This window comes from Asterias rubens, chromosome 6, assembly GCF_902459465.1.
Source record: "Asterias rubens chromosome 6, eAstRub1.3, whole genome shotgun sequence".
Lineage (NCBI taxonomy): Eukaryota > Metazoa > Echinodermata > Asteroidea > Forcipulatida > Asteriidae > Asterias > Asterias rubens.
In genome coordinates, this window is record NC_047067.1 from 20,398,105 (window position 1) to 20,686,462 (window position 288,358).

The following is a 288,358-nucleotide window of genomic DNA, read 5'->3' on the forward strand; positions in this document are numbered from 1 at the left end:
AGCAATTTTCCAGGAGACAGCAGCTGATGAGATGCACAAGAACGAGAGTTCCTTGAAAACCAGCAGATGGAAAAAAAAAACCAGACATCCTCATCTGGGATAGATCTTGAGAGTGAATGGCGGAAACCGGCGCTTGGCATCTGATTATTCCGAGGCACTGAGATTGACAAGAGTTTCTTCACCTACGTATGGCCTGTTGGATCAAACCTTAGTACATTATAACAAGACACAAATTAGTCTGCTCAGGTCCTTCCATTGGGTTAAGCCATAATACTTGAGTCTTTGTTGATCTTATGACTGACGATAACGAGCTTCCTCTCCGATGGAAATGTTTAAATGTACAACCAACTTAGCTCATTGCAGTTACACGGCAGATGTTTACAGAACAGAAGGGCCAGTTAGTTTATGCAGCACCCCAGACCAAACAAGAATAAAAAGACTGCATAATTTCAATACTGCATCTGGATAATTTTAGTATGTAAACAATAATTTCAAGCAACCTGCTCCAGAACATCTAACTGCAAAAAATGTAGTACTGGCATGAGCCAAACAACCTCAACAGTACCTCTTACTCAAATGTGTACATTTGAAGAAAAGACGACGAAGTACCATATAGTCCTTTTCAGATTATCTTGGTGCCCAACAGTTGGCCAAAGTGTCTCATCATGCACATCCCAAAACAGGCAAGAATATTCCATACATGTAGCTGTAATCCAATCCCTTCATTTAGAATTCTCCAACGCTCAACCGAGTCAAAATAAATACAATGGAGGAAAGACCTGCAACACGTCTACAACTTATCAACACTCCCACCATACAGTTTAAAAGAATTTAGAATAAATTCAGCCAATATTTACCAATGTACATTATGCAAACTTGAGTTGAGCCAATATTTACCTGTACATATATTATGCAAACCACAAACCCTGTCCAAATATAAACTGTTTTTATATTTTTATATGACAGCACTACAACCACTGGTTAGTCCTCACATGAAGTACAGATATTCAGACTTGATGTATAAATAAAAACTAAAATGAAGATAAATATAGATGGATCCGTTTGTTATACAGGTATCGCTTCCACTTCTGCATCTGAGCTAGACCAATTCAATCCAGAGATCACTTTTCAAATATTCCATCAGGAACTTCCTTGTCAGCAGCAGTCAAGAATAGGTTCCTCTTGATACTGATACGGTTTGCTATAACACCAGCCTTTAAATACAGCATTCAAGGTTCAACCTAGTTATTCAATCACGGAGGGTGAAATTAAAATTTATAGAGTAGATGCGGAGATCCTCGTCGAGAAGAAGAAAAAAACCTTCAAAGACCTGATGCAAATCTGATGAGATCACCTCCTTTTGCCGCAGCGACAGTGTTTTCATTATCTGACTCAAGCCGACAATTTGATCAATTAAAGTGTTTAGAAATTCCCCCACAGGCCCTCTTTTGACATCAAAACAAAGTTTCTAATGGGGTCTTTAGTGCGTTATATACATGCTATCGGGAAGCAGAGGGGTCGTCAAGATGCTGCCATCCTGTTATAATGCCTTTAGGTTGTCTTAAAGATGAAGTTGCTGTACAAAATTAAGGCTGTTGGTATATATAAATGTTATTTTCTGGTCATCGTTCAATCTCTGTGGAGTAATAAGCTAAAAAAGTAACGTCTTTATCTTTAAACAAAATTAATACAACATTTAGCAAAGAAAGAGGGGAGTTCAATCAAGGGTAAATATCAACAACAAAAACACCACTATACACTTCTATCAAAGTGACATCATAAGGAATAATTTCAAGGGTATTTTAGATGGAAAACTGATGCCATAATCAGTCTTAATATTAAACTTTTAGAGTTAAACAATGATAAAATGACCTGGTCTAATACACAGTTTGGCCCTCCAGTCTTGGGTTTTCAAATTTTGTTTTTCTCATTAACCAATTCTAGACCACATCTTTAAGGCATTTATTAGCATCAGAGATGTCGGCAAGACACAAGGAGCATCTCTGCAAGCTATTTACATTTATAAGGTGATGGATGATTTAACTACATGTATGTTTCTTAGTAACGATGTAGCTAACAGGGTAATGAACTGGGAATCTAGATGAATCCAATGTGGCAGATATTGTGAGGGCATGCGTGGTACTACGGATTACTCATCCGTTAGTGACTGCGTAATTAGTTTGAAGCTGTACTGAGCTTGTTCTGGCTTGTCTAGTATTACCAATTATTCTACTCTAATAGAATAATAAAGTCACTGTAGCCAAACTACACTGATTGGTCACTTTCACAGTACTATTGGCACCATACTGATTTGATTTAAAACAAAAATTCTCCTTTTTTCATTTAATTTGTTTATCCTTTTTGTGGATTTTTAATGTTTCTTAAAAATGTACATTCAAAATGCAGTTTGGTCGTTGGACCAAAATTTGTTTAATCTTTTTAAATAAACAATAAACCGGATGGGATGTAAAGCCGTTGGTCCCATGTGTTGTGTAAAGCATGTAAAAGAACCCAGTGCTTATCGAAAAGAGAAGGGGTTCGCCCCGGTGTTCCTGGCTGTGGCTGCTGTATGCGCTGTAGCACCTTGTAAACCCTTATAAGGTGCTACATACTTGGGTCTCATAATTCATCACTTCAATAACATATCTTTCTGAAAGTTTGTATATACTCAGCGCCTTGAGTACCTTATTTGGTAGATATGTGCACTATATAAGACTTTGATATTATAATATTATTATATTATATTATGTACAACCCATTTTCTTATTTAATTATAACAGAACTTTTTTTCCATCAAATTAAAATTTCTAATAACCATGAATTTTGTTTAGTCTTTGTTTTTTAAACTGATTTGTGGTACAAGCATGCGTATGCCAAACATCTTAAGCTGAAATGAACTAAAATATCCAAAATAAACTCAATGTTGCTACAAATTGCTTATAAGCTGACCTAGTCCAATCCAATCCTGAGAGACACAACAGCAGATAACGATACGCAATATGGCATTCAATGCCCATTAGTGAATTACTGGTGAGGAAGCTACATAACCATGAGTACTTAGGCGTATACGTACATCCAGTCCATGTTTAATATACCATAGTCCAGTACTGAGATGGAGTCAATATTTAATACACCACAGTCCTGGCATGACCCTGGTATGATTACAAGCAATTGAGTTTAATCTAGACTACATGCGTGGCTCACAACGATGCATAGTACATGTAAATCAACCCCAAGCAATCAACCTTGGTTTCAACAAGGAAACCAACAAGGATGCAGGGCCGTGAAAAAATGTCATTACATTGGACAACGAGGCTTACCATCGGAGACGCCATCTTGTTTCAAGGCATGACATTTGGTCCTTTGAAAAAAGTAGGAACATTTTGTGTTTTCAAGTACAAGGTTGGACCTAGGTGTAGACATGATGTAGGCTGAATACTTTCCAGGCTATTTAATCACACCTGTATAGTTTGGTTTCAAAGGGGAAACAATTGGAAATCAGACATACAAATACAGAACAGCATTAGTTTCATTCCTGGTTTCATGCCAGCAGTAAAGTCACTCTGCCATTCACAAAACAAACCCTTAACTAGGTTTGATTCAGCAGCCAGCCCTTGACATCATTTAAACAAACAAATAAACATCCCAACAAACACCAAAACAAAGAAATAAAACAAAAAATGCCCAACATCCAAATTAGAGCAATAGTATGGGTTGACATCTGAACTGGTATAGTTCCTTGTTTTGAATGTCAAAGGAAGGGAATCAAGCTGTACATGTATCACATCATTAACAGTAAAGCAGAGGTCAAGCATGGGCCAAGGCAGTCTGTAAAGCAGAGGTCAAGCATGGGCCAAGGCAGTCTGTAAAGCAGAGGTGAAGCATGGGCCAAGGCAGTCTGTAAAGCAGAGGTGAAGCATGGGCCAAGGCAGTCTGTAAAGCAGAGGTCAAGCATGGGCCAAGGCAGTCTGTAAAGCAGAGGTCAAGCATGGGCCAAGGCAGTCTGTAAAGCAGAGGTCAAGCATGGGCCAAGGCAGTCTGTAAAGCAGAGGTCAAGCATGGGCCAAGGCAGTCTGTAAAGCAGAGGTCAAGCATGGGCCAAGGCAGTCTGTAAAGCAGAGGTCAAGCATGGGCCAAGGCAGTCTGTAAAGCAGAGGTCAAGCATGGGCCAAGGCAGTCTGTAAAGCAGAGGTCAAGCATGGGTCAAGGCAGTCTGTAAAGCAGAAAGTAATTTATGGAGTAGTCTGCCGACCCAGTAATTGCCCAAACAATAGACACTCAAATTATTATTATTATTATCATTATTACTATGGTTTATAAAACAATTCTGCAATGAGTACAGTGGCTAAGAAGACAGATATACAGTTGACAAATTATTCATTTGAAATACACAATTTGCATCAACTGCCCACATTTGAAAAAAAAATATTGAATTAGAAAAAAAATCTCATAAAAAGCACAAAACAAAATTCTGAACAGCTTGGTTTACTTAATTTTACACAGTCAAGTTCATTGAATATTTTGTAATGTGGATTAACATACAATGAAAAAGATATAGCACTAAGGGGAAGCTTAAAGAGGAATAGTGGAACCTCAATGAATATTCATGAATCTACATTTATATCTCCCCCTCCCCTCTCCAGCCTCAGATGTCATCATGATTTATGAATTACTCTTCTCTACAGTCCATCAGACATCAGTGCTCTTGCAATATCATCCCATCTACAAACTCTTGCAATTTTAATAAACGTCAGGACGTGGACAAACAGTTTTTGATGAACCTCAACACTTTTAAGAATATTTATTTTGCATAAGTCGTTATGTTGAGGAAGCTCAAAGATATTGGTAAAAACTATATAAAACATGAAGAGGATGAGCATGGCTTACTATTAAAAAACTATGGTGGGTCTTCAATGCTGGATTTACAAATAAGTCGCAAATAAATTACTCACAAATTTAATTGATAAAAGCCTGGAACTGACATTCACTGAAATTAATAAATAATAAAATAGAAAATGTCTTCCATTCACAAAACTGCATGGACATAATGTAGGACAGATGTGTTAAAAAATATCACAAATGGATTCCTGCAATTAATTATAGACCCAGAAGCTGAGGACTGACATAATGATCATCAAGCCTATACTGTGAAAATATGTTAATTACTTGCTATGGCTGCATACATAATCAAGGGCACTTATCAAATCTCATTGGCCAATTGGAACTGCAGTATATGCAAATTATATGTAAATTATCACACTCCTTTATGTAGAAGCACAACTCGGATATGAGCACATGCTTCACTTAAGCACTGTACATGCCAATGCCAAGCTGCACTCGTAGTGTAATAATGGCGGAGTTGTACCGTGTTATTACACATACATAGTTCACATACACCCACAACTTATGCAAATATGGCAAGCACTGGACATAACTTGACACAAGAGGGCAGTAGGACTTTTCTCTAACCTGCACAACAACAAACACGAGACCAATTTATTTCTCCTGGAGGGAAGAGCGGCAGATGGGAATAATATAGGAGAAAAGAAACTCGCCACAAGAGGGGGCAATTCTTGCTGAAGTTCCCTGGAGCATACACCTACACACTGTATCTAAGCAACCATGCCAAGTCTCGGATGATGACAGATAAATTCATGAAGATTTCTTGACACTTGAGTTATTAAATTAAAGATCATTGAACAGCATCTCAAATGCGTTCTGGATAATTTATTGATGCATGTTTTTCTCTGTCTCTCTCATCCTCTTGCCATTTGAGTTTATTAATTTATTTATTTTGTTTGATTTAACCAGGATAGCCCCATCAGTTTTCAGAGTGAACTGATTTCCCTTGACGGTCCTGGGTACAGACAAAATAAAGCGCATGAATAAAATAAAACAACAGCTAAAAAAACAAAATAGATCACTTGTAAGACATGACAAAGCCTTTAAAAAAGTACTACCAATTACAAAAAGAGTTGTTTGGAAAGAACAGTACAAAAACTACGTGTGCTTGGACAAAGAAACCCAAAAATTTAAAATTAAAGAGACTCTCAAGGGTTAGTTACATACTTATTTGATGATGGTCGAGGTTTTTCAGAGCCAAATCACCCCCTACCAAAAAGTCTGTCTTTGAAATCCATGCTTTACATTTAGGAAATAACCATGCCTCTCCCAGTTCTTATTTTGAAGCAGTGTAGCACCCCCCCCCCAAATAAATTCATAAATAGTGCTGATTTTACTTTTTAATTTATGAAGTCACACCTGTTTTGATAACAATGATATTGTTATGCATCATCTACATGTACATATTTAGGGATAGTAAACAGCTTTTGTAATTATGCTTGGTTTTATCCATTACTGCTGAGTGATAAGTTTAATCAGTGCTTTCCCCAAATCCAGCAGACGAATCAGCAGGAATTGAACCCACTACCCCCAGATAGAAAACATGATCACATGAATTTGAATCAAATGTCCACACTTGTACACAACTTTATTTAAATAACAATCCCTTCATTTCATAATATTGGTTTTGATGTAACTACCTCACCAACTCCCAAAAAGCCAATGGGCTAAAAAGAAAAAACGGCACATGTGATTGGTGTTCACCCACCATGTGAAGTTTTAGAATGTAAGTTTTTGCTGCTTGGGTTAATGTTAGACCTGATCGACGAGGGGTTGACATTTGCAGCATCTCGAGAAGATATAATTATTTCCTTTTCAGAACAGTCTCTTGCTGGTTCACTCTGATACAAACATACGGACAAATCAATTCAAGTCAAATATATAAAGGTCAGGATTCAAAATTTCTGAGAACTTCACAGTAGGCCTATTATATGGTGCAAGGTGAAATCCTAGGGGCAGGATTAATTCACTTTTTGTCTTTTCTTTTTTGATGAACTTTTAAGATAAATTTCAAGACAATGTTACCATGACATCAAGTGTTTACAAGAGGGACACAGAACCTTGACTTCCTGTATTTTCTGAACATTGTACAAGTGAATTTTATAAAACTTTAATGAAGAATTGGGGGGGGGGGGTCTTTTTACAACTTGTTCAGCTGTTATTTTTTTACTATTTTTTTGTTTTTTGTGGTAATAAGGATTAAAAAGATATCACCAGTGACAATTCTTGCCTGCCAGGAATTGCTATGGAATGTACAAGTTGACTATTTTGGATGATTTATTTGAGTACACTGACTGCCTGCTTGATACTTCCATGTACATGTACCTACACTCTATTTATTTATTTGAGTACACTGACTGCCTGCTTGATACTTCCATGTACATGTACCTACACTCTATTTATTTGTTCTCCTCATTGTATTCAAATTTTATTTTGTGCATTATTCCACCAATTTTGCAATTCATTATGCATGATAATTGTTCAAAGTATTCACTATTGTTCTCAAAACAAAATCAATTAAGTACAGTCTACACCCACAACTGTGGTCAAAACAGGATGAAAGATGGCCAACATGTTTATAGAAGGAGAACATATCACTTGTGCAATGTCCCAGATGACATTGCAAGCAACGAAACACAATGAAGCATCCGCCATGAAGGAGAGTGCATTTATTTCTAAAGTGTTCCTCCCAGAGTGACTCAGGATTGTTGATATTTATTGCAAATGACTTCCACAGAATCTCTTATAAATCTCAACAACAGCTCTAAGGATCTATTGCAACTGCTGAGCATCACTGCTGGGCATCACTACAGAGTAATTGTCTGCTGAGGATTGGGTTTCGCGCTGATGAGCGCTTCAGAGTAACATTAGGCTAGATTAAAAACAGCTTCTATGATTAGGTTTCATTAAAGGAAATATTGTAAACTTTTTGCTGTTTTTGCATCTATTTATTCAGCCAACAATTTTTCAAAACAAACAAAACACAAAAAAGTATGACAACTGTTGTAAAGCAGAAACCAGCAAAACAAAATATTACAGTATTATACAGATCGGGGAAAGAAGTATTTATGAACAAATAAATAGAAGCGATTACACTCATTTCACTCTATCCTGAGCTGACCGTTTTATTCCTACACTACCTTTAATCTCAATCAGGTATGACCACCATGACCATGTCTTAAGACTGATGCTAGATGAAGAAAAGACCTGATACATCAGAGTCCTTCAAATCATTGTCTTTAAATATCACAAGAGGTGACCTAAAGATGACAGACTGCAAGGTTGAGTTATAGAAGGATTCAAGACAGAAGATATGAAATTTGAGAAATGTAAAAGAAATAAAAGCTATAAATTATGGTGATTAAGCAGACACAACTTTTTCCCAATACTTAGGGTTTGTTGTTAAGAATTAAACATTGGAATGGAATTGAGGTCAAAATCTATAAAGTAAGGTGGTACATATGAAATGGTTTTTTAGGCTGGTAAATCTCTTTTGGTATTAGCATAGTTTTGTGCTTCCCAGAGGCATTTTCCTTTTTTAGATAAGTGGTTTTATTTTTATCCTATTTTATAAATGATAACTGGTGTTCCACTATATAATGTGTAATAAGCTTGGACAATCAGTAGACGTTCATTAACATGTCTTTTAATATGATCCGGCTTAAAGTGCAATATTGCAAAGTGTCCTTGTATTGCACATTGGGGAGGGCACAACCGTGTTTTAGCTCTAAATATAGACTCCAAATAGCTTTCAAATGTCATTTCCTGCTCTGGGGTTATATACAGCCGCTGCGTCAAATGTGACGCTTTGAGTAGCCTACTGTGAAAAACATCAACCCGTTAACACCAACAAAAGACAAAAATAGTAATGAAGAACACGATTCAACTTGATCCATTTGCATACACGATGGGGGTCATATGCAAATCAGCCCCTCCAAAAGGGGTCACTAATGGTTATCTAGCAGTTGGCACTGTCCAAGGCATGGTAATCACTGTATGAAGTTGACTTCCAGGCTATGAGAACAAATTTTCATTAAATTTAATGTAGCGTAAGAAAGGGCGGATGTTCATAACTGCGTAAGACAATTTTAAGGCTTACTGCCCCACTGATGATATTACTTCTAGAATATGAGACCTTGGGGAGAAAGAAATTTAAGGCTTTCAAGACAGAAAAATGAAGAGGAAGGACAAATGGCATGTCTGAACATGCTAAGATGATGGGGTAGGTGGATGCTGGATGAGTGGGTGGGAAGTAAATGACACAAAGCCATCTTATTATTATAATATAAACTTCCTGAAACAAAGTCAGCAAAGTCAAAATCATTTGCAGGACTACAGGGCTAACCAGTAGAATTAGAATGAGCCATCAACCCACCTTGTAGTCACAACTGAACTTCATTTCCAATACATTATAAATTAAGTCAAAATTAAGCAAGAGATGATCAGACACCCAGATGCCCAGGCACCGGGGTGAAAACTATAGAAAGTGTGTCTTTGCCCCAAATTACAAAACAGGGCAGCCAACTTCAAAAAATTTATAAGGAAGAGATGTAAAACCCCCCGAAATGTATGGGCTGAAAACACTCTGGAGGTAAACATTTTAGACGCGCGAATCAGCAAACAACTTTCAAGAAAATACTCAGGAATTCAAGCGAGACCATTTACAGGGGGGGGGTAGAGTTTTATGCTTTATGATGTCTTCGCTTCTTAGCCAGAGATAGTCATGTTATTTCAGTTGTTAAATGTTTATCAATTAATGCATTTTTAATGTGGTCTCATAGAGCGAGCCATGACATTGTGTACTACGTCAAGCAGCTGTGTAAGCAAGTTCCTTATAATAGAGGAGGAGAGGAGGTCTGGCTACGGATGACGAAACAGCCAGCTGTGGTGGAGGGGGGGGGGGACTTCTCATTATGCACAGACAACCATTATCGCAGAGCGTGAACAATCTAAATAGATTGTTGAATCCTGGAGAATGAAAGCCCCCCCCCCCCCCCCCCCCCGGGGACAGATTTTATGTCATTTGAATATCTTGACTGAGATTGAAATTACCATTGGAATGATGATATCATATACAAATAACTAAAGGGTCTTAAACACTATGGGTGTTCAAACAACTTGAAAACATTGTCGGTAAATATCATCTTAAAGGGGAAGTAGCTCATTGCATTTCGGACCAAATAGTTCATTTATGTTGTCTGGTCTTTAATAAATAAAATTGCTAACAAGATTGCAAACAAAAAATACTCAACATTTACCCAGTCATTCTTCCATGTGGCACATTACTTAAAGTTATTTTCCAACAAATCATTTGAATACCATGCTCTTTATTTCCTTTTACAGCGCATAGGGACCTCACGGTGATATGCGCTATATAAAAATGGCTTTTACTATTATTATTATTCATCAATAAACTCAATATTACCAGGAGCTTCAAAATATGCAAAACTAATTTTATGAAATCTATTTTGCACTAATGACCTTAAAGTCCCAAGCTGATGATATGTACATTTTCTTCAAGAAGTTCTCTTATTCTAATTGGATATAAATATTCACAGATTGGTTAAATTGTCCTTTATTTGCAACTACTTGATGGAATTGGAAACCTGAAATGCTATGTACCTGTACCCTTATAATACACAGAATGATTTCAATTCTGCTCCTACAATATACTTGCATTGATACACCTTATGCAGTCCTTTAATAGTTTTTTTGTAAGCAATAAATTATTTTTGCTGGCTTTCAATTGCAGACGAATTGTGTACTAAATAGAATCCTAATACTTTTAACTTAATGCTGTTAAAATGTAACAATGCCTTGTTAAACCCAACCATCCAGCTTCGTTAAAATGATTCCGGTCAATGTAAAGACTGCGTCTGGAAGTAGATGCATTAATTATAACATGTTAATTCAAACCGCTATGCGTACAAGACAAACCCTCAGTGTCTAGTCATTATTAATGTGTACATAGTACATTAAATGAACACTTAATAACACTACCAATCATAGTTTGGGTGTGCTGTGTTTTTAATGAGGCTTAGCTTTGCATAAATTACATCACATGTCAATGTAATTATTCTTTTTAAGCACACTTGCTATTAACTGTATTTTCCATTATGATTTGGGGTTGAACAAAGACCCAGTCATTTTCCTTTGATATTTATAATATTTCTATTTTCATTATTAATATCAAATGGCTATTTCTGTTTAACATACAATATGAACGTTTTCATGATTCTAAATGTTAACCAAGAAGTGTCAAGGACATACATTCAAAATGGCTTGATGTCATTATGTTTATTTTTATAGTTTTATTTCACAGAGCATGTTTGTAAAACATGTACATGTAGGTGTTGATAGGACTTTTTCAACTTCAAGATTTGTTCGGTGAAAGTACAATGAAAATTGTTGAGACACCAAGAAGACTTTTAAGTTTGCTCAATGTAGCCATCAATTTCATTTGCCAAAAATATATAAAATGTCATAATGTAAGTCATGAAACATAACAATTTTATCACAGAATCTGAAGCAGTAGAAATATGATCACAGAATCCAAACATAATTTGTTTCCAAAAGACCTATACCCCATTTTTTTAAATTACAAAACTGTCCTCTAAAATGATCAATTCCTGACCAAACATCTCAAGACATTTACAGCTGGATTTCCTATTCCAACAGAGGCTCTGTTCCCTGTCTTGAAGATCTGTGATTTCAAATGTCAACTTAAAGAAGAACTTCAATTCAGGTTATTTAAAGAAACAGTTAATTAATTTAAATCTGAGGACTCACAAATTATAAAGTTCATTCCAGTACTGTCAAAGTATTTAAAATATTAAATGAAGACTCTTAAAGTCCATGTTGCTCATTTTGATTGCCAAAATTAAAATCAGCTGGATGTCAATGTAAAAATTCCAAACAAAAACGGTTAATCCTTGCTTTCACTTAAAAAAAGTAAAATGAACTTGTTGAAATGACAAAAACTACCAAAGCCTTTAATGTGTGTTTAATAACATAAAATCTGAAAACTATTGTCTTGTTTACTTTAAAAAGTCTATTTAAGGATGCGAGCAGGTGATTACATTTAATCTTAAGCTAGGAGACCTCAGCTGCTTTAAACAGACTCAAAATGTCTTGAAGAAGTTATTCAAGACAGCTGAAATAAACCCCAATGAGAATGTCTCAACAGAATCAGGAGTCTTAATTGTTAGGTGTTTGTAAATAAATTGATGTCCAGTGTATTCCACAGGGTTTTTGCAAGAAAAGGATGAATCAAAAAAAGAAAGACATTTTCTTCCGGAGGCAGCTTGGCTTCAGTGGCCATCTTAAAGAATAAATGATCGCAGTACTCGAGCACAATAACATGCACACATACTTTTACTCAGAGATAAAAAAAGTCAAGCTAGAAACTTTCCTAGTTGAGCAAAGGCCATTTTAAGAGTAAATTATTCAATAATTAACCTTTGAGGCTAACTGTTTGGTTGCCAAACAGCAGAAGGAAACAGTGATGTATTGAAGGACTAGATACTTAAGTCTACAGTACACATGACGATGTGTTTGCACAGTATATCTCCACCTTTCTAATTCTGGTCAGTCAATCAATGGTGGAAGTGCCCTGACTTTTAGTGACATTCATGATCTCTAGGAAAATCAATTAACAAGGGATCATTGCAACATCACAAAATCCATTTCTCATAACACCATGATGATCTTCATTAACAAATAATGAGTCAATTGAGAGGAAAGAAGAAGAAATGCGTGATCTTACCACTGTGACATGAGTCGCTGCTTTGATATGTCCAGAGTGCATCCTAACGCAAAAAGCTCTAATCTCACCATATAACAGCTTTTTCAGAGAAGAGTCTCTCAGTGATTTTATTCTGTTCTGATGACAAGACGATCTCCGAATGTTACTTTACATAAGTGACATCTTAAGATGGTAATTGAGCGAGGGTTGAAACGGTCTGCTCCTCCTCGTAGACTAGGCTCAGATAAACAAGAATCCTCTTGACTTGATTGCAGTGTTTAATACTTCAGTGGATTGGTTTGACAGTCAGTCGTCGACAATACACAGAGTAGTAAAGTCCAACCCTCGACAGTCCAACACAGCTTGTTGCATCTAAACATGCGCAGGTGACTCTCAACACTATTAATGCATATATTATTCAGTTTAATGACATAGGAATTGATAGGTTTTTTCTTCTCTTCTATTGTAGTGTAAACACAAGGCTACATTTACATCTACTATACTAGTGATTAATGTCATTTGCCATGCTTGCAGAAAGTGAAAGAGTGTCTAGTCCAGTCGTGGTTAGTGATGACAAGTGTAGAGACACGTGGTGATAATGCTGTATGCACACATAGAGCAGTCGCATCTCATACAACTACAACACTACAGTAATCAGCTTTATTCTCACTCTCACTCTCTCCGAGTCTCAGAGCTGAAGTCATTCTGCTGAACACGGCTCAGCCCCAGTTAACAACTGCGGACATCCGATGACATGTTCCTTCCACGGGGTACAAATCAAATCAGATAAGGGGCTTTACTGCCACTCTGGATTAACTTGGAAAGTAAAATTGTCAAAATTGAATTTGTGACAAATCCTTGCTTTGCATTTTTTGTCGGATGGAGTGAAATTCAGTTTGAGGTGTGTAAATGAGCCTTGCGTTGAAGGTCACTAAGGCGTTAGATTTTAATCAACTTTTATTACATTTGCTACTTTAATGAAATCAAAATATCTGAGGGGTCAGTGAGTTGGAAATGCTAGACTTTCTGCTGGAGTCGACACCAATTACTCAAACAAAATCTAACTGGTCAAATACTGAGCTTTCTTAAATCTTATTTAGAGAAATTTCAAGGGTGACAGTCTAGCTTTTGCATCAAACTTTCTCTTTTAAAAAGCACTAAAACAAATTATAAAAACCAGCTAGCTGAAAAGCCTTTGAAACAGTTCTTTAGGAATTTATGCAAATGTTTAAGTGGTAAATTTAAGGAATAAAAGTATTATTGAGAACAATTTATTAATTATTCTTTTGGCCCTAACAGCACCTCCTTTTTGTCTAGTAACTCAGCAGGCAGAATGTTTTCATTTACAAGAATTGTTTTACTAAATCGAATTTTGAACTGGTAACTCAACGCATCATCCCCCCCCCCCAAAAAAAAGATACTATACATCATACAAAAAATAAAATGTTGTTCATCGAGTCATCAATTAACTGCGGCATGTTGTCTCCAGCACTTGTCACATACTCGCATCGCATCAATGCATTTCAAGCAGGAATGCGGAACACTGTCAACAGAATACTGTCTCTGTGTACGCTTCATTGGTTATACACAAACAAATACACACCCTGAAGACTGATTGGACATTATTATGACTGTAGAACCTATGGGTTTATAGAGGCCAATGTCACAGCGCTACAGGAACTGCCTGCCTACAGGAACAACAATTCAATGATGACAATTTCACACTTGCTCAAGTTGATTTCATGCATGCTGGAGATTGCTAATAATCTTACCCTCAAGCTCCTTCATAATCACTGATAAAACAACAAACTTTTGATCAGTTATGCAGACAAAAAACATGTATTTTAAAGTTGTTTAAAAAAAATGAACACACTTGGAATTTAACAACTTACTTTTGATTAGTTATACAGAAAATGCTTTTAAAGTTGTTAAAAAAAGGAAGGAATTAAACAGACTTTTGAACAATTATATAAAAAAAATGTTTGTAAAAGTTCTTACAAAAATGAAGGAATTGTTATAATAAAAAACCCACATTCTGCAGTATGGATAGCTTTTTGTTTGTTTAGGTTTTTCCCTTCTGCTTTCACCACTTGAGTGAAAGAGAACTAGTTTAAAACCTACCATCCGGATTATCAGCTTAGAATGCTGACAATGTTGAAAAGACGAAGGCTCTCTAAAATTTAACACCGTACTTCACAACTCAAGCCTCACAGCATCAATATGTTGCCTAGCAACCAAGATAAAATTATCTTCCAGACAGATAATCCTTCCTTACTAGTCTAGAATATTCTAGTGCATGTTTCCCTCCTTACTCTAGAATATTCTAGTGCATGTTTGAATATCAAGTTCTGTCGACTTTAAATAATTTGTCTTTTTGTGGCCCCATATCTAGGGTGGCTTTTATCTTTGTTTATGGTGAACTTGCATAAAAAACAACATACAAAATTCTCATTCCTAGCTTTATGGCTTCTCCCAGCATTCTGGTACTTAACTATTAGACACAGCTTTTTGTCAGTAAAATGTTTATACAAACACAACCAACATCATTTGATACACAGCATTACAATGACAGTCAGAGAGGTACCTTACGAGACAACCAATATCCAATTCTGAAAACAATCTACCATTTACAATTAGCAATAATAACCCTTTTTATGAGATTCTAGCCAACATCTGGCAAAGCATCTTTTAAAAACCCTGACCCTCCAAATTCTTCTAAATCCAAGTCAGGAATATATATGACGTTGGTGGTAATTGAAACAGCTACTGTATTATACCAAACTTAAAATTAAAAAAATCTGTAGCAACTTCAACTGGTTTCCAGCTTGACTTTGCCAAGCACAATATGGCTATGCACAATTGTTATCAGCTTTATGAAATTTCATCCGGATCTTCAACAAAACTTTTTTTAATGTAAAATATTCCACAAAACACATCAGGCTCATTTCAAGATGCAATACGACCAAATGAATATTGGAAATTATAATCTCTGGGACACTAAAAAAGACATTTGAGAAATGACGTACATGTAAGTCCCTGGACTCTGCGTATAAACATCAGACTAGGTACCAAAATGACTCGTGGCAATTGTTCAGGTCCCAAACACATACAAATAAAACAACCTCAAATCATAAGGATGATTGGAAAGGCAAAGAAAAAGAAATAAATTGATAATGATGTTTGTATTTTAACATCTATTATTCTACAGGTTGTTTGATAACAAGAGACAAGTCTTGCTAATCCGATACAGTCATTTCATCTCATCAACAAAACAAAACCTAAAGGCCATGGGAGAAAATATCCAGAATTCAGGAAAGATCCTGATTAAGAAATTACTCACGGACAGTCACTTTTGTTCTGTATCATTATGAACAAACAGTGAACCTAGAGTACAGGCAATCAACATTCATCTTCTAAAGTGTATCTCATGGGATCATTAGTCATGGTTTATTATTCAACAAAAATAACACAATACGTCGAACAGTGAACTCAAGAATAAAGTACTGAATGCAATTAGGCAACATGACATGTTTTTCAATAAAGCAAAGCAAGCAAAACACATTACAACAAAACAAAAAAATGGAAAAAGAAAGGGGTCTATAAATGTTGGATAAAGAATTTTACATTTTGAAAGGGGTCAACACATAAAATAAAATAAATATAAAATAAAAAGGGATATCATCAAAAATATGAACATGGTAGAATATTACATTATTATCAGAAAACCACAAGGATTATTACTTAAAACTGATGAAAGATTTGTATCAACCAGATGTTAACTAATTTAAATAGCAAAACTATTAATACAAATGATTTCCCAGGAAAATCACAAGTATGCCAGATGTGGCAATCTAAAAATGCTAATATCGTTTCTAATACACATTTATCTGGTGGAGTTAGTATTGTGGATGGCTCCTTTTGATTCTCAAAAGAAAGGTTTGTTTATTCTAGTGTTTGTTCTAGTGTAAAACATGCAATGAAGGTTTTTTTTTTACAAATGGCCACAAATTATTCCCCCAGTATCGATAAATTTTATATGAGACTCAGGGAAGTTACCGGAAAATTACTCAGAATTATACATTGACTGCATGGCACGTGATGCATAAACATTTCCCCAAACTTTGGGCTGTCAATGCTTGACCAACAGAGGGCAGCATGACGTTTTCTGATATCTAGCCAAGAGGACAACTATTTTCCATTCAGCTAGTCAGGTGAAATAATATGATAGTCTCAAGATTGACTATAGAGGGAGCTATTCACAAAATCAAGACCATCACAGCTGAATTTCTATGGAGCAAAATTTTGCCATGGATGGAAAATCGAATGAAATCTAGTATTAAAATAAAGAGAGCAGATTCTTGTTTGCAAAACAATGTAATTTTTTCATTTGGCTTTGTAATCATTTAGAGCCATATCTAAAACAATAGTTTAAACGACACCAAACAAAACTTTGTAACTTTTACTCGACGGAATGACAATGCTGGCATTATTCATCAATAATAACCTCAGGAAGGGTGGAGCTTCCCTTTAACTCATAGACTTACACAGACCCCCCCCCCTATCCTGCCCCCACCCCATTTTTAAATTTCAATGTTGTCATACATGAAGTGGCTCAGTAAGCATGGCCAATATGCACCATTTGGTTATGCACCAGTGATGGTTGGTATACCGCAATGTTACCCACAATATAAATGGGTTGTATTGGCGGTTGGTTCCTAACACAAACTGTGAAGCCACATCCTATACAGAGCGATTGGTTACCGATGCGGAAAACACATCCCAGGTTTCCAGAAATGTCTTTGATCTGTCATATTAAACAACACAGTCGGTATCTCTTATGGCTACAGGGTATCTCTTAGTTGCTTGCTTGCTTGCTTGCTTGGTTAATCTGCTTCTCATTTAAGGGATGCTTTGATGAGTCTTTTGGCAAACCTTGACACTACTAGTTTTACAAATAATAAACTTGCTGGTACAACCATGAGTGAATCTCTTTTGTGGGAGTGGTGGCTCTGAAAAGAGCCGGTGTGGTCTGGTCGTTTGGAACAGTATACTCTGCTCATCTTTAAGAGAAATAACCTCAAACAATGCTTACTAGGCCCCCTACTAGTTTGAGTTTTATTACATTACACATCTATACTCAAAGTCACTAGTGTTGGCTACCTTTATACCTTGGTTTGGGATGTTGTTTTTGTTTTTATGGGCGCATCTGCACTTGTTGCAAAATTGATAATAAATGTAATTGATGTAAAATTGCTTTTGATTAAATTAATTTTTATTTAAAAACTTTTGAAAGTCTTTCCAAATAATTATCCCTGTACACCTGAGAGGGGTGGGGGCAAGTCACAAGAGATGCCATGTTGTGGGGCAGGTATTTGAAGGGTACCATCACCAAGAGATGCCATGTTGTGGGGCAGGTATTTGAACGGTACCATCACCAAGAGATGCCATGTTGTGGGGCAGGTATTTGAAGGGTACCATCACCAAGAGATGCCATGTTGTGGGGCAGGTATTTGAAGGGTACCATCACCAAGAGATGCCATGTTGTGGGGCAGGTATTTGAACGGTACCATCACCAAGAGATGCCATGTTGTGGGGCAGGTATTTGAAGGGTACCATCACCAAGAGATGCCATGTTGTGGGGCAGGTATTTGAACAGTACCATCACCAAGAGATGCCATGTTGTGGGGCAGGTATTTGAAGGGTACCATCACCAAGAGATGCCATGTTGTGGGGCAGGTATTTGAAGGGTACCATCACCAAGAGATGCCATGTTGTGGGGCAGGTATTTGAACGGTACCATCACCAAGAGATGCCATGTTGTGGGGCAGGTATTTGAAGGGTACCATCACCAAGAGATGCCATGTTGTGGGGCAGGTATTTGAAGGGTACCATCACCAAGAGATGCCATGTTGTGGGGCAGGTATTTGAACGGTACTATCACCAAGAGATGCCATGTTGTGGGGCAGGTATTTGAAGGGTACCATCACCAAGAGATGCCATGTTGTGGGGCAGGTATTTGAAGGGTACCATCACCAAGAGATGCCATGTTGTGGGGCAGGTATTTGAACGGTACTATCACCAAGAGATGCCATGTTGTGGGGCAGGTATTTGAAGGGTACCATCACCAAGAGATGCCATGTTGTGGGGCAGGTATTTGAACGGTACCATCACCAAGAGATGCCATGTTGTGGGGCAGGTATTTGAAGGGTACCATCACCAAGAGATGCCATGTTGTGGGGCAGGTATTTGAAGGGTACCATCACCAAGAGATGCCATGTTGTGGGGCAGGTATTTGAACGGTACTATCACCAAGAGATGCCATGTTGTGGGGCAGGTATTTGAAGGGTACCATCACCAAGAGATGCCATGTTGTGGGGCAGGTATTTGAAGGGTACCATCACCAAGAGATGCCATGTTGTGGGGCAGGTATTTGAACGGTACCATCACCAAGAGATGCCATGTTGTGGGGCAGGTATTTGAAGGGTACCATCACCAAGAGATGCCATGTTGTGGGGCAGGTATTTGAAGGGTACCATCACCAAGAGATGCCATGTTGTGGGGCAGGTATTTGAAGGGTACCATCACCAAGAGATGCCATGTTGTGGGGCAGGTATTTGAACGGTACCATCATCTTCAATACCGTCTATTAAGCGATTAAAATATTATTTTGTTTAATCTAAGCTGTCACCTTATGTCTGCTCTTCACACTGATTAACATTTCATAATCATGGAGGACCAAAACACCACTGAGTCTGAGGGACTATCCAGCTCTTTAGGCTAGAGAGTAGGGTTAAAGGGAATCAAGACGGCAATTATAAGCTTCATGCTTAGGTTGTCATTGATAAATGAGATGAACATATTATGACTTTTATATTTCTTAACTTATTCTCGCTTCAGGGTGCAGATATGAAATCAAGATAATCTTCTTATGGCTGAGGTACTGACGTCTTCATTCTTTAGGAAAACACGTCGCACACTTTCCAGTGTTGCGATTGAGAATCGCCTTTTAAGAATTACCTTTTTAAAATCTTGCATGAATGAAACAAAAAATTTCAATTGTTAAATTAATTACTAATTCAAACACAAAAATTCCATTAAAATGATTGTTACAAATATTTAAAACCCAATTGCACATTTTTAGCAAAGACAATTATCAGTAGAAATTTAAAGCTTTATAAGCATTTCTGTCAGCTTTGATCCTGCCAGACAGTATTTTGCTTGTGACCTTGCTGTAAGGTTGAGTGATCCCCATTGCTAAATAGTGAGGTGACCTCAGGAGATGCAGCAAGAGTTACCCCTCATTGGATAAGAAGAAACCTTGATCCCAATTCCTCCATTAATCTTCATCAAGATGTAAATTCCCCAAATACTCCTACACATGTATACTGACTGATATCAAACATATGCTTGCTGTTTGTGATTATAGATAGAGATGAATTTGGTGGGTAAGGTCGGATGGCAGAATGATTAAAGGCTCCAAGTGAAACAAACTCGCTTCCTTTATCAGCCCTTGGCCATCTTTGTCAGGTATCCTGTATACCTACTGACAATTTCAAGTGAAAATCCTCCTTTAACAAAGAGAACTGACCATGCTTCTCTAAAGTTTTCAACCATAAAAATATATTATGCACCAAAATACTGCACCTTCCTTTTAACACAGAAGTGTCAGTTACGAACAACACATTCTACCTGCTTATTAAAAAAAAATTCCTCTTTGAAATTCATGCAATTATTTTCTTGTCTAACTTCATCAACACTCCAAGCAGTCCACACAAAATGTGTCTTTTGAAGAAAAAAAAATGCAAAGTGTGCCATTAACTTAAGATCAGTTTTACGACTGACACACAAAAACAACACATCACAATTAGTATGTTGACCATAAGCAGACTCTGCAACTTGAGCCGTAGCTTAACTGATATTTTTAGTCCATACTAACGCTTGACAATGTCCAGTTATTGTATCATAGATACAGCTATCTTAACCAACCAGAGAATATGACCCGTCTTAAATTTCACTTCTTAAACAACGTCAGCGAAAACACGATTGAAAGAAAAAGTCTTCAACACAGAGGTCCATTTTGTTTGATGGTTGACGCACTTCTGAAAGTGCTTGTTTAATTTGTGGCCTGCAGCTATCACAAGAGTTTGGCCTTGGTGAGGAGGTTTTTTATCTGATGAATAATGAGCTGAGGGGAACATCCCTCCATTAAAAATGCAGCATTTGGGATTACTTTACAACAATGTGACATCGATACTGGTCATCTAATGATACAGAGTGGTGCACTTTAGATAGATTTTATAGAAAATAAACATCTGACTTTTGCAAACTTAGCTGGGACATGGAAAGGCAGTGGGGCAGATGGGCTTATGCAGAAGGAGGGGGGGGGGCTTGAGAGGACTTTTGTATCACAGAAGATTAGCAAGGGACAGAATTGATGTTAGCTAATTAAATATTCTACCAGAACTTTACTTTCACTTTACAGAATCACAAACAATATTTCACTGGGTGTTTAATACTGTTAAGGCCTGAAGAACACATATCTATAAATGTTTAAACACCCACAAATAATCTCAGGTGATAACAACAGGTAAAATAGGTCAATGAACACTGTGCAAAACAGGACTTTTTATACAAATCGTTCATGATGCCAAAACGAGGCGTTTTTCTTCTCCTTCTCGTTCCTTCCAAGCTTACAACAGTCCTAATACCCATGACCAGTACTCAACGATTCAGCAACTAGCAGAGCCATTCAAGCAAAAGTTTTACGAGCATCTGTTAAGTTAATCTTTAGCATCGGCACAAAGTAGATGCATTGTAACTACAATTAAATGGGTATTTATCTCTATACCATTATGACATTTACAGTCAATATCAAAATGCCTACTCTAATTAAATATCTGCTGATTGAAACACTGTGATGTCTTCTTAAATCTCATTATATCTAACTCTCCTTGCCAACTTGTTTCATCGACGCCTTCAAAACATAACTTGTATTGTTTTCTATGAACTTTAAAAAACAAACTTTTAAGGTCACCTATCGCAATGATCTAAAATGGCCACTCAAGTTGGGAATTAAAATTTAGTGACAACTAAAAGCAAAATATGAGCTGAGAAAGAGGGATTTATATTGGGGAAAAAAGGGCAAGACAAGCGAAAAACTATAGTTTCAGTAAGCATACTGTGATGAAAGAATTATAGAACATGAATACCTCCAAGACCGCCTCTTAATTACAATAATCTACCATGATGTCCCAGATGAAATGCCTGTATCCTCCACTATAACCAGCCATTCAAACATTGAAAGGCTCCTTATGATATAGAGGACATGTTATTCATAACAAACTGCAAGGCCACTCACATGTTTAAGTAATCAATCTAATATTAAGAAAGTAATGTATGGTTGAGAGAGATGTTACAGACCAGAGGTTGGGTGATGAACAACCAGCTGGGAGATATGTCTCTCATCAGAGACCATAGACAAGAGAGTCACAAGAAAATGTGTAGTTTAAAGACAAAGTACAGGGATCTCTTATCATGTCAAAATAAAATGAGCTTCATTTTGAAAGTTCTTAAATCATCTTCAGAAATAGTAGTTCAAATTGACATAAATCACTGTTCCTTCAAAGCCTGGTACATAAATATGCATTAATTATCTGGAAAAGACAAACTGTTTTTTATTTACAATAAATTGTGAGCTGATGTTCATGTGGTGTGGTTTATGGAAGCTAGTGAGATGGAAATTAATTTCTTCTTCCCCAAAACAATGTGCTCCTTTAAATGCAGGGCCTGCCACAGAATGTTTAGCCCCTCTAACCATAGAATAAGAGTCTGTCCTTACTCTATGCTCTAACAATTCAAATACCAAGCAAACTTTATCACACCTATTAAATAACCAAGAGAGTGTTTATCTATTGTCCATATGTCAACATAACATGTTCTAGGGAACTTTTTCAACTCTAGGATTTCTTTACACAGCTTTTGCAAAATGGACTTCTATTTAAAGCCATTGGACCCTTTCGGTACAGAAAGAAAAAAAAAAGTTCACAGATTTACAAATAATTTACAGGGTTTACAGAAGGTAATGGTGAAAGACTTCTCTTGAAATATTAGTCCATGAAATGCTTTACTTTTTGAGAAAACGGTAAAACAATATAAATTCTCGTTAGCGAGAATTACGGATTTGTTATAAACACATGTCATGACACGGCGAAACGCGCGAAAACAGGAGTGGGTTTTCCCGTTATTTTCTCTCGACTCCGATGTCTGATTGAGCCTAAACTTCCACAGGATTGTTATTTTATACATAAGTTGTGATACATGAAGTGTGGGACTTGGACAATACTGTTTACCGAAAGGGTCCAATGGCTTTAAGGAATTTTGTTGAGTTAAGTTTTAACAGCGATTTCAGCAATTTTTTTTATTAGCACTTGATCTACCTTTGCATTTCTGCATTGAAGTATAAATGTAATATAATTCAATGCTTAGTTCCCTCATAAAAATGATTGCATTGTTTTATTCACATTTTAAAATATAATTTCAATGTAAATATTTTATAAATTCTCTTATGATTAAATAAAAGTCATTTACATGGCAACTGGCTTTAAATTAAATAACATGTGTTGCTTGTATTGCATGGTTACTTTGTGCTCAGTGTACAGGAATGTTCAACAGATGTGTTCATAAAACATACATGTTAAAGCTATTATAAAACCACATTACACGTCCTTGGTATTTTCGATGAATTTAAAGGACGCCATAAGTATGCTAAGACTCAATCAGTCAAATTCCTAGCCTGAATACAACTCGGTAAGCAAAAAGAGGATCCCAACATACTGCTTAGCATGGTTAATCAGAATGTGGATTCGAACCCCAAGCTGGCCTAAGGTCACTGCAGTCAGGGGGTTCACATTTTGTGTTTGGATTGCACTTTTTTCTTGTGGCAGAGCGGTCTGGTTTCGGGGGTTGCATTGTTTAGAAGTGGGTTCGAATCCCACCCTTGCATACGGCAAATGCATTATGTTAGATAATCTAGACACCATATACCAAAAGAATTTTTTTTTTTAACTCCTTTTACAGGTAAGTACAATACTTATATTTCAGTTTTAAAAAGCTTATTTAATATTATTTTGAAATGATCATTGTCCACACCATTGTTTCTGTTTCACAAAACAAGCAAATACACAAGCACTGCCGAAAACATTTTCACAGATAAAAATATATAAGTTAACAATATCTTTATTAACGATGTCAACATGTAGGTACATGTATACATAATATCATGTTCAAAGATAGCCTATGGACAATCCAAAATGGAATACAGTTTTTTCTCTCTTGAGACTTGAAAAACCTTTCCGACATCATAACAAAAATACTGATGAGCCAGCCTGCCCTTGAAAATAAAAGGCATCGGGTAATGGACAAGATGATCAAAGGCAAGAAAACAATGCTGCTCTTTAAAAACCTTTCTTACAAGTATAAACCAAATCAAATCAGACTGCATAATATGCCTTGAAGCCACCTGCGTTCATGTAGAGCTGCGGTATGCAATGTTCTGATTGGACGATTGATCATGGCGTTATAAAATGGATCTAAAAGTCCCAAAGGCCTTGATGACCAAGATCCTCTTTATCAAACTAAAAAGAGCTTTACTCTTCTCAAACTTTGGCAATCAAATTTATAATTTTCATTCACCATTTCTGACAGAATCATATGTAAAAGAAATAACAATGTATGGTACCTGACAGCCACCTCAAGATAACATGATGTGTTGACCACCAGGACACACACTAGTGGTCCCAGGTTCACGTCTATACCACCATTTTTGATTTGATGCTCCTTCCTTATGAGAGAAGCTTGCCACTCTTCATTTCATCACCCCCCCCCCCAAAAAAAAAAAAAAAAAATGTAAATATCAGAGACAGAATTTAATAACCAAAGCAATAAGTTGGTAGATCACTGGTACGGTAACCTGACGGTGAAAGGTTCGACTGTTACTAATTTGCCTTAAGTCCTTTCTACACTACTCTGTCGTCTGGCCCTTTTCACACTTGGATCGACTTACCCCTGATCTACCACAACAAATGGGCATACCACAGGGAAAAGCCAGCTCTGCTTTGGAGTAAGGGTGAGAGGTAAAACCCTGGGGTATTCTTGAAACGATGGAACGATGGAACCCTGTAGAATAGGAACCTAGGGGGACAGTGTGAAAGTGCATACCACAGGGAAAAGCCAGCTCTGCTTTGGAGTAAGGGTGAGAGGTAAAACCCTGGGGTATTCTTGAAACGATGGAACGATGGAACCCTGTAGAATAGGAACCTAGGGGGACAGTGTGAAAGTGCATACCACAGGGAAAAGCCACCTCTGCTTTGGAGTAAGGGTGAGAGGTAAAACCCTGGGGTATTCTTGAAACGATGGAACGATGGAACCCTGTAGAATAGGAACCTAGGGGGACAGTGTGAAAGTGCATACCACAGGGAAAAGCCAGCTCTGCTTTGGAGTAAGGGTGAGAGGTAAAACCCTGGGGTATTCTTGAAACGATGCAACGATGGAACCCTGTAGAATAGGAACCTAGGGGGACAGTGTGAAAGTGCATACCACAGGGAAAAGCCACCTCTGCTTTGGAGTAAGGGTGAGAGGTAAAACCCTGGGGTATTCTTGAAACGATGGAACGATGGAACCCTGTAGAATAGGAACCTAGGGGGACAGTGTGAAAGTGCATACCACAGGGAAAAGCCAGCTCTGCTTTGGAGTAAGGGTGAGAGGTAAAACCCTGGGGTATTCTTGAAACGATGGAACGATGGAACCCTGTAGAATAGGAACCTAGGGGGACAGTGTGAAAGTGCACCAGGGTAACTTGAAACGATGCAACGATGGAACCCTGTAGAATAGGAACCTAGGGGGACAGTGTGAAAGTGCACCAGGGTAACTTGAAACGATGCAACGATGGAACCCTGTAGAATAGGAACCTAGGGGGACAGTGTGAAAGTGCATACCACAGGGAAAAGCCAGCTCTGCTTTGGAGTAAGGGTGAGAGGTAAAACCCTGGGGTATTCTTGAAACATGCAACGATGGAACCCTGTAGAATAGGAACCTAGGGGGACAGTGTGAAAGTGCATACCACAGGGAAAAGCCAGCTCTGCTTTGGAGTAAGGGTGAGAGGTAAAACCCTGGGGTATTCTTGAAACATGCAACGATGGAACCCTGTAGAATAGGAACCTAGGGGGACAGTGTGAAAGTGCACCAGGGTAACTTGAAACGATGCAACGATGGAACCCTATAGAATAGGAACCTAGGGGGACAGTGTGAAAGTGCACCAGGGTAACTTGAAACGATGCAACGATGGAACCCTGTAGAATAGGAACCTAGGGGGACAGTGTGAAAGTGCACCAGGGTAACTTGAAACGATGCAACGATGGAACCCTGTAGAATAGGAACCTAGGGGGACAGTGTGAAAGTGCACCAGGGTAACTTGAAACGATGCAACGATGGAACCCTGTAGAATAGGAACCTAGGGGGACAGTGTGAAAGTGCACCAGGGTAACTTGAAACGATGCAACGATGGAACCCTGTAGAATAGGAACCTAGGGGGACAGTGTGAAAGTGCACCAGGGTAACTTGGGATTAGAAAAACCTCCTAGGGCCTCCCCAGGGCTGTAATCCACGGGGATCAAAGATACAAAGAATCTTTAAACACAGACCTGTGCTACAGATACATAAGATTCATTCAGTAACCACCGTCAATATTCTAAACAGTTTCATTGGAATTTAGAGTGAGGCCATCTTGTACTTTTTTCTCTGTTTATTTGGTGACAAAACTTAATTGAGCCTTCCAATTTCGCTTAATGACTTTCACCTATCGTTTCATTTTAACACTTTGCAATGAAGATTTTAACTACAAGATGAAATATCCACTACATGTGTTTTAATTGGCAGGTTCATTCATGGAACAAATTTTGCGATAAAAGCACTTTGAATTATCCTGACACCTTTATGTCATCTTCCCAGACAGCATAATTTTTATGTTGAATTTCCCCCGATCACAAAACAACCATTGGTTCCTTTCTCTAGGATTTAATCAAGACATTGACAAATTTAAAATCTCCTTGCAAACACAATCGTCAATCTGATAAGATTTTTTTAACATGATTAATAGCGATTCCTATTTTCCATTTTGTATGTCGATGGATTCTTTTGTTCAAGAGAATTTCTATGGTGTGATTCTTCCTGTTAAGTCCAATACACAAATCAAATTTGAGAATTTTCTACAGAGTGCCCGACACAAAGATAAAATGAAATACAGAGAAGTGGTTAAATACATTATGCATATGGTTGGGGTTGAAAACAGTTTATGGGACAGATGGGAAGCACATGACATAAGAGTTTCAAAAAAGAATTTAGAGATAATTGCATTAGAAAAGCTCGAAATTTTCAGCCTCTTAATCAACACTAAAGAAGAGTTGTCGACCAAACAGAAATTCAGAGCTTTGATTCCTTCTACAAGGGGGAGATTGGTCTCGACTGTCAAAGAAACATTTGTAACAAATCTAGGTCACACATTTTTCTTAGGCAAGTTTCTAGGGATTCTGGATTTCTTTCCGTGGAGTTGTAAGCAACTAATCTGGTTGGATTCAAAATACATAAAACAAGGGTGAATGTGACCAAAAGAGAAATAGACATCACAACACAAATCACTTAATCGTGTGTACGCTAGAGTCCCAATAGCCTGGTATAAAAACAAAAACATGTGTTATTTTAACTGGTACCTGATCATCGGCAACCGGCACATTGCCATCTTCTGGAAACAATTCCATCCGAATCCAGTCATATGAAGATCGTATCAGGTCGAAACAGTTACTAATCCACCATCATCAACAGCGACCCCCCTGATGTTTTATCGCAGGTTTACAAGATTCAATGCTGCAAAAATACTCTCATCCAGTTTTGTCCGTTCTACCAACATATTTTTCTGGTCTTTATTCATCTGTTATAGACGGCCCGACACTTTGCACATTTAACGCCTACGGGAGAAATACCCAGATGGTGTTCATATTCACAGATTTATGTTTACGCCAAGCACTGGGGGAAACGGTAGGCACTGCGTTTCTAGCAGAGTGTGTGCCGTCCGCAACACTTTCTACCACTTGGTCCAGACATGATATGATCAGTACGCTGGCGGGATAATTCTATAAACTCAAATTTGATAGAATTAAAGACCTTGTCTAGCCATCCTGCATCCCCTTGCATTACATGAAAGGACAAGAATTTTTTTACATTACAAAAAAATAATAATTAAGCATCTGAGTTAATTCCCATGAATGAGTGGAGTCTAGCTCATCTAAGGACCAAGAGAAAATGTTAATTATTAAAGGATATAAACAATGAGATACAATACTTGGTATTCTTATAAGTATTGATTCAGCATTATCGATCATGTTTTAATGTCTACGTCACGCTAGTAGCAAACACTCTATTGTTATATTGATTAGTTTTGAAAAACATAATCAACAGTAGCCCTATAGAACGTGGGATAATAGAAAACCTCTACTGTCTTGTTTGTAATTGCATTATTGCATGTCATTGATGGACCTGCCTCTTTTTACAAGTAATTACAACGCACAGTGGAACGTCAGACGGAGTAAAAAAAAAACTCTGAACTACACAAGAGCAATTTAAAAGCAATAATTCTGAATTGGTCGATTAGGAAGGAGCATTAATTCTGTATAATGGTTGTTGAGGAGGATTATTGACAATGAGGAAGGGTAAGAAGGGAAAGCATCCAAATTGAATCTTAGGATCTTAGTTTTCCCCAAGGGAAACATTTATCAATGATGAGCTTCGGGATATCAGAATAAACGAGAGATAAATCCTTGATATCTGTGGAAAAAATAGTGGTTTTCAAAGTACTAATAAGATTTAACTCTGACTCATGATCACACTGCAATACAAAGTGGAGGTGGTTTCTTACTTAGTTTTTGTTTTGCCATGTTTTGGTATTTGCTCAAGTTCAGATGACAAATTCACATTTTGAACAGATGTAATTGTATGAGGAATACATTTTACAGAATATTACTTGAGGTTTTTCAATAAACACCATACTTGAGCAATGTTTCCAGGTGTCAGACCATTTAATGGACATTTTTTACGCATGCATGGCAAATGACAAATGTGACACGTACAATCTGCATTGTGAAGAACCATTAGATTAGTATATCATGCGATATACGCCATGTGTTATCAACACCCCGCATCTCACAGCGGCCACAGAGGGCGATCTCTACATCAGTAGTCTTCTGATTTACCAGGTATTTCTATGGTTTGGGTGCATCTTAAAAAGGATAATGACAATGTTCTGATGGACACAGGGACCATACAATCCCACAAGCCTTGAATTGGTGCATTGATATGAGGATACCAACAAACTCAAGATGGTTTTATTTCAACCAAGATTTATCAACATCACATGACTAAATCTTCTGCTGTCGATTTCACAAAACTCTTCCTAACTTAAGACTAATCTTAAAACTTACATGTAGGACGAGTCCCAACCCTGCACTGTAGCATGCGGACCTTAAGATTAATCCTAAGTTAAGACAAGTTACTCGTTCTAACTCCAGATAAGACGAGTCCTAACTCTTTGTGAAATCGACCCCTGTGCAACTGATTATGTCAAAGGAAAATCCCTCTAAGATCCAACGAGCCAAGAAAAGTACAAGAGCCTAGCTAAGCTCATCATTTTGATCTACCCGCCAGCCTAATGTCTGCTTAGTCAACGTCAAAATTGCTGCCCATCGATCAGATCATGAGACAGACGCTACACCGAGACCAAAGCCTAATCCTTCCTCAACACCTCCTTCCCGACATTTAAGATGTTCAACTACTGCTTCCAACCCAAAGGAAAATCGCGCTCCAAATCGAAGAAAGGTGACTGGACACTCAACATCAACACTAGAAGCAGATTTTTCTTGTCTCGATTATTCAACCAAACCAGGGGGAAAATGAAAGTAGAGTTCTCTAAAACTACATTGGAATTTAATGTCTGTAGAGACCTCTAAAAACAGGCTCAATAAATTGTAGGCACGTCGCAGTATCTTTTTATTTGTTAATAAAGTACACATGTATATTAAATAGTCCTATCAATATAGATTTTTGATCAAGCTAATTTTAGGTTTCACAGAACTCGGTGAATATTGTTTATTACAAACACACCCGCAAACTCCACTAGTTATTGAACAAAAAAATAACAGAAAAAGGTAGGCCTACATTAAGTCTGGAAATTGTGGGCAATTCATATCACATTGTAGGTCTATATCTTTAAAATTATCAAACAGATCTTCCCAGTAAGAGAAACATATTGTTTTAAATATTTGTAGTGGTTTGCTGCATCAAGGCATTTGACAACAATACGGGTGGTTATAAACATTGTGTCTGCTTGTTTACCAGTAAACCTTCAGCATCTGGTGTTCGGAACCCATCAATAAGACTAGGAATAATTGACACAATTACGAATGGAACATGTGTTTTAAAGAGAAAGGGCATAAAATAAGCAATTCACGGTCAGTCTAAAGCTTTAAAACAAAATGACAAGTTTGTAAAGTTATTATCCTGCTGATCACCAAGCATACACTGTACAATGTCTTAAATGGCACAAACAAGGCTAGGTTTTATGTCTGAATCTTTCCTTCACCCCACAGACACAGGTCATAACGTCATTGAGATTCAATTGAAAAGTTCAATGTGCTTGTATAATTATGTCTTGGACTACAAACCTCAATTCACTTTGCCCATGGGTAATGTATGTTAAAACAAGGGTAACTATTTATTGAATAATTCCTGGGTTTGTTCGTTCCTGTTTAGTTCCAATCTTCTCCAATGCTCTGAGGGAGGTACCATACAACACCCAGCTCATCATTGTCTAGAAACATTGGTAATCTGAGAGCCAGTGGGGTTGTGATATATAACAGGAAGATGGTGTTTCAAGGGAGAGATGTGTAGAGAAATGGAGGGGTTAAAACAGTCACTGAAAGTAGGGTATGGGGTCTCTGGGACTGATATACATGTAGGATGGAGATGGGAGCGTAGAGTAAATAAGGGGTATATCAATTAGAGGTGTAGGAGGTGCAGGGGGATGTTGTGGATATAGTATAGGGGCGTGAGACCTCCTCCCCAATAATTTTACAGGTAAAAGGAATAAACTGTACAAAGATTGTGGTAGCCATCCAGAACAAGGTGTCATGTATACATGTCATCCCACATAAACTGTTCAGAAGTTAAATATTAAGAGCTCCCAAAGGGAAAATTCCATTCAAAATACAATAAGTGGGAATTACAATAGACAAACCTGAACATCGGAAGATTGTATTCCGCTGTGTCGAATTCGCATTCCATGCATGACGCAACAAATGTCCCACCACATCAAGCAGACCACCACCTGAATCTGCCACATCTATCTACAGGTGTCTAGCCCACACTGATCAACTTTAATGGCTTGCTTGATCCACCACCCAGCATACACAGCTCCAGCAAGGTTCAAGGCCAGAAGAATGTTTGCGATACAAACTCAATATTAGAACTGAAAAACTAAAACTGCTGGAATATTTGTAAGAATCTCTGTTTATCAGCATTGCTGAGTTGAAGACGGCTATACTGATACAAGCGCTGCAAAACGGTCAGTTTTTGTCATCAAAACTGAGATATAATATACGCACAGGGCATGCAGGTGGTTGCTATGCCTTATTTCAATGACAAAATAACGATCTATAAATATATACATGTAAAGTACAAATGTTTATAAGCAAAACGCCTTGAATGCGTCATTTTTAATGAGCAGGAAATATACAGTGATTTGCTAAGCTTCCTGGAGTCAATGAGATAATTCCCTAACAAATCTAAATAAATCATTTACTTTTTTACAGCCAATAGATGCAATTAAACCGAACATGACTGTTGCATGGGGCAGGGGTAAATATCCACACTATTTATTATTAGTTCCCTACAGGTGTTTGAGACAACAGGAAAACCACTCACCATTATTTTCCGAGCGGAATCTGCTGAGGGCGCTCTTCATACGATATCAGTATAAAAACCAAATTATATCAAACATTTTGAAAAAAACTATTGCTTGCAGAATTAGATGATTGCAGAAACTATGTTAACTTAAAAGAAAACCATTGAAAGAAAAGCAAAAGGCACTTAGCGTATTTGTGATTATTCTAAGCATAGAGGGAGCTGCAACACTGCAAACTCAATGTGTCCCGTCTGGCTATACATTGACATCAAAGCTAAAGTAAACACAAACTTCAAAGTTCCATTTATCGGTAAACAGCTTCATGAAAAAAAATCATTGTTATGAGGAAGAAAGCATAAAACAACTTGAATGAGTGTATGGTGTAGGACAACCTTTTACCAGCAATGCGCAACCAGTGTTATGTATAAATACTGGGTGTGGTGCGCGTAGTGATTGTTCAGTGAACCACTTGGGCTAACAGGGTTTGTTTCCCTCTAGAGTGTGACACATACTGTTTAATGTTATGTCTACACTGCAATGGATTCTAGTTGCTTAAGTGGTTAATCCCTACCTCTTTATCAAAATTTTGTTTTCCCTTTGCAGTTTTATTTCAATAAATATTATTTTTTATATAAATATAATAAACTATTTGTTGAAACTGTCTCAGTACAGCTAAGAGAACATTTTTCATCAATATAACAGCCTCCAGTGCTGGATCGATTTGTTAATTACAATACAATTTTGCTGAAGGTGTTTATGTTTAACTCAGCCTCTCATTGTTTGCCATGTATGTAATCCTCCAGTTACCGATCCATCCTCACATTAATTACCTTGCAGTGACCCTCAATCACCACCAACAAAGCTGCGGATTACATCATTAAACATCAATACCAAAATTATTCCACTTTACTAGCTGATGAGAGTGGCTGCTGAGTTTGATAAGTATTATCAAAGCTAAATGACCTCCAACCGTAGTACAGTACAGTCCTGAATGTCAAATATGTTCCAACATACACGACTATAAAATGTGGATTTTGTTTTCTCAGAGGGATTGAAGGAACAATTTGAAGCAACCCATGTCAGCAAATAAAAGTACATTGCTCTTTAAAAACAGCACAAGAACCTCAAGTTCACATGTAAGCCGGCTGTCTACTACATTGAGCTGTCCGTACACCCAGGCAATACTTAAGTCACAGTATTTCTTAATGACTCTTAAGGAATTCAAGGTGTACAGTCTTGAATTGAACTGGCTAAACCTTTTGTTGGATGGTCTCTAACGAATGGTCTTGAAGACAATGTCTTTACACTAAGTACTTTGTAGTTAGAGATCACCTCACCCCCTTGCAGTATTCAATTAAGCATTATATAAGCAAAAAGCACCAACTTGGGGATTGCCAAATTACAATTTATTTGTTAATATTGTATGGCATATAATTTACACTTGCAGCACAGAGAGTTTGTGATATTTCTTGGCTGGTAACCTACTTTCGCTGAGAACATGTTTTTGTGCTTAGCTACTTTTGTGCCCTGTGCCTAATGTAATGACACTGCTTACAGGTTCTGAACTCATACATGTAGTTCTAAGAATTTAATGCTCATCTAACAAACAGGGTGGTGTATAAGCCAGATTTTGCTTTTGGTAAGCAGTAGCCATAAGAATGTCTTCTGATCTAGTCTAGATTTCTACCTCCATGGTCTAGACAAGACAGTTGAATTAGGATTCTATTTCACCTACAGCCGCCAAATCTGATTGGTTTATTCAGGCTTTTGATTCCCAGATGATGATTGGCCTATTTTCTACAGACTGTATAACATGATTATGTATTAGAATAAACACACCACCACCACAAGATAACGCCTCCCAGCATTCCTCAATGGATCCACACAGTCTTAACTCCCCTCAACAAGATAATCCCAAGAAACCAACGCTACACGAACTCACAAGGAAAAGAAGAGACTAGTGTATTTACCCAGGAAGCCTAAAGCCATTAACTTCAACTAAGTCCTAGGACTCTGATGGGCTTATAGCATCCCCCCCCCCTCTCCTCCCGATGGTAATAACTACACGAGCCACAGCATCTTGATGCTAGGGATGTTTTCTCAGCATACTGCGAGCTAAGACAGGATGATCTTCCAGTAGACTGGATAGTACGCATGATGGAACTGGATGGCGTTTGGGGTGGGTTTGACTTCTTAGAATGCAGGGTGGCATGGTCATCCACTATGCAACTTGCAAATGGATCAGGTAATTTTTTGGAAACACTTTTGAGAGTTGTTATTTTAAATAGAGTACAGGGTCTGTTTTGTTACAGAGACACTCTGTTGAGAACAATAAAAAGACTCTATGCAAGGTACATTTTATGAATGTTTAATGGTTTGTGACTATTTTACAAAATGGGATTTTTAAGCTGTTGTTCATTACCAAAGACCAAGAGTTAAATGCATCCATATGGCTTAGAAAAAGACACATTCACTGTTCTGATGATTTATGATGTACTTTTAGTACAGTTTCACTATTAAAATACACGATACCTTTGTTATTGTCATTATATCGTGTATTTAATTACTTTAATGTTTCAGCGCTTAGAAACTCTGTATTAAGTGCTATATAAATGCATGTTATTATTATTAGTATACTAAAACTAGACAACAATCTGTCTATAAAAGGGCCATTTCAATACTGCAAATATATATATGCCTTAGGCCTATAATGCATTGTGCTTTATACAATTCTATACTGTGCACAAGTTCAATGTTTGGCTTCCAACCTGCATGTACATTTGAGAGCAGCATAATACATGCAGAAGCAAACCAACCCCGAAATGCAGACAATTTCAATAATAATGGTCATTGGTGTTTTCTCCTGAAAAAATCTTCCCAAAAGAAAAGCTTGGAGCAAACGCGTAAAAAGTTAAGTCTGTTCTATATACTCCAACTTCAGAACTTACAATACATCCATGGCATAACAGTGATGAAAATCTAGCTCTGCATTCACCCTCAAGTTACTATCGCTATTTTTAAAAGAACAAACTGTGTTTGTAAGTTACTTGCGGTACCAAGATCAGAGCTACAATGTAGGGCTAGGGGTAAATTGAAAGTTTGAAAACTCTCGATTCAATCCTAAGAAGTACAACTTGAACTAGTTTTAAATAGGTTTAAACAAACTGTGATGGTTCGAGGTTACACCATTAACCGACCGATCATGCAGTTACACATTTCCCTTTTACCGTTCCGAAAGGTTAAACGTGCTGCGAATCACCGAACAACATTGTGAACACACGGTACATGTATAATGTACACTGTACACAATTCACAACGCATGATCCCGCGCGACGCACACAGGCATATCGTTTCTCAACTTACGTTATCTCGTTACTTTTTGTGTGACAAAAAATTTCAGAAACATTGGGACTTGCACTGAATTAGTATGAACCATCTACCACAAAGAACCTAAATGATCCTAGAGGACTATGGGAGGGTAGGGTTTGATCATGGGTTAATTAGTACATAAGATGAAGAAGAAGGGGAGCGATGATGTGGGGAAAGAGGCGGGAGGCGGTAAGACGGGAGATTTCTCTGGTGGATAATTCTCTTACCAGTTCATCAGGGTCCTTGTCCTTATGAGCCCCATCATAGCGCGAACTTGAACCCTGAACAAAAGGATCACATCACATTTAGAAGAGACATGTACGTAACAAGTAAGCACTGACAAATTGTAAAGTAAATTTGCAAAGAAAAAAAAAGAAAAAAACATGAGAAAACATTCCTGCAAAGGTGTAGAGCTGCGATGTCTAGGAACAACTACCTAACAACATCCTTACAAAAAAAAGTGAGATTTGAAATTTAAAAAACACACACAAAACAAACATTCTGAGACAAAAAATAAAGACTGTATCTTTAAGTGGAATTTATAGTCAATTTGTTTAGCTGACATGTTCACATTGGCACACATAACATTAAACTTTCACATTCACAGTTGGCAGTGTGTGTGTATTTGAATGACTTGTCTAGTGGGAGTAAACTTGTAAAAGACCTCCCTCTGGGGCTGAGTGCAACATTGTCAGCTGTTGCTACTGACTCAACATCTTCAAATGAAGAGTTTCATTCTAAAACATCTAAGATGATGAAGTTCATACCAGAGGTAATCTTTCAAATATTTCTGTTCTGAAATACTGTCAAAGCTTTAATATGCCCTGCACCCTGAAAAATAATAAGTAAATAAATAAATAAATGACTAAATAAATAACTGTTGCTTATTTTGATTGCAGCTGTCAAAAAAAGCCCAAACTTAACTTACAAGTTAACTTATTTGCAAAATCCTTTATAAAACATGAATGTTTTTTTTCTTTTCTTCTTTCATTCTATCACCTTTCTATTCCCACCAACTAGATCAAGGAAATTTGTATAACGAGAGTGGGAAACGATTCACTCAAACAAATGATATTTTTCCATTGAATGCCCTCGGGTATGTATTTTATTTTTACATTGCTTTGGTCTCGAGTTTTAATTACAATGCCTATTATACATGTACATGTAGGCCCATGTCAATGAATATTATAATCTATCTACAGTACTACATGTACAGTATCGTTAATTAAAAGCATGAAGCAGGGAAGAGAAAACAAATCCTTGCTTTTGCTTTGTTTTCTCTATTCTGTTTTAATTAACTAATTAGGACATGGGTGACATACATAAGACCATGTAGATGTGTACAGATGTAATTATCTCACTACGTATAAATACCAGTGTGGGGGAAATAATTGGCTTTACTGTTCATGAATATTGGGGTAAATAAAAGGAGGCTGCTTGAAGGTTTAGCATTTATAATTAAAATAGCAATTAAAATCACTAACGATATGTTGGATGTTGTTGTCCCTTTGGTACCACTTTTATCCTAGATCTCTGTTTTATTTCTATTGTAAATAGTGTAGTTTGTTCTTCAGATATTATCACTTTTTCTAGTTTGTCTTGGTCCTTAATCAGGACTCCTGATAAGTATCTGGTTTTGAAAACTTTATCTTTGATTGGTACAAAATTACATTATCTTCAGAAGAAAGTAGATATTTCTATGGTGTTAGCAAACATTATTAGGTTGTTTACAACCAAAGTTGAAAGCAGATACTGTAATGTTTCAGTAAGGCTTTCAATTTCATCAATGATAAAAGTTCTTAGCATTTTATTTTCAAAAATAGTAAACCCTTGTTGTGAAGTTTTCCCAGAGCTATTCTGCCAAAGTTACTATTGAAGATAAGATCAAAATATCTGCATGAGGAAGGTTTTCCTTTCATCTTTGTTGCATTGGTAGTTTATGTGCCGAAACATTACCCAGCTACAGTACTATTTCAAGACTGTTGCTGACCTCTTCAGTCAACATCCAAATAAAAAAATAAAAAATTCTAATAGGCCTACTATGTGACATGTTTAATACTGTCAAGTGTCAAACAAAACGTGTGTTTTTTTATTTTTTTTTATTAAAATCTCACGGCATTGTTATTCCAAGGTCTCTACTGAAATTTCGACTCTGATTTCATTGAAGCTTTAATAAAAGAAATTCAACACCAGGGTGGTCAAAAATCTAATCCAAATTTAGAATTGTCAATAAAGTATGACAGAAAACCACACCGTCATTGTCCTTCGTTAAAACGATGCTGCTGAAATCGAAAAGATCTCCTGCTACAAAGAAAGACAGATGGTGTTATCTTTTTAATATTTGATTTCAACTTTTCCGGTCTGCCTTTTCATCTTTCTAGTGCTTTTATTTTGCTTGGTCTTGAATTCAATATCGTCATCTAAATTGGAGTTGTTATTCTACAAAAAGGGTACCAAGTAGACTGACTACTGTTGACTTAATACAGCAATGCATTTCCAGTGTACAAGTCACAGCAGCAACAACCGTGGATACAGCAACACCTGTGTTTTTAATACTATTGAAATTATTGAATTTTTTGTAGTGGTACTATTTTAACATTGTTTGTTCATCAAGCGTGGGCTTATTATAGGCCCTACCCATTGCTAAATATTTTATTGACAAATAAAATACTACTATCAATTTGCCACGTTTTATTAGTTCTTGTTCCACATTTGGTGAAACTCATTTTTTGTTAATGAAGTGAGGCACTAGATGTACAGTGTGACATGGATGGGGCAGATCACCCTTTTTGTTTCCAAAGCCATCAAGCTCATATGGAAGGAAAGTACAACCCTAAAGTATACCTTGTCTTTTGTATCCATTATCATACGCGCAATTTGAAACTTATATAAATTGTTAAGAAGAAGACATCACTGTAGTTCACAAAAAGAAAAAAAAAGAAAGCTATTTCTCATGTCTTTGTGTAAAAAAACTTGTGCTGCCAACATTTAAGCAATGATGTACAGCCTGCAGCTCTTTAGAGCACAGGCTATATAATTGGTCTACTGTACTGTATTATCGACTGAGTATAGGTCACCTTGGTACTATTTGTATGCAAAACATGTGCTGACATTTTTTAGCTGGCTTTCATTTCAGCTAGCCATGAAAGCTACGTTTTTTTATCAAAAGTAACAAAAGTATACCAACAAGCGACTAATTTAACAGCAGTTGATAATGCATTCATCCACGTCTAGCCAGGCAGGCTGCTTTCCTTAAATAACAATACCTCCTAATGATCCATCCATGTTCTAATCTAAACAATTCAGTCTGGGATATTTCACATCATATTTTCAATTCTTTGTTGATGTATGTTTGGGTTTTTTTCTGCATGAATGCCTTATCAGCACTACAAAGAAGGCCAACATTTGTTAGTTTATAACACAGCCTGTTTACATGAAACTGCATGGTGGGTTGAGGTTTAAATCAGTCTCAACTAATTCATATTTTAACTCTAGTGGGGTTATTCTTTATAGGCTGTGTTTGTTGAGTATGGCTTTGGTTCTTGACTTCAGCAGCAATTTTGCAGCATAATAAACCAGTCAAACCATGCAAAGTATTGCAACGATGGTATATGAGGTGTGTGCTCGAAGTTAGTCATAATGCTCTCAATTGGTGCTCTTCGTTCCCCAAGTGACGTCACGGCGATGACGTCACTTATTCATGAGCTACGGTCTATTTTTAGTGGGCGTTCCAGAAGCGCTACATATTAATTCAATTTAATTCAATAAAAAATACAAGGGAGGGCTAAAAAAATATTTAAAAATCGGATTTGTTGTTTATTAATATCTAGCCATTTAATCAAAGTAGTTAATTCTCATAACCTTTAATGTCTTACTAATAATTGAAGCACTGACTCATTTTTTTAAACTATCACCAGCCTTTCAAATCAAATCAGCATGGTCACAGAAATATATTTACATAAATTCTTAATTTTTTAAAACATAGGCCTAAGTCATTATCAAATAAATAGTTAAATGTAAATTTATTTTTGCCAAAAACGCACCGATTGGTTCCCAGGAAAAAGCTCAGGAGAAAATAGACAAAAGTTTAACTAGGCCATCAAGAGGGCGTTCTATTACAAATTTTTATAATGATGAAAGACCTGAACAAAATTGAGAAAATTATGACTTGGGGGCCAATCACATAAAACAATTCTTCAAAAAGTTCTGTAATGTAACCCTCCTCTACTCCTAAATGGAAACATATGAGGATAGCGGACTGAACCTTACTCAAGTCATAGTTCTAACTTCTAACTTCCAAGGACTTGGGAGTGGTTACCCCCTCCTGCTGGCCATCCAGCAGTGTGGTGTAGTATAGTATTCATGCACTATGCACTGGCATGCACTGCAGCTTGTAATGTAAGGTATCATGGGTGCAAAGCAAGACCTGCGTTTAAATGTACTCTGTACGTAGTAGGCCTACAGCTATGTGCACCAGTAGGCCTATAATTACTAACTCTGCAACTAGCAAAGTTTGGAATTCAATTCCTACTATTATAACAAGCATTAAATAGTGGAGTCTGTTAGATACAACGAGGTATAGCTAGATCTGGCCGAACGTCAAACTACCACCACACACACTGCCAACGTAAACACAACGCAAAACAAAACAAACACATAAAACATAACATAAGTGCTGATTTTACACAAAAAGACACCATTTTAAAACCTACCCTTCGCATAGTGTCGTCTGATTGCTCCTGGCCATTTCTTGAGTTACTTCTCGGTCTTAGGATGGCTGGAAACATAGTGTAAAATCTTATTCCACAGTTACTTGGCGCTGAAAGTTTAACTCCACTGTAGTATGTAGTGCCTGCACTGACGTCCAATGGGAAGTATCATGTGTTCCGATTTCACGCACAACTCTACGGGAGTGCGTAGCGAGAAGTGCAAGTGCTTCGTCCATGCGTACCATGCGCGTACGGAGTTAGGACGGGACCATACTGTTTATTATTGGTATCACCAATTACACCGTACAGTTCATGTCACCTCGTTTACTTTTTAGGCCAATCATGTTGAAACTAAACATATCTGTCTAAATTTACGTAATTATAACAAATTATGGGGTGTACTACTTGAAATTTACCATGAATATATTAATTAACATGACCAGAGGTTGGGTTTGATGTGGGTTTGTTTTTACGCATCTACTCGTTTCAGAACATCTCCCCGTCAATGGTTGTTTGATATTATTGGGTATTTTTTAATCATTTTGCAAGGTCGCTTTTCTATTTGGAGTGAGATGTTATAACGACAATGGCTTTTACTACCAACTTGAAGGGCAAACAAGACAATATCAATACATGGTATCCCTTTATTTAAATTTACATAACAGAATTAATTGATTTGAAAAGAATCGATTTCAAAATTTACAAAGCTGCCAGACGGCGTATACAGGCCACTATAGATTGTTGACAATCAGCCTGTGGAAGGCCGAATAAAGGCCTCCTAAACACAATTTTAGTTTTGAGTTTTCTATCCCTAAGGCCGACTGAAAATGTCACTAACCAAAATATTGTCAATATGAATTGATGTTGATCTGTAACTGTACCTTCATGATCTGTAAAGCGCTTCAGGGAAGCCAAGTATTATACGCATAGTTTTGTTATATAGCATACTAATAATCATAAACCCAGTAAACAAAAATAACTAAAATTTACATCCAAGTACATATTTATATGTCTTTTAAACAACTCCGAGAATTGCCATATGCCTGATAGGCCGCCCCTTGTTACGCGGTGAAAAATGACCACTTGAGCCCCTGAGGCTGAAGTCGTGCGATGGACAATTATGAACCCACTGACCGTAAAATTTATGAACAGTGATTTGAGTTATGACTTTTGATGATTGAATGAAGGAACATGTATAATATTTATGGGTGGGTGGGATTACAGGTCTATGACCCAAATAAAATGGCCTTCATTATTTATGTTTTTGTTGCACATTGGAGATAATTATTGTTTAAAACTCGCAAGGTTTCTTTCTCGAAACATAGCTCGGACCAACATGGATTAAAGCAATCGCCTTGGCTTTCAGAGATCCTCAATTAGTTGGACCAAACATAACAACTAAAAGGACAAAACTCTTATTTTATGTCTCTGTTTTAAAAAATGTGGGTATTTGACTCTTGAGATCATAACTATAGGGCCTATTGGATTAACTCAACCACACAAAAACCACACACTTCATGCAAACATTTTCAATATTATCCCACTTGACCATCTTTTGTAATAATGCGCAAAATAAATTGGGAATATTTCTTGTTCATCTTTACCAATGCTGTATAACACATTCAAACGTCAAGTTTCCTCGTACGGAAACCGTCTCTGACATTACAAGTATCTTTCACACTTATAATAGTCATTTCGTGCATGAACATATAAATTGTGAATTTTCACACGTTTCAGAATTGGATTTCTGGTCACTCAGGAGCCACGCTGTGCACTGCCCACCATGCTGAGGATAATTAAGTAGCGTTTAATGATGTACTAAATGAGACTTGATTCGTTGAGAAGTATAAACATTAATGATTTATTTATCATCTAAAAAATCGGAATCGAGAGGTTTGTGCAAAAGCAATGAGTTGAATTGTCCGGAAAGAACTAAGTTTTCAAATGGTTCATTTGTGGTATCGACGAAATCAAATCAAGAATTGAATTAAATAAACCGTTGCTTGACCACGTGCAGTGGTTATCCATTGCCAAACGGGACGGAATAGACCAATATATATACAGTCATCCTTGAGAGGTCATGTCTTGGCATTATTTTTGTATTTATTTATCCAGCCATATAAACACGCAAGGCAAAAGTGCCAGATGGTCTAGTACAATAAAAACTTAAACTGACAAACAAACATACAAATACAAATTAATAAGTAAATAGAAAGGTAAACAAATTACTCGCTTTACTGAAATACACGATCAAATTGGGTATAATATCACACAGTTTCTAGCCGATGAGCTTTACAAGGTTTTTGTTTGAAGTAACTTATTTGATTACAAGTTTTATGTCTTCCCTTTTAATCCACCAGTTCAGATGGGTTCATTTTATTATCGGTCAATATTAGCCTGGAGTATTATACCAACTTTACCTGTGACTTTAAAATTCAAATTACATCCAATGCCGAACAATACCAACGGATTATCACAGCAACTATCACCTCAAATTACTAACGAGCAACACCAGCTGCAAATTGACTAGACATCGAATTAAATGTCAACGAATACAAATTAATTGTAAGAGTAAAACCAACAATTGTACATGGTTCCTAAAAGTGGCACTATAACTCACGAAAAATGATTATTATTCAAAACAATTCTTCTATCATAAAAAGCAACAATTAAAATATAGGCATGCACAAATATATATTGTTAATTGGCGAAATGAAATTGACCCATCATGGTATTAATGCAAGGGCGCCTAATTAAAGGTAACTTGCATAAACCCATGTGACAAATCCTACACGTTACAGAGAAGAGTGACATTCCTGTACAGTACGTGCAGGGATCGATGTGTTTGGGGACGAGTTCATGACCTCGTTTGTAAGGATGAGACGGTGTGTACTGAATGATGAGTTGGTACAGCTGGGTTTAATTGAAGGTTAAAGGCACTGGACACTATTGGTAATTACTCAAAATAATGTATGGCCTAAAAACTTGCTTGGTTACGAGCAATGGAGAGCTGTTGATTGTATAAAACATTGATAGCATTTCATTTTCAATTGGTAAAATATTTCAAATAATTAATTCCATCGGATCAAAGACTTGTACCATGATTATTGTATTGATTGTTAATTTACCGCAATGGTTGCGACATTTTGAACTGTTGTGTAAAACATCTTATCTTTAATCTAATGGTAAAAGACGCGTGAACAATATTACTGTATCCTCCTTGAGACACTTAACTGAAGCAGTCTTCCACATCACCTCCGGATAAGCCCTCTCCCATCCTACTGAGAAGATCAATTAATGTTGTCAACTTTAAGCCAAATAAACGAAAAGCGATGGTGGGAAACCTGCCATGTGTATTACATGATTGGATCCAAGGGGCTGATGGTATATTCATTCATTTTGACTGTGACTCATTCCTACTACCACCAATAAAAGCACTGAGTCTGAACAGAGTCGTAGATTATTATAGATGTGGAAGGAATTTGTTCCACATGGGAACGCATATTAAAGTATTAAAGTATGGCGACTGAAAGATCTACGATAGGTTGAAATCAGACATGTGATTCGGTTTGGTGTCGACAGACTGGAAAGTAAAATGACGACCAAGCGCGCCACTTCAACAACTCTGCCTATATAGAGTTCATCCCTGACAAGGTCGATTGACTCGAAAGGACCAAGAAAGGGAAAAGACGATCCTACAATTACCGACCATTTCGACATTCTGATCGACAACATGAAACGGTATGACTAACAGCTGAAACTTTCTACAGCTATCCCAGTCAATGAGTCGACAATATGATCGACATGGAAAGGGGTCAATTATGAAACCGACCCATCGAGGGCAAGTCCAAATCGACACTGAACGACCTCCCTCTTTCTTATAAAAGAATCGAAACGTCTCTTTCTTTTGTTAACCTTGTCTTTTTTTAGCAATAATTCATCAATGTAGCGTGGCCGAGCGGTCTAAGGCGCTGGTTTAAGGCACCAGTCATTTCGATGGCGTGGGTTCGAATCCCACCGCTACCACTTCTTTTCTTAAAATCAAACAGTTTGTATTTTGACTGTTGCCTTCCGCCAATATCTTCATCAAAGTAGCGTGGCCGAGTGGTCTAAGGCGCTGGTTTTAGGCACCCCATTTCGATGGCGTTGGTTCGAATCCCACCGCTGCCACTTCTTTTCTTTTTGTTAAATTCAAACAGTTGTATTTTGACTGTTGCCTTCCACCAATAGCTTCATCAAGGTAGCGAGGCCGAGCGACCTATAAGGCGCTGATTTTAGTCACCAGTCATTTCGATGGCGTGGGTTCGAATCCCACCGCTGCCACGTACGTTTTTTTAGACAAATATTATTTATCTTTTTTTTTCAAGTGAATTTTGTCCATGGCCTCGCTGTCGTTATTCAGATTAAGATTTACTTTTGCCCATATCGGACTAATGGGGACATAGTTTAAATAAAAGACTGGACGATAATAACAGGGGTTTAACAGTCAGTTTCGAACTATTGGGTAATGTAAGTTTCTGGTTGTTTATAATTGCAAGCAAAGAATGCGTTGTACATTCCCTTTTCTGAGTCTTTGTCAAGTCTTTTCCCAAGTCGTGTCCTTAGATTAATGAAACCCACATAAATAATATAGTAATGGGACTGACGTTTCGACACTAGCAGAGTTTTTCTCGAAGGCTAAAAGGTGACACACATCATGCACTTACAAGCACAAGCACAATCGCAAATTCGTTTTGTGACAGAGGGCGCTATCAGATATCCAGAGCGGCAGTGATTTCGATTTATTCGCGTAGAGTATAGTCACCGTCAGAATAATAACAAACTCAGAAATTTAACAGGAAAAGTTTATAGCGCCCTCTATTTGCAATGAATAATAAGAAACACGGATTCACGGTAGGCATTCGCTTAATGTGTTTACACATGTACGTCGGATTTAACAACGACTCTCCACAACCCATGATGGCCATGTGAAATGATGTGAGGTCAAAGGTGATTATGTACGTGGGCTCAAATCACAAAGTGGGACGTGTTCGGGCTGCGGTAATTGTGACTTGACAGGCAGAGCCTAAGCCGATGGGGTGGCGCAGAAGATTCGCTACCCCCTGAGATTTGATGCTCCCATATGACAAACTGTGTACAGACCTCTTCTGATAGCGCCCTCTTTCGAATAATCCTTCAGCCCATGTTAATTGTCTATGGGGGCACAGAATCTCCGGCGGACAGAATTCCCTGGGACACCGGTCCATCCTTTATAGCGCCCTCTCCTGGTTATAATAGGAAACAACAACACACCAGCTTGCCTGCACACTTGCAATCACACGAAATTAAATCTAAACATTAATCTTCGACAGAGTTAAACCAAAGCCCATTTTAGCAATCCTGCTAATTTTACTCAAAGTAATCAATAAAATTAATAACAAATCCTGTCAGCTTGTGTAGTTTTGTCTCTAGAGAGGCATCGTAAATGTGCGGTCATGCCTATGAAGTCACCGCCGAAAGTAAACACAAGGAACAAAATTGGTTATAATTTGTGTAACTGATAATATTTTCACAAGCACAATGTATTTTTACAATGACAGAGAGACACGCTGGTCCACTGTGCATCTGATTAACAATCCTGACAGAAGTTGCAATTAGTGAAGCCGTAGATGTGTACTTTAATTAGTAGGTCCCGTTGACATGGAGTGATGTGGCCTTATAATACCGCCAGCTCATCCCTAATGAAAGAACAGACCTTTCCGGATCTCAGGTTTCTAGATTGTTTACATTTCACCCAGTGACTGTTTGCCGATGTCAGATTAAAGAGAGCGAGAGAGATAGTGAACGAACATGGAGCAGTGGTGACGTGACCTTTTTAAATCATCCCATGACATAAAATTAATTATAAATACTACAAATAAGTTGTAGTAAATGCACTCGTACTCGTATACACGCCATTTTGTATCACACGCTCGTCTAACCCTCCGAACGTTCTGTTTAACAACCTTGTCCGCCATGACACACCCTTGCTTCGTTTGGACTAACGGACGGGAACGATTGTTTTTGGTACGACGCTGCAAAGCGTCCTATAGTTATCCATATAGGGTTCCTATAATATATTTTGGTGCTTCCTGACACGTGACGCCGCTGACCCGTGTTCCACTATTCAAATGACAAGGATCTGTAATGCAGCATGATAGATTTGTATAAAACCTACACAGATGGATACCCCCTGCGGGTTTAATAAGACTGGATTTTGGGGAATACATGAAAAGGTTTGTCGTCTTAAACGGGTTTAATAAGACTGGATTTCGGAGAATACATGAAAAGGCTCGCCGTCTTAACCAATTCCATGTTTTTAAAGGTGCATCAGACAACTCTCTCACGTGAGGCTTAACTCATATACTTTCAGGCAACCAATAACAACATCTATATCGAAGATGTCTGTATGTCGTCTCCCAAGCACGCCTGGGACATTTTGATGAGAGTTGAAGCAGAATATATGAAGGTGTATTTTTTTTTCTGGAGCAGATAACATCCTGCCGCGCATGAGACCACGAAAACCTCTTCATCTCAGACTCTAGGGAATGCTGATTTCTAGGTCATCACGGTCTCCAGAAATAAAATGTAAAACTGTTTGTGTCCTCAAGAGAAATAAACGCAGTAGGCCTTTCAGTCACAGTGCATACTTAAAAACATCTGAAAACGTTTTCGTCCGCAGTAATTTACAATTCGAAGCTTACATTTTATTCAATGACAGAGACGTCAAGAGAAAATTAAGTTGACATTTCATTTTAATCATTATTGTTCTTTTTTATTTAATTTTCTTTTCTGGTAAAGGCATAATTGTTAGTAATATCACGAGTATTATTTTATAATGGTTGCTATCGTCGAGGTCTATACGTACTGGGTTGACTTGGCCACGCGAAACAGTTCTGTGCACTGACGTTTTTATTTATTGAGGGGAAAAAACCGTCAGTTTTCCCTTGTGGTTTGATCACTTGTTGTTTGAGAATAAAAACATTAGGTCCAACCAAAATGCCATTAAATTCACTGTCAATAATGATCTTGAATAATTTATCTGCTAGAAGGTGTTCGGCTTTGGTGGTTCTAGCAATACATTATTAATTTTCCAGTAACATTTGACGCCTGTAGATGATCTATGCACGGTTCAAGGTCTGCTTGTAGTTGTCAGATCAGGTTTATACGGTAGCACAATAAATCTATTGTGAAAAGAAGCGGTGGTTGACAACTCAACGTTTCGATTAGATGCTTTGATTGTCTTCTCCTTGTTGATGTCTCAATATGGTGCTCAAGATTGTATATTAGGTATTCCGAAACCCTATTTCCAATCAAACATTCAAACTAGAGCATGCAAATCAGCTCATGCATTATTCATGAAGGTTCAACCTCGGTCCCTGGAAATGATCAACTTTATTATTCATCACTGCACGGGATCTGCCCCTGCGAGACGGCCATCAACCCAGAAGCGTCACAACTTCGGTCTGTTTAATTCCATCAATATAAACTGTGCTCGCTAGACAAGGGACAGGTGTGAAGAATGTGCATGGACCCCCCCCCCCCCCCCCTCACTCCCCACCAAACAAGACACTCTAACAACCAACAGCACATCTTCAGGTGTCTTGAGATTTACTCCAGGTGCTTGGAGCCTGCTACAGGCGACAACCGTGACAATAAATACATTTGTATTCTTTCTGACAAACTTGGCTCTTTACGTGTCCATGCATACAACCTCCATCAAAGCTGTTGTAAAACAGAGTGGTTGGTCAGCCAAGTCGTTTCATTCTGATCATTTGGATGGAATTGTTTTATTAGACACACACGAGTGACCATCAGGTCATTTCACTCCTTCTGTTTCATTATTAACTAATGATTAGGAATACAGTTTGGACATTGTTTCGATGCATGGCAATCTCACACAATATCAATAAGCATAACTCTGATAAACAACTTGATATCTTTTCGATTGTTGTAAAGGGTCATTTACGTATGAGGTTAAAAACAGATGTATATGTTACCATAGAACCCCTCTTTCTCTACAATGGGCAAGATGTTGCTGAACAAATTTATTTGCTTTCCTAGAATTAAGATCAGTGCTGGTACCACACAGCCGGATTTTAAATCAGTCAACATCACAAAGTATTCAACCCTTAATGTTAATCAAACCGTTTCACTAGCAATGTATTTTATTCGTCTCTTTAGATACATCCGGATATTTACCAGACATTGATACATGCTTTCATCAAGAAGATGCTTCAATCTCACTGTAAACGATAGTGAGCCGCAGAAACGGAATCTCCTATACCCATACGGAAATGTAATCCGTCCTGTACAATGCCACAGGGAGCACGATGGAAACGAGCAATGCCCTGCTGCATGTACGAGTGTGAAAATCGATAAAGCATTCAACCAAAATGAGACATTGGTACATCCCGTCCCCACGGACTTGTGATGGGGGTAAAATAATAGGAAGGTATGACCCCTGGAGGATGGACTGATGGACCGAGGGTGATGTGTCATTTCTTTGAGGCAGTCAATATATAAAGTCAAAAAAGGACTGTGTGTTTTTGTTTGTGTTTTGGTTAGGCAGGGATAACCCAATGCAATCAGTGTGGGTAAGAACGATCATAATATTGTTAGTGGCAGATGGATCCATGGGCATCTTACTGATTGCAAATTAAGAGGAGGGGTCGTACAGAAACAAGCACACGTGTAGTAGACCTGCGCCCAATATTATAAAGCTTTGAAGCAGAAAAATCAGATGGCCTCGTAAATGTATCTGCTAAGCAGGAAAAGCGTGTATATCAGTCACAAGATATGGAAAGTCAATGTACATTTGGCTGGTAACCTATATAACCAGCTCAGCAAAAGTTGTTGTGTGCTTAGCTAATGGCCACATCGCACGGGAGAACATTTAAAGAGAAAAGGAATAGGTTACGGTGCTTCTTTAGTAAACAATTAATGAGACTGTGTTTTTAACATTTAAAATACTGTATTTAATTTCTACCTGACACTGCATTCGTTTCCTACAAGAAATTATGCAATAAAGCTTCTTGTCTTCCGAAGTGATTTATGAGGCAAAGTTAACGACCGAGTGTTTATATTATTCAAACGAAGTTAAACAATTATTTGGCCATAACAAAATAACTTCAACATGTTGATCAGCTCAACTACCTGGATGAACCTGTGTCATGAGTGAATTAAGTTTAATCTCCTCTAGAGACGGTCAGTCTACAGTAATAAGGAGCAGACAGGTCATCATCATCATCTTGTCGATACGCCTTCATGCTTAGATTTAATCACAGCTCCTCGGAAGGGCAGGGCAAAGAAAAGGTTAGTTAGAAAGCCAGCTGTGTGCCGGTGATTGCCGACGATTGCCTGTAATTAGTGGTATCGGGTAACGGACAGACGTAACTAGCTAGTCGCCACGAACAAAACATCATCTTTAAAGGTATAAAACCGAAACCTTTCAGTATCTTAATATGACCCAAATTGAGTCAATCTGACCCGCTTAATGTGTTCATAGACAGAATTGCGTCTATCACAAGAGACAATATTGACTCAATTGAGTCGCAGGAAAGCAAAACTCGTATGATGTACATCAACATGATCCTATTTGCGTCACTCCTCAGTTGCCTTGGAATGATCCCATAATAGTCAGTCTGATCTATTGCCTGATTACTTAAATGATTTGACCCAGTGCCGAGATTAACGCATATACAAATCAAATTTTGTAAAACGAGTCCAAATGGAGTTCCTCCACTCCACCTGAATCATTCTAAACCTGAGTCAAGCAAGACATTATGCCTACATAATCAGTCACTCTGCTGACCATCCAGTTTGAACCCCATTTGAGTCAATCTGTTCTGCCAAGCCTTGACCCCGTCGACAGTCAGGACGCTGTGCGTCAGTTTATCCTTTTAAGGGTCAAACAGAACAACGGAATGTCTGGCTGCCCCCGTGTCAGTGTTTAGCCGATAGAACCATCTCTGTTTGAATACTGGATCCATCTAGAAACACTACAATCCTGTATCATACACGCCTCTCAAAACAGGTGAACATGTCAAATGCATGCAGTCCACATGGTTGTCCAGCATATGGACTTGATTAAAAATCTGTTATCATTTGATGAGCTGTCAGAACTCATCGAAGATTCATTCTTCAACAACGGTCAATTAATAATAAAAAATGATAGCCTAAGATGGTTCAGAATACACGGTGCGAGTGATGCTCAGTATTTATGGCCATGGACGACGTCTTCGTAGCAGAAGAATTAACTTGCTTTGCTTTTATGGGGTTAGGGCTTACTCAATGCCGAGTAAGTTCTTGTGATCCTAGATGAGGGGTTGGTATTAGTTAACTAAGAACTAAAATCAGAAACCAGTGTACCTGACAGAAACAAGTCTGTTTTATTAAACCTCGTTATGGCTTTTCATTCTTTACTTTCACATTACTCTACCAATATCTCTTGAATGTGTCTAATGTAATTACAAACTGCAATACAATCAATGCTAGCAATATGAATTACATTGTAATCCACGGGAGCTGAAATTCGACCCCTAAGTCGTTTCAACAACTTTATGGAATATCATTAGACACAGTTGATTTAAAACAAGAACATTTATTAACTGAACTCGAGCTCTTTCCACTATAGAGTTTCAGTTGTAATTGAAGCTGACGTAATCGTGACGTCTCTTTTCGAGAATCTGTCCACTTCCAAGTTATTGACCCCAAAAGAACAAACATTTTTTCTAGCCTTCTGCGCATCACCTCTAATAATAGATGACGTCATTTATTCAGCCAGGCAAAAGTTGCCGCCGGACGGAAAATATGGAGTGACAATAGAGCAGTGCAATAACTGGCGGAGTACAATAACTGTATTGAGCTTGTAGTTCAATGGGATATTAAATTGATGGGTTTTATTATGAATGGTTAGCCACGCTGGCAGAAAGTGCGATAAGAATTAGTAGAAGTTCAATGGTTGGGAATAATAAGAGATGAATTGAGTAGCAAAATAAATACTATTATTATCTCTGCCATTGTATTCAAGTTTCATTGGATTAGGTTATGTTAATTTGTGCATTTAATTTAATTCGAATTCTCCTTGAGGACATTGGACAAAATGACAAACAAATTGTTAATTTTCCACCAAAAATGCGATTTTTAAATCACGAAATATAATATTTGGTAACGCCACTACTCACGATAGATTATTATTGCCAATGAAACAGACATATCAAACCAAAGTTAGATACAACAGTAGCCTAAATAGAAGAAATAAACTTTAAAATATTAACTCCATCTCGTCTTCACGACAGTTTTAGCTTCTTACTTGTTCGTTGACAGAGGAGTTTACTTTCGCAAGTGCATAAATAAGACGGGGCTAAAAATGTGTAGTTGCCATGGAAATAATAGATGCGTGTAAATGGGGAATTTAAAGCCATACGAGGTAAGGCTGTGACCGCGTGAGATGCTCAAAGCATGGAGGTAGAATGCTCAGAGCAACGGGAAGCATTCAGTCTTGTCCTTCAGTCTGTAAGCCGGACGGATTATAATGAGAAAGGTTGGTAAAGCTGAAAAGATTAATATATCAAATCGGATAACTCCTTTATATACGATTTGTCATCAAAAATGAAGAGGATGGAGAAAACCAAAGACAAGGAGTTACTGTCCTCTAATGGCCAGAAAACGGCAAGCCATAAATAGCACAGACAAGTGGTGGCAGCCAACTTGAATGGCTTTTAAACTACTTTGACCCAGGCTAGGGTCAACTATGACCCATTATTCAGGTCAAACTGACTATGGCCCTGGTGTCCACGGGACTCGAAATCCGGTCCAGGTTTGACTCGGCTGTACACCTTTAAGGCTGCAAAATGATACACAGTATGGTAATTAAAACTGTCTCCAAAATTCATTAACTCACTACACGCTATAGGCGTCGTGTCTCGTTGCACTATTCGGTAAAGTTGAGGCCATATATCTAGTCTTGGTGCAAGACGTACATCCTACAAAGTCCCGCGTCTACCCTGTTTGTCAACACACACACATTCTAAGCACAGTGATCGTTCGTGAAAACAATAAACGAGCAACGTCTTGCACAGAGACTATAACACGATTCCTGTGTCCAACTTCATTATAACTCCACCAAGATGTATGGAAAGGGTAGCTTTAGCCAGCGCCAGAAGCTGTCGCAATTGCCATCATCAGTCATATTTCATTTTATGGCACTATGGACTTTCTTTGATACAGACTGGATCTTAGACTGGATCTTAGATGGAAAGGGGTTAGATTAGAGAGGATGCAAACTTACAATGAGAACATTATTTTAGTATAAAATCACAGGTTATCGCAACAGTGTCGGTATTGCCTCTGATTAATTTGGATTTATCTGCTGTGATGACTCAACAAGAGAGGCATGGAAGATTGAAAGATGTAACAAACAAATTTGAAGGGGTGCAAAAGTGGTTATTTATTTATTTAAATAACATTTCAGACCCCAGCCCTCTCGGCTTTACAAAAAGGCAGACCATTATGAATAATACGGAAACAAATTATTTTGACAAACAAATTAACTCAGCAATTTTCATCGTTTAAAAAATAAATTTTGCTCCCAGCCAAAGCTGATGATAGTAAATGCCATCTCTCCGTGATCTTCCTTGGAAACTAAATCACATTATCAGGAGAAGTTGTGAGCTAACTGTGAAACCTTGACTACTCCATTCCCCTGATTGGCTGTGTTCAGGCTAGCCGTGTTATTAATTGATTCCCTAGGAGGAGTCAAGCTTCCCATAGACTTGCCACAAGTATCGCAGCGAAAGATGAAAACACTGTCAGGGAGTTTGGGTTTATTAAGCAACCGAGGAGAGGCCAAAACAACAGCGACAGCTCTCCCGTGAGATGAGAAAAACCAAGGACTTCTTCGGCCAAGAATCGCTACGGTGACCTTTATACTTCACAAGATGAAAATGTGCTGAAGGTGTGAGTTTCCATGAAGGCATGGTAATTAAACACACAACATACACACACTACAGTCAGATTGACGGTTTACACTTACCCAACTTTAATTGCACAAACAGGGCTGGGGATTATTGTTACATACTAATTGAAAAAAGAAACGTATCTGTAATGAATTTTTAAATTATGCAGCGCATAACGCGCATAGAGGTTATTATTCAGAAAGTATCTGAGTCCATAATTTGATATCCATATTACTGCCGTTATAACAGGTATAGTCCATCGCTATAGAGTAGTTTGGGAGGAAAACCATCAGAAGAGTACAAAAGACGCTGTTATAGAAAGCTGTTTCTCGACTTCTAGTACAACTATGTGACTCTGTATATGACACAACAGAAAGTTTGTAATTATACTATCATTGTTGTGACAACACCATAAAACAAAGAAACACATCTTTAACGGTCACCGTTGCTGGGATTCAGTCTTGCACTGTTGTAATAATAAGCCTTGTTGCCAACTGCCGACTGGGGATCTTATATCAACTGGATATTATGATTACATTGGTTTAACCGCCATCCTGTTCTCATGATGACGTCACAGATGATGAACGTGATTTCTTTTACAGGGTTTGCGAATAATTGAATGACAATATGAGGCACCTGTCTTTCATATGAATACAATGTGTCACTACATGTCCAAAGTGTAATTAAAAATCGCACGTGAGGGATTGATTATGAATAACACAGTAAAGATTAACTTTAAGGTTAATTTCAGTTTTTTTCTTTGAATAATTGTTTCATTTTATACACTTTATTATTAACAGAAAAGAGAAGGTATTGCTATAAATTGATAACACACAAAGACAATACGAGTTTCCCGGTTTATTTTGCTGTTGGTATAGGCCATACTGCTTATTATTTGTAACATTTGTAAAGATTGCATCGGTTCAAAGAAGTCGTTATTCACTCAATCGGTCCATTTCAATTTTGCAGTAGAATTAAAGACCACTGTTGGCTACCCGGTGAACGATTACCAACAAGGTTTCAGATGACTTGCTGTTGGGACCTAGCATCAAGCGCACCCATTGTGTGGAACCGTTCAATACGATAACGCAGGTAGTTCAACAAATATCAGTGCGATCTTCATGAGATGTGTCAACTAGTTTGACATTATTTAGGGACATGACTGACGGGTAAACTCTGAGGTCTAGCTGTGGACGAGAAGGGGAGAGACCAAGATGGAAACGATGGGAGAAAGTTATGGAGAGACAAGATAAATGAGTGAGAGGGGAAATTATCAATGCAAAAATGGGCAAAAATAAAGACATGAAGTGAGTGATGGAAGGGAAGACGAGTTTTCCTTGAACTTCATGTTAGGTTTCCGCATACATGTATTACAGATGAGAATGAACAAAATTGCAACCAGCATTTCTCAAAACTCACAAATAATATATGATCAAGATGTCAATGTAGGACCTAGTGGCCTGATTGTATGTACTTCAGAACTGTAGTCCCCAGGAAGTTCAATGTCGCATCACCTTTAACTATTGTGTATAGTACAGTATTCTACCTGCATATTCCTGTTAACAATCAATCATAAAAACGGCCTCTGTGAACCTTGGACTCTAACACCTTCTCTTTCGATCCAATTCGGTCGTCTCTAGCCGGTCGATCTCACAAATATTCATGTGTTTTTTTTAATACATATTTTTCTTTGTAAAAATACTCTATCAATTCCAAAGTATTTCACAAATGACAACATTATCAGTTAGACACATTTAACTGATTGCGATTTTTTTTAAAGGGTCAGTCTCTTCGGCGCCAAAAGGAAATTTAATCAGTTGTTGCTAAAAATTGATTACAATCGAAATTATAGCTCACGAGAATTGATTTAAATTAAAAATATTCAAAAGCAAATTTTATTATTTTTATTTATATTTACTTACTTTATTATTTTATTATTGATGAGGGTGTGTACAACCTCGAATTATCAAAATAAATAGTTATTTTGGGATTTAAAAATAGTACATTAATGTTTACTAGTTTTGTATTTAATACAAGTTGCTGCTACATGAAACTGTATCAAAATCCTTTCGAACTAGGCCTTGAAATATACACCGGCATGGTCGATGACAGCAAACAGTCGTGGCCCATTTTGCGTCAGCGACCCATCACCCATGACCCATGACCATGTATTTTTTTAAAGCTATAAGTTTGAATGGATTTTTAAACCGTTTCAAAATTTGGCCGTGCTACCACAATGCATTTTTTAAGGTTAACCTAAGAGAAGCCATTGACCCTGATGGTGTGTAAAGACAAACAATTATACTTTTACGAGTGACAGACTAGGCCTATAATTATGGCACTAAACAAAATATTGAAAACAAATAATATTTTCATATCTGAAAGCCCGGAATCGTGATGTCATAATCAAGCTTTATTTTGTCAAACTGCTGGACTGTGTGGATCCGTGTTGCCCTCTTCGATGGGTATCGAATACATTCTTGCCAAACTGCTGGACTGTGTGGATCCGTGTTGCCCTCTTCGATGGGTATCGAATACATTCTTGTCAAACTGCTGGACTGTGTGGATCCGTGTTGCCCTCTTCGATGGGTATCGAATACATTCTTGCCAAACTGCTGGACTGTGTGGATCCGTGTTGCCCTCTTCGATGGGTATCGAATACATTCTTGCCGAAATGAGTAGGTATGTTAAGTTACGTGGGGCTTACTGTTCACTTACTCAAAATGATTTTTGTTTTATTACCTCCGTGCCCGATTGCACTCCAATATTTTCGGGGAAAATTAGTCTTCTGTTAAACCCGGAATACATCTTTAAATCTGAACATAAATGACATAAATTTTATGATCTTACAATAAAACAATGAGTCTATTTTCGGAATCAAATAAATCACCAGACCATCTCTGGCGTCATGACGTCATGACACATTAAGCTTTATTGCAGACTTCCAATCTACCTTCAAATTGATTTCAAGTTTGTCGCAAGCAAATACCTCAAACGAATGTGCAAGGTTTTATTGCAGAAAGCTTGGAATTCTATAGATGCGCTAGCAGCAATGAAATGATGCAATGAAAGTGGTGTACACATAAAGGTTTCGTCTTGTCAACTCAAGCTATTTTCTCACAAATTTAGCCAGTGGCAATTCAGCCAGCGTTATTTATTCAGAACGGGTCCTTTACGACGACGACCAATACAAGAAAGATTTGAATGAAAACCTTCCATTCACTCTTGAGAGAAAAATGAGTCTCTCTTCGTACACACACCATCCATTTGGAGACTTTAAAATTAATTATGCGAAATCTGTAAAAACGTTAATGCCATCAGCTGGGTGCGCCGTCACGATGACGGATGTCCAAATTATATATTTACTACCGGTCGTGAAATCTTGATTAATTATCCACCATTGTTGTTTTTATTTCGTTGGATTCCTTATGCATGAGCCTTTATGTGGCATTACATATCAATGTGGATGTATAAGTGGATTTAAATATTAAAAGAAAGGTAATTTAATTGGTTTGCAAGAAATTAAAGCACAACGCTGGGTACCATATTAAGCGAATTTTACAGGAAAAAACACGGTATTACTAACATGGATAAATAATAAAGGCTGCCTGTATTTAAACTGTGGTGGAGTGTTTTAAAAAAGTTTTATCAGATTTGCAGGTATGTTTTTCACTGATGTCCCACTCTGAAGGACAAGGTTTACTCGTATTCAGGAGGTATTGACTGAATTACATTATAAATATTAATAACAACTCGTGCATATTCCATTAGTTCCAGGAAGTCAATTAGTCCCAGTTATATTGATTGCCCCTGATATTTGGCAAATGGAGTAGCACTAGATTGTGTGTCCGCATGTTTGGATGTTTAGATGGTTCTCTTTCTAGTCTAGTTTAGCCTTAACTTGAATTTGTACGGACACACAAAAGAAAACCAAAATTATTATTCAACTGCTACAGACCGACAACCTAATATTTATAATTACTCATTGTTTGCCAACAAGTGCAAACTGTCTTAAGCGGTCTTCTCATCTGTCTTTAGAGTCTTTAAGGAGCCACCTTGTGCTTCGTGGCCACCGGGGCTGCTTGATCTTGGCAGAGGCTTCCAGCCATGCATACTGTAATATATTTTGACAACCAAGAGGAAGTTTGACAATGTGGTATTTTAGGTACGTAGTTGAAGTCATGGTGTCAAAGTACGAAATCGAACGTGAAATAAACGTTTTAAAATAGTTATTCACTTTATGCCGATCTTTAGTGATAACACATAGTAAAGTACACGTTATCACTAAAGATCGGCATAAAGTGAATAACTATTTTAAAACGTTTATTTCACGTTCGATTTCGTACTTTGACACCATGACTTCAACTACGTGCCTAAAATACCGCCTTGCCAAATTTCGAGATGGCCCAAATACTTTACAACATTATAAATACTGCATGGCTGGAACCATCTCATAAAGATACATCCAGCCCCGGGAGCCACGAAGAACAAAATGGCTCTCTAAACAAGCTAAAGACAGATGAAGCAAACAATGCAAGACAAATTGGTCCATCTTGACACGTCAATGGATAAGTATCTCTCGTTTCAATGTTGTCGAAGAAGTTTACTAAAACATTAATAACTGAAGCTTGAAAAACAATATTAATACATCCTTTCTTGAAAAAAAAGCCTCGCTTCAACGAGACGCAACGTCTAAAATAATGAACAACCATGAAGACAAATGGCAAAATCACAGCATAAAACTCTTTCCCTACACTTTCCTTCTAGCTGAACTACAGAGACCGGTGGGTCTTTTCTCTCTGGCCTGAACTAGGCAAGATTCCTAAATGGCTGAGCTAGGCGAATTCCAAAATGAGCTGCGCAAAACGTCACTAATGGTTAGCCCTTTTGCTCATAAAACCAGGCTACCTGATGCAACTCACGGGCTCTAGATGGAGCCGTTCAATTCAGTGGGACCCATGGGGGTTATACAGTGTTATTATAAAGTGACTTCACTCCAGAATAAGCTCTAAAAAGGTTTGATTTAGAATATTAGATGAAGATACAGAGAGGTTTTACGTTAAGAGTAGCTATAGGGTTATCATTTAGCACATTTTAAGCATCCACCGCTACTCTTAAATCATATAAAGACTTGGCCAACTGCAACATAGGTCTTCAAACGATTCACATAATGGTGATGTTGTCGAAGAGAAAATGGAAAATCTTTAATCGCTAAGTCTATCAAAACAGTCACATGAAACCGTTTATTGAAACAAAGCCTGGCTGAAGCTTCTACGAGACGAAACGTCTGCAACAATGAACAACTTTGAAGACCAACGTCATTTTAATCAGTTTAGGGTCAGATATTCAAAATTCACCATCGATTGAAGTTAAAACGAACACAACTTTCTCAATTTAAGAGAGACAAAACAAAATTAATTTTGTATTCTTCGTGTGTTCTCACCGCAGTTTCATATTTCATTCATATTCGGACCTGTTGATCATTCAATCAATTTTTCTTCCCCTGCTGAGTGATGAACGTCATAAGAATATTCAGCACCCCGGGGGCATATGGCGAGTTTCCATATATGAATACATCGAAGAGGAAAAGGGTACATGACTGGTCACGGGGGAGGTTTGGGGGACTTCCGTTGTTTTGAAGCTAGGAGACAATCAAAGATGGCACTTTGATCTAAATCTCACACAAGACTTAACACAATAGGATGTATTCAGAGTAGTAGCCCAACACGTTTGAATTGCTGTTCAGTTTGTAGGCGCACTTTTTCTTGAGTGTCTTAAATCATCCACTCTCCAGTGATCATTTGCAAATTGGACATTAAAGCATAACGACGTGTAGCGTTCTAATGATGTGACATTAAATTTACATGCTGATAAATGAAGTAAAACCCAACCAAATGCAGCCAAGTGGGAAATTAACATTTCCCTTTTTCTAAAGACATTTCCAATGTCTTTAAATACCTCAAGACTCTTCCTAACAATCTTTGAGATCTAGTCAGGAATTATTATCGATTGGATGTAAACATATAGTCCATCGCCGTCCGTTGATGTGAATAACAGTCTATCGGTGCCTGGCCTCTTAGTACGATACCCACATAGGTTTACGCCAGTAGGTGCACATTAATTCATCGCTTGCTGCAGTGCTGCGAGTCTGTAAGAACAGCTGCACAATATTCAAGTAACTGTACCCTCATTTTTTTCTGAATATGACGATAGTTTGGCTGTTATATCCTCTGATTTCCACATAATGCGTATAAAAGGTAAACCCATGCATGGTTTTTGTCCCGTCTTTCCTAAAAGTAATCTGGCAAAGAAATACGTGTATTGTACAGTAGATCCCCCTGTGCATCGGTCAAAATGAGAAGTAAGGCAAACTAATATTGAAATATTGTAATGAGATAACTGGAAATAAATTCCCACATGAGTCTTGGAAGACAAACATCTCTTGTGAGAAGAGGACGTGGCTTGTGGTCGAAAGGGGCAACTGATCCCAGGGCACCCTTTGCCAGCCGACTGTATAGCTTTATTAATTTGTTCACAAAGAAAGCTCTACTTTTAATTGAAATCTCTCATAAAGCACCCTTCCCTCGTCTCATCTTTTTTAACGCATCGTGACAAAACGGTATTATTACATAAAAACAAGTCGTATGTACAGCATCCATTGTGTGTTTGACTAATACGAGGAAGCTAAATGCTTTAACCTATGGGTTAGAGGGAGGAGCCATCATATGTATATGTGGCTAAACCATAAAGGAACCAAGGAGAGAGGGTCTGTAATTATGTATAAATACTCAGACTGTAAGATGTAGAAATAGATTACTCCCTCCGTGGTATGATGATGCAAAACTTTCATTTCTGAAATTACGCTTCGCTTTTTTTGTGCATGTGAAACGGTCATCATTCACAGGAGTGATAAAGTAGACATATTAAGCCTGCTTTATTGCACAGACTAGATTCCAGTTGATCGTTTCTGCAGGATGATTGGTTTGGCTTAACCTACATCGGTTTGGAGAGATGAATATTTGGCTACTGGGCAGTGTTATTTCTCTTCTCGGAATTATCCAATTCGTTTGGAAATTTGAAACATGATTCATCATGATTAGTGAGCCTACAATTCCAGTTGATGGAAGAACTATATAGTCGGTAGTTTAGTGGAAATAAATTTATAGTTCGCATAAATTGCCATCAAAAGAATACTCCTGGGTAAAAGTATGCACTGCAGTCACAGACCTATGAGACTACAGTTATTTCATTTCATTTGAAGTATTGCCCTGGCTTGTCACTTGTTCTATGACACCATAATGACGTCGAAACTATTTAAAACCAACCTCGTCTCCATCGAGGTGTATTTTTTCCAGCATGTGTTGACGTGACCGAACATTATTTCTAGTTTAGCGGCGAGGGAGGGGTGAAACGGTGCACTGCCCATGGGAACAATGCTGAATTTAAATGTAACTTGTTGCATTTTCCTTTAATGCTTGTAAATTGGATCACTGTTTTATTTAAGCGTTATTATTCCATCGTGTTTACATCACGAACAAAAGAGACAATGCAGGCACAAAGAGTAAACAACCCAATGAAGAAAACACTATTGGTTGTGAAGATTACCATGTTCGAATTTAACCAATTTTCAATGAAAACAAATTTCACACTGTAACATTTTAAAATATTCGGTTTTCTGGTGGACAATAAGTATTGTCAGGTTCACCCAACGTGAAAACAGAAGATGAAGTGAATAACTCATAGCAATATCAGGTAGCTGATGTAAAACCTTTCAGCGCAACAAGATAAGCACATTATCAATAAGAACACGTAATAGGGGTGTGTTTCAAGACAGTCTACCCACTCTCCATGGTGATAGTAACCCTTGCATCTACACACCACAGTATGGCAGACTCAACTACTGAATATTGATTTTCAAGTCAGCCGTATATTCAGACCCGATTTAGTGAGCATAAAAGGCCAAGGTTTGGATCCTAGTATCACTCACAGATTAATAATACTAGGACGGTTAACTTATTACATTAGGATGTCACATCCTTCGCAAGACACGTCTTGTTGTGTACGGCAGCCGATATTTAAAGACCCAATGTAGATAGTGTCTGAAACAGTTTCATTTATAGATTAATTTTGCATCAGGGGCTTAAAATGGGAAAAGCTTCATTGAAACATGGTAAAAACCTGGGTGAGAAAAACATGATTTTTAGAGGACAAAATACCCGGAGGTTACAAGTTGTCAGTAAAAACAATAATGTGACCTAAAACGACCAAAAATTGTACAACTGATTTACGTACTAAGACACGTAGCCTATAATATAGGAAAGAATGTATGTCAATGTATAGGAGTTTCAGGATTGGAACAACCGTATATACTTGTTCTCTAAAACTCTCTAACCCTTTAACTGGCGATGTCAATGCGTCTAATTTTAGACCGTCATTGCCTTACTGATATTTCAAACTGAATCGATGCTGGAGTGAATGAGTGCTGTAGCTCCCCCCCCCCCCCCCCCTCCCTCACTGCAACAGATCTATTTATAGAGCCAAGAGTCATGCGTTTCGAAAAACAAGGGTTTGGGATATTTTTTATTCCCAGGTATGTACTGCGATATAATATTTCTGAAAGCCGCGGTATATGTAAATAGGTTTTATAATGAAAGCCATAAGGTATGATTGTCAATGAAAAGAACAAACTGAAGCATCAGAAGGTCGAACATAAATGTAGGTGTATGTACTATTATTTGCATTTAAGTTTGCATAACAATAACAATCAAGGCAATGACATTATCCATTTTACAATTCCAAAAAAAAAGGACATCTGTTCACAAAAATCCTCCAGCTGGTCAGTGAATGAACTTCAGAGAGTATTTCTGAAACAAGTTGGACTGCCTAAAGGGTGATGGCAGAATCAGGCACTATATCAGGATCACAGCTTTATCTGCAACTTGAGTGAAGAAATCAACCAGGAGGCGACCATCTTCCGTCATGTCTTGAGGATCGTTGAAGCAGAGGGTGATGTTTGACCTTCTTTATACGAGATGGTCACCAAAACATAATAGACTATCATAATAAACAGTATCGAGTTAACATATATTGGCTGATACAGGACTAGAACCCACAACCGCTCAGATACCATACAAAATGTTCTACCAACTCTGCAACCATAGACCAAGGTAGGTGGGTGGTGCTCTGTTTGGATGGGCCAGGCATAATAGAGGAACTTATTCCTCAATTGGCAATGTAAGAAGCCAATTACTCAAATCAAATCACGATAAAGAATTCTAACTAACAAGTCTAGCTTTGGCTATATAGTTGCTTGTTGTTCTTGGGGTGTATTTTGGGGGTCACAGACGAAATAACCCCTTCATTAAGAAACGCCTTGAATGCACAATTTGTGTTCACAGAACGCCCACAATATCCAAATGGCTCAAGGTGGCACCGCCAGTTCTTATACTTTCTGTCCTCTATGAATGAGTCTACACGGAAGCTCGTTAATGTCTAGCATCTTGAAAGACAAATAGCTTCCATGCCTGCGTTTGCAAAAAATACCAAACTTTTGAGACAGCCGTTTATATACCGCTGTCCTTATTACTTTGGGTTAAGACAAACAAACAAGTATGCAAATTGAGGTTTATTTTTGTCATGATCGTGTCCTACCTTTTCAGATGCTGTCAGCTTGTATTGTCCTACCGCCACATTTTCGCCGCCACCATAAACCGCAGGCATCTTCAAAACTGTCTTCAAAACTTCCCAGAAACTTATCAGTGTCCCAATAACTCCAAAGTTTGTATCGTGGTGGAAGGCTCAGTATGAATCCAAATTGGTTGCAAGCCCGTTTTATTTACGTCGTTATATTCAAAATAATTGGACACGAATTATATACAAGATGTGCTCATACACAGTGTATGTCTGCAGAGTGCGTCTTCTGAATATTGGTTGGTCTTTGAATGAACCATAGAGCATAGAGAAAGGAAGAGCTAATAGTGAACATTGTAAACATCATAGGATGTGCACTAATACCCACCCCTTAACAATGTCAACAAAAGAAGGGTATGGAACACATAGTAAGCAATTGTTAGAAAGTATTGATTGTGCTAAGGAGTGTCCTGGTACTTTGAAGACGGATTTGAGATGTCCTGAGGCAAGTATTTGGGTGAGAGGTCTATAAGACCGAGGGTCATTCTGAAGGTACTTCTCCTCTTGTTGTGAAAGCTTCAAATTCACTAGAAAAACCTTGCCCTATAAGATGTATCTTAGTTGAAGACTAAACATTTTTACAACAATTGGAAGAGAATGGTAACACTTTGCTGCGATACTCGAAGTTTGTTCAAACCTACGATTCTCAGTTTCAGAACCACCTCAATTCATTTAGAGTTTATTATTGCATGGTGTTACCGCAATTCTTACTATACTGATATGTTTTCAATTGCTTTTGCAAATAAGTTTGCTCACTAATGCTTTTGCTTAATAGCGATGTTTTGGAACTATCATGTTGTAAGCCTAACTGTCAGGGGTGCGTGTTACATTGTTAGCCTAAGAACAACAAATACGTACAAGAGCATGGTGGTTTCATTTTGAAGCGTCTGGTTTAAACACAAAGTACAATGTCCTCTTATCCCATCCAGGAACAAAATATCATCTAAACAAGTATTTTCTGAGCGACAAGAAATGGCCGGACTTTTAAGCTCACTAATGGATGTTACATGTCACTGGCCGATTTGAACAACACCGAGAACACTTTGTGTACACTCGTAGCTCGTTAGAATTTACACAGGCAATCTAAAGTGCATTAAGGTATTTACGATTGTCTTAATAGAGTGTACATAAAATTAGACTCCTTGAAGATAGTCATCATCTTAATTATCAGTGCTTAATATTCAAGGCCAACCAAATGAATTAACATTATTACGCCTTCTTCAGAGACGAAAATCGCTGTTATAAGATGAAGAAACTAGATATCTTCAATCTTCAATCTTCAATGATGAGATCCTCATCCAGCCAGAGCTAGATATAATTTAAATTATGTCTTGAGACAATGTTCAAACCCTCACACATCATGGACTTGGGACCTACAAATACTATTCAGTACTTCTAATGTGGGGTGGCTTTCGATGACAACAACAATCAAACTATCCCAACAGGGACTCAAGAGACTAACTCCATCTTGATGTAAACCGCGTGCACAGCAATGGCCTCTTCGGGGCAACCTGAAGACAGAAGGAGCCCATTCCCTCTTGACACAAATGAACAACACATCGCTCTATCATCGGCAGTTTTTTAATTTCAAGCTTATTCAAGCGCTTATTTAGACGTTCGTTCAATTTATATTCTGTGTGATTGATGACAAAACAATTTTCAACAACTTGGATGATGAATGTACAAACAGTGGCCTGTGTCTTAGAATCAGTGTTGTGTTCCAGACCAAGGACGATATTGTTTTATTGCTATGTCAAAATGACCATCTCATCTCATGCTAGGTGTCAGGAATTCCACAGACTCGGTTCAGTAATTTGGTAATGAGTCCTATATATGTTGAGACGCAAAGACGTCAACATTTCTGGAGTTGCGTGGTTTATATGCTGTAGGAAATGCTGCAAATCTAAGATCAGATCCATACCTGAGCTCCGTCAAAGAGAATGTGACAGTAGACTTACCTCATTGAGTTCTACTTGAACCACTCCTTCCTTTGGTTTGTTGTTGACAAATTGCTGTGCAGCCTTGGCTTTCATCTTCTTCTTCTCCCGACGTAAGAGATGACCCAATGCCGAGGAATGCGTCGTGCTGCCCGTTACTTGGTTCATGCTGACCGCTGGTTAATTATACCCCCGCGGAAGGTGCACTGATTTTAGTTTTCTGTTGAAAAAAATAATAATAATTCAAGTCATAGAAAACCGACTTAGTCACTTGGGGCATGTTGACGACATGTCATTCATTCTAAGTAGTTCAAGTGGTTTTAGCAAAGGTCAAAAGACCGATCGAATAGTACATTGGCCATGTACTTAATTTCATGGGCAGTTTCCACTTCATTAATTTAGAACTGCACATTATTGTTGATTGGACTTTATGTTACAATCCTAGTTGTCATTTGGTGAGTATCGTCGTGAGTTGTCATTACCTTATTGCCAACTCTAATAATTTGGCCTAAAGAGGGGATCATCAGAGTGGATCAGTGGGGATCAGTGGGAATCAGTTGGGATTAGAGCCCACAGTTCAGAGCAGGCACCCATGTTTGTTCAAGTTGTTTTTGTGTTGTTTTAAATACTGACTCAAATCTATTGTGTTTCTTTTGTTTTGAATATAGTGTGAACGATGTTTGGAGTAAAATTTCAAGTGAAATACCAACCAAGTGTCTTCACTAATCTACCGGTTGAGAAGACGTCCAAGACGTCCATATATACCAACGCTGTTAGTCAACAGAACGTAGTCATTTTAGTTTAGAAATAGTCTTTCATGTATGGAAATCTGTCAAGGGAAAATTGTTAACAAAGACTGCATCACAATGACAATGAACAATGACCTTGAACTGTTCGCTTCATTGGTAGGGCTGGTCTGACTGTGTTTATCTTCTATTTCGGTTGCCTTTGTTATCTTTCATTCTTTTTTTGTTTACATTTTGTTGCATTTTCATCCCTGTCATACATATTGATTTGTATAATAGTAGTGAACACACACTTGGTAAACCATTAGAGTATATGTTTACATGTTTCAAACTAAATAACGAAAGAAGAAACATTCATTCGACTTAAAACCTTAATACCATGACCTTTAATCTTTCCAGTTGCAACATAAAATGACTTGTGGTTTAAATGCCGAAAGGTCATGATGGTGTGGCCCGGCAGTTGTCTGACTGTGACGGTTAAGTATAAATCCACGGGACTAAAGGTCCGAGTCGACCAAGGAACATCTTATGATCTCTTACTGCCTGCTGGCATGACAGATCGGAGCTTCTTGAGGAGTCAAGTGAACATTCTTCGTTCAATCAATAGTTCAATCAGTTTTGTAAAGTATAATAGTAAGCAAATTCGGAAAGAGACATGCAATATTGCAATATGAATGATTGCGAATGAGACGGTATATAGGGTGATGAGCTCAGGACTTGTCAGCTTATCTTTTTGAAACCATAATTCAGCTCAGTGTGGCCGACTCATCGCAACGAGTCTCAATCCTGACTTGGGCCAAGATGACTGCTGTTTATTTTACTGTTGATTTGTGATACTTGCAATAATATTCACATTCATTCAGTCAAAAAAATGGTTGAGTTTGAATTTGAGACTTAAGTCTGAGCTGAAGACTGAGCCGAGTCCTGAAGATTGAGTTTGAGTCAGTGCTTCCTCGCTTATTACCTGGGTTGCTTTTCTTAACATAACTGCACACAAGTGTTTTAATTACAAATCCAAGGAAACTATAGTCTGATGTCTTTCGTAAAACCGTACGTGAGTCATTGGTGTCAAGAACACAGACAATTGTGGTAACTTTAACCGTCAAATCAAATGCCTACAAAATGTCGTAAAGACTGTGATCTGTGGAGAAGGTTCTGGGGTTTCTAAATCCACCCCTAAGCTGTGTAAAGGACGTTTACCTGTACATAGTCCCTGCTGGATTTAACAACGATGGCAGAATAATCCTTACAAATCTCTTATAATGAACAGGGGACTTCACAAGGTTTCTTATTCCCATTAAGTTGAAGCAAAAAGAAAGAATTTCTCTGATGATAGTTTTTATCTTGCTTCAGTCAAAGCCTGAGTTTTAGACATTGAATGTTGATGTTCTTATGTCCAACAATGTGTCGTTGCAGACACAATATTCACCAAGGAGGGTCCAGCTTACTTCTCCACTAGGTTTCCCCACAGATTCAATCTCATTAAATTGGTAATCTTCTAAAGTGACATTATACTCAGCGAATGTTTTAAAGATTTGCTCTTTAGGCTATACTTTTATCGAGAATTGAGATGTATTTTTGTCTTTATTTCTTCCGTGCCCAAAGGCAACTTCCGGAAGGGTTTCAGCATGATCAGATACCTTTTCAAAGAATCGTCAAGCTCATTTAACTTTTCGAATCCATAAAGTGCATTTACATTTTCAAATACAAAGCTCATACACTTTTTCGAAACCGTAAAGCTCATATTCTTTTTCGAAACCGTATAGCTCATTATATTATTTTCGAAACCGTAAACCTCATTATATTTGCTTCGAAAGCGTAAAGCTCATGTAATTTTTTTTCGAAAGCGTAAAGCTCATATAATATTTTCGAAACCGTAAAGCTCATGTAAAACTGAAGCATTTCAGACCGTATTACTTAGACAAATAATACTTGAAATACTTGATAACCATTCCGGTCACTTGAAGCTGCTCAGCAGCTAGGATAACTGAAGAGCAATTAGACCTTGTCCAAGACACAGACCAACATCTATATAAGAGTTAAACAAAAAATAATAATGTAGCTTGGTCGCCGCTGCCCGTAACTCATTAACGAAGCTCACACTTATATGTCCTTGCGTATTCATCACAGTATTCCAAGCGAATGATGAACTTTAACTCTACATAGGCAATTTGGCTCCTACCAAGGCTTTGTATAGCCTCATCTAGTTTTTGTTTTGCCTGAGACACGAAACTCTTACTAGAGTATGATAAGCAGCCATATCACCTTACACACTTACCTCCCTCTTTTCCGTATAAAACGCAATGAAGAAGACAGCGTCCTGCCAATGCTCTCCTCCTATATATCTGTATCATCTTCACTTATCAGGGCAGCATCCTTTATAAGATAGGAGCACGGAGACACTCAAGTGTCAAGCTGGGACAATATCTAGATGCATAGTGACGCCATAAGGTGCAAATCCCAATCGGTGAAACATAATACAAATCTCGGTCATTTATGCATTCTAGGTTGTTGTTTTTTTCTTGGTTATAGACATGGGTTTCATTGAAATGGTCTTCCCTACCGCGGCTTTCTCAAGACACCGTGGTTTAAAAAAAAAATGTCAGCCAAGCAGAAAATATCACAGACAAGATTACTGGCACCTTTACTGAAAATAAACCCAGTCTATCTTTGTAGTAATTGTAATTTCTGTTAAGTTGTATAGACTGAAACATGCATCCAGAATTCTTTATCAATTGATCACAGAGAAATGAATGTACGTGTGATGTATTATTTTGGGTTGGTTACCTTGTTCTTGTAAGCAACACAAATTAATTTGTGCTTAACTGCTTTTTGGCTTGAATCCTACCAACTATTTTGAACAAATATCTTGCTTCGTTTAATCACGGTAGAACAAAACATCATTTTGAGGATGTCTCTTGTTTTTCTTGGATGTTTTAAATTCGGAAAACCTCAAACCACACCACTAACTCAAATGAGGGAGGTCACTGTCTTCATAAGTAGATTACTACTAAAAAAACAATACTAATTGTATAATACCAGTTGAGTATCAAATGGGATCAACCTTGAGAGCATTATATTAGCCTAATTATCCTAGGTGTGCAAATAGTAAAACAAAAAAAACATCCGGTTAAAAAGTGCTGGCTTTTACTTATGCGGGTCATTTGCATACAGCAGGTATATTGGCTGTTAAAGAAAACTGACGCCCAACCTGACGCCATGGTTAAACATTCAGAAATGACTTATTTGAAATATATTTTGGCTGGGTTCGTTCGTGCTTGAAAATATCACCTCAGAAAAAAAGACAAATATGAATAGCACAATACAATACAATACAATACAATACAATACAATACAATACAATACAATACAATACAATATAACAAGGCATTTGTATTATACCGCTCTTTCATTTAGATCCATCGGTTGATTATATGCACATGACTCAAGAAAAATTAAGGAAATTAAGGAGAAGGAAATAGTAAATCTATATAAAACATTAAACCAAATAATGTATCTTTATGGTGACGTTTCTATGGCAAAGAGCATTCAGCATGTTTTGCCCCATTTATTAAAATTATAGTGAATTGTAATCATATACTATTTCAGCATAACCTCTGTCTGTCATTATCAAAAGAATCTCACTTGCCTTGGAAATAATATAAAAGAAATTAAAGAGACGCAGCAAAGTCGTTCCAGAAAACGCTTTAAAATGCTATCAAACGAAACAGAGGTCCTAAAGATCATTGCACAGTAACCCACAACTACTCATCTTTTGTACCACACGTAAATTCTTTTTCACGAATTCTATATTTTTGTGAGAAAACAGAATTAGCAGGCAAACTGCTTACCGACCAAAAGGACTCATGTAAATTTTAAATTCATCCAAATTTAGAATGTGATCACGTTTGACCCTATAAAGTAACAACAACACACACATTAAATTACAAGATGGTTGTCTTTGTTGTTTGTCAACTCAGTCTTTGAAAAATACTTGCTATGCTTAAAATGCGAGACCATGGATATTTGTTGACTTTGATATAACAGGCCCGCATCTTTCATTTGAAGAGAAGGTACACGGATATGCCGTATGGATTATTTTACTTGACATGTTTTGCAGCATATGGTACAAAACGCTTCGAAATCGTACACAAATAACAATAAGGGATTTACATGCAGTTATGAGATACGGTTCAAACTATAAAACAAGGGATGATGGCAATTTTTCTTATTAATAATAACAACACATAACAACTATACCTATGGATTCGTTTACCCTTCATCAACAGCAGATGGTTATGTACAATTCCCGAGGGGAAGTCCCACAGAGCATCTCCAGCAGGAATCGAACCATCGACCTCACAGGTTGATTTTTAAAAGCATCTGTTTGGAATCGTCTTCCCCCATCCAAACCACAACAGCGTAAACGGGCATCACGTAATAATCTAGTCTGGCCAGTCATCATTGTAATCCCTCTGTATAGCCACCACTTTGATATCGACTTGTAATTAATTAACCTCACATTAATTAGTCCGTTTAACAATTAAATAGTATTGGCCTATCTAATCACGGTGTAGCTAATGCAGTCATTTGCATCAAAATATAAACAATGTGTTTTTGGATTGGTATAAAGATCGAGTCGCAATAAGTCACGTGGTGTGGTCTAGAGGAAAAAATATATTTGCTTACTAGGCCTAATAGCAGGTATGAAAAAAATAACAAACATGCTAAACAAAAGAAAGTGCATGAAAATGCTTGACAGGAGATCTGGGTCCAATTTCATGGATCTGCTTGCCCTGGAATTTTTCACTTAAATACGGCGCATTGAACGCCCTCAGAACCACATCATTTTATATAGAAAGTAAGCACACTAATTCCGAGGTAAGCAAAGAAGTGAAATTGGTTCCTGATATTCACAGAGTCGAAACTATAATCAGCTACAATCAAAACCGATATTGTTCATAACACGCACATGGTGTTACCGTTGTAAATCGCTTTGTTATATCAGTCAGTTAACGTGCCTAATGAATCGTGTTTGGTTTTCGTTAATCAAAACATCCACGACATCTTATTTTTAAACAACTCTCACTAACGTTGTAATTAATCTGTTTCAGAAGGTGATGCTGAGCATTGTTTCTGCTTAGCCGCTAAGCAAATAACCAGCTACAAACAATACACATTCGTTCAGATCACAGATTAAAGTTCTTGTGTGTATTTTAGTTGATGTTATAACAGCATGTGGAAAAAGGATCCTTGGACAGAAAGGCACCCTTCTTCCTAGGTTTAGTCTGAGACGAACTCAGTCTGTCCTTACCCACTACACGAGACAGGGCAATCAAAACAATGACAACTCACTTTGTTTGATAATTTATCTTGGGTATTGAGTTTGGCATTATTTACATCAATAGGGATGTGTGAATACTTTTACTAAACTACTGGTTGAACGCATTTTTATAAAACAGCCATCAGAGCGAATCGATCATGGTCGATCATGGTTGAGTAAAACTCGGTTATGGTGTGTTTTCATTATAGTGATATATATGCTTCATCGGTTACGTACAGAACCTGTTGATTTACATGTATTATAATTATTAAAGATTTAATGATTTCTCGCCTGTCTAATAGTAGACAATACCTGTTGCCGTGTATGTTCTTAGTAAATTTATGTACATAAATTATTTATTTTCCTCAATATTTTGGTATCTGAAAGACACAAATTAATCTATGGGTCAATTTCACAAAGCTCAGCAAACAGGCCACGCACTGAAGAATACTGCCGAGTAGCATGGTCCATGATTACACATAATTTACATTAATAATATTGTTTTAAACTACTTTTATCAAGATGGGCAAGACTTAAAGCTTCATATTCGCGGGGAAGAATGTCGCAGTTCTGGTTTACCCCCCCCCCACAAAAAAAAACAAAACAATGAAAGAATAATTAGAAGTCCTCAATTTACCGGATCGACAAACATAATATCAGATGAACTATGTTCATTATGTGACAGTAATACGCCTACTGTGCGACATCAAGCATGACATTTTGCATCAGATGACGTATGATGATCACAGTATGTTACCCGATGTTAGCTATTGCGTCCCTTTAACGCGACCCATGCCCTGGTTTGGACTGTCCGTACCTCATCCATCAACCATCTTCATCTCTCCCATTTCATTCATGACCATGCACGGGTCCCTGTCAAATTGCTCAAGTCACTACACTTACTACCCTGTAATTGCAGGCAAGTCTAAAACAACGAGCACACAAGCTGTGTGGGTTGTGACGATCTGGATTTGTCAACTAGGATTTGTAGATCATCTTTTTATCATGGTGGGCAATTATTTATATACGCACGTGACAAAATTGCATCATTTTCTTACTAAACTAAATCATCCCAAACAAGAGCACTGCAGCAGTCAATGTGTATCTTTCCATATAAGGCATTTCAAACCCAAGCTGTTCGCATGGCCGACATAATGGCAAACAGTAGGCCTATTTACGGAATAAAATTATAAAATTGTGTCAGAAACAAGACTTGAGACCTAATAGGCCTACTGTTTGCAAAAAGTACCCAGAAATGAGTGTTAATTTACCTCAGTTTCGACCCTATAAAACCAGACTCTGTCTCAAATATATACAAAAGGTTTCTGCTATCGTGTCATTAACAACTTGTACCTGTAAACATGCCATACTGAATCATTATAATGACGTGCTTTCTGTAACTTAGGAGTCAGGACTGATTAATTGTTGTGTGACTCATTAATAACAACAATTATTGTTGCATTCCAGAAAGAACAGTAAATACTAGCTTACCGCACTTTGTAATCACAACACAGTGTACACAATAGTGTCTTCACTCAAATTATATAAAATGTACGATTGTAAATCAATCGCGCAGTCTTATTTGAATATGTCGGTGAATCATTGTAAACAATTTTTACCTTTGATCAACAGAGCACCACTGTCTCCCACTTTGACGTGCATGAACGTGTTAGAATCTGGATAGCATTAATCCATAAGTATGTTCCAAACAGGTAATAATTCCAGTGACTAAGATTTCCGTGTTAAGATAGGAGCAACAAATCACACCAGCCTTCCACGTGCAGACAACATCTCAGCAAAACAGTGACGAAAAAGGCGGGAAACGTAGTGTGTGCAAGCAAAAGTGGCAAACGCCACGGTGCTATGCACAAGTCAATGCTGTAGTGTGGTCACATACGTTGATTCGCGTTTGAAATACAAATTGTGTTGTCCTGGATGTAGTTTGAACGTCACGAATGAAATATATTTCGTCACCGGGTTCGTCTGCTTGCAGGGGAAGCCAGGTGCTTCTTGTTTCCAGCTGTTAGCTGTGTTGCACCGCCGTAGAGCCGTCAATAATTCCCCACTGGGTTTTCAACCAACCCACAGCCTCGTTCGTACAGCACCTAATCATGAACAGTGTGTGAACGATGCGCACTCAACCACTAATCCATTGCATGTACTACTCTGAGTTGATACGACGACTGTTCCTTGTCGGTAAACAACTCCTCAAAAGTGTAATTTTATTAATAGAAACAGTGTTTGAGGATCTGTTGGTTTGATTACGGACTGAAGAAAGTTGTTTATATAAATGCAGTCAAATTATCAGTTTATTCATGCTTGTTTGACCATTGGGAACAAAGAGCAGTGAAGCAGAGTCAATCTTAATCAAATTGCAAATATTTTACTCATTACAAAGCAAGGACGCAGACTGGGTTTCCAATGGAGACTTATATAAGAAATTAATATCATGTGGATATCAAATTGACAGTAACACAGACCTCTCTTACATCAGCAATTCGCTAAATTCATCATGTTATTTGTTAAGATTAAAATGAATAATTAATATCGAAACTTTGGTTGGAATGGTTAAAACTTTAATTTCCCAAAAGTTCTCACAGGCGTGCTGAGCGGTCTGGTTTAAAACACTAAGGCATTTCGAAGGGCGTGGGTTCTAATACAACCGCTGCCAACAAGTTTCTTGTTAAAAAACAAGCATCGCCTAGTTAAAATTAATGGTCGCCAAGGTAACAGATTAATAAAAAATGGGCTTTTATTCTAGGCCTGACCTATTCTCTGTATCTTCATCAAGGTAGCGTGGCCGAGCGGTCTAAGGCGCTGGTTTAAGGCACCAGTCATTTCGATGGCGTGGGTTCGAATCCCACCGCTGCCACTTCTTTTCTTTTGTTGAAAACAAACAGTTGTATTTTGTCTGTTGCCTTCCGCCAATATTTTCACCAAGGTAGCCTGGCCGAGCGGTCTAAGGCGCTGGTTTTAAGCACCAGTCATTTCGACGGCGTGGGTTCGAATCCTACCGCTTCCAAGTAGATTACGATTTTCATGAACTTATTTTCTTCATCCATTTTGTTAACCAGTGAAAATAGTTGCAAAGGGAATAGGGTAAATCGTAGTATATTATCTATTTAATTTAATCCCAGTCTCACTTTTTATAAATTAATGTTGTTGGACATCCAACAATTTCCTGCAGTTATGCAGTACAAAACTATGCAATGGCAATGCAAGCCCTTTGCTTCCGCATGTCCCTCACCATTGCATTGTAACACCCCCTTACAACTTAATAGAACAGTCTATAATCTACCTTAGAAATCAACGCTCCTAAATAACCCCACAATGCACCTAAAACAGATTACGTTTTTCTTAAAATAACTCATTTACAGACATATTTATCCAAATTATATTTTGTAATTAAGTTTTTCAAATAACATAAAATGAGTTTATATCATTCAAAAAGTAACAGTTGTTCTTATAAGAGTCATCAAGAATGCGAATAGAAATAAAAAATGCACATCTATGTTCATGGTAACCACCCGGCCATCTTGTCACCACTTCCTTCACTTGGGAGTTGTACAGATTTTCAACTCCTGTGGTGTAGTTTCTTTCAGTTTTTATTCGATTGCAATTTTTGCAGGGTAAAACAAGTATCACCATGGCTGGCCGACTACCTGCGTGTGTTATAGACCCTGGGACTGGGTGAGTTTAATAGATAAAAAGCTTCATTAACTGGCAGAGACTAGGACCTATTCCCAGGGCGTTTTCTAACGTTACTGTGTGTAGAAACTTTATGGGGGCGTGCAGTATATGTGTTTGTGCACAAACTAGGCTATGCATTTTACTTCCTGTTCATTGGATTGGTGTTTCAGTTTCCTAACCTTTCAATCATATATCAGTGAATTTCGGGACTTTCGGGATTTCTTTATAGAGAGATAAAGAGATATACTACTGCAGACAATGATTACTCATCTGTGTGTGTGATGCATGATTCAATTTCAAATGGACCTATATTGCAAGAAAGATGTGGTATTATATATTATTACATCGGAAAACACCAACCAAGCTGGCAACAGCCAATCTCTCTCATATAAACATTGAACTATGACGAACATCTATGTATAATTATTGCAACAAATCATGAAATGATTACTTGCTAAATTTGTATGTGTCGTGACACGATGCCGCCCCATTTATTGTATTGTGACTGTATGCTGTACACACATACAGTACACACAAATGATAATAATGGTAGTCCACGAAATAGTGCCCTCTTGCTTGTAGGTTAACCTCTATCTAATGCTGATGATATATGATCGGGAGTTAGGGGCCGAGTGAAATTCCAATGTGTTCATATCTGATATATAGTGATAGAGGTTCATTTAATCACGCAAGGAGATTATCCATGCTTGGAATTAACCGGACCCACGGCACCCACAGCTTGCTGTTGTGCCCTTGGCAAAGTTCCAGTTGAAAGGTACAATTTCCTAATAGAAGTGCCGCTAACCAGAGGGAAATTGCTGTGCCCCTTCAAGAGCAAAGTTCAACTTCAAAGGAGCCAAATTGGTATGCTGCAAACCGAAACCCGTCTCGCCCATGAGTAATGAATATCTCTAATCATAGCCCTACAGAATTAACCAAGAGTAACTGTTCTACCCCACAGGTACACCAAGATGGGTTTTGCTGGAAACACAGAGCCACAGTTTATCATCCCTTCAGGTACGTGTGGATTTCTTAAGACTTTTGTGTCGGGAATTTTAATTAAGCAAAGCTTGATAAACTATTTCTGAGTAAATTTCTTTTCATACCAAACCAACACTGGAAAACTTTTGAAAAGTGAGTTTTTATTGACCTAAGAATTACATGTATTACATGTGTTGGGTTAACATACATTAAATTTGTCACTAGGGCCTATTACATTTTTGCTTTGGAAATACAGGAAATGTCAAACGAAGACAGGAGGCACTTGGCTTAACATTCCTGAGGATCTTGACATCACTCACTTATGTGGCATCAAAATACAGCCCTCAGTCTTGTTTTTTAACACATAATTTTTATTTCTGGATCTCTCCTTTTCTCAAACATGTCGGATTTGTTCATCTTTTTACCCCATAGCAATCGCCATCAAGGAGTCTGCAAAAGTTGGGGAGAAATCTCAGCGTAGGTTAGTCAAAGGTGTTGATGATTTGGACTTCTTCATTGGTGATGAGGCAATTGATAAGCCAAACTATTCCTGCAAGGTCAGTCTATTATCTGCTATTTTCAGATTTTCACTGAAGAATTTATCCTCAAAACTTGTGATTAACCCTTCTGTTGTTGCATACCCCAAGATTCCTCAATACCTTGCTATGACGCAATGGTGATGTAACCCATGCCACACTTTGCTGTCAATGTGTGATCAATCAGTGCTACAGATTGCCACCGCAGAAAATTGAGAACTTTGTCTGGATCTGCTGATGGCTTCTCCACTTTACCACACTCATTGAAGCACTAAGACAATTGGCTCCAGTCTACTCTCTACATCAGCATGTGTGTGCCGCACTACGTCACTTATAGTAGGAGGATTTGAATGATTAAAGAATGTTGCTTTTGTTACTCTTTGTTTTCAACCATCACCTCTTGATAATGATTTTTTTTGATGATCATTTCTTTGTTCCTACAGTATCCTGTACGTCATGGTATCGTTGATGACTGGGACTTGATGGAACGGTTTTTAGAACAGACTATTTTCAAATATCTTCGAGCGGAGCCTGAAGATCATTACTTCCTCTTGGTGAGTTACCAGAGTGATTACTAAACAAATACCTTCCCTTAAAGCTCTCCTCAAGCAAACCCATCTTGAATTTCTTTTTTTTCAAGCTTGTATTAAAGGCTTAGTTAACCACTTCATGTCCTTAGTCTGGAAACTTGTTTATGACGGCTCTCTTTTATTGTCTCGAATGGATGGAGATCAATAACTATTTCCCCTTTGTCATCTTACTTACCTGTCTTTTCCTGGTTCGTTTTATAGACGGAACCTCCTCTCAACACACCTGAGAATCGAGAGTACACAGCGGAAATCATGTTTGAGACATTCAATGTTCCAGGACTGTACATAGCCGTTCAGGTATGAAGATAAACTACAGTTATTATTACAACTGTTATTCTATTGTTTGTTCTGTATACCCTGCATGTGGTTTGGCTTTTAGTTAAAACCGTGACCTGGGTTGTGTGTACATTTTTTTATCAATTGTTTTTTAATGAATAAAGAATGATTGAATATCAGTATTATTAGTACTTTCTTTGAAACCAAGAATTATTCAAAAGTGCCTTGCACTGTAACCCCAAGGCATAAAGATACCTGTTAAGATACTGAAAACGTGTAAGTTTTAGATGTGGAGGGAAAAACCCACACAATCATGTAAGGAGTGATCCAAAGTGGGATTCAAGTCGGGGGGTCCAGACAGGGTTGAAGGGGCCACTAAAGCCAACCTGATCATGTGGAACCAAATATTAAAAGTTGTTTTGGACATGTGTGTATGAAGAAATGGATCATTAAGAAATGGATCATTAACTTGCTTTTCACATGTGGAAAGGTTAGGGTTGGAAAGGTCTCCTTGTCCTTGATAAGAAGACTACATGTAGTTCAATTTTGTTTTAGATTTAGCAATTTGTTTTGATTGGTATCATAGTGTCAAATGTGAGCCAAGTTTAACACAACAGGAACTACTCTGTTGATGTTCTGAATTCATTTCCTTCCTCTTATCTCATCCTTTCTTTCAATACACAAATGCCATGGAAAGGCATTAATTACTGTCATTGCTTACAAAAAGTGTCTACACGTCTGATACTTCTGTTGTTCTGATGTGATATTTTTTGTCTTGTTGTTACCACCAGGCGGTTCTTGCTCTTGCTGCATCATGGACATCACGTCAGGTTGGTGAGCGTACCTTGACAGGAACAGTTATAGACAGTGGGGATGGTGTCACTCACGTCATACCTGTGGTAAGTCTAACCCTACCACCAATAACCAATATTATACATTCGTTGAGCTCTGTTTACAGTCGACTCTCGTTATAACAAGGTCGTTAGGACTGGCCAAATTTCCTCTTTATAACAGGAATGATGTTATAAGAGAACAGCAAATCAAAGAAACTCAAAGCATAACTAAAATTCGGGACTTCAGAGTGTACCCTTGATAAACAGAACTTCTTCTTAATGGTGCTCTTCATAATGACAGCCGACTGTACATTGACAAATTGTTGTTCTAATTGTTCATCTGAAAAACTTTTAACTGTTTGAACTATTGTGTTTTTTAAAAGGTGTTCTTTTTAAACCAAATCCTCAGGAATTATCATAGCTTGATATCCCATACTGTTTTTAATGTCTAGTTGAATTAATTTCAATTCATTAACAATGCATAATTTTTGCCTTCATGCTGGAATGTTGAACTGAGGTTTAAGCTTGGGCGATATCACGATATTATCGAATATCGAGATATTAATTTGGAAACTATTTCCATATCGGATGGATTTGGTTTTAATCGAAATATCGATATATCGCGATATATCGATTAAATATCGCGATGTATTTGCTAGCTTAAAAATCTTGCACCCCATGGGTTTGGAGTAAAACCAGAAGAATAGGTCATTAGAACACCTCTCTTATGCTATGACTGTCTCTTCTACAACTTTCACTTGGAGTTTGAAGACTGATGATGTCAAATTTAATTAATCGCGATTATATCGAATATCGCGATATATTGTCGGCGATATATCGTGAATAAAATAAATCGATATCGCCCAAGCTTACTGAGGTTTTTATAATTGAGATTGTATGAATCGAAAACAGTTCTTTATTAGGAGACTCTTCAGGATTGATTGCCTTACTATTTATTATGTGTGTATTTTGTGTCTATGCAGGCAGAAGGTTACGTCATTGGTAGTTGTATCAAGCACATTCCTATAGCTGGGAGGGATATTACTTACTTTGTACAGCAGATTCTACGTGAGAGGGAAAGTTCCATCCCGCCAGAGCAGTCATTGGAGACGGCCAAGGCAATCAAGGTTGGTTTGAGAGTAACCTGCTCTTAGGATTAAGTCAATTTAGTGTATACCTGGGCCCAATTTCATAGAGCTGCTTAAGCACAAAATATTGCTCAACACTGTTGCTAAGCAGAAATGATCAGGGTACCAGTCACAAATTGTACTTGTGACATGGGAGTTTGGCTGGTAACCTTGTTCTGGTAAGCATTATTTTGTTATTCTTAGCTACTTTTTGTGCTTAGGCAGCTCTATGAAATTAGGCCCTGCATAACTGTCTGTGGTTAAGACAATTTTAGTCTAGTCAATTCATAAGCGTAGCTGAGCTGCTAATCTAGGAGTTGATTTTCAGTCTAATGATGAAACTTTCATAACAAAAGTGCCCGCATTACACCATCACACTGAGATTATTCAATATATTAATAACTGTTTAAGACTGTTTCAAGAAAGCAGGTTTCCTTCACAAGCATTTGTTGGTGTGGTTTTCTTCTTCTCCTTTTTGTCAACTACACCCTGAGCAAATTTAAAGTCACCTGGAAGTGGTATTTTTCAAAATAAAGCTTTTGTCACTAATATATGTGTTTTGATGAGTGGAATGTGAATAAACAGTTAACTAAGGTTTAAAAAAATCAGTTCTTATGTTATTTACAAATTTAAGAGTAGACCCCGACCCGAGAGGGCGCTGTTCGTGACGTCAATCGAGGCAGACTTTGCCTGTAATGCGTAGAGTAAACACAATTGCAAAGTACATGTTCGGACCAAGTCGTGAGTTTGTACGTTTCAAAAAAAAAAAATTGTTTTTTTCCAGCAATGCCGACCTGCTGAATGCAGAAAAACACTTTTCACGACTTGGTCGTACATGTACTTTGCACGTGTATTTACTATACGCATTGCAGGCAAAGTCTGCCTCGATGACGTCACAAAAGGGGTAGGCGGAGTGAGCCCCCCAAACAACTTTATATATTTTTTAAACATATAAATTGTGACAAACAATTACTTTAAAAAATTGTTTTATTGTTCGTAAGCAATACTCTTATGTTTGAAAGGGTGACTTTAATTACAACTTGAAACTCATCTTTTTGAAGTCCAACAGTCCACTAAGACTTAAAAAAAAAGGTTCAGCATGCGTTTGTTACATCTATTTTGCCCAAAATTGAAGAAATTAAGCTGTGATTTGTTTGACGTTTGACAGGAACGATGGGGTTACATCTGTCCAGACATAGCAAAGGAGTTTACAAAGTATGATACTGATCCCGCTAAATGGATGAAGAAATATGAGGGAATCAATGCCATCACTAAGAAACCTTTCTCTGTGGATGTTGGGTATGAGCGCTTCCTTGGACCTGAGGTGTTCTTCCATCCAGAGGTAAATTGTATTCAATTATTCTGCATCATTTGTGTTTCCAGCCCCTTCCCTCTACCTCCACTCCTTGTCTCCTTCATCCCTTGCTTGTTCTCTTTCTGTCTGTTCATGTTTTTCTACTTGACTGCTTCTGTTTATCTGTGTCTGGTGTTGTCATTCAGCCTTCTACAAAGACTCTGCTAGGGTCAAAACATCAGGCCATTAACTGATTTTGTGCAAAACTTATTTCCTTAAAATACCACCACCCTCGCAATATTATCATCGTTATAGGCAAGTTATGATGTGACACTCGTGAGAAATGGTTTGTTTGTGAAGGCAGGAACTCACAGGATGGATCTTAATGAATTGTTACGATTTGCAAACGTCTTGCTTCTGATGTCCATTTGTCAAAGTGCATTCAAGAACAAATATAATACAGTCAATATAGAGCATGATGTATCTCCTCTCCAGTAGACGTTCTGAGTTACAAGATTAGGGTCTGGAGTCAATATAGAGCATGATGTATCTCCTCTCCAGTAGACGTTCTGAGTTAAAAGATTATAGTCTGGAGTCAATATAGAGCATGATGTATCTCCTCTCCAGTAGACGTTCTGAGTTACAAGATTAGGGTCTGGAGTCAATATAGAGCATGATGTATCTCCTCTCCAGTAGACGTTCTGAGTTACAAGATTATAGTCTGGAGTCAATATAGAGCATGATGTATCTCCTCTCCAGTAGACGTTCTGAGTTACAAGATTAGGGTCTGGAGTCAATATAGAGCATGATGTATCTCCTCTCCAGCAGACGTTCTGAGTTACAAGATTATAGTCTGGAGTCAATATAGAGCATGATGTATCTCCTCTCCAGTAGACGTTCTGAGTTACAAGATTAGGGTCTGGAGTCAATATAGAGCATGATGTATCTCCTCTCCAGCAGACGTTCTGAGTTACAAGATTATAGTCTGGCGTCAATATAGAGCATGATGTATCTCCTCTCCAGCAGACGTTCTGAGTTACAAGATTAGGGTCTGGAGTCAATATAGAGCATGATGTATCTCCTCTCCAGTAGACGTTCTGAGTTACAAGATTAGGGTCTGGAGTCAATATAGAGCATGATGTATCTCCTCTCCAGTAGACGTTCTGAGTTACAAGATTATAGTCTGGAGTCAATATAGAGCATGATGTATCTCCTCTCCAGTAGACGTTCTGAGTTACAAGATAAGGGTCTGGAGTCAATATAGAGCATGATGTATCTCCTCTCCAGCAGACGTTCTGAGTTACAAGATAAGGGTCTGGAGTCAATATAGAGCATGATGTATCTCCTCTCCAGTAGACGTTCTGAGTTACAAGATTAGGGTCTGGAGTCAATATAGAGCATGATGTATCTCCTCTCCAGCAGACGTTCTGAGTTACAAGATTAGGGTCTGGAGTCAATATAGAGCATGATGTATCTCCTCTCCAGCAGACGTTCTGAGTTACAAGATTATAGTCTGGAGTCAATATAGAGCATGATGTATCTCCTCTCCAGTAGACGTTCTGAGTTACAAGATAAGGGTCTGGCGTCAATATAGAGCATGATGTATCTCCTCTCCAGCAGACGTTCTGAGTTACAAGATTATAGTCTGGAGTCAATATAGAGCATGATGTATCTCCTCTCCAGTAGACGTTCTGAGTTACAAGATTAGGGTCTGGAGTCAATTATAGAGCATGATGTATCTCCTCTCCAGTAGACGTTCTGAGTTACAAGATAAGGGTCTGGAGTCAATATAGAGCATGATGTATCTCCTCTCCAGCAGACGTTCTGAGTTACAAGATTATAGTCTGGAGTCAATATAGAGCATGATGTATCTCCTCTCCAGTAGACGTTCTGAGTTACAAGATAAGGGTCTGGAGTCAATATAGAGCATGATGTATCTCCTCTCCAGCAGACGTTCTGAGTTACAAGATTATAGTCTGGAGTCAATATAGAGCATGATGTATCTCCTCTCCAGTAGACGTTCTGAGTTACAAGATTATAGTCTGGAGTCAATATAGAGCATGATGTATCTCCTCTCCAGTAGACGTTCTGAGTTACAAGATTAGGGTCTGGAGTCAATATAGAGCATGATGTATCTCCTCTCCAGTAGACGTTCTGAGTTACAAGATTAGGGTCTGGAGTCAATATAGAGCATGATGTATCTCCTCTCCAGCAGACGTTCTGAGTTACAAGATTATAGTCTGGAGTCAATATAGAGCATGATGTATCTCCTCTCCAGTACACGTTCTGAGTTACAAGATTAGGGTCTGGAGTCAATATAGAGCATGATGTATCTCCTCTCCAGTAGACGTTCTGAGTTACAAGATTAGGGTCTGGAGTCAATATAGAGCATGATGTATCTCCTCTCCAGCAGACGTTCTGAGTTACAAGATTAGGGTCTGGAGTCAATATAGAGCATGATGTATCTCCTCTCCAGTAGACGTTCTGAGTTACAAGATAAGGGTCTGGAGGGTAGTCTCTTGAAATTTGAGCCTTTGAAGTTTTACATTCCAACCTGTTTAATTGTTTTGTCTTGCTATAGTTCTCCAACCCTGACTTCACAACTCCAATCTCTGAGACGGTTGATGTAGTGATTCAGAATTGCCCAATTGATGTCAGGAGGCCACTCTACAAGGTAAAGTCATGATCAACTTTCTTATAGAGCCTTCTCAAATGATGAAACTATTTTATTTCTAACCATTCTTCTATTTCGACTGTCAACAGTGAAACATGTCAGTAGACTGCAAGTTTTATGCATGTTTCAACATTGGAACCCATATAAGTGCTTTCTTTTTATTCATTCATGTAAGTGAATGGTAACCCAAAGTTCACACAAATATTCAAATTAATGTAAGATTTGGAAGGTCTGTACACTGTACAGTCGCATTTCTCTATACTCGGGTGACTTCAAAACTACATAGTTTGTTAGCCCTTTGAGAAAGACTCTGTTAAGTTCAAAACGTTGAGCCATTATATATTTTTTTTGCATTTAGACATACTCTGATTGTGGTTTTCCTTAAACAGAATATTGTCCTGTCTGGAGGGTCTACAATGTTCCGAGACTTTGGACGTCGATTGCAGAGGGATGTGAAGAGGATAGTAGATGCCCGTCTTAAAATCAGTGAAGAACTTAGCGGAGGAAGAATCAAGGTAAGTCAGTTTACGTTAAGATTGTCTAACTCCTTCAAGTTGTATCGCTAAGTTTGTTGCCGAAAGCAATTGTGTGAAAATTACCCTTTAGATCATAGCGACAAGCGGTTTATACAAAATGCCCAAAGCAGCTACTAACCGCTGCAGGATTTGACCTACTTCCACTCAACATAAAGAGTTCATAGTGGGAAGTCATGCCCAGAATTTACATTTCCCTTTGTTTCCATTACTGTTTACAAAACAAAATCATTTCTATTTCATATTGGGGTCTTAAAGTATTTTATTTAACAGCAAACGCAGAGTACAGAAACCAGCATTAGTAGCCATTTATGGGTGAATTGTGGTACTTGAAATCCGACACAAAAATTGTCTCTAAATGTTTGAATGTATAACCAGAAGTAACCTGCTTATCTTGATGTATCTTCACCTAAACAGCCCAAGCCTATTGAAGCCCAGGTTATCACACATCACATGCAACGATTTGCTGTATGGTTCGGTGGAAGTATGTTGGCTTCAACGGTAAGTAACTTATCCTCACTTGACTCTCACATCACTCATTATGGTCATTAGTTGGTTTCCTCATGCACAGTGTATCAATCATACTCAAAAAGCCTACTGTCCAAGTTCGTGGAAAAACAATACCAGCCATTTTGAGGATCTGTGCCTTTGGAAAAAAAAGTTTGTTGAACTTGGTTGAGTCATTTCCTGTCTTGCCAATTCAAGTGAAGTTGGTATAAGACAAGCGTTGTGTTTGATAAGAATCTTTCTCCCTTCAAAGAATCAATCAGAAGAGCCTTGCAAAAAAGCTATCCACCGTTTTTACTACTAATAACAATGGATTTATATATAGCACACACATCCTAGTAGCTGGATCAAGATGCTTTATCATCCCCGTTCATTGGGCATACTTAAAACAACCAACAAACTTTCTCAACTCCCTGACAAGCACTCAACTTCAAACTGGTTATATTAGGGCTAACATGGTTATTAAACACAATACTGTCTCAGCCCTTGCAGGTTTCCTTTTATACACCTGGGGTAAGAGAAGCAAGTTATGGTGGATTGTCTTGCTCTTGAAAACAGATGTTGTATGTAACTAACCTTTGTTTACGAATGGATAGTACTAAACCAGTTTATATTCTTCCCTTCCAATCTGCAGCCTGAGTTCTACCAAGTGTGTCACACAAAGGCAGACTATGACGAGCACGGCCCCAGCATTTGCCGACACAACCCTGTCTTTGGTGTCATGTCATAAAGTGGTATGAAGAATCAGAGAGAGTTAAGTTGCAAGTGGTTGAGTGGTATCATGGTATAGAGTCTTCCTGTTACGCTGTCCATCTTGGTCAGGACTCAGGAAGACACAACCAAAGTTTGCTTTACAGGAATAGGTCACCCTTTTACAGAAACTAAACTTTATTTGTTGTTTTATCAAAGATGCCTCACTTGAGCGAGATGATCTGCTTCAATCTTTGAAATCATGTGTCTCGGAATTGTATCACTGTTGTTTTTTTTTTTTTTTTATGAAGAGTTTACAAAGCATGGGGTGTGGCATGCGACAGGTTACTTTTATAGATGGGCGTGGTAAACATTTATTGCAAATGTTCCCCCTCTTCATGGTACCATCTGACCAGAGCCAAAATTTATATTTTGAGCAAATGATTTCATTGCCTTTCTTTATAAGCATCAGTAGCTTAGAATATACTCATAACCCTTCTATTAACCTTATACCAGACAGTTCTACATAGAACTCAAAAAGTTTGGCAACATATGAATTTATATAATTATGCGTCTTTTTCTAAATGAACAAATGCCTTTTGAGTAAATATTATATAAACGGTTACTTTCTGGGGTTTTTGTAGTGGGGGATGCACTTTATTATGAAATATCAAAGTTGAGTTGTCATGGGAGAGTGTGTAGATGGGGGAAGAATTAGTTACTCACTTTGTTACAAAGATTGTATTTTTTGCAATTCTATGTACCAAATCTAGGATGCATCCATCAAGGGAGATATGTGCCATAGATATGTTTATGAGTACAAGGTCAAGAAATATCATTTTGGGTGATATTATCCCAAAAAGACTACTCCAAAGAAGTTGGCTGAAAGGTTTCATCTAAGTGGAAGAAGTAAATCTCTTTTTCTTCTGAATTCAGAGATTTTATCAGTGGGTACTTTCACTGAATAAGTTCAGTCACAACTTTTTGTGGAGGAGCCCCATTTTGGGAAGGGACCTGTGTGTCTCCTATGCTTAGCCGATACCATTATACAGTTTAGTGTATTATTTAATAGCTTATAAGACTCTTTAGGTCAAAGGTTAAAGGTATGACTAAAGGTCATGAATAATTAGTATGCCGCGTATCAACTTAACTCACCAGCAGTGAGATAAACGACCAAAGTTAATTGCATGATCTTTCATTAAACAAATTTAATACCAAAGTTAGTGCTCTTTTTTGAAAAGGTATAAAGGAAAGTTGGTATTTCTGCTTCAAAACATTTTTGCAGAGTGATAATCATTTTGGACTGCAGTTTATGGCTATTTTATTCAGGACTCTATAGACGGAGTTAGATTTCAGAAATGTAAGAAGCAATGCAAAGAAACAAGATTTCAGAATCTGTTACATTATCTTGTTTTTCTGTTTCTTCATATTTTAGGCTAACAATTTTTTTTAAGAGCGCTCCATCCTAGTTGTAGAACAACAAATTTCTTGAATGTCAATTTCATTGGTTTTTTCTTTAGTTAAGTTTTAACCTGCCTTTTGATTTGAATCTCATATCTTGTAACAAATACAACCATAGAGTGTACTAGAGGCACGGTAAAACCAGTGCTTGTTTATACCACTTTGTAAATCAGCATCATGTCCATGTAAACCTTAAAGACTTGTTCCCCTAACTCTAACTCCATGGGCATTTTCTTATGATACAATTCTGTTTATCCATCAGGAGGTAAATTTCACTGATCTTCGAGTCAGTTCTGATGTATTTGCTATAGTCAGGGAACCAGTGATAAGATTGCCAATCACAATGGCTGTTATAAAAATTCACTTTGTCGGGACCGAGAGTCAGTGTTGAAGAAAAGTATGATACTAGGAGTGCATTATTTAAGGAGGTATGTTGAAATGCTAGCATTACCATACTCTAGTAACCAATAGAATTCAGGATTACTGTGGGAACAAATAGGAACAACATTGCATGATTAAGGCATCAGATCAAAAGGCAGGGTTTCGTCAACTCTAAAGAAAGTAAGAACTACTGTTTCTTCACTAGGTTGACATAAAATAGTCAGACATTTCTCATCCTTTAATATGAAAGCGTCGCCAGCTCCCATAATTTGAAATGAAACCCATATTGGCAATACTTTCAATCTTTGGCATTCTTTTATTTTTTATTTTGAGCACTATGAAAAATGTAGTAATATAAAAAAATTGAATAAAATTTACACATTGATTGGAATGTATCCAGCTAATATTAATAGACAAATTAATTAATTAATGAATCATTGATATAAATGATTGGGTAAACCCAGTATTAAGTCTAAGTATGTACAAGGTTGTATGACGTTTTATACAAAAATGTTCTTGGATTTTGGTTGAGTAATCATAATTGAATGCAATGTTTGGGGGAAGACTTCTATAGCTATATAAAAATGAAATAAAATTTAACAAGAAAATTCAATGACTATGATGTGTCTTTGAATACACTGTCCGAACAAGGCTTCATAATTATTTTTGTGAAGTTAAAATTTGTACACTAGTTACAATTATTTCCCCTGATTTGTTTTTGAAATTCAATTGGAGACATTATTACGGAGACTTATTAGGTAACCACTCATTATTTTGCCATTAGCTTTGGGGGACATAACTCTATGGGAGGCAAGATGTATTAGACCAACGGCTGTTTCATGTCTCATAATTCAGTCACTGTCGCTCGTCGAATCCTCACTGGAATAAAGAAGTAATTTGAAAACATTGTTTAGGCATGATTTTAGTGCAGTTCTTTGCATTGAAATTGGGGGATAACACAAAATGAATGTTTTATGATTAGCAGGACTGACCAAGATTAGATAGAAAAACTCTGAACTCGAACAAATTGGTCGCTGGAAGTGACAATACAATACAATACAATACAACACAATACAACTTTATTGTCACTGCGTGGGAAATTCCTTTGGCCTTATTTCTCACATAAAATTGCACCAGTAAAAAGTTACAACGTTCAAAATGGGATAGACCTTACCACAGAAAAAGTGGGCCTAATAAATACAGAGTTAAACACTTAAAAGTACTTGGTCTGGATTGGTTTCTGGCCAGAAACTAGTCTCCTCTATAAACTTTTAAAACAAAAAAGCCTCGTTTGAAAAAATGTTGTGTCAAGACCTATATCTAGTCGTGAGGTAAGACCTTTAAAGGCATTGATGAGAGAAGATAATAACCGAGATGACGTGATTAACTTATACCTGGAGCTTGATAGAGTAACCATGGTCCTGAATGGATCTAATTGAGCTCGTATCTCTGCTGTGCAAGACTTCCTTCTCCTGTCTTGGAATGTAGACAACTTTGGTCTTCCTGGTGAGTGGTGAGAGGGTGTGGTGATTGATGGTTCTACTGATTGAGGCTGGGTAGGTGAGACGCCCTGCTGTCCGGCAATGCTGATGGATCAAGGACAATTTAGTAAATTTACTACCACATAGTGGTCTACAGCGGTGGACTCAAGTTCTGTAATTGAAGTGGGTTCAGCTTGTATGAACTTAACTAGGCCCTACCTGTAGTTTGTCTTGGCTGAAATAGTGACATCTCGAATCCCTGCTCTCTGTCGACACAAGCGACAAGAAATATTCCTGGGGAACTTTCCACCGCCAGCCAATGACGTCGAGCCTGAGCCACACTCCTGACAAATACTCTCCAATGATTGGCCACTGCCAGGCCTGTTGATCATTTGAGCTGTGTCCGATAGGGAGGTGCGAACCCTGTGCTGCCAGGCGGGCTTTTTCAGATTGGTGAAAGAGTCCACGAGGGTATCCCCTCGTCCCGTCAAGAGGTGGCGCTGTTGCCAAAGACCGCTCAGTATCGCCGGTGCACTTGTGGTTGACTTTGGGAGATTTCCATCTGATGGATTGTACATTGACTTGTTTTCATCAGTACGCGCCTTTCTTTCAACACTCCTGTGCGGCTTTCGTTTTGGATTTTGTTCTTTTGCTGGATGGGTTAGCTGTACAATGCTGACATACCTGAAAAATGTTCGAATTCACTATCATCCTGTTGTGCATTTGGTGATTATAACTGTCATTTTGTTCGTAATTCTGGCTGTAGATTTGGGCTGCTTTCACAAGCTCCAGATTGGAAAGGTTCTATCTTAAAAGGGATGTAAAGGTCACAGTCCCAAAACTTAGTTTGTAGAGCTCAGCTGATTAGGTTAATGTTTATAAAATGATCAACACTTTTTACCCGGGTGCAATATATGACGTCATGCTATTTCCTCCAATCCCAGGCATCTGACAAGGAATACTGGTTCTGCAGGGCGTAGAGCTGGTGACATAAAACAAAGTTATAAAACATTAAAAAGAACAATTAAAAAATCACTGTAGGTTATGAATGGGCTTATTGCCGGTGTCCCAAGGAAATCTATCAGGCGAAGTTTGTGCACAATTCGCCATATGTGGGGGGGGGGGGGGGGACACAGAATCTGCGCCACACTGATACGCTGAGTCATGGTGCCTTCAACGGTAGCTACCACTCCGACAGTGGTCCTGTGGCGTCTGTGACATAGGTTATAAAATGGATTCAATGATGAGTAAGGTGAAAACAGAGTGAATTTCCAAGCCTACCTATCCTCTTTCTGAGCTACTCTGGCGTAAAGGAGGAAATCATCGGAGTCCATTTCCACAACCTTTGCAAGACGCCTGTGTTGTCTGGAAGAGAACAAGTTGCAAAGAATGACATGAGCACCAATAATTCATAAACAGCTGGATGTTCAATGATGTGACAGACCTTTTCCAGGTTGTCCAGAATACTGCATCATTACACACATCCCCAACCTTCCATCCGGGTCTTGGCAAGTTCCCCTGAACCATAACTGAACATCACTATGGTCTCCATTAACAAGCTCCACTTATTATACATAATGTATAGATTGACGGATCTACCTTCTCGATTGCCACAATCCAAACATCAAAGCAATCGCTGATGCCACACCAATAACTGACGCAATGATGACGAATAGAATAACCACATCGTCTGCAGTGCGCGTGTGTAGATAAGGATACCTATGGAATCTGGAAGCGCCGTGACTGAAATCAGCTGTGGTGATGTTTGGCCCTGGTACCACTCCAAGACCTTCAATCTCACTTTCATTGCTGTCTTCGTAGTCTTTCATTGCAGGAGATATTGTTAAAACTGTTCAGAATGTCACAACAAGAATGATTAGGAAGTAAAAACAAAGTGAATATTGTAACACCCCCTGGAAAAAGTGGAGATGAAACTTAAAATTATTTTGTCATCGATAAGTGTTAGTTTGATAACCAGTGATATGCCTAGTGATACTACTAGGTTTGTTTGATTGGCCTCTATGGGATGCCACCACCGAAGGGCCACACCCAGTGGCCACACCCCACAAAACAAAAACCAAGTAAGTACAAAAGAACCAAATAAATGCAAATTCTATGGAGGAAACTTTAAATCAAATTCAAAGGGTAATGTTGACATCGTCAATAATGAGCTAAATGCTATCTTCAGCTGCAACGAAGTTTGTGACCCCGCCCCATCATTCTCCCCCACAAAAACAAAAATCAAGATGCACTTTTGGGAATTATCTCAGGAGTCTTACCTGTCGTTTTGTTACTGGTGGTAGAATCAATGTGTTATGATGAGCTCTAGTTCTTCTCTGAACACTTGTTGAGATAATACCCGCGGTGGCCGACGCGCAACAAAACGCGCGCATCTGCGAAGACGCGCGCATGCTTCTATCAATCATCATCATCATCATCTTGATGTTATGGTGATGCGTCCTCCGAGGTACGTCCGAGTGTGTTGTCTAGTGATGATGTGAGGACCGAGGTCCACCTTCATCTATCGATACAAAACTCAACCGAGAGATGAATTTGACTTAGTTAGAGGCTTACTTACTGAAGCTCCTTACCAATAATTATTATCCCGTCATTGGGTGCATCCCCCACCCACCAGTTACACCGTCCCGCGCCCCGCCCCCGAGCTTCATTGCAACTTCGTCTTCATAATGTTGTCGAACCCCTCGTTATAATAACTCACATTGACCAGTTACGCACTGGAATAGAGGAAATTTAACTGAACATTTTTGAACACTTGAGGGCGACAGCACTATTTCTCAAACCGCGGGGATTTTTGATGTTCACTTGCACTTGCAGATTTTGCACCAAATTCACGTCAATTTTTTGACATTTTTTAGACGTTACAAATACTAAACATTGACAATTTCTGGTTGCATTGATTTATCCAAAGTTTTTAAGAACAAGAAAAATACAGAACCGGCGGTAGAATTGATGAATTTGGATAAAAATATCGATCCATTTTTTGTAACTGACTTTCTCGATGTCAACTTCGTGCTGCGGTAAATACACGTACCATCAGACATCACGGACCAAGAATGACATGAACGATGTCTTCACATCTCAATAAGTTTTCCTGGTGACTGGTGTTGAATGTTGATGACCAATCTTAGTCAGAATTAAAGATGGAAAGATCCTGAACATGGGCAAGACAAAGAAATCAGAGGTTGGTGAACGATGTCTTTACTTCTGTTCCGTATGTGTTTCTCGGAATGCACAGTTACTGAGTCAGTGTGTAAATTTGACATTTTGGCTCACGTAATTTTGATCGCCATGCAATCTAAATTGAAGTGTGAGTGTGTGTACTGTAGTATAAATTAAATTGTATTATTTAGGGGTTCATAGTTATGGCCTTATTAATATTAACAATATATTCAGTAGGCCTACCTTGCAAAGTTAAGTATAATAGAAGGCTAGGCTAGGCCTACCATTCAGTTTCAGTGCTCATTTTTTTAATTTATTTTATGAAATGACAAATTTATATTAAACAAGAAGTGCCATTTCTACCTTGGTCCTTGGCATGTCTGGTCAACGGAGAGGAGATTTGATTTTCAGCAAAGTGAAGTCCACAGTAGTTCCTCTCTTCTACACCGCATAAAAAAACACTGTTTTGCAGAAACTGTCATGTCACTGTCATGACTCCATCAAACTGTCCGGATGACTTTCCGTATGGCGCCACCACCTTTTCACTCATTTTTACAAAAAGGGATATCTCATTTAGGTAAATTAGATACTATATTATTTCATATCGAATGAAAAAGTGGTGGCGCCATACGGAAACTTTTCCAACTGTCCTGAAAGTTTGTCAGTTATGCAACCTTAACACTAAGCAAAATTCAAAGCATAGAGCGAGAAAGACAAGTCAGCTGCTGGTATCTATCTTTAACTGGTTGAGCACAAAGAGACAATTTAAGATCATGGCAATCGGAATTAAATTATTTTGGGTTAATTAAAGATGTATAAACCCTCAATTTGTTCTTTCTTCATTGCAGACTGTTGGTAACATCAAAGGGCAGAAAACCCTGAACTGTTTCTTTGCAAAAAAGGTGAGTTCAAAATAAAGGCTATCACTTCTCAAGCAGGCACATACCACACATACAGACATTTTACCCATTGTGCAAGCGCTAACTCTTGAATAAGGTGCATGGCTAACTAGACCAGCATGCATCTATCTCATTCCACGCCTATCAAGCACGTATTGAGTATCTATCGAGGCCCAATTTCATGGCTCTGCTTACCATTAAATATGCAAAGAATCCTTTGTTACATATTTTGCACTGCAATAACCGAAATTATTTTGTTTCCAGCCTCCAGGTGGGCAGTCTAAACTGTTTACTCAAGTTCAGCCTGGTGCAAGAACCATTGCTCCTCCAGCCACCTCCAAATCTTTACATAGTTTGCTAAAAAGCACAGACGACTCATCTGATTTCCAAGCACAGAAGACATCAAAGAGCCCTAATAGCCCCAATCTTAAACTCACATCATCCAAAGGCTGCCATCAAAGCAAAGAGAGACATTTTGGCAGTCATAGAGGAAACCACAAAGGGAAAACAACTCTCTCTAAAGTTCACAAGACGTTACTGGAAACTCCCCCAAGAAAAGTCAATTACACTTCTCACAGTGCTTCCAAAAATATTGAACTTCGGCAACCATCAAATGTAAGCCTGGTACAGGTGTCTAAAACCAAGTTAGGCCAAGATGCCAAGGGAAATAACAACAGCCACAATGCCCAGGCTAGTAGTTTCCATGACAACACCAATGATCTCAATCAAGGAAGTCAAGGGTCTCAAATTACAGGTTAGTTAAAAGAAACTAAGTATTTTTGTTTACCGTTTCCTTTAAAATAACAAAAAAACATTGATATTTGACGCTTTGATTTTGCTATCAGTTTCTGAAATAAATGTTCTTTTTTCCAAACAGTCATCCCAGAAACTCCTGAGGCAGTTCTCAATTCCAAGAAAGCACACAAGATTTCTACTCCTCTACCAGACGACGATTTGACACCTAACAGAAACCTCAAGTCTCCATTCTCGATCTTTGTTCCTGAAACACCAACCAGTGCTGGTCATCCACAACAACGTAATAAATCCATCAGCCGCCTCAGAAATGACAGCAACTCAAAGAAGCTCAGCCATAAACCCGACTTCCAAAATGCAGAAAGATTTTCCAGCAGAACTGACAAGATTACGTCATTGAAATCACTTAAGAAAAACAAGAAATCCTGTCTTGAGGATGAAGGGACTGACTTACTTGAAGAGATGCTGCAAGAATTTGCTGAATCCTCAACCCATACCCCAAAAGGAGGTAAGAGACTGACAACTCATCCACAGCTTCCGTTAGGAATCAGTCGGACTCCAGGCACTCTCTGTGAAACTGAATGTAATCCTATTACAGTTGAAGCAAATCCTGTCAGCACATCACTGAACAAAGAGCAAAAATCAAACATTAATACCAGTGATGCAATCCAAGACTCCAGCGACAGTTATCCTGCTAGAAATATTTCTGAGGCAGAGTTCTCTGCGATTGTACCTCAAACAGAAAAGCAGAACGTTGGCCTAACTGCAGGGCCACCTACTACTGGATTGGATCTAAAAGATAACATAAAACAAACTATGGATCCGTTAGAAGAGATGCTTCAGGAGTATTCATCATTAGCATCATCTCTGCCTATCAACTCTGACAAGAAGATTCCTTCCAGATTGAAAACAAAGAGTGGTTCCTTAGGGGAGAGACAGGTGTTCCATGCTCGAAGGCCATCTTCAAAGCTCTCAAGGACCTTCCGTAAAAACAGCCGCAACATTAAATTAGGCCCAAGCCCTGCAAAAAACACCATACAGCATGAACATGATGAAAGCACGACCTTACCAATTGTAGATAAAAACACAGATGATTTAAATTCTGTCTCTTCAGCGGAAGATGAAAGCGATGTTGATACTTTCATCCCAAGCAGTGTTTCTTTAGAAGAGGATTTATTTGCTTCAGCCACCAAGAAAAAGATTAAGAATCCTTTTGCAGTGAAACCGTCCAAAATCAAACTGAAGTCGATGGGATTAAATCAACAAAGTAAGAGCCAATCAACAACAGCGACTCAAAGTAAGTTAAATATGCGGAAGAGATCTCCTACTAAGGGGAGCTCACCCTATGCAAAGCGGCTCTACACCAGTGATGCTAAACAAACCATAGAGTCATTGTCTGAAACGATAAAGTCGCCACTATCAAGTACCGTAAAAGATTCAAGCGGATGTCCCCCAAACAGGAATACTGAGCATATCGGCTCTTCTGTCAAAAAATCGCTTTTTCAAGAAGAAAAAGAGAATCTCTATGGCAAAGTTGATTTGTCACCCTCAAGAAGTAGCACAAGTCCTCAGAAACTCACAGACAAAACCAACGTTGAGATTTATACAGGGGCCGAATCTTCTAATATGAGGAAACAGAATTCAAGACAGGAATCTGATGAAGTTAAACCAACAGCATCAGACAAGAAGATAAACAAAGCCAAGTGTGCCAGTCTCCCCACTGAAGACTCGGTCTTGGATTTAAAGGGCTTTTCCTTTAGTGGTCCTACAGATGGGGTCAGAGACAGCAGCTCACAGCCAAACATTGGCAGTGAGCCAAGTCATGGAGCTGATGAATTATGGGATGGAGAACTCGATGATTCTCTTTTGGCCGCAATGGATATGGACAACCTTGGAAATGATGGCATGTCTGAGGTAAAGAAACCGTTTATAATTCTGGAAAATAATTGAGTTTTACTTTCAAGCTTGTTAATTCAAATGCGACGACAAAGATTTTCGTTGTTCTTTGAGTAACTTCTTTATAGACCAGCAATTAACTGCTACTCATTGTGAAAATATGAATTAGTTTCAGAGCTTTACAAAGTAAACCATGGCAAAAGCAATGTGAGACTTTTGGGAGCGGTGGCAGCAGACTTACCAGGTAAATCCATTGTTCTTGGTATTAAATGCTCAACACTCTGGAAACAATGGTATGTCTACTGCCGTCTAGTGTTCAAAAGTTTCCTATTACTGCAGGTGAGATGAATAAATAAGAGATCTAACTTCGGACCAATCAAAACACAGATATGGAAAGCTTACGTCACTGCATGTTTATCCAATGAAATCATTGTATCTAATGAAACCACTGGTTCTGTTAGCCAGTACCTAAAAGACAGGGGACCAGTCTGAATTAATAAAAGATCCAACTTTAATGTGTATTGTGATTTAATGTTTTTTTTTTATGAAGGCGAAACTGGAGAGCCTGGAGACTAAGGTGACAAGAGATTTCAGTCTTCTCTCACCATTTAAAAGCTCATCACAGCAAAAGGAGATTTCCCTGCCGGTTGACTTGAATCGCTACAAAGTGATTGGCATCCAACATACTGGAAGGTTAGAACAACTCCTCATTTTATTTATGTTTTCTTTCTGTTTTCCTACATTCTTCATTTGGTTTCATTCTTCCATGACATTGGAGAAATAGATGTATAATAATGACCGTATCTTATTGGTAAATCATTATGTCACACGAATGTATCTGCTGTACGCTCCGCTTTTTCCCATTCCAAAGCTGGCATACATTTGTGTGTAACCAACAACCACTTTCAATAAAAGGTATTTCTTTTGATGGAAAATGTTAGTTCTGAGAAGAGCTCAGTCTTATATTATGTAAAGCCTGAGTCTGATTGTTAAACTTTTCTTGCATAAATCATCCACGAAAAACTAGCTCAATGCAATTCCTATAAGTTTTCATAATCAGTGGAGCCAGTTTGTATGATGGGGGTGTGGCTTACTGTTGTTTTATTATTGTTATTATTACAGTGGAATTATTTCACACTTACAAACAGAAGTACTATTGACCCTGATCTTCAGATGTGTCAATTTAAATCCACTGTTTTAAATTGCACTGGCTGTTTTTGGTAGGATGGGAAAGGGGTTGGTGGATTGCATTGAACTTGTTCACAGGAAGGTAAAATAATTCTTTATTATTTCTTCTCCTGTAGTGAGAAACTGATACAGTTGATGTGTCTGACTGAGCACAAACAGAAGTCATGTAAGCTGACAGGTTCATGGTAAATATTGCAACCTTTTTCTTATACATTTCTGTCAAATTCTTTTGTATTTCTTATTTGTTTCCTATCTGTCTGTTTATCTATCAGTCCGTCTGTCCGTCTGTTTTTCAACATCAAATTTATTCCGATGTAGTCAAATACTGATGTTACATTCTGCAGGTTCAATACACTCCTTCATGAAGGAGACGTCGTGGCCGTTCATGGGAAGTTTGACTCCTCAGGAATGTGCACCGTAGACCAGCAGAAGAATTTCTTGGTTGTTCATCCTGATCTTTTACTCACAGGGACCAATGTGTCAAGGAGTATCCGTTGTATGAGAAGGTAACGACTAATCCCCTCTTTTCAAATCAGTTTGACCTTTTGTTTTATTGTTCTGGAATGTTGACAAAACTCATTATTGTGATATCTTGAATGGGATGGCTCAGGAATTGTTTAGGTTTACTTATGAGGCATCCTTCTTATCATTACCAGAAATTTATAATAATAATTAATTGTGTAATTTTTTTTTCTACTTATTTTAGGTCGTTGCTGAGTGACAAATTCAAAGTGAGTATGAAAATACAGTCATTGCTGAGGGTTCTTATTTGATGTGGAGTTCACATTGTTTATTTTGGTTCTTAGCTTCAAGTGAACTTCACAAAAAGCTTTCAAAACTCATTAGGAAATGAGAAGAGTCCATTCTAGGTAACCTCAGAGGAGAACATCATAGTTAACACTGTTCTTGACTGTGTATTGGCACTTTTTATTCAAATGATTCCTTTGGTATTGACTGTGTGTGGTTGTTGATCTTCTTTAATACAGGGATTGGACTGTGCCAGTAAACCAATGTTGCTTGGTACAATGCTCCATGAAGTGTTTGACAAGGTAGGTTCAAGTGTCATCACTTGTGAGATTCTTTAAAAATGGAACAAAGCTACCCTTCTGAGTTTATTTCCAGTTTATTTTTTCAACTGCACCAATATTTTAAGCACTATATACTTTCCTGAGTTCTGTACAACAAAACATGGGCAAATACCTTGGGTAGGATTCAAACCTAATGACCTTTGCATGGCAGATGTCTTACCACTAGGCCATCGAGCTAGCCCTGTGGTTGAAGGGATGCAGTTTGAATTCTATATTTTAGCAGCAGGTAATGCAACAAATTTAATAGATTCAACAGATTGACATCTTGTAAGTTGATGAGGGGCATTCCATAAACATAAATATATATTATTAGACAACAACATTATTTTCTCTTCTGCAATGGCTGTCTGAAAGTTTCAATAGATTGTTCATTAGCAGTATGTGTTCTTTTGATGGCAAACAATTCACTGATTAACTTTGCTAAGTCTTCAAGTTATTTTCTTTTCTTGAATTTCGCTTTAGGCTGTAGAAACAAAGAATTTCTGTGAAGAAAATCTTCTGAAAGTTGTAGACAAGGTTTCTCACCGGCTGCCATACCTCATAGACATGTAAGTGTTATAAATATCAATTAATAATTTGTTTTTTATTCTCAGCTAAGAAGCTGAATTGTGAATGACATAGCTACCCAGGCATATAAAAACGCCTGTGGCTGCTAGCCACATTGACCCATATAATTTTACCTCTGATCACGGCCAGATATTGAGAGCATTTGGTGTTTTCAGTGGAAGGAAATCAAATTGCTGAAGAAAAACTCTAGTCGCACAGTAGAGAACTAATCTTTTATCTTTATTGTTAATTTTTAATCAGCAAGACCGACTCGCTAGATAGTCTGGTTTGATGAAATACCCGGTCGATGAAATATCCTAGCTATTCCACTCCTTTGAAAGAACTGCTAAGCAAAACATTGTACCCAGTCACAAACCCCTTATTATATCATGATTTTAACTGGTAACCTGCTTAGCAGCAATATTTTTCTTAGCTGGGCGTATATGTGTACTTCTGAAACTATATAAAGTTGGCTGCTGATTATAGAATTTTGATTCTAGAGAAATAAGACGCATCTCAGGAGTGGATGGGGGTATTGATCATTGCTGGATTTGTTGTTTCAGGTATGCTATTGGAATGACGGAGCAGAACGTTCTTCAAGATGCTCAGGAGTACGTTGGAACAATGAAGAGATGGGCTGCCAGATTCCTTCAACCTCATCCCAAACAGAGTGCAACGGTCGATATCAAAATGTAATATGCTCACTTGTCTCAAGATCCAAGATATGTTGTAGACTTTTCCTATTTTAATTTTAGGATGGGGTAGGGGAGGGGGTTAATTCTGAAGTACACTTATTATCTGGGGTTCAGATTTGCGGCGATAACCAATAACTGTTATGGTCAATGGCCAGTGATCAAACAAGTTCAACTGTTACGGTCAATGGCCAGTGATCAAACAAGTTCAACCGACACGGTCAATGGCCAGTGATCAAACAAGTTCAACCGACACGGTCAATGGCCAGTGATCAAACAAGTTCAACCGACACGGTCAATGGCCAGTGATCAAACAAGTTCAACCGACACGGTCAATGGCCAGTGATCAAACAAGTTCAACCGACACGGTCAATGGCCAGTGATCAAACAAGTTCAACCGACACGGTCAATGGCCAGTGATCAAACAAGTTCAACCGACACGGTCAATGGCCAGTGATCAAACAAGTTCAACCGACACGGTCAATGGCCAGTGATCAAACAAGTTCAACCGACACGGTCAATGGCCAGTGATCAAACAAGTTCAACCGACACGGTCAATGGCCAGTGATCAAACAAGTTCAACCGACACGGTCAATGGCCAGTGATCAAACAAGTTCAACCGACACGGTCAATGGCCAGTGATCAAACAAGTTCAACCGACACGGTCAATGGCCAGTGATCAAACAAGTTCAACCGACACGGTCAATGGCCAGTGATCAAACAAGTTCAACCGACACGGTCAATGGCCAGTGATCAAACAAGTTCAACCGACACAGTCAATGGCCAGTGATCAAACAAGTTCAACCCAAACAGTTTTTGGTTATGACCGCCAAAATGTACCCCTATGTTCTAAGCTGTGGGTAAATTGTAAATTGATTGTCAAACTGTGACCTGCTGCTAATGGTTGATGTAACATGTGGTGGGCGGGACAGGAGGGGGGGGGTTGCTTCACCAAAGACCCAAAGGTAAATAAGTTCGAAAGAATTTACATTTAGTGAACAATCTTTTAAAAAACTATTACTTTATCACAGGGGCGTTTAAAAACACTGCGGTAATAAAGTAACAGTTCACTTTGTACAGCCATGTGAATTTTGACTTGACATTGTTTTCCTTCTCAGGCCTGGTTTGAATCAGACCCAGAAATTTAACGTCTGCGTTTCTCGCATTCAAGATATTGAGGAAACAGTCTGGTCTCCACGATGGGGGACAAAGGGGAAGGTGGACCTGACAGTAGAAGTAAAGGTAGGTAAAAAGAGGTAGGGTACGAGACTGCGCTGAACTACTGGTGGAGTGATGCAGAGGGTGTGTCTTATTTATTTATGTAATACAAATTTTGACGCCACAGCTCTGTTTACACTGAGAATGTTCCACAGAAGTTTGGCACAAGCCAACTGTTGCAAATTATTTGTTGCGAATGTGTGTCGTCAAAGTTTGTATCCCATTTGCATTCGCAGAAAGTATGAATCAGGCATTAGGCCCAAATTTTGCTTTAAAAATTACTTTATTGTTTGCAACTAAAAGACAAAATTGAATTGCATGTGAACACTTTCTGATGCTTTAAAGAGTCGATTGAAATGAATTCCTTACAGATACATCCACAACGATCTCAAGGATCCAAACATCAGATGACAGTCCCTCTGGAGCTCAAGACTGGTCGTCAGACAAACTCCATCGAGCACAGAAGCCAGGTATGAAATTGCAAACTTTCATCAATTCATTTAGGATTATTCTTTGTCTGAGAGTGTTTATCCTCCTACTTGAAAACAGAATAAACAGGAAAAAGTTGAGTGATGTTGGCCATTTTCTCTTTTTTGCAAGTACAATAACATTTGTTGTCAGACAAAATTTGGAATTGCAGCCATATTGGTCCTGTTCTTGTGTGTTGTAATTAGACAACCATAAGTTTTCTTGTGATTATGAAGCTGATAGTTAATAGGCTAAAATGTTAGCTTAAAATATCTTACAGATTCTTTCAGAGAAAACATTGACTTTATCTGCTCATGTGTAACAACCAAAAGATTGTTTGTTGGTACCAAGTCTTAACCAAAAATCGAGCAAATTTAACTGAGTAAAAGCTTTTCTTAATATTGTAGTTGGTGTTGTACAGTCTGATGCTAGGAGACATCCACAGTGGTGCATCCAGTGATCTTGGGATGTTACTCTATCTTAAGACTGGAGCAATGATGGCCGTCCCTGCTACACACATGGATAAAAGAGGTCAGTAAGATGGGGGAGTTGCAGGCGGGGGGGGGGGGGGGGGTGGCCAAGGGGGTAGATGGGGAGTGGCTGAGGGTTTGAGGGGATGGCCAAGCGGTGGAAGGTAAGGGGGCCTGGGTAGTGGCCTCCCTCCCTCCTCATTCAGGAGATGCTGAATGAGGAGGGGGAGGCATGGGGAGGGAGGTTGGGGAGGCATCAAGGGGGAATTCTTCTTTTTTATATTTTTTTCTCTTAATTCTTTTTATTCTTGTCCTTTGATCAGAGCTTATTCATCTTCGGAACCAGCTTGCCTATTATCTATCCCTTCGAGCCAAGTTGTCGAATGATGGTGGATGGACGTTACCGAAACTCCCAGACCCCATTGAAGACAGCTTTACTTGTGGGCACTGCGCTCATAGGGTGAGCTGCTCACTTCTTCAAGGGTAAGACTTGCAAAATATTATGCGCTAATTTTGTCTTTAGTTGATTCTTACGCGATGGGAAACAAACTGCTACAGAGGTCATGTGATTTTTTGGGACGATTAGACGTGCTGCTGCGATTTTTTCATTGTGCATTTAACAAAGAGGAAGATTTAATTTTAGAAGAGAAATGTTTATTGTAAAGTCAGAATGATTTATTGCAGGCTTGGAAATACACGCAGGCCACAGAGGCCATTGCCTCTCTTGGTCTTGGCCTCGGTGCCCCTTGAAAAGTTTCCCATAGACCTTCATGATTTTCCATTGGGAGGGTCCTGTGCAAAATGATAATGGCCTTGCCCTCTCAAAGATGAAGTTCCAGGCCTGTATTATTAATGATAGAGAATTCTAACTCCAATAACAGCATTGATGTGATTCACAGACAACTAAATAGTTACTGGAATGAAAACAACCTAAAACAATGAATGTGATCACAACAGATTGTTTTAATGCAACAAGTGACACTAAAATCAAGATATATTTGAAACTTGAAATGATATCAAGAAATGTTTATTTTCTGCCATTTTAACTATTAATACTAACAGGCATTTCTTAAGGCACTTTTAGACATTGCTTTAGAACACTATTTTTCCATGCTTTAATGGATCTACAACGTCACACATCAATCACATTCACTATTAACATAAAGAAGTTCAGATATAAACTGTGTGTGTTGCAAAAAATATATTGAACAGGCTGAACAATTATTTTACAAGGAAACTGCGGTGGTCGTTGTGTGCTTCAATTGATATGTTGTCATAGTAGCAGGGGTTGTAATGACATTAGTCACTTGCTAGCAAACTGCAAGGCCCAATTAAATGAAGCTGTTAAGCAGAATATTCTTTGCTAAGCAGAAATTAAGTCGAGCACCAGCTACAACAATTCAAACTTAGGTAATTTTGGTTGGTAACCTGTTTCTGCTGAGCAATACTGTTCTGTGCTAAGCAAGTTTTTTGTGCTTTCAGGCTTCATGAAATTGGGCCCTGATCACTCTGTAAGAAAAACTAAATGCTGCTGCTTAGCAGAGAACGCACGTACATAACTCATCTAATTGCAATCATTGATTCAGGCTTTAATTTTTTATTTGTGTTTTTATGTGCATTTTGGATACAATCTTGCCAAGACGTTTGTACCTTATCGTCACATCCAATCGATCATCCGTTTGCATCTACAATTGGTTGTTAAAGTCTCACTGGACTGACCTTTTTAAGGCCAGTCAATTGCCATAATCCAGCCTTGATTTTCTGTATAATTAGACAAAGCCAAATTCTAGGTGTATCGGGTTAATCATGTGACAAGGCCAATGACAACAGGTCAGATACAGATTGCAAAAGGTTACAATGGGTTTAACCACTGATAGCGGACACAGTCTTTGAAATTTTACACTGGACCACCGGCTCAAGGTCAGTGACCTTAATGTTGAGTTAGTAAACCACTGGAAAGGCCCGGTGGTGTTTGAATCTTTTTAATTCATTAACAATACCTCATTTTTGTAAATGTCTTCATGAATAAATGTTGACCTTTAATCTAATAAATTTATACTTTCAGTTCTGTTGAGTATCAAAGTGCAATCACACATGACAAATGAGATCAATCTTCTCTAAATGCATGTTCAACGCATTTTGATTCTGATATCGTAAAACAAATTCTGGTCCAGTACAGCTTTATGAGCTACGAGCGCTGCAGTATTGTGGGTTTTTCCCTCGAATTTGAGTCAGGAAAGGTCGGGTTGAATCCCATTTCAGTGACTTATAAGAAATTGTTTTTTTGTCTTCTTATAGGACCATGACAACAATGAGTTATAGTTACCTCAGATAATTTTATTTGTCTGTTCTACAAATAATTACATAGCAATAATCGTGCTTGATAATTACTTCACACATGTATTCCATGCAAGGTAAAACAATCCAGAAATCCGATCATCAAATAATGATTTATCGCTGTAAAGTTTAAGATTCCCTGTCCAGAGTTGTGTTACTCACTCGTACTCATAGTAGACACAGTTCTCCATCACACTCTTCTTATCACCATCAACCTGTGAGATGGTGACATTGTTGAGTTGGCACATCTTCCCAGACAGGTTGAAGGAGTGGCAGTTGGGATCCTTGGAGCAAGCCAGGCAGCACTGTATGGGGTTTTGGATGATGGTTTCCTTGAAGGTGTGGCCAAGCAGACAGTAGGGTGTGGCTTGATAAGGATCAGTGGTTAGAGTAAAACAGCGCACTGGTTGAGTACATCTTTTGCGTTCACATAAGAATAGTCTCAAAGACGGTGGAGAGCATTCAACAAAATTCCACTCACCTAGTTTGTACATTAATACAGCACAGCCAAAAGCACTGCCGTTTACTTTGGAATTTTGATTGTTGTATTTATTTGGGTTGATGCAAGTCCAGTGACCACCATTGTATGTACATCCCAACCAGATATTCTTTCCCGGGACTGTTTCCTTTATAAGTTCTTTAGTCAAATTCCAAATGAACTCGTTTTCAGACTTTGAGTTTGGTACTACGAGGTCGCTTCCAGCATTGAGACATCGCTGACGGGCAGCATACCAGTCCAGCCTCGTGTCCGTTACCATTTCATAACAGGATTGACTGAATTCATGCCATCCATACGGACATCCTGGTGACCCAATCACATTAATTTGTAAATGGCCAACTATTATAAGCATCATCCAAGAAAAAAACATAGCTTTGTAGTTTAACTGCGTCACTGTCGAACAAAAACTGGTATTAAGTTGTTCCAGCTCGGACAGGGATTGAGATTGTGATGTTTCACTGTCGGAGACTGGACTGTTTTTGCATCAGTAGGAAATTAACTCTATATATTTTTAATTGTCAACGCTCAACTCAAGGTCCAGGTGGATTATTTTTGAGTGCTCATTTATCTCTTTTAAGTGTTACCATAACAACCAATGAATTACTAAGGCGCCATTTCTCAAATTACAATTGGCTGTATATAATATCCTAGTGTTGCTATGGCATCTTCTTAAATAACTTGTTTATTTCATTTTTCATTGCTATGTATATTGTTATTTGTACACCTTTATACAGTCATGATTTCCTCTTTTGGGGTTTTGGTTTTTTCTTTTTTCTTCGTTTTCTTTGTACAAAATGGATAGTTACTCACATGCCTGTTTATACTACTTATTGTCTTTTCTTTTCATGATTAAATTTCATGAAGGTGTTTGGAGTATAAGTTTATGTGATACACATTTGTTCAAACTCATGTACACAACTGTTTACAACTTCAAAACATTTTATTTTAATCTACTTCTCTAGCACTGAGGGTACTGTTTCCCAAAGCTCCTTGGAATCTAAGACCCCAGGGGTTACCAAAAGGTGGAAATGCTATTATCTAAATTTAGAGATAATTTTGTCAGGGATAACTCTCACCACGTTATTGAGAGAAGAGAGTCTGACAATAAGATTACAAGTTTATCACAGAAATGTTTTTTTTTCACTCACTCATACTCGTAGTAGACACAATTCTCTCTACTTATTGTGTACTTGTCATGATCAACCTGTGAGATGGTAGCATTGTTGAGTAGACACGTCTTCCATGTCAGGTTGAAGGAGCGGCAGTTGGGATCCTTGGAGCAGGCGAGGCAGCACTGTATGGGGTTTTGGATGTGGATTTTCTTTAAGGCGTGGCCAGTCAGACAGTAGTGTTGTTCTTGGTGAGTAGAATCTATTGTTGGGACTTGGAAACAGCGAAACGGAGCTCTGGGGCACAGCTTTTGCTCACACAAGACATGTTTTTTATCATCACAGGCAGGAGTTCCCCACCCAGCAATGCTGTAGGTCATCGTCAAACACCTATCTTCCCGCCATGTAAGTTCTTTTTCACTCAATACTTCATTACTTTGAATGAAGTTACTGTACTCCATGTCTTTCTCGTCCGAGCATTGCCATCCTGCTGCCCCAATAGGATTAGTGCATCCTAGCCATATGTTCTGAGCTTTGTCCGCCGGAAAATGGTCTCTCTGCATAGTCCAAATGAAATTGTTCTCGCTTTGGGAGTTGACGACCACTAAGTCAGCGTCCATATCCATGCACAGTTGACGAGCATTTGCCCAGGTGTACATGGATGTTGAATTGGGCACTGCATAGCAAGATTGATCATATCTGGTCCACCCATTTGAGCAGAAAGTAAGAGTGTATACTACTGAGATACTGCCCAGTATCAGTAGCATGAGTAGGTTCTTGTTGTATTGTGCCATTGAGAAAATGATTACTTCCTCTAAATCTGGTCAAATTGTTACACCTTATTCGTCATTCATCTAGTTTGGTACTGACAGACTTAGAGCAGGTCTATACCAACTTGCCATTTAATGTGTTTGATATGAAACCATGAAAAAGATCAATATTTCATCATTATTGCAGGTCTGAGAAAAACCACTCTGAGGTCTAAGATCAATAAATAATTTCACTCATCCCTGGATGCTTGGTGTTGACTGCCTAAACCAATTACTTCAAACCTTACTTGTGAATGCTTGGTGTTGACTGCCTAAACCAATTACTTCAAACCTTACTTGTGAGGTTATTGTGGTCTGATGGCCATCAAATCTAATACTGAATCAAAACCCTTTAAGGAGATTTTGTTTAACTGTTGGCTTTAGATTTCATTGATTAGCTTTTTTTGTTTGACGGGACGGAAAGCTGTTTCATCAATACTCAATTTATAGTTCATTAAAATAGAGAGTCTGTAAAGGACACGATCTCGCAAGGTGCTTTTTGTTTTTGGGAATGGTTTTTCTCATAAACATTCACCCTTTGAAAATGAAGATTTGTTTACTTCAGATTTTAAATCAATCAGTCCTCAATATTTTAACAGTCTTGAAATACATCTTATGGGTTTGGGAGGACGTCTTGGATGAACGCATGTAGATTTTTTAAATCTCCACTTGAGAAATGAATGAGTCTTTTGTTATAAACATCTATCTAACAGTTGCTGGATGAGGATGATATCTAAATTCATAATAGATACAGTTACTGTCGGCTTGAACCTGGGCGATGGTGGCATCATTGAGCTGGCACATCTTCCTATACAGGTTGAAGGAGCGGCACTTGATAATTACTTCACACATGAACTCCATGGCCAAATAAAACTAGCAAGAAATCTGATCATCAAGTAATGATTTATGGTCCACTCTTTTCTCCTCTTGTTTCTGACTTGATCGGAAACCAAGTTCCTCCTGTTTAAGTTGTAAAATTTAAGATTCCCTGTCCAGAGTTTTGTTACTCACTCATATTCATAGTAGACACAGTTCTCCATAATACTCTTCTTGTGAGCACCAACCTGTGAGATGGTGACGTTGTTGAGTTGGCACATCTTCCCAGACAGGTTGAAGGAGTGGCAGTTGGGATCCTTGGAGCAAGCCAGGCAGCACTGTATGGGGTTCTTGATGATGGTTTCCTTGAAGGTGTGGCCGAGCAGACAGTAGGGTGTGGCTTGACGAGTAACAGCAAAGCAGTGTAGTGGTAGGGTGCACATCTTTTGCTCACACAGTATATTTCTACTCCAGTTACAGCTTCTTAAAACCCAATCTCCAGATTTATATTGCATGCAACAACACCCGTTCTCCAGCTGGTGATTTGGGATATTTTTGTAGTCGTTCTTAAAACTATCCACAAACTGCCAATTGTCACTGGTTTTCTTATCATACCTGCAGCCAAGCCACAAGTTATGTGGAGTGGTATCTGCTGGTATCAGTTCCTGCTGTAAGTTCCAGATAAAGTCATTTTCAGACTTTGAGTTTGGTACGGCGAGATCACTTTCTAAACCCAGGCATGCCTGACGTGCCTCATCCCAGTTGGCTGGTGTATCAGTGACCATCATGTAGCAGGATTGTCCGAACTGCCTCCAACCAGAAGGGCATCCTGTTACAGCTTGAATGATGATTAGGCACAAAAATACACCCACCAAAATAGCAGTCACATTTAGAGCCATAGCGTCTGGATGCAACTGCATTAAATTAAATGCATAAAAGTTCCTTTTATCTGGTATGTGTTTCTGAAATATCAAAATTTCTGCTAGATGTTTCTGGCATAAATTCAGCACAAAAACAAGTAAAATGTACTTGAAATTGCATCTTTACACTGTGTAATTGCAAAGTGTCCTCCTCAACTATACATGTAATGGGAGGTAAGTTATATGCAGTCATAGCGAGTTTTGTGACAATCCACATGGCTTTGTGTGATAGACGCACTTTTTATACTAAGGCGTTCCTCAATAATTTAATGGGTCTTTAAATGAGTACTTGGTTAATCTTCATCTGAAGCCCCATCACTCTATAATCCCAGCGGATAGCATGTAAAAGCAGTATGATCACTAGACTTGGAAGGCGCGGCTTTGGCTCTTTTAAAAGCACAGTGGCAATGGCGCAGTATGCAAATCTCAAAATAATCATCTCAAAGCAAGAGATGATGATGACGATTTCACAAAGTAACAGGCATGTTAAAATGCATTAAAGGGGGATACATAATTGACATTGGAACAAAATACATGTATTGAGATGGGTGCTAACTTTATTGGTTCAAGACGAGAGGTGAACAAAAACAATTAATTGACTTGCTTGTTTCTTCATAGTAGAGACAATGACGTTCTGCATATTGCTCTGGTTTGCCTTTTCTGACATTTGCAGTAGCTATTATGGATGTTTTACAATGTGTTTGTCAAGGCGGTACTTTACTCTGTTGCTAACTTTTGCAATTTGATATGTCAAACTGTTACACTGTGTTCAGTAACAAGCATTAAACTGATTTTTATTAAACCCAAAAGGTTGACTTATTTCACCTCCTTCCTCAGTTAGGTTTAAATTAGCAATAAATGGACAACAAAAGTGCTGCAACTTGAAATATATTCTTACAGAGCAGAATACAAACATTCAGAGCTTAGATAACTCTATAATTAAATAGAATAAACAGAAGCCGGTAACCGTCTAAACAGCAAGATTTAGGCTTACCATGCCAATACACACAATGTTGAGAAGAATTTTGTCTTCCCCTCATATCTTATGATGACAAATGATTGTCTTCAAGAAGTTCCCAAGTACATGTATCTAGCAATATTTTTCAAGTCTTATGACTTTGGAAAGGAAGTTTGCTTTGCTTTTGGTTAATGTCAGAGTTTCTTCTTAGACCTATCTTTGTAATTGTTATCACTTCTATGCGAATCTGTAATGACCTAACTGAGTTACATTAACTCATATTCATAGTAGACACAGTTCTCCATCCCACTCTTCTTATTAGCATCAACCTGTGAGATGGTAGCATTGTTGAGTTGGCACATCTTCCCAGACAGGTTAAAGGAGCGGCAGTTGGGATCCTTGGAGCAAGCCAGGCAGCACTGTATGGGGTTTTGGATGATGGTTTCCTTGAAGATGTGGCCGAGCAGACAGTATGGATGATTCAGATCCTTGGTGGTTTTACTGAAGCACCGAAGAGGGGCAAGGCACTTGTTTCTGCTAAGCTCACAAAGAACACGTTTCTTAACTGTAGAGCAGTTAGTGCTGCCCCAGTATCCAGAGTGTTTCCGAATGGTCGAACATGTTCCATTTATCAACTGTTTTCCAAGCTCCCAATTCTGGTACTCGGTTCGATCGTCACCATAACATTTCCACTTCCGAGTTGCCTCTATGCCATAAGTGCAACCCAACCACATGTTTTTGGGTAGGCTGTAACCTTTCAATATGTCCAATTGCATTTTCCATATGAACTCATTTTCCATTTTTGAGTTTGGTATTGCCAGGTCCCCTCCAGCATCAAGGCATACCTGACGGGCTTGAAACCAGTTGAGAGGTGTATCGTTGACCATCTTGTAGCAGGATTGACCAAACTGCCTCCATTCATACGGACAGCCTGTAGAGCCAATTACATTGACCACTACCCGACTGGACATTACACAGAAAACCCCAACCACTAAAAGTCTTGCGAGATACATAGCTTTATGTGGCGAACCAAACAATCGTAGTATATTGCTGTTCAACAATGTTCTGTAACATTTTGAAGCTGCCAAGCAATGTCGGTAATGCTTGATGCGTAATTTGCAGCATTGCACTTTGGAATAGAACTTGAATGCTAATAACAAATTAACAAGGTACAGCACATAACACAATGTGCATGCAAACCCAAAACCATCTAGCTTTGTTTGCGTCTGATTTGTACTATAAATGTGACTTAATTAGGCAATAACTGAAGGAGTGATTAGTATGTGTCTGACTTCCTGCAGATTGCTTTTTTGTAATTTTGTCCTGGTTATTGATTAACTTTTGTTGGTTTCACAACTCCATAAACTCACGCAGTATCAACATTAATAACTACACCTGACAATGTCAACATTTCAGACTTTGCTTAGTAGAGCAGCTCATTTTTTTAATTCAAGGTTGTTGTTTTTTCTTCAGGAGAACCGAAGGGTTCAAGTGTTCGCATTTTGAGATTAATTTCATATGTTTATTTGGCTTTTTTTTTTGGCTGCACAGATTAATCACTTGTCCTCTGCTCATGCTTAATATTTCATTAATTTGTTAATTTTTTTTTTTTGCTTCTCAGGATTGAGTCGGATCAAGGCTTGGTCTCTGATCTGAGTGAAACAGGGCGCCACTTCTTTGCTGAACAGATTAATCACTTGTCTTCTGCGCATGCTGAGTATTTCAAACATTGGCATTTACTCTGTGCACTGGAGAATATTGCCTCTGAGAAGAGAAACCAGACTAAACACATATGGTGTACAGATGCTCTGGAGAGGTATGGTAACCAGAATCCTTTTACAACCCTCCATGCTATGCGAGATGACCTAACCATTCCAAACCATTTAACTGTCAGGATTTGTAGGGTGGAGTAACTATGTGTATAACTCTGTGTATTTTGCAGATGCATTCACCACATGATATCATTATTACAGATTGACAAGGTACAAAGAGCAAAAGTTCTTGCAAAAATTTGTGGGCTTATGTTTATAACAAATTGCAATTGATCATTGCAGGTGTGCATTATTAGAAAAATCAAGTGAAATATTTGTTGATGTCATCTGCAAGTATCAACAAAAATTCAGGCAAAATGTGTGGCAGTGAAAATGCCAGTACTTTCATCTTTAACCACTTAGTGGTTGCTGTGAATATTTAATAGCCCATTCACTCATGCTTAACATGAAACGCTTGGTACTAAAGTCTCCTATTCATTTGCTATAGTGTCCATGTACAGAGGCCATAAATATTTAATAATGGTAAGTTGTGCAGACACTCTGTCTCGCTACAGTAAATGTTGCAGAGTACCTTCCACTTACCATGTATTTATTATTAATGGGGAGAGGTTGTCAGAGAGAAAAATATTCACATATTTCATTTCAAACTTCATATTTCTAATTTCCTCTGGTTCACGTCACCTTGTCCTTGTTGATCCCAAAATGTAGGGACTTTGTATGCAGCTAATGCCTAATGGTGAAGTCAATGCAAGAATTGCTACTTGTAATTCTAACTTCCTTATATTGGAAGTCTTCTTGCTATACCAAATTATTTTGAAATGAAAAACCACTGGTGACTGAAGCGCAAATCACACTTTATTTAACAGTTGCTTTGGGTTTACATTTTACGAATTCTGTGCACACTAAGTATTTAATTTTAGAGCAAAGTAACTTAAACAATGTCTTACTTTCTATCCTAAATCCTCAATGACTCTCTGGTCCCTCAACGCCAACATGTTTGGACTTGGGCAAGATTGGTATGCCTGGCCCAGTGATAAACAATTCCTATTTTGGCTTACAGTCCTCAATCCTCTGCTATCATACAACATCCTGAAGAGGATTTGAGATGGTTTGGGCTTGCGGGTTATTTTCTTCACATTTTTAAGATGTTGTTGTTTGTTTACAATTTTAGGGAGGAGAGGGGAGGTGGCAATTGCTTGAGTAGCCTTCAGCTAGCTGGATGTAAACACAATAAGACTCAAGAGTCTTTTCATATCAGCTTCAAACGACAACTGGGTCATCAGAGGTAATCACTGACAAGAAATCACATTTTAAAAAAAAAATTGGTTGTTTGAGGAAGTTTAAATTATTTGGATTCTTCAGATATTGTTTCAAGTTCTTATGGTGTGATTTGGCGGAATTTTTTCCTTGATTTGATCGACATTTTAAAATTAATGGAAGACTAAGATTGTGACTAAAATACTTGAATGTTTAATTTTCTTGATTGCGCTGAAGGAAACGTGCTGGGGGGAATCATCCCAAGACCTAGACGAGACCAATACGCAGTTTGCAGGATTTGACGCAATATTTTGTTCTATCTTTCCAGTCGGTCAATGTTAGATTTCCAAGTGTCTCAGGGTGATCGTGTTGCTGTATCAGTGGAAGAAACAAGGAAAGTTGCAACCTGTACAGGTTTTATTGAGAGTATTGGATCTGAAGAAGTCACCATCAAATCAGACAGGTAACTTTCTTGCTGTGAGGGCTACAAGTAGTCAAAACTCCTTATATCATAAATGTTGTTGATATTTAGCTATTTTTTGTGTGTGGGGGGGGTGTGTGTTTTTTTTCTTGTTGTTCTCTCCTTTTGCCAAAATCCAATAGGATTTGTACACACATTTTGTTCCCCTAAAGTCTTGCTTAGCATTATATGAAATAGTTAGATATTATTTCAAAGCTAAGTCATAAAAATATAAACAGCTTAATATCTTGAATTAATTAACTTAGTTATGCTGACTTGAATATTTATTCAGTTGATCTGGAGACCACTATATCTCTAAAAGTATGCGCCCGATCATCTGCTTTCACTTTTCCTGCAATACTTTAGATGTAGTTATTGCCCTAATACATTGTGTGACATAACCATGACATCATTTTGGACATATTTTTACCTGTGTACAAAACAAACAGACCATTATCTTTATTTTGTATTGAGGACACAATAACGAATTCAATCATATTCTTAGATTTGTTTGATTTTTTTATCAATCATCTTTTTTTTCTATTCATTTTAGGCCGTTGGTATCGACCCAAAGCAAGCCAGTGTATCGAATGGACAAAGATGACGCATACAACAACATGGCTTCCAGTCTTGTTAACTTAGCCAAATTAATGCACAACGATGAAAATGCGTAAGTTATTCATAACAAGATAATGGATTTTTTTGAACCTGAGAATGGCAAAGAAAAGTTACTGTACTTAAAAGAGTAGAACATTTTTTAAAATAGTTTTTCAGGCCTTAGCTTCATTGGTCTGTTCTTGGCCTTGGTGCCCTGCAAATGTGTCTCATAGCTTCATTGGTCTGTTCTTGGCCTTGGTGCCCTGCAAATGTTTCTCATAGCTTCATTGGTCTGTTCTTGGCCTTGGTGCCCTGCAAATGTTTCTCATAGCTTCATTGGTCTGTTCTTGGCCTTGGTGCCCTGCAAAGGTTTCTCATAGCTTCATTGGTCTGTTCTTGGCCTTGGTGCCCTGCAAAGGTTTCTCATAGCTTCATTGGTCTGTTCTTGGCCTTGGTGCCCTGCAAAGGTTTCTCATAGCTTCATTGGTCTGTTCTTGGCCTTGGTGCCCTGCAAATGTTTCTCATAGCTTCATTGGTCTGTTCTTGGCCTTGGTGCCCTGCAAATGTTTCTCATAGCTTGATTGGTCTGTTCTTGGCCTTGGTGCCCTGCAAAGGTTTCTCATAGCTTCATTGGTCTGTTCTTGGCCTTGGTGCCCTGCAAAGGTTTCTCATAGCTTCATTGGTCTGTTCTTGGCATTGGTGCCCTGCAAATGTTTCTCATAGCTTCATTGGTCTGTTCTTGTCCTTGGTGCCCTGCAAATGTTTCTCATAGCTTAATTGGTCTGTTCTTGGCCTTGGTGCCCTGCAAAGGTTTCTCATAGCTTCATTGGTCTGTTCTTGGCCTTGGTGCCCTGCAAAGGTTTCTCATAGCTTTATTGGTCTGTTCTTGGCCTTGGTGCCCTGCAAAGGTTTCTCATAGCTTAATTGGTCTGTTCTTGGCCTTGGTGCCCTGCAAAGGTTTCTCATAGCTTCATTGGTCTGTTCTTGGCCTTGGTGCCCTGCAAAGGTTTCTCATAGCTTTATTGGTCTGTTCTTGGCCTTGGTGCCCTGCAAAGGTTTCTCATAGCTTCATTGGTCTGTTCTTGGCCTTGGTGCCCTGCAAAGGTTTCTCATAGCTTCATTGGTCTGTTCTTGGCCTTGGTGCCCTGCAAAGGTTTCTCATAGCTTCATTGGTCTGTTCTTGGCCTTGGTGCCCTGCAAAGGTTTCTCATAGCTTCATTGGTCTGTTCTTGGCCTTGGTGCCCTGCAAATGTGTCTCATAGCTTCATTGGTCTGTTCTTGGCCTTGGTGCCCTGTAAAGGTTTCTCATAGCTTCATTGGTCTGTTCTTGGCCTTGGTGCCCTGCAAATGTGTCTCATAGCTTCATTGGTCTGTTCTTGGCCTTGGTGCCCTGCAAATGTTTCTCATAGCTTCATTGGTCTGTTCTTGGCCTTGGTGCCCTGCAAATGTGTCTCATAGCTTCATTGGTCTGTTCTTGGCCTTGGTGCCCTGCAAAGGTTTCTCATAGCTTCATTGGTCTGTTCTTGGCCTTGGTGCCCTGCAAATGTGTCTCATAGCTTCATTGGTCTGTTCTTGGCCTTGGTGCCCTGCAAAGGTTTCTCATAGCTTCATTGGTCTGTTCTTGGCCTTGGTGCCCTGCAAATGTTTCTCATAGCTTCATTGGTCTGTTCTTGGCCTTGGTGCCCTGCAAATGTTTCTCATAGCTTCATTGGTCTGTTCTTGGCCTTGGTGCCCTGCAAAGGTTTCTCATAGCTTCATTGGTCTGTTCTTGGCCTTGGTGCCCTGCAAAGGTTTCTCATAGCTTCATTGGTCTGTTCTTGGCCTTGGTGCCCTGCAAAGGTTTCTCATAGCTTCATTGGTCTGTTCTTGGCCTTGGTGCCCTGCAAATGTTTCTCATAGCTTCATTGGTCTGTTCTTGGCCTTGGTGCCCTGCAAATGTTTCTCATAGCTTCATTGGTCTGTTCTTGGCCTTGGTGCCCTGCAAAGGTTTCTCATAGCTTCATTGGTCTGTTCTTGGCCTTGGTGCCCTGCAAAGGTTTCTCATAGCTTCATTGGTCTGTTCTTCGCCTTGGTGCCCTGCAAAGGTTTCTCATAGCTTCATTGGTCTGTTCTTGGCCTTGGTGCCCTGCAAAGGTTTCTCATAGCTTCATTGGTCTGTTCTTGGCCTTGGTGCCCTGCAAATGTGTCTCATAGACTCAATGCCAAGACCACTTTTTATATGACCACTTTGTATCAATAAGTTTTGTGCAGATTTTTGAGCAACTAAATTGTTAATCTAACAATGTTACGCTCTTAATGTAATTGTAAAGAAACATTTTGATTATGGTTATATTTTATTGTATTTTTAAAACTTGTTTTCAGTTGTAGACTTTGTAAGCTTGTCGTTGATCTGAATGAACCACAATTCGATAGCGATTCACAAGTGCCAGAATCTGCAAAGAAGAAAGGTAAATTGCCATATCAGGCCATTTTATAACCAATGCACAAACAAGATTGCGGGTTCGAATCCCACAATTGACTGTTGGTTTTACAGTACCTAGAATTCATAAGTATTTTCAGTCAAGCCGTCTAGCAAACCGAATGCAAGTCCTTTCATTCACAGAGTGTTGGTTCGAATCCCGGCCTGGCTGGCCACAATGTGTCCTTGAGCAATACATTTTACCCTTATTGCTTTGTCCTTTGTAAAGCCCAGAGCACTAGGACAGGATAGGTTGTGTCTTTGTGTAAAAGAAGCCAGACCACTACCATGGAAGAGAAGGTGTTTACCTTGGTCCTTTGCAAGCACCCTTGTCTACAGGTTTCACCAGGCATCTGAAAATGATTGAGTTCAATTTCGAGCCATCCTTTGTTTTATTATCCAAAATCAATACTAACACCGATAATTATAACAGTTGGTAAATTGTGTTAAGGAGAAGTTGAGGCTGTTGCCATCAATCTGTGTAAATCTAGTTTCCCTATCCAGTCTTCATGATGTGTTTTTTTGTGATTTATTTTTTCCAGTGGCTGATATTCTTAGCTCACTCAATTCTGACCAACAGAGGGCCATTAATGCAGTTCTTAGATGTCAAGATTATAGCCTGATTATTGGCATGCCAGGCACAGGTAAGATTCATGTCTTGAGTGAGATTCCTTGAAAATTACTATTGTTTTTGTATTTTTGGTTCAACCCATCTGTCTGTCTATCTCTAATGGTTGTGGTTATGCTGTCAACTTTTTCTGTTCCATTTTTGTCTCCTTTCTCCTAAACTGTCATTGTTAATCTATTGTATCTTCTTTTTGCTCTCTTAATCTTCTGCAACTTCTTTGTGCTCTCTGCTCCTTGCTTTTCACTCCTCCACCTGGCTGCTTCTTTTTCTCAAAGATGCTAGTATGTGTGTCAGGCCAGGAATTTCATATTTGAACATGTTGAAAGGGCAAGGTCCTTTAAAGTCAATTATAACTTTTTGAAGGGCACCAAGGCCAAGACCAGGGGCAGCAGAGGCCATGGCCTCTGTGGTCTGCGTGTAAATAAAAAACCACCAGGCCTGGGGTGTGTTGCTAATAGCTAAACACTACAAGTATCAGCGTATTGGTTTAGATTTTCTTATAACTTTAAAATGAACATGAAATGAGTTTAGTTTTGGATTTTTGTTTTTCCTTGTCCATAGGTAAAACGACGACTATCGTTGCATTGGTGCGCATTCTCTGTGCATGTGATCTATCTGTCCTTCTCACAAGCTACACTCACTCTGCTGTCGATAACATCCTTCTTAAATTAATCAAGGTAATACAAAGTAACTGACTTGAAATAATTCTTTATTTTTTTCAGGAAAAGATTGGTATCCCTAGGTTTAAACGCAATTTCATGAAGCTATTAGCTGAAGATATTTATTAGCAAGTTTATTTCCTAGGCAAAAACTGGACGTGGCACAAGTCATAACAATGCAAACTTTTTGAACAGTTGACCTGTACCATGTTCCGCTAAGCAAGATTGTTATGTACTTAGAAACAATATGCTTTCTTTGTTTTGAATATTTTCTTTGTAGTTTGGAATTTCACCTTTGAGATTAGGGTCAGAACATCGAGTGCACTCTGACCTTAGGTCATATACAGAGCCGGCTGTGCTTGGTACTTCAAGAAGCGTTCAACAACTTGCATCATGCTTTGAAACTAAGGTGAGTTGACATCAGGAGAAGATGTATTTGTCTTCATTGTTTCAACCCTTGCTCTGAATTTGACTCTGGTCTTGGGTTCAAATCTCACCCGAGTATTATGTCTATGAGTTGTTTTCACAGGACATAGAGAATACACTGGTTTAACACACATTGGTTCAAGCGTAAAACAAAAACATATTCTTTATAGCGATTCAAAATCAATAATAAGACTTGACCATAATTTTATTTTCCTTTCTTCTGATTCAATGCTAAAGCTTGTTGTGGCCACAACATGCCTTGGTGCTAAGCATACTCTTCTGACTCGACGTACATTTGATGTGTGTATCGTTGATGAGGCATCACAGATAAGCCAGTTGGTGTGTCTTGGGCCGCTGTTCCGTGCCCGGCGCTTTGTCTTGGTTGGTGACCACAAGCAACTTCCTCCTTTGGTACAGAGTAATGCAGCAAGGTAAAGGAAGGGTTTTCATTGGCTTTCTGTTCAATGTTTCGGGTCTTAAATGATCAGAGCATAGTTTTATATGTTTAATCGTTAATCACCAATTCATTTCAGAGCCAATACTACTCAAAAGAGATATTCTTAGATGTGACCGCAAACCTCTCTTACTGTAGTTAGATACAATTGCAAAGTTTGTATTATTTTTATTGTCAAACATTAGCTGATGTGCTGGAAAAATTTTTGTTTTTTCATCTTTGTAGGAAGGGGAACCAGCAGAGACTGAACATAAACTCAAAGTGGATATTGTTTCGTAAAACGACCTTAAAGTGAATTATGTGAGTTTACAATTCACAGAAATGTTTTTATTAAATTTTTCAAAATATTTCTCAGGCAACTTGGAATGAGTGTGAGTCTGTTCCAGAGACTCGGTGAGCGCCATGAGTCGACCCCATCAGCAGCAGTTCAGCTTAGTCTACAATATCGTATGAACTCTGACATTATGAAACTCAGTAACACACTGGTGTATGAGGGCAGGCTTCGATGTGGTAATGAAGCTGTTGCTACAGCTAAGCTTAATCTGCCTAACTGGAAAAGGGTCAAGATGGTAAGAATATTGACAGATAAACAGATTGTCTCATGGTGTATCACAAACTTTTATCTAATTATGCTGGATTTGACACTTTGCATGGTGGAAGTGTTAGGTGAGGTTTGTGATGACACCATGTGTAAATATCTTTTGAATAGTGGTGGTTCTTGTCAGAACCAACTTAATCTTGTTGTACCGATACTGAAAAACCTTCAAATCTTTCTCATGTTTGCATTTGTCTCAAAGATGAAGTTTATAGCATATTCCTGTTATCTTCTTTTGTGTGTGTTTTGATTGTGATAGGAGCTGACCAACGATGACGGTGATAATTCCTGGTTGATTAACGCAATCCAGCCATCCACTCCAGTTTGTTTCCTTACCACAGATAAGGTACATCTCACTCAAACATTTCATTTTTTATGTTTCGCTAAATTGAACTGTTACTCATAAATATGAAATGAACAAATAATGATTTTGATGATTTTTGCTTTAAAAGGATATTATGTACGTGGTGGATGAAACAAAGTTTGATTTGTTGTTTTCTAACAGGTCAAGTTCCCAGAAGAAGCATATGAGAAACACACAGTAAATAAAGTAGAGGCTCTGCTGGTTCAGCGGCTTGTTGGCTGTTTGAAGAAGGTAAGCAAGCTGCAACTCAAATAAGACTAGCCTTCCAAATTAGACTTACTAGTTTGAAATAGTAGTGAAATGTATATTGGCTAACTACAAATCAAGAGGGTTGTGTACTCCTCCACAAGGTTGAGAAAATTGAAGGAATGGTTTTAAGATGTTTTAAGTTTGAAGGCAACTTGTAAGTGCATTGTAATTTTATGGCGTTCATGTTAGAACTTAATATCAAAAATAAACCTTTTGTGCTTAATGTATTTATTTTGTTTGTGAACAATGACTGACTTAATGTCTGGAATTTATTACACAGTGTGGTTGTGCACAAGGTGATATAGGAATCATCTCTCCATATCGTAACCAATGTAAGCTGCTGGGAACCATGCTAGATGAACACATTGAAGTCAATACTGTCGACAAGTACCAGGGAAGAGATAAAGAAGTCATCATTGTGTCATTTACTGCAAAGGACGTAGAGTCTGGGGTAAGAGTTTACATTCCCCCTCCCTCCCCACCCCACTCCGCCCTAGGACAAAGAGTCTGGGGTAAGAGTTTACATTCCCCCTCCCTCCCCACCCCACTCCGCCCTAGGACAAAGAGTCTGGGGTAAGAGTTTACATTCCCCCTCCCTCCCCACCCCACTCCATCTTAAGAAAAAGAGTCTGGGGTAAGAGTTTACATTCCCCCTCCCTCCCCACCCCACTCCACCCTAGGACAAAGAGTCTGGGGTAAGAGTTTACATTCCCCCTCCCTCCCCACCCCACTCCACCCTAGGACAAAGAGTCTGGGGTAAGAGTTTACATTCCCCCTCCCTCCCCACCCCACTCTACCCTAGGACAAAGAGTCTGGGGTAAGAGTTTACGTTCCCCCTCCCTCCCCACCCCACTCCACCCTAGGACAAAGAGTCTGGGGTAAGAGTTTACATTCCCCCTCCCTCCCCACCCCACTCCACCCTAGGACAAAGAGTCTGGGGTAAGAGTTTACATTCCCCCTCCCTCCCCACCCCACTCCACCCTTGGACAAAGAGTCTGGGGTAAGAGTTTACATTCCCCCTCCCTCCCCACCCCACTCCACCCTAGGACAAAGAGTCTGGGGTAAGAGTTTACATTCCCCCTCCCTCCCCACCCCACTCCACCCTAGGACAAAGAGTCTGGGGTAAGAGTTTACATTCCCCCTCCCTCCCCACCCCACTCCACCCTAGGACAAAGAGTCTGGGGTAAGAGTTTACATTCCCCCTCCCTCCCCCCCCCCCTCCACCCTAGGACAAAGAGTCTGGGGTAAGAGTTTACATTCCCCCTCCCTCCCCACCCCACTCCACCCTTGGACAAAGAGTCTGGGGTAAGAGTTTACATTCCCCCTCCCTCCCCACCCCACTCCGCCCCAGGACAAAGAGTCTGGGGTAAGAGTTTACATTCCCCCTCCCTCCCCACCCCACTCCACCCTAGGACAAAGAGTCTGGGGTAAGAGTTTACATTCCCCCTCCCTCCCCACCCCACTCCACCCTAGGACAAAGAGTCTGGGGTAAGAGTTTACATTCCCACTCCCTCCCCACCCCACTCCACCCTAGGACAAAGAGTCTGGGGTAAGAGTTTACATTCCCCCTCCCTCCCCACCCCACTCCACCCTAGGACAAAGAGTCTGGGGTAAGAGTTTACATTCCCCCTCCCTCCCCACCCCACTCCACCCTAGGACAAAGAGTCTGGGGTAAGAGTTTACATTCCCCCTCCCTCCCCACCCCACTCCACCCTTGGACAAAGAGTCTGGGGTAAGAGTTTACATTCCCCCTCCCTCCCCACCCCACTCCGCCCTAGGACAAAGAGTCTGGGGTAAGAGTTTACATTCCCCCTCCCTCCCCACCCCACTCCACCCTTGGACAAAGAGTCTTGCATAAGGGCTTAACATTCCCCCCTCCCCTCTCCTTGTCCCACACCCACATTTTAGCACCTTTTCTCCACTTGCTTGAAATTCTGAACCAGCTTTTGTTTTCAAAAACCCCTTGCATTGGCGGCCATCATTGATGAAACGTGCACACGTGAAAGGCAACCATTGGCTGAGTGGTCAAGGTGGTGGTCAATGACGTCATGTGCAATCCATCTATAGAGGCAACCATTGGCTGAGTGGTCAAGGTGGTGGTCAATGACGTCATGTGCAATCCATCTATAGAGGCAACCATTGGCTGAGTGGTCAAGGTGGTGGTCAATGACGTCATGTGCAATCCATCTATAGAGGCAACCATTGGCTGAGTGGTCAAGGTGGTGGTCAATGACGTCATGTGCAATCCATCTATAGTTTAATCTTACAGGTACTCTATAAAAATGAACTTGAGAAGATGGTGGCTCTTAAAAGAGCTTATGGATTACTTCAGAAAAATGGTGACATTGATGTTGGGAAGCAGCAGCTTTACCAGTAAATCCATTGCTGTTTGAGTTGTGAGCATGATCAGAAGTACCAGGCATGAGAATCTTCCGGTTTAAACCGGAATTCCGTTTTTTTTTCTTTCAAAATTGTGGTCTCCGAGTTCGATGTGAATTTGCTATAAAATTCGGGGGGTAGGTTTTTGGGGGTATACATTTGGATTTCTCTAATCCCTCTTCTCTAGTCAGACAATGTAAGTTTACCTTTGTAATTGTTATTATCGCGGATCCCCACACGTCGTTCATGAAATACCGGCACCTAAACAATAAATTGCCGTCCAGCAGCTGGCCCAATTTACGGCTTGTTGTCTTCCTCGCATCGCGATGCATGCAGCAGCAGCGACAGATGTATAAACTTGCCTCATTCCTTGCTTCGTTTATAGTGGTATGGTTCAATAATGTTTGCGTGTAATGCGCTTGCTGCTGCAGCAAAGATAACACGTGTGGAGACTTTTGAAAGTCTACTGAAAAAACAATGCACGTGTTTGCACCATGTGTACTGTGTACTGTGTACGTGCATGTTTGCACACGAACCAATGAGTGGCGCGGCACAAATCTGAGATCGCCGGCAGGCCATGGTAATCTGGTGCCTGTTATTGCCTCACAACCAGGGAAAGATATATTGGGAACCAGCGAACACACTGTACGTCCGGACGATGTGCTTTCTTCATTGGTTCTATTTCTATGTTGGGGTCTAATCTCAACCTCGTTCCAGTTATACCCTATGCTGAATAACAACCTCTTTCACAAAAACACATCGCTCTCGCCAAATATATAGGCCTATATATATTTTAAAATGTGCGTCGTTGGTGAGAAAAAAAGCATTTTCAAGGGCAGAAATAAGGGATAAGATCGTCAAAAAAATAAAAATATTATTACTATTATTTTTTTCCCACTTTCTTTTTCCGGAATTGTAACAAAATCGCAGGCGGACCCAAAATTGTTTGAATTGTTTGAGCTTTACATTCCTTATTTTCCCTTAAACCTATTATTAAAAAAAAAAAAAAGGAAAAATCACACAAGTAGCTCACTTCTACCTGGAAAAATAGGTGTCAGAAATGCATCAGAGACCACCACAGAGCTTCTAAAATACCCAGAGCTCCCAGGGCTCTTAAGCGGGCCCTGGACCCCGGCCGTAAGGGACTTCGCGCTGCGCGCTCGTATTGTGTGCGAAATGATGGAATATTGACATTTCCAATCAACTGAATTTTTTCCTGTTTTTTTTATCATCACCCATTCTCATGCCTGGAAGTACGTAAGCAATATCAAGTAACCCTGTGTGTCTGCTGTCACTGATAAACATTGACTGGATGCAGCTTTACCAGTAAATCCATTGCTGTTTGAGTTGTGGGCATGATCAGAAGTACGTAAGCAATAACAAGTAACCCTGTGTGTCTGCTGTCACTGATAAACATTGACTGGATGCAGCTTTACCAGTAAATCCATTGCTGTTTGAGTTGTGGGCATGATCAGAAGTACGTAAGCAATAACAAGTAACCCTGTGTGTCTGCTGTCACTGATAAACATTGACTGGATGCAGCTTTACCAGTAAATCCATTTCTGTTTGAGTTGTGAGCATGATCAGAAGTACGTAAGCAATAACAAGTAACCCTGTGTGTCTGCTGTCACTGATAAACATTGACTGGATACAGTAAATATAATTATCAGGTGTAAAAATTAAGTCAACTCTGAAGGGAAAAAGAGAGATTTTATTTTATTTAAATCTTTAGTTCTTACATTCTTATTAACCATTCCTTTTTCCTTGATTTCTGGGGTTTTTTTTACAGAGTGGTTTTCTTTTGGAGGATCTTCGACGTCTCAACGTTGCTTTGACAAGAGCTAAACACAAACTCATTCTGATTGGCTGTATCAAAGCACTCAGTAAATATGGACCAATGAGGCAGCTCCTAGAATATCTGCAATCTACCAAGATGATATCCTTTTATTTTTAGTTGAAAGAGTGTTTAGAATTTTTAGGTTGTTTTGAATGCCTGATGGCAACAAACATTAACCATTCCCTTACAAGAAATGCACTGTTTAAAAACGTATTCAATCAAAGGCACTGGACACCTTTGATGATTGTCAAAGACCAGTCTTCTCACCTGGTATACCTCAACATATGCATAAAATGTGAAAGTTTGAACTCAATTGGTTGTTGAAGTTGTGAGAGAATAATGGAAGAAAAAACACCCTTGTCGCATAAGTTGTGTGCTTTCAGATGCTTGAATTCCAGACCTCAGCTGAGGTCTCAAATTTAATTTAAAAATTACTTCTTTCTTAAAGACTACGTTACTTCAGAGGGAGCAGTTTCACACAATGTTTTATTCTATCAACAGCTCTCCATTGCTTGGTACCAAGTAAGGTTTTATGCTAACAATTATTTTGAGTAATTACCAATAGTGTCCAATGCCTTTAACTTGTTTATTTGATAGAGATTGAGTATTTATGTCAATTGTTGATTCCTTAACTTGTGTCTTACATGGTAACCCTCCCATCAGATGTATGCAGTAAGTCCAGTCAATTTTGAAGTTGGTCTCCACAGAGTGTTTCTTGAGGCATTCTGCTCAGAGGGTAGTATTTCATAATTAGAGACTTCCTTTTGTCCAGCTGATGCTCAATTGCTGTCCAGACAGATAACTAGTTTTTTACTGAAAGAGTGATACATTTTCTTGATTCCTTTTACAGAAATCTCAAAACTAGGAAGAATTGTAAGCTAAAGTTATTTATTATATTTTTCTGGAGCCTAAATACCATAGTGGCTTGTTCCTATGGCGACTGCAATCACAAATGGCGGGAAGATTTGACAAATTCTACATGACAATAAAGGTCAATGGAGAGGCATGACCAGAATACAATATTTTATTTCTCAAGAAATTTTCACTGAGAAAAATCAGCAAAATGAGTCATGTGTGGGCGTATGGTGATTATTCATACAGATGTGAATGACCCCGATAGGTTTTGTTGTTGTTCAGAAGTCCTTCTTAGAGAAGAATAGTTAGGTTATTTTTGCAAGTTGTTTTTGGTTTCCTTTCTCAGTATAAGAAGTATAGTACAACTATATGATTACCTTGAAGATTTTGTGTTAGAGCATAATAAGTAACAAAAAATGTCTTTGGAATTTCCATATAATTAAAAATCCTTTATATTGGTCATTATATGTACAAGTTATTGCTCTTTGTTTCCTTTATGTTCGGTGTAATTATATTCAGACCACTGTAATCATACTGCTTAAAGAAGTCAAATTTAGACACAAACAAATGTTTGTTTTCTCTCGGCCATTTTATGATATTTTTAGTGCCACACAAAATACTTTTGTTTTCTTAAAGACAAGATATAAATATTTATTAATCACAATTTAATAAGAAGTATAATCTGAAGTAAGGCCAATCAAAGCTTGGGGAGCATCATTGTATAATACAATCTAATGGTTTTTGTAAGATAAATCTTGGAGATTGAATAAAAGTGTTCATACTGTTGCCAAATGCAATCTTTCTGATGTGAATAATTAGAAATCTTTATGCCGATTTTGCCATCGGTGCTGCATACTCTTCAGTAAGGTTTAAGTCACAATAGACAGAGTAATGGCAATAGTGTAAGTTGTTTTGATACCATGTTTAAAGGTGCCTAAAAATGCCTGCTATATATTTACAAGTTGCATCTGAAGTTTGATGTTTAAAACCCTGCAAGATAGTGATTTCAACCACATCTCTGGTCCAAAGAAAGCACTGATCCCTTGCAATGGACATCACCAGATAATGTTGTACTGTTATGTATCGCAAAATTAACATCTGCATCTATAATAAGAAGTCAATTTGTGTTGTACAATAATACAACGATGAGCAATCAGTCCGATATAGGATCTCTTACTCACTCATTTCATAGTAGACACAGTTCTCCATCACGTTATTTCCAGCATTAACCTGTGAGATGGTCACGTTGTTGAGTTGACACATCTTCCCAGACAGGTTGAAGGAGCGGCAGTTTGGATCCTTGGAGCAAGCCAGGCAGCACTGTATGGGGTTCTTGATGATGGTTTCCTTGAAGGTGTGGCCAAGCAGACAGTAGGGTGTGGTTTGATGATCATAGCTTGCTGGGTTGACACTGAAGGAGCGTCTTGGTGGGGTACACGTTTTTCTCTCGCATATGAAACTTCGCTTTAGTTGACATCCTAACAGAGCCCACTGACCATGTTTGTACTTAAGACAACAACAGTTTGTAGCATTGAAATCTTGTCCATCTTGCATATTCTTGTAGTCATGCTGACCACCATCAAAGAATACCAACCCATCACTGGCAGAGTTCATGCAGCCCAGCCATACATTGCGATAGTCAAAAGATTGATCTTGAATTAGCTCTAAATGCAAGGAATGCATGAATTGATCTTCGGATTGCGAGTTTGCTATGCCAAGCTGACTATCTACATTGTGGCATGCCTGACGAGCTTCAGACCACCGTAGTGGCCCGTCGATAACCATCTTGTAGCAAGACTGATCAAACTGCCTCCAGCCTAACGGACAACCACTTTCTACAATGATGGATCTACCAAACATCAACAGCAGAAATCCGCCAGTCAGAGTTATCAGATGCATGGTGTACTGTTCAAGTTACCCACAGAATCGGATCAGAGTTAGACTAGGGTCTTAACAGAACTAAGACAAGTTGGTTTTATAAACGCGATAGATAATTTGCAGCATCCAAGCAAGACCAAAACAACTGTTGTGTAGATGTTGCACATGCAAAGAATGAGTGTACTGTAGTGATGAATATGTTGGTTCTCTACTTGCGTTTTTATATTTTCCTGTCAGAAATATCCCATTGACTATTTACTGTTAAGTTTGCTGGTAATCTGCCCATTAGTCTTACCGTCCATATCACTCATAAATATTAAATATTCATCAAAGCCATTAAATATTCAACAATGCCATTTATAAAAGGTCACTTTACCAGACTGGGGGAGTTTTTCTCTGACAACAAAAGCAGATGTCAATAATTTCTGTTCACATGTTTCTTCAAGCCTATGGATTATGGTACAAGGTACTTCTTAGTGTTCGACAAGATATTGATATTGATATCAACCCTAACAATAATACACAATTGCTGTACTCGCTCACCTTTGTCTTTTTATTCAAAAAGTGCATTCAAAGGTGAGCGATCCATTAATATTCACCGATGACCGTTAATGTAGAATGGTTTATTGTAAATAAATAATAATATTCATTCTGATTAAATGAGCCATCAAACAAGCATTTACAACAATTGTCATTGTTTTTCTTTTAAAATGGAGAACTACTTGTTGAAGTGTTTTTTGTTTGGGGGGGGCACACCTTGAAAGTTACAGGTGCAGTGAGTGGGCTCTTCCGATCATTGTTCTTTTGTTCCCTAAACTGATAACTAGTTTAAATTTTTGAATCTATTTTACATACTTTTGAGAAATTAAATACCATCTGTATAACAACTACAATAATGTTTTATTACCTTCAATTACAAATTAATTAATATAAGTCATAAATAAACAAAAGTGATAAACATCCAAAAGTTACTAACTCTGAACAAGATAATAAATATATAAGAAACTATAATAAATAGTGATAATAAATTAATAAAGTTTTCTCTTTGTAAATATTTCAAACAATTACAACACCCCTCGGTTAAAATGTTGGAATTTTAAAAAGTTTAAATGGAAAAGGTTTTTACAAACTTTAAAAATTAATTTCATATAGTTTATGTTAACTTGTGTCTTCCTACTTCTAGTTATTCTACTATCCCTCAATCAAATAAAATACTTTGAAAAATAGTTTTACAAATTAACTTGATTTACTTTAAAACACTAAAGATCACCGAAATGTTCTTACTGCACCGTTAACTGCTTACTGGAGAACTGACCTGCAGCCAAAATTGAATTTTACAAAACTTTACGCATCTGGGCAAGTCCACTTGCGCAACGTTTATGGCATAAGTTGCGCCATAAACGTTGCGCAAGTGGACTGACGCAGTTACGTAAAGTTTTGTGAAATCGGCTGCTGGCCCATAGACTTACATATATGTTCTTCACACTACAAGGATTGAGTTATGTATTAAACAGCTCCATGAAATTGAACATCATTAAGGATTTGGAAAGTGGATTTAGAGAGTATATACCCAAATAATTGACATTGCACATTCCGGGCCTTTTACGGTAGGCAAGCAGTCCTAGGCAGGCAAAGATGTGAGTTTTGACTTGAACATCGTTCTTCAGAGAATGTTTTCCACTAAGATTGTGGCAAACTGTAGGATATCAGTTACTGGTGTACATGTGATCCGACCAACATGGCTAATGACCTGAAAATATAAAAAATGCTAAATTGCTAAACATGATCATGCTAAGTGAAAATTAACTGTACTTACACATTGGATTAAGGATATAACCTGAGGAGGACTGTTGGAATCATTTGTAAGCACTGGATCTGTCATAAAATGCTCATGGAACCCGTTAGCCCAATCTGCTTAGCACAAAGGGTTACAAACCGACCTACAATTTAATTTACTCTGGTAGTGACTGGTTCCCTGCCTGACATTTGCTTAGTACAACAAATCTCAGAACAACATTTTCTGATGAACATCTTTATGGCGATGGACACGCGTGTTTTGTTTTAGGGTTGAGGCTAAATTATTCCCAACCAAGTCAAATAAACTGTAAATGGTTTTTGTTTGAAAGCTAATATAATGTTGAAAGTTCTCTAAATGCCAGGAGAATTGTATTAACTTACCTTGTCACTAGAGTTCTTATCAATCACATAAGATGCAGCACCAATGATCGCTGAAGCAAAGAACATTGCATCATGCTCTACTAAAGCAAACCTCTCCCTACCAAAGAAAATAAGTAATGGCGTTCTGAGCTTGGGAATTTTGTGACTCTTGAAAACAGATTTACAAAAATAAAAGCATTACTCCAACAAACTCGTTGAGCGTGGCACCGCAAGGTCAAGCGCCCTCACAGAGTTTAAAGGACCGCTTCTCGTTGGCCAAGAGTTGCAAATGGCGCATATACACTTATACGTATTTCCATTGTGTTGCCCTTAGTGATGCAAGGCAACATAAGCAACGGGTATATTCTGATACACATGTAAAGATTCAATATTTGACTAACACGATGTGAAGAAACCATCAGCACTTCATGTCACATGTCTTACCTATCCTCTTGGTAACCAGTACTTTCACAGGTAGCCACTTGGAAGAGTTTTTCATACACAATGTTCCGTCTGAGGTAGGCAAGATCCATGACTTTCAGACTGATCTCATGTAGGATCTTGATACTTGTTGTCTCATCATTGTGGCCTCAAGATAGGATGAAGTAAACATCAACAAATTTATTGTTTTCAATCTGGAAGCTCATAAGCCTTTTTGTATGACGGGCGTGATATGAGTGTACTGTTTGGTTTGGGTGCATACACACAAATTCACCCAAACCTTATAGTGTTGTAGTTTTGTATCCGCCATATCTCAAAATGGCTTATAAACTGATTATAACATGAGAAAAAGTTCCATCTGAAATACTGTCGAAGGCATCAGCAGCTCATAACCACATTGTGATGCTCTACTTGGATGTCATTCTGCAAACAAAAAGTTGAAGGACCTGATGTTTCAAGCCTTGAGAAAGACTCCGCTAGGGTTTTAAAAGTCATGCCATTGACTGTTTGTTTCATTTATAGGTCCTTTCGGTTGGTAAGCAGTATGCAACAGGTAGGCTGATACTAATTTCCCATGGAAGTAATTCTCACAGGTTGCTTAGGTGTGTTATTGAAAACTACAGGATGGAAATAAATTTATGATGAATTATCCAGTCTGTAAAACTTACCCATGATCTCGAGGAGTGTCTCGATGTAGGTGAGAGGAGAGAGACCATAGACCCTATAGTCTAAGGTCTTAAGGACTGTTAGCTCTGTCTTTAAGATGGTAGTTGAAGTACAACCAAGACCTGAATCTAGAAGAAATCTACTGCACTTACGACATGTCAAGATCTGTAAAAAGAAAAGATGGTAAGATATAAGTATCTTTCAAACTAGGTTTTGTGTATTAATAAGCAGGACTGTTTCCAGCAAGTTCCCAGCACGGGTTGATATGATGGTTTGTCTCGAAGTCAGACCATAGAGCAAGGAGGTTGCCATTTTCTTCTCTACTATTACTGTACTTGTAATGCCATGTTCTGTTTTTAAAATATACTTTGATACAAATTCCAGAAACAGTGACTGTAATCAAGGCATACACAAATTCAAAACCTTTGGAGACAAACAAACTTTCATGTATGTTATTTGAAACTAATGTAGAAATCCTTAAATCATGGTTCTTATTTTAGCAGCTAGAGTAGCCTCATCGATACGGAAACTGTTCCCTTAAGGGCCCTGCATCCATCAAGAGAACAATAGTCTGAGGAAAACTAACATACAAACATACAAACAAACAAACAAACAAAGATTTGTGTACTAGGGTAGTTTTATTTGAATGGCTTGTCACCTTATAATGAGAGCACATTTTGCTAGCAATCTGCACACAGGAAACCATGAATAGCTTCACTTGTTTCTTCAGTTTCTGCATGAAGGTTTTCCAAGTCTTCACTTTCTTCTGTCTGTCTTCATCGCCTGATTGAATTTTCTTATAGTGGACACGGACATATTCACTCATAAACCTTTGCAAAAAATAAGTCATTTTAGAAACCAGTTGAGAAAGGAAAAGCTTAACAAATTAACAGAGGTATGCCCAAACATTTAAAATTGTTTCCATTTGGTGCCTGCTTTATATCAGAAAATCATATCCTGAGTTGAAAAGGGGCTTGATGTTCTGGGAATGCAATCTCTTCAAGTTTAGCTCAACCCATATCATCCGAGTTTTGGGCAGGCTGCCTATTGCTGCTACTAATGATTTGTTTTTTTGCAGTGGTCACAAACTGTTTCAGGAGGGTTTGGGGTGGTAGGGTTTGCCTGTTGCTGCTGAATATTTTGGTATGTTTTTTTGCAGTAGTAACACACAAACTGTTAAATCACAAGGATCTTTCTTACCTGTCGAAAATGTCCAAGGCCAGATAGCGCGACTCGGCAGGCTGGTTAAACCTCTCACATATTAGGAAAATCATTTCTGTTCAGAGAAATTTCATATATTTTAATAAAATTTTCCAGCAAAAAATACGAAAATAAATCTTACCTAATAATACAAATCACAAATCTCATGCAGCACAAAAGTAGAAAAGAAAATGTTTCTTCCTACGATCATTTTGACCAAGTTGGGGAGGGGGAGGGGAGTTGACTGTGGCTGTTCAAACAGAGACATTGTTTACCTGCAATGGTGCCTTGCTTGAAAGCCCCATCTGCACTGGTAGCAGCTTGGGCAGTCTTTTCATTGTGCGTTGCCTGCACATACAACAAGTCTTCAAGGAGTTCCGAAGACAGACAACTTCCCTTAAGATTAAAAACTGGCTCTGGAGGAGTGCCAAATATTGAGTCGTTGTCCATGATGTGATGAAAGTCAAGTTGAAACCAACACCTTTAAAATGAAGATGTGTTATGTAAAAAGATGTATTGACTGATTTTTAGTATGCACTTTTATAACCCTGCCCCAAAATAATGGTTAGATCAAGTTTTGATATCAAATTAAAACATCATTATCCCACTTTATTCTACCTGCACTCACTGGTACCTAGTGGTAGCAGTAGCCTTCACTTTTCTTTGCATTACAAATGCCAGAAGCAAGGGTTTCCTGAGCTATTAAAATAAGTGGTATTACTTGGTCACTATCAATGTAATTTTTGTTACCTTTGCTTTTTTGCTAAATTGTCGGTTGTTTGTTTGTTGTTATATGATTATGATCTACCCAAAAAGGGCGTTATTTTATATTTTATTTAGTGTTAGTTACACAATACACACAACCAGTGGACTAAAACCAATTAGTTATTTGACATTATAAGTAAGTAAACATTGAGTATTGCTATCATCATTGGCGTATTGTGTTACACTTTTGTCTTTTCATTTTAAAAACAAAAAGCACTTGGCCTACCAGGTAACCATGCCTACTGCAGTGCAGCAACACACTTCACACTACAGTCCCCCTACTACACAGGAGTTACGTACCTAATTTAAAAATGGTTCAAGACGCCTCCTGCTTGCTTGCATCACGGATACCTCGACAGTAAAATACAAAGAGCCTCCATCCTCACTGAGCCATGTTTTTCATGTCAAATGCAAGATATAAACGACCAAAAACGACAAAAATGACAGTAACCTAGTGTAAGCGCAAAAGGTTGGGTTTTTTTTTGGGGGGGGGGGGGCCGACTGTCCAAAAAGTTTTGTAAAACACGAGAGGGCGGTATTAAAATATTTTATTTTGATGGCAGGGGGCCGGGAGGGGGGCAGAGAGCTCGACAACACCGTAAGCCGTAAGTCATGACTTCACTTTATGCTTTTTGTAACTTTATTTGCCATTAATTGTTTATTTATCCACCAGAAACCAGTAGATATGACCATACCCCTTGACCTATAGCGTTTTGAAGGACGTTCCATTATTTACTTTCTGTATTATTGACACAAGCAACGAACAGCACACACTTGAAAGTTCACCCATTCAATCAATAGCGTGTTATGTATACGGACAGCGCAGACGATTTTGTAGTAGTGTGACACCAGATCGGTTGCATGGTTGCACGTTCATTGAGTGTCTCTTTTTTACGAGTTGACAGTGCATTAAGTTGGATTTAATAACCAATCACTGTGTGACTGAATCTTTGGAGTGATTAATTACGTAGTAGTAGACAGAGAATTTAAGGTAAGCTCACAAACCACAACCACACAAAAGCAGTGACTACTGACAGTGCAGTGGCATGACATTTATGTGTGTAATTCACAGAATTGCTAGTTAGCTATATAAACGCATGTTTTGATTAGTTTAGTGTGATGTTCAAGTGATACTGAGAAGTGAATTAAAGCAATTAGTTTAGTTACCTCCATCATTATGGTTCAACTTTACTTTGGGCTGGCTGACAAACCTTCATAAATTGCAACCAATCTATTTATTATCTTTAAATATTTTATCAACTTCTGTATTCATTATTTAGTTTCAAACATGTCAAATGATATAACGTGATTTCAGGCGTTGCAAAGTGAGGTATCAATATTTTGTTTACGAAATTGTGATAAACAATGGTACGCAGCAATCACAGAGTGCCACTACCACTCGGCATGGTTGAACCTCTTTGAATGAGTATGAGTTATCCAAGTTGCAATCACAGAGTGCCACTACCACTCGGCATGGTTGAACCTCTTTGAATGAGTATGAGTTATCCAAGTTGCAGCAGTCGGGGGTGTCTGTGTGACTTTTGTGGTACGCAGCAATCACAGAGTGCCACTTCCACTCGGCATGGTTGAACCTCTTTGAATGAGTATGAGTTATCCAAGTTGCAGCAGTCAGGGGTGTATGTGTGACTCTTGTTACATCGTTCGGGTATCATGACACACATCAGCCATCTGCCAGAGTTAGGGCCCATTTGTATTGTACAATGACGAGACAAGGAACAGTAACTCTTAATGATTAGCCCAGATATTCCTTGAACCAGGTGTCCTAACTTGATTAACGCATAGTGCAAAATGATACTTGAGCAGTTTGCAACTGTATGTCATTTGATAATGACATCTCTCAGTTTCATTCTTGAATGAATTGAACTGATCTCCCCAATAGAAAAAAACATTCCTTGTAAAAACCAATCCAAATCTGGCATCAGTGGTTTCTGCCACCACTGTGATTCTTTTACAGCTGCGTCCAAGAAAAGCACAGGTTATAACTCACGTCATGCTGGCGCTTTGTAAAGTTTCATCAACAGCGATGGGTGGAGATGGCACTGGCATATGAGCATAGAGTTCATGCTCCCCACTCCCCAGTAATGGTGGGAGGCAGTGGCAATAGGACTTCATTATAGATTGCTGATTTATTATTAAAAACAGCGTTACGTTGCATGCTTACTCACTGTGTACACAAACTCATACACATAGCAATATGGATTATGTGGAACCCAATCTTGATTAAAAAACAAACCTTACATTCCATTGTTTACTATCTTGGTAGGTAGGATGTGTTTGTACAAGACTCGGCATAAATAAGAAATATAACAACTGAACAAGTTTCAACCCTCTTCCCCTTTCCCTTTATTTATTTAATTATGTTTTCTTCAATTGAGCTTAGTATGCACAAATCATGCCTGCAGGAATTCCAGGCTCTTTGTCTCTTTTGTAAACATGTAATAACACAGGTTTCATGGTTCAGTTTACAACCAGTGCAAAACCCATGGCCTGTTTATTGACCCATTTAGGCTCTGTCTGTCGATCCATTGAATTGCAAATTGCTGTTAACAATCTGTGCTCTCCTCTTTATGAATATTAAATTGTGTCACAATCAAGCTTTTCCACCGGGAATTGAGTTAGATTTACACTAAGAGATATTTACACTGCCAAATATTTTGTTTGGCCGTAGCTGAGTCACTCTAAGCTCAGAGTCTAAGATGTTATCAAAGATAGGTTGGTTAGATAGTGGAGTTAGACCCCTCCTATTGAATTGAAAACATTTAGGCCCAAACGGTTGGAAATTACAGACTTCACACTTTTGTATTTATAACCCAATTATGTAAATTGCTCTGAGACTTGTTTACATGTATTGATTTAACTGGGGACCTTCAACAACTCCTGAATAGCAGAGTGTGAGCTGCAGTGCTTTGTGATATAGGAATAAAACAATCAATGAGAACTCTGTGGGATATTACGCTGTGGCTTAATGAGTAATTACATAGGCCCTAATGTTATTTTTAATTAGTTTTGAGAGGATGGTAGGCCTAATAGCTGTAAATTGTATTGTAGCATTAAGTACGGAATAAAAACATAACCCAATAATGCTCACAACAATTTGGCTAAGACTGAAACAAAAAACAGTGGTTATTATTGTAAACACCCTATAGAATGTATACAGTGCATATTGTTTGAGAGAAACTGCATATATATTTTAAAGCGTGTTATGGGACAGTTTTTGTCATTGCCTGGGTGCCCCTTGAAATAGAAATGCCTCCCCCTGATCAGAACGAATCAGGCCCAGGTACAAATTATCTCCTGAGACAAGACAGGAACACAGGTCTTACACTGTTCTTTTATCATTACAAAAAGTGTCAATACTGCATAATTTTCTGCAACACTAACGTTTTTTGTTATGACAGTGTAGGCCTATTGGACTATGCTACAGACTGTTTACAAACTGCAAACAGTGCTTTGTGTTTAAACCCTACTAACTGCAAAACTGCAAACTTGTACACTGTGCAAAGTAGGAGTGTCTCAATTGACATGTAGTGGGTGACCTGCTAACCAAGGTCAGCTGAATATTAGCTTCTTGTGGGTGTTTTCCAAACTGAGGTCTTGGATGAGTGATCAAGGGGTATGGGTTTTAAAATTCTCTAAAGATTTTGTAGTTTGTGGTTTTGATTGTGTCCCTGAACTTTCTGAGTGGGCAGTTGACAGGAAAGTCCATGATCACTGTTCTTATTACTGATAAGGTTACTAGACTAGACTGTTTGTAATTCCTTAGGTCTATTCAGTTGGAGACATTCTGTTAGTAGGAAGGTAAACAGTGAAGCTGTGACTGTGTGCATGTTTGGTTTATAGATCATTGCTCTAGATAGGTTTCAGTCAGTTGACAGGTGACTAAGGTGGGAGTGGAGAAAACTGAACACTGTGTGTGTATGTTGGTGAGTTGTCTGGTCCAGACTTTGTGTTGAATGGTGAATTTACCATTCAACACATTTATGTGTGAATCAGTTGTGTTTGTGCACAGTTTGTGTGTGTGTTCTATGACTGGGGACTTGTTTGTGTTTGCCTGCTGTATTGCTTAGTACTTGATCTGCACTCGAATACCATAGTGAAGGAATCACCCACTCAGTATGTGTATCGTTAATACAATACATTGTAACATCAAGGCTCTGATATTATTTAGGGTGGAAACTGTATATTTGATTTTGTTGTGTGTTATTTAGGGCAAAGGTATGCAGTTGTAGTGTATAATGTTCATTGTGGTCAGACTCACTGACAGTAAACACCATGTATTTATAGACAAGCGACCCGATTGTAAATGTTCAGAAACAACATTGATTGGCTTTAATTTAGGTGAACATAGATACCAAAACCAATCCTCTTTAATAAAATATTTCATTAAAAAATGCTGGCAACGATGAGAAAATAACCTCGGCTAAATCACTGCCATTTATTTTGATTACAGTTCATGAACAATTCCTAGCAAAACATATACACCTTGTTTCGATGTTTCTTTCATGTGGCCAAATTTTATGAAATTTTTGACAAACCAGTGATTTGTTTTTCCATGTAACTCTTGTTTACAATGCTGGAGAGATGGAGAATGCAAGCCATGTTCAGTTTTAACCGAACAGGAACGTTTACTTCAATGTGCTTATTTTATTGTAAATTAATCTTGAGGTAAACTATTTTCTTTTCACAGATATTCAAGTAACTGTTGACTGAGCTTTCAAAATGAACTTCCTTTCGAAGCGGAACCATAAAAGCAAGACAGAGAGGAATGGAGCTGATGCTGACGGTAAGCTTTAAAAAAAACATTCATAGATAAATTTGTTTTCCTTCCTGGAAAAACATTTGAATTGTTTTAATCTTTTGCCCCCAAATTACAATCAAAGTACAACAGACAAGGAACATAAAAACTGGGTTTTTTTTCACAAAATAAAAGGACTCATTTATTTGATTGAATATAGCTTTCAGTATAAGCAGATTAGTTCTTGAAAACTAGTTGTGGGGAAATGGCAAACACTGCTGGGGTACAACCATTTGCTTTCAAATTGAAATTATTTCATATATAATGTGTCTGCAGTTTCAGTTCTCCATAACACAGTCACATACTTGAAGCTCCATGAAATTGAAAGATAATTGAATCAAATTCCCAGTCATATTTGCTATGGTATTTATTTCCATTCTAATCAGATGATTAATTTGGGTTGCTATAGCTACAATCAACTAATCACTTAAGTCAGTAGTGCATACATGTACAGATAAATCATAACATTGACTTAGTTGGTGCCTGTGTGATAAATTATCAAAAGTGAAGAACCCATGTATACATGTAGTGGTTAGTCATTTCATAAGTGACAGAGGAAATGTTTATGTTCAGTAGGAAACAGGGTGGGGTTGGGAAATGTCAAGGTTCAATGTTCAAAATTCAGAAAGGCTATAAAATCCAAGTACCACCATTCACCATTTGTAAAAAGTGAACAGTTGGGACAATGAATGATTATAATGGAAGAAAGTCCAATTGTGTTTTAAGGGGGTTTATTGAGCGCCCCCCCCAATGATAACACTGGAGTCCAGCATGCCACGCCCACTCTCCTAGAAACAACCAGCCAAGTGAGAAAGGAATGAAACTGTTCTTATTATTCACTATTCTGCAGAATATAAGAATGATTTCATGTGTACCATGAATTCTTTTCCTGCTCATTATTATTTCATTCATCGCTGAGGAAGTTCACTGCATTATTTTTCTCGCATCCTTAAAGCTTCCACTTTCCAACACAAGGGACCATGTATACACGTAGTAAACACATCAACTTAAGCAATCATTTATGAAGTCAACAATATTCGACTCAAGTTGGCCACAATTCTCAAAAGTTGAAACCCATGTCTGTTACTATCATCACTCATCAGGAGAAATGTACTTAGTGATAATGCATTGACATTGACCTGTAAAGTTGATAGAAGGCCTTGGACGGTCAGTATGAGTTCAGTATATATGATGAGTACAGGAAGTTACTGACTAGCACTTAGCAACAGCTATCAGCACGTACACACAAACAGGCTACAACAGAATGAAGTTAAAGGGGTACAGAATTAGGTTCAGCTCTTGTAAGGGTTTTGTTTAAATTTCATACAATTTGCAAAACACAAGAAGTAGAAACTGATTTTTTTTCACAGGCTGCCACTAAGTACCATAGTTTGCAGTTGTTGTCAACTAGTATTATGGAAGCCCGGAGCCCATAGTAGTTGTCCCCACAGTCTCCTGTGGAATTTATGGGCCAGATGGGTTAGGAGCTTTCACCAAGTTATATTTGCGTGGCAATCTCAAAATACATTAATTCACATCAACAGTTACCACTTTCAAGATTGAATGAAAACATGACGAACAGGATTCTAGCCGTAATTCAAGCACCTTATCTTATGCGTAAAGTACGTGGGTACTTAGCACTATCAGGTAGAAATGTATACAGGATTCTAGCCGTAATTCAAGCAACTTATCTTATGCGTAAAGTACGTGGGTACTTAGCACTATCAGGTAGAAACGTATACAGGATTCTAGCCGTAATTCAAGCAACTTATCTTATGCGTAAAGTACGTGGGTACTTAGCACTATCAGGTAGAAATGTATACAGGAGGTAGATGTATGACACTTTAGATTAATTATTAGCTTTGACATTTCACTAAGGGTTATTTGACTCTGTAATAATCATTCGTTATACACGATGTGGGTAGAAAGCTTCTAGTATTACTCCTGATGTGATGAGATGTAATTGTGGGTTGAACCATGGAACCATTATATTAAAATACAACCCTGATTTTAACAAGGGGAGAAGGTTCAGGGTTGCTGCAGTGCAGGGATCATAGTTGCCCATACCCAACGGAATGAAGCGCTTGTACTGTAGAATTAATTATGTACAATTCCCTTGTGAGGTGTAGTTTCTATGCCGCCAGCAGTGCTGTAAAACAAACATGAGATGTAGGTCAGTAAAAGGCAAAGTTAAATGAATTAGACGAGAGGTACCCCTCACTTCAGATTGCAAGATCGTCTATGCCTTGATAAACACCATGGAGGTAGAATTCCATGGTAACACTGAATATATTATAATAGTCGGTGGAGGATGCCTCAGCATTACCTACTGTACAAAATTAAATAGGGCTCCAAGGTCATATATTCAGTTTTGTGATGCGCTCATTTGACACAAGATGGAGTCTTCGTTTAAGTGCGGACAAAATTACAACTCGCTACCTCACGTTAAAATGTTGTCAAATGCCTGTACAATGTGTTTTAATTTGATACCCTTTTAAAGTGAAACATCATTGAACATCGAAGACGGTGTGATATGTGTAGTACACTGGAAGATGAATGAATCATTGAGTCATAAAGTAAATCAATGATTAACACTAAATCCTATGGTGCAGTTATGGTAATGGATTAAAGAGTGCACTTAGCTCCAGTTGACGTTTTGCTGTCTGTAGCTTATGCTGTACTACATGTATTTGTACTGTTGTGGTTTTCTGTAATTCAGGAGCCATTTAGGATAACAAATGTTTCCAAATGGTGAACCCTTTTTCCAACATTCAGGGTAGTAATATCAAAAGAAATAATGTAAAAATCAAAATATAATTTTCACCCCAAAAGTAATTTAATAATGAAGAAAAGAAAGTGTTGTCCGTTGTCATCAATTAATTCTTTCTGGATTTTTTTTATTATTTATCCACAGTTTTTTAGATTAACTGCCTTACATTTAGTCATTGATCTGGCAATGTTAAATGATACACTTAAATTTAATTTGTACTTGCAGGCAACATGGACATTTATTACATTTTGTTTTAAAAAACTTGTTTGATTTTTGTTGTTTGCCGCACCCAGCAATACAATTTCTATTGAAAGGCCTAGATTGTTTACTGAACATTGAAAGTGACGAGGAAATATATTGTAAGTATACTGTAAGGTTGAGATATCTGCATGCCTTTCTCTCCAAGTTCTATCAAAGTTCTTCTCTCCATTTAGTGTCTGAAGGTACAGTTTGTTTGTCAATTTCTCTCTTACCAGTGGTTTTCCTGATTAGTACGCTGTCTCGAAAATTATCTTTGACTACGAGTGCATTGCTCAAAATACAAAAAGCATGTGGTGATGGCTTTTGCTCTTATACTTTGATACAAAGGGGGTAGCTGTCTGGCTGTTCACAAAGTATAGAACCTCTTTGACCTTTTATAGTCTTTTCATATGATTAGAGGTCAAACGGAAGGTTTCTTTTTAGTTTGACAATTATGTCTGTCTTGAATCTGTAGACAATGGATTATTCCTTTAATTGGTAACCCCCCCCCTTCTTAAGTCTTGCCCGGCCTCTCACTCTATAATGTCTACAGACTTTATTTCCTCCATCCCTATGGGTTTGGATCGTTTCTATGGTTACGGCTTACTCTCTGGGGAAAGATGTCTCACTTAAGACCATGAAGAAATTAAAGAGAAAAGAAGTCTGTGGAGCTTGAGAAGTAAATCTGGAACTAAGACAGGAAGCTGAGTAAGGTAGTCAAGGGAAGTGAGAGGCAGGAAGTCAAATCCACTGAGGGTTGTCATGGTTATGAATGCTTTGATTGTTACTAGTGGTAACATGTTTAAGGGTCGGTACATTTAGTGTCAAATGAGCAAGGAATTTCTTGTTGGGACGGTTTCCTTGAGAAATGGAATTTCCCTTGAAATGAGAATTTCTGATGCTAGTGATTTGCAGGGTTTACAAGGCCCAAAGCCTGATTAGGACAAATGAATTATTTTGGTTACACCTTCTTCACTGTGTGTTTGTTTCCAAAATGTTTAAACATGTTTGAAATGCCAACATGTTTGATTACACAAAGGATTAGTGCTGGACTCTTAACTGTTTACTGTATTATTATGTCTTAGTTGAGGAAGGGGCGTCCTTGAAATAGTCTGGACATAATTTAAGAGATAAATGGGCTAGGGTGGCCAACATGACACACCTTAAATCTCACTGGCTAATTAATAACCAATTATTTCTTGGCGTTATTTGGAGACTGCATGGTTGCAGTTCTGATAATGTTGAATAGGATTCAGGATTGAATGCCCTTAGAAAAATTCAGTAAATTCGATATTAAATAGCCTTCAAAGTCTACTACAGTCTGCAATCATGTACAATCAAAATTTCCTACGTGTTTGTTTTCCAAATGCCAAATATCATACCTGATAAATAAAATGAGAAATGTTCAACTTTTCAACTGAATATTCTTGAGTTTCAATTTCATAAGTTGAATTTGTTGACTTGACTCTGCCAGGCAACGTATAATAACAGTGAGTCATTTAGGTTTTGTTTTCGGGTTCCCCGCTTTGTTGTTTTCTTATTATCTATCGATCCCATTGCTCTGATATGAAATTTCCACAATGGTTTTTTTTATGGAAAGACTCCATATTCAAACTGATAAGGTACAAGTTTTATTGGTTGCCTGTGGTAAAATGGACTTGAACTGTTAATCTTTGGGTTTGTTTTCTGTGTGATGTCTGTAGTTTCTTTTCTTTCTTTTTCTTCTTCTCAATTTATTGTTTATTAATCATTGGTTGGTTTTATTGCTCCTACCAGGGAACCAAGTAATGCAACACTTACAAGCAGGAACCAAGTTCCTCAAAATACGAGAGAACAGTTGCAAGACGTATAATCGGACGTTCGTCTTGAGCGATGATGGGCTGGTTCTGGAGTATCACCCATCAAAGAAAACAGCTTCTAGATTTAAGAGTATGTATGGATTAGTATGGATGTAGCTAACAAAGTTTAGATAACTTTCTATCATCCAATAGCAACCATGAATGATACTCAGTATTCATTCAACCCTCCGACTGACAATTTAATATCACCCACTTGCTTTTCAAGATGATATCATTATAGTTTGTTTATTGACTGAACTACTAGTACTATTAGAACTGTACCACTCTTTAAAATATGTTAATGGGCGGTAAGGAAATAAAATAACCCAGATTTGGCACTTTATAAATTGTTATTGGTTTTATTTTCACTAATCTAATAGTACCTGTGACAGACATCCATGAGATACGCACAGGCCATGAGACGGACACCTTCAAGAACAGCAAAGTGAAAAACAAGTATAAGAAAGAGAATTGTTTCTCACTGATCGTGGGAGCGGAAAACCACACCATCAATTTAGTTGCTGGGAATCGAGATGAAGCAAGATTGTGGGTCCAAGGGCTCGGATGGGCACAGAAGAAAGCACAGAATGTTGACGTCAAAGCCAAACAGGCCTCGTATCCTTTGAATTTGATAGTGCCCTCAGTCTTGATGATTTTAACTAACAGATGGATATATAAAAGACATCTTCAAATACTTCATGGAGGCAATTGCCTGGTCATTGCCTTACCTTACTGCCTTTCAGTACATGTAATAGGCCAATTCAATTTATAATTCCCTCATAGAGGTAGGTACTAAGGGAAAATGGCCAAACCCTTACATGAACAGTTTATCACCCCTGTTAATTCACTAAGACAAACAGAGGTATTTGCCTTCAATAACCTCATGCCCCTGGTCATTGCCTTGGTGCCCTTAAAAAATGTTGCAATATCATCTTTAATTTTCCTCACTCAGGAAAAACTGCCCTGCCCTTTTAGAGGGTTTAGTATCAGGGCTGTTGTTTCTGGTAAAAAATTCTTGATGTATTTTCTTCCAACCTTACTTAAGAGTTGTTCCTTAACTCAATTCCTAAGCTGGATCAAGGAGGCATTTGAGAAGGCTGATCGAAACCAGGATGGCTCAGTAGACTTTGAGGAGTGCATGAAACTACTCAAGAAGATGAATATTAAGATGGATAAGAGCCACGCTAAGGTGTTATTTGAGGTACATAGTCTTCTCAATGGATACATGAATGAAATCCAAAATAGAAAACTACAAATGAATCTGCCCTCTGAATAAATACATTTTGGTTTTGCCATGATTAGTCACAATGACAACAGATGTGAAATATGACTAACAATTTGAATACAATAAACCATTAAAAAAAAAACATTCACACAGCTGTATATTTGAACTGCCTTTAGGTATTTTGAACAGAAAGTGTTGCATTTAACCTTTTGGTTGACTAAAATTATAAGCCTCAGTAGCAGTTTCCACTACTCATCTGTCAATTTTAGCTCACGAGTTTCAACGATTGCGAGAACAACAATAATTGTATTTATTTGTTTGTTTTTAGAAAGCAGATGTCCAGACCCACACCGATGCCAAAGGTAAAACTGTCACCCAAGCCTTAGATGCGGATGAGTTTGTCAATTTCTACCGATTGGTTACAAGGAGGCCGGAGCTTGTCAAAGTCTTCAAAGAGTAAGAATCCTTCCTTGTTTGATTATTGAAGAAAAGGGTATTAGCTTTTGCAAACTGGTTACTTCTACTTAGGAAAAATTTTAATTTGTTTTGGCACTTTGCAGAGGGCACCACAGCAAATGCACACAGCACCATGTAGTTTGCAAAGGGCACCACAGCAAAAGCACAGGGCATCACGGCAGTTACTGTGGGTTCCGTTGGTTATTTCAATGCCTAGTTTTTCTGGTTAACCACTCTGTATTTAAGGATAGATGACATTGAGGTCTATAATTAGATATGTCAGTGTAGCTTACAAAGAGATGTCATGGTTGGTGTTTGGGTTGTTATGTGGGCAGAGGGTTGTGGGTGGCTTTTTCTACTTTAATTGGATTAAGTTGTGTTTTACACCCACATTAAACATGTGTTGAATCTTGATAACATCATCAGGGATTCCTCAAAATAAAATAATGTCAGCTCAAGTTTACAGGACAAGTGGTTTGGATGACTGAGTATGCCTGATATTCACAGCACTTGTGACAAGCAAAACCAATTCCCTGCTTGTATTTTCTCCTGTTTGCCAAAATTGTACTTAATTCCATCAAGCTACCCCTCAGTCCAATTTTTATTAAGTTGTTTACACTCAGGGTTGCTTGTCAATCTTTCTGCTAAGCAAAAGATGATGAGGAACCAGCTCACACACTGTGTAGTACGTTGCATTTTGGCTGGTATCTGTTCCATGCTAAGCTTGTTTGGTTCGTGCTGAGCAAAGTTTGTCATAAAAACACTAAATAAACAGGATCTTTGAAGGTTATGTCTTCGTAACAAATAAAGGAATTCATTTCAGTTATTGATATTAAAGATGTAATGATGAACGGCAATTAAATTGTTATTGTTGACTTAATGGCCCTTAGAGAGAGTATGAAATGCATCATAATACTTCATAAAATTGTACGAAGGAAAATACCTAAAAAGAACACGTGGGAAAATGAACCTAAAGACCATTGTGAAGCTTGGAAGGTCAAGGATGAAAACAAGTAATCTCTCTTGATGATTGAGCACTCGACCCAATATTGTTAAGCGGAGAATACACACACCCACTTTGTGAAGAACCTTTGGACATTTCCATTCAATACACCCATTTATATGGGCTTGGTTTGGGTAAAATGGGCTTGTTATGTCTAAATGGAATACGCCCGGTGGTGACTCACATACATGTACGGATGTCCTGTCTTTGTGCACGTACTAGGTAGCCGATGGGTGAATACCCTTAGTGGTCAGAGCAGCCAACTTCCTAGTAGCCACACTCATACTGTATTAGGGTCTTCTTGTCATCAGACAGTGGTCCAAAAAAGGACTCCCAACCTCTTGTTTAAGTAGGATTTGAAACTTTGCATGGTGGAAATAAGATATAGAAGAGTTTGCGGTAACACCATGTAATAACAATCTCTGTTGGGGTGGTTCTGAAAAGAACCGTTGGATTAACTCGACGTTTCGATCAGTATGCTCTGATCGTCTTCTGGAGAATGCTGGACTCTGATGCTGCATGCAGCATGCAGCATCAGAGTCCAGCATTCTCCAGAAGACGATCATCTACTTTGATAGGAGAGCGTAGATACTTTTAATAAGGGTTTTTACTATAATTTTTTTCAATTTAATTCAATTCAACAACACTTATTTCCATTTCACATTTATTGATTCAAATCTAAACATGACATTTCATTCCAATTGACATTTATATAGCACCGGTGTCATCCAATGTTGATGCTTATGGCACATGAACAATATTACCCCTCTTCACTGGTCCCCTTTATGCTTATTTATAGAACCTTTTATTCATACAATGTTTGTTGGACGTTTAGTCAAGATATGGAATGAAATCAAATGCTTCCATGTGTTAGTGAAGCCTCTGAACAGCAAACACATATTGTGTCAAAGAGAGAGGGGGGCGGGGGGGGGGGGGGGGGCTCATGAGCTAACACACTATGATAAACTGCCTACACTTGTACAAATGCTGTGTACAAAGTTTGGAGAAAAACAAGATTAAGGATTATTCCCCACTGGGAAAGAACCATCACTGAGAGTTCATTATGAGAAGTTAATGGTGCACGACGCAAACAGTTTAGCTAGCTGGTTTGACTGTTTGCTTGAGATGATTACATGTGTTGCTTGGTTAGTCATGCTTGAAGCTCTACAGAGGATCAGCTTTTCATATTGTTATTAAGTATGGAAAAAGGCAAGGGCAAGTGAAAACATTCTGTCTGAATTATAAAATAAGGAGTGGTTTTGGGCTGAACTTGGGAATAAACATTGTTGTTTACAAAGGCAGATGTTATCGTAAAATGCCACATAGTTGACATAAACTGTTGTTATCATACTGTAGTTGATATGAGGATAAAAGTTTCAGGCCTAGATTTTCTTCTTTGAGAGGGCAAGCTCTTGTGTAACTCCAAGCCTGTGTATAATGCTTAATTATAACTGTCAATTAGCAGTAAGCAGTAAGAGTAGATCTAGAAGCAAAACAGTAAAACCAGTCAATTTTAAGCACAAAAGGTTGTTTAACAGTTTCTACCTATTTTCATTATATTGAAGCATGTCATGGCTTACATATGTGATAAAGCTCATTCTGTATTTGGGTGTTGCCCACATTGTAATGGTATAGCAGGGTTTTGGGTGTTTAAATTCTATAAAACTGGGGTTGGGGCAACAAAAAACATGGGGATAAAGAACATTACTGCAGGTTTTACCTTGCATTGGTTTGTGCTCACGAGGCCTGCGGTAAAAACCAAATCCACAGGTGTGTAACTTAGGTGGGATTTGAACCCACAACCCACTATTTGAAAACAGACTCCTTACCACTAGACAAGAGTTGAGTTTTTCTTATGATAACCAATACAATATTCTGTATCTTTAATTTCTCTTTACAGATATTCAGGGGAAGATGATTACTGGACCGTTGCGGAATTTGTGCAATTTATGCATGAAGAAATGAAGGTATTTGGCTTTCAGCAAAGCTTTGGTCTTTCAGGGGCTATAAACATTTTATATAAGTAGACACTGTTGAAAGTCAGTCATGCACAACCATACCACATGTACTTTTATAATTCTTTTTGTATTATGTGACTGGGTAAAACAAACTTATCAAGTTTATGATTTTCAAGAATAGGAATTGAAAACAACTGAATTGCATGTAATTAATGGGGGGAAAAACTCCTATAAAACGTTTGAAAGAAAACTTTGCAGGTTAATCATGCAGAGTTGAGTTATTGAATAATTTCCCAGAAATAAATACAACCGCAACAAAATCTTGTTTTATAGGTTTGTTTGTGTGTGCATAAATTGTGTATTTTATTTCAGTAAAAGATTGTTTGATAAGGAAAGTATAGTCAGAGAGAGTATTAAAACTCCATCAAAGATTCCGTGATAAAGTCTATGATTTTCTTAGATCATTACTTTTAATTGTTGCTTTCTCTCTTTTGTGCTTGATAGGATACAAATTTGTTGTGGTCATTAAAGCCCTCGATGCCATTAAAGCCCTTGATCCGTGTGTAGTCCTCTGAAAGTTAACTGTAGATTGAATTTGTTTTGTATGGTAGCGGTTACAGGTGAAACCTCAGTGGTGCAAAGAAATCATTGACAAGTATGAACCGACCCAGGAATGCAGACAACGTAATATTCTTAGCTTCGATGGTACGTACCAATCCACAAATCTTTTGCATGTTTTATTGCTGCATGAACACTTCATTGTATTAATATAGTAATAATGTAAAGTGTATATGTTGGATAAGAGTGATAAGGCAGTCATTAAACCATGATTTTGGGGATATACGGGATTGTTTATAGTCATTGAATTTGTGCAATCTGATATCCTCATTTGGCATAATGCATATTAATTGCAAAAAGATCATTGATCTGCTACTGGAAAATCTCTTTCTGACAAAACAAGATTTTATTATCCTCTGTTTTCTTTTCATGAAATCATCACAACGAAACGGAGGCTGGAAGTTCAAAATAGTCTGGTCCCCTTTGGATTGGGAGAGTCAGTATTCATAAGACCTTTTTGCAAATACCTAAGCGCTTACTGTTGAATGAGGTGCATGCTAGTCTAGCTAGGAATCAAACTAGAGGGCTAGCTAGACCAGAATGCACCTCACTCAATGCCTACAGCGCACGTATCAAGCATTTGCAATAAGGTCCACGGTACACTATTTCTGTTTTCATCCATCTCTCTATGCACCACAGGTTTCCAGATGTTCATGAAGGGACCCAATGGCATGCTGTTTAATCCACATCATGGCACTGTATATCAAGATATGAAACAGCCTTTTGCACACTACTTTATCAACTCTTCACACAACACGTGAGCAATTATTTCTCTTCCATTCCTATTATACTTCACCTGGAATTTTGTCACATAGGTGGAGGAATTTCAACCCTGTTCTCCTTTATTGTACATGTACTCTGGTGTGTCGTGGCCGAGCAGATAAGAGCACAGGACTCAAGCTCTGGTGTTTTTGAACAGCAGAGTGTGGGTTCGAATCCCAATTATGACACTATTAAACATGGACTATAACGGATTATTGATATAGCCAATATTACTATTTTTGTACAAGAAATGTAAAATAAGGACTGATATTTTAGTAGTATTCAATAAAACCTTTTCCTTCATGCAAAAAAAACACAAATTCGCGCGGCGTACTCCGACCCAGAAAACTCAGTTTCGGCAAAAGCCGGTGACCCACGAACCATTCATACACAGTGTGTGACGTCACACCACGTACCGAAGCTCTGTACACAGTGTGTCAGGTCGATCGTGTGCGTGCATTTTACATGTACATTGAATGTGGAATAACATCGGACACTATAGGCTGCATTTTTTTGACACAAAAAACAGCGAAAATGTCCGATGGCAGCGGGTCTTGGGAAAACCACAGTATAGATGAGGAAAAGGCATTTCAGGGAGGCACTTCAGAGGAAAGTGAGGGCTCTAGCGATAAGGGGAGCTCACCGGACGAGAGAGAAGCCGAAGACGTGTTATGAGTACATTTAGTTAACCAGCCCGGGGACGATGATCGTCAGGCCGAAGACGATGAGCCAAACCCTGATGATCGACGGCTAAAGACAGACTGGTAAGGCCACAAAATGTTTCATGAATTATACTGAATGATGCTTCGTTTGATCAGTTTATCAGTTTATTTCTGCTCCCAAAAATAGTTGAAGGCTATCCTTGACTAAATTAAAACATGAACGAACATGATGGACAAGGTTTATTGTTTACCTCCATTCACGTTATAATACATGTATGTGAACAACACATGCACTGACTTAGTCAGTAGAAATGTGAGGGGAGGGGTAATTTTTGTCTTGCGTTTTATACTTTGTTGGCAAAATTCATACATTATCAATTTAAACTGATATTGTAGATAACCTATGTTGTTGTTTTTCTCCACCAAGTAACTGCGTGGTGGTGGACACATGTGCATCTACACAAATATCTCATGTGCATGTATGTAACTGTTACTTTGGATTATGATTGCCTTCTGGCATGGGTATAGTTTTAATGCAATTCAGGTACACACATGCAATATTAACACTTCACCATGCAAACCACAAATCTGTTGTTAATAATTTTGTATGAATTCTTTTGTTAATAATTTTGTATGAATTCTTTTGTTAATAATTTTGTATGAATTCTTTTGTTAATAATTTTGTATGAATTCTTTTGTTTTGTTTTACAGAAAACACTGCAATGTTGAATATCAGCAAGTGGTGAGCTTAGGACTATCTTGGCCGTTCAACCGCTGCCACTGACATCATGTTTGGTGGCAGCAACACGAAGGACATTTCCAAACCCTCGTGTACAGTGCAGTGGAAGGATTTTCGTATCCACCAACGGATTAGGCAGCTTTGCTTTAGTTTATTTGTCTTCAGTCGTAACAATTTTCCAAGTTATAATGATCCGGAGGGAGTGAGAAATAATTTTATAAGCCATAATAATTTACGTATAAATGTACATGTATATTATTTCATTTTGTTTCTTTCAGAGGGGTGGGTGGTTCAAATTGAATAATTTAATTTGAACCACCCACCCCTCTGAAAGACACAAAATGTAAATTACTATGGCTTATAAAATTAGGTGTGTGGTTCAAATTGATTAATTTAGCACTTATGTGCAATAAACTTGTCCCCTGTTGTCAACAATACACTATGATTAACATGGTAACAACATTCAACTTGGTTAGCAGAAATATAAAAACAAAACAAAAAAACAGAAGCCTACATGTACACCTCACATAATAACGACAACACTAAAACTGTATGTATTTGCAAACGACAATAGTTTATTTTTCAGTTTTAAATATCAAAATTTAAAAAAGGTTGCCTAGTGATAGAGAAATCATCTGAACATTCCGTCGTCAAAAAAAGTTAACTATACAACCCTGTCAACGCCCCTCCCCCTAAAAAAGAAAACCTAGGCCATGTTATGTACCTACAGTTAGCTGTGGTTCTCTTTGTAAATTGTAAATTAAGTTGTACATTAAAAGAATATAATAAAATCATTGTGTACAGACCATGTTATTCTGTTTTTAAACAAAGTTGATTGTACTACCCTGGTTACCCCCCCCCCCAAAAAAAAATATATATAAAAAAATAAAATAAAACCCACATCAATGTGTACAAGCTAGGGCCCAATTTCATGGATCTGCATACTGTAAACAAAGAATCGGCACTTGCGGAAGCAGGGAATTATGTGCTTACATCAAGCGCGTTTCACAGGTTACCAGCGAATTTTGGCTTTTGCCGGTCATGGGTGCATACTTGGTTTATACCAGGCATTCTACGCTTACAAAGTAAGCGCAGAAATTTAGCGTTTGGACGTAAGCAGAGAATGGTGATCATAAGCGCAGAATTTGGTGGTGAACAGATCCATGAAACTGGGCACAGGTCATTCTTTCTTCAAACAAAGTTGAACCCACTACCTTTGAACCCCCACCCCCCCCCCCAAAAAAAAAAAAAAAAAAGCTGCTGCATCCTTTTCCGGCTGGTGAAGGTTGATGTCAATGACACGGGGGTTACACATCAGCTGCGGATGGAGTTGTTTTCATGTCTTGTCACCCTGCTGACAATGAACAAGTGCATTGTGCATGCATTCTTTGCGTATCTGTTTAATGAAAAATAAAAAACAAAACCAAATAATCGTTATGTGGGATTTCTTGAAAATTTACATGGCAGAAATACAATCTCGGAAGGTTCGACGTAACACCACAGACTGACAATCTCTCTTTGAGTTGGCATAGTTTTGAAAAGAACCTTACAAGAGTTAACGCAAAACCAGAACAAAAGGAGTCCACATGCAACAAAACCATGCAACAAAACCATGCAACAAAACCAGGGGGCAGGTTTTCTTTATGTCTGATAGAAAACATGACCTCCAACCACCCCCCTCCCCCAGATCTACACCTAGTACAAAACTGTTCTTGCGATTCAACACCCCATCCCCTCCCCCCCCCCCCCTCCACCGTGAACAGTTTTCAAAGGGGCAGCTGAAAAACTAAAAATGAAGAAATCATCTGATCCTCTGAAAATTTGCATGCATAGGCCTACTACTTACCTAAATTGCTATTGAGAATCTTAGGTCTCCATTTCTAGTTCTGGCTAGCATGTCTCCGTCCTGCATTGTCTTCGTCCTGCATTCTCATTGTAGTGTAGAGCTGCGAGTTATTTCTGTACAAAAAAATATAAAAACAAAAAATAAATAAATAAATAAAAAAACTAGTGCTGAAAAAGAACTGGCCTTATTTTTCAAATGCAAATATAGTAAACACTCCATGTAATTAACCGTGCCAAGCCAATAAACACAGCTATAGGAAAACTTCAAACTAAACTTCTCTGGAATTGGTAATTCCTGAATTAGGAGAGAAAAAAATCTGAATGACCATGGATGGGCAATTATATGGATGGGAGTTTGAACATATTTTTGAGCTGTGCCTTAAAAAAAAAGCGAACAATTCTTAGGCAGCTTTGGCAAAAACAATGTCCAGCAATCCAGTATAGACCAATATAAATACATGTCAGCGAGGCCAATAAACTGTTAACTGTAACAATCAACTTTTTAAATGGATTAATATAGTGTTCACACATGGTTGAGCATGAACATGCCAGAAAATGTAAACCAGGGCATAAACATGCCAAAAGCACTTGGGTGGCTACATGGATTCATCACTCAACAGAGTCAATACACTATGTAGATATTTTATGGTAGTCGGGTCAGATTCAGAGCATGCACATCGTGACAAGATGATTGTTCCTTGCATGAAAAGGGTAGAGATTGTTTACTATTTTTCTTATTACAAATACATGTACATGTATTGGGCCTGAATTAATAATGGAGATAGTTTCTCAGTAGTAGATTTTTAAAGATTATTAACAAGTACTTACCAGGCTTTTCTCCCTCTCTTTTCTGTAATGCCACTTGATTCTTTTGCTGTTCCACGGCCACTTGCGACCAGGGCCACGGCAGAGGGACCCCGTCAACGTCGTACTCGTAGCATGCACAAGCAGCACTGGCTGGGGCCTGGTGGTAGAAGATCCCCCTGAATTCTCTCGATGTTTAGAGCTTTAAATTTCGGAATCAATCCAGGCTTCTTACACAAACTTTGAAACTACAAGTGCATCCACAAACAACCAAATAGTCGGCAGTATTTATAGCTGATACACTAGAAACAAAAAGCTTCGTAGCACACACACACGCCTGTAGTGTGGATGAAAACGCATACACAACACACGGAGTAACATGGCGTAATCTTTGTTTACTCTCGTTGCTTCATGGGTAATACGTCACCAGTTTTTGACTGCGTTCATGACGTCCGCTGGTTTACAAATCCGCTTGGATTTCAGTGTTGGTTTAATAGCCGGGAACCAGTACAGGGCGGGAAATTTCAAAATCGAAGAATCGAGGTCAAATTTTGTCGGTCAAATTGTAGCAAAAGTATTTGGAGAAAAACATGACCACAACAATGAATTGATAGCTGAACACAACATAAACAAGTTCTGAGAGTGATTTTAAAGTAGGAGTACCGTTATAGTCCATGTTTAAGCAAGACACCTGTTTTTAATCGTTTCTCTTCAATCAGAAATAAATGAGCACATTTGAGGGTAGAGCTTGTCAATGTGAATGATTAGCACTCTTTGCCCCCACTTCACTGCTTGTACTGCATACTCCTTGATGTGGTAGTTTTAGTCATAAAGCTCAATAATGACAAAGGGTAACTTATAGCTTTGAGGTGCCTACTTGGCCCGAAAAGACTCTTAATAAATGAATTTGTTTTCAAGTTTGACACAAGCTAAACAACATGAGCAGCCACCTTTAGATATTGTCTAGTGACTGCTAGGTCATGACACTCTATGATGTAAATAAATGTTGCATCTTATGTTTTAAAGAAAGGTTTGTTCATGTAATGACTATCTCTAATGAGTTGGGGTGATTCTGAAACTAACTGTTGGTTTCAACTCAACGTTTAGATCAATATGCTCTGATCGTCTTCTGGAGAAAGCTGGACTCTGATGCTGCATGCTGCTTAAGCGCTGAACTACTTTTCTTATCTTTTGTTTTTATTTTTGATAGTTATTTGATGAAAGATCAGTTGAGAGGACCCAGTAGTACCGAGGCCTACGTTCGTGCTTTACAGAGAGGCTGCAGATGTGTTGAATGTGAGTTTTATTAATTTATTCACTTCAGATTTAAACAGAATTTTAAAAAGCACTGAAATGAAACATCTAAATTAACAATCTAGTTGTCTGTCTACAGTCTGGGTGTATAACATAGATGGTGCAAGTTGAATGTTTGTTGTTCTTGGATCCATTCAGGGGCATGGTTTCCCTCATATGAACAGGCATAACATTCTTGTGCCACTTCCCAGACATACTCAGACCACATTATGCTTAATGCACAACAGACGCAGTTCTCATGCTTAGACCTCCATAATGATCACAGTCTAGAGGGACAACCACCCTGGATGGGTGGCTTGTATACATCAACTAGTATAAACTCATTTACTGGAGCATTAATCTTTACAAATAACCATTTATTTATTACACCAATTTTTCACATATAATCTTGAACTCATCAGACTTTATAATTGCCATATAATCGCGTCTGTACACCTGGAAATGGCGCAGTTTGCAAAAAAAACATTGTCCCGTGTGACATGGTCCTTAAGGTTGTTCAAACTGTTCAAGGAAATTTGATTCTGTTTCTGCCATGACTGGTTGATATAAACATTGAGCGTGGGGTTTGGGGCAGGGAGGTATGGGGGAATAGTGTACTTGCACTTGACTTACACAGTCGGGACTTACAGTCGGGACTTACACAGTCGGGACTTACAGTCGGGACTTACACAGTCGGGACTTACAGTCGGGTGTCGTTAATTGAGATCTTTGAACATCAAACATGGTTTGCATTAAAAGCTACACCTCACCTTTCCTGTGACTCATCATTCAGACCAAGCCTGGTTATATGAACATCCAATGCATACATATAGGGTCCTTCAAAGGCAGGAAGCAAATCATTTACAAATCTGTGTAATTAAACCCCCCCCAAAAAAAAACCAAAAACACATACATCGGGTAAACATCAAGTTTAAATTAAGGTTTTTTAAGTCGCCCTAAAAAAAGTAGGAAACCTTTTCTTAGAATTTTGAGCTAAATAAGAAGGACAGCAACACATTTGTTTAAAGCATTATGACTTCAGACACACTGACTTAAAAGCTTCCATTACTCCTCTTTTAACATTAGTTGAGAAACAGCTAATAGGATTCTTGACTTCATGTTCTGACCCCTCATTGACCCTATGGCAAAGAAATAAAGAAATGACTAAAAAACAACCACATGTGGGTTTTACTGTCTTTCAGCTAAGCTGATAATTAATGTTACTTTGTATAAAATGTAATCACTAGCATTTCCTTGGAATGGTCATACGTTGGTTGCTCACTCAGCGTGAAAATGATTTATGATGAAAGAACTGTGATGAGAGATGTACATGTCGGGCTGCGCTTAAATCAGTTGGTACTTGGGCTTAGAGAAGCATTTTTCAGTTGGTTGAAGATAATGATGTTGGAAGCCCATCCAGTGTCTGGCTCCGTAATGGACTTGCAATATTGGGTAACTTCCAATTGATTGTTTTTAATTTAATTGTTCCCCAGGTTGTTCTTGTGGTTTTTTTTTTATAAAGGGCACATGAATGAACTACTTGTAATTTTAGTTTCATTTTTCTCCACCGGTTCTTGTTTTGAGATTCCATTCTGAAGTATAAGAAGATCGTGAGGCTTTAAAGTGTGTGGCTACAATCTTTAAAATGTGATAATTCACATTTCAGAACTTTTCCTTGGTTGCATCTGAAGAAACTGAAGAAATCTCTGAATTTCAAAAATGCATTGGATTCCCATTTGTCATCTTTTGTTTGACAGTATTTTGTTGATTTTCCTTCCTTTAGTGGATTGTTGGGACGGCCATGACAAGGAGCCTGTAGTTTACCACGGCCACACCCTTACCTCTAAGATCAAGTTTAGAGACGCCATTGAAGCTATTGAGAAGTATGCCTTCAAGACATCAGAGTAAGTGGAGGATAAGATTATTGACTTCCATCTTGAGATATTAAACATGAAGCGAGGGACCAGTTGTAGATTGAGACCGGGGAAGGGTGTCTTTTTTAAAGCATGGTATAGTTATGTTACTTGATGATACAAGACAGTTTATGATTTTGAAAACCTAGCCTACTTTTATTATTATTGGTGATTTGTGTTGACTGAAACCACTCTTTCAACCTACAAGTTAAATAGAACAAGCTTACACAACATTAAAAGGGTTTAGAATATGAATCATAAAAAGCATAATGGGTCATATATTTTAAGACATCACGCTAGATGAATTCACATACATTGAGACTACTGCGAAGAGCAAATAGAAACTATACACAACGTGTGATGCAGATCTGTGATTATTGATATTTAATATCAATATTTGTTGTTCTTACTACGTGCAGATACCCATTGATCTTGTCTATTGAGAATCACTGCAGCATCCCACAGCAGAAAGTTATGGCTAAACAACTTAAGATTGTCTTTGGAGGTATCCTTTGAAACGACGAAAGCTGAGCTCAAAGCAGAGAACCATTTTGAACTACTATTTGCTAAACAATAAGTTACTCCATGCTTTACCTCCAGGATCTTTCTTTATGAGATCGTTCCTGTTATGATTCCTTGACTAATCCATGCTCAGATAAACTCTACTTACAAGACATCACGGAAGACCAAACCGCTCTACCGTCCCCGGATGAATTAAAAGGCAAAGTAATCATTAAGGTAAACCCTCTCCCCATCCCCCTCCCCATTCATACCCACCCCCTTTATTTCAGTTGAGAATCAGTGTGGGTTCGAATCCTGGTCCCGGTAGACCAAACCGCTCTACCGTCCCCGGATGAATTAAAAGGCAAAGTAATCATTAAGGTAAACCCTCTCCCCATCCCCCTCCCCATTCATACCCACCCCCTTATTTCAGTTGAGAATCAGTGTGGGTTCGAATCCTGGTCCCGGTAGACCAAACCGCTCTACCATCCCCGGATGAATTAAAAGGCAAAGTAAACATTAAGGTAAACCCTCTCCCCATCCCCCTCCCCATTCATACCCACCCCCTTTATTTCAGTTGAGAATCAGTGTGGGTTCGAATCCTGGTCCCGGTAGACCAAACCGCTCTACCGTCCCCGGATGAATTAAAAGGCAAAGTAATCATTAAGGTAAACCCTCTCCCCATCCCCCTCCCCATTCATACCCACCCCCTTTATTTCAGTTGAGAATCAGTGTGGGTTGCAATCCCGGTCCCGGTAGACCAAACCGCTCTACCGTCCCCGGATGAATTAAAAGGCAAAGTAATCATTAAGGTAAACCCTCTCCCCATCCCCCTCCCCATTCATACCCACCCCCTTTATTTCAGTTGATAATCAGTGTGGGTTCGAATCCTGGTCCCGGTAGACCAAACCGCTCTACCATCCCCGGATGAATTAAAAGGCAAAGTAATCATTAAGGTAAACCCTCTCCCCATCCCCCTCCCCATTCATACCCACCCCCTTTATTTCAGTTGAGAATCAGTGTGGGTTCGAATCCTGGTCCCGGTAGACCAAACCGCTCTACCGTCCCCGGATGAATTAAAAGGCAAAGTAAACATTAAGGTAAACCCTCTCCCCATCCCCCTCCCCATTCATACCCACCCCCTTTATTTCAGTTGAGAATCAGTGTGGGTTGCAATCCTGGTCCCGGTAGACCAAACCGCTCTACCGTCCCCGGATGAATTAAAAGGCAAAGTAAACATTAAGGTAAACCCTCTCCCCATCCCCCTCCCCATTCATACCCACCCCCTTTATTTCAGTTGAGAATCAGTGTGGGTTGCAATCCTGGTCCCGGTAGACCAAACCGCTCTACCGTCCCCGGATGAATTAAAAGGCAAAGTAAACATTAAGGTAAACCCTCTCCCCATCCCCCTCCCCATTCATACCCACCCCCTTTATTTCAGTTGAGAATCAGTGTGGGTTCGAATCCTGGTCATGACGCTTGTGTCCTTGCTTTTCTGTAATTTCTTCTCTTCACTCAGGGATATAAATGGGTACCTGTGAGGGTAAAGGTTGATATTGTGTATGGATGGAAAAGCCTTCAGAGAGCCATGACCCGGGGCTGTAAAATCCCTAGGGAGCTGAGACAAGATGACAGGAATGTTATTGACCGAATGACCAGGGCACTAATGTATAGATACGGTTATATAACAGCTAGTTATGATAATAAATATTCATCCTTGATATTATCGGTGTTACATTCCTGCTCAGAACAAGAAACTTCCCCCACCAGTGGATGCTGCAGCAGCAGATGATGGTGATGTCAGTGATGAAGATGAAGCGGCTGAATTGGAGTCTAGTGATGCTGATATCCAAGCAGAGATTGCTAGAAAAGAGAAGAAGGTTAGTTGATTTAGAGCATTTTTATAGCAATCACCCCCCCCCCCCCTGAAAACGGAAGGAGCTTGTCTGACCCATATTTCTACACTGAAATGGTAATGAATGGTTCAAATGTAGATCCAACTATGTACACAAATTATTCTTTATCTTGCACTGAAAAGCTCCTGAAATGGAAGCATTCTTCTTTGGAAAGTCTAGGTTAACTTTCCTTAAACATTGACTCTTGTCACATCATTGTATAATGTAATTGACACCCATTTCCCTTGCACACCGCACTCATTTCATTCAAACTCTTGCACCCTTGATGTAGTCTTGTCTCCAGGTGACCTCTGACCTCCAATATCCTCTGATGTATATCACTCCATAACAAAGTGGACTTGAATATGATTGCAATACCTCACCCTGTAATGTTTGGGTCACAGCCTTAAGTCCTTCTCAATCCTTCATATTGCCAATGAAGATATAGAAAGATTCAGGAGGGTAGGCAATAAGGGGTGCTTGAATGTGTTTATTTGAGGCCATACCCTTTCCTCATTTCACGTCGTCTCCCCCCCCCCCTCCCTCAAGAGAAATCATAATTATAAGAATAATATCAATAGCAAAACTGATATGTACAGAATTGATGTAGACAAAAGTCTGACTAGATGTTTTGCCTGTCTTCATAGTTTTTACCCAACCAAACTAAAATGTCCACTGTACACGTGCAGCACTAGCCAAGTATGAACATGTAGAACAATCAATCAGGGGGGCCCTAATGAGACAGCTTATTCTGACCATGGTGTGGGGAGCTATTCACATAGCTCATCATTGGGATTCATGTTTGGATGTTTTTGAATGCACTTTTCATTACACTGTCATGATTCTCCTGTACTCTTTCCCACTTTTCCTTCACCAGGTCTCCAAAAAAGAAGGACAGGTTGGTTTTATTATTCATTTTAATTTCTCTCAATTATTATTTGGAATGATGGCTATGGTCACACTTTATATCATTGTATCCTGGCACAATATCATGGCTTTACTTTCCATGGAGTTATGTGCTTACCGTCACCATTCTCGACTTACGGGCAGCTAATAGTCATAAATAAAGTGACTTGAAATGGACTCAGCCTGAGTTATTTTAAAGACCCTTTCGTTTGCAGTGTAAAGACGATGAAATTTCTTGATACTTGTCAATTTCTTACGAGCTGGTACCAGAGAATGGCTGATTTTAAAACTCATGGTTCAAGCTTGTGGCTGTCAAGGATCAAGCTTGTGGATGTGGCTCACGCTATGCTAGCCAGGGACCAATGTCATTTAAGCTCATCAACTTGTTAAGCACAGAAACATCCTGCTTAGCATGACCAGGATGCAAGCAAAATGAAATACTAACAATTGAAGTAATGTCTTTGGCTTTAATGGCATTATTTAATTTTTTAAATCATTTGCTTTTCATTGTGTTATATTTTAACATCATCATTTTTTCAACTTATTTTTTATTGTAATTTTTTTTAATAGAACTTGATATTTTGGTACTTGGCATTTAGTTGTCAGCAAAAGAAAAAGGATTGGAGATGGCCATAGTACTGGAAAAAGCTAAATCATGCCTGATAAACATTCAAAGAACATATTAACCGCATGAATACCCGTACTGGAAAAAAGCTAAATCATGCATGATAAACATTCAAAGAACATATTAACCGCATGAATACCCGTGATATTCATTAACCATTATGCTGGGTTTTTTTATGGCTCTAAACATTCAAACATTTGTCACTATACTTGATTAAATAAACAAACTTCTTTTGCTGGATTAGTTCCTTTAAAGACATGGTAAAGCTTTTGTGACTACACAGGGAATACAAATTAAGGTTTGTATCCTAAAAGCATTTATGGTAAGCAATTTATAGTACTAGTCGTCATGAGAAAAGAAATGTCGTCTAAGATTCTTGGAAAACGTTTGTTTGAATTGTCCTTCTAAAAAATAAGCACTATTATCAAATTCAAGATTATTCACCAATGTGGCTTAGTCTTTCTTAGCCAAACAATTACCAAAAATTGTGCTGAAATCAGTTAAGGTAGAGTTTCCTTTGAACTCTGAGGGTTGGAATTCATGAACCTGTTGATCAACCATTGCTTCATTCATCTCATTTATCCTGCCTTTTTTGCCCGTCCCTCAAACACTTTCTAAGATTTCCAGACTGAATGGTTTTTCCATCTCCGGGATTGAGGTAACAGTTTGTATATCTTGCCCCGCCTATCTCCAATGATCTTACCCTGATGTGTGCAAGTCTTCTTTAAGTCCCCAGCCGCTGGCGTAGATCTTAGGTCTTCAAAAATCTTCATGTCTAATATAGAAATCTATCTATTTGTAAACTGTTGAAGCAACTGTTATACTGAGTGTAGTTATGTATGCCATGCTTGTGTAGTGAAGTACAAGGCTGTGCATGCATTAGTAGGTAATTTATCTACCACAAAGTTTGATTGATGTTTCCGGTGTTGTTTTGATTTTGGATTCAAGAGTGCCTAGATGTCTTAATCGCTAGTAATACCACTACTATTCTTTCTCATCATGCAGTTACTGCATCTATTAAATACAGTCAGAAAAACTGAGTACGCTGTTTTAGCTCATGTTGAGCAGCTCTCAGAATACATGTAGTTGTCTTCTATTGTTGATCGTATTTCTTTATTTCAAACTAATTTGAGTGGTAGAATGCAGTGTTATAAAGTAACTACATAAATTCCTGTTTCTGTCCTTGATGCCTTTATGACCTTTACTTGCTTTCAAATCAATACCATTCTTGTTTTAGGAATCTCTGCTGCTTCTTGTGTTGTACAATGTCTATGTTACCTGCATGTACACTACCTACTTACTACATACAATGTTAGAGCTTTGTGCTTGAATCTTGCCCACCTATTGCACGTTTTCATTTGTCTGTTAACCATAACTGCTTTATATAATAGCAATATGCAGTTCTTACATGTATGTAGTGCTTTATTTGTACACCCCAGTGTTTCCCATGCACCCATCCCCAAGCTATGCAGAGTTATGTTCAAAGTATAATAAAATTTATACAGCACCATGTAACAGTTTACAAGGTGTTGCTATGGCGCAATCTACAGCCAAGCATGCCAGAAAAACAGAAAATAGTAATCCTTTTCCAAAGCTGAATATTGAGAGATATCTTGTCTCCTGTATCTCTTGCCCTGCATGGACCTTCCAATAATCCCATCAAGAGCTTCTCATGTTCCCATTGTGAATGAATTGATGCACCATGCTCATCAAAGCACCAATGCTAACAAGAACTCTGAATCCATCAAAAATAAATAAACAGTTTTGGGTGGATTTTGGTTGGTCATCTGAAGGATCAAATTTAACCTTGCATCTTGACAACCACCCAATTCTGGCATTGAAGATACAGAGACGACACTTGTCTTGTTTTCATTCCTTTTCTACTATCGTATTCCGTACCAGCCACCTCGCAATAATAAAGGACAAGAACCATTGAACACTAGCAAGCTCTGTCTTTATACCCACTAACTGTTCTCACTTGACAAAGCGCTATCAAACATAGACCTTATCACAAATACTCAGTACGTGTGCGCTACCCGCTGAATGAGCTGCCTGTAGTCTGAGATTGACCAGCATGCACCTCATTTAACAGTTAGCGCTTGAACAATTGGTATTTGCGAAAAGGTCTATTTCGGTTTGACATCACGAGTGCATGCCCTCTATTAATGATATTGTGTCTACACGTATTGCTTGAAGCAAACAGCAGTAGAACGTTCTTGCACCAAGCCTGAAATACTAACTGACACCATTTCTTCTAATCCCTCTTTATTTAACACAGGCTAAATTGAAGCTTGCCAGAGAGATCTCTAATCTTGTCAATGTTTGTAAGAGCGTTCACTTCAAGAGTTTCCAACACTCCAAGGAACATCGTGAGTTAACTTTCTACCTAGAGGTCAAGTTCATGAAACTGAACATGATGTATCTTTATATACTGTGTACTCAGAGGGGGTTAGTCTCCCTAAACTTCATGAGATTTATGAAACCATTTGTTTTTTGGTGCTCCGTTTGATCTGTCTTCCTCATAATGGCTTGACAGACAAATATACATGTGCTTTCTGCTCTACCGGCCAGGCTTCGGACTGATGATACCCAAGCCTACATCCGTATGGACTGTAAATGGGGTAACCCTGTTTCAGCCCTAGGAGTAGGTGGCAACGGCCTCTTTAATAAAATAATTGTAGCCCACACCTTGAAATGGCCTTCAGGCCTTGTGTGTCTGGCGACTTGCATAAAAAAAATTAAAAATAATAATAAATAGACAACAGCAATACTCTCTTATATAACTCCCATCCCATCACTGTTTGTCCTTGATTTAGATAAGTGCAATGAGATGGTGTCACTCGGAGAGAGCAAAGCTTTTGACCTGGCTAAAGGTAGTGGTCAAGAAATGGCCGAACACAACACTCGCTTCTTGACCAGGATCTACCCTGCTGGCCGCAGGACAAACTCCTCTAATTACAACCCTATGAAGATGTGGACTGTAGGCTCACAGATCGGTAAGACACAATCATTCCATCCAAATCAAACAGCTATAGAGTTTTGATTAATTTGGAAATGTGTTCAGATAAAACTTTTTATGCAAAATGAATAATTTGTTTAGTTTTGTTTTATGCATCAAAAATTGGCTCAAAAATTGCTTAAGGACAAAAAGTAGCTTAGCACAACAAAAATATGCTTGCTAGAATGAGGTTACCAGCCCAAAATACAATGTCATACGTACCATCTGTTACTCTGTATCTGGCAAAGTTTTGCTTAGCAGGAACTTATCAGGTGAGGTTTGTGGTTGAACTATGAGTAAATCTTCTTTGAGAAGTGTTGGTTTGGAGAAGAACCACTGGTAGTCAACTCCACCGGTTCACTACTCACAAGAGATTTACACATGGTGCTATTGTAAACCTCACCTGATTATACCCACACCATGCAAAGTTTCAAATCCTACTTCGCAGAATGTCATTAATTGCATCCCAGATTCTCATGCATGTATCTTCTCTCACTCTCTTTGACTAGTTGCCCTGAACTTCCAAACACCATGTGAGGAGCTTAGTCTGAATCTAGGAAAGTTCCAACAGAATGGCAACTGTGGATTCATTCTTAAACCAGTCTTCCTTCGCAAAGGTAAGTAATTCCAGCTTGATGTTTAAATACATCAGTGTAACATTATCCTCTTTTATGCCAAGTATTTAATGCAGAGCAATAATAGGGAAATCCCCTAAGCTCATAATGGTATCAGAAGCCCAAGATATATTATTCAACCGAATGTTGAGAGACTGTGACCTTATATACTTGATTGTCTACAGTCCCAGCCAAAATGTTTTGACCACCCATTTGCAACATTACAATTAACATTCCTTGTCCACTTCCCTAACTTCCCTAATGACAATAAACATTCTCTCCCCCTCTCCAACCATCCTTAGTCATAATATTTCACTCTGATTCTAACAACACTCCCTAGACTACCCCCTCTCCGACCGTCCTTAGTCATAATATTTCATTCTTTGTTCATCCTTGGTCTTTTACAGCCAACATGCAGTTCAACCCTGACAGCCCAGGGGACCAGTACACACAGAAACTTACACTGAGGGTGAGTCAAGTGGAACAAAGTTCCTTCACAACTTTGAACTTTGTACTTTAAAGAGTTAAAGTGTTTAATTTGTCAGACAACATTTAGCATGGAGTTTTTACCTGTTGTTTTCTTCAGATTATTAGTGCTCAACAGCTTCCCAAGCCATCTCGAGAGGTCATTGACCCCTATGTTGAGGTCACTGTCCTGGATGTAAATGCAGAATATGAAGAAAAGACAGAAGTGATTGAGAATAACGGTAAGTCAGTAATCAACATTTACTTTCAGCCATTTTTACTTATTTTTTATTTTTATTTTGTTTTCTACCAATTTGCACCAAACAAGGCTAAAACCACTCTAGGTATGGGGCTACAAGAAGTAAAGAAGTTATTCATGTAAGAATTGAATGGAAGAATTGATATTCCTCTTGAAAACAGTCTAGGCTGTAGCATGTGTCCTTAACCAAGCATTTAACCAATGCTTCGTCCTATGGATGGGACATAAGCTGTTGGGCCTGTATGTTGTGTAACTCACGTAAACGAACACTTATCGAAAAAAGAAGGGTTTCTTCCTGGTGTTCCTGGAGTGCGTTTTGGCGACCCCAACCAAAAACTGTTTCGGTTGTTGGTCGTTGGTTCTGCTGTTCAGACTGAACGATAACCGAGTTGTGAGCTCGGTTACCGTTTTGGTTATGACGTCAGAAACAATTTTTTGGTTGGGTTTGCCAAAACGCACTCCTGGTTTGATTGTAAACCATTACATGGTGCTTTAAAGGAATACGTCTCGTACTTCAAACCGTAGCTCCACATACCTTGCAGGACAAAATACTGAGTGCTTTGATACACCCCTAGAGATGTGATAAAGCGCTATATAAAAATCTAGTAGTATCCCTAGTATTATCCTTTTCCTTTCCAGGTTTCAACCCAGAATGGAATCACATCATGGAGTTCGAGATCAAATCTCCTGAGCTGGCCATGTTGCGATTTGTTGTCAACGATCGAGACAGATTGAAGGATGATTTCATTGCTCATTATGTCATCCCTATTGCCAGCATGCAACTCGGTAAGGAAGCATTCTCAGACTAAATATCAAGGAGGTTGTATCTCACTTAGCCTAAAAACATTTGTGTAATGAATCTTTTGCAATCTTATCATTGTACACAGTCTTTGAGACTCCTTCAATTCAAACCCTCATATCTGTACAAACTCTAATGGTCGAGTCCATCAAATTCCAAGTTCTCCGGTTTCTTGTCTTTGTTCAAAGTCAGTAAAAAGATTACCTCAACCGTCTCAAATTAAAAAGATTTTGAAACCAGTTTTGAGACTAGGATAACATTTCATAGCCATTCTTATGCAATTTATGTTTATTATGAACCATTTCCAATAATGGTTCTCATGCTTTTTAAATCTTCTGAATGATTAAGTTTTCAATTTACATGTATAGTAAATGTTATTTTATGTCTAAAACCCATACCTCGATTCACCACGATACAAAGCCTAACTCTATACCCATACCTCGATTCACCACGATACAAAGCCTAACTCTTGAATTTCTGTATTCATGTACTAACAGGATACCATCATGTGCCACTGTTTAACATGGAAGGAGATGATTTGGAACCAGCTACGCTGTTTGTTCACACTCTGATGTCTGCTCCATAGATATCTATCAATCAGTTTCAGGACGACAGGTCAGTGTATCAATGTCTAGTTCCAATCTTCAATTGAAGGATCTCAAATAATTACATACAAATGATATTGGCTGGTTCGTCTAAACGAGAGCAGCGTTCACTGTTTGAATCGTCAAGAACAAACCAACAGTGTTTTTTCTTCAAGCCCAAACACTCCTTACAAAACAACAAAGATTTCACATCGTTGTACAGCACTAATAACCGGAAAGATTGAACACATCAAACAGCATTCCTGTGAAGGATGAAATGCTTGTTTGATTGTTTCAAAACACATCTACAAGAGCCACTCCACATAGCTTGAGGTGGAATGTAGCAGCTCAACTTACACCAGTGTCTCACTTAGGTTTGCAACAACACCATGTAATTATGAGAAGCTCTAATTGAAGGTCGTAAAATAGTAACACTGACAGTGTACCCAAGACTGGAGACGGGATTTACTTGAGCCAATCACAAGTATGAAGCAAAGGTTGAATAACAGAACTGGGATTTGATTAATTGCTTGATAGATGTAGAGTGGATCACCTTCTGTGTGTCTCTGTGGTTTGCCGTTAGTGTTTGTGTGGAGTTTGATCCAGATAAGAAGCTTTATCATTCCATTGAGGGGACATTCAAGATGACTTGTGGGGCACAAAAAGGAACATATTAGGAATAAATAATTCCACATCAAGTGCTTCTTCAACAAATAATTTTATCATAAAGGTATATAGGGACTTGTGTTTGTGCCAGTGGGTTTTATTTGTAGGCTATTTTGTCTGATGTAACATTTTTAAAGAAATTAAGCCCTTGTTTATTTTGAAAGGTTTAATGGAATTTGTAATGTGGATTTTATTTTTGTTTTAAGGAACTTTTTAAATGAGTGATTTTAGGGACTGGGTCTGAAAGAGGGGTCGTAAAACCAGTGGGGGGGGGGGAGGGTGGTGTTTCTGCGCATTTATACTGGAACAACCTAAACATGCCCATGTTAAATTAATCCTTCACACTTGATCCTGAAGATTAAGCATGAAAAGGCTATTGATATATTTGCCTTGCAGCACTTACAAAACTCATTTGATACATCAGTTTCAAATTACTTCAAAAAAACAAAATTATTAGTGATATTTTTAAGAACTCATTTCACTCCTAGGTAAGGAGAATAAGGTCGTATACTTATATAAAGCATTTTTACCAATCATGAATTGTGCAATTTTTGATACAGTTTTTAACAACTACATTTTTTAACTTAACACAAAACCAACTCTGCAAATTTATGAATTAAACATCTTCATCTTTTTTTATTATTATATTTTATTACTTAAAAGTAGGTGGAATAGCAATATTTAGAAATTGTTTTTGTAACTAAATATAATAATGACAATTTGTAGTGATCAGAAGCAACACTCTCGTCTTGAGTTGTGACCTTGGCCTTAAATTCAAATGATAAAAATTGTCATTGGTTTATTAGTTTGTGACTTTTGCAGACACTAGGTGGCAGCAGACACGCTGGGTTAATAATCCATTATGCTCAATTTGATCTATCTAAACAATGATACATTAATAACCTATCGTGCCCAAATACCACTCAATCAATACACACAGCTACCTCTGATAAAGTCACACTTCAAGCGATCAAATCATTTATTTTTGTATCAACATTTTTTGCTGAGATATATTAGAGAGAGAAGTTGAAATTTGTGTTGAAGATTGAGTAACACAAATTACAGAGCATAATTTAAAATGTAAGTATATTGTAAAGGGTGGTTTAATTTACAGTAATTTTTTTACATTTTTGTTTTATTGGTGTGTATTAAGTGGTTATGGTTAAGAAATGTATAGGTTTTTATAAAGGCTTATATTTACAAGGTTATCATGTTGAAAAATTCATATCTCAATATGCTGTAAACATCGTTAAGGCATGTTATGCTGCCACTTTGCATGTCATGGGAGTTTGGGATGTCAAAGAAATGTTTCATATGGAAAACAGGAAAAACATTTGTGTGCTGGGCTGTTTGTTTGTTCACGATTTTACAATTTAAAGAACCGTTACTATAAAAGTTGTATTACTGCTAATGAGAATATAAATTATTTTCAACTGCAAACAATAGCCAACAGTGATCAAATACAGAGGTGTTAATTTAATGAAGTATCTTGAAAGAATCTTACTAAAATTTGTGGTAAATTTTTTTATTCATTTTAATTTATAAAGATATTATTATATACATCCAAAAGGAAAATGGAATTTTAGCAAAAGAACAAAGCCCATCATGTATGAAATTTGGAAGTGGAAAAGTTGCACTAGATTATTTTGTCAACTTTGATCGTTCAAAAGTTGATCAATCAGTGACTTTCAAAATATTGAAAGTATAAATAAGGAGTGAATATTCACTGAAAATTCATTTAGTTTGCATCATCCATAGTGTGTGGCTGTGGGGTTTTTGCAGTTTGAGTTGTGTTACTGTGCAGTGTACATTTAAGCCAATATCATATCTCTACATAACATTGGTTTTCTAAAATGGCAGACAATGGACAGATTGTGGTCGCTTTTTGTATCAGCGTCCTGATCTAGCTACATTGTTCTTGATATTATTATTATGTATTCAAAACAAGTATTTAACAATGGGGTGGATAATTTCACTTCCTTGTTTATATCATTCCCAAAATACCACATTGCAAAAGCAGGTAACCAGGACCAATTAAGTGTGATTATGAACTTCGCAAGCAGATAAATTGATTCTGCAGTATTTTCAGCAGTATTTGCAACTAAGCAGTATTTGCAGCTAAGCAGTATTTGCAGCTAAGCAGTATTTTCAGCTAAGCATTATTTTCAGCAAGCATTATTTTCAGCAAGCATTATTTTCAGCTTATCAGCATTCTCCCAACTCCAATCAGAGCAAACTGATGGAAATGGTGAGCTGTTTCCCGATTCTTCTCATAAGCAACACAATTCATACAAAGATTGTTACCAAACAAATGCAAAATCAATGTTTCAAAATCCAATAAAGGAATTTGATGGGAGACAGAGATTTTAAACAAAACAAATATATATTTTTTTTAAGATTCGTTGTCTTGCTATTTTGATGAAATAAATGTATCTGCAGAGAAAAGAACATTTGAGCTTTGATCAAATCTAGTAACAATCCAACTTCCAAATGGATGATAAAGGCTTTTTATATTAAGGCTATTAAAAGTACAATAAACATGTAATAAACTGCATGAGCTAATAAAACAAAGAATGTAATATTACAATAAAGGACCATACTTAAACCTACTTAATAAAGACAGAAAAATTGTTTAAAATACTTGATTTTAATTGTTTGAGATCTGTTTTTTAAATGGTTATTTATTTGATCCATACACATGTCGGTTTGACATTTCCCAAAAATCTAAAACAATCAATTCTACATCACTAAATTATATAAACCATAAACAAGTATACCCCGTTAATGCTTAGTTTTTAGTGCATTATTTAAATTCCCTTTCTCTGAAAATGAAAAGAAAGAGAAAAAACCTCATAATATTCAAATGAAAAGACTTTGTAAAAAAATAAAATGAATGCATTCTTATATTGACATAGTTATTGTTAAGGGAAGTACCTCACTGCAGTGGGCAGTGGGGGGGGGGGGCGGGCAGTGGGGTCTTTAAATGCTGTGTCTCAGGGTTGGATGGTACTGAATATTTTCAATCTCGAAACATTCCGCTTAAAACTAATTATGTTTGTTTTTAATACATATATTGTGTTTTGACTATAACCAAACTGTTAGCATTATAATAGGCCTCTCCTAAGAGAGAGTGAGTTGTTCAGATATTGGTCAATGTCTGGTCTGTCTGGTCTAGAAACACGTCAACATTGCATCGTCCCTCCCAGCCAAACATAGCAGTAGTAAATAAAACCTTTATAAACAACATTTCCAATCGACCAAAATCAGTGGCATTGATGAATACAACAAAGGAAGTTGTGATGCTTGTTTGCAAGGGAATTACCCCGATACTTCCCTAACCCAAAGTTTGACCGACTTGTTTTTCTCTCTTCAAACATGGCTTATTGTGCGACAGTCTAACATTCAATGAAACATTGTTATGACTCGTACGTGGAGTTCAGGTTAGTTCTAACAACCTTTGAGTCTTACGATGCTGATACCATCAGTTACTAGTGGAACGAAGACCCGGAACTGGCAACGAATAAACAGTAGTTGGTCTGAAAAATTATATAAAAATAGGGTTATTCTTGAATGTTTATTCTAACAATGGTTTTCAGGGGTTTTATGGTTCTGTTATCAACTAATCTCTTCTTTTTTAAGAAAGAAAAAACAAAAGAAGAAAACAAGTTTGAGGATTGTTTTCAAATCAGAAAACCTAACTTATAAAGTTCTAGTGCCAATATAATAATAATAATAATAATAATAATAATAATAATAATAATAATAATAATAATAAACATTTATATAGCGCCAAATCCATTAAAAATGCTCCCAGGCGCTTTACAACAACAAAACATTTTAACCACAAAAACTAAATAATTACAAGATCCAAAAATAAAATCCATAAAGTATGATCATAAAACAATAAAGATACATGTACAAGTAAAAAGATGAGTATAATCAATTAAACACATTGAGTAAAAGCCACCGAAATTGTTTGATCCAGTAAAAAACACAAACAATAATTATGATAATAACAATTTTAAAAAAAACCGCAACAATGATATGAAGCAGCAGGGCAGTAAGAACATAGAAAAATACTTTAAGTTAAAAATGCTTCCCTAAAAAGATGTGTCTTAAGCCCAGATTTAAAGCTACAGAGGGAGTTTTCCTCCCTGAGACAAACATTTAGCTGGTTCCACAGACGAGGTGCTATTGCAGAGAAAGCTCTGTCATCGTAAGTACATAATCTAGTGTTCACAGGTTGCAATCTAGTTTTATCTGAGGATGAACGTGTGGTCCTACGTGAAGTTGAGTTAACCGTAAGCAATAGTTCACAAAGATAGCCTGGAGCTAGACTGTTTATACATTTAAAAACTAGCAGACAAATTTTATAAATAATACGATATACACTAGCGACTGTGCACAAAAATCCTTGACAGGCAGATTTATGCTGGGTTTTTTTCACAGAAACAAGTTGTTTCGATGTTATGTCCAAAAACACTTGAAAGTAAATCTTTTCAAACTGAAAGTGAAGTAACCTTTCCGTACAAAGCGAAACCAGGAAATGTTCCGTTTCTGATCCTTTTTGTGTGAGTTCCAGATTTGTATTGTTATTTTAGACTTCCTTTGACACAGCCGTGCAGCAGCCACTTACAACACTAGACGCGATCGGGATTGCCGTTAGATGATCCAGCTGCTAAACTTCAACGGTAAGTTACCCAAATAATTGTCTTTAGGAACTGTAGTGTATAGGAGGGAGGAGTGTTTGGTCGGCATCATCATCTGCTGTATGTCCAGCATCCTCCTGAAGATGAGCAGTTTGTACAGTTAGAAATGTTACCGTGGCGATTGTTCTCAAAACTAACAAAACCCAGTAAGAGATTTAAACAATCTCAATTCACCAGAATTAGTCACAAGTTCTTTTTATCAACACCATGAGTAACACCAAGGGTAACACCCCCCCCCAAAAAAAAAAATGCAATATTCTTTATCCCTGAACACCCCCCCCCCCCCCAAAAAACAAAAAACAAAAAAAATTCAACATTCTTTATCCCTGATGCAAAATTAACATCCATTTTAAAAAGGTAAAGTGTTGAGCAGCTATATGAAATTGGTCTCGTTAACTAAGTAAGGAACTTCATGTTTAGACATATATTTTAAAAACTTTTCCTTGTGGACTTCCAGGAAAGTAATTTTATGAGACATCCATTAGCTTATGAAAAGCGCATTCATATCCTGCAGGTTTTTTTTTTAACAAATGCACCCCTGTGTATTATTAAAATCAATCTGCAGTAGTGTCAAATTACAGAGATGGAAATGTGTTTTGCCGGGTTGACTTCCTTCAGGAAATACTAAAAGGAATTGTGTGAAATACAAATTGAACTTTTAAATACATTGTATAACCTACGTTTTTAAACTAAAAACGTTGTCAATGATGGATACTTATTATTATTATTCATCTATTATATTGGCCTACTACTTTGTACTCCATTGTATCACTTAAGGTTTTGAAACTATTTTCTGAAGGATAATTCTTTAGATTTCATTGTACATTTGGTTGTTATTCCTGGTTTCGCTTTGGATTCAATCTTGGATCATGAGACTCGTTGGTAAACAAATTAATGAGAGTAACTTACAGTAGTTTGGGTCTGAGTGAAACTAAACTAGCACAATAGACTTCCTTGTCTAAATACGACACATGATCTTACTCTCATATCTAAGGTTTTGATATTAACGTGAAATTAAACGTCAAATATGTTTCATCATCAATCACATAAACAGTAACTGCAATGGCAACAGCTGCACATGAGTAACAATAACTCTGGAAACAGCAACAGCAGCAACAACTGCAACAGCGACTGCAAGAGCAACAACAACTGCAACAGCAACTGCAGCAGTAGCTCAACAGAAGCACCTTCAAAAGCAGCAGTAGTAACAACTGCAACAGCGACTGCAAGAGCAACAACCACTGCAACAGCAACTGCAGCAGTAGCTCAACAGAAGCACCTTCAGAAGCAGCAGTAGCAACAACTGCAACAGCGACTGCAAGAGCAACAACAACTGCAGCAGCAACTGCAGCAGTAGCTCAACAGAAGCACCTTCAGAAGCAGCAGTAGCAACAACTGCAACAGCGACTGCAAGAGCAACAACAACTGCAACAGCAACTGCAGCAGTAGCTCAACAGAAGCACCTTCAGAAGCAGCAGTAGTAACAACTGCAACAGCGACTGCAAGAGCAACAACCACTGCAGCAGCAACTGCAGCAGTAGCTCAACAGAAGCACCTTCAGAAGCAGCAGTAGTAACAACTGCAACAGCGACTGCAAGAGCAACAACCACTGCAACAGCAACTGCAGCAGTAGCTCAACAGAAGCACCTTCAGAAGCAGCAGTAGCAACAACTGCAACAGCGACTGCAAGAGCAACAACAACTGCAGCAGCAACTGCAGCAGTAGCTCAACAGAAGCACCTTCAGAAGCAGCAGTAGTAACAACTGCAACAGCGACTGCAAGAGCAACAACCACTGCAGCAGCAACTGCAGCAGTAGCTCAACAGAAGCACCTTCAGAAGCAGCAGTAGCAACAACTGCAACAGCGACTGCAAGAGCAACAACCACTGCAACAGCAACTGCAGCAGTAGCTCAACAGAAGCACCTTCAGAAGCAGCAGTAGCAACAACTGCAACAGCGACTGCAAGAGCAACAACAACTGCAGCAGCAACTGCAGCAGTAGCTCAACAGAAGCACCTTCAGAAGCAGCAGTAGTAACAACTGCAACAGCGACTGCAAGAGCAACAACAACTGCAACAGCAACTGCAGCAGTAGCTCAACAGAAGCACCTTCAGAAGCAGCAGTAGCAACAACTGCAACAGCGACTGCAAGAGCAACAACAACTGCAACAGCAACTGCAGCAGTAGCTCAACAGAAGCACCTTCAGAAGCAGCAGTAGCAACAACTGCAACAGCGACTGCAAGAGCAACAACAACTGCAACAGCAACTGCAGCAGTAGCTCAACAGAAGCACCTTCAGAAGCAGCAGTAGCAACAACTGCAACAGCGACTGCAAGAGCAACAACAACTGCAACAGCAACTGCAGCAGTAGCTCAACAGAAGCACCTTCAGAAGCAGCAGTAGCAACAACTGCAACAGCGACTGCAAGAGCAACAACAACTGCAACAGCAACTGCAGCAGTAGCTCAACAGAAGCACCTTCAGAAGCAGCAGTAGCAACAACTGATCTTGGTATGTTGACCTCCTAGTGCAGAATTGTTATACTTTAAACACTACCCGGTCAGCATCCGGATTGCGGGTCCATGGGGTTCTGACCCCAGATGGGTCAGGTTGACCCAGATGGGTCAATCTCATAGTATTTCACTCTTCAATTATGCAACAGATTGACTCATTTCTGGGTCTCGTTGATATAAGATTTCTGTTACCCAGCAAGGTAATTTTTTTACTCTTTTTTCCGTAGGCAAGATTTTACAAAAATGACAAGAAGAATTCCAATTGGAGGAAATGGATGTTTCATCCTGGTGGTGGCTTCAGTAGTTCTTGCTCTGGTTGTGAGAATTGATGCAGGTACATGTATGATGTTCAGTTTGTACGATTTTAAGGTTTTTGCTCTCAATCAATCAATATTTTACAGATATCTCTACAAATAAGCCACTTCGGAATGTCAGCTGCGCATGTCTGTTACTGCTGACAACGGATTTTGTCTATCTCCCATAACCTTTTGACAATACCGGGTATTGTCAAAAGGTTACGGGAGATAGACAAACCCCGTTGTCAGCAGTAACAGACATGCGCAGCTGACATTCCGAAGTGGCTTATTAATATTAAGCATTACTACTGGTTGATTGTGATTATAGAAAATAGAGTTCTATGGTCAAATACCTGATTCTAGTGGGGTGCATGTTTAAAAGTTGGATCTAGCGTATGATGCAGGAAGTGTACTCAAGAACTGCTCGGGCATCATGTGGCGTGTCGCGGCCACGTGGTGTCAGGCATCAACACATCAGAGTGTTGGTTAGATTCCCAGTCATTGTGTCCTTGAGCTAGGCACTTAACCATAGTTTCTTCTCTCATACCAGATACATAAATGGTAACCCAAGAGGGCTCAAACGGCATTGTGGTGGTTTAGCCCCCTTAGCGCCAATTCACGCAGCTTTGAGCTGTATGCACCCCAGATGTGGAAAAACGGGTTCTGGTAGCCATTCTTAAAACAACTTCAGTTAACAATATCAAAATGGTATTCTGGTGGTTATTAAGATGGTTTTGATTTTTCTTTTTTCTTGACAGTGGATTGTCCCGATATTGATAATGAAATTCTGGCAACGGACCCTGATCAAGATACAGCCTTGTTTGAATTTGCACAACCAGAAAACTACACATGTACACCCTCTCCTGGCAGCAGGTAAGTAGATAACTGACTCTCTTAGAAGTTTAATGTTATCAAAATTTTCAAATGAAAATAGCTCAGTTGGTAGAGCGCTGACACATTAATCCCGAGGTCGGTTGTTCGAATCCCATTCTAGTCAATTCTTTGTTCAACCCAAAAAATAATAATTTTCAAAGTTAATTCTGTAATTAAGATTGTAAGTAGGGTGTGTTGTGGCCCGGTCAGACAAGAGATTCTGTCCCCAGAGATTCTTTTAAACAACGAACCATGGACATTGTTTTTTCTGATAGCATCCTTTTTTGAACCAACCTCCTTCACCACATGTTATTTTCTTATCGGGGACAGACTCTCTGGGAGACAGATTTCCCGATGGAAACTGGAGCCAGTAAGTATTGAAAAATCAAAATACCAAATCACGCTGAGCTCCACATGTTCTGTTAAAAGTCTTGAAGTTGAACATGACAAATAATATGAAATAACATTCCTCAGGTTTCTACTGGGAGCGACTACAGTGGTATGTATGTCAGTTGATGATGGGACATTATGCACCTTCCAAGTACAAGTTAATGGTAAGTAACTAAATGGCAAACAAATCCTGAAATATGCACATGGGAAGAACTATTATACGCAACAGTTGTTGACATGTGTGCTGCAACCAACCTGTACCCTACTGTATCCTAACCCACTCAATCCCACCCAACACCGCCCCACACCACCCCAACCCCACCCTGCCCCACACCACCCCACCCTGCCCTAACCCACCCCCACCCTGCCCCACACCACCCCGACCCCCACCCTGCCCTACCCCACCCCCACCCTGCCCCACACCACCCCACCCCACCCTGCCCTACCCCACCCCACCCTGCCCCACACCACCCCACCCTGCCCCACACCACCCCACCCTGCCCTACCCCACCCCCACCCTGCCCCACACCACCCCACCCTGCCCTAACCCACCCCCACCCTGCACCACACCACCCCGACCCCACCCTGCCCTAACCCACCCCCACCCTGCACCACACCACCCCGACCCCACCCTGCCCTACCCCACCCCCCACCCTGCTCACACCACCCCGACCCCACCCTGCCCTACCCCACCCCCACCCTGCCCCACACCACCCCACCCCACCCCATGAATACATTTCTTAAGGCTTTTGTCGTCATGTTTCTTATTCTTAGATGAACAGCCTCCAACCATAACATGTCCGTTGAGTAGAACTGCAAACACCAACTCTGGAGTTGCAACAGGCACAGCCACATGGATTTACAGTGTGACTGACAACGTTCTAGTTGTAACCCAGTCGTGTAGTGCAACTAGCGGTGCACAGTTCCCTATTGGTGTTACCATTGTGAAATGCACAGGGGCAGATGCTGCTGGCAACACGGGGAGGTGTCAGTTTCCAATAAGCATAGTCGGTAAGTCAAAGTTAGGTTCAAAATTTGAAGCAAGAATACAGAAATTGTTCAGTTTGTGGCTTTTTCCAGAATGCTAAACTTTTACAATAATATTTATATCAAAACATTTTACAATAATATTTATATTAAAACAGACAACATTATGCATCAAAGTTCCTAATTTTTGAAAATAACCACTAAGAGATCATTCTATGATAGTTTTACATCCAAGATATGTCACTTTGAATGACAACTTGTTAGCGTGTCTGGAATAACATTTATTCCCCAACAAAAGATAAAATCCTACGACTTCATTTGTATTTACTAGACAATGAAGACCCTGTTATTACAAGCTGCCCTGAAGACATTACTTCAACCATCGAACTGATCAACTCACAACTTCCTCCACTGACGTCCGTGATTACGTGGGATATTCCGGCTGCTAGTGATAACTCAGGTGGACCAGTTGGCCTGACTTCTACCCATGAACAAGGCTCAGAGTTTTCTATCGGGGTTACCAGTGTAATCTATACAGCTGCAGATGAGTATGGCAATTCAGAGACTTGTGAGTTTCAGGTGAAAGTGATCGGTAAGTGAGTCCTTATATCTTATTTCAGCTATTGACTCATCCTGAAAGACGCCATAATCAAAACAATCTTGGTTGCGCCATTTTGGGAGTTTGTCCCAGTGTGTTTATGCTTGATGCACTGTTTACTCGCTCACCATAGTATTTGTTTACGTGCAATTTAATGCGTACCAAAATGGTGTCCGGGCCAGCTAGAAGCCTTGTTTGATGTCAGAGTAAGGGGACTAGTGATTGAATATAGTAAGTTTAAAACACTGGTCAAAAACTAGCAGTATGCTGTTGCAATCAACTGCTTGAATGCACTTGGTCAACTGTGGACCAAAGCTGTTGCCCCATGTCACTACTCAGAACACCTTGTTGCCATCTCTATAAGTTTTCAGTGAGAAGTTTATAACCAAGTTATTGGGGTTTTTTTCTCTTCTCTTTCTACTAGTTCCCCCACCAAATCGCGATCTAATAATCAACAATGGTCCCACATCAGGTGTATGTTTGTCCGTCTCTTGGCCAGAATCTACGGATGAAACATTGGATGACTACTCCCTTTATGCTTATAGACATGTAAGTTGATTACATTGAATAGAACATACCGGACCAAACATTGCTAAAGGGAAGCTGTTTCAGTGTCAATATGAAAATATGTCCCCCGAAAATTCTGTCTCCAATGTGGATGATTCAAAGGAGGGCGCTATCAGGGGAAGTTTGTACACAGTTTGCCGTAAAGGGGGGGGGGGGGGGAGTCAGTGAACATTACTCTGGGAACTTTCCTTGTCTTTAGAATTTACCAGCGGCAACTGTTTGTCTGTTTTATCATGGTTTTACCATTCATTGGTGTGTATTAAGCTGTGTATTAAGCTGTGTATAGACCTTTAATATGCTGCCACCATCTTGGTCATGTTCCCTGTATCCAACGAAAGTAATGGAAGCTAAAATTCATTACACTAAAAAGGAACCAGACTAACTCTTCTTCCAGCCTCAGTTTGGTTATATTGATTTGTAGGGGAGAAAATCAAGATGGCCGGACCATGATAAAGGTCTTCCCGTGTCGCCAGGGATGCATATTTATGAACATTGTTTAGTGTAGGGAATGGTTCCAACTAAAAGAGTCCATGTATTTCCAACTTATCTAGGGTGAAGTACGACCAGACTCCAGCCAGCGAATAGTGGTTCCTTCAGGTACAAGTACGTACATCAACCACGATGTCTGTAGGCTCCAACCAGGTGAACTATATACCATAGAAGTAGATGGGGACCAGTTATCTTCAGCAATGCATTGGACCAGTAAGTATTGTTTGTTTTAATGTCCAACCTTGACAAGGCAAAGCTTCTGCCATTGCTCCTACATGTATATATGGCAAGAAGACTTCTAATGAATAATAACAACAGTCTAATGTTAGATTGTTGCTCTGCTTTTCTTGTTATGGTGAACAAACGTGATATAACAAACCCATTTTTAAAAACCAAATTACCTAGAAATAAAACAAATGAGACAAAACAAATGAGACAAGTATTCAAGCCCAGCCTCTATATGAATTAAAATGAGCTTTTGGAGCAAGTTTGGGTTGGTGGCTCCAGTTGGCTAGAGTCAACTAGACTAAAGCCGTGTCCGAGACGGCGACTTTGGCTACAGCTACAGTTAGGTTGCACGCATCCGTCTATTCTTCAACTACAGACGCGCTGATCTAGCCATAGTCGAGCTGAACAGATAAACACCTTGATTGAAGACTAACCCCCAGAGTTTTGTCTTTATATCAGAACCGAATACCCCTGGGGAAGTCAGTTTTAAACCAGGTGCCCTGGTCTTATCTAGCCATAGTCAGTAGGTGTGATCTGAGCTGAACAGATAAACACCTTGATTGAAGACTAACCCCCCAGAGTCTTGTCTTTATATCAGAACCGAATACCCCTGGGGAAGTCAGTCTCTTACCAGGAACCCTTGGGCCATCGTCCTTCAAGTTTACTTGGCAACGAAGCATACAGAATGTGGAGCAGTACTACTGGTACTATAACGGACAAAGCGGATATGTTTCCAACACTACGGATTCTGTGTCCATAGAGAGTGTTTACCCTACTACCTCTGGCACTGTGTCTGTATCTGCGGTAGTCGGTTCAGGCCAACAACGTGTTCATAGTTCCACTGCAACTCAAAGGATCACTACCGGTAAGACAAACTATCCATTTATTCTGAATAATGTTATCAAGGCCCACTGGAAACTCTGTCATTGGGCACAGTATTTTACTAAGTGTTGACATTTCTTGCTTAGAAGAAACTGGTTAATACAGTTTTATATTTCATATGACCCCTTTAACTGAACACACTTGCTTGCTGTTTAGCAATTGTCTACTTATTCAGAACTTTTGTTTTTAAATCCTAAAAATCCCCACAGCTTGTTTCAACTGCTGCGGTCAAAATGGACACGTAGACGAAGAAATACTATCTCAATTTAAACCCCTCTCCCTTTTCCTTTTTTCATAAACATTGAACAACTTGTTTTGATGATTGGATGGTGTGCTTATTGAGAATAGAACTATTATTTGCAACAACTCATGTAACTATTACCACACAAAACTTGTTTAAAATGTGTGTCACATAAACCATACTCCAAACATGCCAATTAAGGGTACTTCATCTTTCACACTACTAATAAACTGTTCTGTGTATGTTTTATGTACAAAGTGCACACAAGTGACATCACCTATGTAAAGTATTATGGCCAACCCAAAAGATGTTGACTTGATTCAAATCATGTTTGTACCACCATGCCTCTATAGACATGCTAGAGCAGTGACCCATAGTCAAATGTTCGTACCACCATGCCTCTATAGACATGCTAGAGCAGTGACCCATAGTCAAATGTTCGTACCACCATGCCCCTATAGACATGCTAGAGCAGTGACCCATAGTCAAATGTTCGTACCACCATGCCCCTATAGACATGCTAGAGCAGTGACCCATAGTCAAATGTTCGTACCACCATGCCTCTATAGACATGCTAGAGCAGTGACCCATAGTCAAATGTTCGTACCACCATGCCTCTATAGACATGCTAGAGCAGTGACCCATAGTCAAATGTTCGTACCACCATGCCTCTATAGACATGCTAGAGCAGTGACCCATAGTCAAATGTTCGTACCACCATGCCTCTATAGACATGCTAGAGCAGTGACCCATAGTCAAATGTTCGTACCACCATGCCTCTATAGACATGCTAGAGCAGTGACCCATAGTCAAATGTTCGTACCACCATGCCTCTATAGACATGCTAGAGCAGTGACCCATAGTCAAATGTTCGTACCACCATGCCCCTATAGACATGCTAGAGCAGTGACCCATAGTCAAATGTTCGTACCACCATGCCTCTATAGACATGCTAGAGCAGTGACCCATAGTCAAATGTTCGTACCACCATGCCCCTATTGACATGCTAGAGCAGTGACCCATAGTCAAATGTTCGTACCACCATGCCCCTATAGACATGCTAGAGCAGTGACCCATAGTCAAATGTTCGTACCACCATGCCTCTATAGACATGCTAGAGCAGTGACCCATAGTCAAATGTTCGTACCACCATGCCCCTATAGACATGCTAGAGCAGTGACCCATAGTCAAATGTTCGTACCACCATGCCTCTATAGACATGCTAGAGCAGTGACCCATAGTCAAATGTTCGTACCACCATGCCCCTATAGACATGCTAGAGCAGTGACCCATAGTCAAATGTTCGTACCACCATGCCCCTATAGACATGCTAGAGCAGTGACCCATAGTCAAATGTTCGTACCACCATGCCCCTATAGACATACTAGAGCAGTGACCCATAGTCAAATGTTCGTACCACCATGCCCCTATAGACATGCTAGAGCAGTGACCCATAGTCAAATGTTCGTACCACCATGCCCCTATAGACATGCTAGAGCAGTGACCCATAGTCAAATGTTCGTACCACCATGCCCCTATAGACATGCTAGAGCAGTGACCCATAGTCAAATGTTCGTACCACCATGCCTCTATAGACATGCTAGAGCAGTGACCCATAGTCAAATGTTCGTACCACCATGCCCCTATAGACATACTAGAGCAGTGACCCATAGTCAAATGTTCGTACCACCATGCCCCTATAGACATACTAGAGCAGTGACCCATAGTCAAATGTTCGTACCACCATGCCTCTATAGACATGCTAGAGCAGTGACCCATAGTCAAATGTTCGTACCACCATGCCCCTATAGACATGCTAGAGCAGTGACCCATAGTCAAATGTTCGTACCACCATGCCCCTATAGACATACTAGAGCAGTGACCCATAGTCAAATGTTCGTACCACCATGCCTCTATAGACATGCTAGAGCAGTGACCCATAGTCAAATGTTCGTACCACCATGCCCCTATAGACATGCTAGAGCAGTGACCCATAGTCAAATGTTCATACCACCATGCCTCTATAGACATGCTAGAGCAGTGACCCATAGTCAAATGTTCGTACCACCATGCCTCTATAGACATGCTAGAGCAGTGACCCATAGTCAAATGTTCGTACCACCATGCCCCTATAGACATGCTAGAGCAGTGACCCATAGTCAAATGTTCGTACCACCATGCCTCTATAGACATGCTAGAGCAGTGACCCATAGTCAAAAATGCTCAACTTGGCAGTTATGTTACAAGCTCTGATCTATTTAAGTATTTTAATTATCTGTATATACATTAAACTTCCAAACTAAAAGTGTTATGGTCTTTACTTGCAGCTGCTCTGAGACCGTCGGAGCTCCTTGCGTATAACTACACTGAATCCACCATCAACTTAGCTTGGGTCTCAAGCAGTGATACCAGGGGCGAGTTGGATCCTTACATGTTGTTTATAGAGCCAAGGGATGCTGAAGAGAACTATCTAGAAACTGTTGGCAGGGTTGTGGAGTTTAAGGGACTGAAATCTAATACAGAGTATCAGATACAACTGATTAGTAACCTGGGATTAATGCTGGAAACATCACAGAAAACCAGTAGGTGGCATCACATTTCTTTTCCTTTTTTTACCGATCAGATTTGCATGGATCTAATCTTAATGATGCCTCACTAAGTTCTGAGACATTTTTGTTAAACTGCTCTAAAGGGATCCAATGAATACAACTAGGAAGGAACCTTAATTGGTTTGAAGCAAGAATTTGAACATAGAATACTACAGAGGGTGTTGTTTGTTTAATAACTTCAACCATTTAATAAATGGATATAAAGAATATTAGTTTAATTTTTGTTCTACTCATATACATCTGTGTGTGTTAGCACTGTAAACTCAGTACTCTCCCGAGTTTTGTGAAAACAATCACAGGCATGTTACTCGGATTGGATTCAAACCCACAACCTTTGCAATTCTAGAGCAGTGTCTTACCAACTGTCAAATGTCGACTATTGTTTTCAGTGAAAGGGCATAATTATTGCTCAGTTTTTATTATAGAAAGTATTAGATTCATGAGTTGTTGACTCTTTAAGGAGTATTTTCACTCAGAAACTGCTGAGAAGAAAATTATGCTTAGAGAAATCTGCTAAGCAAAAATAGTAGGACACCAGCTTAAACAAATGTATTTCTTCAAGTTAATTTGGTTGGTAACCTGTTTCTTCTGAGGAGGATTTATATTCGCCTTGTAGAAATGTGTGTGGACAGATTTAAGTTGAGTGTCTGATGACCTAATGATCAAGCTAGTGCATGGTTATCTAAACTGATAGTTTACCATACTCAATCAATCTTATTGTGTATACATTCATTAACAGGGCCTGGAAGGGTAGCCAACTTACGACCAACTGAGGTGCTTGAGAATTCTATAACGCTGGCCTGGGACAGACCACTAGAGGGCGCTGTTGAGTCGTATGACATCTGGATATCGCCTGGGGAGAAGTCTGAACCCTTTAATGAAGGAGGTACTAGGTGAGACTTTAGGGATTAGAAGGACCCATCAAACTTCAATGACGATTCAATGAGATTGATACTCTAAGAATTAAAAACCCTCTCTTGGTGTTTTGTTTTCCTCACACAGTCATACTTTCGACAAGCTGACAAACAACACTGAGTACTTCTTGAGGGTTGTGTCTATATACAATGACATGAGAAGTGTACCACAGGACCTTATGGTGACCACAGGCGTAACCGAACCTAAGGATCCAAATTCAGGTCAGTTTCCCTGTCCATGACTTTTTAGAATATGTTTTAAAAGGAACACGTTGCCTTGGATCGGTCGAGTTGGTCTTTGAAAATCGTTTGTAGCCCTTTGTTATAAAATGCATTTGGGTAGAAAGATGTTGTAAAAGTAGACTACAATGATCCACACAAACATACCTCGAAATTGCACGGTGTCCTTTTATCTCGTTGAATAACACGGTCGGCCATTTATGGGAGTCAACCTTTTGACTCCCAGAAATGGCCGACCATGTCAGTTCGCAGAGTAAAAGGAAAACCACATAAGTTTGAGGCAATTTGTGTGGATCATTGTATTCTACCTCATGGTATCTTGTTTTACGATTCAGCCATACATTTCTCATTCAAACCATCGACTCAAATAGAGGCTGGGAAGTTTAATAGTTGGGTACTTGGGGGATGCAGCAAGAATGACGGCAGAAAGATGCCATCATTTGACATAACTCAGATAGCTGATACCTTGTCTTATAGTTGGGTACTTGGGGGATGCAGCAAGAATGACTGCAGAAAGATGCCATCATTTGACATAACTCAGATAGCTGATACCTTGTCTTATAGTTGGGTACTTGGGGGATGCAGCAAGAATGACGGCAGAAAGATGCCATCATTTGACATAACTCAGATAGCTAATACCTTGTCTTATAGTTGGGTACTTGGGGGATGCAGCAAGAATGACTGCAGAAAGATGCCATCATTTGACATAACTCAGATAGCTGATACCTTGTCTTATAGTTGGGTACTTGGGGGGATGCAGCAAGAATGACTGCAGAAAGATGCCATCATTTGACATAACTCAGATAGCTGATACCTTGTCTTATAGTTGGGTACTTGGGGATGCAGCAAGAATGACTGCAGAAAGATGCCATCATTTGACATAACTCAGATAGCTGATACCTTGTCTTATAGTTGGGTACTTGGGGGATGCAGCAAGAATGACTGCAGAAAGATGCCATCATTTGACATAACTCAGATAGCTAATACCTTGTCTTATAGTTGGGTACTTGGGGGATGCAGCAAGAATGACTGCAGAAAGATGCCATCATTTGACATAACTCAGATAGCTGATACCTTGTCTTATAGTTGGGTACTTGGGGGATGCAGCAAGAATGACTGCAGAAAGATGCCATCATTTGACATAACTCAGATAGCTGATACCTTGTCTTATAGTTGGGTACTTGGGGGATGCAGCAAGAATGACTGCAGAAAGATGCCATCATTTGACATAACTCAGATAGCTGATACCTTGTCTTATAGTTGGGTACTTGGGGGATGCAGCAAGAATGACTGCAGAAAGATGCCATCATTTGACATAACTCAGATAGCTGATACCTTGTCTTATAGTTGGGTACTTGGGGGATGCAGCAAGAATGACTGCAGAAAGATGCCATCATTTGACATAACTCAGATAGCTGATACCTTGTCTTATAGTTGGGTACTTGGGGGATGCAGCAAGAATGACTGCAGAAAGATGCCATCATTTGACATAACTCAGATAGCTGATACCTTGTCTTATAGTTGGGTACTTGGGGGATGCAGCAAGAATGACTGCAGAAAGATGCCATCATTTGACATAACTCAGATAGCTGATACCTTGTCTTATAGTTGGGTACTTGGGGGATGCAGCAAGAATGACTGCAGAAAGATGCCATCATTTGACATAACTCAGATAGCTGATACCTTGTCTTATATTGCTTTTTTGTTTTGCAGTCAACATCACAGCGATAGTACTTGGTGTTGTGCTTGGACTGCTTGTGATCATCTTGACTGTAGTGTTGATTTCCACATATCTTAAATATCGTAAAGTGACTAAGGTAAACATTTTGAACTTTGTGAATGGATTGTAAATCTGAAGGAAGGGTCCGTTTAGAATCTACATACTTTTAGGAAACAGAAAAGAAAATCTATATCAACATCTTTTGGAATAAGTTCTAAATAAATAAACAAACCTTTCTTTGTTCTGTTAGGCCATTGTTAGGCCTACAGCATGTTTTGTTTGGTGTAAAAAAAACATTATTTTGTTTTGTTAGATATTTCATTTGTTTGCTTTTTATAAACAATTAATTATTTGTACATAAATATTTAAGATTGGATATCAGCAATGTGTTTCAAAATGTGTTGTGTGTTTTATAGGATGAGTTACCACGAGTTGATCAGCCCAGACAAACCCCATACAAGCAGCCGGCCATTCAGGTATGTTCAGTGTTTTGCATTTTACTTTTAGTGTTACCCCAAGCATCGATTAAGCTCAAATTAATCTATGAATTAAGAAAAATCGTGGGTTCGAATCTCACCCTATACACATAATGTCTTATTTTGAGTATATGTTTGTATTGTAGCAGGATTCAGATAAAGGGGAATCTCACCCTATACACATAATGTCTTATTATGAGTATATGTTTGTATTGTAGCAGGATTCAGATAGAGTAAACCTGTGAAAGTTCCATCATAGTTTTTTGGTGTTTTCTTGGATGATTTGCTTTTTAGGTGTTCGGGCCAAAAGCCCGGAACACCTATTATATTTGTTCGGTTTTTTTTATTGATACTTCTTCCGGCTCAAAAGAGAGATTAAAAATTTAAAATTTAGAACAACGTAAATCCCCGTTGGAAAAATACATTTCCCCCTTTCAATAAGTTAGTCTCTTCTACAGTCGTCAAAATTTAATAAGTTCATATTTCCTCAACCACATAAGCTATTTTGTCAATCTTTACATCATACGAAAGAGCTTTACGTACTTCACAAAAATGGAGATGTTGGTGACCTTCTCCTGACCTTTTGACTTGTCTTAAGCAAGGCTATGAAATGAAAAATTTGCTAGGTGCGCCCAGTAAGCACAAAATCGACCGTTAAGCAGCTCCATGAAATTAGGCCCTGCTCTAGCAGCGGTAAGAGATCTGCTCCAGCAGTGCAAACCTTGTAGGTTCGAATCCCACCCATTTTATAAAGCACATTGTGTTAGGATTAAAGGGGTTAAGTTTTGATTTAAAAAGTTAGATGTTTACACTGAACAATTAGTGTTTGTAAATATACAACCACTACATGTAAAGTTGTTTTTTTTTTAATCTTTTTCAAAAGAGCCATATACCTGAAGATACTCGTGAAGTGGTTAAGAAATGTCAGTTTTAGATGTGGTAGGCAACCATTATAGAGGGAAACCCCAAACAATCACGTAGGGTCTGAACAAAATCCACACGATTCAAGCCTTCGTCCCTAGATTTTAACTGGGGTTCACATGCTAAAATTTTCACCTTAGTTTGTATTTGTGAATTATTCAGGTTTGGAGCATTATCAAGGGTTCAAACAGTCGGTGTGGACGTTTTTTATTGTCATTTATGAGCTAGCAACTATTAGTGCAACTTTTGACATTACAAAAAAAAATGTTAGCTCTCCATTGAAAGGAACACGTTGCCTTGGATCGGTCGAGTTGGTCGCTGAAAAGCGTTGTAAGCGTTTTTAATGCATATGATTATAAAGATATTCTAAAAGTAGAATATAATCACTTACACAAGTATCACTTGAAATTGCGTGGTTTTCCTTTAATCTCGTACGTCGACTAACACGGTTGGCCAATATCCGTCTACATTATTTATAAATACTGAAATTGTGTATAATAGGATTATTTATATATAGTGATTTCATACAATTATATATAAATAATTGTGTTGTGAAAAACTGATTATTTGTAAACAAAGATTAAATAATGGTTAAATAATGAATTATATATTATATAATGAATTATTTGTAAATAGTTGTATAAATAATAACTGTACACTTGGCGCCTCATAAGGGAATGTGTTCCTTTAAGTGTTAGTTGTTCGAGCTACAGCCCTTTTGATGCTAAATTACCATAATACACATCGAGAAAAAAAAATCTTTGCATTTTGACGAGCTTTTAACAACACTCATTTCATTGACTCAAACACTGACCCTGACGATATCCGAACACCTTGTGTTTGTTTCTACAAACACTAAATTCAAGTTAGTTTTGTTTAGTTGTACTTTCATTATATTTTGATTTGTTATAAAGCACCTGTGAACATACTTGTTATATTGAGTGATGTAGTGCTTTAAATTTTAGAATGTACTTAATATTAATATCAAAGTCTTATATAGCGCACGTATCTACCAACAAGGTACTCAAGGCGCTTAGTTTATACATTTTTACAGAAAGATAGGTAATTGAAGTTATCAAATCTGGAACCCAAATTAAGGGTTTACAAGGTGCTATGGCGCATTCAATATTTATCCAATATTATTTATTTCTTGAAGCTGAATGTTTGATGATTGATATTTCTTGGCAGGAACCTCAGACGTCGTCAGTTACCCAAGTTGACTCCAATCAAGCTTATGAACCAATGGCTGTCAACAAACCAGCCCCAATGCAAGCCCAGGGTAGCCACTACCAGAACGCACCAATAAAAGGGATTCATCAAGGCCCCCCGACCAAGAAAAAGATTCCACCCATTCCTATGCACCCCAAGAAAAGGTACATTGCTTTGGCTTTTTCCAACAAACTGAAGCTCTAGACTCTGGTTTCTCTATACAGAGTCGCAAAATGATGAATGGATTTGGTTCCAGTAACTGAAAGTGTCAACAGCAAGTTTCACTCCTAGAGAAATAACTAAACACAGTATATTTTGAAACCATTGAGACATCAAACTGTTCTTTTTAATAGATGTATACATAATATTAGTTTTGGTTTTGGTGTTACCCTATACTGATGCGTGTTAGCACTGTATTTTCAGTACTTTCCTGAGTCCTGTGGGGAAAAAAACTGTTCTTTGTTACTAAACTATTTTGGGGAAAGCTTGGTGAAGTTGATGCCATAAATAAATAAACAATGAAATAAAAAAATTAAAAAATAGTAAAATAATTAAATAAATGAACGAAACAAGAAGATATATGAATGATTCCTAGAAGATATTGATATATATTTGACAGTTTCTGCTACACATGCTCATCACTCATTCTCTTTAACAAAGGGAAAACCTTTATCCATAACTGATCTCCCTTAAATTATGAGATCATAGATAAATGATCAGTTTATGAGAAGACTGTTTTATGATATATTTCTCTTCTTGCAGCAAACAGCAGCAGGCAGAAAACGGGGCCTATGCCATTCCTGACATCCATGGCTAAACACAGCAAGCGGACTTGGATATCAGAGAGCATGGTTTTAAAGCAGCATCAAGAAAAGTAAATAGTAATTCAAGGTATTTAATCTTCGCATATAATCTTCTTTGATAGTTCAAACAGTAAACTATGAAATAAGAATCTCAATTCTTCAGTAAATATGACATGTAAAATACAAAATGTGAAATGTGAAATGCGAAATATAAAATACGAAATATGAAATATGACATATGAAATAAGAAATACGGAATACGGAATACGAAATATGAAATATGAAATATAAAATAAGAAATACGGAATACGAAATATGAAATATGAAATATGAAATAGGCCTATGTAATATGAAATATAAAACTATATGAACTATGATGCTGCTTAGACTTGATTTTAATATTCAGCGTGTAGATAAAGCAGCTTCTAGAAAGACAGCCCTTTTAACAGGTTTTACTGTTTGTGTCTAAAAACGTTAACTAAAGTAACACGCCTGTATATTGTCAAAACCTGCGATATAGGTGTTTTTTCAAATGCAAAACGTAGGGAGGGGGATCTTGGTAAGACAGTCTTACATGTAAGTGCAATGAGGTTTGATTTGGCTGGGAAATCACTGGCTGTCGAAATTGAATGATATGCGTTGAGACTTTCCCTTTTTGGAGAGAGAAAGAGTGAGAGGGAGGGAGGATGGGCTGGAGGAGGGGCTTGGATACCTGCTCAAATACCTTGAAGGCTTGTGTACAGAATCAAAACAAATGTTTAACCCAGAGTAATATAACACACATTTGGTTTGTTTTTATCTAGAAATTGAGTTGTGAAATATCACAAAAAGACAACATCAAATTTCAATAGCTTATAATGAAACTAAATATAATTTCGTCATTAGAAATACTAGATAAAAGAGTCAAGGGTCAGCTATAAATGACAGCTGTTTTCCTGGAGGCAGGAAACGCCATAAACGTGGAAAACCAAAATTGACTCTTTTGGATGTTTTGAAGAAAGACAGCGGACTGGAGACTGCAGAGCTATAGACAGCAATGTAGGACAGAAACCTATGGAGAGCTGTAACAGTTCGGTGGACATCACCAGAAATAAAGTCAACTAACTTAAATGTTTAATATATCAACTGTTGTTAAAGTTTGTACAAAAGAAACTGTTGAGCTGCACACATAGTTTGTTAATAAAAAGTGTACCATCAAGTACTAGGGGAAAACGGCCATTGCAAACAGTTCCACTTTCATTTTGCATCGAAAGCCACGTGGCATTTGAATTATTTATGTGTTATTTTTTCATTTTATTCAAATAAGTATTGGACCTATTGGGCTAAGGCTATATCCATTGGGATAAGGCTATGGTCATTGGGCTAAGGCTATGGCCATTGGGCTATGGCTATTGGGCTAAGTCTGTGGCCATTGGGCTAAGGCTATGGCCATTGGGATAAGGCTATGGCTATTGGGCTAATTAATGGTCATTGGGCTAAGGCTATGGTCATTGGGCTAAGGCTGTGGTCATTGGGCTAAGGCTATGGTCATTGGGCTAAGGCTATGGTCATTGGGCTAAGGCTATGGTCATTGGGATAAGGCTATGGTCATTGGCTAAGGCTATGGCCATTGGGCTAAGGCTATGGCCATTGGGCTATGGCTATTGGGCTAAGTCTGTGGCCATTGGGCTAAGGCTATGGCCATTGGGATAAGGCTATGGCTATTGGGCTAATTAATGGTCATTGGGCTAAGGCTATGGTCATTGGGCTAAGGCTATGGTCATTGGGCTAAGGCTATGGTCATTGTGCTAAGTCTGTGGCCATTGGGCTAAGGCTAAAGCCACTGGGCTAAGGCTGTGGTCATTTAGCTAAGGCTATGGCTATTGGGCTAAGGCTATGGTCATTGGGCTAAGGCTATGGTCATTGGGCTAAGGCTATGGTCATTGGGCTAAGGCTATGGTCATTGGGCTAAGGCTATGGTCATTGGGCTAAGGCTATGGTCATTGGGCTAAGGCTGTGGCCATTGGGCTAAGGCTATGGTCATTGGGCTAAGGCTAATCCATTGGGCTAAGGCTAAAGCCGTTGGGCTAAGATTGTGGCCATTGGGCTAGGTATATATCCATTGGGATAAGGCTATAACCATTGGGCTAAGGCTGTGGTCATTGGGCTAAGGCTATATCCATTGGGCTAAGGCTATGGTCATTGGGCTAAGGCTATATCCATTGGGCTAAGGTTGTGGCCATTGGGCTAAGGATATATCCATTGGGCTAAGGCTATTAACATTGGGCTATTATTAAGACCTTTGGGCTGCAACTACGGCGGCGATTCTGCCCCGGTGATTTTGTTCCCCCATACGGCGAGCTGTATACACATTTATTCTGGTAGCGCCCTCTTTGAATCGACCTCCTACAGACCATGTTCGCTTTCCTACAATGGGGACGGATTTCCCAATAGGACTCCGGCGCTATCCACTGCCCAAAGCTGTCAATTTGGACAGGGTTATACAATGATTTCAACATACGAAACAAACAAGATTACTGCATTCAAATAAAGTTCCACTGAACAATGTTTTACTTCCTAAACAAATACATTTGGAATACATTTAATGTTTTTAAAACAAAACAAAATAATGAAAACGTCAATGTGACCCTAATAAATAATTTGGGGTTGAACAAAGAAATATTTACTGGAGTAGGATATGGATCAAGAAGGAAATGACTAATAAACCTTTTGTTTTGCCGTCTCCTTTTCCCCACAGATATCACCCTTTAAGCCTGCCTCATTCACTAATTAATGTTTCCTTTCTTAGCACCCTCGATATTGTCCTTTGTGTTTCCATCAGGGGCATTGTTGGCTTGTGCGTAAAGCGCTTGCCTCTCACCAAGGTGACCCCGGTTCGATTCCCGGTCAGGGCCATATGTGAGTTGAGTTGTGCGTTAGTTCTCTGCTGTGCCACGAGGGTTTTCTAGACCATCCGGTTTTCCAGACCATCCGGTTTTCCTCCCTCGTGAAAAATCAAACAATTTTGATCTCTGGCTGTGCTCCGTGGTCATAATGGGTTGATGTGGCTCCGCTAGGGTCGAACCGTCAAGCCATGAACTGTTTTTGATATTTATACCATCGGTCCATTTGGTTAGTAGTTAGTAGTTTGTATAACAGCTTATGTTGTTTTATAAAAAAGAAAGACCAATTTATCAAATTAAGTAAATAATAAAGTAATTGAATAAACAAATACAAACAAAAGTAGAAGCTGAAAGCCGATTAGAAAGCTCACAGGTGATGACGTTCATACCATTATATGGTTCCTTCAGAAACAAAATGTATTTCCATTTTGGAAGAATCTGTGGTTGGAGGAAATGTTAGTGGTGTGACAAAGCGCTAAATTAAGAGCTCGTTATTATTATTATTTAATGTGAAAGTTAAAGGCACTGGTTATTAGTGAAACTAATTGTTCGCATAAAACCTTACTTGGTAAAGAGCAATGGAGAATTGTTGATAGTATAAAACATTGTGAGAAACGGCTTCCTCTGAAGTGACGTAGCTTTTGAGAAAGAAGTAGTAGTCCAGTCTAATTTCTATACCATCCGCCCTGGTAATAGTTAAAAAGCAGGACAGTTCTTTTCAGAACTGAGAAGTCTCCCGAACCTCCGATTATCTACTCCACGGCAGTAGAATAAAGCAAGACAGTTCCCTAAGAACAACTCTACCTGGCAAGTAGATACACACATGGTGTTACCGCAAACCAAATATACAAGTATTTTCTCACCAAAATATTTGCATTAAATTTGAGATCTCAGCTGAGCTCTTGAATGCAATCATCTGAAAGCACTCAACCTTTTGGTTTGTTATTTTATGCATAATTTATGTAGAGATACACCCAGTGAGAAGACAGGTCTTTGACATTAACTCAAGGTGTACAGTGCTTTTAAGAACCCATTATTATTATTATTTAATGTGAAATTTAAAGCTCAAAGTCAGATACAAACAAATACTGCAAAGTAGATTGACTGTTCTTACTGTTTTTACTTTCCAAACATCGGTCTTTTAGAATCACAATATCAATACTCCCTTTTTACAAAATGTTTAATGATACAAGTTTTTCGAAGGTCGTGAATGACAAAATAACTTTTGAATTATTTAAGGCAAATTTTGCATCGTAACCATATCTTTGTACTGCAGGTTATGCTCACATCTCTGAAACTTGATACCTGTCATCGTACCAATTTTGTGCATAACCAGATTTATTTATTTATTTATTTTATTTATTTTAATTCTTCGGACAAAAAAAAAGCAAAACAATAAAAAAAAGCAAAACAATAAAACAAGCACAGGCCGTCCAGGGAAGGGCAAAAGTCCAAAAACTGTCATCAAAAAAGATGTGCTCTCCCAGACCTAGCTCATAAAAAATACACATTATATACTATACATTAAACATTCTAAAATTGCAGTAAAAGTTTTAACAAAAGATGGCAAGTAAAAAGCAATAACACAAACGATAAACACAAGGTACTTTTTCAAAATGTCCACAGATTCACAACAAACCTACAGGGCCCGAAGACAATGAAGTAGAAAGCCTCCCCCGAAATACCATACACTCCGACGAGGAACTGCAGCCCCCGAGAAATGAGCAAAACAAGCCACAAAACATATTTCGTCTCAGTGAGATGAACACTATTATAGCATGCAAAAACCCATCAACCAGCCATGATATTATATTTGATTTCATGCGTGTTTTTATTTCAACAATTCAATAAGCTTGACGTTTGAAGTTTAAAATTATACTCTTGCCGAAAATGCTTGGATTTCAGAGTTGTTGATTGAGCTGTATTATAATAACATAAAGAGGTAAATGAAATAACTTAAAAGCCACACCACCAGGAATACTACTAAGAATATATGACCCAAAAACGAATACCAGAAGTCGTTACCAGAGTTAAGTACTGTCACGTTGTACTTGCGCATTACACTCTCATAAAGTTGAATGAGTCGCTCATCCATTGTCTGTTTATGGTGAACCGTAATTACAGCAATGCCTTTCTCAAACACCTTCCTGACGAAATATTTACGATAAAGTGAGACGTAAATTTGGAAGCCTTCGCCGTTGCGAGGCGTTATTCCGGCTCGTTTCATGACTAAGCCAAAGAAGACATCGTCCCATGGTAAGAAGCGAACGTGTACGGACTCCTTGAAGATCGTACTCGCTACGTCACTGGACATGACGTAACAGCCACCTGGAAAGAAAGGTGGATAAGTTGGTTCCGGGTACAGTTCAACCGGAGTATACCATTTGTTGCTCGCTCCGTCCGGATCCCGGTATGGCGTCCAGTTTGTCTTGAGACTTCCTTCAGCATATAGAAGCTTAGGTTTGTCAATCAGACGTTTTACAAGGTTATATACATTTAACATGATATCTGAATCCACACTAGCAACATAAGTAGCTACTGTGCACCATGTACTAGCCCACCGTAAACCCATCATGTTCTTTATGGTAAGGTTAAGGTACGCATCTGTGAAGTTCTCTTGAATGATATCGTTATACTTGTAACTTTCACGGAATACGCTTCTTTTCACGCCGGCATGAGCGGTCTCACCAAGTAGAAACATTGTCAATGTCAGATGATTGGAAACATTCTGTATACTGCCCCAAGTTCGTCGTATTTGCACCCGGTCAAAGAAATCTTCCGGTCTTGTTTTGACGAGAATCAGTAGAAAAAGTGGCATGTTCCATTTCTTAATCGCCTTGGTACAAGCCTCCTGATTGGTTATTGTAAATTCAAATCCATGTGGATTGATGATCTTCTCACTGTACAGTGGCGGATAGACTGTAACATTAATGGATGTACTATTTGGGTTGTCCTGGTGACGAATAGATGACGTAGGCAATTCGGAATAGCCGCCGTTGTCAACATGAACACGATGACGCGCTTTACGGTGAAACATGAAGCTTGGGTTCATCTCCTGGTCGTGTAGAAGAAGAAACCCCTGGTTAGGTGTGTCCTCCTGGTCACCGTCGTCTACTCCAGTAGAAATCGTCAGAATCAACCAACTTACTAAATAAAAGCTCAATACAATTGTGCTGAGTATATTGAACTGTCTCGTACCGATCCTCATATTGCACTGAAAATAAAGTCCCAAACAGCACTGAAAATGGCTGCCTTGTCTGTTTGTAGTGAATGCGACGTGGAATAGATAATGAAAGGTCGACAATATTTGCATACTCCAGTTCATTATGATATACAAAATATTGGCAAAGCAAAATGTAATCCACAAAATACGTGGCAGTCTTCACCTTTGGATTGGTGATCCTTGCTCTATGGTGTGTTACTACTGATATTAGGGGATACAGTCATGTTCACTGGGTTCAGTGGTTATGCGTCACTGGGGGGGCGTAAAGGTCATTGCAATTAGAGTTTTCCTTCCTGCGTGTATAAGTCTCTTCATGATAACACTAAGTTACCCATAGGGCAGGTCAGATTTAGGTTTGCATACAAGGATTGGGTAAACACAAATACAGTTCCAGTGAAGTTTTATGTTCATTCCTACATTGATGTGTTAATCATTTAAATCATAGAACAAGTAATTAGCTGGAGATGGACTTCAGACTTTGACTTGCGTTATGATCCCACTGGTCACGTTGCTAGCGGTGCACTCATCACTTCCCATGTGTGTGTTTGTGATTAAACTTCGAAACATCGAAAAGTCTAATTATTCGTGAGGCGGACGCCATCTTAGAAACCTTATGCCCAGAGTTCAAGAGTTTTATTAAGTGTGTTAAGTTTTGATTGTAAACTTCTCTTTTAAGATTCAATTTATTTTGTTTAACCACTGATTAATAAAATGTGAAAGAGCTGTAACCAGATTGTGTCTGGACAAGAATGGTATAACAGTCTCTTATTAGCGATACGACGTGCACGTGAAAATCTGTAATTTATCAATACTTGTTGTGCCACAACCACTATCAATACATGTTAGTTCCATTTGTTCTTGTGTGATGTTATTATTAATTTATTGCATACCGGCAGTATACAAAACTAGATCAGGGTATACATTTATATTCAAGTGAACTTCTAGATGCAACTTTGACAATAAAATTATGCCTTTGAAGACATCTGGATTTAATGTTGCAACCGACGAAGCCCGACGCCTGCCTATAGAATCCGAAAAGAGCAGTTTCAAGTTTCAATAGAGGGCGCTTGTTATGTCCTTTGCCACGTAGGGCCTACCCTGTATACCACACATATGGACATCTGTATACTGCGACGATAGGATATAACATGAATAATAATGAATACATATACAACAAAATCAAAACAAATAATTGTTTGCTTTGTTGCCGATTTAGGTAATTATTTTTTACATTTACCCGAAAATGCGTCCGTCAAAGAAAATAATGTTAAAATAAAATATAAATAAATACAAATAATAGGCCTTTGTTAACATGTCTATCATATAATTTTTTTCTTTTCTGGAATTGTCTGTGTGTCGTCACAAAGTAAAAGGAAAGGCATACAATGTTAAAAATTGGAGGTTTATTTGCGTGGACCATTATTTTCTACTGAACACATGCACTCACCTGAAGGCATAATGCCCCTTTAAATTCAATTCAACTCGTGCGAAACGGCATCAGTGCAGTGTGATGGGGATGTATGAAGATTAGTTTTTTTAATGGATTTGTGCTATAGCAGTTTGATGTGTATTATATTTTGAATCTCAAGGGCGATTGCAATAATTGTCGCGATAGAACAGCTGCGCCATCTTGGTGTATTCAACCACCATCACGTGTATGTGGCTTCAACAAAATTACTGTACTTATACTATTACCTATGTGGACCTGAGGTTAAGGTTGCGGTCATAGAGGAACACCAATATGTACACTCTGATCAGAAAGAAACTGAAATTCCTCATAACATCATGTGCAATATGCTCCGTCGTTTTATGGTTATTTGATAAGGAATTAATGGTGGAAACGAACGACGGGTCGGTGTACAGCGACGACGTGATAAATGCACACGATTTCCATTTTACCATTGCGAACTATGACAAATGCTGGAATGGCACCGACGCAACGATGACCCCATTCCTTCTCATACTCGTGAAAACAGGTCCACAGAACTTCTACGATCGCCAGCAGATTCGCCGGACATGGGGAGGAACGAAGATGGTTCTGAATGAACTGGTATCCACCATGTTTTTACTAGGGATGAGCAGTGATATGGAGTTAAACCAACGCATTACTAAGGAGAGTCAAGAATATGAAGATATTGTGCAAGAGAATTTCTTTGATTCCTATCATAATCTGACTATTAAGATCATGATGGGATTGAAATGGGTCGCTACATTCTGCTCTAATGTATCCTATGTAGCGAGTGCAGATGCTGATATAATGTTAAATACAGTCAACCTTGTTAATCGGTTATTAAGTAAACCACGCAAGAGGTACGCTGAAGGTACCCGTATGAGAAATGTGGTACCAGTGAGGGACCCAAACGCACATAACGGCAAATGGTATACTCCGTTTGAGTTGTACCCAGACCCGACGTATGCACCATTCTTCCCTGGTTCATGCTACGTGATGTCCGGTGATTTAGCCTGGTGGATCTTTCTGGAGTCCAGAAAGGTGAGGTATCTACCATGGGACGATGTCTTCTTTGGACTAGTCTTGCAGAGACTAGGTGTTGATCCAGCACACGGCGCGGGGTACGGTCTGTATGTCAAACTATCCAGAAATTTGACAATAACGTCAGTTTTAATGAAGGGAATTGGAGTATTGATACCTCACCGGGAAAATAGTACTGATGAAAGATTGTTGCAATTGTGGAATCAAACTATGGCATTAAGCGAGCGTCGAATAATCAACTCTACCAACAGAGATGTGTCACTAGTACTATGCGGCATCATTTTGTTTTCTATACTTCTCATAATTTTCATTTTGGGATTCTTTTATATACTGGTATCGTTTAGTTTTTAGAGTTCATGTTTTGACTTTTTTCTCTCGCCGATTGTTTCTACTCAACATGTAAAACACAATCCTTTTCGAATTGTCTGTAAAAGGTGCAAACCTTTAAGACACAATAAAAGAAGTTCTACGCATTCAAACCACATAGAAATCATCTTCAAGAAATTATTGATTTCATAAAAAGGTGGCTAGTTAATGGAATGTTTGGTATCCAATTTAGTTTTGTTTTTGTGTATGTTGTTCCCAGGATCTTTCATCTGTATTATTATAAACATAATGGACAATTGGTGATCAATGGTTTATACAGAGTATGCTTATAGTCCAATATCGATTATCTGTAAAATGATCAATAATGAACGATAAGTGAGCAATGGTCTCTAAAACAGTTTAGGTCCCACTGACTTAGGCCTATTATGATCACTCAAAGTTTGTTTATAGAGGTATATTGGACACAATCATGTTCAAAAAAGCAAGATTGAAAAACTTACATGAATTTTGGGAAATATTTATTACATTGTACACGACAAGACGAATAAAAATAAACTCTATTTGTTAAAATATTGAAATCACACGTAGCACCTTTACTACAATATAAGCTCTTGATTTCTTTAATCGGCATGTTACTAATTACAAAACGTCTCATTTATATACACAAAGCTACACATGAACTTAAAAGTATTAACATATTATTTCAATACAATATTTACATACTCTACATGGAGATCTAAACTACGGTAAAATCACCTTTTTATAGGCGAGTAAATTGAAATACACTCACGCGACATAAAACACAGCAACAATTTACCGATTTAAGTATAACTATTTTATTTCTACATCTTATCCCACAAACACTTATGAGCCTCGTTTGCAATTTAGCTTTACATTGTTTTAAACACAAAACACTTACTCAATATCAAAACTTTAAACGTTACAACTCCCTTACGTAATTACGTTGAATACGTTTCATATCGAAACGTTTTAGACACTTTAAACGTAAAAATATGTATACTAAAGCGTAGATACATATACGCTATACAAGACTTCGATATTTAATAGTATTATACTTGGGACATAATGACACTCTCACAGTGTTTCCTGTGCTATTATCCTTTCCAGAAGCAAACAATTGAAGTTTTCCTGTCACTAGATTCACGTCACACTGAGTTTCACTCAAATAATCACTCGTTGTTTTCACTCCAATCTTCACTCGTTGTTTTCACTCCAATCTTCACTCGTTGTTTTCACTCCAATAATCACTCGTTGTTCTGCCTATACGAAGATTTGAGTTTCGGCAATGACGAGTTTTAAGGAAGTTTTGTTCTTCAAGTTGTTCACTGTGATGTCAAAGCACACGGTAGATAGGCGCGGTGACTTTTGTTGCCGCATTCATAAAAACATGAAATTGTTTTCATGAACAATTTGATTTTAGATTTCCATGGTTTCATTCAAATTGTAATGTGCAGTTATTTACACAAATGAAGTTCTTCTCTTGCGATACATTCCTTACAGATGACTTCACAACACCATTGGAATCTACACTCACATCTCTTGGTAACTAGTACACTGCGTATGTTATAACCCCTACCACAGCAAATGCTACCACAGTTCCAATCCTTATCACACTGTCTGCCCCTTGTGCCCATCGTGTACGGACTAGCCTCGCAAAAGTCCGGCGACCGATCGATGTAGACCAGGTCGTGCTTACCGGGGCCTGAGCGTGAAACAACGGGGGAGTTAGTCAGAGGAGTGGCTGGTGTCCGCTTAGGGGGTTTCCGTCTTCGTTTGACGTGTCGTACCAGTTCGTTAGCACCATGTGCAGTATTAGCAAGTTCGACCATAACGGCTCTATCGTATATAGCTTTTAAAAGTTTCCCCGTCTCTTGAAGACGGTTCAATTGATGCCAACATGTCTCGGATGTACACGATCCAGAAACGCCATGACACTTGCAAACCTTTCTTGCGCTCTCCTCAACAACCTGTGACGGACACAAAGGAAAATAATGTATTTTTAAACTGAACGACATGGTATAACGGCCGAATACAGTAAGCACTCGTTGCGAGGTGATTTATTTTTAATTCCTTTACAGTGTGTCATTGCCAGTATAATGATATAGCGCCCTCTGTTTGCACGTCTCGTCACCGTTCAGGCTTTCCCTCGGATTGAGTTCTTGTTTGCATCGAACTATCGCGCAAAAGCAAAAAGTGATCGATATCAAATAAACGTTGAAATGGAAATCAAACTATTCCAGAAGTGACATTAAGATTTTAAAATGTGTCATTCGAAAACTTTGAAATATTGACCAAAAACTTGTTTCAAAACGTCCCTTCCCGAAAGCAGATTTCCATGTCGATATGTCAAAAGAGCTGCCAAAGTCTTTGGGTAAAGCAACAACAAATCCTGCAGAGGCCTGTAAGAGAAGAACATACGAGCCATGCAAAAATGCGTTTTCATTTGTGCTGGTTTTGATTGGTTCTTGTTTTTGTTTTAGTTGGGTGTGAAAGTTTGTTTTATTTTGTTTTGGTAAACATACATTTTGTTCAACACTGTTCTGCTTAAAAAAATGTTAAACTTTACCTGTGCATAATTCTGTACTACCAAGTAAAGCCCTGGTTAAACTTACCCTAATTCCTAGATTCGTATTATGTCTGTCAATCTTTGCCCTGACGTCTCTACTTCGAGGTAGATCTCCCTTCTTAGGCATGAGAAATCTCTCCACAAACTTCTGACTATATTTAAGATTGTCTCCACATCCTCCCCATTTCCAAGTATCTCTATTGGTTTCTTCAGAATAGTAGCTTGTGTCGCATGAACATCTCTCCATGTTACCTTGACTACAGGCCTTGGCTACGGAGTAGGTTAAACCAGCTGATGAGATGGCGTACAGAAATGCCGTCTCCCTCATCCCTGCGTATAAGAAGCAATGGAAATTGATGAATATTCATGATGTATTCATACGTCATGGCCAGTGACCCTTCACCTGTTGAGTTTGTCCCAACATTGCGACGTCCAGTTATGTTCAACGTGTGTCTTTTGTGGAGACCGCAAGATATGTTCTCAGGCAGTTTTATTTTGTGAAATGTACTTCGTTAAAAACACAATGATTTAAATTAAGTGTATTGAAAGTATTATTTCCCCAAAACCCTACAAGTAGATCTTTTAAAATTTGTGCTGCCAAAATCTTAAGTTTTCTTCAATCTGCTTTTCAGTAGTAGTCCCATATATCCATTTCCTTGTTCAGATGTTACACTACCAGAAGTTAGTGTTCAATCATTTATGTTGGTTGATTCCATATTCAGTGTGGTGAGGAGGCAGGAATGTTAATTGTATCTGATTAAACACAAACAAAGCATAAAACACAGAGAAATTGACATAAATTGGAACATCGAGGATGCGCGGTTAACCACATAAGAACCGCTTGAGACTTGGCGTCATTAATCATTCTTTATTAACATAAAACATCAAAGGATCGGCTCATTAAACATGTGATTTTGATTATTTGTTTTATTTTGTTTTCAAACCCCTTCTAAGAAAAATTGTTTCATGTGGTCCTTTACTTGAAACAATATGCTTCTAGTTGACTGGAATTGTTTATACATCAGTGAACATGTTACTTTATAAATGTATTTACCGCCTCTACTCTTATTCGTTATTCAAAATAAATATATATTCGGTCATCTGGTTTATACTGACCAACTCATAATATTATAATGAAGACTGGGTCAAACTTCATCTTTGAAAAGTTAATATAGAAGTATAATATAAGAACAAACTGAACAATGAATACAATAATAAATTACTGGAAATACAAATTACTTTAAGAAGAATCAATTTACACTTTGTTCTCCAATTGCAAAGATTCTCAAGAATCAAAGGGAAAAGTGAAACTCTTTCAAATTCAAATTCCTCTTTCCCAAAATGTCTAAACTTTCTTGTATTCTCTGGGCAAATACCATTGTTGGGGGTTTTCATCTAAAATTTGGGTCAAGTCCACATAAGACGTGGTGCCGTCGGCGACTCTCTTTTGAGAGCGGCTTCCAATAAAGCAGCAGACCATGTTTTATGGGAGATAGTCGCGTAGTAAATTTGGCGGATGATTTAATGCATTATGACTTTTATGTCTTGCCAATTGAAACAGCCGTGTCCAACTGCTGTAATGAGCGGAGACCACCACTGCAAGATCCAGACTAAACTGTCCTTAAGCAACACAGAAAGAAACTTAAGCTCAAAGGGTTTGCTGCTTAGCAATTGCTCTAAAGGAATTGTAACCAGTCACAACAAGTGTACATTACTCGATGTTTTTGCTGGTAACAAGCTTTGGCCGGGCGGACTTTCTGTCTTTCGCAGGTTTTTTTCCATAACAATTATTGTCTTAAAAATTTAAATAAAATAAATAAAAAAAAGCTCAGCATAAATCCACTTTTTTTTTTCAACGATCATTTGGCAACCTAAAACACTTTAATGAGAGTACATGTATTTCAAATTGGTGGAAGGCCTTTACAACGAAATCTAATAGGTCTAATGTTTGCAACATCTTTTGCTGTACTAATAAATAAACCTAAGACAAGATGCAATATGGGTAATATACTTGCCGAAACGTTTGAATAAAAGAGTGAAGCAACGTTTGTGGAACAGTTGTAATATTTCGCAGACGCGCACCCTCAAAAAGTTACAAATATTGAAAAATAATAACGTGTTGTATGCACTCCTTGTGAGGTGGAAGTGTCATAGGGTCAAACAAGAGGTCATGACCTCCTATCGGCAGACAAAATAGGCACTAATCAACAATCCTTGTTCGGACGCCATTTTGATTTACAGCTGACCGGGTGTTAGAGGACGCATTACACTCAAAACGTGTCAGCAAGGAAACATCTTAAGAATGCAACTCAATCAACACATCAAACAGATGAATAGTTTACGATGTCAAAATCATATCTTACTTTTCAAATTCGTTGGTTGCAATCGGTTAATAAACCCGCTTTTCTTCTTTGTAATGGCCCCACCCCCCCCCCCCAAAAAAAGGGGGGTATACAATAATAATAATAATAATAATAAGACTTGTAATGCGCACATATCCACCCTGCTGGGTGTTCAAGGCGCAGACACACAGCAATGTGCAACTTTGAGTATACGTGGATTGTTAAATCTCAACAGAACACTGATTTTGAACGCCACCACAGTTTCTTTAGAACCACAGCAGTTCACAATTTATTGATACTGAGACATTATAGATTCAGTATGGTTTTCCCATGTAAGTTTCAATTTCTAGAAAATGTAGGCCAAGTTCCACATAAAAGGACGGGGCATTGTCACGTATGGGAAAACATGTCTCAAAAATTAGCGCAAGATGACAACTATGATTTGCCGGATGATGTGCCTATAGCATGGACTCCAATTTGACTTTGTAAATGACAAAATATGTACAAATGCCTGCCGACCCTCTCTCGAAGAAATCGGCAACTGATGTCGCTTCTTCGTTTTTTGATCTTCTTCATCGGTAAAACCAAACAACAGTCTCGCGCAACAAGAAAACACATAGCGAAGTTTAATTCTATAAAATGTTCATAAGAACTAATAGTTCTGGCTCTTGAAGATAAATTACTGGATGATTTATCTGTCGCGACTCTACTGGACAGGCGCGGCAGATGAACGTGATTTTCAGCCGATGACACACATCTCAAGCGCAACAATTTTGCGGGAATTATAAACAAGTACTTCGGTGAAGTCTGACTTTTTCCTTCTTCAAGAATGTTATGGATATGGTTGACACTTGGATGTAATACTATAGTTGGGAAAAGGAAAGGGTTGTAAAGCTAGATTTGATTGATCTATGGTTCAACACAATTTGAGTATGCTGTGGATTTGTATAAATAAACATGAACGCAATATGAGAAGTGTCGGTGTAAAACATTCGTCACAAAATGAGACAAAATAGGTTAGGTAATTTTTTATATACAAAATAAGAGACGGTTTTTATGACCATTTTTCAGCACGCAAGACCAGGTCTATTTAACTCACGTGGTATGGAGGTCGTGTCCTATGCCTAACAATGTACTGAAAGGGTAGACTGACTCTGCACTTCAAGCCTCGGTTTGGACACATTGTTTTGAATGGATTGATCGAAATAAAAAATAAATCATGTTCTTTTAAAATGGTCTTTCCGTACCGGTAATTCATGAACTTTCATTAATTTAATAATGACGTGAAAACGAAACAAGTACTGTTTTAAACTAAAGACTATATCTCTCCCATGACGTTATAAAAGTTGAATTCAAAATCAAGAAAATTTGAATTAAAATGCACCCATAAAAACCCAACGGAGAATGTGTGAAATTCCCTTATAACTATGGGATCTCACAAAAACTGCATGTGACAGTTAGCCTCTGACAATCAACATAGTGAGATAATCGGACAGAGTCCTGGCACCCAAGTCCCAAAACAAAAACTCCAATATTGGGTCAGATGAGATGACAGTCCTTGACATTCCCAATCAATTCTTGGCACCCCTCCTTCTCCTGAGTCGAACTTTACAAGAAAGAAATGTTCGTGTTTTCAAAACTGAGAAGAAATATTTTAGAATCAATTTCAACAATATTTATCGAAGTATTTCCGGCGGATTTTAAACAACATCTTTGCGGAGGCATTGTGACTCCTAGCCTTTTGGCTGATTTCCTTTTGGCCCCTGTGAATTCCTACTTTCAGTTGGAAACAAAAACAGTCGGTTGTATAAGGGTATCGCTTACAAACCGTTACAAATACGGTAATGGTAATCTTTAAACTGTTATGCGATCGCGAATATTGGGATGTCACAATAATTAACAAGTTTGAACCTTTTCAGATTTGTTTGAACTCGAGGTGTTTCGAGATCAAACACAAATCCCTTTTTTGATAGTATTGCCGACGGATTGAAAGGGGGCCGGGGGGTAATTGATGATAATACGAACTACATTATAATAAATGAGCTTTCAGATTGAAACCAATAATCAATCCTGTACTTATTCTTCAAGATAAATCAAGTGATTTTATCCAATCTCCCAGAAGTTGATTCCTCCTGAGGTTTAGGCAGAGTCACTGTGGTGGAACTGGTTGGAAAGTTCAAGGTCTGATCGGGGCCCGTCATTTTTGGCTAATACCCAAGGCCCGGCTGCATGGATGAGATAATGACAATTCACACTATGTGAATCATAAAAAATAAGAACTCCAACCTGCACTGACAAGTTGCTTTAATCTGATAAACCAACGTTGCCTATTCATAAACCAGCTTAAATAAAGACATTTGAACACGTACATCATTAGGTTTTTGAGGAATATTTGTATCTTGAGTTTTAAATAAACACCTCATGCAACCAACTCTAAAGAGCAGTCTTCAGATTTAGCTTCACGCCTTAGAATTGGTCTAGCCAATACAATGTTGCTTATAATATAATGTTAAACCTAACCTCTCCCATGTTCTAAAGACAAGTCGTATAAATGTAATTGGAGATTTGAAAGCCTAAATCAATTTCATGCCTCGGCAATCCAATGTAAATTTGTTATAAATATCCAGGGATTTTATGCATCGGAAGCAGACAAAACTAACAGCATCTTTTGTAAAACTAATTTTGAAGATTTACTCACAAGATATTTACAGCTCGCAATAACGATTTTGCAGTTAAAGGGATCAATGTTAAAGAATATTTCTCCTCATAGTTTCAGTTGCTGTTTGCAGGGGCAACAGTAAAACTGACAACGGTTTATTAAACATTACGTTGGACTTGAATTTCATCTTTAAAGGACTCGTGAACGAGGCTACAAAGTCTCAGTAAGACTCATTGATCCATAAAAGATACTCGAGAGATTTATGTCATGTGTCAAGCGGCAATCAAGCTTTTCAGCGGGGACCAATTTAGTTTTTTAGCGGCAGCCCGGAAGGGAAATATAACAAGACTGAATATTTTGATCAAGATTTAAAGGATGGGAACAGCTTATGAAATTAGTTTACATTTCTAATTAAAACAATTACTTGTATGACTTTAAAAGAAAATTATTTCAAAATGCTGTGTTGTTTATTTAAAAGTCGGAAGGGGCTGGGGATATTCCTGATCAGGTTTTTTATGGCATTGAAAATGACTGAAACGTTTTAGCATTCAAATCAGTATTTGAATGAATAGGCAATGTGTAATTTGACATTGTTATAAGCGAGTCCACCTTACGAAGAGAGCCCCTCATTCAAGGACCTTGCTTTATGTTCAAACCAACCTTTTTGTAAGCCGCTTTCCTGCCACCATAATTTGTTTTATTTCCAAACTCCAAAGATGTTTTCACAAATCGAGTGATCAATAGAATGGCAAATTTTTGTATAACCATTTCACCAAATTCACCACAGCAGCAGTTTGATAACTGAACTGTGAAGACGATGCGTGCATTGAGGCACCGGTAGCGTGTCAACTTAATTGCACATTGGAAGGAGTAGAACACTTGCCTACACATCCTCCCCCATACATCATACCCCCTCCTTAAACTTTAAGATGTCCACTAGTACTTATACATGCCGTCATGTCAAATGTAGAACATACAACATATTGAACATAATATGGATACTTGCTAAATCATTCGACACAAGATGAGAAAGGTTTGCTCATCGAAAATTAAAGAGACCATTGTTTATTGGAAGTTTGTCAATTAAGTTGAAGACGTTGTTAAGCCCCTTGTTGCATATCCCAATGATATGGACTACATATTAATTGAGGAAATGTCATGTTGTTATTAATTATTCTGACATCTTCGAAATGTCGCTACCCATAATAAAGTGATTCGTCACGTTATGTAAACTTAGTTTCAAAAACAGTATTCCCTATACACGATTTACTGTATTATAGAAGTTGCTTTCTAGTGATCGCTTCTTTCAGACCTTATATCATCACTTGTCATGATTTCACAAAGAGTTAAGATCGATCTTAACTGTGTTAAGATTGATCTTAACTGTGTATCAATCATAATTGCTAAGCAAAGTGTGATGTCACAATACCACTATGATGATATTTATGAATATTACTGCTGTGTGAAACATGGTGAAACCATGGGGGCTGAAACCAAGCCCTTGTCTTCCTCCATGGTCTTATCTATGTCCTTACTCTATGGTCTTCTAGACCTACTTTATGACAGCCTGTTGTGGTTATGTGGTTTGGTGCTCTAAGAAAGCATGACTATAAGTGGACTCGTTGGTTCATGACCGGTAAGGTCACAAACTAAAGTAGGGCTGATATTGAATCTTGTTCAGAACAATTTGTTCTTGTTGTAAATAAGCTGGGACCAGAGAGAGAAACTAGAGCCGTATCCGAATTGCCGGCTACAGCTACGGCTACGGCTATGGCTACGGCTAGATTCTCGCGTCATTGTGCGTTGAGGTATAGGAAGTCCTTAGCAACACCCTTAGCAACAGCCGTAGCAGTAGCGGTAGCCTAAGCATAGGTACCATTATAAACTTCTTGAAATTAATAATCTAAAACCTATCCTCTAAAATATGTTTCACTTCGTCATCTCCCTGTGGTGCCTACGCTCTGAGTGATACATTGTTTCCTCTCTCACATTCGACACAAGGAGCAAACAATGTCTAGAGATGAGGTTTGAACTGATCCACAGATTGCCTCATGGTCTACAAACAAGACACGTGTGTTTCCAATGAATAGTTAGCCTTCAGAGTATCATCTCTCTAAATGACGTAGTGTATGTAACCTTTAAAAGGAACACATGCATCGTTCATCGATGGATATCTCTTGCAGGTGACTCCCCATGGCAGTTGAAAAACAAATAATGTTACTATTTTAGAGACAGACATGTGAATGCCGTCTCGTTATGAAGGACCCACCATATTGAACTTGAGTCTCGAATACCCAAAGTTAGGCTATCTGTGATTTTTTACAGATTATCTGCCCACATGATCTTTTACAGATAACTAGCGGTGATTAACGAAATGAACAGACTGTTTTCGGTTCTCATGGTTTTATTTTCACCACTTTAAAAAAGCCTGGTCAGTAAACACATGGTAAATCAAGTGGTTTACGCTAACGGCTGCAGCTACTGAAGCCGAATCAGTAGCCAGAGTCATATTTTATCCCAACTTCACACTCCTTGTTTCCACGTGCGTTGCATAATGGTGCTTTTGGTGGCGCATTGTATTTTGTATTCCTAAGTTATCTTTGTGTCCGTGATTAATAATTGAACCATTATTGGATTCATAACAAGCTTGTTTCACAATTGAGTTTATGAACTCGCCAACATGTTTCAAAAGGTTTCATAAACTTGACTTCCTCCTTTCAATATCATCCTGTTCTGTTAAACACCTGTTGTTTCTCTCCTGAACCCCTCGGGTAGATTGAGTTTATAGGACCCCAGTAATTCATAGAAATAGCAGATTCAGATGCTCTGTATGTGGAACTTATGACAGAACAAGTCAAACAGATACACTACCAATCAAATGCACAAGGCATCGTGGAGAGGACTATGTCAACGTGTGTCGACTACCACTTGTATCCTTGCCAACTCCTCAAAGAGTTCATACTATTGGCAACTCGTACCCTTTTAGAACTCGTACTCTCGTTGAACACGATTGACGTAACCACGGCTATGGCTACAGTTGACTGCAAATGGAGGACAGGGACTGACATTGTATTATGATCTCCTCATACAGCCAGAGCCATAGCTGCTGTGGGACGCAGCTTAACTTCAATCTCCAATGTCAATGACCAGCTTCGATATCCCAACACTTATTTTTGAAAGTAACTTTTTCAAGAAGTGAGATTTTCATTTCTTGATTGGATGAGGATATTAACCTCGTTCCCAATGTGTCTATACGGAGGTAATAGTCTGCAGGGAAGGAAGCTCTACATTTATCACTTTGCTATTGTATGGCCACAAGGGAGGTAGGGTTCCAGACAGATGTAATACTCATGGGTTACTTCATGTTGAAATGATTATCTGCTGGGTTGGATCAGACTAAGAAACGAGTCTGCAGCTGCGACTAAGTTCGAATTGTGCCCGATTACGATTCGTCAATAAAAACAATTGGGTTGTACAAAAGTATGAATTTTAATTGTGATAACTAGTACTTCGTTGTTTCTTTCTTTCAATAAAGAACCTACAGATAATGGCACCAAAATATAGATTTGTATGTTCCCTCATTTATTTGGTCCCCGAAATATAAAACAACTGAAAGCAGCCGTACAAGCTTTTCTGAACTCTTTGCAAAGTACCTCGCCTACAATACACTGTCACAAGTGTACACATACAAAACTCTACTCCAAAATAAGTCACAAGATAACCAGAACACATGATTGATAGAAGACGGGGTACATGACGACACAATGCTTCATGACTATTGCTTGCTCACACTGCGAGATAATGTACTTTTCATTCGTTTCTCTGTGGAGTCTTAGGCCGTGTCCGAAACGGCGACTTCGGCTACAGCTACGGCTAGATCGCGCGCGTCTGCCTATTCTTTAACACTGGTAGACGCGCTGATCTAGACGTAGCTGTAGCCGAAGTCGTCGTTTCGGACACGGCCTTACCCTGGGAAACACTCTGTAAGTCAGGTCGGCCTACTTTGTGATGAGCCCAGGGGATGAAACAATAACCCCTTCGATTAAACCATTGGCCCCTTTTTCACATGGCTGTTTAAGCATGCTTAGCATAGAAAAATATTGCACATAACCAAAATAGTTGTCCCTGATAATGACATGTTCTGGACAATTGACTAAGCAACAGCTGTTGCCGAGCAACTGCATGGACTGCATGACCCATCAGTACTGTTTCATGTGCCAGAAGTGTTTTCATCATTCTTGTGAAGAAAGTTAAAGCAAACACTATGTGAAGCTTGTTGCATTTTGTTTTGCAATACACGCATCCCTGCTTCAAAGGTGTGAACATGTATTTTGGAACCCTGCGTTTTGTTTTCTAGCCCAATTGTAGTATATTATTTGAATGCTTTAACACAAACAAATAAAAGTTTGTATGAGCCTCAAAGGTACCAGACTATTCTTCATCAAACCTTGATTTGGTTGTATTGGCTCTTTTTGAAACCACGGCTTCGGCTTTGGATTTTGCTTCAGGCTCCGTACTCTCGTCTGAAGCCCTCAGTGTGTATTACGCACAGCACGCACGGCTGTCAAAACAACCGCTAGCCTGAAGCCGAATCCAAAGCCGTCGTTTCAAAAAGGGACATCGGTACGAATTGAAAAACAGAAAAACCAAGATGTCAGCACCATATTTTACCTTTTTTGAGTAGATTGACTCTGTGTGCCGTATTATGCACGCTGCAATTCCATCTCTCATTCCGAAACCTGTCTTGACATTCGAAGATGCTAAGATCCAGGGCTTGCCTTAAGACGGTAGGCATCCCAGAGTCCCTGCTACACATCTTCTTTTGTCGCTTGGTAAGATAAGGGCTTTTGCAGTCAGGTGGTAGGTTACCAACGAGAAGCCTTCTGGGCGTCGTAAGTCTGTTTTGGAATGAGACAAAAATATCTAAATTTATTTAAATTATTTAATAGACAATTTCACTCTAGAGCAATTATTAAAATTTTGTTTAGTACATTGGGAGGGGGGAGGGGAGTCATTGAATTTGCTTGCTAGACCACGATAGTGTAAAGCGTGAGAATCATTTAAACTCGAAGTAATGTGGTTATATTATAGAAACAATTACCCAGTCAGTTTCCCTTCTGGTTTATATGGATACAGAAACAATGTCATCAAAACAAAATCAATCTGAGAAACGTTACTGTCAGATTCGTTTATCAGATTGTGTTTTCCAATTAAGGATTATTCTTCCTGAGTGGACATAACATACCCTTCCCATGAAATATGTAAATTGCACATAGCGCGTGCGCACTAACGTTTTGGTTGGCAAAACGAGGGAAAATCGCACTGTTTTGTACACGATTTAGCGTCTGCTTAGTGCACAACTCTATGGCGTATTGTATCAAAGTTTATAGAAATTTAAAGTACTTTGACACCAAGAATCTGAGGAATGTACTCGACATAATGGCGTTTGGACCAGACCGCTTATTATTCAAAGCACGTCATTGCTGTTATAAAACAAGTTTCATACTCGTACGTTGAAAGTGTTACCAGTTTTTGCCCATGCCTAGTTGTGTCACATTTATTTTCAAACTCAATTGGATACCATCGAATCACTTGTTCTTTAATCAGACACGCCAAATACTCCAAAAGTCGGGCTAACTTGAGTTAAACCTTCCAAATATCCTGTGTGGTTTTTAGTGCTTCGTTTAAACTCATGTGAACTGTCTTCGCGGTACAAATGTTTGTTCTTCATCGTTTACAAAGCCCGGCTTGAAGTACTTGCAGCGGGCCGCCGTGTCTCACCTCACCGTAAGCTGAGTCATTTTCTCTGGCGTAAAACGTCCCGACTGTCAGGCATCTTTACCAATCCCCGGAAGTGATACATGGTGGAGTCGCTTGGCCGGGCTACCCCGCAGAACTGGCTTCCACGGCTCAGCAATGAATGTATATCCGGGTGATTGTGGCTCGTACAGAAGAAACCCTCGTGGAGTTCATCAAACAAGTAAGTTTATGACGACTGTACCCTACTAAGTTTCTCTCTTTCGTAATTGGTTGCAGGATTTTTTTTTTTCAATTATTGTTGCCGAGCCATGACTCGCTCATGTAACTTAAAGGTACTCCTAATATGTTCATAACTTTACAAACTGATGCCTTGAAAAATGAGTTGTGTAAAATGTAATAGTGGCACGCCATGTCAACCTTAATAATCATGTATGAGACGTGACTTGACAATGACTGTAGTTTTGAAACATAGTACAGCAACCTCAATTGGAAATGTGCCATGGCGACCTTGAAAACGCCGAAATTACAAAGTATGCTGGTACCTTCTAAAACATCTACTATCACCGCTGCCAAACCGTAGCACTACACAGGGTAACCAACATAACATAGCTGTGCAATTATTAGGTGTCGTATACTCATTGACCTGATTAATGTCACATTCAAAAAGTGAACTTGAACTAGGTTAGGCTGCCCCCCCCCCTACACCACAAGCGGTTTGTAATGCAAAGAATACGAAGTCCGGAAGTGACCTAGTGAGGTCATGACAAATGCAGTCAGTCATGATTCCATATGATGAATGGCAAGAATTGTATGGTGGTAGCATTAAATTCATTTTACCCTGTCTTCTATACTTCTAAATGTTAAGTAATGTGTTTCAGTCACCTGTGTCTGCTTATGGTGAGACACTGGTTTTTGTCATTTCGACTCCTAGTCGAATGTAGAACTAAGATTGCACCTAAAGTGTCTTCAGTGAGTGTCTTTCTTGGGGAACAAAGTACAACATGGTCGTTGAACTTAACTTTCTAGAGCTCTTAAAGTCTTTGCAGATCACCAAATCATCTCACGAACAATTAGAACATTTACGTTTGTTTTAAAAGAGCCATATAACGACAATTACTTGAAGTATGTTGAGGAAGTCGGTGGAAATTGTTCGGAAAAACTTTAAACAACAACAAATTGGACATATCAGAAATCATAAAATAATAAATAAAAAAAATTCCATTATAAATTAGTAACATAAGTCACGTCTTTGTCAATTGAAGAAATGATTTCGTGTTATACCAGTAGTACCCTGGTAACATCTCTAATAAATTAGAGCTAAAACTGTGTCTTGAAACATCCATTTTCACTCAACCAACATAATCTCACCTTTATTTTCAAAACAGTTCCCCCACCCTGACACAATGTGCACCCCGTCAACTCAGGCTTGGCTCCGCCTATGGGAATTTTCTCTTTTAAAGTTATTCACGTAATGGTTATCATAGAGTTTCAAATTCTACTTAAAATCCGCTTAGGCCCTGTATCCAGCGACTGTGTAATAATAAAAGTTTAATTCTACCAACCAAACTCTGAAATCATGACATATCAACATCTAAGATGGATCACTTTCACTGATGGAAACTTCCAGGAAACTTCGAATCATTCGTTCGTCTTGGGCATAATAATTCTTGAATACTGTCGTAATTCCCAGGTGGGTTTATTCTAATTATATGATCCTCCCCTCCTCCTACAAATCGCTTTCTAACCTTGTGACTTTAGTGCTATCCTTATCTGTGTCCTGCAATAACATAGGTTCCTATTGCACGCTAAGTTCACATCGCTTGGTTAACACACACAGAGACTACAGTGTCAAAACCACTAGTGAGTTAACCATTATATACTGTCAATATGCAAGTAGGTCTACATCAAGATAAAAACCAACATCGACCAAATGAGACGTCTTCGTTTTCAGTTTTTAAATATTTTCGTGACGTCAATTAATGTTCACAACCACAGCAAAGCAATCACTTAATATTGTGAAACATTTTCCAAACAGACACAATAACTAATTGATTTGTGAATAAAAAAAATAAAAAAATACTCTCGTTTTTTAAATAAATATAACAAGTTCACTTCTCAAGTACATGATGCATGCAAAATCCCATGCACAGAAAAGTGGTTAAGCTATAGACATCAATATTTAAACCATGACTGTGGTAAGATATTAAAAGCGGTTAAAAAAAACTTACCCAAAGTATCCGTAGCCGACCGGCAAGAAACTCATGAAGATTAGTCCGGGTACCAGACAGTAATACAAAGCAACTAACGCTAAGGGGTACCAGTTCATGGTGGGAACGCGGTTACCGTCCAGCACCTCATGATAAGTGTGGTTTTATAACTCGTCCCTCTTGGTCCACTTTTACTATCAAAGATTCCTTTCGCAATGGTGTAGAGAGCGATGATTTTTATACCGTCAGCTTCATCATATCAGACATAACAAGCGTGTGGAGGCGACACTACTGGCTGGCGTACGGGCTAGACTGCAAGAGACACAACGACGAATCCCACTATTATTTACTCGAAGCACGTGTGTTTCCAGCTCAACATGTCCTAGGCTTGTACACAATGTAAAGCATAAACCTTTATGACAAGCAATTCCAGTCGGCAGAAGTTTAGTCACCACAGTTGCCCTGTTTCTTGCCTTGTATGAGTGTCCATAGTGTCACTGTATCTTCTTGCTGCTGTGTATCATAAATAACCAGTCACGTCTTGAGACGTCGTGTACTACCATCTTGTGTGATTAGGATCTGCTCAAGCTATGATTGGTTCACAGTTTCTAGTAAGATGGGCGTGGCTATTTGTTTACCTTTTTCAGATTCGTTTGAGTATAGCGGTGTTACACATGAAGCTAACGTCTAACTGTCTTAGATTCAGTTTGGTTAAGTTCAGGATACCTTCTTCTTCTACCAGTTTCCAGTTGTTTTCACATTTTGTGTTAAAATGACAGGACTTTTGGGATGCCAGATTTTGCCACGGATGGATTTGTTTATCATTTTTGTTTTGTTATACCACGTTATTTTATTGTAATGTTGAGTTGTACAATAAGTCATTCAAGAACATACAAAGTAAAATAATTATCACTCATTTTTTTATATAAATATCTTAAGATACTTCTACACCAACGATGTCAAGTTTGTTCGCTAAAGAAAACAAACGAAGAATAAAGAAATACATGCTAAAAGAACAAGGCCTTTCAAACTGTCTTTAGGTCTTGGGGGAAAGGTCTGCTTATTTTTTTCTTAGTAATGAATTGAGTCAATGGAGAGGTATCATTATGCCCCCCCCCCTGATAGCAGAAAACCACACCCACTCTGTAGGCGCCTTATATGTCATGAAGATAGTATAGATGTATCCGCTTAGAAAACCAATCAAACCTAACCATAACCCCCCTATAAACAGCAAGGGGTGAGTTTGGTTCTGATTTTACTACTAAACCATGAAGGTGTTATATCTCAACCTAGCTCTGCTAATACAGCTTGCATTAACTTTATACTCTTTATGGTTTGAGGAAACAACTGTTTTTATTTATCACTTGGTGGTTCTTTTAAGAAATGCCGTCGCTCTGATGTTACTTTTTGCATTTACGATCTCGGCCATTTTATCGCATTTTTGCTTCATGATGAAGTGAATTTTGTCCATAAAATGACGTGTTTAAATAGCTTCCTGTCATTTCTTAAAATATTTCGCAAGGATACGTTTTAATGTCCGCTTTACTTTCACACGAAAGCAGAAGTTTCCTAACTAAACTAAATAACTTGACTTTTGCAATAACTGAATAAGTTGAGCTAACCATTATTACGCTATGCGTTTCGGCACCTTTGATGTCAGTGACGTCACTTAAGCATTGACAGTTTCTCGTATTTCTCAGCTTGCAGTTAAATGAAAACGCAAGGAGTTGAAAAAATAAAACAATGGATACTCCTTCAATTTTGACCAAATCCAAAACCAGCCTTCGTTCCATTCGAGTAATCTTGGACAGAATGTTTGTTGTTTGGTCACCAGACGGAAGTATAAAATGTGCCCGCCAAATGAAACTGAAGAACTAACTGTAGTCCACGGTGTGGAATTAATCCGTGTTGGGCGCAAAAATGTAGGTCAACGAGTTGCAAAGCGGGCAGGGTTTTTTAATACACAACCTTTTGTAAATATGTTTTTATATTGGCTGTTTTGTTTGTCTGAACAGTGAACAACAATTTAAAATGAATATCAAAATACATGGCATATAAAACTGCTTGATTTTGCTTTATTCTGAAGACCATAAGAGCATAATGATCGAAACGTCAAGTTGTCACACAACCTGTTTTGGGGGAATAATAAAGATCCACAGAGAGATGTTTTATATGTATTACCATAGACTAAATCTCTCGCTGGGTTTGTTTATAAAATACACTACATATAGTTGAAAGTAATTACAACTTACGCCTACACATTATCGCACAAACAAATTTGCATAACAATTGTAGAACAATAACAATAACCTACGACAGCAACGCAAAACAAAACAAAATGTTTTTAAGAGATCGGTGAGACTATCACCGATTTACGTTGATGGTCATTGGTTTTAATATTGCAAACACTTATCTCGTGGTCCTCTTTCTCTCTGCCTCGTGTAACATCTTCGTGTAAAGCCCTATGTATCACCAGCTGACATTCCTTACTTTGATAACACTTAATCAGGGGTGATTTATCTTGTTATCATCACCGGAAAACCAACTTTTATGAAGATTCTCCAGAACACATGAGTTTGGTAATCTGAAATGTCGCCATATATTCAGAAACCACATGGTGGCAACCTCTGCCCCCCCCCCCAAAAAAAAATGAACTTAGAGATAAGATACTAACATTATTATGAGGAATATTAATCTGCCTCAAATGCTCTTCTTGGAAATGTGTAAATCCAACTTAATGTTTCTTGCAATGCAATACAATTCTAATTATCACAGACCTAAATGTCGTTCTATGCTGCGTTTAATTTAATTAAGATTAATTAATTGCTTAAAGGGTAGATATTGCTCCTGAAATCTTGAGCACGATGCCAGGTTTTGTGAAGGTTTGTTTTATGATCATTTACTAAGATTAATAGTGCTTTTATTTTAATATAAATAGAGCTTTAACCAAACCGGTTCACACAAGGTTCCTTTGGATTTTTATCATCTGCATTATTTTGTTGCGTTTACAGGATGGATTCAAGAGTCAATTGGAGAAAGGGCGTGGCTTATATCTCTTTGAAGGAGAGCCACTGAAAGGCAGGATGAGAGGTAAGAAGCTTCTCTTTGATGTTATGATTTGTCTTAACTTTATACCCTATTGTCTTTCTCATGTCAATCAATCATGATGCTTTATGGTGGTACCGAACAATACTTCCCTGGCATAAAACTTTTACTTCCTAAAATGCTATTGTTCTCCGAAATCCGTCAATTTCGTTGACACATTAGCAATAACATTGGTCTAATATTTTGGTAATTTGGCGCGATAGTTTTGTCCGGATACATCCATCAACCCGAGCAGACGACATAACAGGTGTCCAGTAGCTACCCTGGCCTAAGTCTAGTGCCCAGACGGGAACCATTGAAGTTTTAAACCCAACAATAATGACACCTGCTAGATCAGTGACGTCATGACGTCAAGCTCTGCGAATGGAAGCTTTAGGAGAAAGTCTTGTGAAGTGAAGATAAAAGATGGCGCAACATTATGTCGCCAGACGCGATTTCTGTTGAAAGTCACTCGTCTGTTTGGATGAGTGTACTTGACAATGACATCCGCTTGTGGCCTACTAGGTTCATCGTGCACTGTGTTGAAAACACTTAATTCTGACTCAAGATCGACAAAAGTTTTTAAAATGAGTTGTTAGCATTTCTCTGTGTGGTGGACAGGATTTTATACATCATGGTTGATTCAGGGCGATTGGTTTGATTAGATTGACTTTTAAAATTGTGCTTGTTTCAAAATAAAAGATGAGGTTAAACCAATCATTCCGATATGTCTCTCAATGTTAATTTCGAGGAAAATGTGTCTGGATTCGTTGTTACTTTAATATGAAATTTTAAATGAATTGCTCATTGCACACTAAGTAAGAAATATATAATATGAACTATGCACCGCTCTTAAGGCAACTGGAACACTGTTTTAGATGAATCCCTCACACTACACGCTGCGTTTCTCAAAGACTACTTGAATGAATGTATCGAACACATCCTAAACACTGTAGTCCTTTCCCGTGAAAGTTTTAACATGGCTGTCCTGAAGTCACCGGACGAACAAAATTGGTTAACACAACGGGAAATTAAATCGGTGTAAGTTAATTGGATATGTGGTAAAGTAATTTAACGTTCCAATGAATTTGGCTCTTTACCCCCCCCCCCAACCAAATCACATCAAGCAACACACACTAATGTGTTTAATTAAGGAGTGGCTTAACCGACAGAGGGCGCTAACCTTTTGCGTTTGACAGATTGGTTCAAAATAGGAGGGTGGTGATTTGATTAAGCGCTTTGCTTATGGAATGTTTCATAAGGATAATATGTGTAGGGCTTAAGAATATATAAGATGCTAACTGAAGACTGTACCATTGAATTTACAATATTGTTTTGTTAGGGCAGAAAAAAACATTAAAGCAACCTTACTGTAACAGAAATCAATACCCTGTCCATTATATGACAACACAGCTTATCTTTTAAATGGAATTAGAGTAATCGAAATATCTTTTTTACTGAATTTAGCAATCCAGATTTGTCCGAAATGAGCTTTGAAACCTGCGAAGACAACAAAAAGTACGTTTAATTATGTAGGAAGGCCCAGCCAGATGACCACCCCTCCCTGGTGCATGGTTTCCACGCCCACTCGGGAGTTATAACAATGAATAATACTTGAATAGTAGAGACTTGATGACTGTGATATTGGGGACGGTGAGCTATCGCTAAATCCCTCGTCCGTCTGTCTTTCGTGAGATAGGGACCCGTAGAGACATCGTGTGTCTGTCAACAGCACTGAGTCAAACACTTTGCAATTCCACAAACACTCGTCATATAGTATCGTTGTCGCCTTACCTCTCACGCGTACTGTGGCCCGTTTCGAAACCACGGCTTTGGCTTTGGATTCGGCTTCGGGCTCCGTTCTCTCGTCTGAAGCCATGAACGCGTACGGAAAGCACGCGCAATTGTCAAAACACAACTGCGGGGCCAAGCGAGCCGGAGCCGAAGCCGTGGGTTCGAAAAGGGCCTATGAGAGTGCTCACGAAAAGAACACCAGATTTTTTTTTACTTTTGATAGTCTCGCTTTGGTTTGGAGCATGACATCAAAGCTCTGAATTTCATAAAAACACTTTTGTTATGAAAGGCAATCGTCCCCCCAGCTCTTTGAGCTGCTTGAAGTAAAAATTGAGTGTTAAAACGTGTCAGTTACGCATCCATAGATTATGAAGCATTATAGGCCTTACCTTTTCACTCCTTGGATTTGCAATCCGCCAATTCATGTAGTTGCATAAGAACGAGCTTTCGCATTTAGGCATAATTCAACTATGATTTTACCAGCATTTTGTCATCAACAAATTTGCAGACAACTCAAAATCTCGTCCTGGGGTTAGAATCTATTAATAGCATTTTGATAATGAAAGACGATGAAAACAAGCGATTTGATTTAAGCAAACTTTTCTCTAACCATCTGTGAGTAAACACTGACGCCTTTGAGTTTTTATCTTTGCAGATGTCCAGTTTATTTATAGTAACAGCTACTTGGAAAACAGAGCCAGTGTCTGAAAAAAAGTTTGGCCAGCACATTGGCATGGATTCAACTTGTAAGAGTTGAATTGGAACTGACGTTCTGCGTCTATCAGTCGCGCCTATCATTGTCCAGTGGCGAGTAGTGCGCCGCCTAGCCGCCCTGCCCGCCAGGTGAGTTTGAAAACTACCAAATGAAATTAATTTATCAAATCCTATAGGGACATAGGTAAAGCTCAGGGCTAACTGGCAATCAGCTGGTGCATGGCTAATGTAGGCCCAATGACAGGGGCTTACTTAGATGGCTTTAGGGGCTTTACACTGCCGTGGGGCAATGATGAAGATTTCCCCGGTGTCGGACGTTCCATTGAATCGGGGACATAGGCAGACACTTGGCCTCTGATAAAATGGAAGTACGTCTAAACCTTCCTATGTACACCATTATTCAATAATACAAAATCGACAACGAAAGCGGAAGGACGGGAGGAGGGTTTAAGTTAATTTCACTTTAAAAGTTGAAGAAGCCGTGTTTGTCTTTGCCGTTCATTGTTGATCGCGCTGGTATCCGTTTTACTTGACACATAAACTATAGACCCCTTTGTAGGTTAACGGGGGCGGGGCGGGGCGGGCGGCCGGGGGAGGGGAGTACTGGTTTGTGGCATTGAGGGGGGGGGGCATTTCAATCTATAGTCAGAACCCGGGACTCACAACTGCCTCGATGTAATGGTTCTACCCACATAGACAGTGAGTCTCAACTCCAAACATACACACACCGTGTGGCTGTGACACAAATTACAGAACCCGTCCATCAACAAGCAAAGCCCTTACTGAGGACACGGTGATCAAGCTGATGCCATAGAAGATCTAGGCGTAACGCCAGACTGAATGTACAGATTAGCAATAATAAACGGATTGCCTCTTAAGGCTTGAAGCACACGAAAGTTTGTTCAGGGTGGTAACTTTCAATTTACGGTAGATTGATATATATTTCCTTCCTGGTTGGAACCGCAAAGTACATTTTACCTTCAAGATGTTCAGATTTGGGTATAGGAACCCACTTCTCTATAAATGAGGATATCAATGGTTCCCAGTCGAGATGACGGCCTTCCGGTATGTCGTAGGGTTACCACCCTAACTATCCACTTCGAGAAATACCGAACCCTTGACTGGATACTTTGCTCAAATTGAAGCTTTCCCAAAATCAGGAAACCCTGAGGTGGAAACGATTAACACCTTCTGTTTCAATTTAGTGAGAAGTGTGTTTTTATATAAATATTATGATTGATTGATTGATTGATTGACGTGACGTAGACAATTACAGCTGTGAGGGTTGAGGGACCTTTTGGTTCATTTTTCCTGCTTACCATCTATCAATACAACATAGACGGCACTAAGAAGAAACTATACCTAAAAATAGTAAACTTGCTGGTACAACCATGTGTAAATCTCTTTTGAGTGAGTGTTGGCTCTGAAAAGAGCCGGTTTGGTCTCGACGTTTCGAACAGTATACTCTGCTCGTCATCAGGAGAATGCTGGACTGCTGGCACTGTTTGCACATCTTTGTTATTCAGTTCAGTCATTACCTCTAATGATGTAACCACCAACCCACTTATGACATAATGATTTGTTTAGCATCTTACTCACGACTTACGAAACTTATCAATCTGTCTTGCGCGTTAAACCGTAGCCCCCTCCCTCCCCCCTCCCTCACCCTCCCACACCCTTTCCTTTGGCTCGACTGGAGCCTGATTTACATTGGCATGATGCCAGACCGGTAGGGTAACCCAATCCCACTTTCGACTTGACAGTTTGTAATGTGTATTGATAATGGTGCAACAATTGTTTCAGTTTCACATAATCTGTCGAAGATACCTTGTGTGCCAAATCCTTGTTTGTTTAGTTCAATATTAGAAACGAGCGAAAACTATTCCTAAATTAAAAGTGTCTTTCAAAGTCTCTGTCCTTCTCTATGATCAACCCAACTTGAAAAAGTTCAGATATATTTATTGCCTATCGTAATCAAGACAAAATAAGTGCAAAATATTCAAACTGAAGTCAATTTGCTGACATCATTCTTGGCACAAGAATTGTACAGACTTTTAAAGTCGACGAATGGTGCCAAAAGACAGAATAGCAACAGGCTTTTTTGCTACACCTTCTTGGCAGGTGATGATGTTACACCTATCTGAGTGGCCCATAAGGATATAACAGACTCTCATCAATACGCCGCCATTATCACACACTCAGCGGAAGCTGGGCAATCTATGTCGGCAGTCCTTAAAGCACCTGTTCTAGAAGGCGAACTTAAATATCCATGCAGCAATTTGATATAAGACACCAAACCTATAAAGAGTTTATAGACAGTCCGAAATTAAGTTCTAGTTTGTTTTGTTGCAACGTTCGTTTTCTCTGGTTGTGACGGGGCTGATGTTCTTAGAAAAAAATAATGGCAATTTCTCTGAAGTACTTCTGACTAATTTCATATGAATTTGCAAAACAAATTGTAGGAACCAGATATACATCATATGTAGACGACCAATGGCGTCAGAATTCCAAAAGAAAACAACATTGTGATTTAACAATGTCGTGACATGAACTTGATTGGTCTGGCCCACCCTGGGTGAGCTGCCCATAAAAACTCACATCATTGAGTACATAACAAGAGAAGAAGCTTATTGGAGTCATCGCTTATGGCAATAAATGTCGACAAATTTCCGTTCGTTTTTGTTTTACGGATAAGTTCAACAAAAGTTAAACAAAGGGGCTGGTTTTTGCCAGTGTGGTGGTGGTGTAATTCAACAAACATTTAAGGCTTTCTTTTGAAATCGCATTGCATATGAAGGCATACAACCCGTTATAGACCTAATCAGTTAGCTTTTTTCTAATACTGAAAATATTGTTTTCCCACTCATGTTTGTTTCAAAAATCATTACTTTTTTTTTTCTCTAGTTCTTACACCGACCAACCATCTAGTTGAGAATGATAGTGGGGGGGGGGGACTTGTATCTCAAGAGCGTATAAGCATTTTTGTTTCATTCAATTACTGACATCATTGATTATTGTTTAATTATTTATTGTTTAATTGATGCTAACAGAAAAAATAATGATGAGTGAGGAGTTGTACAAGGAGCAGTTAGTAAATATCACAACTTTTAAAAATCTATATTATGACCTCTTTAGAAAAACAAACTTTTAAAGTCCAACAAGTGTAACCTCACTTAGTAGAAATTGTAAAAGCACACAAAACTGGTTTGTTTAGAATGTTAAATCATTTTATTTGAGCAGAAGTACTGAACATAATTGTACTTGCATGAGAGCAATGAATAATAATATTAATCAAAGTTCGCTATAGGTCATGACTTTTGGTTTCATTGACCACATTTTTGATTTGTTTTGTCTTCCTGCAATGTGAAGAAAAAACTTCAAAACCTGTTTTAAAAATGCGTTATCTTTGTTTCAGTGTACTAAGCACCTTATTGGTGGATACATGTGCTATACACAAGACTCAATTATTATATTATTATTAGACAATTTACAGATTACCAATAAAACAACAAAAGGAAATAACAAAGATAAGTGAAGTAGGCATATTGGATTTGCTGGAATAACAATGAGCTGGCTGCTTAAAAATTAGTTGACAGAAACAAATTGTTCAAATCTAGAAATAATAATAATAATAATAATAACCGTATTTATAACGCGCCTTTTGCCAAAGGATACAAAGCGCCAGGTATTATTACTGCAAGGAGTGGGGCAAATTTTTGAGATATAAGACCTAATCCTTAGCACCATGTAATGGTTTACAAGGTGCTGTGGTGGCGCAATATGCTGCCAATCCATCCAGGAACACCAGGGCGAACCCCTTCTCTTTTCGATAAGTGCACTGGGATCTTTTACATGCGTTTACACAACACATGGGACCAACAGCTTTACGTCCCATCCAAAGGACGAAGCAATGGTTATGTGTTTTGCTCGGGGACACAAGTGTCACAGCTGGGGATTCGAACCCACACTCTGCTGATCAGAGTTTGAATTCAGTGCTCATAACCACTCGGCCACGACACTCCCAAATGCTTTGGTTCTCTGTTGTTCATTATTCAAATAAATGTTAAACTCATTCCAAAGATGGTGGCTGCAGAAAGAGTCACCCAGGTTTTGGAGGCCTTTATAATCAAGTAAAACACTCAGGCTACTCCAATCTAGGTTAATTTGAATCACAGATCCTGTACCAGTGATTTCCACTATGAATGGGATATATATATACTTGTGTAACTTGCGTAACTCCTGTGTTTGTATAAAACTGCATCAACATTATGAATCAGAGATGCCTTTGATACGTTACAAGACATTCACAAATGGATTAGTTGTTATACATTTGGGTTAAATTAGATAAATATGTGGACTTCCTCCACTATATGAGAGTAACCTGGCAGAGTGATAACACATTGTGACAGCAAAAGTCACAAGGTTTTACTTCTGAACACAATATTTTTTTACTATTTTGCTTTCAACTTCTTATATGCTGCTGAAACAGATCAGCCAAGCAAAGTATCAGTAATACAGTATTAGTATTTATTGTGTTTGTCTGGTCCTCCGATAATTCATGCTAAGCAGACAAACCTGCTTAACACATTTTGCTAAGCTGCCCAAAGAAAATGGGCCAAGGAAACAACTTCATAAAGCTGTTAAACATGTATATTTGCACAGAAATATTTACAAGACAGAATTTAAATTGAGGTCAAAAGAAGACATCTCGTTTGCATTGTTCGATCTCAGAGATAGCGGAAGTGGTCTATAGCAAGGTGTTTATACACACTGATTAGCTCCCTGCTTAATGTTGCTAAGTTTATCAATTGTGTCCAATATTTTCTGTCCAACAGCTTTGTGAAATACAGGCCTAAAATCAATTCCACAAAACTTTACACAACTGCATAAGTCCACTTGCCCAAGTGGATTTAGGCAATTGTAAAGTTTCCTGAAATCGAAGGCTGGTAACCTTAAATGAGACTCTTTGTGGTTATAAGAGGTATACATAACATAAATACATTATTATACACGTAACAGCCATTCCTCCAAAAAGGATCCAGGTATCTTGTGATGATCTTTTTTCTATCAATCTCATTACAGTATTACTCAATCCCAACATATTCGCTACGTCTAGAATCCGTCGCTGAGTACCCTGAGAAAAACAACAACAAAAGTGATATTAAGTATTGTTTGAAGCTTTGCATGTTGTGGAGAAATAAGAAGAAACTATAAATAAATAGTAAATTTGCGGGTACAACCATGTGTAAATCTCTTACAGTGAGTGTTGGCTCTGAAAAGAGCCGGTTTGGTCTTGACGTTTCGAACAGTATACTCTGCTCGTCTTCAGGAGAACAGAAATATTAATTTCCGAGGAGCGCTGAGGCTCAATGGTCTAGTGTGATGAGTTTAGGATACATCCGTTACAGAATGTGAGTTTGAATTCCAGTCTGGTTGGTTGTAACATTTGTATCCTTTTTTGGCAACTCGCATTCCCAACTAATTTAACCCTCCCTGTTTCTTAGGACAAACAACACAAAGTGGAGAAGCCACCAGCTGTGCTCAATTGCAATGTAGTTTGGGCCACTGCTGGATGAGATAAGGTTCTCAATATTGCATCAATTTATGTGTAGGATCTACTTATAAAAGAGTCCACAACACTTATAATAGAAATGTAGTGGCTTTACCCCTTTCATTGTTGGTTCATAACAAGCAACCTTACTGACAGGTTTTCTTGGGTTTCTGAGCTACAATGGTCATGATGCCTTTCGACTTCCGAAGCATTCTTGATTTTAACGTTGTACATGTGTGTGGTGGCACAACTGTGCACAGAACTGCCAGTGTACCATGTTCAATTACCACATGGTGTCTTTTGTTCAGAACCCTAGTCAATTATATACTCAATAGTTAGACAGTAATAAAAACCACGTTATCAATCTTGATGATAGAGGATAGTTTAAAGAGAACTTCTTGGAAGTTGTATTTCTGTTTAAACTCATAAACCCAAAGGGATTGAATGTTTGTTCTTACTTTGAGTACACTTCTCTGATTGCGAAGATTCTCAATAGTAGCTGCACCTGCTCCTAATAAGTCATCAATCCCAAGATGGGCATCATGAAGGGATGTATTATGACGTAACTCTTGGTCAATCAGGATGGATGTATTATCTTCCTATAGGAAACAAAATCAACACATCGTAAAGGATTAAGATATTATTGAATAAATTAATTTAATTTCAATCCTCTTGTTTTTAAACAAGACACCATCAATACAACCAACTATGGACAATTAATAAAGTAATCCATTATTTGGACAATGAAATTATTGATCACAAGTAGACACTTAGTTGGATTCCTCATACTAAATACAGGTTGCTGCATCCCATGGTTTAGGGCAATAAATACAGGTTGCTGCATCCCATGGTTTGGGGCAATAAATACAGGTTGCTGCATCCCATGGTTTGGGGGTAATTGTACAGCATGCTCCAGATGGGCAAAGCTGGCTACCATTTTTCAAAAAACTTCATTAAGAATTATGTATGTTTGATGTTGCTTCCATAACTACATAAAAGCTTGCCACGAACCATGTGACATAACAACTGTCAGAAGTTCCTGTTGTTGGAACTTACATTTGCAACAAATCTTCTGGTTAGTAACTCTTCTCTGTCTTTGATTTCTTGTTCCTTCATGAACTGTCGATGTTGGATGTTTCTTAATGCTGCTTGTAGATGCTGGCAGTCATACTTTAATTGGTCCAATCGTCTGAAAGGTCAAAGTTCAAAGCAGAAAGTGCTGAGAAACAGTGGGGGCAGTAAAGCTAGAAAAGTCTGGATTCTGAATTGCATGATGTCACAAGTCTTGATGAGAAACAGTGGGGGCAGTAAAGCTAGAAAAGTCTGGATTCTGAATTGCATGATGTCACAAGTCTTGATGAGAAACAGTGGGGGCAGTAAAGCTAGAAAAGTCTGGATTCTGAATTGCATGATGTCACCGGTCTTGATGAGCTCAATTTCATAAAGCTGTTTAGCAGAAAATATTGCTTATCAGAACAATGAGTGGAGCTCAAGTAGAAACAATTATGACCTATTCAGTGATAGTCTATTCTTTTGGAGTGATTCTGGGAGATGAATTTGTGAATCAAAAGGTTTGCTACAACCATGTGACATATCTTTCTTATTATTCCTAGATTCTTCTGGATTTCATTCCATGTGAGCGACATTGTTAGGCAATTCCTGTGGTGGATTGGAGCTTCATGGATCGATGTATTCCACTCACAGTGTTAACTACATCTCAGAATGAAACTGAAGGGGACACAAAGTAATTCAGAAACTTACAATCTAGCATTTTGTTTTCTTGTTGGGGGTTCTTTGTTGACAAGGATGTCCAGTCTCTCTAGGTTACTAACGATTCGATCAATCATCGTTTGAACCTCACTCTCTGCATCTAAATAAATAATCACAATAAAATAAATAATGACAACTCACTTCAAACTGTCTTCCATTAGTTGGCCAATGATATTCTTTTTAAATTTTCAAAGACAAAACTTTTGGACAAATGCAAAACCTTGCATCTCAATTTTGTATTACATGCATGTATCTTGCTAAAGAGGATCTCCCTGCATCTCCAATCAAGATTGGCATATTTTGGCTAGTTTAGGTTATATTTCTGCAATGAAACAAATATATGTGTTAGCTCTAAAATGTTGTCAGCTCATAGCTACTTATAAATGTATGTATTTGATTGAGTTAATTTATTTTGGAGCTCCAGGAATACTTTATTGGTGATGGTTTTTCCCAAAGTATTGTTGAATAATAAGAACCGTTGATGTTTCTCAGCATTTTGTAAATAATAATAGTGATTTAAGGTTTAGGGACCTTTATATTTTAAGGAACAACTAAAATTAAAAGGACTTCAAAACCATAATGTAATGAATTACTCTTGTCAAGAAGAGACTTACGGTGGACATTTTCGGGTGAAGCTTGTTCCACTCTTGACAGACCATTCTGGACTTCTTGAAGCAATCTTTACAAATAAAGAATACCAAGTTGAGTTTACTAAAGTAAAATTATAACATCAGTAATCAAAATGTATTCTTAAAAGGGGTTATCCAACCAACCCACTGACACATAAAACTGTGGCCATCATGTGTTAATGTTTCTGATAAACAAGGATTGCATTGGTATTTAAACTATGGTTACTATAGGACAAGTGAGGAAGAATTTAAAGAAAATACACTGTAATAAATTCACGCACTTTACTCCCCCCCCCCCCCCCATGTAAGGTTTGCAGAAACACTGTCATAACTGCACATGGGACAATCGTGCTTAAGGTTGTGGTGTTTCTGAAAGAAGAAAACGGTGGTGTAACGAATCAACATTTTGTTATGAATGCTCCGATTGTCTTTAGAGCATTCTCATCAAATCGTTGAGTTATTAAACCCCAGGTTATTTTTAGAACCACATCAACAACAATTTGTCTACATAGTTTTACTGCAAATCTTACTAGATTGTATCTCTACACAAAGCATACCACTCAATAAATGTCTTCAAATGTATTAAGTAACTTCATTTCATGATATTAAGAGCCAACCCACAATTTCCAAACAAACAACTTGTGTTCCACAGAGAAATACCACAGCTCTCTACCCTTCCCAATAATATGATGTGGGGAGGGGGGGGGGGGTCAACAGTCACAGTCCCAGATGTTACTTACTTGTTTGTATCATGATACAACCGCTCCATTGTGTCTAGCTCAATATAGATTTGCAATTCCCAACGAAATCTTGCCTCGGTGTCGTTAGTTTTCAATCTGCACGTGGGAACAACAGTAAAAAAAAAAATTCAATGTCAACTGGAAGAACGTTGGTCGTGCTTAATTCTCACTTATATGCCATATGGGAACTGTTTGACTCGTAGTCATATTACCGCATATGTACAACATAAAAATACATTTTAGTAAAAGATACATTTTAGTAAAAGATAACAGAATACACCGCACAGGTCTAGCTAGCCATTTGCAATTTCATTTGACAGTTAGCAGCCCCCCCCCCCTCACTTTTAATTTTATCATAATCATATATGGTATGGTTGGGCCTATAAAACATCACAATTGACCCAGCAGTTATTTACTCCCTTTTTATCATTTAATAAAGTTTATAAATAAACATGTGCGTTGTCGTTCAGACTCGTATCGTATCGTATCGTATCGTACTGCCCATGCATGATATGTTGTGATGGATGTCGTACTCGTTCGTACCGTAGAGGTAGGTAGCTAGTAAACCGCAGATGTCAACATTTTCCAGAATGGAGTTATACCTGGGTCTAACTTAGCAACATTTCTAACCGGACTTCGGTGAGAAAAGATCATGGTAAGATGGACAGGCTTATGTAGTTTGTACTTACGAAATAAAGACCAGTTTGTTGGGATTTCCGCCTATCTGGCTGTAACTTATTATCTGACACGTAACGTTTTACATACAGTCATATCAGTTTTTGTGAATCTCCACTATAGCGCCCTCAAGTGAGTAAAATTTCAAGACGACACTGTACAGCCTGATTAGAAATGACTGCCCAATTTGAAATAAAAAGGTTTTCTGATGGAAGAAAATGAGGGAAAATATTGAAATAAAAGACACGCACTATTCGAAAAAGTCGATTTAGTTCTGTTAATTGAAAACCTGCTGAAAAGGGTGCATTTAATTTGGCCCAGCTTTTTTATTCGCAACCGGGGGGGGGGGGGGCGTACAAATTTGCAACTGGGACACAAACACCAAACTGCGAGTGATGCCTTTTCCAACTGTAGTTGGGTCCCAGTTGGAGCGTTACATTTTGGACGGTCCAACTATAGTTGGGACTGGGATTGCCTCTATGCATTGTAAGGCCGTGTCCGAAACGACGACTTCGGCTACAGCTACGTCTAGATCAGCGCGTCTACCAGTGTTGAAGAATAGCAGACGCGCGCGATCTAGCCGTAGCTGTAGCCGAAGTCGCCGTTTCGGACACGGCCTTAAGTACACTGATTTGCTAATTCCTTACCATTGTATCCGGATCCTCGCTTGGTGACAGATCTCCGGATCCCAGCTATAGTTGGGCCGTCCCAACTGTAATACCCAAGCTGGGATCAGTCCCAACTACAGTTGGGACGATTGTCAAGTTGGATTACGGATTACGGCTAGCTGGGGACCTTGGTTTGTGTACAAAGTTTCGCTCAATCTGATTGAACTTTGGATGGCAAATCAGGTGATGAATGTTATCACGTAGCTACGTACTAGTAGTAGTACTACCAGCATTCAGTTTTAATCGTCTCGGAGCGAGGAGATTGGCCATTTTAAGGTTGTACAATGGCAGGTACGACTGAAGTCAGAGAGCAACATCGCTTTGATGAGCAGAAATTGCATGACTTCTTGATCAGCAGAGTCCAGGGGTTTCCCCAAAGTTTATCCAGCTACTTATCTGTACGGCAATTTAGGTGAGTATATTATTATTATAATATAAGTAAACACTCTGCATAACCTATAGGGATTGTGTGCAGTCCAAGTTTTAACTTTAACTTAAACTTGAGTCATTGCTAGTGTTTACCGCTGTCTTGACACTAACATAACTGCTATCAATAATAATATCATCATCACTTTCAAACTATAATTTTTCTAAAGACATACTAGGATTAGGAAGGGCATGTCCTATGAGAAAATGAGTCTTTGTTAATAAGAAGAGTACTTTGATAATTGATTCTTGGTTACCTCCAAACTACTTTGTTTTTGTTTTGGGAATCCTTATTTTGAAACTATATTATAGGCCTATACTATTTAAGTCTACAAGTTACAATGAAATTGTGAGGTTTGCAGTTTGCTCAATTGAAAGAACTCCTATAATCCCCCCTATATTTAAATATAAATAGTGGTGATTGCTGTGATCATGCCATACATGCCATATGGATCCAGAAATGCTAAATTAGTAGACCTTTTTATTGTATTGAGTATTTTCACAATATGTTTTTATGCTGTCCTTGGTTTTGCAATGTTATCTTTTTAACTGTAAGTGTAAGGACTTAGTTTGAAGGTAAATCACACACGAGTCACAGTTAATACTTTAACCAAATAAAAATATTTAAAAAGCATTCAGTTGCTGACCTTCCAGTGTCCATGATGTGTCATATTGCAAGGGTCAATCTGAGGTTAGCTCAACCTTCAACACACTAGCTGCAGGGTAGCCCTGCCTGCAACGGAGCAGTCCAACCTGGGCTAGCGCCAGGGCTATTATGGTCGTAGCACTATTTCATGTTTCTAAAGTTAGTTCAGAAACAGTAAGTTAGAATGCAGTTTTAAATCTCTAAAAAGCTGTTTTATAATGTCTTAATCAATCAGTATGCATGCTATAACAAGACTCTAATATAAACTACAATTGTTTTGTTTTACCTGTTGACTTTTTCTCTCCACATTTAGCTCCGGTCAGTCCAACCCGACTTTCTTCATCTTCAAAGATGGATGTGAATATGTTATGCGCAAGAAACCACCTGGTCAATTGCTTAAAGGGGCACACCAGGTCAGTTATATCAGTAGCAGAAAGTTATTTATATTTGGTAGTATTATTATTTTATCTTTGCACCTTACTCTTGCTTTTGCCAGTCCTTCGTATTAAATACTTAAAAGCTACTTTGTGTCGGATGTGAACCTATGCTCATGCACATTCTTAGCATTTGTTTTCTCCTGTACAGACCTCAAGATAAATGGTATACACTTCTGTTTTTAGAACGACTTCTTTTTCTCCCCAATAGATTGACCGTGAGTTCCGTGTACAGCAGGCTTTACATAAAGCCAATTTCCCTGTCCCAAGACCCTTGGTCTACTGTGATGATGAATCTGTCATTGGGACTGCATTCTATGTCATGGAACATGTTCAGGTTAGTCAAGTACTAAGGCTTTTGCCAAAGCACTGGGACCTGATAGTGATATTACAGATGCTATAAGCAATACACCCGCCTTAGCAAATTTGACAATGAACTTATCACATGAACCAGTTTTTACAAATTTTGTTTATATGTTTTTGGAAGCAGTAGCTTGTTTGTGTTCAGTAAAGCATTTGTTGCCGCTTTGTTTGTTACTGCCACCAGTAAGTTTGTTTACTGAAACAATGCACAGGAGCCATAACCAATTGCATAGAAACTTGCCCATAATGGGCACGGAGGGATTAAAAGTCAATTTGTGTACAAACAGACTATAAATCTGTTTTCTAGAATGTATATTATTACAAATTTATGCACGTGGTTGAGGGAAAGTTTGGTCATTCAGTTCAGATCTAACTACAGTATTCCTACATTCTTAGGGTCTTATCTTCAAGGAAAGTTTGCTCATTCAGTGCAGATAACAGTATTCTTCCATTCTTAGGGTCGTATCTTCAGGGATGTCACCCTGCCTGATATGAGTCCATCAGAGCGGTCTGCTATCTATGATGCGATGAATGAGGTCCTGGCTCGTCTACATTGCTTAGACTGGAGGAAGATGGGACTACAGGGCTATGGTAAAGACAGCAACTACTGTGGACGTCAGGTAAGCACTATGACAACAGCTACTCCACCTGTCATGTAGTTGTTTACAGTTCACTCTAGATTGGTGCAAATATTGGGAGGCATCAGACTTATCAAGTAGATCAATTGTTAATCAGGTGTGTTTTCATGGCCATACCTTTGTAAACATGAGAAACTAGTGCCTGTTGTGTTTGCTGCTACCTAATCATGTCATAAAGTCTCTTATTGGTTCTAACGGTACAGGTTTTCCCAATGCCTTGTCTAGAGTTACTGTAAAGTCATAAGTTGAATGAGAAGTAATTGTGAACTGTTCTTTGTTGGGATATCTGAATATCTTTTGTTGTAATAAGATAAAATGTGATAAAATTTCATGTTGGGCGTCCAAACACCTATCTTCTTAACACCATGCTGATACATCAGTACATTGCAAAGTGTTTACACACCCGTATAGACCATTGTTTCACCATTTATTGTATGTATTGGATCATTCCTATACATGTACCTGGGTGTGACATACATTGACTTTACTTTAAGTGGTACTGGTGTTTCTAAAATTTGTGAGTGAAATAAAATGGTTTAAAGAGCAAAACTATCTAAAGTACTTGACATGTAGTGAACAAAATAAATAACTGACTAATTTGTCTTGACAGATTAACACTTGGAACAGGCAGTTTATAGGTGCTACAAAGCTAGCCTCCCTTCCAGAGAACCATGCAGCTCAGCAGCTTGTTCAGTGGTTGATGGACAACAAACCAACGACTGCAGAGAAGACTACCATTGTCCATGGAGACTTTCGGTTGGACAACATCATATTCCATCCAACACTGGTCAGAATTCACTTTGTCTATTGTTTCTTAAAACCAAAATGTCCAAGATGTAAATGCAAAATAATGTCCACAAAGCGAATGTATTTATTCCCTGCCCATTTCCCAGCTCTCCAGGGGTGGATTTCACAAAGAGTTAAGACTAGTCTTATCTCGAGTTAGGACAAGTTACTTGTCCTACTTCGAAGACAAGCATTCTCTCTCTGGATGACACACAGTGCTGACAAGTTTAGTTGTAACTCTTTTATTGTGTCTGTTTGATTCAGCCTAAAGTAATAGCAGTCTTAGATTGGGAGTTATCTACTCTTGGTGAACCACTGACTGATGTTGGATATGCCTGCATGCTGTACCATTACCCTCAAGACATGCCGATTCATCTTATCAACCCAAACCGTAAGCAGCTTCTTAAACTTCTAAGAAACATCTTAAGATCTACCGGTTGTCACTTGCCGAGATAATCATGTTTAGTTTACTCTACAAAAACTGGAACTTTCTCTTTAAGTCACCCTCCTTAACTGTATGCTGTAGTTTACTGTTTGTCATGTTGATATTGTACAGAGAAACAGTTTTCAAGTCTGGAGAGTTTGGCTGGCATTCCTGATGAGCATTCATTCTTAACATCTTACTGCCAGCGTTGTTTGTTGCCTTACCCACTACCTGACTGGAACTTCTATCTGGCTCTTTGTTTCTATAAAATGGCTTCAATTGGTCAGGTGTGTACTGCTGTTTCTGTGTAACTTTCTTAGGGCATTTTTACTGAAATGCGCCCTTGAACAGGCTGCTCCTGGAGAGAGCGTAATATAAATTCAATAAATTATTATTATAATTATTATTTATTGGTTTTGATTGTTTCAGTATCCTGTGACAACAACTTAACTGAAAAACTTTATAGCTTTTTTGATTTTGAGATAACGGTGAACATGTCTTCTTGAAACTCGGAAGTAGTGGTTCTAAGATAAATAAGAAGTGAGATCAGCCTCGAGGAACAGAGTACAGGGTTCCGCTCACTGTCAATACAGTGCCGCTAAATGTGACTTGGGATTGTTTTGTTCAACTCTCATACAAACAACCAGGGAATTTTTTTTTAAGAACTAAAAAGATATATGGAAAGTTAGTATTTTTACAGAGTCTACAACGTGAAGTTCAGATTCAAAATAAAGATTTACAAGTTATTCATGTAAGAAATGAATACTGTTCATTTTTTGTTTCAAGGGAGTTTATTGTCGTGCTGTTCTTGGGAATGCAAGTTCATCATTTGCCAGTAATTTTGATGATGTTGTAAAGGTCATGCTCAACACTGGACTGAAGCAGACAGCGAGGTACGGCTAATAAATAAAAGTCTTTTGACGTTCTAAGGCTGGTACCAATTGCACAAAAACTGTATACCGATACACAAAGTATAGACAAATTAAAGATGCTATGTCAGATTTTTGGCCCCAAACTTAAAAAAATATATTTCTTTGAGTGAATGGTATTGCAAAGAGTATCACCCACTCTAACAAAAAAAAGTTTAACTTTCACTTTTAATGGTCAGGAACCATGACAAAAATTTAAAACGTTTCTTATAAAACACATAAGAATTGGTCACGTGATATATTGTCGGGATCCCAACAAAAACTAATTTTGAGGACTTTATTTCACTGCTACTAATAATTGGCGGACTTTTTCGAGCAATGGCTCAAATGAAAGCTTGTAACTTTCTCGACCCCCATCAAAATACCTATTGAATTTTAAATCAAAATTTGTTGGTCAAATCGGCCAAAAATCTGACATAGCATCTTTAAACTAGCAGAAACAGAGTATCAGCCAGTGCCATAAAGTTTACATTATTGCGACTGGTTCACCACTTAAATTTTCATATGTTTATGTTACTCAATTTGGCTACCAGTGCAGCACACTCATAAGGAATTGATATTGTTTCAGAAAACTTCAGACCTGATGAACAGGGAAAATAGTACTTTGAAAAGGTCTATGGTTCATGAGAAAGCCGTATTAGAAAAACAGACAACTGATGATTATAAAAATTTTTATATTTTATATAAACCTGTTTGTTTGTTTGTTTGTTTGTTTGTTTGTTTGTTTCGATAATGTGTAGCAGGACTGACGATAGTGTTGTATTTGCCAAACCATCCTCATCTCTGATGTTGGAGATGCAGCCAGTGTTAGAATCTCAACCATTATCACACCGAGCTAAAGACGTCCTCCAGAAGGTTCAAGACTTTGTTAAGAATGAAGTCCTTCCGGCTGAAGAGGTGAATCAAACTAATCAATCCTTAAGTAGGTCAGTCATGCAGGGTTTGAAAAACCCAGGGAACCACTGGCCAGAGTCCTGTCATTTTAAGGCACAAGCAGAGCTGCCAACCTGTGCAGATTTTCCCGTCAGTTTCAAACGATGATTTTTGGGGTTGAACAAAGAATTGACTAGAGTGGGATTCCAACCAACGACCTCTGGATTAACGTGCCGGCGCTCTACCAACTCAGCTATCTAGCCCTATATTGGTGGTGTCCCTCGTTTGTCAATATCTTTGTAACGTGAGCGCCGGCACGTTAATCCGGAGGTCATTGGTTTAAATCCCACTCTAGTCAATTCTTTGTTCAACCCCAAAAATCATTCCAAATTTCACCCAGTCAGTTTCCCTTGTGTTTATAGTAGTTTCAAATGATACAAGACTTTGGAATGCTATTAAGGTGGCATCAGATGACATCCATTGTTTGCATAGTTCTAATTCCACATGCTGCCGACTTCTATCTCCAATCACTCATTAAAGGATCATTACAGAATTGGTTTTTGCTAACAAAACAGTTGCTGACAGTAAGCACTTTATGTAATCCACCATATACATAAACTGACAAACCTGTAGAAGTTTGTGACCGATCAGCCATCTGGGCCACAAGAAAAGAGTAAAAAAACGATTACACATTTTGCATGACATCGATTTAAAAAGAAGAAAAAACGCTCACTGAGCGACAAACTCCCAACGGGAATTCAATTTTATTTATTTCTCATAAAATATGACATTTCAGACAGAATATTTCAAGGGATGTTTTCTACTATCATCATCATTAGACTGTATAAGTTTTATGTAAATTTGTGATCTTAGACAAGTTTTTTTCTTACAAATTCTGTATTATTCCTTTAAGTGAAATATAAATCGTCATCAAGCTAACATCTCTTGGACTCTTCTTTTGTTTGTACTATATTAAGATATACCTCTCCCAAGTGCATAGTGGAGCATCTATCTGGTGTGAACCTCCCATCATGGAGGAGTTGAAGACAAAGGCCAGGGCCCAAGGACTTTGGAATCTCTTCCTACCAGCGCAGAGCGGGTTTGGTCAACTTGAATATGCCTTCATGGCTGAGGCTATGGGACAATCATTCATTGGTTCAGAGCCATTCAACTGCAGTGCTCCAGGTAGGAATTGTAGCAGTTACATGTAGTCACAGTCATGTCAAAGTATTTTTATTTTTTTATTTTTGGATGCAAGTCGCCAGACACACAGGGCCTGAAGGCCACTTCAAGGTGCGGGCTACAATTATTTTATTAAAGAGGCCGTTGCCACCTACTCCTAGGGCTGAAACAGGGTTACCCCTTTACAGTCCATATGTATGTAGGCTTGGGTATCATCCATCAGAAGCCTGGCTGGTGGAGCAGAAAGCACGACCTCCCCAACTTTCAAAGCAATCATGGTTAAGTGTCTTGCTTAAGGACACAAGTGTCATGACTGGGACTCGAACCCACACTCTGCTGATCAAACACCAGAGCTTGAATCCGATGCTCTTAATTGCTATGCCACGACACGCCATAGTTTAATAACAGATGTTTGAAGCTTTGCATAGTGTGGAAAATAACAAGGAACTGTAACTAGTAAACTGTTGAAAGCGACTACAACCTTTGGTTTCCAAGGTCCATTTGCTTCGGTCACGGTATTATCTTTAGTTCTCATGTACATTGCTTTAACTTTGTGATGGAGTCGCATTTTCACAACTTTTACCGGACTAACCAACCTTCCCCACACCCTGAATCGAAAGGAATAATCAACCCAGTGCTAACTTAATTTGCCAATAGTTTGTTCTATTGATTCTTACACTAGGAATTTCAAAACATCTTTTAAAGTCATCCCAGCCTCTGACCTTACTCTCACATATCATAACTGCAGGTAGAACAATGAAAAGGGTCTTTAGTCAGGATGCTTTTCAAATGTAGATTTCTTTGTTTGGTAAACTGCAGATACTGGTAATATGGAGGTTTTACACCTTTATGGAAATGAAGCACAGAAGAAACGATGGTTAGAGCCACTACTGGATGGAACACTCAGATCCTGCTACTGTATGACAGGTAAACGTCATAACAACTTGTGTTTAGTTTAGAAAAGAATTTGTTTTGACTAGTGATTTGTTTGTTCATCACTGCATTGTTGTGGTGCATTCAAAAGAGTTAATACCTGACTGAAGTTAATTTCATCTTGGAAATATGCTTTGTTCTCTGACGAATGTCGGATGCCAGACTTTCAGCTGCTATTATTTACTTTTCATTTGAACTTTTGTTTTAGTGTTATGGGCATTATGCAGTACTTTTATGAAAAAGATACTACGAAACAAGTCACAGAGAAAACAGTGACGGACAACTACAATGGTTAACTCAAACCAAAAGTTGTTGATACACAAGAACTATACATTGATTTGCTTGAGTTTCCTTGTTCAGGTAAACCATTTTGATTTTCTTAAGTTTCTTTGTTCAGGTCAAACCTTTTACATCCCTGTATTTTGCAGAGCCACAAGTGGCTTCAAGTGATGCTACCAATATGGAATGTTCCATTGTGAAAGAAGGGGATACCTATGTCATCAATGGCCGGAAATGGTGGAGTAGTGGTAAGTTGTTCATGCCAAGTCATTTTTCAAGAACCACCTCCCCTCCCCCCCACCCTCGATTTGTTTTTTGAGGGGGTTCTGTTATATATATTGCCTAACATCACAAGGCCGGAGGGCCACTTCAAGTTGAGGTCTACACTTAACTGATTTGGGCTGTTGACCCAAATCGACTGTCACCAGGAACACGTTGCTACCTACTCCTGTGGCTGAAACAGGGTTGCCCCTTCACAGTCTGTAAGGTTGTAGGCAAGGGTATCAACCACTAGGAGCCTTGCTGGTTGAGCAGAATCCTTGTTGTGGGAGGTAATACTTAACTCATAAGATTTATGCCAATCCTAAGTTTTCAAGAGTTGCCAGAGCTACTTTGTTACAAGGGTCTTCTGTTTTAGCTAAATGGTCCAGGAATTTCACATTGACAAATAATCTTAAGACCTGTGATAATGATGACATTGACAATTCAAAGATTAATTTTGATTCCTTAATCCGAGCTGAAGAATCCCCAAACTAAATAATGCCTGCATGTGTGATCCACTTAATCAGTTCGAAAAGTAAAATCAAGCGATTTGAAAAGTTACCTGTTTGATTTTATCTTTTTCTAGGTGCTGGTGATCCACGCTGCAAGGTTGCTATATTAATGGGACTCACTCCTAACAAGAACAAATCCAGGTCTGTAAAAATGTACCATATTTCTTTTTTCCTTAAGTTTTAAATTTCACTGACATACTGACATATCAATTTGTTGTGATTGTTTGTGTTAGATGTTTGAAGTCAAGTTTGTCAAACACTTACAATGAGCCATTCTTTTATTATGACACATGGGGTCGATTTCACAAAGATAGTCCTAACTTGGGACTAGTCCTAGGAGTTATTAAAAAACTCAAGGCTAGTCCTAACTTAGGACAAGTTACTCTTGTTAACTCAAGATAAGACTAGTCTTAACACTTTCTGACCTCCAACCCTGATGAGAAGGAGTGTGCCAGAACTAACTGCCCTCTTGCTTAATTTGTCTGAACTCCAACCCTGATGAGAAGGAGTGTGTCAGAACTAACTGCCCTCTTGCTTGAACTCCAACCCTGATGAGGAGGAGTGTGCCAGAACTAACTGCCCTCTTGCTTAATTTGTTCCATCCACCTTGGGCACTAGACCTTACGTGAGTGCAGTCGACTCAACTTGGTTATATAATGAAGAGTTGATGTGAGTGCAGCCGTCGATTTCACCAAACTCTTCCCAACTTAGGATTAATCTTAGTACTTAAGACTGGGTCAGTTCCGTATTCAAATACGTAGGACGCATTGAACCCATCCTAAGTTAGCTCGAGTTATTATTGATCCTAGCATTTGTGAAATCGGTTGCTGTCAACATAAGTTGTCCGTGGTAATGAAGAATTTTTTTTTTTCTCTAACCTCTTAAAACCTCCATTTTTGTTGATAGACATCAGCAGCACAGCATGATTATAGTTCCTATGGATGCACCTGGTGTTAAGAAGATTCGTCCCTTGACAGTCTTTGGAAATCCAGGTAATTTAGTCTTTTCATATTCCAATTGTCTTGGTTTTTCAATCCAAGTTCATATTCAAGAGTCTAATGAAACCAGAAACTGATATTGGATAATAAAGATGAGGTTCTCTATTCTCCAGAAGACGATCAGAGTATACTGATCGAAACATTGAGTTGAAACCAATGGTTCTTGTCAGAACCACCCCAACTCATTTAGAGATAGTCATTACATGGTGTTACCGCAAACCTTTCCATATCGTATTTCCACCATGCAAAGTTTCAAATCCGACTTAGGTTCTTTATTGTTTTACGCTTGATGTAAAAATCCAGGGCCCAGTTTAAGAAAAAATATGAAGCTCAGAAATTGCTTAGCATAGAAAAACCTTTCTTAGCAGAAGGAGTTTACTAGTGAAAGTGTAGTGTACACTCACATTGTTTGTGACTGGTTCCTAATAATTGTCCGCATATAGTGTTCTGACATTGTTCCATGTTTTTGACTCGTCTTCATCAGATGCACCTCATGGACATTATGAGATCGAGTTTACCAATGTACGCGTCCCATTGGGTAACATGATTCTTGGTGAGGGACGAGGCTTTGAAATCGCCCAAGGTCGTTTAGGTCCAGGGCGCATCCATCACTGCATGCGCGGTATCGGAATGGCAGAGAGGGCGCTAGAGTTAATGTGTCAGCGAGCCATGCAGAGGAAAGCATTTGGTAAAGAGCTAGCCAAAATGGTAAGTGCTTGATATTTTAGACTTTAACTTTTATTAGTTAGATGGAACCAAAAACAAATTGACCTGTGACCGACAGAACTTGCCGGCGCTCTACAAACTGAACCATCTAGCCCTAATGTCGGCGGTTTGCCTATTTTTCAATATCTTTGTTCAGGGATGTCAGTCAGAAGCTAAACAACCTGTAAGTGCCATATGGACAGGGATCACACCCAAGTTTATAATACCACCTGGGAAGCGACACGGGAGAGGGACCACCTTAACGGATTGCAACTTTATATTTCAAATATCAAGAAAAAAAATCACAAGTGAAACTGACTGGGTAAATTTAAGCTAACTTTGGGTGGAACTTTAATTTCAACTTTCAGCTTCAGTTTGTGTATTATTTTTTTCTAGCTCTAAATGAAAGAGCAGAGTTATTCTTTTGGCACTTTGTTTGTTTTAAACAGGGTGTTATTCAGCACCAGATTGCAGAGTGCCGTTTGCTGATAGACCAGGCTAGGCTACTCACCCTCAAAGCCGCACACACTATCGATCAGTTTGGAACCAAGGAAGCTCGCAAACAGGTTGGTTTAGTTAGTTATTCAGAAAAACATCAAACATTCTACTGTCTTATATTTCTCTTTTCTGAAACATTTCTTTGATTATTGTTTTCCTGATTAGGTTGCTATGATCAAGATTGTTGCTCCACGCATGATGAACAAGGTGATTGATCAAGCTATCCAGATCTATGGAGGGGCGGGCGTGTGTCAGGACACACCCCTAGCTGGGTTCTATGCTGGAGCTCGTAGCCTACGCATTGCTGATGGGCCTGATGAAGTACATCTTACTACTATTGGTCTGCTGGAACTCAAATCACAATCACTCAAGGCAAAGCTGTAATAACTGCAGATCTATGGAGGGGCGGGCGTGTGTCAGGACACGCCCCTAGCTGGGTTCTATGCTGGAGCTCGTAGCCTACGCATTGCTGATGGGCCTGATGAAGTACATCTTACTACTATTGGTCTGCTGGAACTCAAATCACAATCACTCAAGGCAAAGCTGTAATAACTGCAGATCTATGGAGGGGCGGGCGTGTGTCAGGACACACCCCTAGCTGGGTTCTATGCTGGAGCTCGTAGCCTACGCATTGCTGATGGGCCTGATGAAGTACATCTTACTACTATTGGTCTGCTGGAACTCAAATCACAATCACTCAAGGCAAAGCTGTAATAACTGCAGATCTATGGAGGGGCGGGCGTGTGTCAGGACACGCCCCTAGCTGGGTTCTATGCTGGAGCTCGTAGCCTACGCATTGCTGATAGGTCTGCTGGAACTCAAATCACAATCACTCAAGGCAAAGCTGTAATAACTGCCAACAAATCTTTGGATTTTTCAAGCTCTAGCTGTTGTTACTCAAGTAAAGCTGGGAACAATTTGGTTTATACAAGGGCTGTGTCTTCAAGAAACTGTAATCTGAGTGCTTGGAGTAAAAGTTAGTCTAATATTACTCAATTAATCATGATCTTTAAGGTAAAACTACATGGAACTGGGAACAGGTAATTTTACACTATCACTAGCTAAAGACAGATCTGTGAGGAAGTTTGTTCATAGAGTGCTTGTAAGCAATATCAATCGTGGTTAACCTGTAAGAGTAATTTACGTCTATGTTTTCTCCAAATGGCGCCCTCTAGTGGCCAATCATAAAGATGTACTCTAGCATAACTTGGTTTAAAGTTAAGGTGATTGTTAAGTTGTACTACAAGGTTTAATGAACTAAACTTGACAAACTTCTTTGTCACAAATATACAATTAAAAGTAAGAAAACCTGATAACAAAATATTCGTTGTAAGAATAATATTCTTATATTAGGGAGTTTGGTTTGAAAATAAACAAAACTAAATGAAACTTTGAAAAAAAGGTTATTTTCTTCTGATGGGCCGAGAGTACCCATCAAGTAAGTAAAAACATTTGTTTATGTCAAATAAATATATTTGTGTTTTAGTTTTAAAGAACCCTGCAAATGCTTCATTTCTAAAGTAAACATCCTCAACCAAATAATGTTAATTGATTTGAGAAGGGAGGGCTTTTGATCTCAATTGTGTGCAAACTCGGTGTATGGATTTTATTGTTATTTTGTTATTCCAAAACTTTAAAAAACATTTTAGATAAACTGAACTTAATTTTGTTTTCTAATTTGATTTTTTTGTAAACAGTTATTTATCTATAAATGTCAGAGGTGCTGGCATTTCTAATTTGATTCAGTTGTAAACAGTTATTTAATTATAAATGTCAGAAATGCTGGCATTCCTGGAAATGTATTAAAGGAAGTGCCTTTGTAAATTTGTATTCAAAACATTTTAAAATAAGTTCTGTGTCAGTTTTTTAAACAAAATTATTTGATAAAAAAACAATTGATAAAGATAACTGAATAGTAATGGTATACTAAATGTAATTCTCATATATTAATAACATTTTTGTATTTAATAAATGCCAATTCAAATGATTAGAAGTTGTTTCTCATTTTTTCAAGTGATTTTCTGTTGTTGTAGTTGATCCTAATATGTGCCAATAAAGCACCCAAAATGAGAAATTAAGAGCAATGAATGGGAAATCTAAAAACATGAAGTCAACTCAACTATGAACTTGATACTTTTAACTATTCTTAATTAAAGTATATGTGTGTTACAGTTTGGATGTAGTTACAACACTATCATGGAACACCCCCCATACACAAAATAATCTCCTTATTGCACTTTCCTAAAACTTTGTAGAGGTTTGTGTTTCGTTTCAAAATATTCTTGTCACAGTTTATGTGTGGGGGAACTACAAACTCTCCTGTGTTTGTTATCTGCTGTTTAACCAAAATGACAACATGCATATAGAGCTGGTCGAAACGTCGGGTTGTTACACTACCTACCGCAGTTCATTGTGTTTCAAATCACTTTTTGCATAAAGAAACCCCAGACAACAAAACATTCTTCGCCCATGTTTTGACTGGGTGACACTTATTGAAACGATTTCCAAAGACTGAAATGAAATTTTGATCCGGGGGAGGCATTCAACAAGTGTTTCCCATTGAAATGCTATTATGCTGTTGTGACCTCCCCATTACGTAAAGACCCCACCCCAGACCACGGGACAATCGATGTGGCGGCCTGGACTTCAAAAGAAGTCCCCCAATTAATTGCTAGAGGGCGCAGGTCAACTTTTTAACTGAACGAGCACGTATGTGTTGTTTGCACACAAACATTTTAACATTGTGTTTACGCATGCATATTGTGCACATGTGTGCTAAATGTTGTCGTCTTAATTTACAGTTTGCACAGTCAGTGGTTATTAAATGCACAACTGTTTGATTGAGTTGGACGATAGAGCTTTTAAAACTGTATTCCTAATGGGTTTTACATAGTCATGGCAGAGGTGACCGGGACGATACGATGAGTTGGTCGGACGGGCGAGAACTCCGAGAACATCGACAGTTAGGGAGGAAGCTTGAGTCCCGATGGGGTAGCCCCCAGCTCGGTAGTTACGGCCAGCCAGCCCTCGCTGAGTACGACTCCGACGACAACATTATTGACGTGGTGAGTGAGTGAGATACACAAGGTTTATTTATTTACAAGTACTTTGGAGTGTTTATTTCATCTTGCTTCGACGTCTATATATATTTATGTGGACTGGTGTTAATGGTTACATGATGTTTTGTACACACCATTGCAAATGATGGCTGTCATGCCCACACCAACCAATGAAAAAGGTGTTTCATGGTCACTCGCACAATTGAATTATCTGGGCACAATTTTGCAGTAAACAATTTTCCTTTAGAATATTTTTGCTAGGCAAATGAAGCAGGAGACCAGTCAGAAAGCCTTCATGTGGTATGGTTTATTAATATTAACTGGTTATGTTAATGTGGAACTCAGGTAAGCAAAAGCCACTAATTGCTTTGTTTTGTTATTGTTCTTTAATTATGGAAGAAACAAAAGAATGCATCTATCTGACATATGTGTACTTTTGTAAGTTCCATCCACACCATGCAGACTCGAAAGTTGTGACATGATACAGTTTTTGTAGTTCCTTGTTCTACATAGGCATGGCATAGATACTTGATAAGCTACCTAGAACTAGCTATGGGATGAGGTTTGTTCTGCTATCGTCTCTGCGTTGAACTAAGTAAAAGCGAAAGGAACCTCATAGTTATAGGTAGGAGAGGATTCTACAATGTCAACCAAAGAGAAGATGATGAAACAGGCTGTCACTGAAAGCCCTATAATAAACCATTTTGTAGTAAACAAAAAATGTGTTTGGTTCTAAGGGGCGACAATGAGGAGTTATCATGGCATTCTTTTTTCAGGAAATCTGATTTTAAAATGTCAAGATCACATAGTTTCAGAACCTTACCCTATCAAATAATCTGGTGTTTTGTTTGTAACTCAACATCTGCGGCTGATCAAAAATCACATCTAAAAAATCATATTGAAACTTATATTTTAAATTCACCCTATCGAATAAAATTTATGTTTTGCAATGTGTAAATATTATGCAAAGTTAATTAATTTGTACAATTCATTCAAACAAAATTCTATGAAGTCTAAACATTATAATAATTAAAATTACAGAAAAATGGAATAACCTCGGAAAGTACACGCGACCTAATCAAACATGTGACATTGACTGCACAGGGTTAATTATTTAAGTGGCTTCAACCTGTGCCTTAATAATCTACACTCACAGTACAGATTATTTGATGTACAGGGCTACTGCGTAGTGGTTGTACATTGTTTGTAGTATCACACAAAGTTGGTCAATGATTATTAAACACTAGGAAATAATAGAACTGATGATGCCTGGTTAATCTGTGCATCGTCATTGTTCTAATGCGTACAAATTAACATTCTACAATAACGGTATTCACACCGTGTCAGCTGCTTTTACATAAAACCAAATTTCCCGGGAATTTCCTGAGAACAAATTAATAGTGTGAGTGGTGCTTAGGCTGATCATATGAAAGAACACCAACAGGCAAAGAGTCTGTTGAGATAAGATGTATTGGTTGTTGTGAGACAACTTCGACAACTTACATTTGTTGGTTTTCACTAAGTGTTTATTTATAAACAAAATGATATATAGTTCTCCAAAGAGACAGATTAGGGGGGGGGGGGGGTTATGACAGCTGTAATATGGATTGAACTGAATAGGCTCATCATGTATGGGATCTCTAGCATGACTAGTACCACGCTTCACTGGGTAATTAAATTATTTCCAATACTATTTGATTACTCAGTCATGACTGGTGGTCACTGCAATCTGCACTCTTACTGATTGATACACACATTGGCTACTTAGGTCAACGTCTTAAATGACTGTTGATGAAGGCAAATTATAATATGAATAATATACATCAACCAAATTGCACCAAGTTGATTTGACAGCTGGTCCAAAATAAGGGGAAGCGACTAATCTCCCATTGTTGCATTTTAACAAATTTCTCTGCAGTATTCTCACATGCAATTGGACCTGTGTAATATTTTTCAATTGAAACTCCATCGGTCAGAGTATGTGTGTGCATGAGGACTATGAGAGCACATTGGTTGAAATGTTGAGAGCAAACCACTGGTTCTTTCAGAGCCAACACTGCTTCCAGTTGTAATGATTGATTCCATAGCAAATATACATAGGACTGTTCGGTCTGGTTGTGTCAGTACAACAATGTTGTATCTTGGCAACATGATTGATTTGCACTGTTCACTTATTACCATCTTTGAAATAGCTATGAAATCTTAACCTTGATGTCCCCTCAGAATTGTTCCAACACGTTCTGATTTAGTTTCAACGAATTACTCTTTCCAGGTGTTCAATATGTATGCACAAATGATCCAGATCATACAACTTAAATATTGTATGAACTACCCATGAAATGAAATTGTACCAAACAAGGAGATGTCCCAGTTTATGGCATTTACATGTAATGTCTGCAAAGGGAGCACTCCCCATCCCCTGGAACCCCCCCCCCCCCTCATCCCCTGTAGCCCCCCCCCCCCCAACCCCAACTCAACACAACAGTACATGTATTTTTTTTCGAACACATATTACATTATGTTTTGAATAGCTCTGTTATCATAGTAACTGCAGTCATAACAAGGAGCAATTTGATAATTTACCTGCAACTGACATTGTTTACTGTGGACACAATCACAAATAGCACTAAACTTGAGCATCATGTATACTTGGTTAATTTTTAAAAGAAAGTTTTTGTTTGCTTGATACTTCAACACAACAACATGAAGTGGACTTTGTGATGCTCTTGACTAGATCACCGTACTTTAGACGTGAAGGCATCATTAAATCCAAAATATGCACATGTTGTATTATCTATGCCAATACTTTAGGCCTATTTGGTTTGTTGTCATTATGCTGTTGAGGTCATGATAAGGTTATTAATTTATGAATTTTTTTTATTTTGTTGATTTCAATATTAGATAACTATGAACTGGAATTCGATACAGAAAACAATGTACTCGTGTATAAATTATCTATATAAAAAGTATTGATTATTAATAGAAAAGGAGAATGTTGGGATCTGCCTAAAATATTGTCAAACTCATTAAAAAGTGTCATTTAAAGACCTGGTTGCTATGGATGTTGTAACCCAAATATGCTTAAAGTTCTCTCATAAAGCTAAACTGTTTTGGCTGGTTTTCATCTTATAACTGAAGGTATTGACAAAGCTTGTAAGCTGCTTTTAAAATCCCTTGTTGGTGTCCTGATTTCAGGGTTGACTGCATGCATGCAGACTTACTATCCAATAGTTTGATTTGGTTTGGAATTTTCTTCAGTCATGCACTACAGAGGGCTCACTTTAAACTTGATTGCTTTATTTTGGATGGGTCATTGTGAAAGATCTTTCGGAGTATTGAATGGCTGGTATGTCTTTTTAGTGTTTGTATGATAACTTAGGGGTTTAAGGTCATAGTGGCTCAGATAACTTAACCCCAGGCATGTTTCATAGCCGGACAAGTTGTGTGTAATGTGTGGTTATTGGTTGAATATTCTCTTTTGTTACATTTATCTTGGTGAAAAGTGGCCAAGTTCAAACTACAGGCTTTTCTGAGATTAGGTCGCCTGTTCAAGTTATAAAGAATAGTATCATCAAGTTTTGTACTGATTTTTATTTATTTACTTTGTTGGGAGGAGGGGAGGTGGGGGGTTGTAGTTTAGGGCTCTGAATGTTTACAACTTGTCATATTAGGTTTCATTTGGAATGGCTACCTCATAGTGAGTTACTGTAATGCAAAGTCCCATGTTGTCTACAGTTGTTTTAACAATTTTCTCTTTTTGTTTGTTTGCTTGTTCTTGTGATGGGTTTGTTTTAGGTGATTTACATGTAGTGTACTGTAAATGTCAGTGGTATAGTGAATGTTCTCTTTGTATGTAAATATTAACTTTTTGCTTAAAAGTGTTGATGTATTACATATTTTGACATTAATTTGAGATTGAATGTTAAACAGTTTTAATCAATATAGTCGGGCTTAATGTCTTGGTTCTGGATCTTTTTCTTAAACCAAAATAAAAGCATTTGATATAGGTTTGATCTGAGTGCACAGTACTGCAACCTGATTTGAAGTCTGAGCGTATTATGGGAGAGACAGTTATTGGGTTTGATTAGCCGTGATGTCTAGCCCCAATCCAAGCAGGGATCCAAGCACGGCTCCGAGCAAGGCTCCAGGCAGGGCTGTGTGTGTATCTTACTGGTAGTCCTATGGGAGATTATAGGCCAAGAAATTATTTAAATTGGCTGAAGACATTTTACGCAGTGTCGTTGAAGCGTTCATTTAGAGTGAAGCTACAATTTTGCTTTGGATACAGTATGTGCTGTATTCAGTGTTTTGCGGGTATTTTCAATCGGCCCAATATTTATGTATACTGGATACAGGTACATGACTCTGCTCTCCCCAATACAAAAAAATGTAGGTACAGAAAAGGAAACCCTGCAGAACATTGAATCATGATGCTGTGGCGAAATCAGACAATTTCATTTTGGGGAGGGGGGGGGGGAGATCAGGGCACAGACATAATTACTATTCAATCCCATTTAAGGGGGAGGGGCAAGGGTCTGGGGGACTCTTAGATCATGGAGGAAGAAATGTATTATATGTATAGATATAGTAGCAAGCAATGACCTGGTATTCATAGATAAGTTTGTAACATACTGCAGTTGTACATAGTGCATGTACCTCAAAGTACAATAAAGAATTTGTACTTTTGCAGAATGTTTTAAAAATAGACTCCCCTCCCAGATCAACAGAATGTTGTTTTTGCTCTTACAATTGTATTTGTTGTTTGTTTGATTTCATCTACAACCACTATGCAAATCAACAAAGCCAGTGTATACCAATGTGGGAACCGACTGTCCTCAACTGATCCCGTGACTTAACTGACGCCAAAACACAGTCGGTACTTTTTGATAAACTTAGCCACGGCCCTGTCTAAAGGAAAAATGCCATTGTTTGTATCGACGTTCATTTAACACGGACACTTGTATCATACTGTGCGTCTTAATAGGCTTTGCCACTTGCAGTACAATAGCTGTCATTCAACTGGACTGTTTAACATGTGAATGGGGTAATCGTTCAGCTAACTGGTCCACAATGCCGCAGGATAAACTATGCTCTTTTTTATCCAGTTGACAATACAATTTGATGTTAGTGGGTTGGAACCAACTTGAGCATTGGACAGAGGAGGGCTTGTGCAAGCTCCGCAGTGTTGCGTTACAAGCACCGATTCACCTTTTGAGTTTGGGTAGTGGTGTGAACAGGAAATATATAACATTGGATTGGCGCAGCAGGCCAACATTTATTTAGACGCCAAACCACAACCACCAGAAATACACGCATTGATATGTCAGTCACCTCAATGTGGATGAGTTTGCTCATCTTATTTTCCCGGGAGTATCAGGGCATCTTCTTGAGAAAATGCCAGAGGCGTGAGGAGGCTTTCTAAGAGGGATTATCTTGGGACTCTACTCTTAATTACTTCTAGAGAGAGAGGAGGTCTATGGTTGCTGGACGTTAGGATCTTGAACATCAAGCTGTAACGTTTTGTGGATGATTATCTTTTGCCCTTCTTGAGCTACTTTGTGGTCCCTAGCAACCATTGAGATCAAGAAGATTGATTCTACTTAAATCCATCTCATCAAAGTGCCATCCAAAACTTGGAAATGTGTAAGCTGCATTCACGTTTACTTTATTGCCACCTTGCTCCCCATGGGCAACTGAGTTTGGAGATTAATTTCAAGAGTAGTTGGAAGCTGCTCTGAAATGTAAATACTGAAAGTTGGTCGAGTCAATATTTGTTTACTGCATGAATGCATTCATCTGTGAACTCAAGAGTCCTCCACCAATCCCAAGATAGGTTGTCAATTTCACACTGAAAAGCCATTCCAGCAAGTATTTCTTCTTGGAAAGAGCACCCAAAATAACTTCCTGGAGCAAAGAACTTTTTCACAGAACCAAGACGCAGCAGACCAATCACTGATTGCTAACAGAACAATGATTCAAAGTCATGGTTTTCTATGCAAACACTCTACCATCGCCAGAAATCTCACATAACAAGGTGTACTTTGTGGATATAAAGTAACTTCTCAAAACTTTAAAGGTGCCATCTATATTTTCTTCTTCAAAAGAAAAGTTTGAAACTGGCAATGAGTTCTTATAAGTATTTCCTGATGGACAGTGATGATAGGGAAGGCATCCATGATCCTCGTACTGGAATTACTCATGTTCTGCCTGAGGATTTGGACCAGCTGTTCGAGCTCCAGCCACGAGTCTGGAAAGATGGGATCAGGACCCACCAACTGGAGGTAAATCAGATATTTCAGTTTTTTTTTTCTTGAAAGCACTTATGGATACTCTTGGCGATTTACTTTTGTTGGTCTCTACGGACTTACTTTATCTACATTTCAATCTGAGCATTATTTGTAAAGAAAATATTTCTGCTTGCCTCAAATTGCAAGAATGTGTTTCATGAAGACCACAAGACATGGGCCCAATTTCATGGCACTGCTTTGCACAGCATTCTAGCCTTATGGGCCTTGGAAGGGCGTAAGCACAGAATGCCATGGTAAGACGTGCTATGAAATTGGGCACTGCAGCTTGGGAACTGTTACAGCAGCATTTCTTCATCGTATTTGTTACAAACCTTTTGAAGAAGGCTTGAACTTGGAAACCTGTGAATTTGAGTGCAGACCTGATTGCCCCACGCCTAGGTTGATCTTACCCCCTTGTAGGAGGTACCCTTTACCCTACTAAGGAGAACTGGCCTTGCCCTTACAACGGTACAAGAGCGAATGAGTTTCAGGCATGTCTTAAGTGTAAACGTCTTAACATTCATGACCATAAAATAATATGAATGTATCAGTCCATTCAAAAAACACTAAATATGGCACAGGAAAACAAATCATATTCCAAGATTTATCGTCAACCCTAGGTCAGCAGACTCTCATGATTTATAAGTGTTTCTGACATGATGAATGCAAGATGTGCGAATCAGATCAAAAATACATTCATATTTATGGATAACTAATAATGATTCTCAGGGGAAGGAAAGTGCAACTCAACCCAATTTCAATCTGGGGGCACCCGCAGGTTTATCTGAGTGGGAATTGCTAATCAGCAAGAGTACCAGTAACTCTATGATAAATATGGATATTTTTTATTAATATTTGTAGATGATAATTTTTTATGAGTTGTTATTAGTAGTTAAAACAGTAACCGCCTCAATTCCTCCATATTGTTCATCGTGTTGGTTTGTATGATTCGATGGATTTTGTACCAGTAGATAGTGCCTTATTCAACTGATACATGTATCTTATTTTAAGCAATGTACATGTAGGCGTCTTGGTGTCCGTTGTACAAAATGTGTTTGCCCTGGTCAGTTTTTACCCTAGACTCAATCCATTACGTCAAAAACGTTGTAAGTAGCAATTGGTATACCTCAAAATTTGTTGATTTACTAAGAATGTTAGCACCATGATGCCTAAATATTGTGGGTATTGAGTTTACCACAGATGTAAGGGCATTATTGACTTTTCTTAAAGAGATTGATTTGGCTATCTTTAGGTGACACAACAAAACTGCAAATGACTAACATAAATGACATCAGAAACTTATTTCAGTCTGGCAACGTTTTCTCATCAGCTTTAAAGTCTGACTTTCCCACGAAATCAAAACCTCGTGTATTCAGGCACTCCTCGTAAATAAATTATGACAGGCAGTTACTATTGTCAGCTTCCACAATAACATGTATTTATTTTGTCATGGTATGTCAATGTCAGAAGTACACTTGCATGAAAAAAAAGAGAAATACAATACTAAAGAAGAAAGGAGTTTCCCACTGGTTTGTAACCTTCAATGTGTGCGTTGTCCTTCATTGTATTTATTCTAATCCAGTTTTGTCACCTTCATAAAAGAAGCAGAGACAAATTATTATTTTGATTAAATGATGGAAGGAATGCCTGTGGCTTGTGGTTGATGTAATGGTTTGAAGGAGAAACCATGGCCATTGATTATCATTCTCTGATAGTCATTGATGATAATGTGCAGCAATTAAAGTAAAGGTTTAGTATCGGTACCGTTGGTTGAACCAAGACTAACCCCCAACAAGCAAGCTTCAGAATGTTTCTGTTGATGTATTGGTAGGCCTATAGAGAAGCTAGACAAACTGGCCACACAGCAACTTGGACACCAATATTTTGTTTTCTTTTGTTAATTAGGTCCCTGGAAATAAAAAGCTCTGACCAAACTTTAAATCTGGCTTTGGAAAGAGGACATTCTAAGTTTTCAATATTTTATGCTGACATGGTTTTCTCTATCAAGTGTTTAAGTAAAAACCTCTGTTTGCATTATTTTCAGGGCAATATTTCCTCTCATTAAAACTCATTCTCTTGGTCAGTTAGTTCCAATGCTATGTGGTTGTATGTATCAGCATTGAGTCGTCATTTCCTGAATTTGAATAGAATTTTAATAAAGAGAATTTGCTGATCTGAAGTCGGTAATGAAGAAAGAGCAGTTGAATAAACATTCTTTGGTTCAACGTACAATAATCACCTTGGACGATATGTTCTTTCCTGTAAGCTGGTTGATCCACTTACAGGTAGTGTTAGTAATGTGTGTTGATATTGGCAATCATACACTGGTCTTATGGATGGGTTTTTCAGTATTCATGTACAATGTATACAAGTTGTACAGTGGATGTGCTCTGTGTAAATTTCATTTTCATCATCATCATTCGGCATAGACTTGCGTCTGTGGCCGCCTCGTCCTCGGTTGTAATGGTGGCGCACTCCTGGAGTTGCCGCCATCACCTGGTGTCTTTCAATCGCTTCTCGTCGCAGTTCTTCGACGCTTCTTCTATTCCACCTTGTGACGTTGTCATTTTGGCAGGCCTTAATATGATTGCTAAGCCTCCATATTCTTAGAATTAGAAAAAAAGATAACGATCACGGCACAAAGAGAATGCATTATTTGTTGAATTGCTCCACGCAGATATGCACACGTTCATTCAACCAATAGAATGCATTCTCTTTGCGTTATGATTGTTATCATTTTCAAGTGTGACTTGGTCTTTACACTGACGTAACAAGTCTGCCATTAAATTAGGCAATCAAACTGCAATTGAATGGTACACATGCGTGTGCACGTCTCCTTAGTTGCGTACTGCATTGAAACACACGCACAATCTGTCCATGACTTTTTAAAGAGCACAATCAAGAACAATAGCAGCAGTTTTTCATTCAGATTCCCGTCAGAGGAAGCGCCTTCTACCCTCTACCTATTTTAATTTTCTTGGTACCCATTGAATATTTCCACCAGAGGTGTTCATTTCCATCCAGGCGGTACCCTTTACTAAGGAATTAGTTTCTTGCCTTTCTACGATTGATTAAAGCCTTTCTTTTCTTTAATGAAAACAGGATTCTCATAATTGCCGATTGTATATTTTCAATTTGGTGAGAGATAATGATGATGAAGATAATGGAGTAAATCAATCCCAAACTCTGAAATCATTTTGATCATCAGTTACTTGCAAAACAATGAAGGGAAACCAAGCCTGTTGTGATGGAACGTGTGTAATTTTCAGAAAATATTATTTTAATCAGTAGGTCTATTATATTAATCGGGTTTATTAATACACATCTGAGTTTATCTTTGATGTTTGATTTGATCCTTGATGACAAGATATGACAGCTGTGACGCACTATGCCTTCCATGGTGTTGATATATGATCCCTACGGACTTATTGCCCGTAATTTCAAATATTTGAGGTCCTGTCAGCCGTGGCAGAGATCACATTCATAGAGTCCCATTCTTGTCATTTGGAAAATGCAATCGTATTCACCGTGTTCTTGTCAGTGGATACTTCGTTTAGCCTAAATTAATGATATGTCAATGCTCGGTTCTGTTTGTAAGCACGTATGTTCCCTCCAATGTACACTTTGTGGGAGCTAAGTTAATCAAGTCAGGGTTTTATCCAGGGTGAAGAAAGAAGGTTGAGCAATTAAGACATCCACAAGACACTGAGACACACTACACTCTCACTGAGAGATTTCCCTTTCTCACAGAGACACTCTCCTTTCTCAGTGACACACACCCCTGAGACACACCCTCTTTTATCACTGAGACACAACCCTCTCACTGGAAAACGCACACTCTTTTTTTAGCGTGACACACCCCTTTTTTACTGAGACACACCTCTCTGTCACTGAGACACCCTCTTCTACTGAGACACATACTCTTCCCTCACTGAGATACGCCCCTTTCTCACTGACACACGCCCCTTTCTCACTGACACACGCCTCTCTCTCACCGAGACACACCTTCGTATCTCACTGAGACACATCATCTTTCACTGAGACACACCCCTCTCTCACTGAGACACACCCCTCTCACTGAAAAACACACACTCTTCTCTCAGCGAGACGCTCCCCTTTCTCACAGAGACACCCTCTTCTCTCACTGAGACACACACTTCCCTCACTGAGATACGCCCCTTTCTCACTGAGACATGCCCTTTCTCACTGAGACATGCCCTTTCTCACTGAGACACACCCTCCCCACCGAGACACGCCCCTCTCTCTGAGACACACCCCTGGCTCTTAACCTATAGAAGAGCGCTATGAGTTATTGCTGGACATCTTAGTAATCGACTATTTCAAGGGTCATGTCTTTAATCAGTCTTGAGGACCAGGGACCATAAACCCTTGAGATACCAAAGTTGCTGTACTTTGCAATGGGTATGATTTATACAGCCCAAATATACAATGTACATGCCGAACTATCCATTGAGTTCTCAGATTTAGTGATTGATTTTTTGTCAATGCGCACAAAGTACGCACAAAGTAGTTTTTCCTCTGGGGAGAGATTTAAAGGAAAACCAATTAATTGTCTGAAATCTACTAACAGCTTAATGCTCTGACTGCAGGCACTTGTTCAGAGTGCATAAAGTGCTGTGTGTACTATGTATATTATTCTAAAGTGCGTATCTGATCAATTCGAGAAAGTAAAGCTCAGAAAAAATCAGTTACTTGACATTATGAGCAGAAGAGAAGACTTTCATTGAACTTAGTGCAGTGTCAAAATATAACTGAAACGTTCTTTCTTGTATTGCTCCCCAAGTATTTAATGTACAAACAAGCTTTGAACTTTTGGCCAGTTCGTGGTTAAGTCTGTGAAGAAGTCACATTTGTCAGTGAAGGGTGAGATTGTTATCCATTGAATTGTTGAGCATGACTAGAGTCTTAAGCAGAGAACCTTGTAAACCCTAACAAGGTGCTAAAGAAATGGTTAGAAATTGGTAAGAAATTGATTATACGTTTCTTAGAAATCCTTTTAGGCTCAATTTGAACTGAAACATCATTAAACTGAGACTTCATCTGCCAAGTTGATCTTTGTGCAAGGGAGTTCTAGAAGAAAAAGTTTGTATGGGAAAGTTTTCAATGCTTTTTCTTTCAGTAAAACATCTTTCAGTTGAAAGTTTGCTGACATATTCAAGGATACAAAGACCTTTTTTTAAAAGAAAGTTGAATTACTAGCGTCCGCCTGAAATTGGTACATTTCTGGGAAATATTATTGGGTTTTTTCTGTAAGCACCCATTGCTTTGTCTTTCTCGCTCATATCAAAACTAAGTACGTACGTTGTCAGTTGCCTCAAGTCAACCGGAGCCGATATAAAAGCGTTTTCAAATAATCTTTTGAGTTTGTCAGTTACCTCAAGTCAACCGGAGCCGATATAAAAGCGTTTTCAAATAATCTTTTGAGTTTGTCGGAAACTGATGAGAAAAATTCATCAAAGTTTGTGGCGAACATGTCGGAGCCCTTGGCATTTGTGTTTGAATATACTGCAAGCTTTGAATTGATGCTGAGCGGTGGTTGTTGAAAGTAAACCTAGGGGCTTGAGTCTTTGTGAATGGATTGTTGAAGTGGGTCTGATGATGACATTGGATCAAATCACCACTCTTGTTCAGTCCCTTGGGGGGTTCTATTCAATTGAATGGTGAAGCGGGAAAAGAAATCAATTGTGCAGAGGCACACAATACTGCGCATGAAATGGTTGTGAGTTTGTGATAATTGTACTAAGGCTGAGAATATAGCCTGCTTAAGTTGCAAGTGTTGATATTCTATAGTCAAGCAAACTACACAATACTTTTCCATTTTGTTTTCTTGTTTTCTTTTTGTAACAACGCTAAAGTGCACTGGGAAAGATGTTAACATTTAGATCACACAACAAAAACTTTCCCCCTTTCAGGGGTAACTGGTGTTGTATTTTAAAGGGAGGCTATATTGTAGGTTACTCAATGCAGTTGACAGTAACTTCAGTTACTAAATCATTGAAAACTCATGCAGCTCAAAGTGAAAAGGTACTAACAATTGTTGAATCACTGAGGAACTTACTTGGCTAATGTTGATATTTCATACTTACTGAATCACTGAGGAACTTACTTGGCTAATGTTGATATTTCATACTTACTGAATCACTGAGGAACTTACTTGGCTAATGTTGATATTTCATACTTACTGAATCACTGAGGAACTTACTTGGCTAATGTTGATATTTCATACTTACTGAATCACTGAGGAACTTACTTGGCTAATGTTGATATTTCATACTTACTGAATCACTGAGGAACTTACTTGGCTAATGTTGATATTTCATACTTACTGAATCACTGAGGAACTTACTTGGCTAATGTTGATATTTCATACTTACTGAATCACTGAGGAACTTACTTGGCTAATGTTGATATTTCATACTTACTGAATCACTGAGGAACTTACTTGGCTAATGTTGATATTTCATACTTACTGAATCACTGAGGAACTTACTTGGCTAATGTTGATATTTCATACTTACTGAATCACTGAAGAACTTACTTGGCTAATGTTGATATTTCATACTTACTGAATCACTGAGGAACTTACTTGGCTAACGTTGATGTTTCATACTTACTGAATCACCCAGAACTACTTAAACTATTATCTGCTAGCTGATAGTTACTGCATCTCTAAGAACCCTTTTAGCTACAATATAGGCTACCAATCAACTTTGTTAAATAACTTCTTTGTGATTTGATAAAACTAAATCACAAAGTACTGAGAAATAGTTGAAACATGTCTTCATGAAGCAAAAGTCCTGATTACTTGTTTAGTTACTCTGACGTCACTGGGAACTCATTTATTACCGAGGCATGAACCAGGACAACCTTAGCCTCTACAACTTGAATATTCCAGTTCATCATTTCCTGAAATCCTAGATCTTTATACCTGTGCCCCAATCTACCCATATGTTGGGATAGTTAGCCCTACCCTTGAATATTACAATTGGTTGAAGACTGGGAACCAGTAGGAAACCATGTAGCTGCGATGTAAGAAAGCTGGTTGTCAACACTGATTAGTGCAGGGTTGCTGATAGAGGCTGGCATAACAGCTTGCCATCTGTATATACCTCAGCTAGTCTTAAACTGGAATTATGTATTTACAAGTTAAGATTATTGCTATCCTATATCTTGTACTTGGACGTATCTCACATTTATAAATGTTTGAATATGACTTGGACCGAAATCAAACAGGGAAGATTGACTCTTTACGGCAGGGACTGTAGGTTTTCCCCTCTTAAATTAATAAAAAAAATGCGATAAAAAGTGAGACCGAATTAATTGGCTTGAGGTTGAAAAATGATGCTTAAAGGCATTAAGCGCTGCATGTGTGTGTGTGATGTATTCATATGGGCTTAAGATGCTTGGAGCACATGTTAACACTCAGCGTATAAATAACCTTCAACAATTCTATATCGGGTAGATTTAATTAGTTGGAATCGACGGTGTAACCTTAGCGAGGGCCGTGGGTTGATTAGTTTTCTCTTGTTCTATTTGCCTTTGGGGGAAAATAATTCTGTACACTTTGACAGCTTGATTATTATTGTGAAAGTCTTTCCAGTAAAATGTTACTGTTGTTATTTGTAGGGCTTTGCAATAAAACATTCTTTCCTGCTTAGTGTTTTCCCCTAAACATTTTCAAGTTTGGTGCAAGAATTTGTGGTACTGGCAAACCCATACCTACAATTTTGTGGGGTCAATTTTTTTCATAAAATGTAATTGAATGTTAATGGTTCCAACTGCGAGTTCTATGTTCAAGATTCCAAATGGATGTTTGCTTCTGGATGTGTGCACATGGAGACGATGTTTCCACGTCAGTTGATCACCATAAAATGGCTTAGAAATAGTAAGTTAACAAGCTTTAATGGACTATTTAATATTATGACTATATGATATAGGCACCTCACTCCCGAAAAAACAAATAATAAATTAATAAATAGTAGCATTATGGGAATGAAGCTTACAAATTACAAGTCCATTTATCTAACATTAAAAATGTAACAAGATTTTATTCCATGTTGGCCCAAGGTCTGACCATGTTGTACAATTGACACAGTTTGTTAAGGAGTTAGGAGCCTATGTACATGTATAGAGTAACAATTCACCTGCAATACAGCCAAGGTCCAAAGTAGTCATAGAATTACACCTTACTCACAGGACAGTGGACACTCTCACTAAGCAGTGTTTACACTTGGTTAATCCCACTACATCAGACCTGACATGTGCCAGAATTGATTTACACCTGGATGGTTTGGAAAACAAAAGTACTGACACCACCCCCCCCCCCCCAGACTTGCGCCTTTTGGAGGGAGCTGAAAATCCCTCTGAATCAGAATGTTGAACATAGTGAGTGGAGGCCTGAGTTATTGGACTGGTGATTTGGCCAAGGGGAAAGTAATGCATTGGGCATGAGATGGTATGCTGTGTAGCCCTGCCTCCTGTCAATCAGGATGATCATTTGTCAGTGTGTTCTCTTTGCCTTGGAAACCCATTATAGCAGTTATCTGTATCTGTAAGTATGTGCTTCTGAGGCTTTCATCAATATCATGTGTTGAAGGATGCTCGCCATTCAAAGCTTTAAGTCTCCTGTCTGTCAATTTATCTCCTGAGACTGCATTCTGCAAGTATCCAAACTGGTGTCTACTAGTGCTACTTTGGAGTAGTAGAACTCAACATGTACAACAACAAGGAAGGATACATGTAGCTTCCATTCTATACTATGTGACTGCAACAGGACCTCTTCGCACAAGGCCAGTTTGTTGATATTGCTTCACATGAACTAATTGCCAGCTTGATTATAAACTTAAGAATGAACAGTGAAGGTCGGTTGTGCGTAATTGACAGCTTTCATTTACATTCACTACGTTGCTACACCCTGCTTGCTCTGTTTGCACATTCAGCTCTTCCAGGAACGTACGTATTAATCAAGAAAGGATACCTGAAGATGTATGGATGACTTAATATCAACTTGCTGTGTATGCATAAGTTGTTTGATGTTGGATTTGAAATTTACAGCAAGGAAGACAGAGTTTAATTGACTTTTGTTTCCATTGCCTTCGTGTTTATCAGATCTTCGTCTGCTTGATGAAGTTTTTCTAATTGAATGGAGTTCCAAATGTACAGATTATTGAAAAAAGGCCTCATCTGAACTCGTGATCATATTTTGGGGACAGTGAAGAATTGAGCAGACCCGTGTTAGATTGACAAGTTGCAACTTTTTGACTCTTCAGTTCAGGCATGGTGAACAATCGCCACAGTGGTCATAAACCAGCTTCTTGCTGACTCTCTAATCATAGCTTTAATTAAGTCCCAATCAATGAACTTATTTCACTGATTGTTCTGAATGACATTAAAGGAGGAGTCTCAACTGGAATAGTTACATGCATGTGCTAATTTCATGGAGGAGCAAATTCTTAATCCATAGAGCTGATCTAACCTTACTATTTTGCAAGTTACGCATTTTCCTTAGCATTTCTTTGGAGGACTTTTGTGCACCCAGTTTCATCTGTGGGATATAGCCTGCTGTGGGATATAGCCTGTGTAAGTGCAAACTTCAGACTGGTTTTCTGTACAACACAAGTAATATGAAGCTTATTTGAGTGAACTGTAGTTGGCTGAAACTCATCTAAAGGCTTTCAAAACGCCAACAGCCTATAACCTTGTTTGTGAATTCCATCATTTGTAAACAGTGCCTTACTGACAGGCATGCACAACAATATAGAAACCACTTGACCAATATTCCAGCCAGCTAAAGTACATTTTAATCCCTGATATTGACCTTCAGCGCTGATTGCCATCTATATATTATCAACCCTCACCCATTAAAAAGGAGAAGATAAAAAGCCTCTCTGCCCAGAGCAGCAACACACACCCGCTGGTCAGCACAGCTGTGACATGTTCTTAATATTGGATTTGACAAATGCAGAAAAATATCTTAGATAACTTATTGGAGTATATCACTCTGTGTGGTGTGATCGCAACGGAAGGGTCGGCAGAAGTGTTCCTGAAGGAGTAGGGCTCAAGCTTTATTGCAGCCCTGAGAGTTATTCTGTCACAGAGCAGAGAATAACAGAGTGGAGATTTTGATTCCGCCTTTTCAATCAAGCAGTTTTCATTTATTTATTTTCATTTTGATGAAGAACTGACCTGCATTGATGAGAGTTAATTGAGTTGATTTATGACCTTCACCCTGGACAGACAGTACTAATCAATTGATATTGAATTGGGAACCATTGATCACAGACCACTTTCATGTGGTGGATGGAAGGATCCTGCAGCTAGAGGATCGACCAGTACAACCTCATGGACATAATGAAGCAACTAGTCCACATCTTACAGTCAACTTCATGAGAGCATTTATGCAAATTAATACTTTGTATAAACTCTACTTGGGAGAAGCAGCATCATCAAAGAAGTTTAGCGACTAGAGTCCCAACTCTTTCTGTATTTTATGGAGAATCGATGAACATTTGTTATGATGGATTTATTGCTCCTGGCCCATAAATAGGCCATCCCCTCTCTCTGGAGCCCAAGAGAGCAGATCAGGTTTCTTGAAAAAATGTCCTTTGTGGACCTTGGATGGTACACCCACTACCACTGTTGAATGGGTGCATGCTGCATACATGTACACCGTGCTGTACACAAGGCTCTGTGGTTCGAGTGAGCAGTAGAATGGAGAGGTGGTAGTCAGAGCCGCAGCTTAGCGGGGATTGGATACACTAGATTACTAGTGCTACTTCTTCAAGGGAGTTTCTATTGTGTGAGAGATGGGAAAATGCCTCAGCACTCTAAAGGTACGTACCATGTATTTATACATAGATGTAAGTGGATAATCGGATTGCTGTGAACAACTCATGGAGTTTAGAAACACTTGTTTCATTCAGTTGGGTTTTATGTATTGGATATGAAGGGGTAGCAATGGTAACCGTATGCAATCTGTGTTGATATACAGCCATGCTTGGTAATCTGTACCGTGTATTGAGAACTGTAGATTATTCCCACATGTGGTGAGTAAGTGCAGTTTGTAATGAGACACTCTAGTGTGTCATCAAATCTTAAATACACAGTTTGTAGTCTTTTTCATCAGCGTTTACCTTTATGGGTACAAACCTTAATAGAAATCAAGATCTTCTGGAAATCACTTTATGTTTATGTCATCGAAATGTAGGCTTACATTTTGGTAAAATGCAATGGACTTGATGAAATATTACACTACCCTGTATATATAATTATGAATTATACACTTAGCAACTTACACCAGCATGTCCCAAGCTCTCAAGGTGTTTTTCATGGGTAAATTACCAGACACAATAAAACACACTTTTCGCATTGTTTCCTTGCTGCTTTGTAATGTCCTCCCTCTTGCAAACCTCTGCACATGCTTCTTAATACAAATCTCTGATTTGACATTTAAACAATAAATAGCTGACTCCAACATGACGATTAACCTGGTCTAAGTTTCATCATACATGTAGGTCTTCTTCATACCTCCCTTCACAACCACCACTTTCTGATCTAATCATTGATGAATATTGAAAGTAGGGGGGGGGGTAGTACTAGTAGTAGGTGGGGCGGCAAGTTTATAAACATCTAGGAATTTGATCCAATCTTAATGAAATCTTCAGCCTAGATGCATCGCACTGAGACCATGCTGGGCTCTATAAATAACAGTGCATCCAGTTTGACCTATAAAAATAATATCTCATGTTAGTTACAACACTGTGTGATTTTAGTTTTTGGTCTGTACATTACATGTTATCATTGTGCGACAGTGTAGGGGCCTTAACATATAATACTAATAGGCTAATGTACATTTGTTAAAGTTTGTTCAGGTGCAGAGTTGGTTTTTGTTATTGTAAAATTATTTAAGCTTTAATTTGGTTTGAGTAATTCTGTGAAATATATTTCTGGAAAGACAGAAAACATCAGTAAATCAACAATACTTTGTTAAATGAATTGGGATCGTCAAACATGTCTGCAGCTAAAACTCATCACTTTCTACATTATTATTTTAGTATGAAACAAATCGTCATCCAATGCCTTGGTGATGGAATGATATAAGTGTGTTAGATATATTTGGTGTAGAGTTGCTTTTTCTTGGTGTGGTTTTATTCCTCAATGACCTTAAACTCAGTAGGGGGTGGGTCACTTTCCCCATTTATTGGCAATAAACACATTCTTCACATTGACCAGTCCAATGGTACAGTGTAAACAACGTACCGTCTTGATGTATACAGAGAGAGTTCCTAAAGCCCCTTTCACAAGAGAGAAATTTAGCAAGGGTCCCTTGCTAAAGTGTAGCATGATAGTAAAATTTGACAAAATTTACCTTGTGTGAAAGGACAACACTTTTTTTCTACTGTCCAAGTTCTCTTGCAAAATCTTGTCTACCTTGCTACAGTTTACAACCATGCTAAAAGTAAGCAAGGGACCCTTGCTAAATTGCTCTTATGTGAAAGGGGCTTAAAAGGTAAACTGGTACTGGTGTAGAATCACTCTTTCATTCAGTGACTTTCGAATGGGACCAGTTAGCGTCTTGTCTCACTATTTCACCTCTTTCCCTCCTCCATATTTCAGAACTACAGAGAATGTTGACTGTCTTTCACTGTTTTAACTAGTATTTGGCCAGGGGAGCACTGTTGAGAAAATGCTTAAATCTCCAGAAACCTGTCCTTTTTACCATGTTGAAGTCAATACTCTAGAGAGACTCTTTAAGCTGTTCTGGTATTTTAGAAGAATCTATATTTTGAAGATATTTTAAATATATGCTGCACGGTAGTACAGGAGTAACTTTTACAAATTAATTGTATACTTTGGATATAGTGAGAAGACTCACATGGCACATTGAAAATGAATGTAGTCCTTTTATGGGCACTTCTGAAAAATAGTAATTTGTATTCATTATGAAAATTGTTAATGGCCGGAAAAAGATAGACATAAGTTGATTTGCAGAGGCATGGCACCGGTGGACATGGCTAGAAATTCCATTACAGTAAAAGTAATTAGATGAGTTAGTTGAAATCTCCATTTTAGGCAATACAGTCTGATTTTGTGTATAAGTTGCTCATGATATATGCCTCAAACTACCCCTCAAACTGATTTCACAGCTGCCCTTATAAAAATATTAGAAAATTTCAAATCCTGAGGGCAAAATACATCATTAGGCTAGTTTTTTTTCTCGAATGCACTTCTTTCTTTGTTAGAGGGGTAGTGAATTCAACTGTTGACTGGAGGGGTTTGTGATTTGCACTGATTTTTTAGGATTAGCCGTAAAGAAGTGTTTAAAAGTTTGAAAATGTTTGAGTATTGCCATTAACAGAGGTGCATTGTATTGTATCCAAACGGAAGTACTACCCCCAAGCTTGGCTTATACACTGACTTTTGTTGGCCAAAAAGATTGTGTAATTCTTACTATTCAATATCAAACCAATCCATACTGTGCATTTTCACAGGATGTTTGAACTACGCTTTGTGCTTGTTCTCACCCATACAATCTTCAAGAAACGGAACAAAACAGCATTGCAACATATTCTATTTGGAACTCCTTGCCTAGTGCTTGTTTCCCTCCATTCTTCAAAGATACGGACAAGTCCTGTAAACACGTTTTCCAGCACTAAAGTACGTGCATTGATGCCAGAACCTTCATTTTTGACAAAGTTACACCCTTGTTATGAAGTTCCAACTATTTGTCCAACTATTCCATTCCTATAAATGTATGACAGTGAAGCATGCTTCCATGACCTACATTACTTCGAGTACTATTTATATCTATCTGACAGGGTTTGTATTTGTTTTGCTGCTGTGGCCATTTATTATAGCTGTGGTGGCAGGTTCGTGGGTCTTTGCTACATCTCTTGACCTATGGTTTGTAGGTCAACCAGGGGTTGTGTGTACTTTTACCATAGCTGTCAAAGTGTCAACACTTTGTGGTGTAGGCCTATGGTATGGGTTTACTTATTGCCCAAGTCCAGACCACTACTTTAGGAATCACACCACTCTGGGAAATCATCCTTCCTCCATTGGTAATTAAACTTGAAGAATGTAGGCCTACATGTAACCTCTAACTGAACAGGCTCTTTGTCTTGGTGCCGCAGCGTAAATTGACCCTGCTGTACTGGTCTTTGCCTCTTATTTTAGCCAGTAGGCCTATAATGTTCCAGTGGCAGCAGCCCTTTTCTCAAGGAAAGTGCCCCTATCAGTCTAAAAATAATCATACTGCTTTGCCACTTACTCAGTCAGTCAACCCCTTACACATCTGAATAACCCAATCCTTTCATGTTCATCCATCTTTGCTAAACCAAGTTGAGCATCTCCACTATTTATTCCCCCCCCCCCTCCTCCACTCCCATATATTTTTAAAAGAAAAGAGAGACAGAGAGAAATAAGAAGATACGTAGCCTGCTCTAGCCACAATCGTGCAAACCCAAACTGGATCTGTTCTCCAATGCAGAGTAACCAGGCTAGGGTAGCACTTGAAATGAACATGCAGAAATTCTTGATCTCTTTCCCCTTTCTGCATAACTGGGGATAACTGTTTGGTGAGAATCTGAATGGGTCAGCTAAGGTGGAATTCATCTCAGATGTTTTTAGCATTGACAGATAGGCACAACTGTGTTTGTGTTTCACTGTTTCGGAGCTGTGTGTCTTAAAATACTTACATTTCACATTTATGAGAAAGTTAGCATTTGCAATGGTGCCACGAGTTTATTTTTACTATTATGACAACGTTCTGTGCTGTTGTCATGACCAACGCAGAATACACTGAGAGTGCTCACACACATTCATCGGAAATTTGAAAAAGGGAAACGGCATGAAGACAATTTGTCTATTACTTAAGCCTTTGCCTGCAATCCAATTCCACTTTGAAAAATAACTCAAGCATTAAACATTGAAAATGTATGGGTTTTTTTAATAACTGGACTTTGAGTCACCCTGTTTAACATTGAGTAGGAGTAGGAGGTTTGTCCATGGTTGAGTTGAGGAAGTTGAACCACCTCCATGGTTTAACATAATAAAAAACATGAAAGTAAAAATCATGATCCTGATGATTGAAACACTTTAGTTACTTATTGAGGAAGCTGTTTACTTATTGAGAGGCCTTGCTCCAATCTCAATAAGTTTAACCTTGATGTTGTAATGAATACACACAACCCCTCTTTAAACAGACTGTTTGCTTAGTGATAGGACTGACAATAGTGTCCTCATTTTATTATCATGATACATTTAACCTATGTACAGACCATATGTTCAGACCAAGGCCTGGTTTCATTAAAGCCTGTAAGCAAAACAATTTGCCAAAAGCACAGACAAATCAATCTAAACCACAAGGGAAACTGACTGGGATCATTGATCAATATAAACCACAAGGGAAACTGACTGGGATCATTGATCAATATAAACCACAAGGGAAACTGACGGGGTAAATTTGAAACTATTTGGGCTCGAACCAAGAAGATTTGACTAGAGTGGGACTTGAACCTCCATGCTTGAACCATCTTGAACTAAGGACCTCCTTACAAGAACACCTTGTAGGCCTGCTTGCTTCTATTACACAATGAATCAAGTTTGAGGTAGAAGGCCTTATCGGTTGAAATTTAGATCATTTGATTTAACTCTTTATCCAAAACTAAACATAGACACGGTTCCCACTGCATTGATCTCCCAATTTGAGAAAAGGGTGATCAAGACCCCGAAAGGGTAATCAAAGGGCGATCAAAGAGAAATAAGCTCCAGTGGGAACGCGAGGGCGATCAGGATCTGACCGTGCAACTTTGATCCTCTCGGGAGTAGGATTAAAGCGGGATCTGATTGCCCTTGTGGATTAATGGGCGATCAAAAGTCTAGTGGGAACGCAAAGGGCGATCAGACCCTGCAATTTTCTAGCAAAACAATGTTCTTTTAAACACATTTCCGTTTTTTAAAAGGGGGATCAATGCGCGATCATACTCAAGTGGGAACGCGACCGTGATTTCACGCCTGCAATTAATCGGGATCCCGATCTCGCAATAGTGGATCCAGTGGGAACGCGGTCCTATAGGATTCCCTACAGTATTCTCCAGACTGCTTTCCCATTACAACCATCTGTTATCAATACATGTAACTACCCAGCTGTAACCTCTACTGCAACCATAGAGATTGTACTATCACCATTCTAGGCACACTCCAATGTTTGTCCTGGGAGGTACCCCCATAGTGTTTAATGGTCTAGTATAACACCCTAGGTGTGAAGATACAAACACCCTTTGCCTGTCATCACCCTCTGTTATCAATTGAACCCCTTTATTAGTGGCACACTCCACAACACTAACTAGAAACACAATGTGTTGGATGGCTAGTGTCATAACCTATGGATAACCTACACATCTTACATCATTACCTGGGCCCAAGTTCACAGAGCTGCTATAAACCAAAACTTACTAAGCATGACATTTCTGCCTTGATAAAAAAAAGGATTACTAACCAAATTTCCATTTGTTGCATGTATTACTTGTTGCTGATTCAGCTGTTGTTTGCTTATCCTAAAAATAATGTGGAAATTTGGTTGGTAATCCTGTTTTTATCAAGGCAAATATTTCATGCTAAGCAAGTTGTTGTGCTTAGCAGCTGTATGAAATTAGGCCCCGGTGTTATCTCAAACTGTTCTCTTGTTTTCCCAGACGCCCTACACACAGTGCACCTAGGTCTTCATACTATAGACAACATTAGTTTCACAGGTCACCTGCAAACTAATTCTACCTTTTAAAGCTTTTTTATGGGCTTCAACTTCCTTCGTGGTTAAAAGAAAGTACATGATTCTTTGGGTGTGTTGAACGTTCAGCGGTCCTTGCTGTATCTTGCATGGCGAATCATACCACGGCAAATCATACCAGCAAAGCAGAGACCCCATTTCTGTGTTGTCTCATTCCATGTAAGGCCTAGTACTATAAAACCTCAAACTTTGACTGATTGGCTGACAGTTCAGTTTGTTACTGAAAAGGGAACTTCAAGTTCCCCATCTGATGAAAAAAACACACCCTCTCCTCCACATAAAACTGGGTCAGTTGGGCTCAATTCCCTGGGTTCGGACAGTTTGTCTATACAGTGTCAGAACCTTAAACTAGAAAACTATTATATGTAGTCCAGACCCAGGTAGGTTTGTCACATTGAAAGGGCTTGGACTTGTAATTGCCTGGCAAGCCGTAGGCCATACATTCCTAATAGAAACACAATGGTATAGAAAACCTACATCAGTGTTGTCCTACCCCCATTCCTACTGTACTCGTAAATATTAGAAAGTGTAAGACGAGGAGTTAACCTGCAGTTTGTAGAATTTGTACTAATGGGGCGTTACTTTCAACAAGTTTACAACAAGGCATCTCACTTTAAAGAATCAAATATCAGGGATGGGAGATATTCACAACTTAAGGCTAGTCCTAATCTAGGGCGAGTGAGATAAGACTAGTCTTAATTCTTATTGTAACCCACACCATGCCTATTCAAAACTTAAGGCTAGTCCTAAGCTAGGGCGAGTGAGATAAGACTAGTCTTAATTCTTATTGTAACCCACACCATGCCTATTCACAACTTAAGGCTAGTCCTAAGCTAGGGCGAGTGAGATAAGACTAGTCTTAATTCTTATTGTAACCCACACCATGCCTGCTAAAACCAAGTTAGATTTTAAAGTAATGATATCAGTTGACAAGCTTTGATCACTTCTTTTTGAAGGAGCATAGCAATTTCCCCTGGTAAATGTAGAGGGCAGTTCTCTGAGGAGAATGTAAATTTGCCTTGTGACTCTACAAATGATAAAACCATAGCAAAAGCAAGGGCCACCCTTTGTAATAATGGAGCCAGGTTTAACGTCCCTTTTAAAAAGCTTCAGTCATGTTGGTTAGGCAATGTAGGTTATGTTGGTTACTGTGTTACCTTGCAAATCCCTTGCTGTCATTACAATTAAAATTTTAAAATCTGCTGGAAAAAAAACCAATATAAGAAACTGCTTATAATGGCCACGCATCCTTTGTGCATTGAATTGATACGACAGGCAGCTGACCACAGAGTTATTTGATCTAATCAGGTTATTACCAAATCGGTCATTTGGAAATAATTATGGTTCAATATAACCTGTCATATTTATTCAATACCGCAACTGTGTACACATGGAGTATGGTGGTTGCTAATTGCAATGTGGGCGACCGTGGATTTTTTGTAGGCAGTTGTTAGATTGTTGCTTGAACTTGAAGAAAACAAACTTGAGCTCAGTAACTGAGGCTGACTCAGTTCTCAATTACATTTCTGTTTTATGTAATGCTGACTTTAAAGGTTGATTTTTAGAATTGGAAAAGTTAAGCATATAAATCTTCAATGACAAGTGTTTGAAAAACTCTAGAGTGCAGGGTTTATTTAGCATAGGGGAAAGAAATAGTTTGTACGGTCAAGGGCTAAAATTGGCTGGACTCTGACCAGTAGCAGTCCAGTGAGTAAGATAATCTAAAACACACCTCAAACACATGGTTACATGTGTTGTGCTTGTACAAGTTTGCCATAGGTAAAAAGATTTATCTTAAACATTGTACATTTGTAAATAGACCAAAAGCCAAAGATCAGAAATGTATTTTCCCCCCATAATGTGCCAGTCAGTCTGGCAGACTGAGCCAAGCTCTTAATCCAGTCCAACATAATGGTTCCACACTCACTATGTCTACGCCTACAGTTTATGCAAACAAAGTTGAATACATTTCAAATGAGGTTCAAGTTCATTTGCCTCCATTTCTCTCGATTTAAAGTTGCTCTATAAACTGGACATGTTCAAGTGTAGATCATCTTAATGAGTGCATTGTTTTAAAAATCCTCACAGTCTTGTTTGTGATTGTTAAGAAAATAAATGATATCAAGCGACCATTCCCTGTGGTTGAGTATCATGTACTTGATTAAAAACAGGATATTATTCCCTCTCCCCACATGAAGTAACATCAAGTCTGTAGCAGTAATATTTTCAATTAGATTGACAAGTCTTCACCCCCCCCAAGTCGTCTGTCAGGGTCTTGCTTTTATTTCTATTCTTAGCCACTATTACCATCTAGCCTCCTTGGCCACAGTGTAATTACTACAACCGATGAATGAAATCTGGTAAATTTAATTGTAGTTTCTTGGAGTCTTCTATTATCATGTTACTCTAGACATTCATGAATCCTCCACTTTCCTTGGATTATCGGCTGAAGATGTTGTCATGTTTCTTCACCTGTTAGATTAGATGCTCCAATGTAGGCCTAGTAGTGTTGTACTCCATGTAGGTTTAGCAGCTCTTTGGGCTAGAGGCCTATTCTGAACCAATTCTTGAAAAGTTGTATTTATAAATCAATGTACATGTGATGTAACACACAGATTGTAGTACATTGTACAACGTGTAGGCAGCCAAAGGGCTTGTTCCCGTTAAGGTATCTTCATTTATGCAAAGGGTTTGCACCATTAACTTAATAGATACTGCCCTCTGTTGTTAGAGAAAGAGAAAGAGGGGGGGGGAGTACAAAGTTAGCTTTATGTAAACAAATATTTGTTTCAAACCCAATATCCAATCATCAATGGGGTAAATAAGACATGAAACTAAAAGACAGTTGATACTGGTACATGTATTTAAAGAAGCGAAAAAATGTTTTATCAGTGAAAATCAAGCAGATTTTACATAAGTAGTGGTACATTTCCGTATGTGTTTAAAGCTTTAGGAACTAAACGCTCTTCTAAAGTACATTGACCCAACCAAAGTGTAACAAGTCTATATTACTTTCCCATTAGGTTGAGTCAATGTCAATTTCCATATTTAATTGTAGTTATTTATGGAGAAGTGTATATTAAACTGTGATATGAAACTGACCTGTCTTGTGGCTCAGGAATGATTGTACGGACTTAATCATGGCTGCCATCTTTCATTAGAGTAAATAATCTATGATGTCTAATTAGTGTAGGGCGATTAATCAGAGCGCTATGTTGATGTGTACTGCAGTAGGTCATCTGAGAGAAAGGAAATTGTTTCCTTGGGGACAAGAAAGCTTATTTCTACTCCCTATTTTTAAAAATCTAACACACCATTTATTTTATTTGTTTTATATCTTTGGACAAGATACATAGTTACATTTAATATTGTTGAGTCAAGACAAAAGTAAAAACAACTGCAACCATAAATGTGTCCGATCCATTAAAGCAGCCTAAATGCCACTCTCTTGTTGAATTTAATTCATCACTTTCTAATTACTTGAGTTCAACATGGCAAAATTGTGACATTTAGCAGGCCTTATTTAACTATTTATTTAACTATTTTATTACCCTGGCACTCCCTTAAAATAATTTATGAACCAGTCATTCCCCTCAGACAGTAATAAAGAGTACAATGCAACAAGAGTATAAACAACACCCGATGAGCACACAGTGTTCTCATACCTGGATGTATATGGGGGATTCATCAAACATTTGTCTGTCATCAAGTCGGCTCTTATCTCTGACATACTTTTTGTAAATTGCTGGACAGTCTTGGAAGAGTTATACTCTCTGTACATGTCCAATAGTAGGTGGTACAGGAAGGGTTAAATACTGATAATAACAAACACAAAAAGGCTTTGTTTTGATTGAAATCAAGGTAATGATGGTGACCCATTCACCAGTCAGTCAAACCTGCAGCAGTGGATGAACACAGATAGGGGGGCCTATAACTTTATAGATGCATGGTTCATATTGGAAGTCAGAAAAAGCCATTGAAACTCCTGAGCTGGGGATGGTTTGTTCAAAGTTTCGGCTTCATTTGAGTCAGTATTTTTATTTTTTTCACAGGAAAAAGGGATAAAGTAGTCAAATCAACATTAAACAATTATTTTTTGGGGTGGGTGGGTCAAAACAATTTTGAAAAAAGACATATTTTTTTATATTTGTTTAAGTGCAAGTACTTTTTTTTATTTCATACATATAAAAAAAGACATCTTGAAGAATATACTTTGTTTGTCTTAAGGAGAATGCAGATGATCATTGAGTTGTTGGTGTGTGACCCTTGAAATCAACAGAGCGATCAGGAAGCAGTATGCAGGCTGCGCTCGTCTCTTTATTGGCTGACCATGGCTTCTTAATGAGATTGACGGCTGTTCAAAGATACATACAGTCATAGATCCTCTCTCATTATTGGGTACCATCGGCCCATTTGTTTTTTATTTTTTTTAATTCCACTGGCTGTTGTGTGAGGGGGCAATAAACTAAACGACTTGGACAAAGCATGGCAATGCTTTGAACTGCCGAATAAAATGCCCTTTGCTCTGAATCAATATCACACATAGCCATTTAGAGAAGAAATACAAAATAAAGAAGCAACAACGAGGCTGTGTACTTTTATGGCACACTATCAGGGATAGTTTACGCCTAATGCCGATGGAGGAATCGTAGCGACTTGCCTTTTTTTTATCCTGAGGTTTACTGATGCGCAAGTGTGAAACGAAGCTGAGAATGGCAGTTTGTTATACCTGCTTGATTGACTTCTTGGGTAGAGCTTTACATCATGTGAGTACAAGTAAGTAGATGGCTGTGTAATGTAAACATAGGTAGGTACCAAATGTTTAACCAAGGGGTGATGGGCTTAATTGCCTTCAGTACTTGTGCAATTCATGTCATTGAATTATTTTATTAGTTCTCCTTCTTATTTCATGCTAAGAAGCAGTTGATTCGGACTGAAAGTCAAAAACCACACAGTTTTGAGACTGAAACGTGTAGTTTATCTCAGTGAATCTATCCAAATCTTTTCAGTTCATGAGAGGACCCCAGAATAGGCCTGTTTTACTCTGTTGCCAACGTGAGCCTCATTTATAGTTATACAGGTAATACAAATAAAAGCATGGACTCTCCTTGGTTGTTCCATCTAAACTTCCACATGTTTCTGTTGGTTCACATCCTTACTGTAGCTCTGTCCCCAAAGCTCAGTGGCTCATCAAGCTTCTTCCAGTGTACTGTCTTACTTTGGAATGCACTCCCTGTATATCCTGCGTCCCTACCTCTTATTAACCCGGCAGCTGCTGAAAGTAACAAGGCAGGATGTTTCAGGGTTTGGTAGGCAGGGAAAACACTGTGATGCAACAAACCCACTAGTAGGCCCAAATAATCAATCACAGCTTAACCTATTAATTGTCCTCAATTACTAACTGTGATTAAGGGATCAATCAATAGTATACCAAAATCAAATATTGTGACAAGATCTTGTGCTTTTGTGAGCAACTTGATGAGCTTAAAGATCCAGGATGAGATTTCTTGTATCTTTGTCACTAAGCCGATCCATAGATGGCTGATCCATAGATGGCTGATCCATAGATGGCCATTCCCAAACCAAGGCTAAACTTGTTTTGATTTGTGTCATCCTTCATAAAGGATCAACCTTACCTCTCAATTAGTGATTTCTAATAATACCTTTGCAAGACCTGTACCTAAAGCAGGCCTTCATTCTACAATACAATGCATATTCATGTAGTCACACAACAAACACACGGTGCGTTGGAAGAGTACACACATGGGATGTACAGATCCGCATACCTCAGTCCTAAATGCAGGTCCTTCAGAGTCCTGCTTCTTTTGTGTGGTGTTATTTGGTATAAATGTACGCACACTTTGGAAAGAGATTTAGCAAATAGCGGTCCAGTGGTGCCCTTTCATACCGCAATGTGGTTAAGGTAGACCATTACTGCTCAGTAGAGGTTTATTAACTGTGGTATGTAAGGTCGGTCAACCCACATCCGAGAAAACCTACATTGTAGAGTGCTTGAACTCTGAATATTTTGACTCATTAATGTGAAAGAGTGAACTTATACCAACAATGTGCGTGGGTTTGGTATCACTCTGACTTTGAGGCTATGTTCATGTTGGATCACGCAGTTGTAAAACTGCAAGTACAAACAAGTGTTTTAAAGCTGAATTTAGGATGACTCAACCGTTGGACTGTGTTCACTCTGACTCCGTCATGCTGATGGTATTCTGTCTTCATACTTGAGAGATTATTTCCACTCCAGTTGCTACATACAGTATGTTTAATACAGATTGATGTATACATACATACATTAACATTTACTCTGAGCTTTCATAAAGTGACTTCTTACTGATGGTTAATAACCGTTTGTGTAAATGCTGATGAAGAACTTCCTACTGATGGTTAATAACCGTTTGTGTAAATGCTGATGAAGAACATTGGATGAGTTGGAAGATATTCCTCAACGATAGTCTGGTTATTGGTTTGTACTGAGTGGATATTGTGTTTGACATGCAACACCTTTAGTTCTTAAGAATCATTCGGGCTGGATAATTGGAAACTTGTCTGACTACCATAAGGAGAGGATACACTGAGTTGAAGCTCAGTGCTGCTGAAGAAAAGGTACTTTGAATAATTATTTGTTTTTTATGTTCAATACTAGAAACTCAATTTGGTAACTGTTGTGCGTGAGGTGTTTATGTTTTGAGGTAGTCTGCAAATCCAGATTATTAAACCAAATTCATTGACCACTTTGCAATTTTGTCACATTTGTAGCTCTCTTTTCTACGATGTACAGTGTAGTCTTCGTACTTATTTGAATTTTCCAAGTAGATAAATAGTCTGTGATGATAATTTGGATTCATACATACTCAAGATTGATTGACAGGTCAACTTTATCATTTTGTCATTATTTGTTTACACTCTTTTTGTAGTTGACATTTGCCACTCTAAGCATTTTAAGTACCAATATACCAAGAGAAGTTTTCCACTAAGACTATCTTTATACCAAACTGCCAAATCTTTTTTTAATTATTTCCAATCCTACCAATGTTGTTCAAACCCTTTAAATAACTTGTCAAAAATGGATGGGTGGCGTCTTCTTATGGCGCCTTGCACAGACAATCTAATCTATTACGCAGTGGTAGTCCGCCAACAGAAACCACCTACACTAGCTACACTGGCTGGCTGATTACTGTAATAATATTACAGGAGTTGCGTTGGATATCCCAGCGCCAGACTGGCCATATCTCTATAAGTTCACTTTATCTGCTTGATCAGTAGTTTGTGTTGTCTTTTTGAGGGGGTTTATAGATGACAAAGATCAATGTGTACAAAATATAGTCATTGGAAAAACATGAACTGACAAGTTAACAGAGGGTGTACTTTGTAACAGGTGGTGACAAGAGGGCCAGCACAAAATAGCTGTTAGTACGCACATTCTGGATTTAAAATTGATACAGAAAAATTGAAGGATTTTTCTCTTCTTTTCATGAGGAATGATCCCCACTTGTGAACATTTTATCGCTGGTTTTGTAATCACTCTTGTCCCTCTTGATTCTTTGGGTAGAATATCATCAGCCAAAAGTGTATAAGGAGAAAATATTAAAACTAATGTTTGTCTAATAACTCTAAATTAATTACATGTAGGCCTACATGGCCGCACACTATTTCTACACTATTATGATACTTCTCTCTTGATGCATTTTGATACATTTCCCCCTAAAACCTCTCTTTATTCCAGCGCTTTGCAGTGTATTTAAAAGATCAGCCTGTCAAAGCCTGACGGAAGAGCTAAATCTTTAAAATCAATACAAACTACAAGATGCCTCTAGCCTACCCCCTTTAAATCCTGTCCACTGCAATTTACTCTGCTATTGATATTGCATACAATGTTATTATCCGGAGGAAGAGTTGACTATGCTGCCTCTACATTGATTTAAATCCTTGTTGCTAATAGAGGTGTGATGGAAGGAAACATTTACAGACACCTGGCGGGCGTGATATTCTCAGAGCAACATGGCGATCAGCAAGTCCACGCTGAAAGCAGTGTTTGGGAGGTTGTACTGATATCTTATCGGTTAATTAAATGAAAATCAAAATAGAATCCATTCAGAGTGTGAGCTTCAATTGATCTGAATCTTTGTCAGACTGAGCATAAAATGCTATGGGAAAACAAAATGGTGCAGATTATTTGCACACTATGCCTCGGTATGTCCACACTGATACCAAAAGGAATTGATGTAACCATTTCATATTACAGGTTGCAAGTCTTCTAGTTAGTTTAAGTCAAATAATACTTTTGTTACTAATTGTTTTGGGTTTGAATCCCATCCAGGTTGTACACTTCTGATTTTTGTAAAGCTGTAATATACAACTTTAGCAAACCTTACTAGAACTAAATATACTTATAATTTCTGACTTGTTTTTCTTTGACCACAGCCCCATGACCTTCTGGACTCAAGGAGCCACTTTTTCAAGAGCAAGGTCTTCAAACATCCTAACACGTGTCAAGTCTGTAATGAGGTCATCTGGAATGAAGGAAGATCATGCAGAGGTAATTAGTCACCTGATGTCATCACATGATGTCATCACATGATCAATCTTGGTTTTCTCATTTTGGGTGTTGGGTTCCCCAGTTAGGCCTATAGTTGCAGTTAGATCATAGAGCAATGACCACACCATATCTTGACATGTCTCCTCACAATGACTAGAGCAAGCTAGTCGAAATGTTGAGATAAATTAAGAACTCACTTCGCATTAGTGGAGGTAATAACGAGAAGTCCCCTCGATTCACTAAGCGAAAGTAGTAGTCCTGGCCGATTTCCTACCTTCCGTTCCAGTAGTTAATAAGTAGGACAGTTCTTTTCAGACTCCGAAAAATCTCTCAAAGTTTAAAAATCTACTCTGCGGCAGTAGAGAACTTTCCCGAATCCCAAATCTACTCGACGGTAGTAGAAAATAATATAGAGAGACAAGTTCCCAAAAAACATATTCTATCCAACCAAAATAGGCCTATCATTTTATGAGTTTACCAATGTGGGATGTTTCCTCTGTAGCAAGAGAAATGTAACATTTTTTTTCTTCTTATTGAACAGCTTGCAAGTTTGCCTGTCATCGGAAATGTCAGTACAAGGTATGTTAATCTTTTAACCTATTAAATATATGATTAATCTTGCTGCAAAGTGTGCTGCAGTCTCCTTGAATGGTTCTCAAGAGTCTAGCCCACCTTGTTGGGCTGTTACTTTCTTCTCAGCCTAGTCGCCATGGACTATGATAAGACTAGGCATTAAAAGAGAGTCACAACAGCACAACAAGGTGGACTAACATGGGATTTTATAAAAGTTTGATGAAAACTGTTTGGGGGCATTGGGGTTGGATTTTGAAGATTCATCAAGTTACCCAATGATTTTTCTAGCTCATTATTTGAAACTACTTTTCTTGCTAAAATCTGTTTGTGTTTGTGACTCCATTTCTAAACTATGGGGAAAACCTTTGCACAAGTCAGTGGTATACATTGTGTTGAAATTGTCAGAGAGTTGCCTGCAAGAGGTTGAGGGAGCTGTGTCATGTTATCATGGATTCTTTAAACACCAGCTGGAATGATGCAGTAAGCACTCATCAGTTGAAGTCATCAATCTCTGCCCTGAACCATGTGGAAGATATCATGAGTCAAGTATGAATAGACCATCCTTCAGATATTAATTACAGAATCTGCCAAATGATGTTATAACTACTCAGATATCTGTCGTCTATCTGCAACTTCTCACAGCCACAACAAGGTCCACCTATACATTATACATGGCATTTTTTACACCCGAGGGGGAAAATGGCACCGGAGGCGAAGCCAAGGATACCGTATTCCCCTTAGGGTGTACAAAACCCATGGACCCCAATCCCAGTGAGCAACAATTGTTTTGTTATACCTTGGTAACATGATTATACCTCTTTCCAAAGTTCTGTTGTCATCTTCAAACATCATTTACGCGAGTATGCAAAGTTTAATAACAGACGAGCAGTTGTTCAAATAAGAAACCATTCTTCACTGTTCCCTCGAACCCGCGGCTGTTTCGTACTCAGCACTGGGAAATGGACCAATGGTGGGAATGATCAAGGTTATGTACACCGGTTAACAAAACTCATGTTACCCGCCGCGCTGTGCAGCCATGGTACATGCGTTTTTGTTGCACGTCACGTGATTGGTTCTCGAATAAGAAATGTAGGCAGGGTTGTCATTTTGTAAGATGTACTCCAATTACTCATGAGACGGAACATTGGTTGTAGAAGGAACAACTGATGAGAAAAATACATGTTGTGTGTTGGGTTCTCATTTTTAAGATGATGTGTCATACCGATGTTGCTTTATGATGATACATTATCTTAGTCATGTGACAGAATTGCTCCCATTGAAGAAGACGCCCAACCGGTTGACCTTTGTCGTGTTCTAGAGAGAAGCTATGACCTTTCTTAGAAAGCTTTGTAATTAAGACCAATTAGTGGCCTGCAAGGGCATCCTTCTGCTCTACACCAGTACCTTAGATACCCCCCCCCCCCACCACCACTCCTGACGCTGTCTGTGTCACCAGAGCTAGTCCTAGCTCTATGGTGTCACAGATCACAGAAGGGTCAATGTATGTATTGGGAACGAGCCAACAAACAAATTCTGGTGGAAATCATCTTGTTGATCATCACGGTCACCTTGGATACAAATGAGAAGTATAAACTGCATAATAGTTGACAGTACAGATGATTATCATGAAGTAGCCATCTTGGTTGTGTCCCCAATGTGCTGATGCTATTTTGACTTATGATTCACATCATTAAGAAAGGGTCCAGACTGATTTGCAATCCACACTATGTGACTTACATGTACATGTATCAGTATTTGAACTCCTATATTTTCCTATTTCTTACAACAATTAGTTAATTCAACCAATCCATACAAAATCTTGTAACTAACTTTGTTAAAGTCATATTGCCTTTTTCAAAACCTCAGTTGAGACTAAGCTTAGGCAGCATCAGTAGTTTTGAAAACATGCATTTTCACTAGAGGTCTTTAAAAAAGGCAGAGAGCCATGAAGCTTAAGTCAGGATTTTTTGAAAGGGCCATAAATTCAGAAGGGAATATGTATGCTTGTTATATGCTTGATATTGCCAACGTGTGGTAGGTGCCCTTTAATTGCCGTAAGCGGGTTATGTTGCAGATGAGAAAAGTCTAGTGATTGCACCCGTAGGCTGTGGAAATTAATGCCTTGGTGTATGTAGATAGATTGCTAGTTGCTATCTCATAGTGTGTAGGCTGTGGAAATTAATCCCTTGGTGTATGTAGATAGATTGCTAGTTGCTATCTCATAGTGTGTAGGCTGTGGAAATTAATGCCTTGGTGTATGTAGATAGATTGCTAGTTGCTATCTCATAGTGTGTAGGCTGTGGAAATTAATCCCTTGGTGTATGTAGATAGATTGCTAGTTGCTAGCTCATAGTGTGTAGGCTGTGGAAATTAATGCCTTGGTGTATGTAGATAGATTGCTAGTTGCTATCTCATAGTGTGTAGGCTGTGGAAATTAATGCCTTGGTGTATGTAGATAGATTGCTAGTTGCTATCTCATAGTGTGTAAGATGGAAAAGTCTAGTGATTGCACCCGTAGGCTGTGGAAATTAATGCCTTGGTGTATGTAGATAGATTGCTAGTTGCTATCTCATAGTGTGTAGGCTGTGGAAATTAATGCCTTGGTGTATGTAGATAGATTGCTAGTTGCTAGCTCATAGTGTGTAGGCTGTGGAAATTAATGCCTTGGTGTATGTAGATAGATTGCTAGTTGCTATCTCATAGTGTGTAGGCTGTGGAAATTAATCCCTTGGTGTATGTAGATAGATTGCTAGTTGCTATCTCATAGTGTGTAGGCTGTGGAAATTAATCCCTTGGTGTATGTAGATAGATTGCTAGTTGCTATCTCATAGTGTGTAAGATGGAAAAGTCTAGTGATTGCACCCGTAGGCTGTGGAAATTAATGCCTTGGTGTATGTAGATAGATTGCTAGTTGCTATCTCATAGTGTGTAAGATGGAAAAGTCTAGTGATTGCACCCGTAGGCTGTGGAAATTAATGCCTTGGTGTATGTAGATAGATTGCTAGTTGCTATCTCATAGTGTGTAGGCTGTGGAAATTAATGCCTTGGTGTATGTAGATAGATTGCTAGTTGCTATCTCATAGTGTGTAAGATGGAAAAGTCTAGTGATTGCACCCGTAGGCTGTGGAAATTAATCCCTTGGTGTATGTAGATAGATTGCTAGTTGCTATCTCATAGTGTGTAGGCTGTGGAAATTAATGCCTTGGTGTATGTAGATAGATTGCTAGTTGCTATCTCATAGTGTGTAAGATGGAAAAGTCTAGTGATTGCACCCGTAGGCTGTGGAAATTAATCCCTTGGTGTATGTAGATAGATTGCTAGTTGCTATCTCATAGTGTGTAAGATGGAAAAGTCTAGTGATTGCACCCGTAGGCTGTGGAAATTAATGCCTTGGTGTATGTAGATAGATTGCTAGTTGCTATCTCATAGTGTGTAGGCTGTGGAAATTAATGCCTTGGTGTATGTAGATAGATTGCTAGTTGCTATCTCATAGTGTGTAAGATGGAAAAGTCTAGTGATTGCACCCGTAGGCTGTGGAAATTAATCCCTTGGTGTATGTAGATAGATTGCTAGTTGCTATCTCATAGTGTGTAGGCTGTGGAAATTAATGCCTTGGTGTATGTAGATAGATTGCTAGTTGCTATCTCATAGTGTGTAAGATGGAAAAGTCTAGTGATTGCACCCGTAGGCTGTGGAAATTAATCCCTTGGTGTATGTAGATAGATTGCTAGTTGCTATCTCATAGTGTGTAAGATGGAAAAGTCTAGTGATTGCACCCGTAGGCTGTGGAAATTAATGCCTTGGTGTATGTAGATAGATTGCTAGTTGCTATCTCATAGTGTGTAAGATGGAAAAGTCTAGTGATTGCACCCGTAGGCTGTGGAAATTAATCCCTTGGTGTATGTAGATAGATTGCTAGTTGCTAGCTCATAGTGTGTAGGCTGTGGAAATTAATGCCTTGGTGTATGTAGATAGATTGCTAGTTGCTATCTCATAGTGTGTAAGATATATACTAATACCCAAAATACCCAAGAATATTGCTGTAATACAGTATCCATTTTCTACTCCAGTCCAACCATCTATTTCACATGTCCATATACAAAGTCCACATGTACAAGTAAGTACATGTGGACTTGTTGTAAATGTTCCAATCATTTTGTTATCGTGAAGAAATACCAAATGCGATGCACATAATTGTATGAGTAACTTGTATTGAGCAAGTTTTTCTTATTTGACAAAATAAGTTTTGGAAAGCTGCATGGTCTCAAATGAGAATTCCTTTTATACACAATGATAAAAACAATGAGATTTAGGTTAATTTTGCTAGCTCTTTGGAGCTGGAAGTGCCAATGATGGTGTAATTAATTTCTGTATAACATTTGTATTATTCATTGAGAAGGTAATGACATTTCTGGCCCAGTATCAACAGTAATTAACAGTCAACATGGTTCTAATGGTCTATTTAACAATTAAGACATTTGAGTACACAGCGTTGTGGTGTGCTATGGTGTGCTATGGTGCATCATAATGCTGATGATACCAGTGAGGAATATGTCAGTAATGCTAGGTATGAGCCACTGACCTTAGGGGTTATGTCTTGTGTTTATGTTGTCTGAGGGGATGATGTGAAAAAGGGAAAATTGCTCAGGTTTTAATGAACCCAAAGGATTAGAATAGTTCACTTCCATGTGCCAATTATGGCTGTATTTTTTTTAAAAGCAATCTACCTCGTTACTATACCTTTATAAATATCAATTAAAGTTACCCGTCTTGATTTGTTGACACCCATAGTGATTAATGGAGGAGTCTAAATTGAAACCTCAGTTAAATCCCCTGTGCAATACATTATTGGCCTATTCCATTTTCCGATCAACCATTAGATGGGGAGAGGGGGGATTGCTTTAGTGATTGAATGCTGATTAACTCCACAACTATTCATTCATCTTCTTCTGGGAGCATTTCTTGTCCAGTGCTGGCAAAGTATCCATTTTGTCATCAAGTAGACTTTGAGAGCTGAACTTGTTTTCTTCAAGACACCCATAAAATAGTCTCGGTGGTAACTCCTCTGGACCTGAGTGTGTGTTGATGCCCAAGATGATGATATTAGTTGTGGTCTACTTCATGACCCTGGCTCTTTAAGTCTAGACGTAGACTCTCTCGTTGTCAACTTGTGGACAGTTATAGCTATAGTTTCAAGAGAGAGTAGTCGCGTTTTACAGTTGTCATTCTGGACGTCATTGGAGTTGGTGTTAAGTTTGCTTTCTGATGTTGTTAATGTTGAACACAGCAGGTAAGTATTCCAATACTTAGAAACTGTCACTAAAGTCAGACATTATAATTATGCAACTTTTCAAGCGATCGGCTGATTTTCTTGTTTTGGATTTCTCAGCTGTAAAGTTGAAGAACACAAAGTCTTTCTTGACAAACTGCAGCAGTTGTATCTGTTGTAAAGCCTTATGGTGTTATAACTACACTGCTTTGAATGTGTTGATTTAGTTTGATTCCAAGAGTTTCAAAAAGTAGACTTTTGTTTCATTTTTATCTATTTTTTATTTATTTTTTTAATTTGATTTATTACTTGTTTGTTGTTGTTGTTTTCATATTATTTGCAGTGCTGTCTTTACCAAGCCTAATATCATTTGGCAAAACCAATCATACTGCCAGTTGAATTTCTTGATGCCTCATATCAAAGTCTGTAAACCTTATTCTTCCAAAATGCTTCTTCAAATTGCATTCAGAGTGATAGTTACATATGAATAATTAATATATCTTATTAATAAAAAAAAATTCAATAAAAGAAGTGTCTGCTTTAACAAACTTTCTCGTTCTTATCTGAGCCTTGAAGAAAGTGACCCAGTCATGACACTTGTGTCCTTAAAGCAAGACACATAACCATAATTGCTTTGTCCAGTGCATGGCTATAGACAGGTTGACCTTATAGGCCTAAATAAATTGCCAAAAGAACGGGTTGAATGTGTTATTCTCGATCAGCTGTAGAACAGAATCTGGATTTGTGTTATTTAGAATTTGTCTTCTGTTAAAAAAATCAATAGATCTGTACCGTCCTTGATAACCTTGATAACCTTTTAATTGTGAGGTTTGATTGTCAACAAAATCTGAACCAAGTACATCCTCGCAAAACCAAGTACATCCGCGCAAAATCAACTTGAATAATTCTTTTCCTCTTCCCTATAAAACCATTTGAATTATTATAAAAGAGATTTGAATTGTTGAGCTGGGCATACAGCCGGCCCTGCAGATCAGCATAGATAATCCTGACAGCCGGCCCTGCTGATCAGCATAGATAATCCTGACAGCCGGCCCTGCTGATCAGCATAGATAATCCTGACAGCCGGCCCTGCTGATCAGCATAGATAATCCTGACAGCCGGCCCTGCTGATCAGCATAGATAATCCTGACAGCCGGCCCTGCTGATCAGCATAGATAATCCTGACAGCCGGCCCTGCTGATCAGCATAGATAATCCTGACAGCCGGCCCTGCTGATCAGCATAGATAATCCTGACAGCCGGCCCTGCTGATCAGCATAGATAATCCTGACAGCCGGCCCTGCTGATCAGCATAGATAATCCTGACAGCCGGCCCTGCTGATCAGCATAGATAATCCTGACAGCCGGCCCTGCTGATCAGCATAGATAATCCTGACAGCTGGCCCTGCTGATCAGCATAGATAATCCTGACAGCCGGCCCTGCTGATCAGCATAGATAATCCTGACAGCCGGCCCTGCTGATCAGCATAGATAATCCTGACAGCCGGCCCTGCTGATCAGCATAGATAATCCTGACAGCCGGCCCTGCTGATCAGCATAGATAATCCTGACAGCCGGCCCTGCTGATCAGCATAGATAATCCTGACAGCCGGCCCTGCTGATCAGCATAGATAATCCTGACAGCCGGCCCTGCTGATCAGCATAGATAATCCTGACAGCCGGCCCTGCTGATCAGCATAGATAATCCTGACAGCCGGCCCTGCTGATCAGCATAGATAATCCTGACAGCCGGCCCTGCTGATCAGCATAGATAATCCTGACAGCCGGCCCTGCAGATCAGCATAGATAATCCTGACAGCCGGCCCTGCTGATCAGCATAGATAATCCTGACAGCCGGCCCTGCTGATCAGCATAGATAATCCTGACAGCCGGCCCTGCTGATCAGCATAGATAATCCTGACAGCCGGCCCTGCAGATCAGCATAGATAATCCTGACAGCCGGCCCTGCAGATCAGCATAGATAATCCTGACAGCCGGCCCTGCTGATCAGCATAGATAATCCTGACAGCCGGCCCTGCAGATCAGCATAGATAATCCTGACAGCCGGCCCTGCTGATCAGCATAGATAATCCTGACAGCCGGCCCTGCAGATCAGCATAGATAATCCTGACAGCCGGCCCTGCTGATCAGCATAGATAATCCTGACAGCCGGCCCTGCTGATCAGCATAGATAATCCTGACAGCCGGCCCTGCTGATCAGCATAGATAATCCTGACAGCCGGCCCTGCTGATCAGCATAGATAATCCTGACAGCCGGCCCTGCTGATCAGCATAGATAATCCTGACAGCCGGCCCTGCTGATCAGCATAGATAATCCTGACAGCCGGCCCTGCTGATCAGCATAGATAATCCTGACAGCCGGCCCTGCAGATCAGCATAGGTAATCCTGACAGCCGGCCCTGCAGATCAGCATAGGTAATCCTGACAGCCGGCCCTGCTGATCAGCATAGATAATCCTGACAGCCGGCCCTGCTGATCAGCATAGGTAATCCTGACAGCCGGCCCTGCTGATCAGCATAGATAATCCTGACAGCCGGCCCTGCAGATCAGCATAGGTAATCCTGACAGCCGGCCCTGCAGATCAGCATAGATAATCCTGACAGCCGGCCCTGCAGATCAGCATAGGTAATCCTGACAGCCGGCCCTGCAGATCAGCATAGATAATCCTGACAGCTGACAACCTTGACATTTCAACAATTGATAACGATGGCCAACTCAAAGACTCATTTCTCAAAATGATAGGCACTGGAAATTTGATGAATCAGAATGGCACATTAAATTAGGATGACCTCAGGTGAGGTCAGGCAAACAATCCGTGTATGATCCAGTTAAGGGATCTATTCCACTCCATTTGATCCAGTATAAAGGGGAACTTCTTTTATCTTGGCAAACGTCACAGATTTTTCTCGGAAAGCAAAGATAAAACAGACTTGTGAAAAGGTTAATCATTAAGGTGTTTTTTAATCATTGAAACTACTTTATTTGTGGGAAAAGTAATAGTCCTTCAAAATATGTCCATTTCAATCAACAAGTTTCACTGAATCATGTGGAACAAAACTGAAACAGTTCTCAAAAATAACATCCAGGTGTTTGAGATGGAGCCAAGATGATGTCAATCTTGGAAAGAGTTGGCCCTGAGTTGTAAACAATGACGATGTACCCTTTTGTTTGTCATGTATAATGTACCATGAAGGAATAGAGAATCTGGTGTTTGTGCAACCAGCATCTATATCTGTTGGGTACTGTGTAAACATCTTGGGAGGATATACTATCTTAGATAGTTGTCCTTGAGTTATAAACAATAGCAACCTTAAATTAGTCATTCATAATGTGAAGTCAACAAGAAGAGTGTCACTGTCAAGGTGACACCATGTTGACAAACAATCATGACAAAGAGGTTCTGCATCAGGTTGAGTGACTTGGCTTCCATTCAGGACATCTCATCAGAAGAATCAAGTTGGGGAAAGTTGACTGAAATTGTCATTTAAGAATTGAACAGTTTCTTAGAGCGTATCTTGACAGAACAGTATTTGATTGGTGAGTTTGTTTTTTTATTTCCCTCAGTAACATTGTCTTAATTTTTTTTTTTTTACATTTTTGTGTGTGTGGCTTTAGTGCTTGGTTTTCTTCACTTCTACATGCACGTACATGTATGTATGTTTCGATGATAATATTGCGGCCATTATTGACTGATGACACTGTTGAACCATGGAGGTGGTTAAACCAGTAAAAAACTCAACCATATGTTCATCTTGCATACATTAAAACCAAGTCCCACACAGATACCATTGAGTGCTCATTATATCAAACAATGGCACACACGGTTCTTCATATTATAAACAACTATTTATTATTCTGTAAATAATTGAGTTGGTAACTGATATTGAAAGTGCAGGTGACCTTAACCTATGATACAGGTATTGTACTCTCTGTTTTATTATTAATGCATTAGCGATAGTCAAATCTCTTTTCTTTTGTGACATACAAAAAACACAAAAATAAAACAAAGGCATGAAGAACTTATACACATATTATGAGCCCATCTCACTTTCTATGTGTCATATTGCACCCACGTTCCTGAAACCTAGGATATAAATGGCACTAATTGGACCCCTGCTGGGTATTTGGCAGTCATAAGACAAAAATGGCAAGTTTCTGGAACAAAATTGTTATTTGAAACCTTCTGCGTGATATGTTAATTATGTACAGTGGTTCATAGTGAGGTACTCTTGTTTTAAAGATACTTTTTGGCATTGTAGAAAAAGGATAGTGACATTGTAGGCTTGCAATAGTGAGTGGTTTTCTACAAATTTAGTTTTTAAAGAAGTACACAATGTGTCTATTTCATGGAGTTGCCATCTTGATTTTATGTCCCTTTAGTTAGAACTGTTTTTGATGGAATATGATGACTACGCTCCTCATGTTTTTTTGAAAGAGGTTAACTCTTGTGAACCAAAACCCAAACACATTGTCCTGTCATAATTCATTTTTCCCCTGGTGATTTATTTGATGAATTATGGATATTTCCAGATGACACTCCTGCATACCTGGCCCTGAAGTTAAAGACGAAGTACTGGATTTGGTTATCATACAACAATATTTGACTAGTTTCAATATGGACGCTTTGATGGTAATGTGTACACCAGTGCCAACACTTTTTGGGAAAGATTCCCATTTTGAAGTTCTCCAAACCATGGAGCATGTCCAAACTCACCATTTCAATTGTCCTGATTCAAATGTTTGTTATGAATGTTCATAAATCCCTGACAAAACAAATCATTCTGTTCTGTTTTCTATAAAATGTGACTGGTCTTGGGTGAAATTGTCATAGGTTGATTGTATGATGTGGTTTTTGAAAGTGAATGAATTCTTGAATACAATAAAATGTTATTCTGCGCGTCCCCTTTAACTTTGTACACATTGGCTCACTCTATTTGGTATTGCACTATTTTTAGTCTGGTATGCAGACATCTGGATTGAAACACTTGACCCGTTCTTGCCCAAACTACCGATCCAGATAAGACCAAAGATCCTCTCATATTGTACTCAGTGGAAATACTTGGTTAGTTTCTGAAAAGGAGATACACAGTGACTGTGTAGAAAATGGATGTATTTCCTGAAGGAAAGGTACAAACATTGGTTTGTGGTAGAGAGAAGGTTCATTTCATCATCCAGGAGAAGATACATTTTGTCTCTTGATATTTTTCTTGAAAAATAAAAAGATAGGAGTGACTACCCTGTAAGAAAACTAAAGATTTATAAATGCAGGGAATACATATACATTTCTCTTTATTTATTAATTACTTTTTATTGGATTTGTTTGCATCTTGAAAACTTCATAGGGGGCATACATGTAGAGGGTCAGAATAGAGGTGTTGTTCCAAAAAAAACGCAGATGCTTGACGAATTGCAAAACAAGACCAGATAGTATCAACTGGATTGGTTATTTGAAGACTTGTTTACAGAGTCACATCCAGAAAGGTCTTAACCCCTACTACCATCAATAGTTTTCGCTTCAAGAACATATTTTGTTATTTCTCCTGTCAAAAAACAACTATCAGTGTTTATTTCTTAAGATACAATCAGGTCTTAGGTTGAGATCTCTGCTGGTTTGTTATATGATATTTTATCTCAGGAAGCCGGTGAGACAAGAATGTTTAATGAAAAAGTTTGATGAACGACTCCATGTACTGATTGCTCACTGCAGAGTGGGGGTGGTAATTAACATTCATACATTATTGAACTTGACAGAAACCAAAGAGAAGTAAATAGACTTCACGTAGAGACAAACAACAGATAACTTTTACCCTCACTCGACACCCTAGTGCCTTATTCCCACATTTTGTTTATTTTTGACACCACTGTGTATACATTTCAGTGTAACTTGAGAGACCCTGGCCTCTAGAATGGTATTGACAAAAACAAGAGATGTGTTGACCCCAGATGACCTTTTGTAGTGCAGGTGTACCTGTTGGGTCTAGTCATTGATTGAGGATTGAACCCTGGAGTTGAACTCTTATCATGATTAGTGTTATTTTTCAATTCCGCGACTGCACATTAAAACACATTAGACATTTCTGTTCAAATCACCACAGCTTATTGGATTGTCACAGGTTGGGCCAGTAAGTTGCCATTTATGATAATGCACGTTGACAGTGAAATATGCACAACAACTGTTGCCTAAAAAGTACTTCCATCCTTTAATGTTAATAACTTTGGACACCCAAAAGTCATTGTGCATAATTGTACTCTATAGCCTACTTAAAAATACTTTGTACATGCATACTGAACATCTAGAAAGAGTTTTTGAAGTTTTTTGTGTGTAATTGTAAAAACAAAAAAGGTGCATGTAGGAGTTTAGGCGACTTTGAACTTGTTTTTTGTGTAAATGTGTTCATATCGTGCTAATATTTCCTCATCTAAGGACAACCTCTTAAAGGATCAGGTAGGAGTTATTTGCAACTTTGAATTTGTTTTTTGTGTAAATGTGTTCATATCGTGCTAATAGTTCCTCATCTAAGGACAACCTCTTTAAGGATCAGATCAATGGCATGGAATTCACTCCTCCATGAACCCAGAGAGGTCATTCGGGGTCAACAATGGCTCTCTAACATTTGGTGTTTGGATGATTTATGTCCAGTAAAGGGCTGTAAAAGTGATTTAAAATCAGACAAGTATTCAATGGTATGTCATGACATGAAAGGGTCAGCACTGGCGCATGGATTATTACTTAGTTTTGTGTGTTGTTTCCATGACAACATGAAACTTTAAAGGTGCACAAACATCATGGACATTTGCGAGTCATGACTTCTTTTCTTGGGTTTCTATGTTAATTGCAACTCTGGTTTTGCGCCAAAACTACTCTACTCTTGGAAAATGACCATACTTTGTGTAAAAGGAGAAACAATAGATTTTGAAATTAATTTGTTACAACCATGATTTAACAGAAAGAAAATTAATGTGTGAGTAAGTAATGGTCCCCTCTAAAATGATTATGTTTGGATCTCTTGTCTATCTGGACATTAACATTTAAGCCCCTAGTGAGAAGTTATGAATCATGTATGTGAAGAGATTTGGTTGTCAAAATCAATCAATTAAAATAAAATACTGAACACATTCCCCCTATTAGTCAAGCAGTAAGTTTGCATACATAAGAATCTTTCAAATTAAATATTGTTCCTCGCACCACTGCGTTTGTTTTAGAATCATCCAGCAGTTATTTGAAATAATCCACCATTCCAAAATGACATTGTTTGCAGCACCAACCACGACCAACGAAGAAAACCAACCAAAAGTAGTGTCTCACAACCCTCCTTAAATCAAAAACCAAAAACATCTCAATGACTTACAAATGTCATGAGGGATACTACTCAGTTTCATTTGTCCATAGCCTGCAATTGATGATGCGTTTGGCCCGTTGTCGAAGCCCAAGTCCACCAAGTTAGCAAGCATGCAAAGAATCTGCATAGCGGGCACACTCCATATTTGTCTATGTTTACTGTGGGCCCCTTGGCCTTGTTGAACACTGTGTGTATACAGTTGAGTTAGTGCCAGAGTTTATACCAGTGTTGTGTTTTCTTATAGCTCCATGCTAGTACTATACTAACTAGCAGTCAGGAATATACTCTGTAGAAATGCTCATCTCATTGCACTAGTGTTAATGATTGGACGCTTATCTTGATTGCAGTTTGGTGGATGTTTGTTGTTTAAAGTCGGTGTCATCAGGTTTTGTATTTTTTCTTATTTGGGACTGATTGATTTGTTGGAGTTACTGGACTGAATTTGTATTCTTGGAAGGTGTTTTCTGCTATGGTCATTTGTACTTAGTAGGTGAGTAAACAGATTGCTGGTTGAACGGTTTTACTTACGTTGTTTTCTTCTTTCATTTTGTCCCGTTTTGTTAAATTTTACACAGCAGTATTCACTTTCAAAGACACAACTCTTTAACTAAGTAGGGAAATGTCAAAATTAGTTGCTTTGTCAGTGGCTCAGATTGCTGCAAGTCTTGTTTGTATATTTGGTGCTGTAGCCATAGCCATAACCGCATCCAATTGATTTGGATGTGGGTTAATAACATGCTCACTTGATACAAGCATCAGTTTTGTGTCAACCTTTGGTGCCCCACTCTGCAACTTCAACAAAAATGGTTAAATCCTGTGTTTTGTGCAACGCATAATACTATTTTATAGGTTAGTTTTATAATTAATGTGATGTGAGATCATATAAGTCTCAAAACAAATAAGTCAGCATTGGATTTAAGCCATTAGCTGGAGGATTTGTAGGTTTGTCTCTTTTTTCCACCTTTAAAAACTTTTAATTTTATTGGGCAGTGAAGTAAAATAGAATGAAGCCAAAATGCTTGACCTCAAACATCTGGTTGGAAGTGTTGAAGGGCAAATTTATGCTGACTGTTTTACGAAAACCATGTTTGACTTAAATTCACAAACCCAAGGTAGTTTTAAGTCAAGATACGTGCTTTGTAACTTAGCAAGAAAACAGACCTTTTCATTTTGTGGCTTTTGTGTGACATTGCATAGAGTCAGAGGTGAGATGCCAGAAGTCATGAGTCTCTTGAAACATTGTATGGTCTTGAGGTCATGTTACAGAGTTTATTGGGATGAATGTATTCCTCTGCCAAAGAAACATGTAGGACTTTCAAAATCAAATCTGGATATGGTGCTGGAATCTGTATGACGGTGAGGATGTTTGATAAATCACCCCCCCCCCCCCTTCAAACTAAAATAGAGAGTTTGGGTGTTGAGTTATCATGACTTTGGATTTTCTTAGAATGAGGAAAGATAAAAGTAAATTGCCTGGAAGGATTCTTCACAGTTTGGGAAGTTGCTGCCGGACAGAACTGAAAATAAGCCGGATTAGTCTTTATTTAGTTGTTGCATCTTGATAAAGTAATCAACTGACAATAGCTGCACAGTTTAATATATGGAAGAGTGGCATACTGGTTCTTAGGTTGAAAATCTGCATGGACAGCTGTCTTTTAGATAATTGTATTTTAAACACAAACCAATTTGGATTTCTAATTCATTTAAGTATGTTTACAGTACCAAAACTTCCAGAGGTTTCTTCACACATGCTTTTGTGACATTAGATTTTGGTGACCCTTTTTCCCTTTTGACTGGCAGTGGCAGACGCCTGCCTGCCCGATTCACTCCTACAAGATCCATCAAGAAATTGATGACGCGTGCCAGTTTTGCCTCCTAGTGTCCTGCATAACTCTATTGTGGAAGATATGTTGTTGGTATCGGTTGACATGCCCCCGTGGTTGCTGACAGCATGGAGAGAGTAGAGTACGCTCAGCCAGATGCTATATTCAGAATGAAGGAATCTGCAGTACTAAATATTCACAGTTCTTGTTGTCCATGTAGTATCGTTTGTAATTTCTTTTCATTACTTCACTGTATATGATCCAAAGGCCACTACTGCAAGATAGTTTTTCTAGCTTCTTCATACTGCTTTAAGGGTCCCTGGATCTGAGGTGTGGGACCAAATTAACTTGAGTTATCTGATAATATAAGGTGAACTTTTCATTGCAGGTGGACAGTCCCTGGTGACTGTTATGATTTGATAATTAAGATGTTTAATTGTTCACTTTTATAGATAATATATTTATTTTTTATTTTTTGTTTGTTATAGGTCACAACAGAATGTAAATCTTCTGTGAATAATGCTCAGGTATGTATTTCAAAATGTTTCTTCTTTCCCTTGAACTTGTTTTAAATCTCAAGTTTGTGTTTGGTAAAGATAAATCCGATGGACTCTATGTGATTGTGATTGATCAGTATGTTATGGCTCTAATGGGTACAGGTCCTACACTTGGAGTTAAGCTCCCAACATTCCTTTTAGACCAGGACCAAATCTCGCTGTGCAAAAGTTATCAGGGAACCAGTTACAAACAATATTATTTACATTGTGTTTTGGGTGGTAACCTATTTTCTTCTGGGCAAGATTTGTTTGGCTTGAGCCAATTTTTGGAGGTTACAAACAGCATTGTGAACTAGGGCACAAATATCTGAATTATTTTAGACCACAGAGTCATGAATAGATCAAACCTTTGCTAACAATACCGATGCATACATTTAGGCTAATTAGATCAAACCTTTGCTAACAATACCAATGCATACATTTAGGCTAATTAGATCAAACCTTTGCTAACAATACCGATGCATACATTTAGGCTAATTAGTTAGTCCTTTCAACAGTTTGCACCTGTGCAGGTGATCTATAAAATGTTGATTTTTTTCAGACTTCTAGCCTAATATATACCTAATAGTGATCACAATGGTTGAACTACTTGCAAAGAAATCAGTACTGTCATTCTATTTTATGAGCCTATAACTTCACCCTACTTTGTGAAGGAATCGTTTCAGGGCTGACCAACTTTCTATAAAACCAAAAATGGAACTCTTTTATCATGTTTTGTTGCCCTGATTTATTCTATCAGGTGGCTTTAACATATCTTGACAAGATTTGTATAAATGAAAAGTTTATCAGAAAGATTACTGAACGCCACTTTTGCCGAAAAAAATGGATGAAGTTGAGAGAATAAGGTCACTGCACCCCTGAACTGCTTGGTATGAAGCATACCAGCACGTTCTTTCCCTCATGGGTGTTGTTGTCAAAAAGAAAGGTATGCCGCTGAAGGGAAGGAAAGTCCTTGATTCTCCCCTGCTGGTTGGCCGTTATTATACGGACTGGCTGGGAGTAGTGACTGGTTGGCTGTTATTGACTGGGTGGAATACTGCCCTCCTCTCTATCTCTGCAGCTGCTGTTTATACCTGGAAATAGCCATCTTAATTTGCAAGATTCCCAGGTCATGTGACTCCTAGCGGCAGATGGTTTCATTCATGAAGTCTTTCTCTCGCAATATTTAGAGAACTTAGTTCCATAGCTGCCAAACACAAATATAAAGATTTAAGTTCACTATGTCCTGCTAAATCAATATGCCTTGACAGTATAGGCCTATAAAAAGCCACTGGTCCTGATTTTCTCTTGGTATTTAATCACAGCTCACCTGACACCTTTTGCCATTGACTGTACTGAGAGTTTCAAGAAGTTATTATTTTCTGCAGTTAGTCTCTCCTTGATTTGGGTTCCCAGGAAGTCTACTTCTGTTACTGACTACATTTTCCTCTCTGTTTAAAGATGTGATTTTGTGTAAAATAAACAGATTAATGGATGCATTCTGACTGGTTGACTAAAGAAGTTTTCCAACATTGTGGCGTGTCTTTGATCTGGTCCTTGCTCTATGCTTTGATAATATCTGAACTGAATCACCATAGGCATAACATTTAATACCAATCCATGCCGTTGCAGAATAATCACCTCTTCCTTAGGGCTGTTAGAAAACACATTAAATGCTCCTTTTGTATTGGAAGGGTGCATTAATGAATGAAGATTCTTTATGCATCAAGGATGGATCATGTCTTCCTATAAATAAGACACTGATGGAAATTGTTCTTTTATCACAAAGCCTGGATTCGATTCTTTCAGTTTAAAGATATTTTTGGAGGTTGATGAAAAGATACCTGTTCATCTGAAGAAAAAAACTTGTATGAAGAAAAAGTCTTAATTTAAAGAGTTGGGGAAAATTTTTTTTCGAAAAAAAAAAAAAACGTTTCAGAAAAAGATGTTTCATGAAAAGTGTTTAATGTCAGTTTCCTGTGACGTTTTCTGAGAACAAGATGACTGGAATAGTGCATGTGCACTTCCACCCCACCATTCCTGTAGGGAGGGTGTCTTTAATTAAAACATGGCTGACTCCGATGATCCAAGTCATGGATGTCATCAAAGCAGTCATTCTTGTTGGATGTTGTCACGTACTGATGTGTCGCAATACCAGAGCAACCTCAAATGACCTCACTCTGTCATCCTCCAGAGATGACTTTGAAAAGACGTGACTTAACGGCGCCTTAACTCCGATCCTACACCAACTAGCAAAACAAGATGAAAATGATTAAGAAATGAATGTTTATTAAGAAAGATGCTGGAGGCTTTCTCCCCAATTAGAACTCGGTATCACTTGATATTCTGACAATTTTTTTTTCAAGGGGGTGTGAACGTTTGTTTTCATTGGGAGTTTTTTTCTCTTTAAAGGTCGACATTCTGCCTTGGCAAGAAAGCTGCATCTCAATGGCATTAAGATGTTGTGTTTTAAATACCAAGCCAGAGATACATTATAAAGACATAACTTACAAGATAAGGTAGATGCATTGGTAATGATGTGAGACTGTGTTTTGTTGTCTCTACCCCTACTGAATCAAGATAAGGTACTAGGTGCATTGGTAATGATAAGAAACTGCTGAATGGAGATAAGGTAGATGCAGTGGTAAACTGCAGAATCTTCTTTACATCATTGGTACCTCTAGGATGCTCACTCTAAGATCGCATCCATCTTATCTTACATGATTGAAATGGATGCGGCAGAATGAGTAATCCTCAGACATCATTGATTAACAGTGAATCATTCAAAAC

At 38.5% G+C, this 288,358-nt stretch overlaps 13 protein-coding genes, 2 long non-coding RNA genes and 2 other non-coding genes across 23 annotated transcripts in view; 10 read left to right on the plus strand and 7 right to left on the minus strand.

Annotated features, from left to right (window-relative positions):
• The first annotated feature begins 43,671 nt into the window (after positions 1 to 43,671).
• On the plus strand, positions 43,672 to 43,753 carry Trnal-aag. Its single transcript has one exon. It is a non-coding gene; the product is annotated as a tRNA-Leu (tRNA).
• Positions 43,754 to 73,190: 29,437 nt separating this feature from the next.
• Trnal-aag lies at positions 73,191 to 73,272 on the plus strand. The gene has a single exon. It is a non-coding gene; the product is annotated as a tRNA-Leu (tRNA).
• Positions 73,273 to 73,930: 658 nt separating this feature from the next.
• LOC117291439 (actin-related protein 3) lies at positions 73,931 to 86,586 on the plus strand. Its single transcript, XM_033773123.1, has 12 exons — positions 73,931 to 74,090; positions 75,052 to 75,107; positions 75,504 to 75,628; positions 76,051 to 76,161; positions 76,399 to 76,494; positions 77,265 to 77,372; positions 78,290 to 78,433; positions 79,602 to 79,775; positions 82,309 to 82,401; positions 82,791 to 82,916; positions 83,352 to 83,435; positions 84,076 to 86,586. The coding sequence occupies exons 1-12, from the start codon at positions 74,047 to 74,049 to the stop codon at positions 84,169 to 84,171; spliced, it is 1,257 nt and encodes a 418-aa protein (XP_033629014.1). The 5' UTR covers positions 73,931 to 74,046; the 3' UTR covers positions 84,172 to 86,586.
• Positions 86,587 to 86,782: 196 nt separating this feature from the next.
• LOC117291410 lies at positions 86,783 to 89,847 on the minus strand. The gene is made up of 7 exons (XM_033773063.1): positions 89,734 to 89,847; positions 89,054 to 89,303; positions 88,736 to 88,819; positions 88,356 to 88,436; positions 87,674 to 88,150; positions 87,368 to 87,559; positions 86,783 to 86,852 (listed from the first exon to the last, which is right to left on the minus strand). The coding sequence occupies exons 2-7, from the start codon at positions 89,281 to 89,283 to the stop codon at positions 86,825 to 86,827; spliced, it is 1,092 nt and encodes a 363-aa protein (XP_033628954.1). The 5' UTR covers positions 89,284 to 89,303; positions 89,734 to 89,847; the 3' UTR covers positions 86,783 to 86,824.
• A 419-nt stretch (positions 89,848 to 90,266) lies between these two features.
• Positions 90,267 to 124,199, plus strand: LOC117291908 (DNA replication ATP-dependent helicase/nuclease DNA2-like). Its single transcript, XM_033773913.1, has 30 exons — positions 90,267 to 90,656; positions 91,483 to 91,536; positions 91,798 to 92,287; positions 92,411 to 94,200; positions 94,733 to 94,875; positions 95,487 to 95,555; positions 95,715 to 95,876; positions 96,077 to 96,101; positions 96,357 to 96,419; positions 96,921 to 97,006; positions 97,568 to 97,696; positions 98,815 to 98,938; positions 99,286 to 99,384; positions 99,790 to 99,913; positions 100,176 to 100,335; positions 108,922 to 109,116; positions 110,244 to 110,357; positions 110,658 to 110,792; positions 111,343 to 111,459; positions 113,748 to 113,833; positions 114,387 to 114,488; positions 115,034 to 115,149; positions 115,412 to 115,540; positions 115,795 to 115,988; positions 116,367 to 116,580; positions 116,866 to 116,952; positions 117,112 to 117,201; positions 117,500 to 117,670; positions 121,388 to 121,534; positions 122,080 to 124,199. Exons 1-30 carry the CDS (start codon positions 90,633 to 90,635, stop codon positions 122,125 to 122,127), a joined length of 5,487 nt encoding a protein of 1,828 aa, XP_033629804.1. The 5' UTR covers positions 90,267 to 90,632; the 3' UTR covers positions 122,128 to 124,199.
• On the minus strand, positions 123,464 to 124,189 carry LOC117291411 (snaclec 3-like). Its single transcript, XM_033773064.1, has one exon. The coding sequence runs from the start codon at positions 124,187 to 124,189 to the stop codon at positions 123,464 to 123,466; it is 726 nt and encodes a 241-aa protein (XP_033628955.1).
• Positions 124,200 to 125,831: 1,632 nt separating the features above from the next.
• LOC117291412 (cyclin N-terminal domain-containing protein 1-like) lies at positions 125,832 to 129,772 on the minus strand. Its single transcript, XM_033773065.1, has 8 exons — positions 129,698 to 129,772; positions 128,908 to 129,113; positions 128,633 to 128,708; positions 128,091 to 128,262; positions 127,435 to 127,597; positions 126,770 to 126,914; positions 126,347 to 126,443; positions 125,832 to 125,918 (listed from the first exon to the last, which is right to left on the minus strand). The coding sequence occupies exons 2-8, from the start codon at positions 129,080 to 129,082 to the stop codon at positions 125,832 to 125,834; spliced, it is 915 nt and encodes a 304-aa protein (XP_033628956.1). The 5' UTR covers positions 129,083 to 129,113; positions 129,698 to 129,772.
• Positions 129,773 to 129,969: 197 nt separating this feature from the next.
• Positions 129,970 to 165,296, plus strand: LOC117291909 (1-phosphatidylinositol 4,5-bisphosphate phosphodiesterase delta-4-like). 4 transcript variants are annotated; one of them, XM_033773915.1, is made up of 23 exons: positions 129,970 to 130,002; positions 134,106 to 134,201; positions 139,000 to 139,152; positions 139,442 to 139,676; positions 140,133 to 140,262; positions 140,615 to 140,742; positions 143,646 to 143,712; positions 144,315 to 144,408; positions 144,961 to 145,078; positions 150,344 to 150,429; positions 152,210 to 152,330; positions 152,759 to 152,844; positions 152,995 to 153,077; positions 154,589 to 154,720; positions 155,613 to 155,633; positions 156,886 to 156,924; positions 158,545 to 158,635; positions 159,083 to 159,262; positions 159,774 to 159,881; positions 160,286 to 160,347; positions 160,465 to 160,585; positions 161,242 to 161,388; positions 161,899 to 165,296. In XM_033773915.1, the coding sequence occupies exons 2-23, from the start codon at positions 134,138 to 134,140 to the stop codon at positions 161,985 to 161,987; spliced, it is 2,355 nt and encodes a 784-aa protein (XP_033629806.1). In that variant the 5' UTR covers positions 129,970 to 130,002; positions 134,106 to 134,137; the 3' UTR covers positions 161,988 to 165,296. The 4 variants fall into 4 exon arrangements, with proteins under 4 accessions (XP_033629806.1, XP_033629807.1, XP_033629805.1 ...); XM_033773916.1 differs by lacking the exon at positions 129,970 to 130,002 and adding an exon at positions 130,262 to 130,388; XM_033773914.1 differs by lacking the exon at positions 129,970 to 130,002 and adding an exon at positions 133,176 to 133,341.
• On the minus strand, positions 147,838 to 149,475 carry LOC117291910. The gene is made up of 3 exons (XR_004519219.1): positions 149,158 to 149,475; positions 148,331 to 148,443; positions 147,838 to 147,880 (listed from the first exon to the last, which is right to left on the minus strand). It is a non-coding gene; the product is annotated as an uncharacterized LOC117291910 (long non-coding RNA).
• Positions 165,297 to 167,176: 1,880 nt separating the features above from the next.
• LOC117291467 lies at positions 167,177 to 185,552 on the plus strand. Its single transcript, XM_033773188.1, has 18 exons — positions 167,177 to 167,342; positions 168,415 to 169,795; positions 169,839 to 169,868; positions 170,098 to 170,204; positions 170,925 to 171,039; positions 171,514 to 171,593; positions 172,204 to 172,440; positions 172,748 to 173,008; positions 173,439 to 173,563; positions 174,133 to 174,283; positions 174,897 to 175,163; positions 177,749 to 178,003; positions 178,770 to 178,923; positions 179,033 to 179,166; positions 180,898 to 181,001; positions 181,321 to 181,380; positions 183,490 to 183,674; positions 184,273 to 185,552. Exons 4-18 carry the CDS (start codon positions 170,114 to 170,116, stop codon positions 184,325 to 184,327), a joined length of 2,274 nt encoding a protein of 757 aa, XP_033629079.1. The 5' UTR covers positions 167,177 to 167,342; positions 168,415 to 169,795; positions 169,839 to 169,868; positions 170,098 to 170,113; the 3' UTR covers positions 184,328 to 185,552.
• A 3,223-nt stretch (positions 185,553 to 188,775) lies between these two features.
• On the minus strand, positions 188,776 to 190,572 carry LOC117291751 (beta-1,3-galactosyltransferase 1-like). The gene has a single exon (XM_033773647.1). It carries the CDS (start codon positions 190,518 to 190,520, stop codon positions 189,120 to 189,122), a length of 1,401 nt encoding a protein of 466 aa, XP_033629538.1. The 5' UTR covers positions 190,521 to 190,572; the 3' UTR covers positions 188,776 to 189,119.
• A 1,515-nt stretch (positions 190,573 to 192,087) lies between these two features.
• On the plus strand, positions 192,088 to 193,274 carry LOC117291159 (beta-1,3-galactosyltransferase 1-like). The gene has a single exon (XM_033772714.1). It carries the CDS (start codon positions 192,160 to 192,162, stop codon positions 193,258 to 193,260), a length of 1,101 nt encoding a protein of 366 aa, XP_033628605.1. The 5' UTR covers positions 192,088 to 192,159; the 3' UTR covers positions 193,261 to 193,274.
• A 1,425-nt stretch (positions 193,275 to 194,699) lies between these two features.
• Positions 194,700 to 209,085, minus strand: LOC117291158 (protein Wnt-9a-like). 2 transcript variants are annotated; one of them, XM_033772712.1, is made up of 4 exons: positions 208,813 to 209,085; positions 205,496 to 205,722; positions 195,870 to 196,153; positions 194,700 to 195,224 (listed from the first exon to the last, which is right to left on the minus strand). In XM_033772712.1, the coding sequence occupies exons 1-4, from the start codon at positions 208,908 to 208,910 to the stop codon at positions 194,712 to 194,714; spliced, it is 1,122 nt and encodes a 373-aa protein (XP_033628603.1). In that variant the 5' UTR covers positions 208,911 to 209,085; the 3' UTR covers positions 194,700 to 194,711. The 2 variants fall into 2 exon arrangements, with proteins under 2 accessions (XP_033628603.1, XP_033628604.1); XM_033772713.1 differs by lacking the exon at positions 208,813 to 209,085 and adding an exon at positions 206,606 to 206,642.
• Positions 206,729 to 221,689, plus strand: LOC117291162. The gene is made up of 4 exons (XR_004519133.1): positions 206,729 to 206,804; positions 211,803 to 211,881; positions 214,325 to 214,512; positions 221,548 to 221,689. It is a non-coding gene; the product is annotated as an uncharacterized LOC117291162 (long non-coding RNA).
• On the minus strand, positions 218,331 to 223,941 carry LOC117291160 (Golgi SNAP receptor complex member 2-like). Of its 2 annotated transcripts, none has more exons than XM_033772715.1 (7): positions 223,763 to 223,941; positions 223,074 to 223,169; positions 222,319 to 222,383; positions 221,696 to 221,804; positions 220,991 to 221,123; positions 220,393 to 220,533; positions 218,331 to 219,517 (listed from the first exon to the last, which is right to left on the minus strand). In XM_033772715.1, exons 2-7 carry the CDS (start codon positions 223,100 to 223,102, stop codon positions 219,356 to 219,358), a joined length of 639 nt encoding a protein of 212 aa, XP_033628606.1. In that variant the 5' UTR covers positions 223,103 to 223,169; positions 223,763 to 223,941; the 3' UTR covers positions 218,331 to 219,355. The 2 variants fall into 2 exon arrangements, with proteins under 2 accessions (XP_033628606.1, XP_033628607.1); XM_033772716.1 differs by lacking the exon at positions 223,763 to 223,941 and adding an exon at positions 223,617 to 223,744.
• A 517-nt stretch (positions 223,942 to 224,458) lies between these two features.
• Positions 224,459 to 235,825, plus strand: LOC117291157 (acyl-CoA dehydrogenase family member 11-like). Of its 2 annotated transcripts, none has more exons than XM_033772710.1 (17): positions 224,459 to 224,828; positions 225,802 to 225,901; positions 226,134 to 226,259; positions 226,744 to 226,905; positions 227,534 to 227,710; positions 227,974 to 228,100; positions 228,266 to 228,420; positions 228,920 to 229,026; positions 229,803 to 229,959; positions 230,913 to 231,120; positions 231,937 to 232,044; positions 232,479 to 232,577; positions 233,177 to 233,243; positions 234,009 to 234,094; positions 234,585 to 234,808; positions 235,255 to 235,371; positions 235,469 to 235,825. In XM_033772710.1, the coding sequence occupies exons 1-17, from the start codon at positions 224,701 to 224,703 to the stop codon at positions 235,685 to 235,687; spliced, it is 2,367 nt and encodes a 788-aa protein (XP_033628601.1). In that variant the 5' UTR covers positions 224,459 to 224,700; the 3' UTR covers positions 235,688 to 235,825. The 2 variants fall into 2 exon arrangements, with proteins under 2 accessions (XP_033628601.1, XP_033628602.1); XM_033772711.1 differs by having other exon boundaries at positions 229,806 to 229,959.
• Positions 235,826 to 243,506: 7,681 nt separating this feature from the next.
• LOC117291725 (formin-like protein 20) overlaps positions 243,507 to 288,358 on the plus strand; it is a gene marked incomplete at its 3' end in the record, with an annotated part of 54,113 nt that continues 9,261 nt past the window's right edge. Inside the window, 4 exon segments of the mRNA XM_033773592.1 lie at positions 243,507 to 244,643; positions 269,893 to 270,007; positions 270,549 to 270,586; positions 285,521 to 285,559. Coding sequence (XP_033629483.1) covers positions 244,485 to 244,643; positions 269,893 to 270,007; positions 270,549 to 270,586; positions 285,521 to 285,559 — 351 coding nt within the window.

Bases quoted from the DNA above. Each gene is read 5' to 3' on its own strand.
- LOC117291439 (XM_033773123.1), top strand. From the start codon at position 74,047: ATGGCTGGCCGACTACCTGCGTGTGTTATAGACCCTGGGACTGG. The intron at 78,434-79,601 runs GTTGGTTTGAGA...GACGTTTGACAG, and splicing joins AGACGGCCAAGGCAATCAAG to GAACGATGGGGTTACATCTG. The intron at 82,402-82,790 runs GTAAAGTCATGA...TTCCTTAAACAG, and splicing joins TCAGGAGGCCACTCTACAAG to AATATTGTCCTGTCTGGAGG.
- LOC117291410 (XM_033773063.1), bottom strand. From the start codon at position 89,283: ATGAAAGACTACGAAGACAGCAATGAAAGTGAGATTGAAGGTCTTGGA. The intron at 88,437-88,735 runs GTAGGCTTGGAA...TTATGTCACCAG, and splicing joins GTAGCTCAGAAAGAGGATAG to CTCTACGCCCTGCAGAACCA. The intron at 86,853-87,367 runs GTATAAGTTAAT...TCTTTATTCCAG, and splicing joins GTTACTCTATCAAGCTCCAG to TGAGGATTCGACGAGCGACA.
- LOC117291908 (XM_033773913.1), top strand. From the start codon at position 90,633: ATGGGCAAGACAAAGAAATCAGAG. The intron at 115,150-115,411 runs GTAATACAAAGT...TTTTCTTTGTAG, and splicing joins TCCTTCTTAAATTAATCAAG to TTTGGAATTTCACCTTTGAG. The intron at 115,989-116,366 runs GTAAAGGAAGGG...AATATTTCTCAG, and splicing joins GTACAGAGTAATGCAGCAAG to GCAACTTGGAATGAGTGTGA.
- LOC117291411 (XM_033773064.1), bottom strand. From the start codon at position 124,189: ATGCATCTGATAACTCTGACTGGCGGATTTCTGCTGTTGATGTTTGGT.
- LOC117291412 (XM_033773065.1), bottom strand. From the start codon at position 129,082: ATGGACAACGACTCAATATTTGGCACTCCTCCAGAGCCAGTTTTTAAT. The intron at 127,598-128,090 runs GTGACAAGCCAT...TTCTTTTTACAG, and splicing joins AAATGTGCTCTCATTATAAG to ATCTTGACATGTCGTAAGTG. The intron at 126,444-126,769 runs GTAAGACATGTG...TTTCTTTGGTAG, and splicing joins ACTGGTTACCAAGAGGATAG to GGAGAGGTTTGCTTTAGTAG.
- LOC117291909 (XM_033773915.1), top strand. From the start codon at position 134,138: ATGAACTTCCTTTCGAAGCGGAACCATAAAAGCAAGACAGAGAGGAAT. The intron at 155,634-156,885 runs GTTGGTTTTATT...ACACTTTCTAAG, and splicing joins TCTCCAAAAAAGAAGGACAG to ATTTCCAGACTGAATGGTTT. The intron at 160,348-160,464 runs GTGAGTCAAGTG...TGTTTTCTTCAG, and splicing joins CACAGAAACTTACACTGAGG to ATTATTAGTGCTCAACAGCT.
- LOC117291467 (XM_033773188.1), top strand. From the start codon at position 170,114: ATGACAAGAAGAATTCCAATTGGAGGAAATGGATGTTTCATCCTGGTG. The intron at 170,205-170,924 runs GTACATGTATGA...TTTTCTTGACAG, and splicing joins GGTTGTGAGAATTGATGCAG to TGGATTGTCCCGATATTGAT. The intron at 181,381-183,489 runs GTATGTTCAGTG...ATTTCTTGGCAG, and splicing joins ACAAGCAGCCGGCCATTCAG to GAACCTCAGACGTCGTCAGT.
- LOC117291751 (XM_033773647.1), bottom strand. From the start codon at position 190,520: ATGAACTGGAGTATGCAAATATTGTCGACCTTTCATTATCTATTCCAC.
- LOC117291159 (XM_033772714.1), top strand. From the start codon at position 192,160: ATGTACACTCTGATCAGAAAGAAACTGAAATTCCTCATAACATCATGT.
- LOC117291158 (XM_033772712.1), bottom strand. From the start codon at position 208,910: ATGAACTGGTACCCCTTAGCGTTAGTTGCTTTGTATTACTGTCTGGTA. The intron at 205,723-208,812 runs GTAAGTTTTTTT...ATTCCAAAACAG, and splicing joins GTCGGCTACGGATACTTTGG to ACTTACGACGCCCAGAAGGC. The intron at 195,225-195,869 runs GTAAGTTTAACC...TGTCCGTCACAG, and splicing joins ATACGAATCTAGGAATTAGG to GTTGTTGAGGAGAGCGCAAG.
- LOC117291160 (XM_033772715.1), bottom strand. From the start codon at position 223,102: ATGGAGCGGTTGTATCATGATACAAACAA. The intron at 222,384-223,073 runs GTAAGTAACATC...TTATTTGTAAAG, and splicing joins TTGTATCATGATACAAACAA to ATTGCTTCAAGAAGTCCAGA. The intron at 220,534-220,990 runs GTAAGTTCCAAC...TGTTTCCTATAG, and splicing joins CCAGAAGATTTGTTGCAAAT to GAAGATAATACATCCATCCT.
- LOC117291157 (XM_033772710.1), top strand. From the start codon at position 224,701: ATGGCAGGTACGACTGAAGTCAGAGAGCAACATCGCTTTGATGAGCAG. The intron at 226,906-227,533 runs GTAAGCACTATG...TTGTCTTGACAG, and splicing joins GCAACTACTGTGGACGTCAG to ATTAACACTTGGAACAGGCA. The intron at 229,027-229,802 runs GTACGGCTAATA...GATAATGTGTAG, and splicing joins GGACTGAAGCAGACAGCGAG to CAGGACTGACGATAGTGTTG.